Source organism: Equus przewalskii, chromosome 6, assembly GCF_037783145.1.
Source record: "Equus przewalskii isolate Varuska chromosome 6, EquPr2, whole genome shotgun sequence".
Classification (NCBI taxonomy): Eukaryota; Metazoa; Chordata; class Mammalia; order Perissodactyla; family Equidae; genus Equus; species Equus przewalskii.
The window spans coordinates 11,993,658-12,282,015 of record NC_091836.1 but is presented as its reverse complement, the minus strand read 5'-3'; the positions used below and the strand labels follow the sequence as shown (position 1 = coordinate 12,282,015).

At 37.8% G+C, this 288,358-nt stretch overlaps 1 protein-coding gene and 1 long non-coding RNA gene across 6 annotated transcripts; one reads left to right on the top strand and one right to left on the bottom strand.

The window, feature by feature from the left end:
• The first annotated feature begins 122,849 nt into the window (after positions 1-122,849).
• TRPC6 (transient receptor potential cation channel subfamily C member 6) lies at positions 122,850-244,454 on the top strand. 4 transcript variants are annotated; one of them, XM_008531129.2, is made up of 13 exons: positions 122,850-123,770; positions 200,234-201,008; positions 211,659-211,844; positions 213,844-214,008; positions 219,202-219,418; positions 226,832-227,065; positions 229,001-229,265; positions 230,484-230,679; positions 231,654-231,857; positions 233,276-233,350; positions 240,149-240,232; positions 241,731-241,806; positions 242,344-244,454. In XM_008531129.2, exons 1-13 carry the CDS (start codon positions 123,601-123,603, stop codon positions 242,493-242,495), a joined length of 2,799 nt encoding a protein of 932 aa, XP_008529351.2. In that variant the 5' UTR covers positions 122,850-123,600; the 3' UTR covers positions 242,496-244,454. The 4 variants fall into 4 exon arrangements, with proteins under 4 accessions (XP_008529351.2, XP_070479119.1, XP_070479118.1 ...); XM_070623018.1 differs by lacking the exons at positions 241,731-241,806; positions 242,344-244,454 and adding an exon at positions 239,695-239,863; XM_070623017.1 differs by lacking the exons at positions 241,731-241,806; positions 242,344-244,454 and adding an exon at positions 239,668-239,863.
• On the bottom strand, positions 213,946-239,764 carry LOC139083834 (uncharacterized). 2 transcript variants are annotated; one of them, XR_011540803.1, is made up of 3 exons: positions 239,650-239,764; positions 217,310-217,373; positions 213,946-214,041 (listed from the first exon to the last, which is right to left on the bottom strand). It is a non-coding gene; the product is annotated as an uncharacterized lncRNA (long non-coding RNA). The 2 variants fall into 2 exon arrangements; XR_011540804.1 differs by having other exon boundaries at positions 213,954-214,092.
• Positions 244,455-288,358: the final 43,904 nt, after the last annotated feature.

Genomic DNA, 288,358 nt, shown 5'->3' with positions numbered 1-288,358 from the left:
AAATATTTCAATTCTGTTTGCAAAAGTAAAATTTACAAAATTGTTATAAGTCATAGCTTAAGAGAAAAGGGAAAAGTTTTCCTCAAACCTGAAAAAATATTTTTAAAAATCAATATTTCAAAAAGTCATAAAAATTTATAATCATCTTTATCAGTTCATTCAGCCCTATGTAATCAACTTTTGATCTTGATCTTTTGTTAGCCGTTTCATGAAGTCATCAGTTTCTCTGTTAGAGTTCTGTAATTTCTTACTCAGTTCAGTTTTATAATCTTAAAGTTTGTCAGAAACTTGTATTTTAGAATAAGCATCAAAGTCTTTTCCATGAATCTCTAAAGAAGAAAACGCTTGTAAAAGTAGAGTAAAACAAAACTGTATGAAAATGATAAAAGGCTTAAAAATGACAATTGACAAAGAAACTTGGTTATTTCTGTGACATACAACACTTTAAGATAATAACTAGAATTGACTGACAACCAGGACAGATTAGAATTTTTGGAATATTATATAATTTTAAAAACACTTACGTCAATAACATTTGCCCACACAATATCATAGGTCCCTATTAAACAATACTTAGTTATCTATTTAGCAGCAGTGACAAAGAATTTTAGGTGAATGCAAAGAATTAAATAGCTGTAAGAAAAACCTTAGCTCTTGTGATTAAAGACCTGATAAAAACAACATAGGAAATTTATTTTGATAAAACACAAAATCTCTACCCTTTTGGTAGATTAATCAAAGAAAAAAATAATTTTATAATCTCTTTACCAAGAGGAGACTAAAAGTTTAAGAAGATTATCCTTCTAAGAGAGGGAAAAACCCCCAAATTTTAACTTTGTCTCAGCTTACTTTTGATATTAAAACTCATTTACTTAATTAAATTTATTTCAATCTTAGCCAACTTTTCCATGCATAATTCTTTTTTTCAGAATTTCTTTCCTATGAACCTTCTATAACCTTTTTTCCACATTCAGAATTTGTCCTATGTCTCCTTTGTTTCCCCCTCCTATTACTTTAGGACAAATTTATCTTTCTTAATAAAACAAACAAAAATATCTTCCTTCTTTATACCTTCTTTACTTATTAATTTTCTTATTAATTCCTAGTGGCTTTTTCTTATTAATTTCTAGTAGCTTTAACCACGTATTAGAATTTTTAACCCTGAGAAACCTTAATTTTTATGTAAAAACTAAGAAGTAAGAAATTATAAACTGTCTTTTACATTACCATTGTGTGGCTTGGAAAGTTTGTAAACACTTTTTATAATTTCTAGAAACATGCTACTTCATAGTACAATCTTTTTTTTTTTTTTAAAGATTTTATTTTTTCCTTTTTCTCCCCAAAGCCCCCCAGTACATAGTTGTGTATTCTTCGTTGTGGGTTCTTCTAGTTGTGGCATGTGGGACGCTGCCTCAGCGTGGTCTGATGAGCAGTGCCATGTCTGCGCCCAGGATTCGAACTGACGAAACACTGGGCCGCCTGCAGCGGAGCGTGCGAACTTAACCACTCGGCCACGGGGCCAGCCCATCATAGTACAATCTTTTAAACACAAGATATATTTACCTATAGACTCAAACATTTTTTAGTTTCTCTGTAATAAGAAGCCAAAAGTAGGTAAACCTCTACTTAGTAATTAATATCTAGTATTTTATCTTATTTGGAAATGATCTAGATACTCAATGAATTTTTATCCTTTAAATTAACTTAGCAAAACTTCAAAGTTTCAGTTACCAAAGTGATTTTGGAAATTATTAAATACATGTCACAAAATATAATTATTGCTAAAAGTTTAAACTCATTTCATTTACTTCTAAATCATTTGTTACCAACAATTATGTTTATATTACCCACAAAAACTTCATGAGACATTGGAAAAAACTAGCTATCATCTAAGTTATTATGCTGACCTTTGTAACAGGGATAGCATGAGCTTATTTGGCTGTAAACCCAGGCTGTATGTTTACATCATAGCCAGTGCTGATAACTCTGAGGACATGACTATTTTAATTAAACCAACAAACTTGAACAAGCTTTCATTTATTAAAGATTATTTCATATCATGTTAACTTGAAAGATATTTGAGTTAGTTTCTATTATATTTAGAAATAATTTAAGGAAGCATTTACCTTAAGTCAATTAAACAGAGCTCTTAATTTTGGCCATACCTTCCAGAGGTAAAATATCACACATATGTAACATACATATAGACACACATGAACACACAGGTAGACACAGACAGAGATCTTACATTTTTGTTATGAATCAGGTGTAATATAAAACTCAGTAGTTTATGAGAAAATTTGCATTTCAAAGAATGGCTCTCAGGGCCTAGAGAAGATGGGAGAAGAAAATCTGCTTCATAAAGGCCCAGAGAAAGCAGTCAAGTTTTCTTCAAGTTGGAGTTTTGGGGATATATTTGCCTTACCAGTTTCTAATGTCTTTATATCAGGGAAATTTTTAACTTAAGAGTGAATCAAAAGATTTTTATGTTCTGGGTCCAGCCCTGTGGCCAAGCAGTTAAATTTACACACTCCGCTTTGGCAGCCCAGGGTTTCACTGGTTTGGATCCTGGGCACAGACATGGAGCCACTCATCAGGCCATGCTGAGGTGGCATCCCATATACCACAACCAGAAGGACCTGCAACTAGAGTATACAACTATGTACTGGGGGGCTTTGGGGAGAAGAAGAAGAAGAAGAAGAAGAAGAAGAAGAAGAAGAAGAAGAAGAAGAAGAAGAAGAAGAGCAAGAACAAGAACAAGAAGAACAAGAACAAGAAGAACAAGAACAAGAACAAGAACAAGAACAAGAACAAGAACAAGAACAAGAAGAACAAGAACAAGAAGAACAAGAAGAAGGAGGAGGAGAAAAATATTGGCAACATATATTAGGCCAGGTGCCAATCTTTAGGGAAAAAAAGATTTTTATGGTCTAAAACATTCAGGACAATGTATCAAAATGTACTAAAAGTCTGCAGAAAGCTTTTAACAAAGGCCCTCTTCTCTTTTTAAGTTTATAATTTAACCCTAGACCAATTTACCTTGGGAGCGGGGGAGAAGTTTTTATTATCTTTCTATTAGTACCTGATGTTAGCCTCTAGTTTTATCTCATACCGTGAGGGCTCAGGCAACCCTACTGACTTCCCTTTTGTAAGTTTAATTAGCACTGTTTGAAGGGCAGATTTATATGCTGTCTTACAGTCAGGCAGGGGAAATGTTCCCCACAATACAATCTATAATACAATCAGGCAAAAAAAGAGGTGCAATCACTTCACATAAAAGCCCATAAAAATATTAATTTTTCTCCAAAATTTCATCTGAATTCTATCAACTCTTAGGCCTCTAATCATAGCTTTCACTAGGATTTTGTCCATAGGTCTTGCTTTTAGAATTGTGGGTAGGGGAATCATTCCCAGCCAGATATTTTGAAACCTACTCAGGCAAAGTGGATATAACCTCTTTATACGAAATTAGCTCAAAAATTCCAACCATTACAATCTTATCAACATTTATACTTTTACATTTTCTCAATGTAATTGTAACCTGAGTCAGGGCCTTAAGGCTATCAATTATTTTTTTGTTTTTTCTTTCTAAATTTGGCCTTTTCATAGGTACCAATAAAACAATTATGATGAGAGTTTTCAAAAAAATGTTTTTTTCCAATTTAGAAGTTTTCCCAATTTAAATGATCCATCATCTGGTCACATTGATGAGTAGGAAGTTAAGTGTGACTCATACCAAGAAGCTTCACCATGGATGCAAGAGGCATCTGCAAAAGAGATTCAAAAAGTTCACTCCCAAAAATAGTCTAAGAAAGCAAATGTCATCATTGCACAACAAACAATGAAGGTTAAGATGACAAAGGCCCCTTACGAAAGCAATTGGGACCCCTTACAAAAAACTCCCCTGAGAGCTGACACAGCCAGACAAAGAGAGTGTGTCCCAGAACCCCAGTCTACTCCACTGGCTGCCAAGATGCGTGCCAGTACATGTATCCTCTGGATGGCAGAACCAGAAATGTCACAAAGTCAAGCTCTCAAGACACAGAAGAAGACAAAAGAAAAAATCCTCATAACCCACAGACTGTGAGACCAGCCCAGACAATAGGCTTATAGAGATGCCTGCATCTTGCCCTATGGTTTTTCCTTTATATGACAAATGACACAAAGACAGAGATAAAGAAAAATATTGACCATCTCTGGGAGGAAAAGGATCAATAACAAATGAGTACTCAACCAAATCCTAGAGTTGCTGAATCCAAGAAGCTAGCTTCACCAATATTTTATCCTGCTAATCTAAATTTAGAAAAGGAAAAAATCTCACCACTCTTGCTTCCTTGGACCTGGCAGGCAGAGACCCAGGAGACTGACATGGTAAGAACTCTTACCTCCTGCTGGCTCTTGTCAGGGGTCCATGATCTCTTGGCTGCAGTAGTGCAGGAGTGAGTAACGTCCAGCCAGTGAAGTTTTATCCTGTCCAAGCCACCAAACTGTAGGGGAGGAAGAAAAGTCCTCTACCTTCTAGATCCTTCTGACTAGGCTACAAATAAAGTTGATATGAGACTCCTAGGTGTCTGCACTCCCCCAGAAGACCTATATGCCAATATCTACAGCTATATTATTCATCATAGCCTCAAACTAGAAACACCCAAACGTCCATCAACTGGTGAATGGGATGTGGTCTATCTATACAATGGCATAGGTACTTAGCAATAAACAGGAGCAAACTACTGGTACATGCTACCACATGGAGAAGCCTCAAAAACATTACACTAAGTGAAAAAGCCAGACACAAAAAACTATATATTGTGTGATTCTATTTATATTGTATTTCCAGGAAAGTCACATCTGCAAGAGATAGCAAATCAGTGGTTATCTAAGAGTGGGAGTGGCTACTGACTGCAAACAGGCACAAAGAAACTTTGGCGGGGGGCGATGAAATGTTTTAACTGCCTTGTGGTGGATTGTGCAATTCCATAACTTTACTAAAAATTATTGAACTCTACATTTGCAAGGGGCAAATTTTATGATATGTAAATTGTACCTCAATAAAGATGTTAAAACACACTACCACCACAACAGAATACTCTTTAAAAAACAGATAGATTTTTGTAATTAAAAAAACTGTAAATGTAAAGCATGAATCTCATGAACGGACTATTCAGTATTTGTGTGTCCTTGGGCTAATCACTTCATCTGTTGGACGTTCAGAGGTGATCCATTTAAATGCATCTTATAAATGAAGAAACTAAGTATTATTTTTACATAGATCTGTTGAAAGCTCTGTATTCCACTCTGTTTCTCTATTTCCCAGTCTCTATGCTGTCTTTTTCTTTTAAACAGCATGTGAGCTTTTTATTTCTTTCCTCCCCAAAGGCCCCTTGTACATAGTTGTATATTTTAGTTGTGGGTCCTTCTAGCTGTGGCATGTGGGACACTGCCTCAGCAAGGCCTGATGAGTGGTGCCATGTCCGCTCCCAGGATCCAAACCAGTGAAACCTTTGGCCACCGGAGCGAACTGCACCAAATTAACCACTCGGCCATGGGGTCAGCTCCTCTATGCTGTTTTTGTTACGGTAGCTTCAAAATGAGTCCCATAGCTTTTTGAGCAAGTCCCAGAAGACCGCATACAGCAGGATACACTTTTAAAAAATTAAAAGAAACAAACAATATACTCAAGAAATATATACATGTTAAAACGATATTAAGAATAAAAAGAAAGAATGAGTATCACCAGTTTCAGGAAAGTGTTAAGCTTGAGTGGGGAGAGCCAGGGGTATGGAATGGGGAGGAGGCAGCTGGAGTATGTAATTGTTTATGCTCCAGTTCTCCTAGTAGATGGTGGATTCACGGTGTTTGTTATGCTAATAAATAAACAAGCAAGCAAAAGAATACACAAATAAAAAGGAACTAAGTTTCTCCTCTGAAAGACAGTAAGATGTTTAAGATATTATGGAGGTTACAAGATTGTAAAGGAAATAAGCAATATACAGAAATTATCCATAGCTGAATACTTATTAATATTTAAGTACAGAAAACAATGGGTAGAATTTAGAATTTACAAAGCACTTTTATATGCATTATCTCACATGATTCCTCTAATCATGCTATAACGCGGGCAAAATATATACTATAATTCCAACTTTCTTGATAAGCAATTGGAATTCTGGTAGGTTAAGTGACTTACGCAAAGCAACACAGCCAAAAAAATAAGAAACTTGACTCAGATCCTCACTTTAGTTTCCCAGGTTCTTTCCATTGTAGCTGCCACGTCTCAAACTACAGAGTCTGAAAGATGGTTAAAGAGACATATGCTATATGAGAATCAAAAAATGAAATGTTAAAATGAAATATTTATCATGTTGTGCCTCCGTGTGTATAATACTTTCATTGGTTCCTATTTAAGGATTTGGATAAGCTGAACTTGCCAAAAATGTTTGGAATTGATTTTACTTGCAGTGTGTTTTTCTGTGCCTCTTCAGTTTTAAGTGTAAACTTAGTTCTCAGTAGAGTTTCTAATCAGTTGGTTGACTTCTTTTTCTGCTGTTTTATTTTTTTTGTTTTTTTTAGGGGGGTGGATTTTTTGCTGAGGAAGATTTGCCCTGAGCTGATATCTGTTGCCAATCTTCCTCTTTTTTTTTTTTTTTTTTTGCCTGAGGAAGATTCACCCTGAGCTAACATCTGGGCCAATCTTTCTCTATTTTGTATGTGGGTCACTGCTATAGCATGGCAACCAACAAGTGGTGTAGGTCCACACCCAGTAACCGAAGCTGGGCCTCCAAACTGAGCATGCCGAACTTAACCACTAGGCCACAGGGCTAGCCCCTGACTGACTTCTTTTTGATTGCTTTTTGTATAAAAGGTGACTTGGAGATAGGGATATTTGGGGCATTTTTCCTGAGGACATGTGAACTAGTTTAGGGCAGATTTTTTAATCCTCTGTTGTGAATAAGCAATTCAGCAGGATGTGGAGACCTTTAAAACAGATCAGGAATTTTAATTGCAATCCTCTGGCCCACTTGTGGTCGGTGTGCCTGTGCACAGAGAGATCACTATGGGCATATGGCTTCCTTGCCAAGTTTATAATGATTAATTGTTAATTTATGGAACATGTTCCTGCAAATTCTTCAATTATTTATACACCCTAGGGTAGTGTTGGGTTGGGGGTAAATGAAAAATAGATGGGTTTTGGCAAGTTGCGGTTGGGAGAATTTTCTAGTATACCAAAGCAATTCAGTAACAGATCTGGAATTGGAGTTCAGTTGCGTTACAGTTTTTAATAATAAAAAAGGTTCACACTGGATTTAACTTAGAGAAGGAGATACCTTTCCGAAAATCTTAACTATTTTCAATAATAGATACATAACTTTATTGTATTTACTCAAGTTTCTACGTGTGATTTTCTGCTTCTTTCCTCCTCAAGAAAATTGTGAAATATCTAAATTTATACCCTTCCTTTTCTATATTGTATTCTTTCCCAAAATGCTAGGTTTTTTTTTATTGAGTTCACAATAGTTTACATCATTGTGAAATTTCAGTTGTATATTATTTCTTGTCCGCCACCACGTAAGTGCTCCCCTTAACCCCCTGTGCCCACCCCTCATCCCCATTCCCCTGGTAACCACTGAACTGTTTTCTTTGTCCATGTGTTTGTTTATATTCCACATATGAGTGAAATCATATGGTGTTTGTCTTTCTCAGTCTGGCTTATTTTGATTAGCATAATTCCCTCCAGGTCCATCCATGTTGTTGCAAATGGGATGATTTTGTCTTTTTTATGGCTGAGTAGTATTCCCTTATATATGTATACTGCATCTTCTTTATCCAATCATCAGGTGATGGGTTCCTGGATTGTTTCCATGTCTTGGCTATTGTGAATAATGCTGCAATGAACATAGGGGTGCATATGTTACTTTGGATCGTTGATTTCAAGTTGTTTGGGTAGATAACCGCTAGTGGGATAGCTGAGTCACATGGTAGTTCTATTTTTAGTATTTGGAGGAACCTCCATACTGTTTTCCATAGTGGCTCCACCAGTTTGCATTCCCACCAGCACTGTATGAGGGTTCCCTTTTCTCCACACCTTCTTCAACATTTGCTATTTTTAGTCTTAGTGATTATAGACATTTTAACAGGTGTAAGATGGTATCTTAGCGTAGTTTTGATTTGCGTTTCCCTGATGATTAGTGATGTTGAACATCTTTTCATGTGTTTATTGGCTATCTGTATATCTTCTTTGGAAAAATGTCTGTTCATATCCTCTGCCCATTTTTTTTGTCGGCTTGTTTGTTTTTTTGTTGTTCAGTAGTGTGAGTTCCTTATATATTATGGAGATTAACCCCTTATTGGATATATGATTTGCAAATATTTTCTCCCTTTTGGGGGGTTTTCTTTTTGTTTTGATCCTAGTTTCTTTTGCCTTGCAGAAGCTCTTTAGTCTGATGAAGTCCCACTTGTTTATTTTTTCTTTTGTTACCTTTGTCTGAGAAGACATGGTATTCGAGAAGATCCTTTTAAGTTCCATGTCTAAGAGTGTACTACCTATATTATCTGGCAGGAGTTTTATGGTTTCAGGACTTATCTTCAAGTCTTTGATCCATTTTGAGTTTATTTTTGTGTATATGTGAGATAATGGTCTACTTTCATTCTTTTGCATATGGTTGTCCAGATTTCCCAACACCATTTATTGAAGAGACTATCTTTTCTCCGTTGTATGTTCTTGGCACCTTTGTGGAAGATTTCCTGTCTGTAGATGTGCAGTTTTATTTATTGAAAGATGTGCTCTTTATCCGTGTTCCATTTATCCGTGTGCCTGTTTTTGTACCAGTACCATGCTGTTTTGATTACTGTAGCTTTGTAGTATATTTTGAAGCCAGGAATTGTGATGCCTCCAGGTTTCTTCTTTGTTCTCAGGATTGCTTTAGCAATTTGGGGTCTTTGGTTGCCCCATATAAATTTTAGAATTCTTTGCTCTATTTTTGTGAAGAATGTCATTGGGATTCTGATTGGGATTGCATTGAATCTGTAGATTGCTTTGGGTAGTATGGACATTTTAACTATATTTATTCTTCCCATCCATGTGCATGGAATCTCCTTCCATCTCTTTATGTCATCATCTATTTCTTTCAATAGTGTCCCCAAAAGCTAATTTTAATTGGATATTAAATAGGATAAGTCATTGAAATACATTGCTTTTCTTATGTTATAAGTTTAGTGGTTACTTTATACATATTTACTTACAAACAATAGAATTGTTATAAAGAGTGCAAATGACTTTTGAGTCCACTTTTTAGCCAAACTTTCTCATTTACAAATAAGGAAATTAAGATGGAGAGGTTAAGAGATGAGCTCAATGCTCAAAAGTTCATAGCTCATTGGCAACAGAATTAGGATTAATATCCAGATCATAAGACCCTATCCTGTATTCTTTGTACTCTACCATAATGCAGATTAAACTTAAAACTGTTACAACAACACAAGATGATTGCAGTCCCATTACTCTAGCAGTATTGGTGAAAAACTTTGAGTGGGGGTCTCATAAACAAAAACATGCATAGATTTTAAACATTTCATTTTAAATTACAACCCTAAGTGTGCATTTTTCACCAATGTTTTGATATGTGACTCAGGTCTTGTCTCTTGGTGTGGGCTCATTGATTGGGTTACTCATGGTTTTTCTTGCATAAGTCACACCAACAGTACAGCATTTACTTTCCAGTGTCAATTTCTTTAGGCTTTTAGAGAATTTAAATATACTTGCAATGTAACCTGACTGCTTAGCTTTCCAGACTTTAGGCAAATTCTTTTCCTTCCTTCCTTCCCTCCTTCCTTCCTTCCTTTCTTCCTTCCTTCCTTCCTTCCTTTCCTCCCTCCCTCCCTCCCTCCTTTCTTTCTTTCTTTCTTTCTTTCTTTCTTTGTTTCTTTCTTTCTTCCTTTCTTCCTTTCTTCTTTCTTTTTCTCTTTCTCTTTCTTTCTTCCTTCCTTCCTTCCTTCCTTTCTTTCTTTCTTTCTCTTTCTTTCTTTCTTTCTTTTTCTTCTTCTTCTCTCTCTCTCCCCCTCTCTCTTTTCCTTCCTTCCTTCCTTTCTTGTTTGCTTGTCTGTCTTTCTTTCTGTCTCTGGTCTTCCCTTCTTTCCTCTCTCCCTCCCACACACTATTTCTTTCCACTTTCTATTTCTGTGTCTCTTGCTTGCTTTCTTTTTTCCCCCTCTTCTTAAGTTACTGGACTTTATGGAGTCTTCAAAACATTCAACTTGATTCTTAGACACCATAGCTCTCTTTGTTTCTCAGCTCGTATTTTTGTCTATTTACATACTAGTTAATTAAATTACAGAATAACAATAATAAATGCAACTGGCATGCCCAGGCTTGGGTAGCAATAAAGAATCCTCATAAACATTACTCAACTATTGGGAACATTAATGCTGGAGTTTCCTGGAGAGCATCATGATAACTGTGAGTGCTTAGCATGTGCAAGAATCAGGACATTGAGACAGGGAATGAAGAGTCCATCAAGAGAGCTTTTACTGAACATTATAGTTATAGTGCCTAAAGAATAATTACAACAGCTTCTTTAAATTTTTCTGATAGTTAAATATCATGTTTTCAAAAATATTAAAGAAGAAAAGTAAATCTGCTACTCTAACTGAATCATTATTAATAATTTGATATATATATTTCCTTCTAGTCTTTTTGTGGTCACATACGTTTTTATTTATAGACTTGGGGTCATGTTGGACATATAGTTTTCTGTTTGTATTTTTTTTAACTTTTTATTAAGATTATGGTAGTTTACAACCTAGTGAAATTTCAGTTGTACATTATTGTTAGTCATGTTGTAGGAGCACCACTTCACCCTTTGTGCCCTCCCCACATCCCCCCTTTCCCCTGGTAACCACCAATCAGTTCACTTTGTCTCTATGTTTAACTTCCACCTATGAGTGGAGTCATACAGAGTTCATCTTTCTCTATCTGGCTTATTTCACTTAACATAATACCCTCAAGATCCATCCATGTTGTTGTGAATGGGACAATTTTATCCTTTTTTATGTCTGAGTAGTATTCCATTGTATATATATATATATATATACACACACCATATCTTCTTTATCCAATCATCAGTTGATGGGCACTTAGGTTGCTTCCATGTCTTGGCTATTGTAAATAACGCTGTGATGAACATAGGGGTGCACAGGACTTTTGAAATTGCTGATTTCAAGTTCTTTGGATATATATGCAGTAGTGGGATGTCTGGGTCATAGGGTATTTCTATTTTTAATTTTTTGAGAAATCTCCATACTGTTTTACACAGGGGCTGGACCAGTTTGCATTCCCACCAACACTGCATGAGGGTTCCTTTTTCTCCACAACCTCTTCACAATCGCAACAAAAAGAATAAAATACCTTGGGATAAATTTAACCAAGGAAGTGAAAGACCTATACAACGAAAACTACAAGACTTCCCTGAAAGAAATTGAGGTCAATATAAAGAGATGGAAAGACGTTCCATACACATGGATTGGAAGAATAAACAGAGTTAAAATGTCCATTCTACCTAAAGCAATCTACAGATTCAATGCTATCCCAATCAGAATCCCAATGACATTCTTTAGAGAAATGGAACAAAGAATCCTAAAATTCATATTGGGCAACAAAAGACCCCAAATTGCTAAAGCAATCCTGAGAAAGAAGAACAAAGCTGGAGGCATCACAATCCCTGACTTCAAAGCACACTACAAAGCTACAGTGATCAAAACAGCATGGTACTGGTACAAAAACAGGTGCACATATCAATGGAACCAAATTGAAAGCCCAGAAATAAAACCACACATCTATGGACAGCTATCTTTGACAAAGGAGCTGAGGGCCTACAATGGAGAAAAGAAAGTCTCTTCAACAAATGATGCTGGGAAAACTGGACAGCCACATGTAAAAGAATGAAAATTGACCATTCTTTTTCACCATTCACAAAACTAAACTCAAAATGGATCAAAGACGTAAAGATTAGACCTGAAACAATAAGTCTTCTAGAAGAGAATATAGGCAGTATACTCTTTGACATCAGTTTCAAAAGAATCTTCTCGGACACCATAACTCCTCGGACGAGGGAAACAATAGAAAGAATAAACAAATGGGGCTTCATCAGACTAAAGAGCTTCTTCAAGGCAAGGGAAAACAGGATTGAAACAAAAAAACAACCCACTAGTTGGGAAAAAAATATTTACAAGTTATTTATCCTACAAAGGGTTAATCTCCATAATATATAAAGAACTCACACAGCTCAACAACAAAAACTCAAACAACCCGATCAGAAAATGGGCAGGGGACATGAACAGACATTTCTCCAAAGAAGATATATGGATGGCCAATAGACACGTGAAAAGATGCTCATCATCACTAATCATCAGGGAAATGCAAATCAAAACTACACTAAGATATCACCTTACACCTGGTAGAATGGCAACAATATCAAAACAAAAAGTGACAAATGTTTGTATTTTTTTATCATTGATTTACACTACAGGTAATTCCTACATTAATTATTTTTAAAAGATGTACATTTTTAATGATTTCACAGAATTTCATATTATGAATTTACTAAAATTATTTACCTGATTGCATATTATTGTATGCTTAATTATTTCTGAACCTTTTCTTCACTTTTAAAGAAGTAGTATATCAGAGGGAATAAAACATGGACTTTATAGTCAGCACCCACTCATTATAGAACATGTTGCATAGGGTAAGTGCCTAAAAGTATTAGTGATAAATATCTGGCAGTGCAAATCCGCATCTTTGTGTTTTAAAGAAACTTTTGGCTATGTTTGTGTATATATATTTATATCTATAAATAGTTTTTCCAATCATATACTTTGGGTAGTGATTGGATTTGCATTATTATTATAAATGAATTTGATAGGAAATAATATAGTGTCAGATATATATTGAGTCATCATCAAAGAACATATGCTATCCTTCCATCTGTTTAGGTTTTGTTTTAGATCCCTCCATTAAATTCTGTAGTTTCTTTGATAGTGGTGATGTATATTTCTCCTTATTTCTGCGTATTAATATTTTTGTGATTGTTGTAAAAAGAAACTTTCGTTGCTGTTACATTCTAATTTGTTAAATCGTAAGCTGTTGAACTCTGTTCTTAGCTTTTAAGAGTTTATTAGCTAATTTATTGGATTTTTTAAGGCTTATCTAATGCAGTTAATCATTTCAATTGAATGTGGACTAATAAAAAGTCCAAAAACAGAAGAAAGAAATGTGTAAACCAGACAAATTTAATAAAGACACCCCTGCCTATACCAAGTTTGTTTTCCCAGATAATTGAAAGTTGGTAGTATTCATTTTCATAATCACCTCATAATCTCTTAGCCACATTGTACCTGACTATTGATAGATTATAAAACTTAATCTCAATATTGTCAGACCAGTATTGTCTCTTTTATAATAAATAAATCTTTAGTTCTGAAGTGAAAACCATATACATATAATTATATATTTTTAAAATATCTGTTTATTAAAAAATATTTATTTCAATATTTAGGCAGACCTGAACTACAATGAAGTAGTCTGACGCTTTCACCTACTTATAAAAAATCAATTTAAAATTTAAGAGAGTAATTTAATTAAAGTAATTAAAGTAATTAAAAAGTAATTAAAGTAATTAAAAAGTAATTAAAGTAAAGTAATCAAAGTAAGTGAATTTAAGAGAGTAAAAGATCAGAAGTCATTCCAAAGGAGCTCAGGGAAACAGAAGAGCATAGACATAGCAGGAGAAGAGAATAAAGACTAGAGTCAATAATAGGTAGATTAATTTGCACATAAGAAAAAGAGAAAAAAGGAAATAATAGGCAGAAACCAATTACAAATTTCAAAGCAGAAAACATAAGGAAGTTTGATAGTCTCATTAGAGAGCTTGGCCTTGTCCCTTCTCACTTCAGGCCTAGGATACAATTATAAGTTCCTAAATCCTGCTCTGTTTCTCCTAGTTTTCCTGCATCTTGCCCACACATTTATGAATAGTCCCTTTAAATTCTCTTCAAGTTACCCAATTTGATTGTGCCATTTATTTCTTACTGGAGCACTAAGTAATCTAGTAATTGGTACTCAAAACGGCTCCATTAAACAAACCCTCACGATGGGGATCTTGGGAGTGGGTTGGTCATTTATTTAAGGAACACAGGGAAAACCTCTCTGGCAGAGGGAAATAAGGGACAGGTAATACATGTCATGTAGTGATAACATGCTTAGTTCATTTGTCACTGGTTGTGGCACTGGATGGAGGGCAAGTATGGGTAGTGAAACGATTATAACGTTTAGTCACTGAGTTGGAAAGACATTCCTCCTGTGTTTCTCCTTTACTCTCACATTACTACCGCACACACATTTCTGACATCGAATGTGTGGGTGTTTTCCCACACTAAGCAATTCTCTGTGACACCAGTTGGGTTTTCTACAATTTAACTTAATTCTGACACTATCTACCTGGAGAAAGTGACAGATCCCACAGGTTAAGGGCTCAGTCTTAAGAGATTGCCCCTTTCTTCAGATGTCACTAGTGAGTAGTAGGTCCCCAGGTTACCCACAACATCTGTCTGACTTGGCTACAAATTAGAGGCTCCAACGAACCCCCTCTTCAGATTCAATCATTTGCTAGAACAGCTGACAGAACTCAGGGAAATACTTACATTTATCAGTTTATTCTATAGTAAAGGATATGATAAAGAATATACATGAACAGCCAGATGAAGAGATCCACAGGGTGAGGTCTAGAAGGGCCCCTAGCACAGGGGCTTCAGCTCCAGGGGATTTGGGGTGCACCGGCTTCCTGGTAAGTGTATGTGTAAACCAATCTGGAAGCTCTCCAAGCCCCATACTCATAGAATTTTTATGGAGGCTTCAACACTTAGGCATGATCAATCATTAACTCAATCTCCAGCCCCTCTCCCCTTTCCAGAGGATGGAGGCAGGCCTGAAAGTTCCAAGCTTCTAATCATGGCTTGGTCTTTTTGGTAACCAACCCCCAATCCTGAAACTATCAAGTAGCCCACCAAGAATCACCTCTTGAGAACAAAAGAAAATTCTATCATCCAGGAAATTCCAAGGGATTCAGGGGCTCTGTGTCTGGAACCAGGGTCAAAGACCAATACATATTTTCTATTATTTCATAATCAGTAAGTCAATAAGGGTGATTACAGTGAGTGTTGAGCTAGTTACCTAGTGCCTTAGTTTTACTAGTGTCAATATCTATCACTGTACACTGTAGTTTATGATTTCTCTATTTCCTAACAATCTCTCAGAAAAGAATTCATGTAATGAATGTTCCTTAAACAGTTTTCACTTGGTATCACAAGGGATTGATTCCAGGATTCCTGTGGATACCAAAATCTACGGATGTTCAAGTCCCTTAGGAGGCCCTCCATGTCCTGGGTTCTGCATCTACAGAATCAATGAACCTCAGATCGTAAACGTAGTGCACAGTCTGCAGTTGGTTGAATCCTCCAATGCGGAACCCACAAATATGGAGGGCGGATGTGTTACTCAATTTGAGTGTGCTATCTACTTGTACTGGCTGGGGACTTGCAGGAGAGACTATATCTGTCACTTAGGTGACAGAGACTAAATGATAGTCTTTTAAAATAACATACAAATGACAGCAGTATATTTTCAAATAAGTTTCTTTAAGTTTATTCTTATACAACTGCTGCAAAGATGAAACTAGAAAATTCTCTGTGACCAAGTAATAAATAAATCATGCCTATGGTTAAATCCTATAACGATTCTCATCACTTTATTGAGATTGATTTGATTCCTTGCATCTTAATAAGAATCTCATTAGCTTTCCAAATACGTATGAAAGATGTATATCATGTCATACTACCATAATTTTTAATATCTAATTTTTCCTGATTTGAAAATATAAACAGTAGTATTAAATAGTACACAAAATCTTTTTAAACAATTTCCTTTAGGGATCCATCTTATTTCCATGTTTAGGATAAGACGTTCAAACTCTTCTTCATTGTCATTGTACAGTTTAAAAGACTGCTCTTAATTGTATTTGTAGCACTGAGTAGCACTCACTAATTTGTGGAGCCTTCCATTAACATTCTTGGTCAATGAACAATGCAATGAATTTCTAAAATACTTGGTGCTGCTTTTCAAAAGTTGGCTATACATCCACATTGCTAAATATTGCGAGTGTTCCATCTGTTTTTCGAATGTAAAGGCATTGGGAAAATAATTTTTTTCTATGAAGTAATTGTAAAGATTCCAAGTATCTAATTTTTGATGATTTCTTTGTATCTATTTCCAGTAATTTGGAAAATAACATTATCTCACAAGTTCTCATGTTAGAAAGAAAGCTTTATTATTATACAGGATATGTTCACCCTACTGTAATGAAAATTCAATTGATTGCAACTCATTTTAAGTTGTGTTTTGGCAACTTATACTAAATCATTGATTCTTCTTGAAATGTTATCATCATTATTTAATGGTATAGAATAGATATTTCATTCAATTTTTTTTATCATTGCACTAATAACCTCTCATGAAGCTGGTATGATTAATTATTCTGCAGAATCATGTGGTTTACCCCACAATGCAACCAGTTGAGCTATTCTTCAGTGTAGGATCTCTCACATCTATGGTGCTTGATCACTAAAAATCAAGAGTGCCTCTTCAATCTTTATGATGTCCAAAAACATTCACACACATCCACAAAATGCACCCCCTAAGAGGCAGCATCCTTCCCATGGGGAGTCATTGGACTGCAATAACATTATCAAAACTTCAAAATCATTAAGAAAGATTGATTTGTAGTTATTGAAATATATTATTCCAGCTGGTTGCAAATTTATACATGCGGGTAGAAAAGATTTTGAAAGTCTCTTGTAATCTCATAGTTTAACTCCTATTGAGTGAACACAGTGTGCACTAGTTACGGTTCTCCAGAGAAACAACCAATAGGATATATATATGGGGAAATTAATTATAGGAATTGGCTCACATGGTTAAGGAGGCTAAGAAGCCTTATGACCTGCTGTCTGTAAACTGGAGAATCAGCAAAGCCAGTGGTGAAGGTCTAGTCCAAGCTTGAGGGCCTGAGAACCAGTGAGGCCAATGGTGTAACTCCCGGGCTGAATCTGAAGGCCTGAGAATGGAGAATGCCAATGTCCAAGGGCGGGAAAAGATGGATATTCCAGCTTAAGCAGAGAAAGCAAACTTGCCCTTCCTCTGCCTTTTTGTTCTATTTGGGCCCTCAAAAGATTAGATGATGCCCACCCATAGTGGTAAGGGAAGATTTTCTCTACAAAGTCTATTGATTCAAATACTAATCTCTTCTGCATGGATAGGCCCATAGATAACGTTTTTCCAGCTATTTGGGTATCCCTTAGCCTGGTCAAGTCGACACATAAGATCATCCATCACACGGTGCCTTCACAAACCTCCCTGAGAAAGAATTTTCAGTCTTTAAATACTTTTTCCAGGGACTAGGCACTCACTACCTTCAAAGGCAGTCCATTGAGTGTTACAGAATCCTTTAGAAAGTCCTTTCATAGAGTGAACTCAGATATGCCTGCTTTCCATGCCCAGGTGTAGAACAAAGCCCAAACATACAACCAAGGGAAGTGCATGAGTGTACAGTGTTTTCTAGCTCTATTTTTTCTTTTGCCTCTCTAGAACATGATATGCTCTATTGATCTGATTTAGGTTTTTGTTCATGCTACAAAAAGTCAGACAAGTAAGTGGTTTTATCCAAATAGCATCTTTCAGATCTAAGCTCCTATCTCCCCGCCCTTTCGTTTAAAGTAAATTTCAAAACTTTATTTCTTGGGCTTCCCTTATATGTGAAACAGGAATTTTCTCCAATTGAATAGGTATCATTTCCAGGGCAAGGGTCCAAAGCAGGAGCCTGCATTTCAAACTGTTCTTTTCCTTTCACTTTCTAAATGTCCTATTCCCCAAGCCTCCCTCTTCAGCCCTCAGCCCTCACTCATACACATGCTTGGCTTTACTAGCCACCTACACACTGATGACTCTTGCACCCATTTATCCAGCTGAAAACCCTTCCTTGAGCTCAAGATCTGTTTATGTAACACTCATCTGGATGACTGAGGGATATTCAGACTAAATGTGTTCGAAACCTAAATTCTCTTCTACTTTGGTGAATTATACCACCATGCATTCAGTCACCCAAACCAAAATCTACAAGTTATATAAGTCTTCTTGGACTCACAATCTACAACCATTTAATTAGTAAGTCCTTTTGGAAATCTCTCGTAGCTATTTTGTTTCTCCAACATTAATCTCAGTGCCTTGGTAATAATAGTGCCCAGCAAATAGGAACTATTATTTGTTAGGAACTGTGCTAGACTTTCTATGTATGGTTTTATTTAATCCTCACAAAATACTGAAGGAAAGTAATATTATTCTAATCTTACCCACGAAGAAACGAAGGCACAATAAAGTAAAATAATTTTCCAAAGGTAAGATATCTGGCAACAGAGGAAACAAATTTTAAGTAAATTTCTCCAAGTCATGGAGACTTGACTAAAAAAATTAAAATTTTTACCCATTAAATTTCCCGGGAGGTGACATTGCTTCATTGTATCTCATATAAATTAGGAGGATAGTTTCCCCTAGATTTATGATACATATGCTGTTATTACATGCAGGAAGTAACTCTTGAAACTCACACAGGTTGTGTAGACCATGGGAATAAATACTCCTTCATAGCTACTGATTAGTTTATTTATTTTTTCCAGGTTTATTGAGATATAATTGACACATAACTCTGTGTAAGTTTAAGGTATACACATGTTGATTTGATACACTTATATAATGCAAAATAAATCCCACCATGCAGTTAGCTAACACTTCTGCCACATCACATAATTACTGTTTCTTTTTTTGTGGTGAGAACATTTAAGATCCACTTTCTTAGCAACTTTGACGTATATAATACAGCATTATTACCTATAATCACCATGCTAATTAAATCTCTAGAACTTGTTTACCTTGTAATAGTAGCTTGTACCCTTGGATCAACATCTTCCCATTTCCCCCACTCTCCACCCCCGGTAACCACCACTCTACTTTCTGTTTCTGTGATGAGTTTAGCTTTTTTAGATTCTGCAAGAGGTATCATATGGTATTTGTCTTTCTCTGCCTGACTTATTTCACTTAGCATAATGCCCTCAAGGTCCATCGTTGTTGTTGCAAATGGCAGGATTTGCTTCTTTCTCATGGCTGAATAACATTCTATTATATATATATACACACCACATATATATGTATATATATATATATATATATGTATACACACCACATCTTCTTTATCTGTAGATCTCTTGATGGACACTTAGGTTGTTTCCATGTCTTGGCTATTGTTAATAATGCTGCCATGGATATGGGAATGCAAAATATCTCTTCAAGAGGCTGTTTTCATTTCTATTGCATATATCCCCAGAAGTGGGATTGCTGGATAGTGTGTTAGTTATATTTTTAATTTTTTGAAGAATCTCCATACCGGTTTCCAAAGTGGCTGTACCAAATTGCATTCCCACCAACAGTGTGCAAGTCTTCTCTCTTCTCCACATCCTCGCCAACACTTCCTATCTCTTGTCCTCTTGATGATAGCCATTCTGAAAAATATAAGGTGTTATCCCATTGTGGTTTTGATTTGCATTTCCCTGATGATTAGTGATGTCCAGTACCTTTTCATGTATCTGTTGCCTAGTTGGATGTTTTCTTTAGAAAAATGTTTATTCAGATCCTTTGCCCATTTTTTAATTGAGTTGTTTGTTTTTTTGTTATTGAGTTGTATGAGTTCTTTATATATCTTGGATATTAATCCTGTATCAGATATATGATTTGCAAATATTTTCTTCCATTACATAAGTTGCCTTTTCATGTTGTTGATTATTTCTTTTGCTGTGCAGAAGTGTTTTAGCTTGATTTAGTCCCACTTGCTGATATTTGCTTTTGTCGCTTGTGCTTTCTGGTGTCAGATCCAAAAAATCTTTGCCAAGGCCAGTGTCTAGGAGCTTTTTCCCTACATTTTCTTCTAGGAGTTTTATGGCTTCAGGTCTTATATTTAAGTCTTTAATCCATTTCTAGTTAAGTTTTGTGAGTGGTGTAAGGTAGGGGTCCAGTTTCATTTTTCTTCATGTGGTTATCCAGTTTTCCCAGCACCTTCCCTCATTGAATATTCTTGGCTCCCTTGTCAAATATTAGTTGACTGTATACCCGAAGATTTATTTCTGGGCTCTCAGTTCTGTTCCATTGGTCTATGTGTCTGTTTTTACCAACACCATACTGTTCTGATTACTATAGCTTTGCAGTATAGCTCAAAATCAGGAAATACGATGCCTTAAACTTTGTTCTCTTCTTCTCAGGATTGCTTTTGCTATTTGGAGTCTTTTGAGGTTCCATACAAATTTTAGGATTGTTTGTTCTATTTTTGTGAGAAATGCCATTGGAATTTTGATAGGTATTACACTGAATTTATAGATGGCTTTGTCTAGTTTGAACATTTTAAAAATATTAATTCTTACGATCCACAAACACAGGATATCTTTCTATTTTTTGTGTCTTCTTCAATTTCTTTCACCAAAGTCTCATAGTTTCTATAGTAGATATCTTTCACTTCCTTGGTTAAGTTCATTCCTATGTATTTTATTGTTTTTGATGCTATTGTGAATGGGATAGTTTTTTCTTTATTTCTTTTTCAAATATTTCGTTGTTAGCATATAGAAATGCAACTGATTTCTGCTTGTTGAATTTGTGTGCTGCAACTTTACTGAGTTTGTTGGTTAGTTCCAATAGTTTTTTGGTAGAGTCCTAGGATTTTATATATATAAGATCATATCATCTGCAAACAAAGGCAATTTTACTTCTTCCTTTCTGACTTGAATGCCTTTTCTTTCTTTTTCTTTCCTGACTGATATAGTTAGGACTTCCAGTACTGTGGGTACTGGAATTGGTAGAGTATAAAGTCTGAAGGGGTTTGGAGAAGTTGTTTAGAGAAGTAACGGTTAATAAAGTTTCAGCTCCCTTTTGCCCTTGTGAAGGCTCAGTTGAGAAAATACACAAAAGTGAGAGATAGTGAGATTAAAGTATTTGCTTTAATTTTGGAAAATCTGGATTGGATACTGGGTCTTCATAGCCCTAGTTAGCTTTCCTAAAACCTTCTTCCCACAAGTCTTGATCTTGGGACTATCAACCTGATGGGGAGTTGGACCAGCACAGCAGATACACTTTCCAGAGAGAGAGAAGACTTTGAACTTGTCTGTAAAAAGCTGGCCTGGGCTCTAATCTGTTTACTACAGAGAGGTAAGGCAGACTACTCCTTCCTGAAAGGAGGATGATATGGAAAGAGAAAGAGAGAAGGAGAGAAAGGGAGAGAGGGCAAGGTGTTGAGAACTGAGCTTTGCATTCTCACTCTCTTCTCTCCAAATTACTCATCAGGTAAGCCCTTCTTCTTCACTAAAGTGAAATGTGAAAATCCCAGAGTGTTCCTCTAGTAGAAAGCTACTTTTGGTAGCATCCACTTACACTGTTTCTTACCTCTCTATGTTTACCCATGTTGTTATTTCTGCCTGAAACTCTTTTTCTGCTTTTTTTCCTGGAACATCTACTACTCAACTTTCTTCTGATCCCTCATTGTCAACTCTTTACCCTATCCAACTCCAGGTCAGATGTTCCCTGGAACCTCCAGTATAGCACATTCTGCTGGATTATAACTGTTGCTCATTGGTCTATATTCCTTACTACTTTTCTATGCTTTTCCCTAGATTGAAAGTTTAATCAGGTTTATGTAGTTATCATTGTATACCTAGTACTTACTATAATGCTGGTATGTGGTGCACAATCAGTAAACATTCATGGAAATGGAATCTGAAAATGGAATGTCATGCAATTATTGTCCTCTTAGCATGAAGGTGACTTAAAACAATGTTCCTTATGACAAATATCTCATCTTATGGTGTTGGAGCTGTCCTAAGTTTGAATCCTTGATCCACCTTAGAAGGAAATTTATAGCATAAGTGTATCTATTAGAAAAGAAGAGAATGTAAACATTAATGATCTAAGCTTCCACTCATTATTGGAAGTATAAACTCCCCTGCACTTCCAAGGTTGTAGGCGTGCCAAGCAGAGATATAATGGAGACCAGCTTCCTGCATCTTTTAAGTCTCTAAAGATAGCACTAAAGATGTCATCACTTACCTTCCAGTGTGGTTTATAATCTTGCCTGAGGAGGGAGTAGTAGTTTTAGAAGCTCCAATTGGCTTTTCCCTGTATGATACTTTTCACCCCCAAAGGTCAAGGAACCAATGTGGGGTTTGCGCCAATTATCAAGTATGACTATTTTAATTATATATTTGGTGACCAGAAAAATGGCCATTATATGGGTCCATAGACCCAGAGGACCCACTTTGAGCCTTGCCTGAGCCTGGACTCTGTTTTATTATCTGGTCTCCAGGTTTTACCCCTCTACCAGGGGGACTATGATGATGCTTTGGGTCTCCCGGTATCAATGTCAACTTGAGCTCTATGTCCAATAATCTTATCAAACTACAGTCATCCAAGTAAATGGCTGTAGATACCCTGAGGAAGAACTGTAAGGAACATAACTGTACACTTACCACGGTGTTAATGGGTCCTTCCTGCTGGATTTGCAGCCTCTCTTAAGTCAATAGGTTCTGGGTCTGAAAAATGGCTCAAGTCTAGAAGCTATGTAAAGCATCGTGACTTTTTATTGTGAAACTTGCCTCAACATTCTGATAATTTATTTTGATTTTACAGATTGAGAATTACTCTTCCTGGCTGCTCATTTTGCCCATAAGAATGCTCTTATTAGCCACATCTATAACTCTCTGTAGCTCAGCCACTCCTGGATGCCACTTCCAACTTTGCCACTCATTAGGAGAATTGCATCCACCTGCCTTGTGATTATTAAGTGCCATCACTTGGCCATTTTTGTTTTGGTTTCTGTCATTCTCATGACTATCAGTGCATTCAGATCTCCAATGGCCTCTGCTGCTATCAGCTGTGGTCTACAGAGCAGAGCCACCACTGAATCTCTTAGTGAGGCTGGCACCATTTTTGCTAGCGCATTCCTATTGCTTTGGAAGACTATGTATCTTCTGGGCTGAAAAAGAAACTCTCGATGGGATCTAGAGGAGCTGTCCTCCCAGATGCTGCCCCTTGCCAACAAGGTGAGTCAGCAGATGAGCAGCACATGTCTGAACTGCAACGTGCCAGGTCCTAGACTACCTTTCACAGCATAGAACAACTGCTGTTTCACTTCTGCCTTTTGAATCTCATTCAAATTTCTCTCACAGCCAATCCTGACCTAAAACCATACAAGGGAAAAAGTTCTGGGAAACATGGTCTTACTCAGCTAACTTGACACAGTACAAAGTCACAGCAGCTTCCATTGCCTCTGAGTCAAACTGTCTTATTAAGAGGAATTCTAATTTTCAGTTACATATAGGTTAAAAACAATATCCAGCACAATGATCAGCATAATTGTGTTAGTATCTCATCCTTAGAGCTCCTGTTTCCTCCTACTACCCTTTTGTTAATTTAAAAAATTCTCTTTTCCCCTCTTTCTTTTTAACTACGAATTTTATTCTTGATTTTCATCAGAGATAATAAGCATAGGTTACCTATGAGCATAGGTAAAACTTCCTTATTTTATCTTTATTATCAGATGGAACCCCAGGACCTCTGCAGTTTCTGTTACCTGATGAAATATGTTTAAGTAAAATACACTTGTCTGTATGCCTTTTTATGACTTTAAAAAATACAGGAAATCACATTTGGTCAGATGACTTTCTTATGTCAGGATGCAACAGCCTCCTCATTTCTCTTAGATCTACTGTGAAGTTGGCCTGTTTTCATGGTCAATCCACTGGGAAAAAAAACCCAGGAATGTGGAAGAAGATAAGTGGTAATTTGGTGTTTATTACTTTGTGTAATTCTACACTACAGTGGTGCCTACCCTCAGTTTCTCCAGGGAAGCTATTTTAGTGCTTTTGTATGTAAGGTTCTTTGGGGGGCATTTTCATTATTTCTAACAAATAAAATCCAATGAATCACGAGATGCTGCTGCAAGTGTGTTTCTTTGTTCTGCATACTAGGAGAAGACAAGGAATATGACTAATGACAAGAACTATGACCAAGGTATGACATGACATTTCTTAGTGTTTTTTTCTCTCTCTTTCTTCTCTCAATATCTCTTTCTCCACCCCTCTGATAAATACAAATATTGTTTTAAGAACTTAAATAGCTTATATACTTAGAATCTTCATTGAGATATTACATGTATTAAAACTGCTTCTAATTTATTACCTTTTACATATAAAACATAAAATTTTAATACATTAAAATTAAACCCCTAAGCCAATGAATTGAGAGTGGTTGTGGGAGTAATTAGTTTTCAAAATTTTCTTTTGGATGAAAACATAACTTCCCAGAAGAAATTCCTAGGAGATGAATTTAATTAATTTGGCTCTTGCCTGGCAATTCCTTTCTACTTCCCTCGTAAACGACCTCAGCTTGATAGAACTGGACACCTGTTCTGTGTGTCTGTTACAGGGCCAAACTTCAGCTTATTAAACCAGCCAGGCTGTTTTGCTATGAGTCCCAGGTTTCATTCCTGCAAATGTTCTGCCTCTGTACCAGCTGGCCCCTGATTTCCTGAACCTTCTGCCTTGGAAGTCCTAGTGACACGTCCTAGTCATTTTGACCCCCTTCATCTTCCCTACTTGGATGACTGACTTCAGTTTGGGACCCTCTGTTACACTTGCCAATCTACAAGGAGTCAGTTAGTCAAGTCTTGCTGCATGTAGTCTGGGCATCCAGTCATATCATTAAGATGCTTTAGGCTCCAATTAACAGAAACAAGAATTTAAATTGGGATAAATAAAAACAAGCAAAAACAAACAAACAAACAAAAAACAGGTGTTGTCTCACGAGGGGAAGTCCAGGAGAAGAGCAAACTCTAGGCTTACTACCTCAGTCAGTTCCAAGGTTCTTTTGTTCCTCTGCTCTCTACCCTGTCCGTAGGGGCTTTTTCTCAGGCTGGTACCGAGTGGTTGGTAGCAACTCCAGGCATCATTTCCAGGCATAACCATGTCCCAAAAGGAAAGAAATGTTTCTTGCTTGGTTTGCTCTAAATAAAGAGGAATCATTTATCCCCAAAGTATTTCCCTCTCCTTGCCCTTCCACCAGCAAATTTCCCCTAAAGTGTCATTGGCCGGAATTGAGCTGCATTCCCACCCTACACTAGTCATTGCAAGGGAATGGTGGTGAACATTCAGTCAGATGCCCTTTGAGTGGCGGATGAGGTCTGCCTCTGAACTCCATGGTGATGTTGGGGAGGGTGGACATCTTAACAACATCTGGATTTCATTAAGAAGGAAGAAGAGAGGATTTCTGCCATGCCACCACTTTGTCATGCAGCCTGGGTTGCAGAGTCCAGCCCTGAATAAATCTTGGTCTTTCCAGCTGACCTTGATCAAGTTACTCAACTTTTAGGAGGCTCAGATTTTTCATCTTTAAAGTGGATAAAAGTATAACTAACTTTTAGGGTTACTGAAATTATTAAAAAACACTAGCAATAACAACCATAAAACAAAGAAGATTTATAGAATTCTGGCCTTAGTGAGTTCTTAATTTAGTTTTTACCCTTACACTTCCTTAAATCTGTCAACTCCGCATTCCTAGCAAAATCACTTCAAATTCTACAAATTTTATTCGCTGGTTTGCTGGCAAAGATTTTGCTTGAGAAACATAGTCTCTAAGCTCTTCCAATCCTACTGTATAGCATCCCATTTTGTTTCCTTTCTACTAAGTATGGAAGTGTTTATTGAGTTGGAGTGTTAGCAAAATTTTTATTTATAAAATAAAATATTAATGGTTACATAACCTGCCTAGCACAAAGACAGTGTCATGTTGTTCTGACTGAGGAAACTGTAAATTATGCAAAAGAGTGAGAGTCAGATACTCTAGACATAAAACATGTGCCAACTTGTCACAAAACCTGAAACAGACAGGTAGAGACCAACCCCACCACCACAAAATCTCATCTGACCTAGTTTCAGACAATGTTTTGAATTAAAGTTGGTCTCAGGCCAATAATACCAATTGGAATTGAGCGCTAGCCATGCAATAAAATCCCATGCCAATTTACCATTGCAAATGAATTTGATGGTTCTCTTTAAGATATTTGAATTCATTCTTGATGAGTTCAAGTTCATTAGGTAGAAGGATGTAATATATGATGAGTAATAAGGGTAGATTTAGGGCGGGAAATCTATCCAAGATGAAGAGCTGTATTTCTTGTGTTGGTGAGTTCACTAACTTGTTCGCTTAAAATTTTCTGGGAAATATATCTTGAAAGTATTACTTCCCATCCTTTCTCAGGCTATAATGTTTATCTTTGCACTCTAGGGCAGCCAAACACAGAGAAAATATCTGACTTTCCACTTTTCCTGCTTTGGGGAGTGTGAGAGTGTTTTACCCCAGAAGCCCCTGCATGCAGTAGCCACAGCAGAATGGGGAGCAGCTTATCTGAGCTCCAGGTGGTCCTTGAGAACTACCTCCTCACAGCCTGTAACAAAGAGCCGTGATCTCCAGGCCTAGGATGTCCTCCGGGGTTGGCCTCATATGCTGTGCCTGGAACGTCTACTCATCTCATTTCTCCAGCTTTTGCCCTGTTCTCTCTCTCTGCTGAGCCCTTTCAGACCAAAAACTTGGTTGGATATTCTGCCTGCCTTTCAGTCTCAGATTCTCTTAATAATGATCTTTTAACTCAATCTCAGCTCTCAGGTGCTGCCTTAACTATGAGCTGGAGTGCAGAGCCATGCATACCCAATCCATACTCCACCAAGTTCTCCAGAGGACAGCCTTACATCCCAGACCTGCTCCAGTGTTCCTGTTTTCTTGATGGGGGGATTGGGTATGGCCAAAATGCGGTAAACTCTGGATATGGTGTTAGATCTGGGTTCTAGACCCAATTCTGCTATTTTCTGTGTGATTATGGACAGGTTGCACCTTTTCTCTAAGCTTAGACTTCCTCATCTGTAAAATGCTAATGAATTGATTTACCTCACAAAGTAGTCTTCATTGAGTTTTGGAAATATTTTCTCATTTAATCCTCAAAAGTCATATGAAATTAGAAGTTACAATATTACTTGACTCTTGGAATAAGGACAAAGTAATACGTAAACTCTTTCACCAATTCCCTGTGATTATCTTTAGACTATGGGGATGAATGCTTGAAAAGCTGGTTATTAAAACTACTCTATTCTGAGTATAAGCACCTTTACTGCTTAAACAGCTAGGATTTTATCTGTGTGAACATTGACTATATGCAATTTTTCCTCTCTATGAATGTACAGGGTGTAGAAGGGTAAAAATCATTCAAATGTGCATTATAGGTTGTTAACGAATCAGCAAGCAATTCATGATCTGGAGCCAAGATACCTAAAGTTATCTAAAGCCTTGCATCTGTTTGTGTCGTTAAAGACTGCTTTGTGTTGTCCATGAGACACTATCACCCCCAGTTCAGGAGGTGAAGTTGACCCTGTTCTAAGTTCGTAGCAGATTTGCTATGTATATACAGCATTTCTGACTCCTGGAAGAATTGATTTTTTTAAGTCACTGAGCCAATCGTTTAACACATTTGTGAACATCTACAGTATTTCTGGCATTGTGGGTACAAAAACATGGCTCCTGCCTTCAAGGGTCTGGGCTTCAGCCAGAAAGTTAAAGTAGCATGTTGTCACATAGGGGGGTGCACACAGCCACCAGATTTTTGGCACGTGACAATGATATAGGGCATAGGAGCCACAAAAATCGAGTGAAGGCAGTATGCACTCAGGTGTGAGGAATAATGATCTGGGAGTTGTTTTAGACTCAGGCTTTCAAAAGGCACGTCATAAGTCTGAGATGAGGGGAGCAAGCAGGTCATACTGGAGACAAAGCCAAAGTTGTATAGGAGAGGGGCTTAGCTTTTTCTTTTAATTGTTGTAAATACACTTAACATGAGATCTACCCTCTTAACAAATTTTCTAGTGTGCAACACTGTATTGTTAGCTAAGATGCAGCGTTTTACAGCAGATCTCTAAGACTGAATCCTCTTGCCTAACTGAAACTTTAGACTCGTTGAATAGCAACTCCCCACTTTCCCCTTCCCCAAGCCCCTGGCAACCACCATTCTACTCTCTGCTTTTGTTTGACTGCTCAGTTCCTCATGTACGTGGAATCATACAGTATTTGTCCTTCTGTGGCTGACATTTCACTTAGCATAATGTCCTGAAGGTTCATCCATGTTGTCAAACATTGCAGGATTTGTGTTTTTTTAAAAGTTGAATAAAATTCCATTGTACGTATGTGCCATATTTTCTTTTACTTATTTATTTTGTTGAAGTAACGTTAGTTTATAACGTTATATATGTTTCAAGTGTACGTGATAATTTAACGTTTAATGCCACATTTTCTTTATGCATTCATTCATTGATGGCTATTTATGTTGTTTCCATATTTTGGTTATTGTGCATAATGCTGCAATGAACAGGACAGTGCAAACATCTCTTCAAAATCCTGACTTCAATTCTTCTGGATAAATATGCAGAAGTGGGACTGATGGATCATATGATACTTCAATTTTTAATTTTTTGAGGAATAGAGGGGCTTATCTTTCAATTGGACAAAAGATGGCAAATTTATGACCCACTCATTCAAAAGCCACCTCTATATTACATAATGCTATATAATGCTTAGGTATATTTCTGAGCTTTCCATGAAGTTTCATAAATCTATTGATATCTATTAGGAAGAGATAGTGTAGCTTAATGGTTAAGGGTGTGGTCTCTGGAGCCAGATTTCAATCCTGGCTCTGTCTTCAGGCCCTGTGTGAAATAGAGCAAACAACTCACTTCCTCTGTGACTCAGTTTCCTTATTATCAATATGAGAGAAATAATAATACCTGCTTTATGACATAGCTATGAGGATTAAATAAATTAAAATATGTAAATATATACATAAATACACAAAGAAATTACATATTAAACTTTGGGTACTATTCTGTTTGCTATTATTATTTACCTAGCTTTTATAATATTCCATTCTTTATATTACTATAATTTTATAAGACAGATAGATACACAGTAAAGGCAATTACCCATCTTATTCTTCAAAATTGATTTACATGTAGACTTCTGCTTCTGGTCATGATGGGTAACAGAGACTGGCTTTGCCTTTCTGCCTTAAATAATTAGAATATAAAACAATGGTTTTTAGACATTGGACAACAGGTAGCAAAGGACAATGATCCCTGAGAGAAGGGAAACATGAAATGAATTCTGTGATTGCCTCAGTTTACCGTCTGAAGGGAGTTTCCAAAGCTACAGCACAAGAAGGCGGAACCCAAACAGAGTGTGTGGTCTCCCAAAGTTGTAGAGACTTAACAGAGAGGAGAGAATTGGGAAGACAGAGAACACTGGAGATCTGTTGAGTGTTTCTCTCAATCGTCAGCCGGATGCTGATCAGTGCACACAGCTGAGGACACTGTCTGAGGCTAGGGTAAGAACCACAGTAAAGGAACAGGTGAAAATTCCGAGTTCACACAGGGTTGGGGTAATTCATGTTCCCAACAGGCAGAGTGGAGAAATCTCATAAGACCTCCGGCACTGGGTTAAATACTCAGAGATTATTTTACTTCAGTAAGAGCCAAATAGCCCTTAGACTTAAGCCTGCTCTGGTCCCACCTAACAAGGCTTATTAGCAGACTTATTTATTTCCAAACAACTATTGGTTTACAAAATATTATTTGTTTCCAAATAATTTTAGTGGGTCCCAAAAAAAGCTAAAAAATTTCAAGAAATACAGGCGTATCTCATTTTATTGTGCTTTGCTTTATTGTGCCTCGCAGAAATTGCAGTTTTTTTTTTTTTTTTTTACGAATTAAAGTTTGTGGCAACCTTGCATTGAGCAAGTCCATTGGCACCTTTTTTCCAACAGCATTTGCTCGCTTTGTGTCTCTGTGTCACATTTTGGTAATTCTCACGATATTTCAATTTTTTTCATTATTATATTTTTTATGGTGATCTGTGATCAGCGATCTTTGATGTTACTATTGTAATAGTTTTGGGGTGTCACAAACTGCACCCATGTAAGACTGAGAACTTAATTGATAAATGTTGTGCGAGTTCTGACTGCTCCACTGACTGGCCATTGCCCCCACATCTCTCTCCCTCTCCTCAAGCCTCTCTCTTCCCTGAGACACAATATTGAAATTAGGTCAATTAACTCCCAATGGCTTCTAAGTGTTCAGGTGAAAGGAAGAGTTGCTCAACTCTCCCTTTAAATCAAGAGGTAGAAATGATGAAGCTTAGTGAGGAAGGCAAGTTGAAAGCTGAGATAGGCCAAAAGCTAGCCCTCTTGTACCAAACGGTCAAGTTGTGAAGGCAAAGAAAAAGTTCTTGAAGGAAATGAAAAGTGCCACTCTCCTGAACACATGAATGGTAAGAAACCAAAATAGCCTTATTACTGCTATGGAGAAAATTTTAGTGGTCTGGATAGAAGATCAAACCAGCCACAACATTCCCTTAAGCCAAAGCCTAATCCAGAGCAAGGCCCTAACTCTCTTCAATTCTATGAAGGCTGAGAGAGGTGAGGAAGCTATTACAGAAAAGTTTGAAGCCAGCAGAGGTTGGTTCATGAGGTTTAAGGAAAGAAGCCTCTATAACGTAAAAGTGTCAGGGGAAGCACCAAGTGCTGATGGAGAAGCTGCAGCAAGCTATCCAGAGATCTAGATGAGATACTTAATGAAGGTGGCTACCCTAAACAACAGATTTTCAATGCAAATAGAACAGCCTTATATTGAAAGAAGATGCCATCTAGGACTTTCATAGCTAAAGAGGAGAAGTCAATGCCTGGCTTCAAAGCTTCAAAATGTAGGCTGACTCTTGATAGGGGCTAATGCAGCTGATGACTTTAAGTTGAAGCCAATGCCCATTTACCATTCAAAAATTCTAGGACCCTTAAGAATTATGCTAACTGTACTCTGCCTGTGCTCGATAAAGGGAACAATGAAAGCTGGATAACAGCATATCTGTTTACAACTTAATATTTGAAGCCCACTATTGAGAACTACTGCTCAGAAAAAAAGACTCCTTTCAAAATATGATGGTTCATTGACAACGCAGCTGGTCATACAAGAGCTCTAATGAAGATGTACAATGAGATGAATGTTGTTTTCATGCCTGCTAACACAACATCCATGCGCAGTCCATGGATCAAGGAGTAATTTCAACTTTCAAGTCATTATTTAAGAAATACGTTTTGTAAGGCCATAGCTACATAAATAGTAATTCCACTGATGGATCTGGGAAAAGTAAGTTGAAAGCCTTCTGGAAAGGATTCAGCATTCTAGATGCCGTTAAGAGCATTTGTGACTCATGGGAAGAGGTCAAAATATCAACATTAGCAGGAATTTGGAAGAAGTTGATTCCAAGCCTCATGGATGACTTTGAGGGGTTCAAGACTTCAGCGGAGCAAGTAACTGCAGATGTAGCAGAAATAACAAGAGAGCTAGAATTAGAAGTGGAGCCTGAAGACGTGACTGAATGGCTGCAATCTCATGATAAAACTTTAATAGATGAAGAGTTGCTTTTCATGGATTAGCAAATAAAGTAGTTTCCTGAGATGGAGTCTACTCCCGGTGAAGATGCTTTGAAGACTGTTAAAATGACAACAAGGGATTTAGAATGTTGCATCCACTTAGCTGACAAAGCAGTGGCAGGGTTTGAGAGGACTGACACAAATTTTGAAAGGAGTTCAACTGTGGGTAAAATGCTATGAAACAGCATCGCATGCTACAGTTTTTCGTGAAAGGAAGAGTCAATTGATGGGGCAAACTTCATGCTTGTCTTATTTTAAGAAATTGCCACCACCACCCCAGCCTTTAGTAATCACCAACCCGATCAGTCAGCAGCCAACAACATTGAGGAGAGACCCTCCACCAGCAAAAAGATTACAACTTGCTGAAGGCTCGGATGATTCAGGATAGCATTTTTTAGCAATAAAGTATTTCTTAATTAAGGTATGTACGTTATTTAGACATAATACTATTGCACACTTAGGCTACAGTATAGTGTAAACATAACTCTTTTCTGCATTGGGAAACCAAAAAGTTCATGTGACTCACTTTATTGCAGTATTTGCTTTATTGTGATGGTCTGGAACCAAACCCACAATCTCTCTGAGGTGTGCCTATAAGAAAATTTTACACCTGATAATGTAAAGTTCACAAGGTCTGTCATTCAGTAGAAATGGCCAGTTATGCAGAGAAACAGGAAAATACAATCCATAATGAGAAGAAAATGAAATCAATAAAAATAGATGCAGAAAGGATGCAGATGATAGAATTATTAGACAAGGATATTAAAACAGTTATTACAAAAATACTCACTATATCAAAAAAGGTAGAGGAAATCATAAGCATGCTAATGAAAGGCATAGAAGATACAAAGAAGAAAAAAGAGCAAAATCAAAATTCTATAGATGACACACACAATATTTGAGGAGAAAAATATGTTAGATGGTATTAATAGCTGATCAGATGATTCAGAAAAAAAGATTAATGATCTTCAAGACGTAGTGATAGAAATAATCTCAAATTAAGCAGAGAAAGAAAAAGAACTAAAAATAAATGAACAGAACATCAGAAAGGGACAACTTAAAGCTACCTAAGGTTTGTGTAACTAGAGAGCCCAGGAGAGGAGAATTGGTGGAGTGGCAGGAAAAAACCCAGAAGAAATAATGGCTGAATATTTTCAAAATTGATGTAAACTATAAACCCGCAGATTATACTATTACCCCTAGAGCAAATAGTAAAAAAAGAGAAGTATATCTAACAAGCCAATAAAGAAACTACAGTGTAATGTACTAGTTTCCTATTGCTGTGTAACAGCAAATTTAGCATCTTTTGAACAACATATATTTATTATCTCACTGTTTCTTGGTCAGGAATTCAGGCAGAGTTTAGCTTGATCCTTAGCTCAGGATCTCATACGGCTGAAATCAAGGGATTGGTCAGGCTTCATTCTCATCTGGAGGTTTGGCTAGGAAAGACATGTTTCCAAGCTCGTTCACATTGTTGGCAGAATTCATTTCACTGTAGTGTAGTTGTATGACTGAGGTTTTTAATTTTTTTGACAGCTGTCAATCAGGGGCCACTCTCAACTCTTACGGCTGCCCTCAGGTCCCTGCTGCATTGTCCTCACAGGCCCTCTCACATCACGGAAACTTACATTATCAGGGCCAACAGGAGAATCTTCCTCTTCAGGGATGGCCTGGACCGTCTTTTAAAATTCTCACCTGATTAGGTCAGGCCCACCAGGGATAATATCCTTTTTGATTAATTCAAAGTTAAATAGAAAGGGACTTAAAATAGTTTTAATGCATTTATTTTTTATTGAGATATAATCAGCATATAACACCGTGTAAGTTTAAGGTGTACAATTTGTTGATTTGATATAGTTCTATATTGCAATATGATTATCACCACAGCTTTAATTAACACCTCTATCACATCATGTCATTACCATTTTGTTTTATGATGAGAATATTTAAGATCTAGTCTCTTAGAAACTTTGAAGTTCATAATACAGTATTGTTGACTATAATCACTATGGTGTACATTAGATCTCCACAACTTGCTCAACTTCCAGTTGCAAGTTTGTGCTCTCTGGATTAGGGATCTCAATTTAGCCAGATCTCTTCATCTTTGTCGTATAGTGTATCCTAATTATGGGAAGAATCAAGGCAGCTGCTGGTTCACAGTGGTCACATGCTGTCTTGATGAAAGTAGTGGATATTCCAGAATTTAGTGATAGTCCTTTCATTTTTGTTCCAAAATGTGAGCCTGGGCTGTGGTTTATTCATGGATCTTCATTGATATGTTAGTTAAAAATTGGCAAATGGGGGGCCGGCTGCGTGGCCGAGTAGTTAAGTTTGCGTGCTCTGCTGCACCGGCCCAGGGTTCGGATCCTGGGCGCAGGCATGGCACCACTCGTCAGGCCACGATGAGGTGGCGTCCCACATCCCACAACTAGAAGGACCTGCAACTAAGACATACAACTATGTACAGGGGGGGTTTGGGGAGATAAAGCAGAAAAAAAAAAAAAAGATTGGCAACAGTTGTTAGCCCAGGTGCCAATCTTTAAAAAAAAAATTGGCAAATGGTGCACCTAGCACTCCTGGTTTTGTGTCATTATTCATTCATTTAATTCAACAAGTGTTTATCAAGTGTCTTCTAGCAGCTCATTACTGTTGTAGCATCGGAAACACATTAGAGAACAAATTAATGCTCTTGCCTTAATAGAGCTCACGTTCTGGTACCAGGAGTTCAACAATAATAAGTACATGTATAGTGTATCTCATGGTCATAAAGCTATGCAGATAAACAGTAGGATAAGAAAGACAGGGAATTGAGTGGGGGAAAGTGTTCAGGGATGGTAACGGTAATAAAATGACAGCTGAACGAAGGACCTGAAAGAAGTAAGAGAGGGGTAATGTAGACATCTGCATTGCCATTTTAGGAAGGAAAAACAATTGCAAAGGCCCTGAGGGTGTTCTAGGAAAGAGCAGAGTGGGTGAGTCAGAGAGCGGTAGGAAAGGAGGGGAGAGAAGTAACTGGTGCTGCGGTGGAATAAGAGGAATTGGAGACAGAGATTATGGACAACTCTTTCAAGGAATTTTATGAAAATGAGATCAGAAAAATGGAGTCAGAGGAGGAAGTGGAGCCAAGGGAGGGTTCTAAATTTGAGATGGTTACTTTCTAGTCTCAATGTTTCCTTTGTAACACAGGGAGTCAGGGTTGAGTGGGACCAATTCTCCCTTTTGCCGGATGTCCTATGTGTGGTTTTAGCTGAGTTCACAGCATGGTTTCGCTCGAGCCCTGTGTGTAGGAGGATGCACCTCTGTTTCGCTGGTTCACCTCATTATTTTTCCAGTGGGTTGGTGGTTTCATGCAGGAAGGATCAAAATCCTCCTAAAGTTAAACTCCAACATATCTTCTTAATCTACCAAGCTCATGTCACTCTGGACTCTGGCAAAAGAGGTTAATTTTCCAGGCTTTGTTCTTCACAGAGCCGTGTCCTTTTAGAAGCATTTGCAAATTGATTTTATCATGATTTGTTCTAGCATTTTCCCAGGCATACCAGTTAAGCTGACTCAGGGCCAGAGTCGTTCATTGCTGCCCTCCGGAAAGACACACTGTTGGCATTCGTCCAACTGCAGGCATTTCTCCCATCTATCATAGTCACTGGAAATGAATTTCACTGAGAAGGGCTGCTAACCACACTTAACAAATAACCATCCAAAGAGCTGTACTAAGCAGCCTAACATGTCAACTGTCCCTTCTCCCAAGCAGGGAAAATGTGGCACACACCCGCCATGGCCTCATGAAGTAATTAACCTAGACCATTATAGGTTAGAAACTTGCAGAAACCCCTGAGATGAATGTGATGGAAAATATTAACTGGAAAAGAAAAACTGCCAGTGTCTCAAATGATCCTTAATGCTTATCTACAATTGCTCGTCTTGTTGGAGCAAATTATTCTTTCGTGTCACAGCTTCAGCTTTGTGCAAGGGATAACAATTGCTTGAAGTACTCCATAATAGCAATTTGAATAAAATTTAGGTGAAATGGTATTATCTCATATTTGAAAATTTCCATTTGTACAGGACATACTTTCCTTTCCCCTTGATTGACAGCACTCTCTGTAGCGCCTCCTCTCAGTATTCACTCAATAAGTGCCTGAAGGTGACAAGGGAAGAAAAATGAAACAATGGACAGAGGCATGGAAGGATAGGTCTCAAGAAAATTGAAATAGACTTTTCATTGATTTACTCAGTTGTTCTTTGCCAATTATATGCAGTAACACAAGGCTAGGAAATATAGTTTTCTTGTAAGCAAGGTGCTTACATTTTAATTAAGGAGACAGATAATCGAACAGGAAATGACAACATATTGTAGGAGACGGCATGTAATCAAAGCCTGAGTCTTTGGGAGGCTCCCTTTCGTTCCTTGGGTTCCTTAATCTTGAGTCTTCTCATGGTGCTCAGACTTCTCTCCTCGGTCTGACTCCTCTCACTGGTCTTTCCCATCCTTTCCACGCTTCCATCAACATTCACTTGTTTCCATTTTATTCCTTCAGAGTCTTACTCTTTATTCTGAATTGATTTAAAAAAACCCCCACTCCTAATACGTTAGTAAGCGAATAGGTTGCCCTTACTATACAGCACTGTTAAAATATTTTCAGTTTTATCATGAATCTTAAAAGACATTTCCCCCTCCAGCTTTCATTTACATGTAAAGTTAAGAGTGACAACTCCAGACATTTTGTTAGGCAAATGTGGAACCTTAAAAAAAATCATAGTCATTTAGGGCCAATTAATATCGGTTTGGGGGGCATATACAATTAATAATAATTACTCAATTTATATAAGATTTTGAAGTTTCAAGAGTGTTTTCAGGTATATAATATCATTTAATATTCACATCAAGCCTTTAAAAACTTTTATTCTTTTAATTACACAGGTGAGAAGACAGGACCAGGTAGAGTCACACAGCTAGTAAATGAAAGAATCTCAATTGGTATTCACTTGTAATTTTCTTTCTTCTTTTTTTTTAAATTATCATTTTATTATCCTCAGAGATCCTGTGATTCCAGTGGACTGGCTTGTTTTTGTTTTTGTTTGTGAGGAAGATTGGCCCTGAGATAACATCTGTTGCCAATCCTCTTATTTTTGCTTGAGGAAGATTGTTGCTGAGCTAACATCTGTGCCAATCTTTCTCTGTTTTATATGGGATGCTGCCACAGCGTGACTTGACACCTGGTGCTAGGTCTGTGCCTATGATCACAACCTGTGCACCCAGGGCTGCTGAAGTGGAGCGTGCGAACGTAACCACTTTGCCATCGGGGTGGCCCCTCCACTTGTACTTTTCAAATCCAGTGATTTTTATGAGATATTTTTGCTGCTTTTCTAATTCTAAAAGCCAAGTTTCTGAAAGTAGTCAGCCATGTATTTTATTTGGGAGAAAGGAAGGAAGAAAGGAAGGAAAGAAAAGAAGGAGAGAAGGGAAAGAAAGAAAGAGGAAAGGAAGGAGAGGAAGGAAGGAAGAAAGATGATATAATTTAAGAATAGAAAGTAAGGAACAGGTGGGAGTTGAGTCAGGAGACTGAAGATGCGCTTGCCAAGTGTGGCACCCAAGAGGAGCTGTAAGTTTCTTCCATAGATTCTTTATTGCTTTTCCCAGGAGCAAGTCAAAAGTAAGAGAATCCAGTAAATTAAAATGATTTAGTACAGAATTTCCTTTGTCATTTTCAAGCTTGAATTAATGAATTAGAAAAGCAACAGCTGGAGAGGCATTTGTAGTTTCATAAGTCTAAGATCTCCAAAGCAGTATGGCATATTTATCAGATGATTAACTAGGTAGTGCCTATACAAAAGATTCACTTTATGCTGTTTGATGATTTTGATCAAGGTAGAATAGCTTTAGCTCTGAAAGATAAAATTAACTTAAAGTAGGTTTAATATATTATTCATATCTATAAAAAGAACAGATCAGAAGTAGAAAAATTCAGTGATTTGGGTACTAATCTATAAAGAAGCTATTTTTGATCAAACTAGCCCACACTAGTATCTCTCCTTTCTTGTTTTCCATATTAATTATTGAATCTATGTTACAGATTTCAGCATTTTGATTGTAGTTTCTTGTGTTAACCTTATTTCTCTTCTAGATATTTGTCTTGATATCAATGATATATCAAATGCTTCTTATGAATGCCTAATAATATCCAGCAGAGTATCACATAAAGAAACTCAGAAGTTCCTATTTTTATTAAAATGGATTGAAAATTTTATCAAAAGTTCCTTCAAAGAAAAAAAAACCAATTAGGGGCCGGCCTGGTGGCACAGCAGTTAAGTTCGCACTTCCGCTTCAGAGGCCTGGGGTTTGCCAGTTTGCATCCTGGGTGTGGACATTGCTCATGTGGCATTGCTCAGCAAGCCATGCTGTGGTAGGCATCTCACATATAAAGTAGAGGAGGATGGACATGGATGTTAGCTCAGGGCCGGTCTTCCTCAGCAAAAAGAGGAGGATTGGTGGCAGATGTCAACTCAGGGCTAATCTTCCTCAAAAAAAATAAATAAATAAAATAAAATCTCATATTTTGTTCTCTTTCTTATGTAAGGACACACTTTCAAATAAAGCTATCCACAAGATAGCTGGTTATCTTCAACCATCTGATCTTATTCATAAAATGATGCATACAGTAAAATCTCTTTAAATTAGTATTGCAATTCCAAATAATTAAAAACTAGAAAAGGTGCTATTCTTGGTTAATTTTCCCTATCGTTCTTTAATAAAAATATTTCAATCTACTTAAGTCTAAATTTGTCTTACTTTCCATTTTCTTGAATTTCCATCAGTATATTTTGTTGAAATACGTTTTGGGGGATGGTCAATATTGCTGCCAAGCCAAGAAACTTAAGCAAAATAGTCTTTCCCTTCAAAATGGTATATTGTCTTCAAAATAAGTTACAACATGTGCAGTAGTTATTGTATTTTATATTGATAGAGAAACTAAGGACTTGAATAGTCATATTTCCTCTGAAAATGGGAAAATCTGATCAGTTATATTTAATCATCTTGCTGATACCTTAAATGTACAGGAAAAGTCCACTTTCCTTAAGTAACACTTCTGTGTTTGAACATTTGCATTTTTCATATATCTGTATGAAAATAGAAGCTTAAAAGGAAATTTATCAACTTAGATTTAACTCTAAATCCAAGCTGATAAATATATAAATATTTCAAGTAGTAACTTGGAACCACTGAAAGCAACAGTTGAGTTTGTCCAGAAAACATCTGAAATAATTGACACAGTTATTTATTTTTTTCAATATTGTCTTGTCAAATAACTGTTTATCATTGCTTTGTCTTCAAGATGTTTTGTTTTTCTGTGCGAAGAGAAAGAAAATTACCATTCTGTACAATGCACCTAATAGATTACACAAGCATAAAATGTAAACATTTTTAGCATTTCTCCATTTTAGGCAACATATCTTTCTAAGGCTAATTTATCTTGTGAGTTGAAGGGTATGTTCATTTTAAACCAGTAAGATTTCCATTCTAAGTAGAAAAACCAGGTCACAAATATAAAAAGTGTTAGCTACCAGAACATTTTTTAAAATCAAACTTCTGATTAGCTTTAGCTCAGTGGACTAAGAGGCAAGAGCTATGGGCTTCCGTCCCAGGTCTCTACAGCCTGCAGTGTGAGGATGGCAGCGTGACCTGGTTCCCTGACTTCACTAAGACGTGGAGCCCTTTCCTGTGCCTGAGACCGTGACATCACAATCTCATCCTTCATCTCCTGTTTGTCATCTTTGCGAGTGGTCCAATACGCTTTCAAGACAACCCTCTTAAATTCAACCCAAACTACCCGACTACATAAAGGGAATCTTAAGACAAAAATGACTTGTAGGTTATAAGAAAAACATAATCTTATTTGTGTCTCTCACTGCTGAATAAACAGCAAGGTAAATTTTGTCCTTGTGCCTGGATGAAATCTTTGACCCAGGCAGGCCCAATACTGTTCTGGAACCTTCAAGTGGTGTCAGGAACCCTGGGTGAAGAGTCCATGGGTGAGGAGACTGTGTGTGCTGCTCTGGCACCTCACTTGGGCATGCAGCTTCTATTGTATCATGGTATCTTGGCGGAGACCTTGACGTTAACATCCTGTTTCACTGCTTTACTAGAGCTGTCAGGATTGATAAAGGTGACAAACTGCATCAGGTGGATAGTGAGAGGTAGAGAGTTTCAGCTTCCTGTGCCTCAGAATCTTGAGTTTGGCGTAGAAGTGTCCTCTGTTCTTTTTAACTCTGCCTCAGCCCCTAGCCTCTTCTCAATCCAGGGCTCTCTTCCCATTTTCCTGAATTCCATCCTACTTCTCCGCTATGGTTCAGGATAAATACCACTTGTGTTCTCTGGATAGCCAAAATAATCACCTCAATTTTTATAAAATTTTCTTTTATTTCAATTTTCAGATTCAATATATTCTATGTCTCCAGCTGTTTGGAAAATCAAAGATTCATATTACATGGACAGTCATCTTTAGATTCTCACAATATAGTTTGTTTATTCAACAAAACTTCACCAGGTGCTTTATTGAAGAGTGATATACGTGAGAAAACAGAAAAAATTAATGCATAGAAAATATGACATATTTAAGTGATAAAATATTTGGTACAAATGTCAGTAGCTATGGAAGAAGAGTGAGAAGAGTATAACGTAATGGAAAGAGCGCTGTATCTAGTCTAAGACTTAGCTAATGAAAGCGTGATCCCCGTGGACCAGCAATGTCAGCATCACCTGGGAGCTTGCTAGAAATGCAGACTCTCAGGACCCACCCTGTGCCTACTAAGTTAGAATCTGCAGTTTAATAAATCTTCCATTTGCTCAAGACCACTTGGATTAGGATATGCTAATTTTTTATTACTTACATATTTAGTCTATGAGATGTTGTCTCCAAAACTGTGAAGCTCTGAATTCTTCAAGCCCTTTCTCCAGTTCTAATTACATTAACCAAGACGATCATGAGCACTGACGTACTAAAGAGGTCGGTAGTAGTGCAGAGGTGTCTTGCTGAATTTTGTTTAGACTATATTTCACCTTCACACTGACTTTATTTATGTGTATGTGCACATGTGCATGCATGTGCATGTGCACATATTTATATTTTTCCTTGGCCCTCAGGCCCACTGGTAAAAGCAATAGTATAGCGTACCTCCAATGTACTGTGCTTTGTGTTAGATGTTATGGGAGATGCAAAGATGAATTACACAGTCTCTTCCCTCAGGGATATCTACAGAATAATTGTGGAGAAAAGATCTATCAGAAATATGAATAAATAAATAAATGCAATGTTAGAAGACGCCCTCAGAACAATAAACAAGATTACATTAAAAATACTCCATGATCTTGCATTTTAAAGTCAACTGTATTGAGACATCGTATACATACAATAAAATGCACCCATTTTATTTTTAAAGAGACATTTGATTTAAGACTCTTTGGAGTCACTTATGAGTGTATGACCATGAACTCCTCTCTGATAAGAATGATTAATGTCAGTTTCACAGGATCTTGATGAGGTTCAAATTCAAGATAATGGACATGAAACTCCTTTATAAATTATCAAATAATATACAGATCAAAGTTATCTGTATCGTCAGACAAAGTTTTCATGGAGAGCATATAACTTTCAGGATAAAATGTGTAATACGTATGCAACCTGAATACCTCTTTTGGGCCCCAGCTTCCACTTACCCTACCTCCCTTTCTCTCTCCTAAAGACATGCTCCTTGACCTACATTCCTGAATTCTTTTTTGAGGTGTTTTCATTTTCCTTTTTTTTTTTTTTTTTTTTTCCACTTTAGGGCTACTGAGCCATTCTATTTATCCTGGAAGAGTCAGCATGATCTTTTAAAAAAAACCCTTTATCGATTAAGACTTAACAATTAACTATTATCATAAATATAAGTAATTGCTTAACATAAACAATGATACCAAAAGGTGATCACATACTCAAGCTCAGAAAATAGGAGTAATCTGCCACAAAATACATGAGAATTGTATGTTCTAATTTGTTAGAAATTTAGAAGCATATGGAAATTTAATTTTTGTAATATTAATCTTATATCCCATTAGTATGTTGATATGAGGCAAATGACACCGATTCAAGCTGCCAAATTATTTCTCCTTCACTTCCCATTACATAATTTCTTTCAAAGATACAAAATGTTAACAACTTACACCATCTCTGACAACTAAGAACAATGGTTAACCTACTACCAGAATATGGAGGAATTTCCCACTAACCATAGTGCTCGTGGAACAGAGTTAAGATTTACAACTGTTGGCCAAAGTATTTTTCCATTCAAACATTTTATTCCCAAAGACTTATATGGAGTGTTTAAGGATCAACATAACAATTTTTCTAGTTATTTGTTGTTTTTGGTGGGGTGGGGATGGAGGAAGAAGCCAAGACTGCCATATGTCATATGTTTGAAGCAAGCTTGTAGTTGATAAAATTCGTAGCTGGAAAATATTTTAAACACAGATAATTAAGCTGCATGTCAAAAGGCTTATTTTAGTTGTAAGTATTGGGCTGACAACTAGTTCTTCACATATTTCCTCTCTAATTGCGACATAGTAGGGGTAATTGACATACTTAGAACTTCTACCTCAAATTTTTTTTGAAAGAAATTGAATACATATGTTTATCATTCTCATCCATGCCTCCCACCCCCAATATAACTTACGGGAAATCATTGTTTCACAAGCTGCTTTATTATCTAGAATTTATTCACTGTTTATGAACTCAAAAGGAAGTGAATGCATCTCCCTGCCTCTGATTCTTTCTATGACATTTATGTTATCCAGTTGTTATGACATGAAGAGCAATTATGTTTGACATCACAAATGCATTTGCTTGGGGGGATATTGTTAGAAGCTATCTAGTTTATTAGGTCATCTGAAATTTTTTCAATACCACTAAGTGTTAGGCGAGGGCTATAGAATTGTATTACTCATATTTGGAAAATCAAAGGCTGTATTCAATGTTTGTTTTCCTTAAGAGAAGTGTTCATTTAATCTAAATGTTATACAATGACGTTCATGTTTGCCTCCAAGATTTTTCTCTCCTTGGAACTTGACATTTTGCAGCTATGTTAATTAATAACAATGCTTTGCAGTTTCATGGCACCTTTTTGTCTGAGAATCTCAGTGTTTACTTACTGTTCATCCTCTCTTCAGGGAGACGGGAATCTGTGATGTTTTCTTTTCAGCTTCTTCATTTTTAAATATACAAAGTGCGTTAATTCAAAACACCCACTTCTTGTCCAGCGCTGCATTTGTGTGGTACATTGTGCCAATAAAAGGAGGCTCTCACTCAGCTGTTGTTCTAAGGAAACTGAACGGGCCCTGGCTACTTTCTTGCCCACATTTGGTGAAGGGGCAAGGGAAGGCGTTAGTAAGCACGCAAAAGCATTTCATAGACTTCTTGGGGGTAAAGATCACACCTTTACTTTTTTCTGCTTATTTAATATTTTTCACATTATATGTGAAACCAAGTAACTGTGAACTCCACATAGACACATTCTGTGGGATAACGGAATAATAAATTAGTAGACTATGGCAACCTCAGCCATGAAAAATTTTGAGAACCACAGATAAAGACTAGAATCCTTGTGTTAGTGATATACTGCTGCATAACAAATTACCACAAACTCAGGGGATTAAAAGAACACATATTCATTATCTCGCAGTTTCTGTAGGCCCAAAGGCTGGGCACAGCTTAACTAAGTTCGCTTCTTAGGATCTCAAAAAGCTGCAATCAAAGTGTTAGCTGGGCTGCATTCACATCTGGAGGCTGACCGGGGAAGAATGCACTTCCAAGCTTACTCATATTGTCATCAGAATTCATTGCCTTTTGGTCATAAGACTGAGGACCCTGTCTTGTTGCAGGCTGATGAATGGAGTTCACTCTCAGATCCTAGAGAGCACCCTCAGCTCCTTGCCAGGTGGGCCTTCCAACATGGCCGCTTCTTCAAAGTTATCTAGGCAGGTGGTCTTTAGAGTGAATCTGCCAGCAAGACACAGTCTTCTAAATGTAACGTAGACATAGGGGTGATACCCCTTCACCTTGGCCATTTTCTTCTAAATAGAAGCAAGTGACAAGTTTTGCCCACACTCAAGGGAAGGCAATTGTATAAGGCCATGAACACCAGGAGATGGAGATTATAGGTCCCCCCATAGAGTCTGCTCACCTTATTCCTTAACCTGTCTGTATCAATTGAGATTAGGGAAAGCTGCATATAATGAAAAAAACAAGTTAAACAGTGACTGAAACAAAACTTTATTTCTCTCTCATGCAGAAAAAGAAGAAAATAGATATAGAGGAAGGCACATCGTGATTGGTATGGCAGCTCCACCTGTTCATCTGGGGCCTATTCGCTCACTTTTTCTACACAGTTCTTAGTCTGTCTTCCACTTATAACTTCTGGCCTTAAAGTCCCCTCGTGGTCCAATATGGTTGTTAATACTTATAGCCACCGACAGAAAGGAGACAAAGTATACAGAAAAAAATTCTCAACCCAGCTGAAGCAGCTCGTGCAGACTTCTTGGATATCCCACAGAACAGTCCATCAGTTTGGGACAAATATTACATCCAGCTTAGTTACACATAGCTGAGAGGGAGGCTGAGAAATGTAGTTTTTAACTGGAGCTATTGTTGTCCCAAATAAAATCATGGTTCTTTTACTAAGGAAGGAAAGAATAGCTATCTCAAGAAGAATAGAATTGGAAAACAGTAAGTTACTGCCACGCTGGCATTGAGAGCTGTTTACAAGCTTGCCCTGACGGAATGTTGATCCTCACTACCTAATAATGATCTCCTATGGAAACATGTACCTGGCCCTGCCTCCAGCCACTCATAGGCAGAGAAAACATGTTGACCCCTCCCTATGCTGGTCCAGGCGTCTTCACTGTGAAAAGTTTCATGTGTTGATTTTCCTATCCTTGACACAGTTCCTGCATTGGTAACATGTACAGTGAATCACTCAACGGTACTTGAGCTGTGCCTTATTTTAACTAATTCTACCCTTCATATCCACCCCTTAGATCGCAAAACTCTTGGGTCCGAGTCCTGGCCCAGTGCCACCTGCCTTCTGCTTGGTGATTTATTGCCTTTTCTGGAATCCCCATTACTGTGCACTGGTTCCATTTCAGGACACAGATCCCTCTTTTTGTGTCTGATGCTAGGTCTTTGTTTGGGCAGGTAGTGGTCTTTGTCCCCATGCTCCTGGTTACCATGCTGTTTTGTCACCTACAATTGGGACTGACACCAGTGCCTGCCGTGTCTCATTGTCTGGGCCTATCTCACACTTTTATCTACTCACAGGCTCAGTCTGCCACTCATAGCAATTATCCAGGCCAAGACAGAGATAGAAGAGCTGGTATTCCTAGTCTAGGTGCATAATAGGTACTTGGTGAATATTTGAACTGGGTTTAATGAACAATATATTTTAGGAGAAGGTTCTTTGATCTTACTGGCATCAATCTTCCTCACATGCTTAGGTTATCTTCTTTTCTTCTCAGTGAATATTCCAGAACAAGCCTAAGACCATTTAGGTTTCAGGGAATGGTCTTGAGACCTAACTTTCTCAATGCCAAAAATAATTTGGGTGGGAATGTCAATCAGCGATGCAACATTTGGGGGTATTTTTAGGGCTTTGAGCCCCCAGGGACATGGCTGCCAAGGTTGAGAGCATCAGGAGGAAGGGAAAGAAATCAGAATTCTGCTGAGCTGCCTGGGGCTTCTGCTGCCACCTTATTTGCTGTTGTTGCCTAAAATCTCCTTCCTTCTTACACTTCCACCACTGTTGCTGGAGATCCTACAAATGTTTTACTCCCCTTGAATTACACTTCTTTGTTAGATGATTGCCTTAGTCTAACCCATACTCCAAGCTCATCTTTGCCCTAATGTCTCACCTGTGTTGACCCATAAGTTCCTAGTATGAAGTTGCAAGTATAATGGCCAATATTCTCATCCTCTCCACTCGAAATAGTTAGACATCCCACTTTCAGTTTTCATTCACACTAGTAATATTTATGAAACCTTTCTTTGTGTAAGACATTGTTCTTGGTGTTTGGAATACAAGGCTCAACAAAAAATGTCCTTAATCTCATCATTTATAATCTAGAGAGAGACACAGACAATGAACAAGTAAATGAATGAAAAAATAGGGGGATCTCGTCAAGATGGCGCCGTGAGCAGATGTTGAACTTTCCTCCTCCCATGAACAACTAGGTTACAACAATTTCGGGAAGAATCACCCCGGGTTGAAAACTGAAAACTGGATAAAAAGAACCCCCATGACAAGGGACAGTCCTGATGAAGGCAGAAGAGGCAGTAACTCCAGCCAGAGAGGAAAAAAGCCACCTTTGGGAGCAGCGGAGCTTCTCAGCTGGCCAGGCCGGGGCTACCCTAAGGTACGAGCCCTCCCTGGAGGAGTGAGGTACGGAGCAGGGGCAATACTGCTATAACCATCCTTCTGACTCAGCCCAACTGAGACGAGGGTCTTACTGTCTGGCTTTGCTGGCTAATAACTGCAGCGAGAACACCCCCAAAAAAGCTATCAGCCGAGAGCTGAAAAGATCTGGGTCTTAAAGGGCCCACGCACAAACTCACTCATTGCAGCAACCTAAAATCACCAGAGAGAAGGCTGACTGTCCTTTGGTGAAACGAGACTTACCTGGTGGGCTCTGGGGGCATTTGGTGAGAGGAGGGTCCTCTCCGGAGTCTGAGACGTTGGTGGGGGCCATTGTTCTGAGCTGGTCCAGGCGTGCTGATGCGGACACCGGTGGGAGCCATTGAAGTGCATTCCTTGGGCTGTTAGCCCAGGGGTCTGCCACACCCACTAGAGCACAGATTTAATCCAGTTCAGCCAGGGCAGGCAACCCGCCCTAGGGACTGGCCCCACCTAACAGCAAGCCCTCAGTCTACTTTTCAGCCTGCATTGACTGAGTGCCTTGATCCTCTACTGGCAGCCAAGGGTGTCTGCCTCTGTGGGGCAGGGCCTGTGTGAGGACCAGATGAACTGTGGGTGGTATTGGGGGAGAAGAGGGGGCCTCTGCAGTGTGGCGGTGGGGTACACTCCACAGGGTTGAGAAGTGTGCATGGACCAGGACTGTGTTGACAGTGTATGTGGTCTGGTGGAGGGTGAGGCTTATCAGTGGCAGAAGACTTGTGCTTCACAAATAGCCATAAAAAGGATCAGCCCCACCTTCCAAAGCCTGAAACAATTGAGTGCCCCCATGCCAAGGGCCAGCCCCACTCAGCTGCACTCCTAAGAGAACTGACAACAGCCTTGTTGGCCTCAGGCCTATCACAACTGTAGCCCCTGAGCCTAGCAACCAGCTACACTGGGTACCAACCCAATTAAGAGGACACTTGCAATAAGAGTGTGCTAATAGACTTTGTAGCCAACAGTGCTGAGGTGCCCCCAGACCAGATTTACAAACAGCTGGCCAGGGAAGGAAAGATCAGACTCCCTGGGTACCTGCAGTGGGAGCAACCCTGCCACAGCAGAAGAACACAAGTAGCCCACAAAGGGGTCACTCCTAGTTCTCATGGACTGGTGACGAGAGGGAAGCACACTGCTGGGCCTCAGAAGGCATCTCATACATAAGGCCACTTCTCCAAGATCAGGAGACATAGCCGACTCACCTAGCACAAAGAAAATAACACAGAGAAGGAGGCATAATGAGGAGGCAAAGGAATACTTTCCAAGCAAGGGAACAGTACAAAACCCCAGAAAAAGAACTAAGTGAAACAGAAACTAGCAACCTACTGGACAAAGAATTCAAACAAAATATAATGAGGATGCTCACAGATATGTGTAGAAGAATGGATGAACACAGTGAGCACATCAGCAAAGAACTGGAAGATATAAAAAAAATCAGAAATGAAGAATACAATACTCGAAATGAGAAATTCACTAGAGGGACTCAATAGCAGAGTAGAGGAAGCAGAAGAACGGATCAGCGAGCTAGATGACAGACTAGAGGAAATCACCAAAGCTGAACAGAAAAGAGAAAAAAGAATTAGACAGAATGAGAACAGTGTAAGGGAACTCTGGGACAATATCAAGCGTGCTAGCATTTGGATTATAGGGATCCCAGAAGGAGAAGAGAGAGACAAAGGGGCAAAAAATTTATTTGTCGAAATAATAGAGGAAAATTTTCCTCACCTGAGGAAGGAAACAAACATCCAAGTTCAGGAAGCACGGAGAGCTCCAAACAAGAGAAGCCCAAAGAGGCCCACACCAAGACATATTATAACCAAAATATCTAAAATTAAAGACAAAGAGAGAATCCTAAAAGCAGCAAGAGAAAGGCCGCAAGTGACATATAAAGGGAAGCCCATCAGGCTGTCAGTGGACTTCTCAGCCGAGACCCCACAGGCGAGAAGAAAATGGCACGACATATTTAAAGTGCTAAAAGGAAAAAAACCTACAACCAAGAATACTCTATCCATCAAGGTTGTCATTCAGAATGCAAGGAGGATAAAGAGCTTCCCAGACAAGCAAAAATTAAAGGAGTTTATCACCAATAAACCAGTTCTGCAAGAAATGCTGAAGGGACTTATTTAAGTGGGAAAGCAATGACCACAAATAGAGATTAAAAAAAGTATTAAAAGAACCCCAAAACAACAACAGCAAAAAACAGGCAATAAAATCACTTGCAAGGTAAAAGTATAGTAAAGGCAGCAGATCAACTACCTGTGAAGATAATATGAAGGTTAAAAAACAAATGTACTAAAATCACCTATTTCAATGATAAGAGGGTAATGGATAGACACACACTAAACAAAAGACTATATATGATGTGAAAAACATAGAATGTGGGAGGAGGGGAGTGAAAAAGTAGAGCTTTTAGAAAGAAGCCAAGCTAAAGAGTCTATCTACTCAATACAGACTGTTATATGCATAGTATATTAAATACGATCCTCATGGTAACCACAAACCAGAAACCTATAACAAGCAGGAAAAAAAATAAGACAAAAGAAATCAAACATATTACTAAAGATAGCCCTCAAACCACAAGGTAAGAAAGCAAGAGAAAAAGAAAGGAACTGAGAAGAACTACTGAAACACCCAGAAAAAAGAAAAAGTGACAAAATGGCAATAAATGCATATATATCAATAGCTACTTTAAATGTCAATGGACTAAATGCTCCAATCAAATGCCATAGGGTGGCCAACTGGATAAAAAAACAAGATCCATGTATATGCTGCATACAAGAGACACACTTCAGACCTACAGACACTCACAAACTGAAAGTGAAAGGATGGAAAAAGATATTCCTTGCAAATGGCAAAGAAAAGAAAGCACGGGTAGCAATACTAATATCAGACAAAATAGACTTTAAATCAAAAACTGTAAGAAGAGACAAAGACGGGCACTACATAATGATAAAGGGAACAATCCAACAAGAAAATGTAACACTTGTAAATATCTACTCACCCAACATAGGAGCACCTAAATATATAAAGCAATTATTAACAGACATAAGAGGAGAAATAGACAGTAACACAATAATAGTAGGGGACTTTAACACTCCACTTACACCAATGGATAGATCATCCAAACAGAAGATCAATAAGGAAACACTGGCCTTAAAGGACACATTAGACCAGATGGACTTAGTAGATATATACAGAACATTCCATCCAAAAACCACAGAATACACATCCTTTTCACATGCCCATGCAACATTCTCCATGAGTGATCACATATTAGGCCACAAAACAAGTGTCAATAAATTTAAGAAGATCGAAATAATACCATGCATCTTTTCTGACCACAAAGGTATGAAACTGGAAATCAACTACAGAAAGAAAACCAGAAAAGCCACAAAAATGTGGAGATTGAACAAAATTCTACTGAACAATGATTGGGTCAATGAAGAAATCAAAGAAGAAATCAGAAAATTCCTGGAGACAAATGAAAATGAAAACACGACAAAATCTGCGGGATACAGCAAAAGTGGTTCTACGAGGGAAGTTTATAGCAATTCAGGCCTACCTCAACAAAGAAGAAAAATCCCAAATAGACAATCTAAAAGCACACCTAAAGAAACTGGAAAAAGAACAACAAAGCCCAAAATCAGCAGAAGGAAGGAAATAATAAAAATCAGAGCAGAAATAAACGACATAGAGACTAAAAAATAATAGAAAAAATTAATGAAACCAAGCGCTGGTTCTTCGAAAAGATAAACAAAATTGACAAACCCTTAGATAGACTCACCAAGAAAAAAAGAGAGAAGGCTCAAATAAGTAAAATCAGAAATGAAAGAGGAGCGATTACAACAGACACCTCAGAAATACAAAAGATAATAAGAGAATACTATGAAAAGCTATACGCCAACAAATTGGATAATCTAGAAGAAATAGATAAATTCTTAGAAACACACAACCTTCCAAAACTGGACCAAGAAGATGTAGAAAATTTGAATAGACCGATCACCAGTAAGGAGATCGAAACAGCAATCAAAAACCTCCCCAAAAATAAAAGTCCAGGACCAGATGGCTTCCCTGGTGAATTCTACCAAACATTCAAAGAAGACTTAATACCTATCCTTCTCAAACTCTTCCAAAAAATTGAAGAGGAGGGGAGACTTCCTAACTCTTTCTACGAAGCAAACATTATCCTGATACCAAAAGCAGACAAGGACAACACAAAAAAAGAAAATTACAGGCCAATATCACTGATGACCATCGATGCAAAAATCCTCAACAAAATACTAGCAAATCGAATACAACAATATATTAAAAAGATCATACATCATGATCAAGTGGGTTTCATTCTGGGGATGCAGGGATGGTTCAACATCCACAAATCCATCAGCATGATACACCACATTAACAAAATGAAGAATAAAAATCACATGATCATCTCAATAGATGCATAGAAAGCATTTGACAAGATACAGCATCCATTTACAATAAAAACTCTAAATAAAATGGGTATAGAAGGAAAATACCTCAACATAATAAAGGCCATATATGACAAACCCACAGCAAATATCATTCTCAATGGAGAAAAACTGAAAGCTATCCCTCTAAGAACAGGAACCAGACAAGGATGCCCAGTGTCACCACTCTTATTTAACATAGTATTGGAAGTCCTAGCCAGAACAATCAGGTAAGAAAAAGAAATAAAAGGGATCCACATTGGAAAAGAAGAAGTGAAACTCACTCTTTGCAGATGACATGATTTTATATAGAAAACTCTAAAGAGTCCACTAAAAACCTTTTAGAAATAATGAAGGAATACAGTCAAGTTGCGGGATACAAAATCAATGTACAGAAATCCGTTGCGTTTCTATACACTAACAGCAAAGTAGCAGAAAGAGAAATTAAGAATACAATCCCATTTTCAATTGCAGCAAAAAGAATGAAATACCTAGGAATATACTTAACCAAAGAGGTGAAAGATCTGTACACCAAAAACTATAAAACATTGTCGAAAGAAATTGAAGAAGACACAAAGAAATGGAAAGATATTCCATGCTCTTGGATTGGAAGAATTAACATCATTAAACTGTCCGTACTTCCTAAAGCAATCTATAGATTCAACGCAATCCCTATCAAAGTTCCAACAACATTTTTCATAGAAGTAGAACAAAGAATCCTAAAATTTATATGGAACAACAAAAGACCCTGAATACCCAAAGGATTCCTGAGAAAAAAGAACAAAGCTGGAGGTATCACACTCCCTGATTTCAAATTATACTACAAAGCCATAGTAACCAAAACAGCATGGTACTGGCACAAAAACAGACACACAGATCAATGGAACAAAATTGAGAGCCGAGAAGTAAACCCACACGTTTATGGACAGCTAATATTCGACAAGGGAGCCAAGAACATACGATGGAGAAAGGAGAGTCTCTTCAATAAATGGTGTTGGGAAAACTGGACAGCCACATGCAAAAGAATGAAAGTAGACCATTCTCTTACACCATGCACAAAAATCAACTCAAAATGGATTAAAGACTTGAATGTAAGACCAAAACTATGAGACTTCTAGAAGAAAACATAGGCAGTACGTTCTATGACTTTGGTCTGAGCAGCATATTTTCAAGTCCCATGTCTGACCGGGCAAGGGAAACAAAAGAAAAAATGAACAAATGGGACTACATCAAACTAAAAAGCTTCTGCACAGCAAAGGAAACCATCAACAAAACGAAAAGACAACCTAACAATTGGGAGAAGATATTTACAAACCACATATCAGATAAGGGGTTAATATCCAAAATATGCAAAGAACTCATACAGCTCAACAACAAAAAAACCAACAATCCAATTAGAAAATGGGCAAAAGATCTGAACAGAGATTTCTCCAAAGAAGATATACAGATGGCCAACAGGCATATGAAAAGATGCTCAACATCATTAGCTATCAGGGAAATGCAAATCAAAACTACAATGAGGTATCACCTTACTCCGGTCAGAATGGCTATAATTAACAAGACAGGAAACAACAAATGTTGGAGAGGGTGTGGAGAGAAGGGAACCCTTGTTCACTGCTGGTGACAGTGCAAACTGGTGCAGCCACTATGGAAAGCAGTATGGGGTATCCTCAGAAAATTAAAGATAGATCTACCATATGATCCAGCTATTCCACTGCTGGGTATTTATCCAAAGAACTTGAAAACACAAAGGCATAAAGATACTTACACCCCTATGTTCATTGAGGCATTATACACAATAGCCAAGACATGGAAGCAACCTAGGTGCCCATCAAGGGACGAAAGGATAAAGAAGATGTGGTATTTATACACAATGGACTACTACTCAGCCATAAGAAATGACGAAATCCGGCCATTTGTGACAACATGGATGGACCTTGAGGGTATTATGCTGAGTGAAATAAGTCAGAGGGAGAAAGTGAAATACCATATGATCTCACTCACAAGTAGAAGGTAAAAACGACAAAAAAAACCCCCACATAGCATTGGAGATTGGACTGGTGGTTACCTCGGGGGAAGGGAGGAGGGGGGAGGGCAAAAGGGCTGATTAGGCTCACATGTGAGCGGATGGACCATAATTAGTATTCGGGTGGTGAACATGATGTAATGTATACAGAATTCGAAATATGATGCACATCTGAAAAAAATAAAAATTAAAAATATAAAAAAATTGAAAAAAGAATTAAAACTATCAAAGCAGAAAAAAATGCAAAAAAAAAAGGAAAAATAGGAAAACATCAAGCAATAATAAGTGCATTGTAGGGAATTAAAATAAGCTATTGTATTAGTGAGTGATTTAGGTTTAAATAATTAAGACAGACCTTTGAAGAATTAAAACATATGCTAGAAATTATTCACAATAGCCAAGATATGGAAACAGCCTAAATGTTTATCGACAAATGAATAGAGAAGGAAAATGTGGTATATCTACAATGGAATATTACTCAGGCTTAAAAAAGAAGAAAATCTTGCCAATTGTGACAACATGGATGAAACTGGAGGGCATTGTGCTAAGTGAATTAAGCCAGAGAAAAACAAATACTGTATGGTATCACTTATAAGTGGAATCTTAAAAAAAACAATCAAATTCATGGAAACAGAGAGTAGAATGGTGGTTGCCAGGAGTTGGGGGTGGTGAAAATAGGGAAAGGTTGCACAAAGGGTACAAACTTTCAGTTATAAGATGAATAAGTTCTGGGGATCTAATGTATTGCATGGTGACCATAGTTAATAATATTGTATCGTATGCTTGAAATTTGCTAAGAGAGTAAATCTTAAGCATTCTCACCAGAAAAAACAAGTACCTTTGTGAGGTGATGGATGTCTTAATTAACTTCATTGTGGGAGTCATTTCATGTATATAAAATCATCATGTTTTGCACTTTAAATATATTACAGTTTTGTCAATTATACCTCAATAAAAAACCATAAAATTGAATAAGATAAAAATTTTAAAAAATACGTTGTGGGATCTTTAAAAATGTCTGTCGCTAGAAGAGTGATATAATGTTTAACACATCCATGCAATATGCTGCCACTAAAACTAATGAGGATGTACATTTGGGTAAAGAGGAAACTGTATGTGTGTTTGAGTGTGTGTATATGTTTATACAGTAAAATGTTTGTGAAAACTGTCTCTGGATCTTGAGATTAAGGGTCATCTTTAAAAACTTGCTGTCCATGTGTTTTCTGGATTTTTTCTTTTGCAGTGTGTAAGATTTTCTCTTACAGTGAGAAAAGAAAACCAATAGAAATACTTAATAAAACAGAGAAAAAGGAATACAGACAGGCTGCCTCTAAGCATTTCCCTCCTACAGACAGAGGTTGATGACCTTCAGCGTCACATGAAGGAGCTGCTGTCCTACTAACTCTTTTTTTTGGCAACCGGAGTAAGTACCACCTAAAATGAGATTTATTAGGGGTCTGTCTGAACAAGGATGGAGCCATGTGCAGCTTCTAGTCGCAAGGAAATGGAACTTCAGACAAGCTGATGAGAGAAGAAAGAAACAGACCAGTGAAGATGTCTGCTTGTCACTGAGCTATAAATTCTTTCCCCAATTACTTCTCTTCTGCCAGCTGTGCTATGTGACCCGGTGCTTTGCCCAAGAGACCTTCCACGTTCAATGGATTGCGGTGGAGCAACAATTCACTAATGCAGGAGCATTTGTATGTCTCTAAAGAGGAGGCTTATGCGAGTTCAAGAACAATATAAATTCTTATACCATGCTGATTTCTTTTTCACGTATATACATGTATTATAAGCATGCCCAATTGACTAAGCAGTTATTTCTTATGAAGACATAATACTCCATGCTGATTTTGAAAGAGGGAATCAGATAAATTATTATATGGGTAAATTTATCCTATTTTTCCATTTTATTATGCTCCTGGATAATTAACTTTCTGTCTAGAACTGCAGTCAGTATGTACTGAAGTACAATACACCTTGTACTAAGGTGACAATTTATAAGTCTTTCAATAAACGCAGGAATTCATTTCTATGTGCGTTATAATCTACTTACTGCTCAAAGTTGTATCCAAAGCCCTAGACTAAGAATGCCCCTTAGAAATCATGTTGTCTAGTACTGTTTCCAGTAGTGGCAGGGTAGCTTATCTCAGGAACTTGAGAGTCACAAAAAACTGGGCAGAAACTGTAGAGGATCTGACCCTTAAAGGAGGAAAACCTCACTGGATGGAATACACTTTAATACGTTTTTTTTCTCCAAGGGAACTCTCTAGTCTTAAAGGCACAGAGCACCTGGAAATAAGCAGAAGGCTGTTGTGTTTTTGACTTGAGATGTAAGAAGACAAAATTGAAGGCTGCCAGAGGGGCTGGAAATTTACTAGATAAATCCTGGCAAGGAGAAAGCCACAGAAGGAGGAGCTTCAAAATCTGTACATAAAATCCCCTCAAATCTTTGGCTAACCTATAATATACATATACACAGGGGATTCTAAGGAGCTCAGCAGAATGCAACAGCTGAGAGGCTGAAAGAGATTTCAATTCCTGCTCTCCATAAGGGAGATAGAGTTTGGAATTTGAGTCTAGCTATGTTGGAGGGCTTAGTAAACTCAAGCTATTCATGGAAATCCTGTAAGTTTCATGCTGCAGGAGTAAAGACTATGCCACAGATCGAAAGGGTTCACCTTAGGTCAAGCATGAACCATGAGACCCACTCCAAAAAGCATAAAACCAAGCCTTTACAAGTTCAGTCTGATCAGCCAACAATTTAACTGTCTGTTAGAACAAAAATCAACACCATCCAGAGGATAACAGAATCCAGAGTCTCTGCAATATAGCAACCACAATATCTAGTACACATGAAAAATTAGTAGGTGTGCAAAGAAACAGGAAAATGTGACTCATAGTCAAGAGAAAAATGAGTCAAAGGAAACCAACCCTAAGATGACAAAGATGTTGGAAGTAGCAGACAAGAATTTTACAGCAGGTATTATAAGTATGTTAAAACTGGCAGTTATCAACTTATTGTTTCTCAGCTCCAAGACTACCTTTCTTTGTCCTGCTTTGTGATATGGGAGCCAGAGTCTATAATCATTTCTCTTTTGCCAGCTGGCACAATGTTAAGGTTTGTTAGTAGAAAGTACTGAAGGGTCATGGCAGGATAAAGGGGCTTCTCTTCCTGGTTCTGGTGCGCTTTTAATTTTTTTAAATTCTGGCTCCTGCAGCATGAGGCAGCCAGTAGAACATGTGATACCCAGAGGGTGGCTTTCCAATGAGTTTCAGCAGCACCTCAGCAGGTAGCTTCCACTAGTCTCACCACTGGGCTAGGCATCCCAGCAAGTGATTTTCTGCATGCCATCCCCAGGCTGAAATATATCATGTACTTTCCTGCCTTCCACTGGGCCAAAACTACACTCTCTGCCGTGATGTATGAATCTCCTTCTTGCAGGTGGAAGTGACTTATACAATGTTTGTTTATGCCTCAGCCCTAGAGGCAGTGGCTGCTCCATCTGCTTTTATATGTCCCTTAGAGTTCTCTTTATCTCTTAGTGGTTAATCCCCTAGAACTAGTTAATAATTGTCTATATCACATTTTTCCTATTCAAATTATTAGTGTGTTTTCTACCACCTGACTGAACTCCGAATTACAAAATATGTTCAAAATGAACACAAAAGCATCAAAAACATGTTAAAATGAGTAGGAAATCTCAGTAGAGATTCTAAAGTTAGAAAAATAAGCTAGCTGAAATATAAAATAAATGTAATAAAAAGAAATTATATAAAATGTTTAAAATAAAAATTCATGCCATAGATATAACAGCAGATTGAACTTGACAAAACAACAAGACTGAAATTAAAGATTGGATAATGGCTATGTATTTCTCTGAAGAATTGAAAGAAGAGAGAATGAGAAAATGAGTGACTAAAGCTTTAGGGAGCTGTGAAATATTGTCACAAAAATATACGTATAAGTGTAGTCTCAGAAAGAGAGGAGTAGGAGAAAATGGAACAGAAAAAATATAAGAAATAAAAATAATGGCTGAAAAATTCCAAACTTGGGAAAATATATAAATCTATATATTCAAGAAGTTCACCAAACTCTAAGGAAGATAAGTATAGAATATCATCCTTGGGCACATTATAGTCAAATTGCTGAAAATCATTGATAGAAAATCTTGAAAGCAGACAAAGAAAAATGATACATAAAGGGTAACAATAATATAAATGGCTGCTGACTTCTCATAAGAACTCAGAGAGACCAGAATACAGGAAACAGTATCTTTAAAATACTGAAAGGAGAAAAAAAAATCAATTCTGAATTCTGTATCCAGTAAAAATATCCTTGAAAAATAAACAAAGGAAAAACAGAAGAATTTTCTCAGGTAAGTGAAAATTAAGAAAATTCCAGCAGATCTGCACTATAAGAAATGCTAAAGGGATTTCTTCAGGCAGAAGAAAGTTACACTGCATGGAAAATCATATCTACAGTTGGGAATGAAGAGTACTAGAAATTTTAAACATGCAGGTAAATATAAGAGACACTGATTTTTCTCTGAATTTTTGAAAAATATGTAGAATTAAGTAAAGTAAAACAAGACAAAATTTATAATATGTGCAGATATATGAAAATAATAACACAAAGGAGGGAGTAGATAGAATGATAATGTTGCAAGAGTCTACATTTTATAAAAAGCACTATTTTAATTCTAAGTAGAATGTGACAAGTTAAAAGTGCGTGGTATAATCTCTAGAGCCAGAATTTAAAAAGAAGAGAGAAGTATACCCACAGCCAGAAGGAATTAAAATGCAATAATACAACTATTCAATTAATCTAAAATAAGGTGGAACAGAAGAGGAGAAGATGGAGGGACAAATAGCAAAATGATCGACTTAAGCACAGACATGTAAATAATTACATTAAATGTAAATGAACTAAGCACTCTAATTAAAAGGCAGAATTTATCAGACCAGGTGAAAAAAAGTAATGTACGACTCCATGGAGTGTACAAGGGATATGCTATCAATATAAAGATACAGTTACATAGGAAGTAAAAGAATGGAAAAAAATATTAAAAAAATAAATATATGAAAGCTACTGTGGCTATAGTAATATTAACAAAGCAGACTTCAAGACAAGGAATATTAACAAAGTGCATTTCATAATGATAAAAAAGGAAAATTATCAAGGAGATCAAATCATATAAAAAATAAAAACAAAGCTTCAAAATACATAAAGCAAAACTGACATGGATAAAAGGAGATATAGACAAATTCAAAATCATAGTCGGGGGATTTACCATCCTTCTCTCTTTAATAATAGGAAGACACAATAATAAAACAGTAAGAATGTAGAATGCTTTTAACAATATTAACAACCACCTTGACCAATTGACATTTACAGAACAATTGACAGTTACAGAACAACTGAAGAATACACATCCTTTTTGCCACGGCATAACTCGTGGACTCTCTGGACAGGCTGTTGATCAATGAACCCAAGAGCTGAAAGTGTGTAAATACAGGTTACCTGGAGGAGGTATGAAATTGAATGGGAAAATTGAGCACATCCCAGCTTGGAAGGTAGGACCACGATCCAAATCCAGTGAGACTAATAAATAGCAAGAGAGGTCAAGTGCAGAAGAACCTGAGGTGCCAAGCAGGTAGTGGCGCAAGGACTTGGTCTAAGAGCAGCAAGATTTTTTTAAAATGGTGCATGTTTTTTTAAAAAAGCATGCACCTGAACAGAGTAACAATTTCAGAAACATCAACAGTATGAGGACCTTGATGTTGTATCACTTGAGCAAGTGCTGGAGCTCCTTCACTGTTTCAGGCTAAGGACCAGGGTCGAGACTTAGAAAAGCTCCTAAAAAGGCATTCACCAATTAGCTGATAACTGAGAGTCACATCTATGAAAATACAGTTAATTCAGGCCTGCTGGGCAATAAAAGTAAAACCTGACTAGTGGCCTAGTGCCCTGTGATCTAGTCTGTATCAAGTATATTAAGACAGCAAAATATAAATATTATCATAAGACCAAAAAGAAACTGCCAGATCTGAAGGTCATCATCACTTTATGAGTGAGATTGGTCAACTACAATTGGAAGCAGTGAGTGCTAACATGGATACTTATATTGTACGTTATTCATTGAAGTTATTAGGTGTTTAAAACTGTAATTCGTCAATTGACAGTTTGTGTCATCTATACCTTCTCAGTCTCGGAGGAATTCTCCAAGGCAGAAACGGTGCAACTGCAGGCATTCAGAAAGATGACTGTGCCCAAGCAATATTGAATAGCCTTAAACACTACCATCAAGGCTTTTACTTACGGTTAAGCACTGTACTCTTATAAATTCTGAAAAAATTAAGCATTCTTGAAGATTTTAGACAGGAAATCAATAGCACCTTAGTGTAAATATGTCTACTCACTCTGTTAGTTATCTGTAGATGTGCAACAAAATACCCCAAAACTTAAGTGGCTTAAAACAATGAACCTTTATTATCTCATAGTTTCTGTTGGTCAGGAATCTTGGTGTGTTTTAACTGGGTGTCTCTGGTTCAAGTTCTCTCATGAAGTTACAGTACAGCTATTGGCCAGGGTTGCGGTCACCTCAAGATTTGACTGAAGCTGAAGAATCTACTTCCAAGATCACTTATATAGTTGTTGGCAGGCCTCAGTTCCTCACTGGGTGTTGGCCACTTCCTTGCCACGCGAACTTCTCCTTGGGTTTCTTGAGTGTCCTCATAAATGGCAGATAGCTTCCCCTAGAGTCAGTGATCCAAGTGAGAGCAAGAGAGTATGCATGACAGAGTTCCCTGGATGGAAGTCCCAGGCTTTTTATAACTGAATCTCTGGCATACCATTACTTCTCTTGTATTCTATTAGAAGAAAATCACTAAGTTCTGCCCGAACTCAAGGGGAGTGGATCACACAAGGATGTGAATATCACAAGGTGGGGATCACTGGAGGCCATTTTCGAGGCTGCCCACCACACTCATCATTTTACTCAGTAAGAGGCATTAATCTTTAGATGGCAGGTGGTGAGGTGGAAAATGGACACACATTTGTGTTGTAGTTAAAAATGTCACTAGCGCTGATTAAGTGCCACCTCTGAAATGAATCCTATAATATACATCACTATAGAGTCATTACAATTCAAATGTTATTATAAACCTGGAAACACACTGAAATCATGGACATAATAAAATTTGAGCCAAAAACTAACTTGTACAATCTAAATTCTTACCAAAACAGGTGTTCAAATGTTTCAGGATGTATAGAGAGATTATTTTTTAAACTTGCCATGACTATATGTTTATAAACAGGAGCTATAAAAATACTTCTCAGAATATAAACAACTTTAAGCAGAATATTTTTAATACATACATAGCTCACATACCTTATCCTAATATTAAATATTAACAGAGAGAATGCTAATTCTAATTTTTAAAGAAATCAACCTTCTAATCTAGTATCAGATTAATAGGTACTATCTCAGTGTCAGCACCTTAGGCCCTAAATAAAACCACTAAAGTAAATAGTCATGCCCCATTAATTTCACATTCAGTGTCTTGGAATACTTTTAGCAAGGAGTTAGGTTACATAAGTAATGAGACATGCTTAGTTCACAGTAAGCTGAAAAAATTTGGAGTAAATAAAGGGAAGAAGAGAGGACAGCAACAATTAGAAATCAAGCCCAAACAAGTCATCACAAATTCAGTTTCTTTCTAGATTGGTCATGGACACTCCAAGCCTGGGGTGATGAATGAACCAAAGCATGGTGTTAGAAGTATGTATGGACTATTGGCCCTGTCAGTGTCAGATATCAAGTTGGGTCATTCAGTGAGCGAAACTGGTCAGTGAGAAAAGGCAGGGCCCAGCCTTACTTTCTTACAGGCTCAGTAAAGAATCTTTCTCAGACTTATTGGCTGGCTCCTTCTCTGTGGCTTGAATGCTAAATATTGTAATGGTTCAGGGCTGGCTCAAGAGCCTTCTTTCCCTCTTTACCTATAGCCTCTCCAGAATCAATCTTATAAATTCCATCACTTTAAATATCACTGATACCCTAATGACTTCCAATTAAATCCCCACACCAGACAACTCCCCTACATTTTTGACTTGTGTGTCTAACAGCCTATTCAACATCCCTACTTCTACATCTAGCAGGAGTTCAAATTTAAATGATCAACACAAAACTCTTTTCTAAAAAACGTTCAGCTTTATTGAGACATAATTGACATATAAAATTGTAAGATATTTAAAAGGCACATCATAGTGATTTGATATACATATACATTTTGAAACAATTTCCCCGATCTAGTTAATTAACACATCCATCACCTCATATATTTATCTTTTTTTTTGGTGAGAACTTTTAAGTTCTACTCTCTTAGCAAATTTCAATCATACAAATGTTGTCAACTATAGTCACCATGTCTTATATTAGATCCTTAGACCTTCTTCATCTTATAGCTGTAAATTTGTACCCTTTTACCAACCTCTCCCTATTCCCCCCACCCCCATAAAACTCTTCATTATTCCTTTCCTTAAAATCTGTTTCTTCCCAGGCTTCCCATCTCAGTGAAAGACATCATTCATCAAATTGCTCAAGCCAAAAAACTATGAGTTTTTCTCACCTCTCATATCCAATCTACAAGTAAGTGGTATTAGTTTTATCTCCAGTACACCTTTAGACCTAGGCAAGTGGGGAGACTCCTACCCCAGGCTTTTGCCCCAGCGGACCCCACTAAAAGTATTTACCCAGGAAATTTCCCCCAAATTTCCTGGAACAAGCCTGGGTTGGCAGTGCCATCCTCACAAGGTACGCCAAGCCTAGATTCAGATGCGTATAGTCCCCATTCTCCCTTTCTCTCCTTTGGGATGCTCTCCACTCCTTTAACCCCCTAACACACATAGACTCCGTTAGTTGCCCTCAGAAGCTGTGGAACTTGCACCTATGGAACTATCCCAAGGCCCCATGGACAGACTTTGATTCCAGTGACCACTTCTGATTCCAGTCTGCTGAGCAGATCTCTCACACTGGCCTTAAGTTTGGACCATCAGAATCAAGCTGCAACATTGATTTGGAATGATTCCCACTGGTTGACACAGGACAAGTTCAGGGCTTGAACTGTAGGTTTGTTGTGCACAGGCTCCTGTCATTTGTGTTTTGACCAAGGTACCACCTCTGGTCTATACTACCTGGAAATTCCAGTGGTGGCAGCAAGCGTCCTTTACCATTTGTGTCTCCACCACTGGAACCCAGGGTGATCACCCACGCCCTCTGCACACTCTCTGGCACATGTCAGGCAGGGAATCTTTCAGAGGTGGCTATACTTACTACTTTCTAGGGCCTTCAGGACTACTGTCCTGCAGTGCCAACAATTGATGTCTTCTCATGCTTCTGATTAATGTGAGGAATCTGTGCTTTCTTGGGTTGGTCTTCAGTCATGCTGGATGAGAGATGATCATTTCTTTTATGAATAAGTCTACACTTGACCATATATATATATGACTTGTCTTTTCACTTTAAGTGATGAACTCATTATTAAATTTAATTAAATAGAATATATCAAATTTTCATTTAATTTGTTTTCTGTCCTAAGAAACACTTGCTTATCCCCAAGCTCATGAAGACATTCTTTTATTTTCCTCCAAAATCTTTATAGTTTTGCCCTTAACATTTAGATCAACAGTCTATTTGGAATTGACTTTCATGTTTAGTGTCAAGTAAGAGTCAAGATTCATATTATTTTTATATAGATATCTAATTTTTTGTTGTTTTTTTTGTTTGTTTTTGTTTTTGAGGAAGATTAGCCCTCAGCTAACTACCGCCAGTCCTCCTCTTTTTGCTGAGGAAGCCTGGCCCTGAGCTAACATCTGTGCCCATCTTCCTCTAGTTTATACGTGGGACGCCCACCACAGCATGGCTGCCAAGCAGTGCCATGCCCGCACCCGGGATCCGAACCAGCGAACCCCGGGCCGCCGAGAAGAGGAACGTGCGAACTTAACCGCTGCGCCACCGGGCCGGCCCTACAGATATCTAATTAACTTACCCTATTTATTGATCAGAATATCCTTTTCCCATTGTTTTTCAATACCGACTATGTCATAAATCAAGTCACCAAATGTATGTGCAGGTTTGGTTTTGGCTCCTGTAATTCATTTCATTGGGCTATTTTTCTATCTTAGCATCAACACCATATTATCTTAATTACATTAGCTTTTTAATAAGTCTTGATATATGGAAGTTTAAGTCTTCCAATTTTGGTATGCAACTTCAATGGCTACCATTGGCATTTGATATTTTCATGTAAATTTTAGAATTGGCTTGCTAATTTCTTTAAAACAAGCTTCCGGGAATTTATTATTTTTTTTGAGATTGCATCTAAGGTATATATCAGTTCAGGGAGAATTACCATCTTAAAAATTTTGGCTCTTCTAATTCATGACAGTGTTATATCTATGCGTTCATAAACAGCATTTGTTTTTCTAATAATGTTTTTTCGTTTTGAATGTAGCAGTCTTTCACATCTTTTGTTAGATTTATTCATAAATAACTGACGTTTTAATGCTCTCTTCAATGGCCTCATTTGATTTTTAATTGTGTGTGATATTATAAAAATGTAATTATTGTTTTACATTGACATTGCATCTAGCAACCTTGCTAACATCATTTATTAAATATAACAGGCTTGGGGCTGGCCCCGTGGCCGAGTAGTTAAGTTCGCGCGCTTCGCAGCAGGTGGCCCAGTGTTTCGTTGGTTTGAATCCTGGGCGCGGACATTGTACCGCTCATCAAACCACGCTGAGGCGGCGTCCCACATATCACACCTAGAAGGACCCACAATGAAGAATATACAACTATGTACTGGGGGGCTTTGGGGAGAAAAAGGAAAAAAAATAAAATCTTTAAAAACAAATATAACAGGCTTATCTTTTGGATTTTCTACTGACAAAATTCTGTCTTCTGAGAACAATCATAGTTTATCTCTTCCTTTCCAATTTTTACAAATTTTAGTTGTTTTAATTTTTGTATAATTTTTTTGCCTATTGCACCAGTTAGGACCTTTAGTACAGTGATGAATAGAAATGATAATAACAAGCATTTTTGTCTCATTCCTGACCTCAATGGGAAGATTTCAATATTGCACGTTAAAGATGATTTTGCTCTTGGTTTATGTGGATTAAGGATATTCCTTTACGTTCCTGGTTTCCTAAATCATGGATAGGTATTGAATATTATCATGCTTTTTCTGCATCTTTTCAGATTATTTTATCATTTTTCTCCATTATTATTCTAATGAGATCAAATACAGAGATTGCTTTTTGATTGTTAAATTATCCTTACACTGCTGGAACAAACCTAATTTGGATGTGATGTGTTATCTTTTTATTCCCAAATTTAATTTGTTAATATTTATTTAGAAGTTTTGCATCCGTGGTTTTTGAGACACTATTCTATAATTTTTATTTCCTTTTCTGTTATATTGGTGGCATTTCTTCATTTAGCGTTTGGAGGAATTAACTGTTGAAGCCATTGGGCCCAGAAGTTTTTTTTACAGCAAGATATTTTTTTTTCTGCTTTGTCTCCGCATATCCCCCCAGCATGTAGTTGTATATTTTAGTTGTGGGTCCTTCTAACTGTGGCATGTGGGACACTGCCTGAACGTGGCCTGACGAGTGGTGCCACGTCCACGCTCAGGATCTGAACCAGGGAAACTTCAGGCCGCCAATGCGGAGTGTTCGAACTTAACCACTCAGCCACAGGGTGAGCTCCTATGGCAAGATTTTTAGTTACTTGGACATCTGTAACAGGTATAGACCTATTCAGATTTTTCCATGTCTTCCTGAGTCAAGTATGGCAAATTTTGTTTTCCAAAAGAATTTTCCATTTAATCTAACTTTTTTACTTTTTGGCTTTATGTTCTTTAAAAAATATTCTCAAAAAGTCTTCTTAAAATATGTAGGATTTGTTGGGATGGCTCTTGCTTGCAGTGCTTATATTAGAAATTTGTGTTTTCTCTTTTTTTCCCCCTGGGGGTTTATCAGTTTTACTAATCTTTTTGCAAGAATAACGTTTGGCTTCAATGATGTTCATTTGTTTCATATTTCCTTAAATTATTATTTTATCATTTTCTTCTTTCTAATTTCTTTGAGTTTATTTTATAGTTTTCCTTCTGTATTCATGAGATGAATAATTAGATTATGGATGCTTAGCTTTTCTTCTTATCTAACACATTACATGTAAGGGTACAAAATTTCCTCTTAAGGACAGCTTTAGCTGAATCTCATGAATTTTCTATTGTCTATTTTTTCTTAGTTGTCAGTCCATTCTTATATATATATATATATATATATTTATTTATTTATTTATTTTTATTAAGATTATGATAGATTACAACCTTGTGAGATTTCAGTTGTACGTTATTGTTAGTAATGTTGTGGGTATACCACTTCACCCTTTGTGCCCTCCCCCCACCCCCCCTTCCTTGGTAACCACCTATCAGTTCTCCATGTCTATATGTTAACTTCCACCTATAAGTGGGGTCGTATAGAGTTCGTCTTTCTCTGTCTGGCTTATTTCGCTTAACATAACACCCTCAAGGTCCATCCATGTTGATGCGAATGGAACAATTTTGTCCTTTTTTATGGCTGAGTAGTATTCCATTGTGTATATATACCATATCTTCTTTATCCAGTCGTCAGGTTCTGGGCATTTAGGTTGGTTCCACCTCTTGGCTATTGTAAATAATGCCATTCTTATATTTTTAATGCCTATATATTTTGGGATTGAATGACAGCCTTTGTGTGTAAAAAAATTAGAGACTATATGAGGCTCTTGTAATAGTATATACATCCAGAGAGGATTTACTTTTTCTTCTAGCAGGCTGTTAAATTAATGGCTGACCACTTTATTTCAATCAGGGATTAAGCTAATTTGAAGCTGGAATTTTGTCTTAATGAGGGCTCAGGTTATTTCCATTTCACTTTTACTCCTGGGGTATGTAGTCCTTTGTGTGTCCCTGCTATAAGCAGCTCCTCACCTTGACAAGCCCCAAACTCCAATGTTTTGTTTCTTCAGCACAGTCAGACTATTGAGAGCTCGGCAAGGCTTGCTAATCTCTAGGCTGCCACTTGAGAACCGGCAAAGTGCTAGAGGAGACAACTAGCACAGAATGTTGGGTTTACTTCTCCTTGCTACGTTAGCATTTGGTGTCTTGGCCACATGGTGTCGGTTGCTTTTTTAATGTTCTTTTGCCCTCAAACATACATTTTAAAATATTTTAGGACCGGCTCCGTGGCCGAGTGGTTAAGTTTGCGCACTCCACTGCTGCGGCCCAGGTTTCGGATCTCGGGCGCAGACATGTCACCGCTCGTCAGGCCACGTTGAGGCGGCGTCCCACATCCTACAACTAGAAGGACCTGCAACTAAGATATACAACTGTGTACAGGGGTGGGTTGGGGAGATAAAGCAGAAGAAAAAACAAAGATTGGCAACAGTTGTTAGTCCAGGCGCCAATCCTTAAAAAAAAAAAATATTTTATTTACCTTTGTTAGTTGTTCTTATCTTTAACGTTAGTCTGATATAAGCTGATCCTTCATAGATGAAAGCAGAATTCCCTATCAGCCTTCTTCTACAGAGCAACCAAAATCTTTTCAAGATCAGATCACTTTTCTAATTAAGACCTTCTGAAGGCTTTTCAGGGCACTTAGGATAACACCTTAACTCCTTATCATAATCAACAAAGCCTGACATGATCTGACCTCTGCTTACCATCCAATCGCATCTAACAATGGCTTCATCTTTTACTATGCTCCTGTCATGATGGCTATCTTTCTATTCTCAAACACACCAAAGTCCTACCTGCCTTGGAATCTTTTTTCCTCTTACCTGGAATTCTTCTACCCTAGAGGGTCATACAGATGATACCTTCGTGTTATTCAGGACTCCTCAAATGTCATCTCTTCAAAAAGGCCCTTCCCTGATAACACAGAGTTACTGTATAGCACAGCTTGAGAAGACATTATTCACATTATAGTATTTTCAAATGGCACTGGAATTGGACACTGCATAGCCTGGTGCAGCTTTATGAATCCATTCTGGATCATCCTGTCTAAAATTGCTCCCTACCACTCTTGAGCAGAGAACTTTATCATTATTTGAAATTATGTCATCTATTCATTTACTTTACAGAATGTCTACTTGCATGCTGCCACTCTTAGCCCAAGAAGGCAGGGATCTTGTCTTACTGTTCTGATTATTGTCTATATTCACAGAGTGTAGAGCAGAAGCTGGAGCATGGTTTGGCACTTCATAGATAGCCGTATAATGAATATGGGTGTTAGGCGTGTCTCCATGCTGATCACAGGTCTTGTCTCCCGGGTCTGGTTTGCTCTGTTTCCATAGGGCTCCAGTGGATCATATTGGCTTCTTGTAGATGCCAGGTGATTAATAAATATTTATTGAATAAAATTACATAAAAATACAGTAATTAGGATGATATGGTATTCATGCAAGGGTAGATAAACAACTCAATGGAATAGAGAGAGACACCAGAAATAGAGCGCAGAAATGCAGACAATTAATTTTGAAAAAATCCCAATGTAACTAAAAAGCAAAATGAATATTTTATCAATTAATGCTACTGGAGAAATAGGAAATTCATAGACAAAAAAACGTGACCCCTGAACCCCTAACTTATACAATATATAAAAATTTATTTGAGATGGGTCATAGAGCTAAATGTGAAAGCTAAAACTATAAAACTTCTAGAAGAAAACAGAATAGCTTTAAGACTTGGAGTTTACAAAGATTTCTTAAACAGTAAACCAAAACACCAGCCATAAGAGAAAAAATAATAAATTAAACACCATCAAAATTAAAAATTTGCTTGTCAAAAAACATCATTAAGAAAATGAAAAGACAAGTCACAGGCTGGGATAAGATATTCATCATTCATAAATCTCACAAGATTCTTGTATCCAGAATATATAAACAAAAATAAGGATAATCCTATTTTTTAAACACAAGCAAAAACTTCAAAGTACTTCACAAAATAAAATATCCTCAAAGCTGATAAACATATAAAAAGATGCTCAACATCATTAGTCATCAGGGAAATGCAAATTGAACCTATCATAATATAGCAGCACACACATCCAAATGACTAAAATGTAAATGGCTGACAATACTAAGTGTGTTTCCAAGAATTTGGAGCAAATAGAAAAGCTTTGTCTTTTTTTTAAATAATAGTCCCAAACTGGAAACAATCCTAAATGTTCATCAACAGGAGAATGGATAATGGTGTGCAACCATGTGGAAGAATCTCAAAACATGATGATGAGTGAAAGAAGCTAAAAGAAGCCACAGTATACAACTCCTTTTATATGAAGATCAAGAACAAATAAATTGATCTGTAGGATTATTGACTGGGAAGGTGCATAGAGAGTAAAGAAAATGTTCTATATAATTTTTTTTAATTGAGGTTGTGCTTACATGGAAGTACACATAAGAAAAATTCATTGAGCCTTTTACTGCACATAAATTATAATTCATTAACAGACTAAATAAAAAAGAAAATATGCATTGAATAAAAGAGTAAGGAAATTATTTAATACACACAAAAAAGTTCAACAAAGGCTGTAACATTTTTTTTACAATCACATTTATCTCAATTGATTTCAAGTACTTATTAATGCTGCATATTGTTTTAAAATGGTAATTATATATGCTAAAGAAATATCAATCTCTATTCAGAATTTCAAGCCAAAAGCTTAAATTCTTTTTAACTGAAGAAAAAAGAAAGCCATGATTTCTACTGTACAACAGAAATTGCGCTAATGTCAGACTACGGCAAACAGACTGTGTCATACTGTGGACAGCAGTTATGAACCTATAATGACAGCAAGGTGACCCTCCCTTCTGGCTCCCTGAGATAAATGACTTAACATCCTAAAGAATTTACACAAATGCTTCCCTCAGACAGCAGCGACAATGGAATGTATTTATAAACCATGCTTTGTACGTTTCACATTCTCTTTATGGTTTTCAAATTCTGGCATTTTCCTTCTCACTGTATCTCTCATATTTATCTCTTTCTTCTCATTTCCCAGGTTCACATCATAATTCAAGACCTCGAACATTTCTCATGGAGAGTGAAGATGCTACAATAAGGAAGCATAGTGACACTTTCCCCAAATTACATTTGATTCTACTTTCAATGATGGCATCCACAGAGGGAGGGGCCCTTTGGTTGACCCAATTAAGTATATATTATGACCCATGATATGAAACCACATCCCCACCTTATTCTCCATCTTTTTCACTTCTTCATTTAAGCTCTCATAATATTATTGTCCCAATTTTTTTCTATTATTTTTCTTAGGATTTCCTAAACCACACTCTACAATTCAAGGTAATGACTTCCTATTGCATTTTCTACTGGTGCCTTTTCACTCAGCCTTCCTGGATCTGTCTAGTATTCTGTTTTTGATATGCACCTTGCCTTGATAAATGGTAGATATACAGGATCACCTAATGTTCTGGATATCTCTGTTTGCTTCTCCAACTTCACTCTCCACCTTTGCCACTGGGCTCTGTGCCTTAGGCAACTGTCTCCTTTAACTGTATCGCTCACACTCCTTCATGCTCCAGCTTCTATTGGACTCTGCAGGTGACTGTTATTGGCTAGATATTGGTAAGTGGGGGCAGAGAGACGGGAGTATTGATTTGGGGCAATTGCAGTGGCTGCATTTCTCTATCCCAGACCATTATTACTGTCAGGTGACCACTCTCCCACAACTATAAATTTTGCTGAGTTCTTTCCAAAGCTACCTGCATTTACCCCTTCAAGCCAAATGAGGGTAGAAGATTCCTGCCCTTTCTAGTCCCAGGACTCCCCACCACTCCTGTGGGTTCCTGGCGCTTGCCTCTAGCCTCTCAAATCATCTCTTCACGAAATTCTCTTTGCTTTCCTCTTTGGGTGTGCCATCTCCCAAGACCCTGATGGATACACTTGTTTAATGTAAAACAATAAAAAAGAGGCTTGATTATATGACCATCTCAGAGGACATGGATTGTTTTCCTCAATTTTAAAATAATTTGTCTTTGTTGCATTTCTAGAGGCTAGGTGTCTACAGTGCAGCAGCAGCCTGGCAGCATTTTATTAAACTGGATTTACCCAACCTGTGGCATTGGGGTCCAGATTTATTCGAGATTTGAATCACAGAAGATCTGAATCAGAACCAGAAGGGACTTTAGTGATCATCTAACATCGTACTGGTTTTCAGCTATATTCACTGGAACCAGGTAGGGCCCTCGGCTGTGGGACTGATGGAGGAGCTGAGTAGACAAGACTCCAGTACCCCTCATAATCTCCTCTGCATGAGCTGCTCCACTTTTACCTGTTTTGTAGCTTGAGCTTTTACAAATATTTGGGTTTAAAGATAGAATTATGCTTTTTAAAAAACTTGAAAACTACTGAAATTATCCAATCCTTTTATTTTACAGGTGAGGAAACCAAAGATAAAATTTAAGACTGGCCATGAAAACCAAACACAGACCAGTGCTTTCTTCACTTTTGAGCTTCATTTTTAGTAGTTTGCATGATCTCATTAGCACCTAATAATCTCTGCGAGATTGGGATTACTTGTTATTATGGGCTAAATTGTGTCCCCCTCAAATTCATATATTGAAGTCCCAATCCCCAGTACCTCAGGATGTGACTGTATTTAGAGACAGGGCCATTAAAGAGGTAATTAAGGTCAAATGAGATCACCAGGGTGAGCTCTAATCAAATATGACTGATGTCTTTATAAAAAGAGGAAATTAGGACACAGACACACTAAGGGAAGACCATGTGAGGACACAGCAAGAAGGCAGGCATCAACAAGCCAAGGAAAAAGCCTCAGAAGAAACCAACGCTGAGGATACCTTGATCTTGGACTTCCAGCCTCCAAAACAATGAGGAAATAAGTTTCTGTTGTTTAAGCCATCCAGTCTTTGGGTACTTTGTTATGGCAGCCTGAGCTGACCAAGACATTTGTATCCTCATTTTGCAAAAGAGGAGGCAGACTCAGAAAGGATTGGACTAACCTAGGTCTTGTGACACTATTTCCTGTGTTCTTGCTATTCTGCAACACTCTTACCTGGACCCATGTGGCTTATGGTACCTTCCTATGGCAGGAGGCAGTGAAGGAGCCAAGTCTTTGCAGCTAAAGCAATGATGAAGAAACACTAGATCTGGAGCCAGAGGAGCTGAGTTTGAGTCCTAGCTCAGCCACTTGAGAAGTATGCACGCTTGGGCAAGACAACCGCCTCTCTGAGCACCAGTTTTCTCATCAGGAAAAGAAAGTGATAAAACAAATATTTGTGCAGTGCTTACTATGTTCCAGACACTGTTCTGCACTTTACTTATATTAATTCACATAATCCTTACAATTAGCTTCCCTGTTTTACCGATTAACAAGTCATTCAACCAGTCTAGACCTCAGCTTCCCAAGGCTGCACAGCTAGTAAATGTTAGAGCCTGGATTCAAACCCAGTCTGTCTCCAGAGTCCACATTACTAACTTCCATGTGGTGCCTTGCAGGACTGTTGTGTGATGTTAGGTCTCAGTGTTAGGTAACAACTGAAAGGGCAGGAACTGTCTCCACTCTCTTGGAGACAACAAATTGACATCTCAGCACTTCCATACTATAGTGGTCCTATCAAATCATCCCAGATTGGAGACATTTCAATCCATTCAAGTTATGGCAACTAGGCTTGGAGGCAGAACAAAAGAAAAGAGAAAATAGCCAGGGATGGATGATTGTTTAGAGTAGTTGAAATTAGGAATGAAAACATGGAACATAGAGAATGTTTTTTAAAAAATGACACTGTGTTCCCCATAAAAGTGACCTATACACTTGCCTAAAAGTTGACCTACATGTACTATGAAAGCAAGCAATTCTACCCTGAAAAAATACAATGCACTTATAGGAACACTCTTATGGATTTTGGAGTGGTGAAGTAGAAGACTAAAATCTCCAGGTCTAAGCTCCTCTCATACTTCAACTTCTTCTTAAACAAAGATCAAGCCACCCCAGAACAACCACCAATATAGAAAGAATGCATAGCCATGAAAGGAGTGGGTGTTTAGTTTTCCAGCTAGCCATCAAGATTAAGTTCATGAGATTCGCATGCTCAAATTCGTGAGGTTACTTCAGTAATTCCACTAATTAGAGATGGGGAATTAATCCTACTATCACCTAGAGATCCCTGGGATTAGCATTATTATGGAGATCCATTAGACATCCTCCTGGAAGGAATGATACGTGCAGTGAGCCATGTCATTTAAAGTCAAACTTCTGGACACAAATGTTATTGAAATAGTAAACAATAGCTGGCATTTATCAATTGCTTAATTGTACATGGGGATGACTGCTTTACATTCATTCTGTAATTTAATTACGACCGCTCCTCCCTGCAAAAAAAAAAAAAAAGAGTAATGAAAGCTCACCCCGACTCTGGGTATTTTACTGCATTTAAGTCTATAACTATGTTGTAATATTCGGCCCCTTCTGATGGCAGTTATCTTGAGGATGAGAAATTGAAAAGGGTACATACCAAGATATCTTTAAAGCTTACTCATTTAAAATATTTTGTTTCTTTAATTAAAACCGTCACTGAAACAGTATACCTACATGAATTTTCTTCTTGGTGAACTGACTTGTGATGAGGGATCATTTTCAATTAATATTCACTGAGCATTCACTGCCTATCTGCTATGTGTAAGACACTGTTCTTTCAGTGATAGAAAGGTGGGCAATGCAAACCCTGTGCCCTCAAAGAGCTCACAAACATGAACATCACAAAATCACCATGCAAATATAAAGTGTTACCTAGGTCCCCAGATTGTAGGTCATGAAGGACCCTTGGAAACCATCTAATACGTCCTGCTCATTTTATACATTAAACCCCACTGTAAATGGCATATGCAGTTACCAGGTCTTCTGAATTCATGGACTGTTTAGTTTACTATCTTCATCACTCATATTGGGGGAATGGTGTGTCTTGCCCAAGGTAGGCAGTTGGTCAGGGATTTACATTTTTATGTTCCCGTTCCACAGTTTCATGTTTTTAGGAACACTTGGTCTTATTCCATTCTTCCTTCCTGCAACCATTCTGTCCTCTGTTTCTGAGCTGTTCAAGACATGGAGCACAGTCCCGCACCTGTAATGTCTCAGAAGCGTCACCCACACAAAGCAGTCAGCAGTTTTGAGGATAAGAGAGAGATACACTGCAGCATACCAAATCCCATAAAACTTAATATCCTGGTTCATAAAGTCACTTGGACATTCCCTATATGAGGAATTATGTGGAAGAAATAGCATAATAAGCTGGGCCTCAGAGAACAATAGAATTTTTACAATTAGAAATTGGGGAGAAGGGCATTCAGAAAGGAAACGTTAAAAGCAAAGGTAAGAATAAAGGATGGGGCATGAAGAAAGATCTTTCACGAAAATGCCTTTCCAGATAGTCCACTGCCATTCTTACACTGTTCATCTAGTCACAATAGGGGCCTAAATTGGCATAGGGACAGTGGCTTGGCTAAACTGAAGATGCATAAGTGAGTACCATGGGTAAAAGCTAGAGAAGTGGTCCGGAGAGAAATAATGGAGAACTACTCAAATTTAATTTTATTGAATTTCTTAGCCAGATGGAAACCTATGAAGATTTTTGAGCAGTGGACTGTCAAGCCTGGGCTATTGGAAGATTAATATGGGAATAATATGTGTGGTGGATTACATTGTGGAGAAGGTGAAGGCAGGAAAGCCAGCTGTGGTGAACAATGGGATGTGCTCCCCAAATTGGGAGAGTGCTGCTGAGAGCATTGTTTATAGATAGCCTTCAGTTGTCAGAATTGCCATGGATTAGCTCACTTGCAGAAAGCTACCTTGGCCAAGGTCAGGCCCCTTTCAGGAGCAGCTCATAGCCAATGACTGCTCTATGTAGATCTATAAAGGCTGTGACAACTTGTTCCAATTTAGGACTACTCTGAAGGGCCATTCTGGCTTCTGAGCTTCCCATGGTGTTGGGGGGCGGAGAGTGGGCTTAGGTTGTCCTTGGACCTGACTGTAGCCTAACCTCTCTCTGTTCACTCCTGCTTTCTTTTCCTCCCTTAGCAGTATTGATCCCAAGACACTTCTTAATAAATATCTTGCATCCTAAATTGCATTCAGGGTCCGTTTTCCAGAGACTTGATTTGCGACATTAGCCAGAACATGATTACACTAGTTTAGGTGATAGTTAATTAGGACCTAAATTAGAGTGGTGTCATTTGGGATAGAAAGGTCAGACATAAAGGAGGAGTCAGCTCATCCATGGAATGGTTTTGCTGTCATGTAGGTGTTGTTGGGGATTCTGTAATTAGAATTCACTAGGACCAAGTCTATGTGGCTGCAAAAATGATTCAGCCTAGTCCATTCAAAGCATATGTGAAAACATGAATGAGTCAATAAATCAATGAATAAATCAACAAGTGAAACAGATGTGGTAAGTCCATTTATAGTTCCTTGAATAGAGTGGGTCCAGAAAAACAGATTCTAGTGTTCGTATGGCTATGGTAATAAGCCATAGAGAAGCCGACTGGCTGTCTTTGTTGTCACATCTGATTCTGCTGTACTTGTATATACAAAGACTGTGATGAGGAAAGCAGTGCAGAGGATTTTCAATGAGATATTTACTGTGCTACAGTTGCAAATCCCATGAATGCTAATCAGGGATTTGAGATACCCTAAATAGGTGCATCTTACCACAGTCCACTGCCAGCTGGGAAACCTGAAACGGCCCTTTGTTTCTCATTTAAGGCACCATTTATAAAAGGGTACGCTGAAGCTTCACCTAACCAGAACCAAATATTTGTAACTATGAAAGAGCCAGGAATTTTTTTTTATTGCAGTAGCATTGGATTATAACATTATATATCTTTCAGATATACATCGCAATATATTTCAAATTCTGTGTAGATTACATCGTGTTCACCACCCCAAAACTAATTATAGTCCCTCACCACACATGTGAGCCTAATCACCTCTTTTGCCCTCCCCTATGGTAACTACCAATCCAATCTCTGTTGCTAGCTGTTCAGGAATTTTTTTTAATCAACACTTTTATTTTATGAGCTAGTAAAAATAAAACAAGATGATAACCAGAATATACAGTAAATTAGCTTGTTCTGTTACAATTTGTCTCTTTCTACTAAAGACAGAGAGCAAATAAAACCTAGATAATTTTAAATATTCTTAGTAGGGTACTGACTAATTGGCTTTTTGTCCTGTAAGAAAAGATAATTCAAGGGATGGCCTAATTTCAACACTGATCCAGGCAACTTTTTTACCTGAGTATGTCCATAGTTCAGACACAATAGTCCTTAGATACTAAAACAGACTCAATTCTCTAAGAAAATTTATTTTTGCTTAATATGTTAGCCATCTCAAGGCCATTTTCAATTGCACAAATATTTATTGAATACTAAACGTCTACCAAATACCATGCTAAGCAGTGAAATTTGAGGTTATTAAAGAATAAAATCAACCAAGGAGAAGGGGAGGGGGAGGTAGGTGGGAGGGGGGAAAAAAGAAAGAGTGTTTAAGAGGAAGGAATTCTTGACAGTGTCGATGTTTCTAAGGGTTCAAATACCATAAGAACCCAAAGCATCCATTATATTTAGTATCTTGCACCTTATAAGTAAGTTTCAAAAAGCAGTTTCTACAGGGTAGAGGCCAGAATGTGGTGGTTTCATACAAAGGAAGGAAGTAGACACAGTAAGTTCTCAGTAGCTTTCAGGGATCTTGATGTAAGCAATGGAAAATGCAGAGGGGTGACTTGGGGAAAGGAACCAAAGCAGAAGAAGGTTTTTTTCAGATATGAGAGAACTGATCTTATATGCTAAGAGGAAAGAATTATGGTGAAATAGTTCTGGAAACTAGGAAAGAAAATACAGGAGGGAGATGAGATAAATGATGAAATGAGGTCCCCCAGGAGGCAGCCTGGGATGGGACTTTGAGGACAGGTGTTGGGATCAGGTTTGGACAACAACCATCATAATAGCAGTAAGGATAACTAATGAGTATTGATCGCTACATGCTACACCTGTGTAAGTATTGCATATGTTATTTAACATTTCCCCCCAAAACATTATTAGATGTGTGTAATTATTATTCCATTTTTATAGCTGAGGAAAGTGAGACACAAAGAGGAGTAGTGTAGATGTGACAAGTTTTTTGGGTAGGGAAGGAAATTGAGGCATTTGCTACTTGTGGACCTCACTTTGGCCCTATATACCAGAAGGCAAGGAAATCTGCTGAGAATGAGGAGGAAGCTGACACAGGAAAGGACTAGAGTTGTATTTTGAAGGTTGGAGAAAGTTGTGAAGGGTTTGAGAGGGTGCTGTAACTACATATCACAGGAGGCTTCCTGAGAAGCTCTGAGGAACCAGCTTAGGTTCAAGATTGTGGATTTTCACTAATCAACTTAGCCATGCAGCACTTGACTCCGAGCAGCAGAGGAAGCGAACACTTGGCACTGACACCAGAATCACCTCTAAGAACTTCCAGCCTCCTGGGGATCAATCAGCATCCACATGATGGCCCGTAGACTGCTCCATCATCAAAGTTCCTTGATCCTCTCTCTTCCAGTTTCCTTCTTTGCCACTCCATTTCATCCACTCACTCTATAGACATTTCATGAACATTTTTAGGAAACTTATTCACACCATATATGTTCTGGAACCTCATTAAGACTTCCAGTAACTTAAATCCTCCATTTTTCCCCAGGCTGTAAGATTCCTCCTATCCAGCCCTGATCTCGAGCTTAATTATTTTAATCATTCCCTGACGCTGTCCAAATTACTGCCTCCAGATGTCCTTGCACATGCTCCTCACTCTGTTTAGTATTTACTTTTCTACCTTTTTGTTCCTAGAAAGTTGTCCCATATTTTAAGGTCAGCTCAATGTCAGCTCCTCCAGGAAGCCCTGTGACTCCCCTCATTCCTAAGCTTTTTTCAGTACATGTCTCCTATAGGCTCCCCCTCCCATAGGTCTTCGCATGACTCCTCACATCCTGCAAAATGATTATTAGTTCATTTTCTGGTCTCCTACACAGCTAAGTCACGAGGCTCTTGAAATCTAGTATTGCATTATTTTTAAGTGTCTGTATGCATGTAACCTTGCATAGTGACTTAAACAGATCAACTGCTTAATAAACATTTGAAAGATACAATCAATTTCTTTTTAACGCTAACTTGAGACTGTACAAATTTCCACTATTCAATATTTCCTAAGCTTGAAAATAAAATTCTGAAGGTAGATACACATTTATTGTGTAGGGACTTCATAGACTAGAAAAATATACTGATTTTTCATAACCTCCCCAAGCATTCAGGAGCTTGATGCTATATTCATCCTCTTATTTATGATTTCTTAGACAGTCACATCACATGCCATTCTTAAGAAAATATCTCAATATTAACATAAGGGGACTTAGCAGAGGATTGACAAAGTTACTATACTTCACAGAAAGTGTTTTTTAAAAGATAATTATCTTTAGACTCCAAAGCATTGTGCTAAGTTTTACAACCACAGAGAAATTAACTATGAGATCCGACAGGGCCCAGCTTCATTCTCTGCATTCTTCTCTCCCGGTGTTGCTCAAATCTGTCCTCGATGGAGATAAAACTGCATTTTTGCTGTTGATAGAACATTTTGCTATTTAAAAATGGTGATAAACAGTTGGTCTTTAAAAGTTAAACTTTCGCTGATTGAAGAGTTCATAGCATTTCTAAGACAAAAGTAACAGAATAGAAGTAGCAATCTAGTATAAAAGCTTTAAGAAGTTTATCTGAAAGTTTATGATGAAGCCACCTGATACGTCACTGTCTCCTTCTATATCAGCTGATCTATGTACAGAGCTCATACAATGAAGGCCCTTTTGACCCAAGAACCATCCAGTTCTAGTCACTGAGCTGCCTGCAGATGTCACTCAGAGACGTGGCTACTGGCTCTGCAACCTGTCTTTCTCTCTTCTCTCTGGGCCACTGTTTCCTCAGATCTAGAAAGAGGAAGAGAACTGGCATTCTGCTGTCTATTGTGTGTCAGGCCTTATTCTAAGTACTTTATTTTATGTTATCTCATTTTATCCTCACAGAGTACTGCAGTGTAGCTATTCCCTAAAATTTAGAGACAAAGAAATTGGAAGCTAGCCACACTAATTAGAAGTAGTGGGACCCAATGAAAGTAGCCCAGGCTTTGGACTCAAGCATTGGCCTTAATCACTTGCCAGGATATTACCTTAGACAAGCTATTGAATCTCTCTAATCCCTGCTTTTAAATATGTTAATGATGATAATAAAGAACTCCCTTAGAGCATGGTTGTGAGGGTCAAAGCTAACGTATAAAGCACCTAGAAGAGTGCTAGGAACATAGTACTAAAAAGATATATATTATTATACAAAATAATTTAGACTAACATTCTAGTCGATAGCCAAGCTAACTCCAGTGTCTGAAGCCCAGGTGCCTGCCCTCCACAACTTCGCTGACCTCTCCAAACACCACGACTAACACAGAACACGTTTCCCATTAAGGGCTATGACTATAGGGCCACTTGTGGTAGTGGAAAATAGAGAGAATTTAGAATGTGAAGACATGTGAGTCTCATCTCTGGCACTTATCAACTTAGTCTTGAGTAGGTGATTTAAGTTTTATAAGTTTCTGTTTCCTCATCTGTAAGATGGAGATAATGCAACTATTATAAAGACATAATGAGATGGCTTATGTAAAGGTATTTATAATAATACGATTTCAGTGTCTTCCACCAAGATTACCATAACTGCTTTCACTACTGTTATATCTAGTAACTGTACTTCCATAATCATGCCAACAGCTTTCTATACACTGTCTCATTTAAACTTCAGAAACCCCGTAACATAAAGATGGTTATTATCCAATATTTACAGATGAAGAAATGAAAGCTTAGGGAGTTGAAATCACTTTCTCAAGCTATTAAGTGGTAGAGTAACTTGGTACAGAAAGGCACTATACAAAGTAGTTTGCCACCAGAGACATGACATGATGACAGGAGTCACATGTATCAAGTAACAGAATGTTTAATACTCTTAAGGATGCGTTTGGAAATTTTCTCAAGAATTTGTACCGAGGCTACTTCCCTCTGAATTAACAGGAGCTGCGGGTAGTTATGAGCATCTCATCATCACTCACCCTGGAAGGATAAAAGGCCCACTGCTAAGGCAGTAGGAGGGAAACTGTCACACATGCCCAGAGCAATGAGGGCTCAGACACTGAGGGAGGCAGTGTTAGGCATTTGGAAAGAGCATCTACTTTGTTTGACACACAGATGGACTAGAAACCAGCTTTGCCATCTATGGCTTTAGTAAGTTAGCATTCTGTACCTCATTTTTTCATTATCATAAATAAGAACGACTGTATGTTAATGACTTCATTAACCTGATAGTACCAACAGTGACTCATAAACCAGAAGATTTGCAGGAAAATAATTAGAAGGCCATGGCATGTGTGCAAGCCCTCACCAGGAAGATGTCATTAAAATAATCACTCATCAGGGGCCAGCCCCATGGCCTGGTGATTAAGTTCAGCCCTCTCCACCTCAGCAGCCCAGGTTCAGTTCCTGAGCGTGGATGTACACCTCTCATCAGTGGCCATCCTGTGGCAGTTACCCACACACAACATAGAGGAAGATTAGTCCAAATGTGAGCACGGTGGCAGTCTTCCTCAAGCAAAAAGAGGAAGATTGGCAACAGATGTTAGCTCAGCGTGAATCTTCCTCAGCAAAAAAAAAAAAAAAACAAAAAACACTCATCAGTGTGGGCCACTTTGTGATCCAAATATCCAAACTGATCTGGAACTTGTTTCATGAAAGGCAGAAGAGCCAACATGAAGGGGAAAATGTAATCACATACATGTTGTAGTCTGAGGAATGTGAGCAATACAGAACAATATTGGTTACTTAAAAGCCCCACAAAGTGTGGTCTGCTTGAGATGTGTCCAATCTGTTGGGACGAGGTATTATATGACAGATTTTCTTGTTGTTCCATGTATGTGTGCGTGCACTTATCATTTTTTTGCTTCATTAATACATTAATACATATTAACCCAAATCAGTTTTTCATGACCTTACCGCTACCTCACAGAATGCAGTAGAAGAGAGAGGGCCTTTTGAGAAGGAGCCTTCAGACAGTACTAGAATCAGGCTCCCTCCCCTTGTTCTGAGCCAAGGTTCACAAACGAATATCTTGATTCACCTGTAGGTCTAACTAAAGGGAAAAGTATGTTGACAAAAAGATCTTCAGATATTTTTGTTCTCTGAGGCAAAGATTTTTCATGGTTTTTCAACAGCTTCCCATGTTCCTTACTGCAGGAAGAGAATGTGCTTGCCCTAGAGCTTCTGTCATTGTGGCAGTTGTTTTCCACTGGGTAACACTAGTTTCTTGTGTATTTTAGTGAGCATGAGTCAGGTTGCCAAGGTCTGACCACCTCGAGGCACTGACCCAATGTTGTCTGTGAGCCTTCACAGCAGAAGGCTATGTCCAGTGGTATTTTCTCAGAAGGCATTGCTTCCTCACACACATCAGCATACACCCACACACAGAACATGGACATTTTGGACAAGAGAAATAAATGTACTTGGAGAACTGCTTACGTGCCATGGAAAGGAATCTTGGACACTAAAGTCAGCATGCGAATGACCAGAAAATTACAAAGAATGTGCTCTTAAAATAATCCATTTTTTTGCCCTAGGCATGCCGTGGAAAAACTGATCTCTACTAATATTTCCTATCATCCCTTCTGTGATCTTGTTCCCACTTCCTGATTCCTCAGATCTCTGTGAACCAGACTGAATCCCAGTGTTGCAATAAAACTTCATAACATAAAACTCAAAATTCACCAGAATATTTTAGCCTGACAATCATGTTCCAACTCTAGAGTTGGGTGAACACTGAACATACTCACTGCACACGTGCCCACATCACATCTCACGACAGGAGATGGCCATCTGCATGAATGAGTGAAGACTTCTATATACGCAGCGTTCCATATATTCAAATTCAGAAGTGCACAAAGTGGAAAATATACTCGTGGAAGCTCGGTTAGACACATTTTTCTCTTAAGAGCTGTCCCCTCATTTATCAGCCTTCTCCTGTCAGCATGAATTCACTTACATACAATTCACTTTGAATTCACTTACACAAAAATGTGAGTAAAATCCACACAATTTTCTGAAGACTTCCCGGATGAGACAGAAGAGATTTACCTGACACATCCCACAGCCACTAATTTACAAGAAAAGACAGCTGACTTTTTTTCAAGTTCTTTCTTAGCCAAGGACCCTGGGGCTAGAGGGAAGGGAGTGTTTTCTCTCTTTCCTTCAAGAAGCATCACTGGCACCTCATTGTTGCTTCTTCTCTTCTTCTCAGATTTTCCCTTGGGAATTTAAAATAGCCCAGCCCTTTTGGAGAATTTCATTTTCTATCTCAAGAAACTTATAAGCAGATTGCCAACAGAGGCCAACCTTGCCAAGTAAGGAATTCTTATACTACGTCCTACGAGACAAATAGCCCTGTTACTTATTATGTAGCAACATAGAGAATATTCTTATTGTGATGTGAGTGTATTATTATTATGCTATAATAATTATGCTATAGTGAGAAAGGCTTTTTTAAACATTTAGTACAATTCAAAATAAATATAAACCACAGACTTCCACTATTTATAGATTAGATATCTATTTAGAAATATTGCTTTATATTCTTCTGAGAAATGACTGGTCAATTATACTCCATAACTGAAAAATAATTTAAAAATCTAGTATGCAATGTCATAACTATTTATCATCAATAGTGATTCTAAAAAAGGGAAAAATTGTAATAGCTGTGGCTATATTTTGGAAAAATTTGGCAGTAGTTGAGTCTGTTTCTCAGAAAGAAGACATTTGATTAAGGTTGATTTACTTTGGCACTGGAATCACACATTACATGTCATCATATAAATATTTTATGTGAGATGGATGCCTTATCATTCAGGACCCAGCTGGGAAAGGAGAAATCATCTTAGCTTTTTCAAATAGAGTAAATTTAATTAAATAAATTGGTTATACAGGGATAGAAATGATAAAAAGCCAATAGGAAGAGGTGAGGCAACCCAAAGATTGGCTACAACAGGCAGATAACAAAAGAAATGATGTGAGTCTAGATGACAGGGTTTTTCTGGAAAATGCCAGAAAGATGGGAGTTGCTAGTTGAGAGCTGAGAACACAATTTTTTAAGATCTTGAGCCATGGTAAAGATGTGACTGCTGCCAGATGCCATAAGTGGCAGAAAGAAAGAGGGAGGGAAAGAAATACCCTAGTTTATCCCTTCCTCCTGCCCTCCATCCTTCTACCAGTGACACTACTTACTCAAAGTTACCATAAGGGCAGAAGAAAGGTCCTGGAAAATGTAGCTGCCTATAATAAAAGACATAGGAAGGAAAGGGTAGGAAATGGTTCTGAGAGTAAATAGAATGTTGACCTGCAAAAATGATATTTTAATAACCTGGAGCTAAGCTAACAAGAGGCTAATAAGACATAAATTTGATGAAAAGCATTTAGAAGGGACCTAGTCATAAACTTTTCCCATTGCTCTTCTCCACTCTACCAAATTCTTCTTCATCACACCCACTTTCATAAATCTACTTGTACTCAGATGTCATCCTGCCATAATTGTATTTTATTAATCCATGTATCCTTCTCTAACAAACACCCTACTTCTCACTCTCTTTTTTCATCCGAGATTGTAAATATTTATTTACTCAACATCAGAGCACGTAAATATGTAAAGCAAATACTAATAGAACTGAAAGGAGAAATAAACAGCAATACAATAATTGTAGGGGACTTCAATACTCCATTTTTAACATTGGATAGATCATCCACATAGAAAATCAATAAGAAAATTATGGACCTGAATAAAACTATAGATAAAATTGCCTAACAAACATATACAGAACATTCCATCCAACAGCACCAGAATATACATTCTTCTCAAGTGCACACACAACATTCTCCAGGATAGATCAGATGTTGGCCACAAAGCAGTCTTAACAAACTTAAAGAATACTGAAATCATATCAAGCATCTTTTTGACCACTATAGTGTGAAACTAGAAATCAATAATAGGGGGAAAACTGGAAAATTCACAACATCTGGAAATTATTTTCCTGAACAACCAATGGGTCAAAAAATAACTCAAAAGGTAAATCAGGAAGTATCTTAAAGCAGATGAAAAAAACTCCACAGCACTCTGGGATGCAGCAAAGGCAGTTCTAAGAGGAAAATTTATAGCATTAAAATGCCTACATTAAGAAAAAAGGAAGATCTCAGATAAACAATTTAACTTTACATCTCAAAGAACTAGAAAAAGAAGAACAAAGTAAGCCCCAGTTAGCAGAAAGAAGGCAATAATAAAGACTAGAGAAGAAATCAGTCAAATAGAGAATAGTAAAGGAATGGAAAAGATCAACAAAAATGAGTTAGTTTTTTGAAAAACTGACAAAACCTTAACCATACTTACAAAGAAAAAAAGAAAGAGGACTCAAATATATAAAATTACAAATGAAAGAGGAAACGTTACAATTTGCACCACAAAAATCCAAAGGATTATAAAAGGCTACTATGAAAATTTTATGTCAACAAATTGGACAATCTAGAAGAATTTTATAAATTCCTAGAAAAATGCAATGCACCAAGTCTAAATCATGAAGAAATAGAAAATCTGAACAGATCAATCATCAGTAAGGAGATTGAATCGGTAATCAAAACCTCCCAAAAAAGAAAAGCCCAGAGTCAGATGGTTTCACTGGTGAATTCTATCAAACTTTTAAGGAAGAATTGATTCCAATCCTAAATTCTTCCAAAAAATTGAAGAAGAGGGAACACCCAAAGTCATTTTATGAAGACAGTTTACTCTGATACCAAACCCAGATAAGGACACTCCGAGAAAAGAAAACTACAGGCTAATATCTCTGATGAATATAGATGCAAAAGTTCTCAACAAAATACTAACAAACTGAATTCAACAGCACATTAAAAGGATCATACACCATGATCAAGTGGGATTTACCCCTGGGATGCAAGGATGGTTCAATATACACAAATCAATAAATATGATACATCAAATTAATAGAATAAAGGATAAAAATCATATGATCCTCTCAATAAACATTAAAAAATTGACAAAATTCGACACCTTTTCATGATAAAAGCTGTAAACACATTGGATATAGAAGGAACACGTCTCAACATAATCAAGGCCATCAAACCCACAGCTAATATCATCCTCAACAGTGAAAGACTGAAAGCTTTATCTCAAAGATCAAGAACAAGGCAAGGGTGGCCACACTCACCATTGCTATTCAACACAGTACTGGAAGTCCTAGCCAGAGCAATTAGGTAAATAAATAAATAAAAGGAAATAACAGGAAAAATAGGAAATAGGAAAGGAAGAAGTAAAATTGTCTCTGCAGATGATCGGATCATGTATATAGAAAAACCCCAAATTCTCTATCAAAAAATGTTAGAATTAATAAATGAATTCAAAGAAGTTGTAGAATACGAAATGAATATACAAAAGTTAGTTGCATTTCTATACAACTAACTATGAATTATCTGAAGAAGAAGTAAAGAAAACAATTCCATTTACAGTAGCATCAAAAAGAATAAAATACTTAGAAGTAAATTTAACCAAGGAAGTGAAATCTCCGTATGATGAAAACTATAAGACACTGATGAAAAGATTGAAGAAGATACAAGTAAATAGAAAGACATTCCATGATCATGGATTGGAAGAATTAATATTGTTAAAATGTCCCTACTACCCAAAGCAATCTACAGATTCAATGTAATCTGTATCAAAATGCCAACGACATTTTTCACAGAAATAAAAAAAACAATCCTAAGATTTACGTGGAACCACAAAAGATTCCTAATAGCCAAAGCAATCCTCAGAAACAAGAACAAAGCTGGGAGCATCATGCATTCTCATCTCAAGCTATATTACAAAGCTATAGTAATCAAAATAAGTATGGTAGTGGCATACAAACAGATGCTTAGACCAATGGAACAGAATCAGAAGGCCTAAATAAATCCATGCATATGCAGTCAACTAATGTTTGACAAGAGAGCCAAGAATACCCACTGGGGAAATGATAGTCTCTTTAATAAATGGTGCTGGGAAAACTGGATACTCCTATACAAAAGACTGAAGTTGAACCCCTATCTTATATCACTCACAAAAATTAAATCCAAATGAATTAAAGACTTAAATGTAAGACCTGAAACCATAAAATTCTTAGAAGAAAACATAGGGAAGAAATTCCTTGATACTGGTCTTGGCAATGACTTTTGGATATGATACGAAAAGTACAAGCAACAAAAGCTAAAATAAACTAGGGGGACTACATCAAATTAAAAAGCTTCTTCATGGCAAAAGAAACAACAAATTGAAAGGCAATCTATAAAATGGAAGAAAATATTTGCAAACCATATATCTGATAGGGGTTAATATCTAAAGTATGTTAGGAACACATACATCTTAATAGCAAAAATAATAATTTAATTAAAAAATGGACAAAGGACCCGATTAGACTTTTTTCCCAAAGAAGACATACAAATGGCCTACAGGTACGTACAAAGGTTGCTCAATATCAGCAATCTTCAGAGAAATGCAAATCCAAACCCCAGAGAGAGATCACCTCATACTTGTAGAACGGATATTATCAAAAAGGCAAGAGATAACAAGTATTGGTGAGTATGTGGAGAAAAGAGAATGCTTTTAAACTGTTGGTGGGAATATAAATTGGTAGTCATTATGGAAAACAGTATGGGGTTTCCTCAAAAAACTAAAAATAGGACTACCATATGACCCAGCAATTTCACTTCTGTGTATATATCTGAAGGAAATGAAATCACTATTCAAAGAGATATCTGCACCCTTATGTTCATTTCAGCATTATTTATAATAGTCAAGACGTGGAAACAACGTGTGTGTTGATGGATAAATGGATAAAAAAGATGTGGTTATATAAACATATATTATGTACATTATATGTATATTTGCAATGGAATATTATTCTGCCATGAGAAAGAAGGAAATCCTACCATTTGTGACATCATAGATGGACCTTGAGGGCATTATGCTAAGTGAAATAAATCAAACAGAGAAAGGCAAATACTGCATGATATTAGCTTTATGTGGAATCTAAAAAAGCCAAACACAGAGAAACAGAGAGTAGAGTGGTGGTTGCCAGGGACTGAGAGGTGGGTGAAATGGGGAGATGTTGGTCAAACAGTACAAACTTTCAGTTATGAGATGAACAAGTTCCTGGGATCAAAAGTAAAGCCTGGTAACTATAGTTAACAATACTGTATTGTATATTTGAAAGTTGCTACGAGAGTGAAGCTTAAATATTCTTACCATAACAAAAACAACAACAACAAAATGGTAATTAAGTGGAGGAAATGATGTGTTAACTGACTTTACTGTGGTAAACATTTTGCAATATATACATGCATCGAGTCATCACACTGTACAACTTACACTCACACAGTGTTATATATCGATTATATCTTAATAAGGCTGGGGAAAAATAATCACTTTTTTGCTGAATTTGAGTCTATTGATCTCTCCCTCCTTCGTATTCTTTCCTTACTTGTCTCTGTGAGACCAGTTCCTCAAAGTTTTCCTCTTTCTTCTTAAATAGGGAAGTGATAAATTTATTACCTTGGTGGGAAGGAGGTAAGAAAAGGAAAACAAGGCCAGGTGGAGGAAACAATGGACAATCTTTTTTGCAAAGAAAGGATCTGGAAGGTAGGTCCCAATATCTCCAGTAATCTGCCAGGGCAAACCTCCTATCTTGTTCTAACTAAATGGATGCTAGTAATTGTGAGATTCCTGGGGAAAGTGCCACATTTGTCTTGAAAAAGAAAGGATATTTAATAGAAGATCATGCAGTTCTGAGTAGAGTGGCTGCAGTCAGCCCCCACCCTCAGACCTACCTGCAAACCAGGCACCATATGCAAGTTGTCCTCATAAAGCAGTAGAGCTGAACTGGGCATGATGTCACCCCCACCAGAGTTTGAAAAGGGTCTTATATAACTTCATATCAAAGGGCTAAAATATTGGAAGAAGTTAAATTCTTTAGCGTGAGTTCTAGCAACACTAACAATTGACCACTCCCATGGAGGACAGTCTGCCCAGTCTTTTGGGCTCCAGAATCTCTCTCTCTATGAGGCTCCATCAGGCATCTTGTAAGGTACCCAAGCCAGCTGGCTGGGACTTGCATTCCTTTCTCATTCCTGCCTGGCTCTGTGTCTTTGAACTCAACCTTGTTTTGAGTATTCCGTGGTTCATCTCAGGAGATTATCCGGGGCATGTCTCTGCCGCCTGGCTGCCATGTCTGTCTCTTCTCCGCCCTGCTGAATCCAAACCTTTGTTTTGTTTCTTGATCTGGATGCTTTGCTACTTGATATGAACCCTGGTGGCCACCCTTTCCCAGGATCAGACATTTCAACTCCTGATGGTGTCTCCTCACTCCTGCTAATTCTGTCTTCTCTCACAAGTCTTCCTGTGTTTTACGGGATGAGAGAACATGGATGGGAACAAGCAACTGAAATAGTTAAAGCGCGTGTTTAGAAAATGGTTTCCTGGGGCTGAATGCTTCTTATACAATAACTCAATTAATCATTCAGTATTATCGAGCCTTTACCCACACTGTTCCCAATTGTGGAGGAGAAATAAAAAGATATAGGAAGGAGACATAGACCCAGACTCTAAATAGTTTATGATCTAATTGAATAGATGAATAAACAAGAGAAAAGGAGTGAAAATTAGACCTTAGTTCCGATCTGGACTCTGTCACTAACTTTGTGACTTTGAAGCTTAGAGAGATGAAGCACTTTCCTTTCCTATAGCATCTGAATATAAAACCCACCCCTTTGGATTATTGTGAGGATTAAATAAAACCATGAATATAAAAAGTGTGGTGGCTAACAGACACAGTGAAAAACTCCCTTTCTTTTGAGCGCTGCTTCAGTAAGGGTCCAACCAAGTAAACAGAAACCACTTTTTGAGTTTTTGGAACAGTAAATGTAATGCTCACAATTAGCTACCCAGGTGATCGAAAACCTGCAAAGACCACAGGGGGATGAGGAGGCAGCCCAGGGACTAGCAGCTACAGGAAGCCACTGCCATCCTTCAGCTGGAGGGAGAAGGGAAGAGTCTGTGTTAAAATCAGGGTCACCCACTGAAAGCTGGAACCACAGTGGGCACATGGAGCAGGAGTGGAGCCACAGAGAAGTTGCCCTTGCTGCTGGAGAAGGAGGCCTTGCCACAGAGAAAGGGAAAGGAATACTCTGATTTCTCCTTTCTTCTGCCCTCAAATCTTTAGGGAATTCCTCCCCTTAGCTGAATCCATCTGGAAGCCAGCTTACAGGGAACTGAGAAACGTAGCTAGAAAGGTTTATCTCCCACTTTCCTGCTCTCCTCTGCAATACAGGCATATAAGAACAGGGAAAGAAAAAGATTTAAGGGAAACCATTCCTGGAATTGGCACAAGCACTTGCTGTGGGTATGTGTGTGTAGGGTGGGGTTGGGCATAGGGTGAGAGATATATAGCATGTATGCTGGAGACAGAAGGTCATGTGGGGGTCCTAGGGAGAGTGAATCTAGGCTGGTAGCCAGTGATCATATTTAAGAAAACCACATTGAAGGGATAGGCAACAGCGAGTCGTTATTGATTACCGAGCAAGAGCAATGGCAGGATATAGTGTCTAAGCCACGGCCTTGAAGCACTCATTGTATTTAGAGTTAATAGATTAAGTACTTAAAGTTTAAATGATGGCTGTTCTTAATAACCTACCTGCTGGTATATTTGGATAGTAAGAAACTAAAATCCATACTTTCTTTTAAGACAATTTTTCTAAAGAAGTTTTAGGTTCAAAAACCCATACTTCTCATAGGAATAATATAGGAATGCAAAGGAGACTCTCTCAAGAGTTTTTATGACTTAGTCATAATCAAATATACTTGACTTTACTCAGTAAATATACGACAAGATTAATTATCATTTTAATTAAAAGGTTATTTACAGAACTTTTTACACAACTGCCTTGAAAATTTATAGTATCATAAAGCTCAACTCTATTTCTAATGAATTTTCTTAGATGTCTCTGGGTAACATAAATCTGATTACCTCAAACGGCAGATTATGAAGCAGAAAAATCTATGTGTTTCCTCCCACACAGTGAATTGGCAGTGGGGAGGTTCATACTGCAGACATTCTGTGCTGCTCTACAATGCTGTTTCCTCACCATCTGTCTTGCTCATCAGCTAGGCACTGAGCTCTCGCTGGGGCAGGCTGTGTCTAGTTTATCTTCTGATGCCCAGGGCCTAACACAATGTCTGGCACATAGTAGGGCCCAAAGGCATGTCTGCCAATTTGCTATCATTAAATTAACTGCAGGATGTTCTTACCAACAAGGTCACAGGAGGATGCTGTTTCTGTCTCCTCTGTTTCTCTGAGGAATTATCCAAATGGGACTTGAAGTAGTGCTTCTGACGAAGGGCAGACTCTTGTGCTCCTCTCACGGTTTCTGACCTGTATTCAGATTTCCACTGTACCATGTGAAATTAGCTTCTCTGCACCTCAGCTGTCGTGCTTGTAAAGTGATCTACCCATAATTACATTCAGAGAGTTGTGCAGGTGAAAGAAAATCAATAGCTGGAAGTGAAGAATAAGTAGTAAGCCCTAAGCCTAGTACTGTGTCACTCAGCCTTTAATCTGCTAAAACACTATTCAAGCTCAACGGGCTACACTTTGCCCTGCTTTCCTCATGGTCATATGGCAGTCTCACCGAATTTGAAGCTACACAGTTAGAAACTTCAAGGAAGTTGGCTAGATGTATTGTGGCTGCTTAGCTAATTATGCCATCACTACATGCCTTTAACAATTCTTTTCTTCCATTCATTCCTCATGGCACAAAGTCCTACTGGTTCTTCCTCTGAAATGTGCCTTACATCCCAACCACTCTTTCTGTTGCTTTTGCCACCATGTAACTATAGGCTTTTAACCCCATGCTGGATTACTGCAATAACTTGTTACCATCCCTGCAATGCCTATATTTCTGTCCTTCCTTTTCTATACATGCCTGCTAGATTTGTCTTCCTGAACCATCTACTTTCAACTTTACTTTGGTTAGAACTATGGTTACAAAACTTTAGAATTTCAACGAGTGTTTCCACCCAGCCTCAAAAACAACACAAAATAAAACCTAAAAATTGTTTTTACTTTTTTATTTAACATTTTATGCAATGATTTTGAAAATAGCAGGATAGGCATCTTTCAGGATATAGGATGTTACATTAATTTGATACTTTTAGTTTAATGTAAAATTCATTAGATAGTGTCCTTATTTTTCTCTCATAACTGGGATCATTAAAAACTTTACGATAGACCAGTTTTCAGAAACACTAAAATATACATCTCCTTTAACAAGTGTTTGGAACCAAGGGCAATCTCTAAAACTATGCCCCAGTGAGTAGTTGAGGAAGTGGGGGCTTGGGGGAAAGTAGGATAAGGAATAGAAATAATTTCTCCTATAAACCCTACTAAACTAGTCCCTTTGCCCTCCTCCTCCCTTCCCACCTCTCTAACCTAATGAAATGTCTCATTGTGTCACTTACCCACTGCCACTGGGTAGATTTCCATCCCTCACTATTTCTGATCACACACATCCTGCCTAGCCCATCACTTATATTGGGGGAAAAAATACAGAAAGGCCGTCTATCCCAGATCATGGGCTTTGGACTCATCCAGCTTTGTGTTAGAAACCTCAGGTCTACTGCTTAACTATCTGACAGGCAAGTTTCCTAAATTATCAATGTAAAAATGTCTAGTACATACAGTTCCTGGTATATCTCAGTTGCTCAATAATTGGTAGCCCTTACATTATAACTTTATTTTAGGACATGAGAACAGGAATGCAAAAGGTGAAAATGTTGTTTCAAAGCTGTTTGTAGGTGCTTAGTCATGAACAAAATAGAATTAAAGATTCTGAGTCATCGTCTTGAATTCCTTTTTCTTGAACAGTTTTGTTGCTACTTACTTTGTCTGCTATTGTACAGAGCAGAAGCTATTTGTCCTCTTACCAACACGTAGAAATTGAGTTCCTGATTTTCCTAACATCTATGTTAGCTGTCACCAGAGCTCTGACTTGTTCATGGAATATGTCACATCATTTCAGAGAGACAAAAATTAATCTAAAATTTGCCCTTAAGTATTAGCTATACGTACATGAAAAGCAAACCAAGGAGGATGGGAGCAGGTAAGTCCAGGACATAAGGATCACAGGACTAGTGCGGGAACGTCCGATAAACCCTCAGAGGGAGGCTCAAAGGAAATAGGTTCTGCTTAAGTGGAGTGGTAAAGGTCACCCTTGCTTATTTTTGCTGCTTCAAGGAGAAAATAGGCAGACTTAAATATATTTAAGGGCTTAAAACAGAATGAAGTTGAGGCTGTCTGTGTTGTCTGACTCCTGGACTTTTTCGGTTCCACCGGATTTTAAACAGAGTCCATCTGTGTGAAGTATTCAAAACCCACACTGAGAAAACAGTCATAGGACACAGAACCACAAAGACTCTGTGTAAAACAAACCAAATTTAAGAGAGCTGATATGCAGGGTTTATGACCTGGCATGTGTAAATATCACTTGTAAATGTCACAAAACAAGGTACATCCTGAGCCTAGCATCATATGAAAGTTACTGTAACTCTCTTCCTGAAAAATCTGTGAATATGTGAATTTCTGATACAAAATCTAGCAAAGAAAATTTTGATACATTGAAACATAGCAGCAAATTTCCATGTTAGATCTGTTTTTAGAGTGAAGAAGATTGATCTAATATAACTGATCAAGTTCTGATTTGTCCAGGATGTAATTTGAGATATTTACAGAATAGTATATTTATTTAAATATGCGTGTGTGTCTCATACATTATCAAGGTGCTTGACAGTGAAGACTGGATGGCGAGAGAGATGTTGGTGGCTCATTCCTCCACCAGCAGGAAAGCTGCCAAGCATAAAAAAATAAGTCTCAGAGGAAGGAGCTGGAGTGAAGGCCAAGAGTGACAATCACTTAGATCAGATCATGAACTGACCTGAGATAGCTCACATTTATGCCCTTCACTCTCCTGGAACATTAGGTCCTTTGGGTGAACCGTAGGATCCTAGGTCAAACCCAGGAAGAATGAAATTGAGGGACCACAACTAGCAGGGAACATAGAACTCTAAACAGCTTAGAATACCACACTGGAAGTAAGTGAGTTTTAAGACCCCAAGTGGGTGATGCAGAAAGGCAGGATGTGATTAGAAAACATTTGTGATGTGCTTAGAGCTGCCCTGGATACTTCCCCCTGGGGACTTAAAAGTACCCTTACATCTTCTTTGTCATCATCTTTGGTCTGTACATCCAGGTAGAGGAGTGACCTCACCAGACACCCACTCCTGCCTATGAGCCAGTGAGGGCTATCATTAGTTCTATTCCATCTTGAATCAGTGTACATCATCGTGCAAAGATTTAGTTATGAAGTGAATGGATAAGAAAAACCTAAGCTAGAGGACTACAAAATGAAAATTTGATAGAAAGTTTCTGAGGCAGTTTTGTATTACCAAAATGGGGACTTGAGGCTGTTATCAAGATAGGTTAGACCACTGAATTCCCCTCTTATGGTATCCATGTAATGAAAAACAAGATTTAAAAAAATTTTTATTTGGCAGTCGGTTTAATTATCCATTTTATTTTCCTCAAAAGGGTTTAGGGTAAGGGTAGGAATAAGCTTTGGAAAGCATCCTGAGCTTAGATCATACCATGTTAGAGTTACAGGCATCTTAGAAACAAAATAATCCAACATTTTCACCTTGCAGTGGAGGGAAAGAAAGCCCAAAAAAGATGAAAGAGGCTTAGTCAGAGTCATATAACCCATTCACTTATTCCTAAGTATTTTTATGACCTACAACGTGCCAGGCATGTGTGCCAGATAGTGACAAAGCCAGGACAAGAACCCAGGTATTCCCTGCCCTAACCCAGTGGCCTTACTGCTAAAACATAGATTCTAGGTAGACCATGAGGCCCCCAAATCCTTCTGGTTACACCATCTCCTTCAGAGAAAAATGCCAAGTAGTTCTTTTACACATAAAGAGTCAAGTAATTGAAATCTGCCTCTCTGGCTGTTGAATCAAGTCAAAAGAAATCTACACCAGGTTGCCATAATTCAATATGAAATGCCTTGATTCAATCAAATTTGCCCTTTGGCAAGAATAGATACTAGGAGAAAGTAGGCAGGTCACTCCAGCTTTGTTGCTCAGTTTAGAGAGCATTAGGCCCAGATTGACTATAAAGTAAATAAGGCAATTCCCTGAGCAACCTGCATCTGTGTCGTCTCTGCCATAAATCCAGGGGTGAAAAAGACAAGGCATTGCATCAGGGACTGAGGGATATGAAGGAACTGCACAGATATGTTCAGAGGGAAAGGCTGCAAACTGAAAGGAAGGTGTGCAACAAGAGGTTGAAGGAGTAAAAAAGAAGCCAGAAGAGGTAACATGTAAGTTTTTCGAGCCACCCTAAGGAGTTGGTTTTATTTTGCCAAAGAATAATAAGATCAATTTACAGCTTTAAAGGATCTCTCAATAAAACCTAATGCAATATACAACTTAAGATTTAACATTGAATTTCTATAACATAGTGAGCAATTGTTATTGATTGCATGTGGAGAACGTGGAATTTCATTAAATGTACAATTAAGATGAAAAAGCAAAAATGTATTTCAAGTGACAAGACACTAGAGAGGAAAAGAGATTTTGGCAGGTCTTGTGACCTCCTCCAATCCAACAAGTTCCTTTGGGATCCAGCTTCAGATATTCATAATAACGTACATAAAGCTTCATCAGTGATGTGATCAGCTTCATCAGTAGCAGTGAGAATTTAGAAGAAAATTTCAGAGGAAAAGCAATAAGGTTATGGCTTAAGTTCAAATATTATCAAATAAGCTTAATTTATGACGCGTAATAAATCTTCTGTCTACAGCAATCAGAGGAGCTGCACTTAGCCAGAAAGCAGAGAATGAAGAAGTTCACACCTCCTCTTGTATTAAAAACTTGGATGATTATCTTCTCAGGCTTCACTTAAATTCCCTCTCATGGAAAATGCATATAGTTAATAACTTTTGAGATTTTCTGCCTTATTAGAATAGTGAGAAAACAGGTAGGTCTTCAGAGACCTAAATTTCTCACAATATTTGGGTATTATTCAAATTCTACTTGAAACCTCAGGCAGACCTAACCCTCCAGAGAGAGTTTTCTGGTGACATTAAGTAACATGGGAGGAGAAATTGGGAGAAAGGAAATTTATTTTTCCTTAGTAGATTTCACTTAATATATGGAGGTACTATCTTCTTTCTTTCTGGTGGGATTCCTGGTAGATCGGCAATCCTTTAGATTTCAGTAGGCATTCTGATAGCACTGTGGTGAATGGGGAAATGTAGGCAGGAATTAGTGTACTGAGATGGTTTCAAAACTGACTAAGAAATCATATCCAAAGAGTACCTATGAGTAAATTGATGCCAGCTTGGAAGGTGGTATCTTGTGATATATCAAAAATCAGCCTTAATAGAAATAGTATATGATCCAGTTATCCCACTACTGGATATTTATCCAAAGAAAATGAAATCTACAATTCAAAGAGATTTTTGCACCCCTATATTCATTGCAGCATTATTCACAATAGCCAAAACGTGGAAGCAACCCAAGTGCCCATCAATGGATGAATGGATAAAGAAGATATGGTATATACACAAAATAGAATACTACTCAGCCTTAAAAAAAGACAACATGGATGGAACTTGAGGGTAATATGTTAAGTAAAATAAGCCAGACAGAGAAAGAAAAACACGATATGATTTTACTCATTTGGAAGGTAAACACATGGATAAGGAGAACATATTAGTGGTTATCAGAGGGGACTGGGATTGAGGGGTTAAACGAAAGGGGTAAAGTGGCACATATGTATGGTAACGGACAAAAACTAGATTATTGGTGACGAGTACGATGTAGTCTATACAGAAACTGATATATAATAACATATATCTGAAATTACACAATGTCATAAACCAATATGACCTCGATAAATTAATTTTTTTAAAGTCAGCATAATTTCAATTGCCTTGAATCAGAGCTTTGGAGTCAGTATTCCTATCAAGGTTTATTTCCTTCTAGTCCACTCCAGCATTCATAACAGGGTACTATTTCTAAAACCTAACTCTGTCTCTTGCCCCCTTAAAACTTTTCAAAGATGAACATATACTTCAGGATAATGACTCAACCTCTGGGGACAGTTTGACCGTGAGTATTTCTGCAGACTTATCTTTCTTGTCTTGCCTCACTTTCACACTTTAGAGAGACCAAACTAGTTCCCTGATAATGACATTTTCTCTTATCAAGGTGGTTTTGGACATAGGCTGTCTCTGCCTGAAATACTCCTTCCTCTCACTCTTCACCTGGCTAACTCCAAGACTCTTTAAAGCTCAACTCTTCATAAGGATCATCTCTAAGCCTTTCTTCCACCAGTAGAGCAGGATTAAGGAGAGTTAAGATTTCTTAGTAATTGCATAACTTCTAATCAGAACATTTATTAAATGTATTGGTCTTTGTCCTCATCAGGCCTAACACAGTACCTGGTACCTAGATGGAATTTTCTAAATGTTTATTGAATGAAGAGAAGGATATTGAATGAAGAGAGGGATATTTGGGTAAATATCAAATATTCAAACCCTCAGAGACAGCTACAATTCAAATATTTGAAAAAGTTTGAGCTTACAAGTAAACAAACAATACAAAATTAATGGAGCCATAAGACATCATTCTTAACCAATTATGATATAGCCGTGCAATTGAATATTATCCTGCCATTAAATACGTTATAATAAAATAATATTGAAGTCACATGTGGGGATATTTACCACTTGCTGTCAGGTGAAAGAAGTAGGATACAGACAGTATCTATAGAATATGCCACTTTTGTAAAAGAAAAGATAAGTATAAATGGAAAGGTAAAATTTTGGAAGAATATACATTAAATGTTAACAATGACTCTTTTGGAGTGGTAGGATTATGATTCTTATTTTTAGTGCTTTACCTATTTATGTTTTCTAACATAAATATTTGCTCTGTAATATAAAACAAAAAATATTGTAGAAAGTAGAATGAACTCCCTGGGAATTCCCTCATAAGGAAGGTTCTAGAGAGGCACTCACGCATTGCTGATCCCCTGGCTTATGAATCAGTGTAGAAGTGAATGTGCATCAGGACACTCTTCCTTTTGCTCCTCACACAGAAGTAGAAGGTCCAACTTAACAAGGAAATCATAACATAGTGTGCATTTGGTGGAAAGAGGCCACAATAGTTTTTAACTTGCATACTTCACGAGATTATCTCTATAGTCCACGAGAAAAATACACCAGAAGTTAAGGATACCCTTGTGGGTATTGTTTGGAACTTAGCCATGCTAACATGCTCTTTTCTCCATGTTTCTCCCAGTGTGTGAATCCCCACCCCACGCTCACAGGAGTTGCTTGAGCTCTTGAATCTATAATCCGCTCTCCAGCCAGGGACTTTGTCAAATAGCGTGGGGGACACAGCAATCTTTAAGGGGTTTGTTCTAGATTGAGAAAATATTATATGGGAATGTTAACAAAATACTTTAGGAGTCCAGGGTAGTTTTATCTCAAATTTCATCACCTTAGAAGTCTCCTTGTCATACATACACAAACACATGGAAATGTTTCCTCCTTTGCTTCCGGGCCAGGAAAATCTTGAAAATATATTTTAGGGTTGTTTGTCAACATTTTGTGGAAAACTGATTTTCCCAGTTTCTGAAAGACTGCTAAACTTTTAGGATCAAGAGAGTAAATGTTACCAAACTTCAGGTAGGAGGGTATGAGAAAGAAAGTTAGCAGGAAAGATTTTTGAGTTTAGACAATATTCAGAAAAAGAGAAGAATTTTCTTTTTCTTTCTTTCTTTCTTTCTTTATTTAATTTTTAATTTTTATTTCTTTCGTATGTACATCATATTTCAAATTCTGGATACATTACATCATGTTCACCACCCGAACACTAATTATAGTGCATCCCCTCACATGTGACCCTAATCACCCCTTTTGCCCTCCTCCCCTCCCCCCTTCCCCAATGCAATGATGAGAAGAATTTTCAAGAAGAGAAGGGAAATACTTTTAAAAGGAAAGTTGGATTTCCCTGAGTCAGGTAGCCTCTTCATTCTCCACTTCCTGCTTCAAATCTGTGTTCCAGTCATGCTGAATTCTCCAGGGTCCCTGAACTTTCCATGCTGCCTTTCACATTCAGGTTATTCTCTTCTCTGGAACACACCCTCCTCCTCCCCTAACTCTTGTCGATGTCAATCTCCTGATGTCAGATGCTATGATGTCTCCACTGATGTTAAAAACAGATTAGGTCCCATCCCAGGCATCCCCATTCCATTTGTTTGCCCTTCTCACAGGTGCCATTACAGTGCATCCATCTTTCCTGCAGGACAAAAAGCAGCCTGAGGTTCTTAGAGTCGGTATCATATAAATGGTTCATCATATAAATGGTTCACCTTTGTGTTCTCAGTGCCTCCAAAGTACCAGATACGGAGTGGAACTTAACACATTTTTTACAATAGGCTTTATATTTTTGGAGCAGTTTTAGGTTCACAGCAAAATTGAGAGGAAGTTACAAAGATTTCCTATTTACTCCCTGCCCCCAGATATGCACGGCCTCCCCCATTGTCAACATCCGCAATTAGAGTGATACATTTGTTACAATCAATGAACCTACATTGATACATTATTATCACTCAGAGCTCATAGTTTACATTAGGGTTCATTCTTGGTGTTGTACATTTTATGGATTTGGACAAATGTATAACGACAAATATCCATCATTGTAGTATCATACGGAGTAGTTTCAATGCCCTAGAAATCCTGTGATCTGCCTATTCATCCCACTCTATCTCCTAACCCCTGGCAAATGCTGATCTTTCTACTGTCTCCATAGTTTTGCCTTTTCCAGAATGTCATATAGTTGGAATCATACAGTATGTAGTCTTTTCAGATTGGCTTCTTTCCCTAGTAATACGCATTTAGGTTTTCTCCATGTCTTTTCATGGCTTGACAGCTCATTTATTTTTAGCACTGAGTAACATTCTATTGTCTGCATGTACCGCAGTTTGTTTAGCCATTCACCCACGAAAGGACATCTTGGTTGTTTCTAAATTTTAGTAATTGTGAATAAAGCTACCGTAAACACATGCGTGTGTTTTTGTGTAGACATAAGTTTTCAACTTCTTTCTGTAAATACCAAGGAACATGACTGCTGGATCATATGGTAAGAGTATTTTTAATTTTATAAAAAACTGTCAAACTGTCTTCCAAAGCAACTACTGTTCTGGATTCTTAGTAGCAATGAATGAGAGTTCCTGTTGCTTCACATCCTCATCAGCATTTGGTGCTGTCACTGTCTTGGATTTTGGCCATTTTAACAGGTGCATTGCAGTGGTGTTTCTTTGTTGTTTTTTTTTTTTAATTTTTTCATTTCCTTGATGACATGTAGAGCATCTTTTCATATGCTTATTTTCCATCTGTATATCTTCTTGGATAATGTGTCTGTTAAGGTCTTTGGCTCATTTTTTAATTAAGTTGTTTTGTTTTTTACTATTGAGTTTTAAGACTTCTTTGTGTATTTTGGATAACAGTCCTTTATCAGATATGTCTTTTACAAGTATTTTCTCCTAGTCTGTGGCTTATTTTCTCATTCTCTTGACAATGTCTTTTTCAGAGCTGAAAATTTTAATTTTCACAAAGTCTAGCTTATCAATTCTTTCTTTCATGGATTGCAACTTTGGTGTGGTATCTAAAAAGTCATCACCAACTCCAAGGTCATCTAGATTTTCTCCTATCATCTATGATTTTTATAATTTTGCATTTAATATTTAAGTTTGTGATCCATTTTGAGTTAATTTTCACACAGAATGAAAGGTCTGTGTCTAGATTCTTTTTTTTTTTTTTTTTTGCATGTGAATGTCCAGTTGTTCTAGCACCATTTGTTAAGAAGACTTTCTTTTCTCCATTGTATTTCCTTTGCCCCTTTTTCAAAGATCAGTTGACTATATTTTTATGGCTCTATTTCTAGGCCCTCTATTCTGTTCCATTGATCTATTTGTCTATTCTTTCACAAATATTACACTACCTTGATTACTGTAGCTTTATAGTAAGCTTTGAAGTTGGGTAATATCAGTCCTCCAACTTTGTTCTCCTTAAATATGGTGTTGGCTATTCTGGGTCTTTTGTCTCTCCTATAGACTTTATAATCAGTTTGTCAATGTCCATAAAATACCTTGCTGAAATTTTGATTGGGATTGCCTTGAATCTACACATTAAGTTGGAAAGAACTGGCATCTTGCCAATATTGAGTCTCCTTATCCATGAGTATGGAATGCCTCTCTATTTATTTAGTTCTTTGAAATTTTCATCAGACTTTTGTAGTTTTCCTCATATAGATATTGTACATATTTTGTTAGATTTATACCTAAGTATTTCAATTTTGAGGGGATGCTACTATAAATGGTATTGTGTTTTTAATTTCAAATTTTATTTGTGCATTGCTGGAACACAAGAAAGCAATTGATTTTTATATATGAACCTTGTATTCTGCAACTTTGCTATAATTGTTTATTGGTTCTAGGGGTGTCTTGGTCAATTCTTTCAAATTTTCTACCTAAATGATCATGTCATCCACAAAAAAAATGCAGCTTTGTTTCTTCCTTCCCAAACTTTATACCTTTTATTTCCTTTTCTTGTCTTATTGCATTAACTATAATTTCAGTACAATGTAGGAAAGGAGTGGTGAGAGGGGACATCCGTGCCTTGTTCCTGATCTTAGTGGGAAAGCTTTAAGTTTCTCAACATTAAGCATGATATTAGCTGTAGGTTTCCTGTAGATATTGTTTATTAAGTAGAGGAAGCACCCCTCTATTTCTAGTTTACTGGCAGTTTTTATCATGAATTGGAGTTAGATTTTGTCAAATGCTTTTTCTGGATCTATTGATATGATCATGTAATTTTTCTTCTCTAGCCAGTTGATGGGATGGATTACATTAATGATTTTTTCTTTTTTTTTGCTGAGAAAGATTTGCCCTGAAATAACATCCACTGCCAGTCTTCCTCTTTTTGTATGTGAGCTGCCACCACAGCATGGCCACTAACAGACTAGTGGTGTAGGTCCCCACCCAGGAAATGAACCTGGGCTGCCAAAGCAAAGTGTGTCAAATTTAACCACTAGGACACTGGGGCTGGCCCACATTAATGTTCTTTGAGTGTTCAACCAGCTTTGCATACTGGGGATAAATACCACTTGATCCTAGAATATAATTCTTTTCATTCATTGTTGGATTTGATTTGCTAATATTTTGTTGAGAATTTCTGCATCTATGTTCATGAGAGATACTGGTCTGTAGTTTTCTTCTCTTGTAATGTCTTTTTCTAGTTTTGCCTACAGTATTCTGAAAGAAGTTATAGAGAACTGGTATAATTTCTTCCTTAAATTTTTGAGAGAATTCACCAATGAACCCATCTAGGTCTGGTAATTCTGTTTTGGAAGGTTATTAATTATTTACTAAATTTCTTTAATAGATACAGTCCTATTCAGATTGCCTGTTTCTTCTTGTATGAGATTTGGAAAATTGTGTCTTTCAAGGAATTGGTTCATTTCATCTAAGCTGCCCAAATTTGTGGGCATAAAGTTGCTCGCGGTATTTCTTTATTATCCTTTTAATGTCCTTGGAATCTGTAGTGATGTCCCCTCTTACATTCCTGATATTAGAAATTTGTGTGTTTTTCTCCTTTAATTAACTTGGTTAATTTTTCTTTCTTAGCCTAGTTAATTTTACTGATATTTTCAAAGAAACAGCTTTTGGTTTCATTGATTTTCTCTGTTGATTTCTTGTTTTCAATTTCATTGATCCTGCTTTATCTTATATTATTTCCTTTCTTCTGCTTATTTTTGATTTAATCTGCTGTTCTTTTTTCAGTTTCCTAAGGTAGAAGCTTAGATGATTGATTTTAGATCTTTCTTCTTTCCAATATAGGCATTCAATGCTATGAATTTCCCTCTAAGCACTGCTTTCACTCCATCCAAGAAATGAAGGAGAGATAAAGCCCTTCCCAAACACTCAAAAGCTGAGGGAGTTTATCACTACCAAACTTGTCTTACAAGAAATGCTAAAGAGAGTTCTTCAAGCTGAAATAAAAGCACACTAATTAACAATGTAAACATATATAAATACATAAAACTCACTGGTAAAAGCAAATATTTAGTCAAAGTCAGATTCTCTAATATTGTAATGGTGGTGCATAAATCACTTTTAACTCTAGTTTAAAAGTTAAAAAACAGATGTATTAAAAATAATTATAGCTCTAATAATTTGCTATTGGATACACAATCAAAAAAAGATGTAAATTATAAAATCAATGTCCTAAAATGTGGGAAGGGAGAAGTAAAACTATAGTGGTTTTGTATGCTATTGAAGTTAAGTTGTCATCAGCTTAAAATAGGATGTTATAACTCTAAGATATATTATTTAAGCTTTATGGTAATCACAAAGGAAAAACTTGTAGTAGATACACAAAAATTAAAAGAAAAGACTCAAAGCACATCACCACAAAAATCATCAAATCACAAAGAAACACAGCAAGAGAGGAGGAACAGAAAAAAGATCTGCAAAACTCCCAGAAAATAATTTTAAAAATAACAATAGTAAGTCCTTATCTATCAATAATTACTTTAAACATAAGTAGATCAAATTCCCCAATCAAAAGACAGAGTGGTTGAATGAATAATAAAACAAGATCCAATGATATGCTGTCTACAAGAGACTCATTTTAACTTTAATGACACACATAGGCTAAAAGTGAAGGGAATAAAAAGATATTTCAAGCAAATGGTAACCAAATAAGAGCAGGGGTGCCTATACTTATATTATAAAAAATAGTTTTTAAGTGAAAAATGCTCACAACACACAAAGAAGGCCATTAAATAATGATAAAGTGATCAATTCACCAAAAGGATATGATAACTGTAAATATATGCACCCAACATTGGAGCAGCTAAATATTTAAAGCAAATATTAACAGAATTGAATGGAGAAAAGCAGTACAATAATAGTAAGGGACTTCAATACCCCATTTCCAACATTGTATAGATCATCCAGAGAGAAAAATCAATAAGGACACAACAGATCTGAATAACACTATAAACAAAATGGACCTAACAAACATATACAGAACATGCTATCCAACAGAATACACATTCTTCTCAAGCACACACAGAACATTTTCAGGATAGATCACTTTAGGCCAAAAAACAAGTCTTGACAAAATTAAGTAGGTTGAAATCTTATCAGATCTTATCAGTATTGCATCTTTTCTGACCACAATGGTATGATACCAGAAATCAATAACAGGAGGAAAACTAGAAAATTTACAACTATGTAGAAATTAAAAAACGTGTTCCTGAAAAACCAATGATAATAAGTAGAAATCAAAAGGGAAATAAAAAAAAAATCTTGAGGCAAATGAAAATGGAAACACAACATACCAAAACTTATGGGATGCAGAAAAAGCAGTTCTAAGAGGAAAATGTATAGCTATAGATGACTATATTAAGACAAAAAGAATATCTCAAATAATAACCTAATTTTGCATCTTAAAGAACTAGAAAAAGATGAACTAAGCCCAAAGTTAGAAGAAGGAAGGAAATAATAAAGAGTAGGACAGAAACGAAATGGAGAATAAAAAATCAATAAAATTGGAATTGGTGTTTTGAAAAGATAAACAAAATTGACAAAACTTTAGCCAAACTAACCAAGAAAAAATGAGAGAAGACTCAAATAAAATTATAAATGAAAAAGGAGACGTTATGATTGACACCATAGAAATACAAAGGGTCATAAGAGAGTACTACGAACAATTATACACCAACAAATTGGACATCTAGAAGAAATTGATAAATTCCTAGAAACATACAATGCACCAAGCCTGAGTCGTGAAGAAACAAAAAATCCAAACAGATCAATAATGAGTAAGAAGATTGGATCAGTAACAGTAATAAAAAAACTCCCAGGCAAGAAAAACCAAGGACTGAACCTCCTCACTGGAGAATTCTACCAAATATTTAAAAAAGAATTAATGCCAATCTTTCTCAAACTCTTCCAAAAATTGTAAAAGGAGGGAACATTCTCAAACTCATTTGATGAGCCCAGTATTACCCTAACACCAAAGTCAGATAAGGACACCACAAGAAAAGAAAACTACAGGCCAATATCCCCAATGGATATAAATGCAAAAGTTCTCAACAAAATACTAGCATACATGGAATGGAATATTATCCAACCTTTAAAAGAAATTCTGACACACATCACAAAATGGATGAACCCTATAGACATTATACTGAGTGAAATAAGCCAGACACAAAAGGACAAACATTGTATCATTCTACTTATGTGAAGTACCTAGACTAGTCAAACTCACAGAGATGGAAAGTGGAATGGTGGTTACCAGGGGCTGGTGGTAGAGGGAGGGGGAGTATTGTTTTATGGGCACAGAGATTCAGTTTTTCAAGATGAAAAGAGTTCTGGAGATGGATGGTGGTGACAATTGCCCAACAATGTGATTGTAGTTAAAGCTACTAAACTGTAGACGTAAAAATGGGCAAAAGGGTAAATTTTATGTGTGTATATTTACCACAATAAAAAAATTGTAGCATCAAGAAAAAAAGAAGTGTATTGTTTTATCTCCAAGTATTTGAGGATTTTCTAGCTATCTTTCTGTTATTGATTATTCTATTTCTGTTATTGTTATTCTAGTTTAATGACATTGTGGTCTGAAAGCAGACATTGTATGATTTAAATCATTTTAGATTTTTTGACGAGTGTTTCATGACACAATATGTAGTCTGTCTTGGTGCATGTTTCATGTGAGCCTGAGAAGAATTTGTGTTCTGCTGTTGTTGGATGAAGTAGTCTGTAAATCTGTAAATGTCCATTATATCCAGTTGATTGTTGGTGTTGTTGAGTTCAATCATGTCCTTACTGATTATCTGTCTGCTGGATCTGTCCATTTCTGATAGAGGGATATTGAAGTCTCCAACTGTGCTAATGGAGTCATCTATTCATCCTTGAAGTTCTATCAGCTTTTACCTGAAGTATTTTCACGTTATGTTGTTAGACACACACATATTATGGATTGTTATGTCTTCTTGGAGAATTGACTGCTTTATCATTATATAATGCCCCTCTTTATTGCTGATAACTTTCCTTACCTTGGAGTCAGCTCATTCTGAAATTAGTATGCTCTGCTTTCTATTGATTAGTGTTAGCATGACATATCTATCTCCATCCATTTACTTTTCTTTTAGGTTTTAAAAAATATAATTATGCTTCTTTTCTTTTTTTATTGAGGTAACATTGGTTTATAACATTATGTAAATTTCAGGAGTACATCATTATATTTCAATTTCTGTGTAGACTATATCATACATTTACTTTTAATCCATATGTGTCTTTATATTTAAAATAGGTTTCTTATAGATCACATGTAATTGGATCTTGTTTTTTGACCTACTCTGATAATCTCTTTCAATTCATGCATTTAGATCACTAACATTCAAAGTGATTATTGATATAGTTGGATTAATATCCACCATATTTGTTATTGTTTTATATTTATTGTCTTTGTTCTTTGTTCCTATTTATCTTCTATTTTTCTGTCTTTTGTGGTTTTAATTGAGCATTCTATATGATTCTATTTTCTCTCTTATTTTAGCATATTAGTTATATTTTTTAATTTTTATTTTACTTTATTTTGGAAAGAACATTTAACATGCAACCCACCCTCTTAACAAATTTTTAACTGTACAGTGTAGCATTGTTGAGCTATATTTCCTTTTTTTTTTACTTTTTTTAATGGTTGCCCTAGAGCTTACAATATACATTTACAACCAATACAAGTCCACTTTCAAATTACACTATACCACATCACAGATAGCGTGAGTACCTTATAATAACAAAATAATCCTAATTTCTCCCTCTCATCCCTTGCATCATTGCTGTCACTCATTTTGCTTATACATAAGCATATATATATATATACACACACATATGCACACATAATCAAATACACTATTATTATTTTGAACAAATTGTTATCTGTTAGATCAATTAAGAATGAGAAAATAAAAGTTTTAATTTTACTTTCACTTATTTATCCTCTAATGATCTTTTATGTAGATCCACATTTCTGACCTATATCATTTTCCTTCTCCCTAAAGAATTTCTTTTATCATTTCTTGCAAGGCAAGTCTACCTCAATTTTTGTTTGAGAAATTCTTCATTCCCCTCACCTTTGAAGGATAAATTCACAGGGTACAGAACTCTGGATTTGTGGTTTCCTTCTCTCAACACTTTAGATATTTAATTCCACATTCTTCTCACTTGCATAGCATTTGTGAAGTTGGATATAGTTCTTATCTTTGCTTCTCTACAGGTAAAGTGCTTTTTCCCGCTGGCTTCTTTTAGCGATTTTTATCTTTAATTTTCTGTAATTTGAAAATGATACACCCAGGTGTAGTTTTGGGGACATTTACCCTTCTTGGTGTTCTCTGAGATTCCTGGATCTGTGGTTTGGTGTATACATTAATGTGGGGAAATTCTCAGTCATTGTTTTAAAATTTTTTTCATTTTCTTATTCTCTTTCTTTTCCTTCTAGTATTCCCACTACACCTATGTTACACCTTTGTATTTCTGTTCTGTTTTGTTCAGTCTTTTTTCTGTTTGCTTTTCAGTTTTGGAGGTTTCTGCTGAGATATCTTCAAGCACAGAGATGTCCATCAAAGGCGTTCTTCATTTCTGTTACAGTGTTTTTGATCTCCAGCATTTCTCTTTGGTTCTTTCTTAGAATTTCCAACTCTCTGCTTACATTGCCACATGTTCTTGTACGCTGTCATCTCTATCCATTAGAGTCCTTAGCATATTAATCACAGTTGTTTTAAATTCCAGGTCTGATAATTCCAATATCCCTACCATGTCTGAGTCTGGTTCTGATGCTTGCTTTGTCTCTTCAAATTTTTTTTTGTCTTGTATTATGTCTTGTAATTTTTTCTTGTTCGCTGGATATGATGTACTGGGTAAACGGAACTGTTGTAAATAGGTCTTCAGTAAGGTGGTGGTGAGATCTTGGGGGAAGGGGAAGTGCTCTATAGTCCTGTGATTAGGTCTGTCTTACAGTGAGTCTTTACCTCTGGTCTGTGAACTTCACAAAGGTTTCTTGGTCTTTTTACTCCCTCTTATGTGAGACAGGATGCTTAGAGGGGACTTGAGTTGGGTATTTCCCTTCTTCCATGTGGAAGGCTAGAAGGAGCTGGAGTTGAGTGTTTTCTTTCCTCCACATGGAAAGCTAGAGATGGCTAGAATTGGGTATTTTTGAGTATTTCCCTTCCCCCAGTTCAGTTAGGTTCTGATAAAACACCAGCAGGGCTCTAGTTAACTAGTTTCTCCTGAGGACAGACCTTGTTAAGAAGAACAGAATGCTCTGGCGTATTTCAAACTGGCTCCTTTTCCCCTCTCCCTGCAAAAATCCCTGGGGGATTTTTCTCCAGTGTTCACTGTAAGAACTTGGTACAGTTTCAGGAGGTAAAATTTGCAAAAGTGTGGGGGCCCCCTAGTGACTGGGTTTTCTGGAGTTTTTATCTCTCAGACTTGCCGACGCTGTGCCTCGAGCAATTTGTTAATTCAGTTCCGATGTTTCTATCCCAGCACTGGTTCCCATGGAGGGAGATTTCTGCTCCAGTGAGTTGTGATTCTCTGGTGGTTTGCCCTGTGACCTCCTTCTCTTATGGATCTAAGAAGACTTCTTGATTTTTCAATTTGCTCACCTTTTACTTGTTATTAGGATGAAGCAGTAACTTCTAAGCTCCTTACATGCTAGACTAGAAACTGGAAGTCTCAATACATTAAAAAATATGTATTGGATAAGTAATATTGGACTGAGAACCATCTGGACTTGGATTTGAGAGGGTGATGAGAGATATACAGACAAATAAATTTAAAAGAATTTTCTCCAAAGTGAACAAAACCAGATTCTTTGTCTAACTTACAGATGTTTAATTTATTTACAGAATTGACGTCCCTGTCTATTTCCACTGCCTATAGCAAGAGGCAGTAGTCACCCTGGAGAGGGCCCACTGGAGGAAATGTTGTATTATAAAAATAAATTTTCCACCTTTTTATTTTCTCTGTGACTGACAGAAGCTGAGTTATCTTTGGAACAGAAAGCCTTTTAAAATATATTTCAGGAATATCTTAGTATCATTCAGCTGGGAAAAAAACAAATTTTCTCTCTCCATATTTCCCTCCAATTCCCAGGGGACTTCCAGGCCAAATGACAGACTAAAAACAGCTTAGACTAATTTAGGTTCAGTTAGGCAAGCTATTTATCCTGTTGTACATAGTTTTTTGTTTCTTTTTCTTTTTAAACATTTAGTCATTCCATTAACGCTACAAAAGCATCTATGTGCTTGTATAGCTATGTATGAACAAGACTGCCGTACATACTGAGTCACTTCCTTGAAAGTAATTCTCAGAATTCAGCTTTTGTTGAGTATCTATTATTTCTCTCTTCGATCACATTTTATTACACACTGTTACCATATTATAATCATATATCCTTTATCATCTGCCTAATTATGAATAACATATTCAGTATGCAAACAAGCACATTCTCGACATCTAAATATTTTGGTTGTGACTGAAAAAAATTAGATAGTTTTATACATTTTCCTTTCTTTCATTTCTGGGTTTCATAGGTTATTCTATATTGAGTATTTGAGTCTAAATGTTTCTCTTTGTTTTTTTTTTCACATATACACATTTTACTTGAGCAAAGATACTTTCTTCATTTTCTTCCTTGCACACCATGATCATCATTCATTAGTGCTTCATGCATGCTTGGGTTTCTTACTCATCATATCTTTCAAGTCCTTCCTTCAAATTTCCTTCAAGTTCTCCAAATATATCTATTCTCTCTATTTCCTCATGTGACTTTTTGTGAACATTCAGTTTGTGATTCTCTCAGTTTTTGGGATAGCTGGAAAGATTTATAGCAAGTATGTACTTGCCATGGTTAAGTACTTTTTAGTTAAGTATACTTTTAATCACATTTTAAGTAATGATCCCATCTTTTAGCAACTTCTAACTCCCACCTCACTTCATCACCCCCACCCCCAACAACTGTCAAGTTCTGGTGCTTTATATTTTGCTAAATTAGTAAAAGTTGAAGTGACTGAATCAGTAAGACCCAAGGTATATTTTTGATGTGGCAAATAATCCTTGAACACTAACTATATGCCAGCCACTATTCTAGGCACTAAGAACTCAGTGATAAGATAGAAAAAGTTTCTGCACTCTTGGATCTCATAATCCAGGCAGGGGAAAGAGACAATGAACAAATTAACACTAGGTGCTATAAAGAAAACTGGGAAAACAGGATAGAGAGTGACATCCTGAATTTCCTTTTCATGGATACATTATTTAAACTTGGATATTGACGTAACGCTTTGCTGATGAGGTAACAAGCAGAGACATGAATGAAGGCAAGGAGTTGGCTGTGTATATATTTACAGGGAGGATCACTCCAGATGGAGGTAGCAGGAAGGACAAAGGCCCTAAGGAGGAAGCACTCTTGGCATGTTTGAGGAACAGCAAGAGGAAGTGGAAATGCAATCTCTGAAAGGATCACATCCACTAACACCCAAAGCAAGTTGCACAGTCAACCTCAGAATCAAAGGGGGAGAAAATTGACTCCACCTCTTTAGGGGGAGGAGCTTCAAAGTCACATGGCAAAGGGCATGGAGAAAGAAATGGGTGAAAAATTGAGAATATCTTAGACAGTCTTTACCCACAACCCTAATTATTCACTTAGAATAAAAACCAAAACGGGAATTGAGACAAATGAGCTTTTGAGTTTTCTCCTTTAAACTATTAATATAGCAACTAATTTGTTTGATTTTTTAATATTAAATCTCCCTTATGTTCCTAGGATAAAATCAACTTGTTCATGATGTACATGATTTTTAGGTATTTTTGTATTTGGCTTGCTCACATGCTTTTCGACTTCTGGATGAACTTCTGGAGATCCATGAGTGCATAGCAATGAGTGAGATTGGCCTGTGGTTTTCTTTTCTTGCATTATCTAGTTTGTTTTGATATTAATACCATGTTGGTCCTATGAAAGTAATTAGAAAACACAACCTCATTTACTATTCTGTGAATAAGTTGATGTGAGATTGGATTCATTGCTTCTTGAAATGTCTGGTGGAATTTTCCAGTGAAATCATTTGGCACTGTTTTCTTTATGGGACAGTTTTAAATGTTGATTCAATTCCTTAATAAAGTAGAACTAGTAAGAATTCCTATTTCTTTCTTGTTAGTTTTGAGAAGATATATTTTTCTAGGATTTTTTCAGCTTTCTTACAGGTATAACATTGTTTATAATATTTTTTCCATTATTTCTTAATGTTTGTAAGATGTACATTGATATCTCCTTTTGTAATTCTGGAATTGCTTTCTTTCACCTTTTCTCTTCTTTTCTTGATCAGTCTTGCGTTAGGTTTATCAATTTCATTAATTTAAAAAAAATTGGATTTTTTCATTGTATATTTTTTACATTGAATTTTATTCCTTTATTTTCTGCTCTTACTATTTCTTTCTTCTACTTTCTTTAGATTTATTTTGCTTTCATTTTTATTACATTTTGAGGTGGATGCTTAGGTCATTAATTTTTCACCATTCTCCTTTGGTAACGTGAATTTAAGGCTAAATTCTCCTCTAAATTCTGCTTTAGCTTCATCCCTCAAATTATGAAATGTACTTGTGTTAGTAAGATAGGATGGCTATATGAAAATGAATATCAGTGGCTCAGCACAGTTAAGACTTATTTCTCACTCATGTATGAGTCTAATGTCAGTTAAGTAGTTCTCATCAGCCAATCTCCTCCAGGTGGTTACTCAAGGATCCAGGCTAGGTCCATCTTATAATGATGCCAACCAAACCTCCTGCTCTGAGAGAGTCACTGTGGAAGGGAATTTAAGAGTAAGAGGCATTTATGGCAAGGTCTAAAAATGGCATATATAATCCTTACCTCTATTCCATTGGTTAGTGTTCTAGTTAATACTGCTGCATAACAAACTACCCTAAAACTTAGTAGCATGAAATCCCCATTTTATTACATTTTCAGATTCTGTGGGTCAGGTATTCACACAGGGTACATCAGGGATAGCTTGCCTCTGTTCCACAATGTCTGGGGCCTCATTTGGTAAGACTTGATGACTGGTAGTCACTTTAAGATGAAGGGCTGAAATCATGAGTGTCTTGATGGGTATGTCTGGCTGTTGCTGCTGGTTGTCAGTGGGATTTCAGCTAGGCCTTTCAGCCAGAATACCTACATGTAGCCTTTCCAGGTGGTCTGGGTTCTTCACAGCATGAAGGCCTCAAGGTATTTGGACTTTTTATAAGGTCATTCCAAAGACAAGTGGCTCAAGGGAGGTAAGTGGAAAAAAAATTTTTTTTTCACCTTGCCTTGGAAGTTACACATCATTGTTTTAGCTGCATTCTGATGGTTATAAGTGATCATTAAAGTTGATCCCAATTCAAGGGGAAAGGACATAGACCGAATACATCAATAGAAAAGTGCCAATTAATGTGCAGAAATGTTTAGAACCCCTCATAGCCATCTACATGGCCTCAATTTAACTTCAGAAGAATCTGACAAATGTTATTTTCTTACATCCTCAGGAAGAGGAAAATGAAACAGAGTTTGGTGAACACATCACAAATAGATGCAGCAGAATTTTTATCATTTATTTAAAAACTTATTCTAATTTCCAATATGAGTTCCTTGACTGATATTTTAATATTCCAGGTGTGCTTATGAAGAGTGTATTCCGCAGTTTGTCTAGTGCAAAGGTCAGCAAAGTTTTTCTATGAAGAGCCAAATAGTAAATATTTTAGGTTTTATGGGTCACATGTGGTTTTTGTAGCACTTGTCTTTATTTTTATTTTTTCACAACTCTTTTAAAATGTAAAAACCATTCTGAGCTCAGATTTCATTCAAAAAACAGGCCACAGGCAGAATTTGGCTCAATTTGTTGGCTACTGCTCCAGTACATTGTTCTATATATGACTGTTAGGTCAAGTTTGCCAATTGTGTTCACATCTTTTATATCTTTCAATAAAGAAAGATTTCCCATATCAAATATGAAAACAGGCATGTTAAAATCTCTGAGAATGTGAATTTATTTCCACTTGTAGATCTATTAGATTTTGCGTTATACATTTTGAGGTTTTATTATTGAGAATTGTTATGCAAGCAATTCTGCTTAATGTCAGTAATTTGTCCATGGAAAAATGACATTATATGCAAAGCAGCCTATTTATTTATTATTATTATTATTATTATTATTTTGGTGAAGAAGATTGGCTCTGAGCTGACATCTGTTGCCAATCTTCCTCTTCTTGCTTGAGGAAGATTGTCACTGAGCTAACATTTGTGCCAGTTTTCCTCTATTTTGTATGTGGGATTCCTCCACAGCATGGCTTGATGGATAGGTCTGTACCCAAGATCCAAACCTGTGAACCCTGGGCCATGGAAGCAGAGCATGCAAACCTAACCACTACACCAGTGGGCTGGCCCCTATTTATTATTATTTTAAGTGGAAAAAAACTATAATGCATTCATGTCAATGCCAAACCCTCTACCAATTTCCTAAAATGTTACTAAGACACAGTAAAGAACTTATTGGTAACTATTTACATCGTTATAAACTAACAAGATATAAAATGTTCAAAACATCACTTTCTTATCACTCAACAATATATTTGTTAACCAATAACTGCTTTGTTTGAAGTAACATCATCTTTGTAGCATCAGGAATATCTCAGATAAACATCCCCTTTGTTGACTCTCTGAATGCTTTTCAAAACATCTACTTTTATAACCCAAAAAAGAATGTTACAGATCAATATCTCTTGTGAATATTGGTGCAAAAATCCTAAATAAAATATTAGAGAGGAAAATCCCACATCATACTTAGAAAATAATATATAATGATCATGTGAAATTTATTCTGGGACTGCAGGAATGGTTCGATATTAAGATCTCCATTAATATAATGGACCATATTAATAAATCTAAGGAGAAAAATCATGATTATGTTCATAGTTGCTTAGAAATCCTCTTTTTTAAAAAAATTAAAAACCTCAAGAAAATAAAAATTGATCGATATTCCTTTAGCTCTCACACACACACATTTATATGTACTATTTATATATTCTATACATATGTATGTATTTAATATACACTACTATCTTATGGGTTATTAGCGGTATTAATCAATGCAATTAGAAAACAGGGAAAACTACAGCCATAGGAATTTGAAAAAATAGAAAAGCTATTTCTAGTTCAAATGACATGATGCTATTCCTAAGAAACTGTAAAGAATCAATTGTAAAGTGAAACAATACAAGAATTCAGTAAGGTATCAGGATATAAAATTAACATAAAAATTAATGGACTTCTTGTAACTAAAAATAAATATTTAGATAATATAATGGAAGATAAACTATATTTAACACAAGATGATAAAATTTTAAAACTTAGGAATATGCTTAGCAAAAAATGTGTAAAAACTACACAAAGAAAACTTTAAAACAATTCTGCAAGATGCAAAAATAGATATGAGCAAATTAAAACGGCATCCCCTGTATTTGGATAAGATAACTCAGAGTCATAAAGATATCAGTTTTACTTAAACTAATTTACAAATTTAATATGATCCCAGTAAAAAACACCAACAAGCTTTTTTTTTTTTGAGTTAGGAAGGTTGCTACCAAAGTTCATATGGAAAAATAAACATACAAGAATAGCTAGGAAAATACAGCAAAGAAAAGCTGAGAGAACAGACTAGTCTTACAACATATTGAAATATATTATGAATCCTCTATAATTAAAGTGTTTTGGAATTCACATAAGAATAAACAAACATTAATGAAATAGAATAGCAAGTCTGGGACTAGACCCAAGTACACATGTAAATTTAATATATAATAAAGATGGTATCTAAAAACACTGGGAAAAAAGTGAAGTTTTTAATAAATGGTGGTGGGGTAAATGGACAGCCAAATGGAAGAAGATAAAAGTGAATCTATATCTCACACCATACACAGGAATAAACCCCAAAATGGACCAGATATATAGATATGAAAATAAAGTCATTCAGGTACTAGGAAGGGTAACTTCATCTACATTGGTACAATCTAACTATGGCTCCAAATCCATCTGATAAGACTTAAAGAAGTTGTATCTCTGTCTTCTGACCCTCTAGGGAGAAATCACTGGCTAATTGAAGTCTTGTTTCCCCATATATAATGCGTTGTTTTCCACTGGCTTCTTTCAAGAATATCTCCTTGTCTTTGTTTTTCAGCTGTTAAACCATGATGTGCCTACTTCTATATCACCAATTAAATTCCTATATGACTCAAACTTGCCACATGTAACAACTAATAACCCTGGATAAAATACAAAAGAAAAAAAAAGGTACTTCACAGTGAATGAATATTCACTCAAGATTTCTTGAGGAGACTGAAAACTTAGAAGAAGAGGACCACATGGAGTGACTTTTTCCCTTGTATAGCTTTTATTTCAGGATAGGCCAGAACAACCACCAAGTAGGGTGGGTAACCTCCAATAAAATATCGATAGTGTTTATAGCCTGTAGAACTGAGGACAGAATTCAGGGCAATCTCAGCTGCCGGGAAGTCAGGGGAGATTCCTGAAATAAGACAGCCAGGGTGGGGTAATTCTCAAATTATGTGAGTAAACTCTGGCCAAGTCTTTGGCTGATCCTTGAAACACGCATATGTAGAGAATACTCAAAGTAACAACTAAATATAAAAGAACTGAACAGAAATTTGAGCTGACTCCTAGAAGAAATGGTTTTCAATTTAATTTCAATCAAATAAATTGTTTTCAAAAAAAAAAAAATCAGACTTTTTCCAGAGTCTCCAAAACCTAATACAGGCAAACCTCACAGATATTGCAGGTTTGGTTCCAGACCACCACAATAAAGCAAATATCAAAATAAAGCAAGCCACATGAATTTTTTTGTTTCCCAGTGCATGTAAAAGTTGTGTTTACACTATATGGTAGTCTGTTAAGTGTGAAAGAGCATTATGTCTAAAAAAATGTACAAAAATACTTTATTGCTAAAAAATGCTAACCATCATCTGAGTCTTCACCGAGACATAATCTTTTTGCCGGTAGAGGTTCTTGCCTTGATATTGATGGCTGCTGACTGATCATGGTGGCAGTTGCTGAAGGTTTGGGTGGCTGTGACAATTTCCTAAAATAAGACAAAATGAAGTTTGCTGCATTGATTGACTCTTCCTTTCACAAGTGATTTCTCTGTAGCATGGGATGCTGTTTGATAGCATTTTACGTACAGTAGAACTTCTTTCAAAATTAGAGTCAATCCTCTCAAACCCTGTCACTGCTTTATTGACTAAGTTGATGTCGTCTTCTAAATCCTTAATTGTCGTTTCTACAATCTTCACAGCATCTTCACCAGGAATTGCAGCAATTCAATCACATCTTTGGGCTACACATATAATTCTAGTTCTCTTGCTATTTCCACCACATCTGCAGTTACTTCCTTTACTGAAGTCTCGAACCTAAGTCATCCACGAGGGTTGAAATCCACTTCTTCCAAACTTTTGCTAATGTTGATATTTTGACCTCTTCCCATGAATCACAAATGTTCTCAATGGCAGGTAGAACGTTGAATCCTTACCAGAAGGTTCTCAACTTATTTTGTCAAGATCCATCAGAGGGATCACTATCTATGACTGCTATAGCCATACAAAATACATTCCATAAATAATAAGACCTGAAAGTCAAAATTACTCCTCGATCCATGAACTGCAGAATGGATGTTGTGTTAGCAGGCATGAAAACAACATTCATCTGATTGTACATCTCCATCAGAGCTCTTGCGTGACCAGACGCATAGTCAATAAGCAGTAATATTTTGAAAAGAATGTTTTTTTCTGAGCAGTAGGTCTCAACAGTGGGCTTAAAATATTCAGTAAACCATGTTGTGAACAGATGTGCCGTCATCCAGGCTTTTTATTTGAGAGGCACAGGAAGAACAGATTTAGCATAATTCTTAAGGGCCTTAGGATTTTCAGAATGGCAAATGAGCATTGGCTTCAACTTAAAGTCACCAGCTGCATTAGGTCCTAACAAGAGAGTCAGTCTGTCCTTTGAAACTTTGAAGCCGGGTGTTGACTTCTCCTCTCTAGCTATGAAAGTCCAAGATGGCATCTTTTTCCGCTATAAGGCTGTCTCATCTACATTGAAAAGCTGTTGTTTAGTGTTGCCACCTTCGTTAATTATCTGGGTCAGATCTTCTGGACTCACTGCAGCTTCTACGTCAGCACTTGCTGCTTCCCCATGCACTTTTATGTCATAGAGATGGTATCTTCCCTTAAACCTCAAGAACCAACCTTTGGTAGCTTCAAAATTTTCTTCTATAGCTTCCCAGCCTCTCCAGGCCTTCATAGAATTGAAGAGAGTTAGGGCTTTGCTCTGGATTAGGTTTTGGCTTAAGGCTCTCGGGTCACTGGTGGCGACATCTCTTATCCTCTCAGTGACCTTCTCCAATAGAAGTGGTCCTTTTTGTCTCTGTCACAGAAATTAGTAACTAGAAGTGGGATGGTTCTATAAACAAAACAAACAAGACTAAAATATGTGGCATTTTCTCAGATTCCAGGTGGTGATTGACAAGGAATCTGTTATCAATGCTGGAAAGAGGGCAGTTCATTTTATATGTGTTATGTGGTAGAAAAAAATAGCAAAAAACTGTCACCTTCAATTACTTGGAAGACAGACAATGTATCTAATGAGATTTTAATTGTAAGGACGGATTGAATAAACAAATGTTCATAGAAAATGTTGGTTGCTGTTGGCTGTATTTAGCAATTTAATACAAGAAAGAGATGAACTCTGAGTAGTATTAGAAAATTTGCAAGTGAAATTGAGAGAGAGTAGAGAGTCCTCAAATTCAGAGACGTGTAAGGGTCTAAGAGGCTGCTGCTTTTCACCTCCAAGCAATAAAATATAAGATTGTGAAATTATTTAAGCCACAAAGACTTATAAACCTCAGTCTTACATCAAGGGCCAAAGCAAAGACGTGGTCATGAGGATCACTGTTACAATCCTGATGGATTTAGGTGGCACAGAATAAATCCTTTGAAGTGAAGGAAATGGCTAAGACTGTGGAGCTCCCACAGCCGCCTGATGTGTGCAAGGTGTCTGCACTTGCAAGAGAGAGTGAGACAGTAAGAAAGAGTCAAGGGGATGAGGATGTAATGAATTATGGCAAATCTAAGAAATGTGACTAGAAAAAATTGTGTGTAGTCACTGATGATGAGGATTTTTAGGCTGCTTAATTTTAAAACGGTTTATGACGAGGATTTTTAGGCTGGTTACTTTTAAAACTACAGATAAGAAGCAGGCTCCGAGGAGTGGAATTTGCTTGCCCTTTGATCAGAGACAGTTGCATTTGTGAAGGAAATCTCCATGCCTCCTCTCTCTGCGCCAGGAGGAAGGGGGGATGGCCTTATCTCTGGAAACTCTTAATGGGGAAGGCAAGAACTTAAGTTGTTTACTGTCTGGCAACCTCATGTAACTGACACCCCACCCCAAAATCCTCCTTTGTCTTTAGTTGAAGATAATATTTGAGCGGTGACTTCTGCCATTTACTCAATCCGGTTTGATTCTTATCTACAAGTTGTGGGACCGCCCAATGGCCGGACCCTACCTGCTCTGGTACCATTTTAACTTTTTTTTTGTCTTGTAAATAGATAATTCACATACCTATGCCTTAAATTTAGCCTTACTCTCCACCCAACTTGGCAGCAGAAGCAGCAGCAGCGGTTCCTTCTGCCCGTGGGCCGTGTCCCCATTCAGCAGCCTGACTGCCCGTGGGTCCTGTCCCCATGCTATTCTATACTATTCTCTAAATAAAAGAGCACTACTGCCAGATCTTAAGAGTCTAAGAAATCTTTCTTTCGACTCCTCGGCTCACCGACCCCGTATCAACTGGCACATGAAGCTGACTGGAATCAAAAAGAAATTTCTAAATTTCTGTTCAACCAAAGGAGCCAGGAGCTCCAGTAAAGCTCAAATTTTCAGTTGTTTCCTCTTTGGAAACCCCCAGGGATAAAGTGGCTTGGGAGGGTGGCGTTAGTTCAACTCTCTAAACTATATATATTGACATTGTAGGGGTGAAGACATTTCCTCTACCTTATGTGGGTTCGTCTGACCAGAGAACAAATTAAATTAGCAAAAAAACTCACCACTCTTGCTTCCATTGGACCCTGTAGGCAAAGATCCTGGAGAGTGACGTGGTAAGAACTCTTACCTCTTGCTGGCTCTCGTCAGGGATCCAGGATCTCTCGGCCACAGCAGTCCAGAAGCAAGTGGTGTCCAGCCAGGGAAATTTCATCCCATCCAAGTGGCCAAACTGTAGGGGAGGAAGACATTTCCTCTATCCAAAGTGGGTTCGTCTGGCCGGAGAACGAATTAAATTCACATGAGACAGAATAGCAGGAGAAAATTAAGCAAAGCTTTATAACATGTATACATGGGAGAGGTCAGGCAAGCTGAGCAATTCGTCAAAATGGCTGAAGCCCCCACCTTAAATATCTAAAGACAAAGGAGGATGTTGGGGTGGGGGGAGTCAGTTACCGGAGGTTACCAGAAACAGGAATAAGATTATTATGCAGACTTAAGTCCTTGCATTCTGTATTGATAGGAGTTTCTAGAGACAAGGCCATTCCCCCTTCTTCCTGGTAGAGAGGGAGATATCTTTACAGACGGAGAGTTCCTTTACAATGTAAATGTCTCTTACAAAGGGTAAGTAAATTCCACTTTTCAGTTGCTTTCCTGTCTGCAAAGGAACCAGCCTCAAATAATCATCATGCCAAAGAGACATATTGGGGTGGCCAATTCCAGGTCCCCACAACATATATAAGTTTTTGCTTTTATTAGTCAATTCTATAAATTTTTCCTTTATTATTTCAGCTTTTGGTGAATGCTTAGGGTGGCGTTATCCACCTTAAGATTATATATGTTTATTTTAAAATTCTGTCTGTATCTCTTTCTAGTAGGTTTTATGGTTTTTAAAATTATATTCAACTTCTTAATGCATTCCATTTATTTTGGCAAAGGTGGAGACAGAAATCTCTTACTCAATTCCATTTATTCAATATTCCTCATTTTTCCTATTGAATTAAGATGTATTCTTTATCATATTATAAAATCTTTTATATACTGAAGTCTTTGACTGAACTTTCTATTATATTCTTTTAACAATTCTATTTTGTGGATACTAATCTATTTATTGTGGTTTTTCTAAATCATTTAATATTTTACAGAGCAAGTTCCACTCATTGTTTTTTAAAAGTGAATTTTCTTGCTTTTGTCACATTTGTTCTTAGAAAAAATAAATAGTAGAGAAAACCTGTCCCTAAAGGGGAAGACAATATTGAAAATACTACATTCTACCCAAACTAATCTATAAGTTTAATACCAGTTTCGTCAAACATCAATAAAATGCATTGTATAATTTGATGTAGGCCTTTGCTCATTTTAAAATTAGATCTTAGTAAAGCTTTATAATTTTCTTTGGATAGGTTTTACAATTCTTGGTTAAATATATTTCTATTTATTTGATATTTTATAGCTTTTATAATATTTTGACTGGCTATTGCTGGTATATAAGAAAATGATAATCTAACACCATTAGAAACACATTTCCTACTTCTCAATCTAATAATTTTCAGTTAAAAATCCTGTATTTTTTTACAGTAGATAATTAAATCATCTGTAAACTAACAGGTTTATATTCTTTTTTGAATTTCTTTGTCTTATTTACCATGATTTATTAAGCTTATTATGGAAGTTCTTAGCCAATGAATAATAGTAATGATAGTAACATCTTTATTTTACTCTTTACATTGATGGAAGCATTTCTGCTATTTCTCCATGTTGGTTTTATCTGAAATAGGTCTTCTTTGCTATGTTGAAGATGTAGTGTTATTCTCAGTTTACTAAGCTTTTTATAAAAAAATAAATCAGGAATTGATGTTGAGTTTTATCAACTGTGCATTTTGGATCCGTGGAGATGATGATTAATTTTTTACTTTTAGCCTTTTTCTTAAAGGATCTTCGTGTTCATTTAATTTACCATAGATACATTCATTCGCTTTATAGCATATGTGGAAAATTTGGGTCCAGGCTGCATTGGAACATGTCCAGTGATAGGAAACTAACTACCTATAAGGCAGCTCCGTCCATTCTGTTAGGTCTCTGATTACTGACCCTGAGTGACACTGATCTATACATCAACAGTCTTCTCAACAGTCTTTTGACTAATTACGAAACACTCCTCTGTCATCCAGTCCATATTTTTCAATCTTGCTGACAAATATATTTCATGATGCCTTTAGCCAATAGTTTACTGGAAGCATTCTAATAATTCCATCAAAAGAGAAGTTAATTTAGTCCAGCAGGACTTGTTCTAAGTGAAACCATGGTAATCCCAAGTGCTTACAAAATACTCACATGATAATATTAGAATTTTGGACATCTAGGTTAGGCATAAATTAAAGCAAAAATTAAAATAGTAATCTATCTGTTTCTAATGTTTAATATAATAGAGCTTTAGCTGCAGCAGAGATATTAAATATAACTATTATAATCCCTTTACTTTAAAAATTAAGAAATTGAGATTCAAAGATCTGGTAGCACCCACACTGTTTCAATCAAATCAGAATTTACAGAGTATCTTCATTCATAGAAGATCAGGCCTTCTGAAGCTTCTAGGGTGTCCCCCCCACTCCCCACCCCACCCCCACTCCCTACCCCCACATACCATCCTCGCCCCCCTGCTGTGGATTCTACATGTGTTAGGAATCAGGGCTCAGTGTCTCCATGCTTTAAATTATCCAGATGAATTCCTGACTAAACTATTATTTGTAGCTGTCAGCCAACTAGCCCAAACTGCTTTTCCCAGAAAAGCTCTTGTGTCAGTGGTTTTGCCACCAGCAACAGCATCTTGTAATCTGCAGCTGCCCTGAGCCTCACATGTAATGCCTTCTTAGCTGCTTCTTGAATCATTAAGTATCTAATAATGTTTTCTCAACCTTTTTTCCCTGATGCCAGTGGCAATTTTGTTCTCTTTCCCTTTGAACTCCTAGCCTGAGACCTTCCAGAGGGCAACCCTTTTTCTTTACTCGTTTTTCCCCAATTGACTTTTCAAAATACTGTGTTGTAATAATTATACCAGTTTTTGCAAAAATCAGTGAATCAAACAAACAGTGCAGATATGTATGAGATGAACGTCTTCTCCTTAATGGCATCCCCTCTACCCCCACCCAGACACACAGCTTACCTTCATCCCCACGTCTCGGAGTCACAACCGAGCATTCTTTATTATTTTAATTACCATAAACATACTATGCAAACATACATAGCATAAAATTGTCTAGCAATCTTAAACTCTGTGAGAACTATACTTTCTTCACTCATCCAACAATTTTTTACTTTTTCACTTTTTCACTTTCTTCATTCACCTTTCATCATTACTCCAGATCTCCTCAACACTGCCATACTTGATTAAAAAATAATTGGTTGAGAAGTTGTTTTTGTCTTGCTGCATATTTTTATTTATTTAATTAATTAATTAATTTATTTATTTGAGGAAGGTTAGCCCTGAGGTAACATCTGTGACCAATCCTCCTTTTTTTGCTGAGGAAGACTGGCCCTGAGTTAACATCTGTGGCCATCTTCCTCTACTTTATATGTAGGACGCCTGCCACAGCCTGGCTTGACAAGCGATGGGTAGGTCTGCACCTGGGATCTGAACCGGTGAATCCCAGGCCACCGAAGCGAAAAGTGCGAACTTAACTGCTGTGCCAGGGGGCTGGCCCTCACTGTGTTTTTTAATGTAATTGAAGAGATAAAATTGCATAGATAAGCATAAAATGCAGAAAGTTAGGGATTGAGGGGTCCTCAGTAACTATATATACTTGCTTACTGATTAATAAATGAGGCGGAAACATTAAATGTCTTCTCTGAAATCACAGTTTCAGTTAGAGGAATGGTTAGAACAAGAATCTAGGCTTTCAGACTTCCAACCTAATGCTCTCTCCACTCCATCATATCATAAGCTCTTTCAGAGTCTTCTAATCCTTTGTATACTACCTTCCCCCTCCTGGGGAAATGTCCTGGGGATTTATTGGTCCAGTACTAATTATATTTTTAATAATAAAGAAAAGCATGTTTTATCTTGCAAAATGATAAATTGATGTCACATTATAAGCAATAATTTTTTCAGTGTGAAAATTGCTACCTGAGAATGAAAAACAGTGTTAGGAGAAAAGGCACAAACAGCTTAACTAACTATAACAACAACAAAATAAATTCTGTCTCAATTTTTGTTTTTTAAGTTAAAGACTAACACTTCAACTAACACCATCAGTCTTTTCTAACTTTGATTTAGCTCATAGAATCAGAGGCAGGTCAAAAAATTTGAATATTATTTTCCCCACTAAATTGTTTCCTATACTTGATGTTCTCAATAGATTACTTTGACACTACTTAAACTAAACATTTATTAACTAATTCACTCAAGCATCAGAGCTGTTGAGTTCTTACAGATAGCAACTGCCTCAAACAAATGAATTTCAAGCAGAGTACCTTATTGCTCTGTGTAATTACTAGGGAATAATAAGAATTTTAAATCATGGCTCTACATGTTGAGAGACCAAAAAAGGAGATTCTTAAAGCAGGAATAATATACTTCAGAATGATTGAGGCTGGTTTTTCAGGGTAAATGTCCTTTTCGTGGCCAAGAATGTTTTCTTACGTTTTTTCTAGACTTCATCTATCCATCTATTCATTCATTCCACATACCTGGGCCAAATACAGAACTAGGCCCTCAGGATACAATGGTTCCCGTCCTCTGAGCTTTAGTTCTTAGTGTACTGGCAAAGTAAAAAGCTCTAAATTTATAACCTGTTTCCCATTCTATCAAGTTGATTGCTTTTGCTCACACTCCCAATGTTCATTTCATTGTCCACCTGTTCATGGGAAGCAAAGGTACCTTTACTGATAGAATCTCAGACAGTCTGGCTTTCTTCCGCTCAATTACAGTGGGCTTCTGACCTTTTCACATCTGGCTCCTTGCCGTACACATCTCCACTTAACTAGCACCTCCTTGAAAAGGCCTCTCATATCTACCTAATCTTAACAGTCAGTCTGCCAGTTACTATCACATCAATCTCTTATTTTCACTGTTGCCTCTGTCTCTGATACTCTCACATTTACTTGTTTAATCTCTGTCTCCCTCTCTTCCATGAAAGCTCTGTGAAGGCAGATGGGAGCCCTATCTGGCTAGTTTGCCTCTAAATCCTAAAATAGTGCTTGGCACACAGTCGGTATTGATTAAATACTTGTTGAATGAATGAATGGATTTCTAATTGACTACTGCTTGAACTGCTACAGAGACTGATTCATCCTTGTGGAGAAGTTTTCACGTCTCACGTGTGTGAAGATTAAATAGGAATTTAAAACTAAGTCTTAAAATTAAAAACAGTTTGGAAACGTGGGAAACATCTGGCAGAGAAATAATTCCGGTATTTGCAGCGATGGAAGGAAAGTTTTTCTCTAAAGTAAGCAGTTGTTGGCCTCTATCGGTATCATCAGAAAATGCTTGCCTATTTTTGTTGGTTTGCTCAGGAATTGGGAACATCTGGCAATGGGAACATAGAACGCTATTCATTTTAAAGTCAAGAGTTGTAATAAATTTAGGGGCTGGGAATGGGAGAAAAAAATGCCCTAAGAAAATGAAGGCAGTCTGAAGAGAGGCTCTTGTCTCCTTTAAAGAACACCTTTCCTTGGTTCTTCAAGAGTGTTACTTAAGGGACGCTTCCTAGAAAGTTCTTAATTTGTATGGTTTCTAAATAAGAGACTCTTAGGGCTGAAAAAAAAAAAAAAGAAGAAGAAGAAGAAGTGCGTGTGCGGCTCCGCCCAGTTTAGGTTCATCCTGGCCTTGAAAGTTGTGGCTGCAGGACAGACTTGGCTGCTGCCTCCTAGAACGTCGTTCCGATCCCTTTAAAGGTGGGATCATGACGAGGATGCGGGGGAAGAAGGCGGGAGCCGAGGGCTAGAGAGTGTCGGTTGACATAGTAACTCTTCAGCTCCGTCTCCCTTGCTCTCCGCTCTCAGGCTCCGCTGCCACCCGCCGCCCCGCCTGTGCTCGCTCGGCCAGGGAGCCCCGGCCACCTCTTCGCGGGGTCCCCTCGGCCGGACGCGCTAAAGTCAAGGTTCCTTTGGTGACCTCCCTAAGTGGTTACTTCTCCCCGGGACAGGGTGGGAGCCACTCGCGGAGCTCAAACGGCCGGGCGCCCGCAACCCCTGCCTCACCCTCGTTCCCTGGGCACTAGTCTGCCCCGGGCCAGTCCAGCGGGTGACGGGGACCCCTCCGCACCGGGTCCCCACTGGAACTGCCAACGCACCTCCCCCAGGAGCAGGACCTTGGCCAGTCGGGCGTTCCCGCCATGAACCAGAGTCCAGCGTTCGGGCCCCGGAGAGGCGGCTCTCCCCGGGTCGCGGCCGGGGCCGGCGCGCGACGCAACGAGAGCCAGGACTATCTGCTCATGGACTCGGAGCTGGGAGACGACGGCTGCCCACAGCCTCCGCTGCCTCCCTACGGCTACTACCCGTCCTTGTAAGTGCGGGTGCCGCGGGCAGGCTGGGCGCAGGCTGCGCGGCGGGAAGCTGTGCGCCTGCAGGAGGGTATGAGCCAGGTCCGCGCGCGCGTCTGAACACGCGTGTGTCCCTCCAAGGGCCGCGCGAGCCTAGGCTGGGACCCGAGTTTGCGGAGGGGCGCGCGTGGGTCTAGGTTTGCTCCTGATGAGCACACACAGGGATGTTTGTCCACCAGAGTGAGACCGCAGGGTACCAACATTACTACAGGTGATCAGGTGTCTGGTCAATTTCTTCACTTCGGATGTCCCCCGCGCCCTCAAAGAGACCCAGTGTTGCTGCGCCAAAGGCATGGTCTGGGCAGGGGATTGATTCAAATTTGTGACTCCGTGGCTCGGCCTACGTGGGAGAGATGACTAGAGCTCCAAGGGTCCGTGATGCTGCCTCGGTGGGCCCGGAGAACTGGAGAACCCTCGCGCCCAGGCCGTCTTATATGCTTTGCCTGCCTTAGCCCTTCAGGTGGCGCGCACAGGTCCCCCGGCTGCCAGACAGCGGGAAAGTTCGAAGGTGTGCGTGGGAGGGGGTGGACTTGCCCCCGGGATATCCTCTGCCTCGCCTCCGGGTCACCTGGTTAAGTCAGGGAAATAGAACCTCTAGGCGTCCCCCACCCGCAGCGCGAAGCTTTTTACCAAGGGGGTCCAGCGGAGATGAGCCTGTTAAGTGTGAGAGCTGGGAGACTGCATGAATCCAGGAGCAAGGGGGGTCGAGGTCGTTTGTAGTGGACTCCGAGTAACCACAGAGATTTTATTTAAGAATCTGGAGTTTGGGTGTGAGAGCGGGCAGAAGGCGGAATAAGGGAGAAGTCTCCTCTCCCCTACACGTCTGGGACCACACGTGCAGCTGGCAGATAGCATTTCTGCCACTTAGCCCCTTTACTTGATTAGGCAGTCTGGTTTCCTGACACGTCACATCCATCTACGTGCTGTTTCCTCAGTAGCAGTTCTGTAAGCAGCTCTAGAGGTGGGGGGGTTTCCGACCCCACTGGCTACTGGCAGACGTTCATGATGGATGGGTGCACCCTCTGATCCCTGATCAGGGCTGCCCAGCGTCAAGGCCTGCTGTGGTTCTCTTTCACAGTGAGAGGCGAGCCCTAGGAAATGGTGCATCTTTCCCCAAGATAAGAGGAAAAAGTTGGGACTGGTTCAATTAGTCTATATTCTGTACAATTGGAAGGCATTTACTATTACTTATCTTTTTTAAAAAAAATTAAAATGTATTTTACATACCATAAAATTTACCCATTTAAGTTGTACAGTTCAGTGGTGTTTAATATATCCACAAAGTTGTAAAACCATCACCACTATCTAATTCCCTGACATTTTAATTACCCCCAAAAGAAATCTTGTACTTGACCTTAAATTAGAAAATATTTCTATATCTTATGGTACAGAGCTTCTCAGACTTTAATGGGCATGTGAATTACCTGGGGATCTTGTTAAAATGCAGATTCTGATTCAGTAGGGCCTAGGTACAGCCTAAGATTCTGCATTTCTAACAATCTCTGAGACGGTTTTTTGAGGCTGCTAGTCCATAGACCACACTCTGAGTAGCAAAGAGATATATGCCAAGAAAAAAAAAAAAGAAAAATAAATGGATCCTGAATATTCTGAATACAGCTATTTTTGAATTTGGTTTGAGGGTCTATATGTAAGCCATAGATGGACTTTTTATTGGCATAGACTTGAGATCTACTAAGCTCGAGGGTTATATGTTTGTTAATGGTACCTGCAGCTAAATTCAGCAACTTAAGAAAGCTGTACTGCTTTTCTAAAATTAGGCCCTCCCATAAACAGAATATCTTCTTTTTTATTTTTATCACCTGATCACTTGTTACTGTGTCTGTGGGAGAAATAATTTGGTTTTTAAAACTTGTGGTTATATATTAATGGTGAGAGAGACTAAATAAATGAATAATTCCAAGTTGTCCTGAAAATTTTCCCCAATGCTTTCTTCCAATGTGGTTTACTATCTTATTGATTTGTCTAGCTCTTTACATTATCTATTATTTAGAGAATATATATTTTTTCTCTTAGGTCAGGAATCTCAGACCATTCTTTCTAGATAGACCTGAGCCGCAGAGAGATGAACAGAAATATTTTAATGTGCTTCAATTCATAATGAGCACCCCCAGTGTCATGTCAGAGGTACTATAATAAATTTAAGAGTGAGCCATGTTTCAGAATGAGAGTTTGGTCTTGTCTGAATCTATTATTTCAAAAAGGTTCTGTAGTTACTTACCATCACTGTTTATTCTAGCAAGATTTGTGTTTTTTCCAGTTGAATAATCAAGTAACTGAAAAATTTTAACCAATAAACAACAGTACTTCACACCTATGATGTCTGAGAAGGAGCTCAAGAAGCTACTTCCTGCTGATGGGGAGTACAAATAAGCTCTTTTCTATGCTTTTGACTTGTGGTTTAAATTATTTCATGTATTTTCCCAGGTGTATTATTTGTCAAAGTGGCAATCACTAATACACTCTAGCTATGAGTATTGCCATTTTCTCAAATCATTGAAATGTTTCCCTTTTATAAGATTGCAAATTTTTGCAAGTTGTCGTTTCTGTGGGATAAATTCTATGACTCTTGCTAAAAAATTCAATTTCATGGTTCACTTATGTAGAAAGGTTTTTACATATATTTGTGAGATTTTTACTACTGAAAATTGTGGCAAATTATTTTGTTTGAGAGCAGGTACGTATTCTCAGGCCTTACTAGTGTAAGCAGTAACATTTTGAAAAGGTGTTTAGAAGAAAAAGACTCAAATTCTCTCTTTTTCCAATTTTTAAATGGAAATCAATTAATATGCTCAATTGTGGTCAGTTTGTAATGGTGATTAGCAAGAAATGGTTCATGTTCTGCCAGGATCCTAGGAGATATATCAGAGAGTTTCTTCATTTAGAACTTAAAAATATGTCTCCAGTTTATCACTTCTGAACATGAGGAAGAATTCAGGACACAAAAAAACAATGTTGAGGGTTTCTGAATTCTCAAGATCTGATACATAGTCCAACAAAACTTTCTCCTTGGGAAGGCCTAATTGATTAAATAATTTTGAGTAATGAAACAGTAAACCATAAACTAAATCTTTGGCAATATATAGACTGAGATAATCTAAAAAAATTATGATTGCAAACACCTAGCAATACCAGATAAAATATTTAAGATGATTATAAAACATTATCCAATTCTGCAAAAAATAAAAGGAATTACCATGTGCCCAATGCAAAGAAGTTAAAAGCCAGAGTATAGCCTGTGAACTGATGCTTTGGTTGCCCGGGATTATGCATCTGAGTGACCAAGGAGGTTGGAGTCTGACATCCATGTGAGAGAGAGAGAAGCTAAGACCTTGGCCCCAGATAAGGCAGAGAGTTGAAACTGAGACATCCTTGCCCCTGCATAAAACCAGGATCCTTATTTTAATGAAAAGTTAGGCTAGAAAAATATGCCACCAGCACAGAGTGAGAACGAGAAACTTTGTTAGTAAGAGGAAAAGAAGTCTCCCTCTAAGAATTTCATTCGTTGAGCCTGCATGTCATGTGTGTTTTTGTTTTTGCTTTAGCTTTTTTACACTACCTAGCTGACCTAGAAATCATGAAGGTGAAAAATACCTCTGAGCTCCCTTGTGTTTATAAGAATGAAACACATAACTGTTCTGAAAGGATAATATCAACCAACTAGACTGCCGTGGATTTTCAAGAAAACTGTAAGCCCTGCTAAAGAAATGCTCACAATAATACATAAAAAAACACACAAACGGGGCTGGCCCCGTGGCCGAGCGGTTAAGTTCGCGTGCTCCGCTGCAGGCGGCCCAGTGTTTCGTTGGTTCGGATCCTGGGCGCGGACATGACACTGCTCATCAAACCACGCTGAGGCGGCGTCCCACATGCCACAACTAGAAGGACCCACGACAAAGAATATACAACTATGTACCGGGGGGCTTTGGGGAGAAAAAGGAAAAAATAAAATCTTTAAAAAAAAAAAAAAAAAAAAAAAAAAACACACAAGGAAACAATCAACCAAGAATGAGAGTCAGCAGATGATGTAATCCATGAGAGAGAGTCAGCATAAGACATAACAGTAGTATTAGGTCCTTAAGAGGTTGAGATAATATAACAACATGAAAGAGAAAATAAAATGAGTATGTATAAAATCTTGGAAATATATCAGAAGAAATCAAACCCTAAGAAAAGAATATGACATAAAAAAAACAAATAGAAAATCTGTAAATGACAATATAATTTTGAAATAAAAACTCAGTTGAAGGGTTAAATGCAGATTAGCCATAGCATAATTGATGATAATACTCAGAATGCAGAGACATAAAGAAAAAGAAAATGTCAACATTATTGAGTCATGGAGCAAGAAAGTAGGAGTTCCAGAAGGAAAATGTACAGAGAACTGGGGAGAGGCAACGTTTGAATGGTAAGGGGTGATGATTTTCCAGAAATGATGAATTCTCATGTTTATGAAGTGCAGCAATAGTGGTGTAATACAGAAAAATAAGCCCATTTAAATATATTGTATTGAAATTGCAGAACCCTATAGATGAGAGGAAATATTAAAAATGAACCAAAATACAAGGGATTTGAATAAGTAAGATTTAAAATTCAAAGCATATGCACTCAAAATCTATCTTGATACCTAGGTGATGCAATGTGTGGCTTGTGAAAACTGTGATTCTTGTTTTGCATAAAGGCATTGTTCACTGCCTAGTTAGTAATGTAATGTTTTATACAGAGCTGGTGCTCTACTGCTCATAGCAACTCTTTAAACAAAGATGGACAAGAAGGGAGTCCTGTTTAAAGGGTGACTTATCATTGAATCACACGCTTGGGAGAAACTCAAAGAGATTCTTAGTTCTATCCTTTATTTCACATGACACAAACAAAAATGACTTTTTTGTTATGGGTCATGGATCCTTTAAAAGTTTTTATTGACTTCAGGATGGTTTTGGATAAAACCCATCTCTGAACCCTAGGACCCAGACATTGAATCCTGATTTAAGAGAGGTAATCTAGTGTCAGAGAACACAGATAAATAAAACTCCCCAAATACAGCCTTCTTTTCTCCAGGCAAAATAAAATGTGTCTTCAACACATTTATGTATAGATAAGGGAATGAAAAATTTAGACTGCAGTCCAGAAAGTGTTTTCTGACATTAATTGCTGATAGGGCACACCACACTCTTGAAGAAATTTAAGACTAAAGTTAGAGTACAGACTCAGGCATATGAATCATATTAAATTTTTATATACTTGTTATCTCTCCCTCATTTTTGCCTCCATGTGTCTGATAAATAGGTGTAGTCAAACATCTGTTATGCTTTTACACTTATTTGTTCACATATCTCTTTCCCTTTGCTAGACTACAAGCCTATAGAAGTCTGGCTATCCTTCATCCCTCTGCACTTAGCGTAGCGTCTAGCAAAGAGAAAGTACTAATTAATTTATTCCTTAACAAAGACATGATCATCTCCTCAATATTTGTTCTAATAAGGGATAAACTGATTCCAGCCCCTTTCATGAAATAGCTTTTGAGTCCTCTGAGTTAGGCAAAAGGGTGGATGTCCGCATAGAAGGAGATACCCATATCTTATAGTCCAGCTGCCTGTGCACTGAGATTCACCTTCTTCAGGGAACCTGTCACTAATCACTGCTGCCACTACCAGTCTGCTCTCCTTTTAGCTCTCTAGCCCCAGGCTCTTTACTTCAAGTTCCCTCTGCTCACCTGGAATGAAGATATGTTTATCAACACCTATCAAATGCTCAGGGATAGCCAAAGAGAATTAACATACAGAGAAAAATTCCTGGCTGGCTATTACTGCTCTTCCAGCTCATTCATGGAGTTTCCTAAGGACTGACCCCTGTCTAGCCCCAGGGTTCATCCAATTTTCAGAAAGTATTCTTCCCTCCCCTCCTCAGACTGCCCTCAAACATCTAGCCCTGAATAGTCAGTTCTAGCCCAGACAGGTGAAGGAAAACCCTTCCTCCACTTTATCCAGTGTAAGATATGCCTTTCGAACTCTATCTCTTTTTCTAGGATCTCCTTCTTTCCTGGATCATTGACATCAGGTATGTCCACTCCTTTAAGCAAAGACCCCACCACTTACCCAGAGAGGTGTGGCTTCACTCTCCCGCCCTAAAGGGGGAGTCACATCAGAATACGACCATCCAGCAGCAGCATATAAGGGATTTCCAAATAAAATCAAGGGGCTCATTTCCTTATAAGAACATATTTATCAAATGATAAAATCAATCAAAGTGAGCAAGTGTGATATCATGATTTCTTATACATACATAGTAGTTTATAATTCAGAGAGAATCCTAGTATCTATTATGTTCTTTGAAATAACATCTGCAACTATAAAGCAAGGACCTGGACTTTGGTTAAGGGTTTGCAGTTCTGAAGCTGCCTCCAGGATAAAAACAAGTGTGAAAATCTCTGCTTCCCCTTTCTCTTTAAGGAACCAACATCTCCCCCAGCCACTGGGATTAATGGTAGTTCTCTTTTAATTGACCACTTTGGAGGTTTGTGTTCTGCATGACGGAATCACCTATTTTGTTTCCCAAACTCCTCTGACTTGAAGTAATCACCATCAGCTGATAACAAATTATTATCATGAAACATTTTTCTTAGGAGGTCGACATTGTAGGTTGTGGAGTTCTTGCCAGATGTGCTGAAATGCCTACATTTATTCTGTAACAGAATATTTGTTCACCTCTAGGAAGACATTCTATAATTTTTTTTCTCTAGACAGTTATGTTCCTTGAGTTACAAGAAGTAACTTCGTAAGGCAATTCATCTTTGCCTCTTAGAAAGTAAATTATAAAAGGAAAACATTTTCTTGAGTCCATTCTTGTTTTTCTCCCTCTTTCATAAAAAATGCTAAATATAATTGGATGCAGTTGGATAAAATTACCATTTGTGATTGCTCTTTGTTTAGGAATCTTCTGCTTGCTTTTAGTACATGAAGAAGTGCTCATCTATATGCCAAATCTCAATTAAACTTTGACATCTAAAATGTGGTATGCTATTCAAAACTCTTAAGCCATTGGAATTGTTTGCATCACATTTCTTATGGAATTTCTGTTTGGAGCAGCATATAGAAGCGAATGTTACAGATACCCAAGCAACATATATGATTGCAACATAACTGTTCTCTACCTAATTCAGGTACTCAGCCAGGACAGAGAGGAGAAATGATGTTAACTGGAGTTATTTACAGTTCAGTGCAAGTTGCTGTTTCTGTAGAGGACTAATCTAAAATATTTACATATATTTGAGGAGACTAACATTTTTTGAATACCTATGCTGTAGCAGGTTCTTTTCCAGTTGTCATACAAATGTAATTTGCTCGTCAGAGCAGCCACTTGGCTATTTTTAATGTCCATTTTATAAATGACGATGCTGAAATTTAGAGATGTTAAGCAACGTTCAGACAATTACACAGCTGGTAAGTTGTCAAGTGGACAAAAACCAATGCGTCTTATATAGTGCAGGCTGAAACAACTGGACAGAAGGATTGGCAGGTCACACAAAGTCCGCTGCTCTCTCAGAACCCTATAGAATCATGCTTGTACCCAGCACAGCTGGTTACATGGTGGGGTGTGCTCTTGGAGAGCACACTTATCATTCCTTCTCTTCTCCTTTCATAGGTATTTGAGAAGACATGGTTGGCTCTGACCTCCTGAACCAAGATTCCTTGTGCCTTGCTCATTATATCTAAGTTATACTCTGGGTGTGGGGAACAGACAGGAAGAAGGATTATAAATAGCAGTAATAAATGTGTTTAACCTCCGTCTTCTCTTTCTATTGGACTCTTAACCACCTTTGAAGGTCAAGCTTTATACTCCTCTTCTTCTTTCACTAATTCACTAATCTATTTATTCATTTTTCTTTTATGAGATTATGTCCAGTAATAATAAAAATAATAGCTAGGTTTATTAGGGACTTCTATGTGCCAGGCCCTCCCCTGTAAGTATTTATAGGTGTTATAAATACCTATAAATATGCTTTATAGGTAGTAACTCATTTAACACTTATAACAAATCTATGATATATCATGTTTATAATCCTCATTTTACTGATAAGAAAGAAAAAAATGCCACAGCAAAGAGAGGTTAAGGGGCCACCTGTTGGCGCAGCGGTTAAGTGCGCACGTTCCGCTTTGGCAGCCTGGGGTTTGCTGGTTCGGATCCCGGGTGTAGACATGGCACCACTTGGCATGCCATGCTGTGGTAGGCGTCCCACATATAAAGTAGAGGAAGATGGGCACGGATGTTAGCTCAGGGCCAGTCTTCCTCAGCAAAAAGAGGAGGATTGGCAGCAGTTAGCTCAGTGCTAATCTTTCCCCCTCCCCCAAGAAAAGAGAGGTTAAGTGACTTGCCAAAGATAACACAGCTAGTAGTTGACAGAAATGAGAAGAAAGAAAGGAAGCAGCAGAAGATTCTGTTTTATCATCTATCTTGATAAATAATGAAACTTGGTTTGGAAAACCTGCCAATTTTTGTTGCCAAAGAAAGATTATGTATGTACCAAACTAAATAATTGGTAGATTACTTACTAATTTTACCAAGTGGTCTACAAACTGATCCTAAATCTTTCAAGATTCCAAAAGATGAGGCTTTCTTTTGCTCTTCATTTCTCTCTATCATGCGGATGAAATTGCCTCGATGCTACAATGCTGTTTGTATCAGAAACACTGACGTGACTCAAATGGTAGTGTGAAACCAGAGATTTCATTGCAGGATATGCATAATCTTAAAAAGCATTTTACGTGATATTTATCTGAAAGTGTATATTGCCAGAAGTCAATTACAGTGTGGATAGTCATGGTGAGATTGATTGCCTATTCAAGGGAGATTTCATGTTTCGGTTACAGCAGCTCTGGTTTACAGCACAAAGAGCATTTTGTCCGGACATGTAGTGGGTCAGCACAAAACCTTTGCACAAAACTTGGAAGAGTTCTCTTCATGGGAATTGCTAACAAAATTATCTTGAGAGTTATAATAAGAATTGGAAATAACATGATTTCTAAAGCTCTTTTTAAAATTCTTTTAGGCAGTTAAACTAATATAGATAAAACTAATTTTTATTGTTACTATATTAACCTCCTTGAAACAGAATTTTGCATTGAATAGGTTGAAGGTGGCAGTGATAGCTCTGAGAAGCCCATCCTTGGGCAGTGCAATCCTACCACGCAGGAAGATGTTTTCTGCAGGACTCCTTTTCTTGGAGGGGCATTCAGGGCCAGACACTGTAGTCCATCTTGAAGGATGCATTGATTTCTTTCAACAAATGTTTGTTTAAGCTCCTTTGATGTGACAGACATCATATTTGGGAAGCATGAACACTATATTTCATTGAGTCTAAGGTTCTATCAATTGTAACCTGCCCTGATATTTTATATACCTTCAAAAAACAAGCAAAAAAAAAAGTGTTATCAATTAAACTATACCTTAGATTTTTATTTTACACCTTTTGAAGCAGCTCTTTGTATTTAATTAGACATAGATTTGGGTCATATATAACTGTTATGCACATATGAAAAAAGAAAATCTAAACAAGATAAATTTGGCAAAGGTATTCCTAACGCTTCTTTACATTCAGAGATGAACTTTTCTGAGTCACTTTTCCACTCAGAATTTTCAGTGCCCATGTTTTTCCACACAACGTTGTCCTGTGTGTGAAAAAAAACATTGGTGGTGCAGCATTTCCTTAAAGAATCCAAAGAAAGTGTGATAGACCCGAAGCTTTTGGCGCTAGGCAGTTAAACTGACTTTGCAACTATATAGAGCTAGCCCATTTGGACTAACGTTTCTGAATGTTGCTAAACAGATCCGATTTACCACTGTTCATTGTGTGTACCGTCCCCTCCCCAACACACACCTCCATGTCCATACACACACGTATTTATTTCTCAGGCTTGAAAGCAATGCTTCGCTATGGTTTCCAAGATTTATTTTTGAGCCACTGTCATCCATTCTGAAACTCTGGATGCCACCTCTTTTAATGCTTGTACAGGCACTGGCAATGAAAACCATGTCATGATAATGACTGACACTTGACTGGCAGCAATTGCAAGAAGACTTAGGCGATAAGACATGTTCTATTCCAGAGAAGTTAGAAGGGGAGAAATATGTGCCTTAGAATCAATGAAATATGGTGCTTGGTGTGCTAGAGTTAGGGTAAATGAGACAGAAGATGAGACATGAAAGGTTACAAGGCAGATGATATCCTTTACGATCTGTCCAGAATTTAGGAGGTTGGTTTGAATTTTATTCTCTAGTTGACTTTAAAACACATATAAAACCATGTCAGTCTTTTGCTTTGTTTATGTTAGCTTATTTGATCCTCACAGCAAACTCTCAGGTGTGATAGGTTAAATTATTTCCACTTGTAAATGAGTAAACAGAAGATCAGAAAGATAAAGTAACTTGCCTAAGAATTTATGGCTCTCAAGCAGCTGGGCCAGTGCTTGAGCTCATATCTGGCTGTTTTCTTGAGCTTGTGTTTGTTTGCTTTTGACCCTCACTGTCTGTACCTCTTCCCCTCCAGTGGAATGGCAGCTCCATGAGGGCAGGGATCTAGTCTGTAAACAGTGACTAGCATTTGGTAGGGACTCAATAAATGTTTGCTGGGTGAATGAATCAACATCTGTCTTACACAAAGTAATTTCAGTGGATTGGCCTTATCTCTAAAATTGCTTTCTCTCGGGACCTCATATGGTTTTGCTAAACTTTGCCTTTAGGGTACCATGTTTTCGTCTTAGCCTTTTCAGAAATACTACAATATTCTTGCAGCTTAGGTTAGTTAATGGATTCTGAGAGCTTTGTGGTATATACTTGATTCCTAAAATGGTGCTTGTTAAATATTTTTAAATAACCCTACAAACAAGAAAATATGAACATAAACTATTTCATTTTTTACATCATGTTGATAGAACACCCATGAGGATTTATCTTTTTTTTATGTTACTAGAATGACAAGAGGAAGGGCGCTTGAATCTTTATTTAAGTTGAAAGAATTTGTGAAAACTGAACTTCCTGAGATCAAAGCTCATTACATCCAGGAAAGTCTTAAATGCTTAAATGAAATAATCCAATTTAAAATCAAGAAAGTGAGAAAAGAATGGTTAAGTGAAAATGGTCTAAAAGTTACATATTATTGATAACGTAACTTTGATTTGGACCAAGTTGTGCTTGGGCAAACTTTACAGCCAAAGTTATTTAGTTGATTTTCATTGTAACCTATCTCCTAGAAATTAGATAAATTATTATCAAATTTTATTACATTCCTCCTTCATCCTGGAGAGGCTTAGAAATTATCTTCATCCTCCATCTTTTTTTTTTTTTTCCGAGGAAGATTAGCCCTCAGCTCGCATCCGCCACCAATCCTCCTCTATTTTTGCTGAGGAAGATTGACCCTGTGCTAACATCTGTGCCCATCTTCCTCTACTTTATATGCGGGATTCCTGCCACAGCATGGCTTGACAAGCAGTGCATAGGTGCACGCCTATATCCAAACCTGCGAACCCCAGGCCACCAAAGTGGAGCGTATGAACTTAGCCGCTGGGCTACCGGGCAGGCTCCTTCCTCCCCCTTCTTATGTGCAAGAGTCTGTTATACCCTCACTAGAAAACTATAGGGAGAGATATTACTAAAGGAAGAGTGTTGCACATTAGTGATGTAAATACAGAAAATATTAGCAGCCTCTTGTCTAAATGTGTACACCAGATAATGGGGATTAAAACATGTTTTAATCAGTTCTTTGCAAATCTGGTTATATATCAGAATCATGATTTTTAAAAATACAGTTTCCCGGGGCTGGCCCCGTGGCCGAGTGGTTAAGTTCGCGCGCTCCGCTGCAGGCGGCCCAGTGTTTCGTTAGTTCGAATCCTGGGCGCGGACATGGCACTGCTCATCAGACCACGCTGAGGCAGCGTCCCACATGCCACAACTAGAAGAACCCACAATGAAGAATACACAACTATGTACCGGGGGGGCTTTGGGGAGAAAAAGGAAAAAATAAAAATCTTAAAAAAAAAAAAAAAATATATATATATATATATATATATATATATAGTTTCCCTAAGAATTATCAGAGTCCACATAAATCAGAATTTCTGGGAGTATGGTCTAGGAATAATATTAAAAAAAATTTCCCAGATGATTCTAATATATGGCCAGTTTAGGAAATCTGTTTCAGCTACTTTAGATTGACTATGAAAACCAGAGTAAGGAACTAAACCCAATTTCAATCAAGAAAACCATTACCATGTATTCATCCAGGAACAAAAACATGAGATGAAAAAATTCATTTTTCTACCTAGGACCCAATGATAAGATGTTTTCAGTTAAATTGGGAAATAGTGTATGTAATTCACCAAATTCTCGTCAAATACCTGTTATATACGTGATGCTATTCCTGGTATAGTTTATCAAGAATATGATGGGTCTATATGTTATGCTTGTTAAGATGTCAGGATTGTAATGTGTTGTTTTATGACGAAGTATATGAGAAAAACTACCTTCTGGTTTATTTCTTAAGTAAAAACACAAGGCAATGGGGCCGGCCCAGTGGCACAGCGGTTAAGTTTGCACGCTCTGTTTTGATGGCCTGGGGTTTGCCGGTTTGGATCCTGGGTGTGGACCTACATACTGCTTGTCAAGCCATGCTGTGGCAGGCGTCCTACATATAAAGTAGAGGAAGATGGCCACAGATGTTAGCTCAGGGCCAATTTCCCTCAAAAAAACAACAACAAAAACCCACAGTGCAATAATTTTATATTTAAGCTAGAGGATAAAGCAATTTGTTTGAGTTTTATTTTTATCTTAATGTTGACCTCCTTTCTGATTTGGATTATCCCTAATTTCATAAAATATGGAGGAAGTTTGTCCTTTTTCAAATCACCCAAGATTTTATGGGGTAAAATTTTCTCAAAGCATGAAAACTTTGCTATTAAATGAGCTTATTATTACTTAACTGGGTTTCTTTTTCTGAATATTATGAGGTTTTGAAAAATTCTTTTGAAATTCTGCCTGCAATGATACAGTGGAATAGATAACCTTGGAAGTCATCCTATTACAAAATAACTAGATTCTGCATAAAACATATTTCTGTGTTTGTAGGAAGTAAGGGAAATTACCAACCCAACCCCTGTGTGTACACATGCAAACACAAACATACAAATCATAGGCTGCTATCAGAGCAGCAGTGAACAGCAAGCTTTCTTGAAAGGCAAATTTCCTTAACTCAAGTGCTGATATCAGCATTGTGGTCAGGACATTCTGCCTTGGACCTAAGACTCCTCGATTAATTTTGATCTCCTAGGTTCTCTAGAAACTGGTAATCTTTGATTGTGAGTGTGTATTTAATTTATCTTTAATATATAAGAAAGCAGCCATCATGAGTGGGAGTCAGCAGAAATAACAAGCAAGATATAAAACCCCTAAGGTCTTCAACATAAGGATTAAAGATAAGAACATAAAATGACTTTGTACGAATTATATAAAGATGGAATCTCAAAAGTGAACAAGCAAAAGTAAACTATGAAAAATAAGCAAGCACACTGAAAAAAATAACAAACAACAATACAACTTTCAGAAATAGAAAAATTACTGTTGAAATAAAAAGATCAATGGATCAGAGTTATTTTTGGAAAATTAAGTACAGATAGAAATAAAATTAGTCATCTGCAAGATAGATACTAAGAAGTTTCTCAAAATGCAAAACAGAAAAATAAGGAATGTAAAATATGAGACAGGTTAAGAGATTTGGAGGCCAGAATTGGAAAGACCAGATTACATATATTAAAAGTCTCATTAGCGAAGAATAAAGAGAAAGCAATTGAGGAAATAAGTGGAAAACTAATGGCTAAGTCTTTTTCAGAGTTGATAAAATATATGAAGCTACAGAAAGAGGAGCCAAAACACAGGATAAATAAGAGAAATAAAGAGAAATCCACACTTATATAAAAGGAACGGAAACTACATTGCACCAAATTCATTAAAAAGATCTTATAAGTAGCCAGAGAGAAAAATAAAGATCACCTACCAAGGAAAGAAAATTTTCTTTCAGCAAACTTCTCAACAGCAACAATGAAAGACAGAAGATAGCAGAATAATATGTTTAAAGTCATATTAATATTTTGTATTCAGGAACACTCTCTTTCAAGAAAGAGTTTGAAATAAAGATGTTTTCAGGGGGAAAAATCAAGAGTTTATTACCAACATAGCTACATGAAAAGCATTTGTAAAGGATATACTGATGGAAACATATCCTAGGAGGATGATCTGAGATATGAAAGGAATAGGAGCAAGGAGATTGATAAATATGTGGGTAACATCAAATAACTATTCTCCAATAATATAATAATAATGTCTAATTTGTGAATTTAGAAAAGAGGACAGAAATAAAATTCTGAACAATTTCAAAACGAAAAATAGATGGTAGAAACAAGCCCATATATATCAGTTAAAATAATAAATATAAGCTGACTAAATTTCCTGGGGAAAAAAACAGAGATTTACAGGATAGATTTTTCTTAATCCAGCTATTTTTTTAACCCAGCTATTTTTTATTTAAATATAAGACATACCTAAAATGCAAGAACATGAAAAAACTGGACATCAAGAGAGGGAAAAAGATATATCTGGCAAACACAAAGAGAAACTGAGTAGGCATAATAACAGCAAATCAAAAAAATTCTTTAAAATAAAAATCATTAGTGGGGAAATAGAAGACCACTACAAAATAATAAAAGATATAACTCATCTGGAAGGCATAAAAGCTAAAAATTTGCATATTCATAAAAAAGCCTTAAAAATATAAAGCTAAGATAAAAGGAACTGTACAAGCAATATTGACAAATCTATCATTATAGTGGTAAATCTCAACTTTTGATAGGTTGAGCAAGTAAAAAAGTTTTTAAATAAGGAAAACTTAACAGTTAAGTTATCTTTATTGGACACGATTTATTGGACATATAGAGCATCTGGCTGTTTAAAGAATATCCACTTTATTCACGCACATGTGAAACATTAAAATTTGTGGAGATTTGTTTCGTGGTCTAGCAGACATAAATTTTAGTAAAAGAATATGTGCCTATGGGTCACTTCATGGCTGAGCGGCCACTTTGGTGGCCCAGGGTTTTGCTGGTTTGGATCCTGGGTGTGGACATGACACCACTCACCAAGCCATGCTGAGGCAGCATCCCACATAGCACAACCAGAGGCACTCACAACTAGAACATACTACTATGTGCCGGGGGGCTTTGAGAAGAAGAAGAAGAAGAAAAAAAGAAGATTGGCAACAGATATTAGCTCAGGTGCCAATCTTTAAAAAAAAAAGTAATAATATGTGCCTAATAGATTATCTGATCACAGTATGATTGAACTAGAGATGAATAACAAAAATAAACAATTTTCATAAATTTAAAAATTATACGTATACGTATACATTTCATGGATCAAAGAAGAAATCATAGAAATTTTAAAATATTTAAAATTAAATTACTATGAAAATATTACATAACAAATTGTGATAGTGGCACTGAGATTGGCACTTAGCCATAAATGCTTAAGTTAGAGAAAACAAGCATTAGAAAATAATTTTTTACTTTTGTAATGTCATTTCTTTCTTTGTGTTAATTTTTTTCTCTGCTTTCTCTTTTCATAAGCTGTACACTTAGCTAATGAATAAAGTTAACACAGTACAATAGTGGAGATCAACCAATACAAAAGTTTATTCTTTTCAAAAACTGAATAAGTAGAAAAGACTGGTAAGACTCATCCAGAAAAGAGAATTCACCAATAACTAATATTAAACATGAAAAATAGACATATTTACAGGCATCTTAATTATTAAAAAAGTAATAATAAATAATGATACAGAGAACATAACAGGTATCAGACGTTGGAAAGTTATGTAATATGACCAAATTTATGCCGAAAATTTGAAAATTCAAGACACAGTGGTCAATTTTTAGAATAATAGAACTTATTGAAATTGGCTCAAAAAGATATAGAAAGTCTCAATAGTCTTATAACTATTAGAGAAATTTAATCAGTATATAAAAATCCTCTCATAAAGAAAAGACAGGCCCAGAGAGTTTTATAAATAACTTTTAACAAATTTCCTAAAGAAAGATCACTTTAATCTCACACAAACTCTTACAAGGAAACCATTGTAACCACAATACACAGTCTAAAATAGGAGTCTAAAGAGGGAAATTTATAAGACAGTGTCATCCACCAACATAAATGCAAAAATTTCAGGACAAAATATTAGTTAACCAAATCCAGCTCTTAGGCTATGAAATTCGTCATATCAATAACTTAAAAGAGAAAAGATATATGATCATCTTGAAAGATATAGAAAAGCATTTGATGAATTTCAATATTAATTCACTACAAAACTCAATGAAATAGGAATCTCCCCAAATCTATGAGGAAATATTTTTAATAGTGAAATATTGGACACATTCTATTTAAATTCAAAAACAAGAGTGCCCACATCACTGCTTCTATAATCATGTCCTAGAGCCTTAAATCACAGAAGGAAAGAAGAAGAAATAAAAATGATGTTTGTAAAGGAAGAAATTGTTATTCGTATAAGATTGTCTACATAGTAAAGCCTTAAAATTCTGTAGACAAATTATTAGAAATAATGAGAGTTTAGCAACTTGTGAATAAGATCAATATATAAAATTAAGTAAAATTCATTTATATCAGCAATTAATTGTTAGAAATCACCATACAAATAATATTTGCAGAAAAAACAAAATTTAAGATCATTGGGAATAAATCTTGCAAAAACGTGCATGACTCTGAAGGAATAAAATTTCAAATTCTATTGAAAGACATTAAAGAATGTTTGTATAAATGCAAATATATACCATCTTCACAAATATTAAAACTCGATATTTTAAAGATGTCAGTTTTCAGGGCTTTTTTCCTAATTGATCTATAAATTCAACCCCAATTTCAATAAAAATTGCAAGACTTTTTCTTTCTCGAAGATTGGTAATTGATCCTAATAGTTACACAGATGAGCAAAGAAGTAAATTACAGCCAATGCACTAATGAAGAATCATCTGGAGGGACTTGTCTTATCAAATATCAGAATACATTGTAGGGTTATAACAGTTAAGCCAGCGTGATATTGTTGTGATAGTAGACTAATTGATTGAATCAAATTTATATGAAAGAGGTGGCTGATTGATTTTTCATTAAGTGGTACTGGGGAAATTGGATATCCATATGGAGGGAAAAAAAGCAGAAATTGGATCTCTACCTTATATTTTACACAAAAATCCATTCCAGATGAATTTTAATTTAAAAGGCAAAACATCTGCTTTTATTTTCTTCTAAATAGTTTAATGACTTTGGCATAGAAATGGATCCTTAGGACAAAAAATCACAAAACACAAATTATAAAATTGATAAATTTACTACATAAAAATTAAGAAACTCTATTTATCAAAAGATATCATAAATAGAAAAGACTAGAGACTGGAAGAAGATGCTGACAACATCTAAAATACTGACAACTTATAAATTCCTGAAAAATGGGCAAAGACACAGCTTTCTCACAGCAGCAGAAGCAGAAACAACTAATAATTACCTATCATGTTAATAATCTAGAAAATGCCAAAACAATCACCAAGAGATATCATTTGATAACCACCAAAATGACAAAAATAAATGAGCTTGATAATCAAGTATCTGTGATGATGTAGATCAGTGGAAAACCTTATACCCAGCTGGTGGGAGTATACACCAAAGGGGTACAATTTCATTAGGAAAAAATTTGGCAAAACTTAGTAACGGTGAAGATAAGACTGTCTTATAACCCAATAGTTTCACTTCTTGGCATATACCTAAGGCAGTGGTCTTGATGACATTCAAGTTACCCTAGAAGAATATTAAAAAATATATACCACCACACATCTTTAAGTTAACATCTGAAGTTTTTCATCATGAGTTTAAATCGTTTCAATATATGGTGAAAATTAACATCGCTTTTTAGATTATATTTCATTAAATCTAAATGCTAGCGATGTAATATTCATTACTATTAATTTAAAAACACACAAGCTCTTCTTTAATTAACATATTTTCTTACTTCTTTTTACTGAAAATCTCCATGTAACTTAACCATCATGTTACACATATTTTTTCTTGAAATCTTTTTATTGATGACCCTGTGAAAGTTTCCTGAAACAAAAGAAAACATATAAAATTTAAAAATTAAGAAAAATTCTTCTGAATTATTATTACAATTAATAATTACAACAACAACAACAATAATAGGTAACACACAGAGCATTTCCTGTGTGCCAGGTACAATTCTAAGCACTTCACATATATTAACTCATTTAATGTTTACAATAATCCTAAGAGTAACTTATATGATTATCTGCATTTCACAGATGAGGAATTTGAGGCACGGGGAGATTAAGTTCCTCTCTCTGGATTTCATGGCTAGTAAGTAGTGTGTTCAGGATTGGATCTGAGACATTTTGGCTCCAGATTTCAGACTTTTTTGGATCAAAACCACATACATTTTGGTCAGTAATTGTTTATTTACTAATTATTAGAAACGCATCTCTTTAAAAGATGGATGGGGAGACCGTTGGTGCTTTGATTAAAAGAGGCTTAGTTTGAACTTTGGGACATTTATTTAATGTTCAAGAGGCTCTACATATTAGGACAATGCTATGAATGGGTGAGGGTCATGCTTTTTCTTTGTAAAGTGAGCGAAGGGAGACTGTGAAATGGGAGGTGGGAAAGGAGAGCCAGTGATACTACGTGACTACAGGAGTATTCTAAGGGGAGTTTTAGGAAAGAATACTCATGGATACGGAGGACTTGAAAATAGATTTCAGTAAAACTATTTCTGTCCTTGTACGTCTTGCAGAGACTTGCTGTGCTCCACGGGACGGGTTCTCCGGTTTAAAGATTGTTGCCCTAGAGAAGGGCTTCTCAGAGTGTGTGCCCCAGTGTCACCTGAGAACTTGCTAGGAATCCAGATCATCAGGCCCTACCCCAGACCTACTGAATCAGAAACTCTGAGGGTGGAGTCCAGCAAACTGTTTTAACAGGCTCTCCACGTGATTATAATACATGCTAAAATGTGAGAGCCACTGCCCAAGAGAAATTCTTACCCATGTGCCCAGGGTGTACATACAGGAATGTTCAAAACAGCATTATTTCTAATATTGAACACTCATGAAACATTCCTAATAAGAAATTTTAGGCTACCTGTAAGTGTGCCCAGGTCAGAAAACAGATTCACAGCAGAGGATATTAGCATAGCCTGAACCACTAAATTAGCCTCACGTTAGATTCTTTATGGGGTAAGGGCAGGACAAGTTTCTCAGAATCTTGCAGAGTGTGTGTGGACATTCTCCATTTCTGTAGTTCTGTGTGGTAAACATATAACCCTGTTTTCTCCCAGGCCATCTTTTCCTCACTTTAAATGTACAAGTGGAAAATGGAGCAATAAAGGAAAAGCATTAATATGAAACTAGCTGGACCATTCCCAGGCAAAAGGTTGAAGGGGTCCAATCTGCCCTAGCCTTTGCTTTGTGTCCTTTTCACACTCACCTGCCCCTCATGCTGTGCTCCACTTACCTGGTTTTGCCCGAAGCCTCAGTCTCCTCCTATCCTGTAATGTTTTCCTACGTAAAATCTACTCACCCTTTGAATCGCCTTAAAATTCATTTTCCTGATACATCAGCCCCACCTCCACCCTTGTAGGCACACGGGGACAAACACATGCACATATGCAGTAGTATCCTTGGCACTTTATACAGCATCTGGTGCAGAGGGAGCCCTCAATTGACTGCCTGACTCAACACATTGTTGTCCTTATTCTGTTCTCTTGGGTCTCTGTTATTGTTATTATTATTTTCATAATTATCAGTTTCTAATGCACTAGAACTTTCTGCAATGGTGCAAGTGTTCTCTATCTGCTCTGTCCAATATGACAGACACAGGTTTTAAGCATTTGACACGTGATTAGTACAACTGAGGAACTGAAATCTTAGTTTAATTTAATTTTAATTTTTAATTAAAATGTAAATTGCTACATGTGGCTAGGGGCTACTGTATTGGACAGTGCTGTTCTAACACTTTTACACAGATTGGTTTTCCAGATTCCCGGCAAAGGAAACATTAATAAAGAACATACTGTGTGCCAGGCAATATCCTAAGCATTTTACACGTATAACTCACTTAAGTCTCACTCAAATAACTCTGTGAGGAAAGGTAACAGACATGCTTGCAGTTTAAGATGACACTTTTAAAATAAAATTCTCTCCTAATGATGACTTGATGGGAAAATCAGCAGAACCTATAGGATCTTATTTGGAATTTACATTCTCTATTTAATTTGTTCCTGTTTATGTTTAAGTTTTTTTTTGTTTGTTTCTTTAAGTGGAAAGGAAAGATGATGGTCAATTTTAAACGTTAAAAGTTCAAAATTTGCTTTGTTAAAATAAAACTAAATGTTTATGCATAAAAAGTGGGGGGTTTTTGTTTATATAGATTTTTTATGAAGTTGTCTATGTGACCTTTCACAACCACTCAAATGGAGTATTCTGTATTTTACCATAAATATCCGGAAGGCACAGCCTATCTTTATTTTTATTATTTTTTCCCTCTGAGCCACTGCTAACGCTCAGTGCATCCCAGCGCATCCTCTCCTGCCTCTCCCTCAGGCCCTGCACCTACTGCCCCCTCCCCCCCCACCGATGTCACATATTCGTTCTCTGCAGGCTCCAACTACGCCCTGGTTGCTTTCCCCGGAAACTACACACTCCACTCACGTGGATTGTTACATGCATTTTACAGATTAGGAAATGTAAGCCAAGACATCTAAAGTAACTTTCCCGAAGTCGCATAGGTAATTGGCAGAGGCAGGATTCAAACCCAAACCATACCAATTGATTCCAGAGTCTATATTCTAAATCCTTACTCTACACCTTCTTAGATAAGGTATTTTTAATATCCACTTCCTATATCAAATTCCAAAGGGTCAGAAACAAGGACAAAGGCACTTTCCCTATTATATTTCAACTCACAACAGTGATTGGCTACCTACATATGAGTATGAATTGCATTATTTTATTATGCAAACCAGGTAGGATTTTTGGTAGGAATGTCTGCGACAAAATTTAAGTCACTTATTCTAATATTTCATGTTGTACAGAAAGAAGCGTCTTCATATAACGAAAGAGTGAAAAGGAAAGACAATAGAGAAGGAATTTTAAAACATCTGATTTGCAAAGGGGTTTACCCTGGCAACATTCTGGAACTCAGGATGAAGTCATAAGCTTCTTGAATTTAGGGACTACCCCAAATTGATAGATACTAAATATATATCTGCTCATTCAAATCCTTGCAAGTTCCATTGAAATTGGGTGATTTCCCCCAGTTTCTTATCTTCCTCTTTGCACCTCTTTGTTTCTTCAGTTACAATCTTTGTTTTTCAATTCTTATTTTTATTTCTCTTCCCTTCTCTAACTGGCATATCCATTTTTAGGAGGATTAGAGGAGGAAGATAAATCAGAATTAGGAGCCACTCACAGTCAAAGCAGGTTTGGATTTTTAGTATTTCAAGATATTTATTTTAACACAGGTTCATTTCACTCATCCTGACAACCAAGCCCATCTTTTTGTGATGCTACAGTGTATTTTATGAGGTGTGCCCCAGGCAGTTCATTCATAACAAGAGTTAAAGGATTAAAATCTCAAAGGAATTTGCTGTTTTAAAAATTAAATTTTAGGGTCTGGCCTCGTGGCCGAGTGGTTACGTTTGCGCGCTCCGCTGCAGGCGGCCCAGTGTTTCATTGGTTCGAATCCTGGGCGCGGACATGGCACTGCTCATCAAACCATGCTGAGGCAGCGTCCCACATGCCACAACTAGAATGACCCACAACGAAGAATATACAACGATGTACCAGGGGGCTTTGGGGAGAAAAAGGAAAATAAAATCTTTAAATTTTAGGGGATATAAGGTAATCTCTAGACTTCCCCGATATTGACTTGCTTTTTCATATGTTTTCCTGAGTGGAAGAAAGAGAAGAGTGGGGCTTGTGTATAACCCAGCGTATACTATCTATATCCAGCCTAAGGGAGCTTCTCTCCCTTTTGATGTCCACCAGATCCCATGTACAGCAGAAAGATAAAAAGGATGAGAGCTGCTGTTCTCAAATGTACTCAAGAGTCTATATGAAAGTTAAAAAAAAGTTGGAGGGTGCTTCTGAGTAAATAAAAGAGTTGACATGAAGTTCATGCATACAATTTATAACAGTGATCATCCCAACCTAAATAAAAGACTTACTCTATATGCTGCTAATGAATTTGATCCTTTACCTTTAGCCTATGGTTATCAGAAGCAACAAATTGGAAGCGGGAGACAGTACTTAAGACTTCTTAATTTTCTGTCAATTACTGTCAATTTGCCTAACTGCTTTACATCAGAAAAAGATGTAACTCGAACAGAACATTACTAGTGTAGAAGGAAAAGTCCCATAACCCTCAAACCCACTTATATCATTGATATTTTATTGGCAGTATGGTATAATGATTGATGTCTATAATGATACCCTTGACTCTTCAAAAGAAACTTAAATTGAGCATTCTGAACATAATTTAAGAAAGGAGGGATGTATGCAATGCATTTTAGAAAGATTTTAAATCCAATAATGGCTAACAAAATGTTCATGCAATAAGGCATGATAGTAAACTGTAATGTTTCTTTATGTGGGTTAGCTCGTTGACAACAATCAGATATAGTTTGAGGCCCTATTGTGGGACAACTCAGTATACCAGCTTCTACAAACTGACTTCTTCCTTCCTTCTCCAACATCACCTCTCCTCACCCTCTTCCTGGTCTTTGTGTTCTCACAATAAACATACCAAGGCTTTCACTGCTGTGCCTTTCTTTAAACCATTCGCTCTGCCTAGATTACCCTTGCCTCCTTTTTGTCAGGCATACCCCTTCAGAGACTCCTTCTCTGAACCCTCCTCTCCACTCCGGGCTGGCGTTGCTTCGCTAAGAGCTCTCATCGTGTTCTGAGCTGATCTCTTTCATTGCTCTTACAATACTGTATTTCAAGGGTTCGTTTCTATGTCTGGTATATAGGACTTTCCGGTATTCAATGGCAGAGACTAGGGCTTGGTAATACACATGGTAGTTGTATAACAGTATATCATACACAGTATCTAAAAATGTCTGATGTGTGGAAAGATGGTTGAATGAGTCAATCTTGCCAACTGAAACGCCTAGGCAAGTGAAGAAAACAAGTAAAGCCAGTTTGATGTAAAGGCAGGGGATGTTGGGGATATAGTGACCTTAAGGGGATGCCTTATATAAAAACGACAGTCTCAGGGCTGGCCCCGTGGCCAAGTGGTTAAGTTCGCGCACTCCGCTGCGGTGGCCCAGGGTTTCACTGGTTCGGATCCTGGGCGCGGACATGGCACCGCTCATCAGGCCACGTTGAGGCGGTGTCCCACATGCCACAACTAGAAGGACCTGCAACTAAAATATACAACTATGTACCATGGGGGATTAGGGGAGATAAAGCAGAAAAAAAAAAAAAAAAAAAGATTGCCACAGTTGTTAGCTCAGGTGCCAATCTTAAAAAGAAAAGGCAGTCTCCACTTAGCCCTGGTCAGTTGTTACCACTAGGCACTAGAGGCCTGTATTCCTAAATCCTCTGATTTTTAAAGAGAAGCCAGAAGTAAGATTTTATATGTGAAATGTTCTGATTTTTAAAACACCAAATGTCCAAAAGGACGGCAGACCAGATATAACTCCCAGACTGACAATTTTTAAAGACTTAGGAAGAGTAAAGTTCAGTTTCTATGAAATCCTAATTAGTGGTTGAGTAAATTTTGCACACTAATATACCACTATAATGAAATCTACCACTCTATTGATAAAAAAAGAAATATTTTCACATTTGTGTCATTCAGATTTTAATTTTATTTTTCAACTTGTGTTGACAGATGTTACTGTTCCATGAGATGGCCAGCTGTGGCTTTAAAAAGGAACTGTATAAAGAGACAGATTGAATTGATAGTGAATGCTGTCATGCTTATGGAGAAATAAATCCCGAAAAATCACTGAATAAAAATTCTTTCAAATTATTAAGAAATTCTGTTAACTCCTTGTTAAAAAACTGTTCACCTTTACTTAGAGGCATGTCCATGATGTGCCATGATATTTAAGTTTAAAGTACTTACTCTGTTAAAATCTATAGAGATAACTTCATGGAAAACCACCCCCTATGGAATAGTTGGGATAGTGCTCCTCAAAGTTTTATAAATAAACTTTTACTTATATAAAATTTTCAACATGTTTTTTTTTGAGGAAGATTAGCCCTGCGCTAACATCTGCTCCCAATCCTCCTCTTTTTGCTGAGGAAGACTGTCCCTGAGCTAACATCCATGCCCATCTTCCTCTACTTTATATGTGGGACGCCTACCACAGCATGGCTGGACAAGTGTTTCATAGGTCCGCACCCGGGATCTGAACCAGTGAACCCGGGGCCGCCGAAGTGGAACGTGTGAATTTAACTGCTGTGCTACCAGGTTGGCCCCTAAAGTTTTCAACATTTTATATCTCTAACCACAGAGAAAAAAAAAAAAGACTGATTCTCATAGAACTCTGTTACAGCCTACTGTAAGCACAAGTGTTCTTTGACATCTGTTTTACATTAAAAGTTTGTGTCCTATTCCATAGTGTTCCCGTGTTTATGTGAAAAGAAATAGTTTCCCACCACTCCTTCTTCCAAAAAGTTGTGATATATTTATCCATAACTTTGTATGCAGTTAGGTCTTGCCACATGCTCGGGGGTGGTCATACCAGGACAGGGAAAAGCCAATGATTCACATCAACGACTACGAGCAGAAAATATCAACCCAGCCATTCCCCAAAGTGAGACCATGAGCAAATACACTGAGCCTGTGGGACCCTTCCTAGACAGGAAAATGTAGTTAGGGAGCCAAGAGGAAGCTTTTTCAAAGTAATAGAATAAAAGGAAGGTCCATTTCAGCATGGTGAAAGAGCAGGACACCATGTGACAATGTTGAAAACAGAGGTGTTTGGAACGGAAGAAATAAGGTGGAGCCCCTATATGTTCCATGACCAGTTGACACACAGCCTAAAGCATCCTGCCTTTGCAGAATAGGCGAAGAAGGCTGATTTCACCAAGAGTCAGTGTATCAACAAGTGAATGCACACTCCACATCCATAACAAGCTGCAGACAATGAGCTCCAAAGCCTGAACTCCCATGTTCTCTGCGCTCTCTCTGTGGCCTAGCACAAAGTTGGCCTATTGAGGGCTCAGTGAATATCATGCTGCACAGTCCTGGCACTGAAAATCGTAAACTGTAGGAAACAAGAGGAAGTAAACACTCATACAGCCTGGAGCAATATGAACCTGTGGAATAGAATCTTTGCGGCCTGTTTTAAGACTCCAAAATACAGAAAGCAAGCCAAGCTTAGGGAGGACAGTGAGGGGAGAGAGTAGGGCACTGGTGCCCACACCCAGGAGAGGCAAAAGGGTTGGGATCTATTGAGGAAGCATCTAGCTCTGAGAGCTGGACCAGCTGCTATATCTCTGAGCCTGCAGATTAAAATAACTTTTTCTTTTTTTTTTTGAGGAAGATTAGCCTTAGGCTAACATCCACCACCAATCCTCCACTTTTTGCTAAGGGAGATTGGCCTGAGCTAACATCTGTGCCTATCTTTCTCTATTTTATATGTGGGATGCCTGACATAGCATGGCTCAGTAAGCAGTGTGTATGTCCACACCCAGGATGTGAATCGGCGAACCCCAGGCCACCAAAGTGAAGTGGGCAAACTTAACTGCTGTGCCACCAGGCCAGGCCCTAAAATAACTTTCTTTAATTTTTACTTAATAAAGACTTTTTTTGATTGGTTATATTTCATTTTTGTTTGTTTTTAATTTTTGCTCACTGTCTGGGTGAAGCAAAAAGGGATGAAGTGAGATGGATAGTTCGTCCCTTCTTGTTGCCTGGCCCTGGGCAGCCACCAGCCGAAACTGGCCAGGGCAAAAATACCTGGAGTTGTATTGTGAAGGTCAGTGTCTCTCCTTGGAGCCAGGAAGTCCACCATATTCCCAATCCGTATACATTTTATATGAAGAGTCCTGCAGGCATGGGAAACATGAAGGATTCCAGCATACTCAGGCTATTGCCTCACTCTTAATGGGTTAATTTTCCATTGTTGTTTGACTTTTGAATAAGCTTAGATGCCTAGTTAATACACTAAGTATAGCATAAATGCAAATAAAAGTTTAAAAATATGAATATATGCAAATCAAAACTTTTTGTATAGCTTATTTGAAACTGGTCTTGTAATAAAAAAAGCAGAAGTAAAAAGGGACAATTTCCACTTTCAGTTCTTCCTGTTGAAATGACACGACATACAGTCTCAACCACCCTTTCCATTGCATCTCCTGGTCTGTCTGCCTGGGATGCGGGTTCTTCCTTCCTCTTCACTTATAAAACCTCTTTGCGGCCTACCAATGTACATTTAAATCGCCTCCCTGTATCTCGGCTCCAACTCAGACTGAGTTCAGTGTGTCTATTTCTGTATTTTCATGTGCATTCTACATACCTCTAGTATAGCATTTAAACCAAATATGAAAAGTGCTCATGTGAACGTTTCTTTCGCCGAACTCTAAACACTTACATCAGCATCTAGCACAGAGCATGTATTTCCAAAATGCTGCTTTTTTGCAAGTGTCATTTTCCTTTGTATACTTCCTATTGCTATGGGCTTGGCATCTGGAACATGATAAATGTTAAGTAAGTTTTTGTGGAGAGAATGATGTATGGGTGCATTTACTCTTCTAGAACTAACTATGGAAGCCAAAGGAGACATGGTTATAATAAAGGAGATTTCTCATGCCTATGTGGCAGAATATTTTATAATTCTTAGTGTACCTGACACAGTGTATGCTGAGCTCTCAGCAGGTGAGCTGGTTTAGTAGGGAAGAAAGCTGAAAATTATTAGGAACATGATCTAAGTGGATTCTAAGGTATTAGTCAGCAGTCTAGATTAAGATGTCCAAGGGCACGGGACTAATATTACTTGGTTCAGGCTAACATCAGCATCTGAGAGCTCTGATGTGATGAGTGGGCAATGCAGTGTAGGTTAACTGGTAGTGAGATATTTGGATTCATCCTATGGTGTCATTTTAATTATTTTTTAATTCATCCAATTTGAAATAGGATACCTACTATAATAAATATTCAGGGAGGGGATTACAAACCTAGTCAGGGAAAAACAAAAGCAAAAAAAAAAAAAGAAAGGCTGGCAGGTGTAGGATAGGTTATAGGAAAGAGTACAGCCCAGGGGAGATTTGGTTTCTGCACCAGGCGTGTTTCAATTCTAAACTTCACAGGCTAGAGTAACTGCATTTGTCAAGCCTAGCTCAGGTTCATGGTCTCGAGCACAGCTGCTGAGTCTGGCATGGAAAGAAGGGACTGACTGCCTCTTGTCCATTATGCTTCACCCTGTAGCCCTTATCTTACTTCCTGTTAATACCCTACTTCCTGAATTTCTGCTAACCCAGACTTAAGGAAGCTTCTCTTTTCACATTAACTGATGTAATTTAGTTTCTTCTCCATTTTCAGAGAAAAGAACCATTTCCCAGCCTAACACTTTCATTTCATTTCTGCCACTCAAAATAGAAAAACCACACTGGATACAGTCGGACAATATTTGTCACTATCATTCATGTTCATGCCATAGCATTTACCCATATGTTGTTCTAGGCACTGCCCAGAACCCAGAATTAGACCTGATCTTCATTCATTAGGGTAAGATAAATACTCAATACTAATAGAAAAATAATAATGTACAAATTTTAGAGGAAATACGCAGAGTTTGAGACATTTATAATTTTAATTAGACAGAATGTTTTTAAAAATTAAGTAATCTGAAAGCTAAGACTGAATTTCTTTTAGAATTTGTTGTTGGAGTATCAACCATTGATCTCTTTTTGGAGAGAAGAGGAGATATTTCAAAAGGAAAACTTGAAGTTTCTGGCTCACCTCCTTAGTTTCTGTTTTATGCCAGAATGGATTGACTACAGTTTTATTATTTGGTCCAAAATGCTTCCTGGATCATTTTGGTTCTTGATATATAAACCACTGAGACAGAAGGTGATAGAAATATTTAGAGCCAAGTAATTTTGGATGATTAGGAAATTCTGCCTCATGTGACTTTTTCATTAGTTTTTCAAATATAGGTCATTTTGTGTTTCAAATATGGGTTATGTTGATTTCTCTTTGTCGTCTATTTCCCTTGTCTCTTATAGCTGGGGGTGGCCTGCTGCACAATGGGAAATGTGCACTGAATGGCCCTGGCTTCACTTAGTTAAAGAAAATCATAACCTTCTAGGTCCTGCAAGTAATTTGTAAATTATGTGATCTTGTTGATGTCCAGAACTATAAAGAGTCTGAGATTTTACTTTGCTGGGAAACTTACAAGATAGCCTGTCACAGTTTCATGGATACTGGTGGAAGACACAAACCTCCTGGGTCAGAGATAAAGGACAGTATATTATCTTAGCAATAACAGTAGCCAGTGTATTCTCATTTTTGGCTCAGTTCCCCAAGCCCTAATTTCTACAAGGAGACATGAATGGATGAGGTGGCACTGCCCTCACAGCGAGTCCTATTACAGGAGAGGAGCTCTGCGTTTAGGGAGCTTAAATCGTTTGTAATGGACAATAACCATGACTGTCTTTATGCTCTGGAGGGAGACACTATCTCTTCTTCCAAGGCTGTTTGCTATAACGTCCTTGAAATTATAGTTTGGAACAAAGGATCATTGCCTTGCATACAAGATGTGTAGAAATTCTAGACCTGTCTGTGAATAATAGGATTTTAGGAGTCTTTTGGAGTCAGTAATTGGTAGAGACAGTTAGTGGAAAAGTTGATTTAAAAATTATAACTAAAGAAAAAAGTTGCAGACTTATGACTGTGGAAGTAACAAAAACCAATTTGACAAGTTTGAAAATGGTAAATCAGGTTTTTCTAAATGTTATTTCTTGGAAGAGTAATTTAGATAACATTATTTTTTAAAAAGAGAAGTCATGCCAAAAGAGAAAAATAGTTTAAATGGTTAAATCTAACATATTTTTGGCTTTCTTTTTGAGAAACTGTTTATAAAAGTATTTTTTATTAAGATTGTCACCCTAAATTGACCACAGATACAGTTTACTCTTTAATGCTTTAAAGCATGTCATGCTTAATGAATGCCAATTCATGATATTCATTTAGTCCTTTTAATTCATTTAGTAGTTTCACTGAATGTATTTACTGATTAAATGTTAAATACTCATTTCCAGGAAGTTTGAAATTGAACATGTTTTTTGCAGAAGTATGTTGACTTGAAAATATGCTCTTATATGGAGAAAATATTTTCTGATTAATAAAGTGCAGAAGCATTTTCTCCCAGCAAACTAAACAACAGATATTGACGGCTCTGTCCTCAATACTTATGTGTTTGTAGTAATATAACTCTTCTCAATGGAAATGATCATTTTAACTTTGGTTAATGCAGCATCAAAACTAAATGTTTCGTTCTTAAATCACATGGTTCAATTTCTGCTAAATATAACAACCCAATGAAATATAGGAATCATCTCTTAACCCACAACAATATTGAGTGAACTTAATGAACATGTAATTAAGCACTTATATTATTTTTTAAATAAAAATGAAATATATCAATTTGGAATATTAAAAAGTACTACATTTGATATGAACATGTTTTTACAAATGTAGAAAGGTTATACCACCTGCTCTGCATGTGTCACTTTTTTTACTTAATCTGCTTGTGTTTAAGATGTATCACCTTACAAAGCCTCCAAAAAACATTTATATGTAAACAATAATAGTTATTCAATTGCCCTTTGTCTGTATTTAATAGTGCTTATGACAAATATCATAAATTTTGCAATTGAAATGAATTTTATTTTATTTTTCCTTTTAGTTGTTTAAAAATGCTACACTGTTTTAGGGTTATGAAAATTATTATTATCAGTTGCACAAATATTTTCATAACAGCATTAACATAAATAAAATTAAAATTAACAAAAAATGTCAATACATCTGAACTCTAACAAATCAAGTTGTATTCCTTTCTCTTCCCTTCTTGTACTTATCCATATATATGCATGATTTTACATCATAGCATATATCTGTGGACTTTTTGAATGTAATGTAACATCATATCTGTTTTTTCACGTGTGATATGTATTCCGCATAATAATTATGTTAAAAGCCACATAAAAGTCTATTGAGGAACTTTTTTATTGAGGAATTAATTGTTACATGATTAATAATTTCCTTATCGTTGGACATGTGTAAGTTGATTCTAAATATTTGTTCTTGTACAGTGTGGCCAAAAACATCTTACACATCTGTTTTTTTCCTTTAGGTTCATTTTTAGACTAAATTCTGACAACGGGACTTTCTAAAGCACAAGAACTGAATATATTTTCATGAGTCTTAGACCGTATTATTAAATTACTTTCCAAAAAGACTGTTCCAGTTTCTGTGTCATCGGTAAAAAGAGAGGATATAAATTTCACTTCAGTCTCGAATACCTTTGGTGATATTCTTTATACTGCTAATTTAGTATATGAAAAATGATACCTCGTATTAGTTTTTATTTGCATTTAATTATTAGTTGATTGACTATTTTTCCAAATGTTGCTTTGCTAATTATATTTTATTTTGTGTGAATTATACTTCCACGAACTTTGACTGTTTACCTATGAGGGTCATAATATTTTCCTCAAAATTTTATATAAGCTCATTTCAAAATATAGTAACTAATTCTTTGCTACCTTATTCAATGTACTGTTTTTCCCTCTGCCACTTTCTTTTTATTGAAATTATTTTATTATAAACATTTAACACTTTCTTTTCATTTTGGTCTCTTCTAGCTCATCAAAGTTTATGTTTACTAATACAAGATCAGATAAATATTGAGTGCCTTTCTATTGCCTTTTTTTTTTTTTTTGCCATTTTGGGGTGTTTGTTTTTGTTTAGTTAACTAAATAAAACACATATAAATATTTTATTCACATAAGTTTGCTTAGCTATATGGTATAATATGAGGTGCAAATAATATAAATAATTATTTTTCCATATAGCTGACTTATCCTCTCACAATTTTTTTAAAAAAAATTTTTATGTTTTCTTTTATGGTAAAATACATATAGCATAAAACTTACTGTCTTAAACATTTATATATATATTCAGTGGTGTTAAGTACATTCATGTTGTGCAACCATCACCACCATCCATCTCCAAAACTCTTTTCATCTGGCAAAGTGAATCCCTGAATCTTTTAAACAATAATTTCCATGACCCTCTCCCCCAGTCCCTAGCAACCACATTTTACTCTTTTTTGTGTGTGTGAGGAAGATTCGCTCTGAGTCAACATCTGTTGCCAATCTTCCTCGTTTTTTTGCTTGAGAAAGGTTAGCTCCAAACTAACATCTGTGCCAGTGTTCCTGTATTTTGTATGTGGGTTGCTGCCACAGCATGGCTTGACGAGTGGTGTAGGTCCACACTCGGGATCCGAGCCTATGAACCTGGGCCACCAAAGTAGAGTGTGCTGGACTTAACCACTATGCCCCGGGGCCAGCCCCCTCTCTTCTTTTAAATCTCTCTTTCCTCGCATGCTCTAGCCTCTAGTAAACCACCACTCTACTCTCTGTTGCTATGAGCTCAGCAGTTTTTTAAAAATATATTCTACATATAAGTGATATCATGCATTTGGTCTTTCTGTGTCTGACTTATTTCACTTAGCATATTGCCCTTAGGGTTTATCCACAGTGCTGCTAAGGGCAGGATTTTGTTCTTTTTTAAAGCCAAATAATATTCCATTATATATATATGGAATAATACTCCATATTATATATATATATTTCTTTTTCCATTCATCTGTCGATTGACATTTAGGTTGTTTACACATTTTGACTGTTGTGAATAATGCTCCAATGAACACAGGAGTGCAGATATCTATTCAAGATACTGATTTTATTTCCTTTGGATATGTACCCAGAGGTGGGATTGCTGGATCATATGGTAGCTCTTGTTTTAATTTTTTAAGGAAACTCCATACTGATTTCCATAATGGCTGCACCAATTTTCATTCCCATCAACAATGTACAAGGATTCCATTTTCTTCATGTCCTTGAGAACTCTTAACTTTAGATTTTTTGATAGTAGCCATCTGACAGGTGTGAGGTGATATTTTATTACAGTTTTGATTTGCGTTTCTCTGATGATTAATGATGTTGAGCATCTCTTCATATATCTGTGGCCATTTGTATGTTTTCTTTGGAAAAATGACTATTCAGGTCCTTTGCCAATTTTTAAATCAGGTTGTTTTTTTGTCATTGAGTTGTAAATTTCCTTGCATATTTTGGATACTAACCCCTTATCAGATACATGGTTAGTAAATATTTTCTTCCATTCCATAAGTTGCCTTTTTATTTTGTTGGTTGTTTCCTTTACTGTACAGAAAGATTTTAGTTTGATGTAGTCTCACTTGTATATTTTTGCTTTGCTGCCTGTATTTTTGGTGTCAGATCCAAACAGATTATTGCCAAGAACAATGTCAGGGAGATTTTCCCTTGTATTTTCTTCTAGGAATTTTATGGTTTCAGGTCTTATGTTTAAGTCTTTAATCCATTTTTAGTTGATTTTTGTGTATCATGTAAGATAAGAGTCCAATCTCATTCTTTTGCGTGTGAGTATCCAATTTTCTCAGCACCATTTATTGAAGAGACTATCCATTTTCCATTGTGTGTTCTTGGCACTTTTGTCAAAAATTAGATGACTATATATCATGGGTTTATTTCTGGGGACTCTATTCTGTTCCTTTGATTTATGTGTCTGTTTTTTTTTTTTCCTAATACCATACTGTTTTGATTGCTATAGCTCTATAATATAGGTTCAAAGCAGGAAGTGTGATGCCATCAGCTTTGTTATTCTTTCACAAGATTGCTTTGGCAATTTTGGATCTTTTACGGTTCCACACAAATTTTAGGATTTTTTTTTATTTCTGAGAAAAACTGAAATTTTGATAGATTGCACTGAATCTGTAGATTACTTTGGGTAGTATGGACATTTTAACAATATTAACTCTTCTAATTCATGAACATGGGATATATTTTCATTTATTTTTGTCACCTTCAATTTCTTTGATCAATGTTTTATAGTTTTCAGTGTACAGCTCTTTTTCCTCCTTGGTTAAATTTATTCCTAAGTATTTTATTGCTTTTGGTGCTATTGCAAACAAGCTTGTTTTCTTAATTTCTTTTTCAGATAGTTTGTTGTTACTGTTTAGAAATACAACTGATTTTTGTATATTAACTTTGTATCCTGCAACTTTACTGAATTCATTTATTAGTTCTAACCAGTTTTTGGTGGAGTATTTAGAGTTTTCTATATATAAGATCATGTTTAGCTTGGATAACTAAGAAAAAAAGAGAGAAGACTCAAATAAAACCGAAAATGGAAGAGGAGATATTACAACTGATACCATAGAAATACAAAGGATCATAAGACACTACCATAAACAATTATATGCCAGCAAATTGGATAACTAGAAGAAATGGATAAATTCCTAGAACCATACAACCTACCAAGTCTAAGTCATGAAGACATAGAAAATCTGAGCTTACCAATGACAAGTAAGGGGATTGATTCAATAGTCAAAAATCTCTCAACAAAGAAAAGTACAGGACTAGATGGCTTCACTCGTGAATTCAATGGAACATTTAAAGAAGAATTGATACCAATTTTTCTCAAACTATTCCAAAAAATTAAAGATTAAAGAGCACTTCCAAACTCATATTTCGAGGCTGAATTACCCTGATACTAAAACCAGACAAAGAAAGAAAATTACTGCCCAATATCCCTGATGAACATTGATGCAAAAATCCTCAGCAAAATATTAGCAAACTGAATTCAACAGCACATTAAAAAGATCATATACCACAACAAGTGGTATTTATTCCTGGGATTGAAAGATGGTTCAGTATATGCAAATCAATAAATGTGATACATTCCATTAAAAAATGAAGGATAAAAATTATATGATCATCTTAATAGATGCAGAGAAAGCATTTGACAAAAGTCAACATGCATTCATGATAAAGCTCTCAACAAATTAGGTATTGAACAAATGTACCTCAACATAATAAGGGCCATATATGACAAGTCCGCAGTAACAACATACTCAGTGGTATAAAGCTGAAAGCTTTTTCTTTAAGATCAAGAACAAGACAAGGGTACCCACTCTTGCCACTTCTATTCTACATAGTCTGGAAGTTCTAGCCAGAACAATCAGGCAAGAAAAAGAAATAAAAGACATTCAAATTGGAAAGGAAGAAGTAAAATACCCTGGCATAATGTCAATAAATAATTTCTTTATCTTATTATATATCCTTTTTTATCAAACTGTTTAATAAATCAGATGTATTTCTAGGCTTTGAGTTCTGTTCATCTAACATAGGTGTTTAATTTGGTGTCTTACTTGCTCTTTAATCACTTCAGGTTATTAAAGCGCACATATGTAACATTCAGTTCCTCCTAGTGGTAGACCTTTCTCCTGGTCTGAACATCACACCATCTTTTTTAAAGTCAACTAGGTTGTCCTATAATAAAAAAATGATATTTGAGCATGAAGCCAATCAGAAAATATGGAAAGGAAATAAGGGAAGATTTCAATTTCCCTGCGTAAGTCCTACCCTCAGTACTACTCCCCAGAGTTACCCCTGATATTTCCTTGCACCTCTTTTCAGAAAATGTTTATCCATGTGCAACCCTATGTATATATGTTCTTTTTACAAAGCAAAATTGGATTATTTCTTCATACTTTCCTACACCATGATTTTTTTCACTCAGTAGTATGTATATTTTATATAATCTTGCATTTTAGCAACTATAGATTTATTCCATTCTTTCCAGTAGCTGCGTTGCATTCCATTATTTGGAAATAATTTCTAAAAAGCTTTTAATAGTTACTTATTCTCAGTCTTCCTTTTATAAGTAATCATGATTGTTGCTGGATGCAGCATCTCCTGCAATGGAAAGAGTATGGACTTTGCCATCACACAGAATTGGAATCTCACCTTGGTTAAATGAATGTTAAATCCTTGGAAAAATGACTTAACCTTTTAAAATCTCATCTCCTCATCTGTGATATAAGGCTACTACCTATTTTCTTAGGCTGTTGGGAAGATTAAAGGAGGCAGTAAATTTTAAATACCTGGTATATAGTGCAGAAGGGAAGGGAGAAGAGAACCATATTTCAGAGAACCTACTTTGTTGAACTTCACTTGAATTGTGGTTGGTTTCATAGAAATCCTATTTTTTGCCCCATTACTGAAATAATAGCTTCAATGTATATGGCAAGATTTCCATGTTCTGAACAGCCTTCAGGAATCTTAAAGTTGTAATTGGCATCTCTTAAAGACAGTTTATATGTGAGAAGGATGCATAAATATACTTGAGTGTGGCATATTTATTGACATAATAGTTACATTTTGGTGTCAAAATTGTCCAGTAGTTTCATTTTCTTGTCTCTCAGTTTGCTGTGTAATCTTGAATATTGGAAATTAATGAGTAGGAAGAGAGAGGCAGCAGGCTATGAGCATATGGTGCCTACTGAAACCAAAGGAAATATAACTGTGTATACCTGTTCTATTCTCCATGTCCCCTCGTTAGTTTATGTCTGACCTTCGAGCAGTCTCTTTGCACACAAGTCTGAAACACTCACAGAAAGATTACCACCTGGACGTGTTAGGATTGTCTGTCTTCTGTACAAGGTTTCTGATAACTCACTGCTTTCTAAATTACAGATAGGAAGAGACATTCATAAGACTGAGCTAAAATAGAGCTTGATAGTCCCCTGGGCGTATGCTTGGCACAACCTGTAGGGATCATAAATTCTCCTAAGTTTGAAATGAGGAAGTTTTGGGGATTTATAAATCAGGTACTAGAATCCTAAAAAATGTTCTTGGCAGCAGAGCTTTGGTTCCATGCCATTCATCTTAGGCACACTTTGGAGAACTTGAGCTGCTTTGTTATTTCCCATATCAAAAAGGAAAATTTTACAATGTTAATGTTTATGAGCAATTGGGAATCTTAGGGCCCACCTAGCTCCTACGTATAAAGATACTTTGGGCATATTGAGAACACTGGATATAGAAGGGCTTTGTGAATCTGTTTCCTTGGTGTCTTTCCACCTGGGACCACAGCCTTGAGACTCTATCTTATTTCTCTTCTCTTATTTACTCATTCAATCACTTATTTGTTTACTTAGCATTACTTTTCTGCTCACAATTATAAACCAGTTTTTAGATCCAAGTTCCTGCCTTGAAGCCTACATTTTAAAGGGGGAAATCTGACAAATGCCTAAGTTAAGCAACAAAAGTAATTTTAGAGAATGTGTTTAAGTATTACTTTAGGAAAATAAAATTGTGCAGTGGGACATAATACGCTAGAATGGAGAGGTACTTGAGCTAGGCTGTGCGAGGAAATGCTGTCTGAGGAGCAGAGAGCTAATGATGGGATTGAGGCAACTATACGTAGGTCTGGAAGGAAGTTCATTCTGGGGAAAAGAGAAAGATCCAGAAACAGCCATAGGGCTGGCATATTCCATGAACAGCAATGACAACAAACCCAGTGTCTCCAGAGCAGAGTAGAGGATAAGGAGAAGTGTGAGCCATATATCACCAGACTGCTGCTTACGTATTTCATTTTCTTTCCTGATCTGCCTTGGAAAGAATTTGACACTATTTGATTGCAATGAGAAACTATTCAAATTTGTTTGTTTGTCTTTTACCAAAATAAATATGCAGACTGATTGTATGTTGTAGAAAAATACTTTGACCTCTGCAAGGGGGGCAAGAATGGATGCAGAGACCAGTTAGGGAGTTATTGTAGGAGATCAGAGAAGTGGTGATGGAGGCTTAGACCAGGATTTTTGAAGCAGACTTGATAACTATTTGATTCCAAATATATCTTGGAAGTAGAATTCGTGAAAAACTTAGTGGTATATAGATATTAGATGTAGGATAAAATCAGAGATTAAGGACTACTCCAAGTTTTCTGGCCTAAGGTGGATGGAGGGGCCATTTGCTGAGTTAAGGAAGACTGAGATACAGGAAAAAATGGAATATAAGAACAGTATTTTGGTCATATTAAATTTCAGATGCCTATTAGCATCAGAAAGTAGGATCAGTAAGTCTGAAACTCAAGGATGAGGCCAGATCTGGGATATTGATTTGAATTTTAAAGCCAGGTACTGGATGCGCTCTTCTAAGAAGAGAGTGGAAATAGAGAAGAGAAGGAAACAGGACAAGAGCCCATGGTATTCTAACATTTAGAGTAAGGCAGTGGAGAAAGGACTGAAAAGGAGAAGCTAGTAAGATAGAAGAAGAACAGGGGAATTTGGCATCTCAAGAGCCAAGAGACAATAAATATTTCTAGAAGGAGGAAATGCTTGTTTGTGTCATTGATGCTGGGACAAAAGTGCGATGGGAATAGATGGATTGACTGTTGAATTTCAAGATGCTAAGAGCATCAGCAAGTTTCCCAAGAGGAAAACATTGATTAATATAGGGGTTAGATAAGAGGAGGTCAGCTAAGGGAGTATCTTGTATACGGTCATTGGATTGTGCCTTTAAATTGAAGAATTTGGATATATTAAAGAATGTAAGGATTTGTATTTCTACTAAAAATCTTTGACTATGGTTTCATATACTCAGATTTCATGTGTTTGTGAAAGAAAAGCAACATTAATGAAAAACAATTAATGTCTAAGAGTAACGATAACTACATTTTGTTCTCATTTTTCATTGAGAACATGTCACATATATAGAAAAATAAATAAAACATAACATTTACAGTTTAAATGATAATTGTAAAATGAACTCCATGTAACCAATGCCAAGGTCAAGAAACACAACATTGCCAAAACCCACAAGACTCCCATGAACCTCTTTGCAATCTGACTTTTGTAATAACCATTTGTTTGTTTGCCACCTGCGTATTTATCCTTAAACAATGTACTGTGTTTGAACTTGATGTAAATGGATCATGCCATTTGTATTCTTTTATTTCTTGCTTAATTTGCTCACATTATAATTTTGAGTCATTAATTTGGTGTGTAGCTCTAGTTCAGTCATTTTCATTACCGTACGGTATCTCATTGTATAAATATACCATAGCTTATTTGTCCATTCTATTATTGATAGGTATTTGTGTTATTTCTAGGTTTAGACTATTATAATCATGCTGCTATAAACATTCTTATATGTTTATCTTGGTGCATGTTTATTTGAGTTGCTGTAAGACTGCACTGTCAACTATAGAAAGCACTAGACAGTGGATTATTTAAATTTAAATTTAAGATTAAATAAAGTTAAAAATTAAGTCCCTCAATTTTGTTAGCCATATTTAAAGTGTTTACTTGCTACATGTGATAGTATTGGACAGCACCAATTGTAGAACATTTCCATAACTCCAGAAAGTTCTATCGTACAGCCCTACTCTATGGTACATCCCTCGGAGTGGAATTGTTAGGACCTGAGATGGACATATCTTCAACCTCATCAGGTAACGCCAAACTGTTTTTCAAAGTGGTTGTAATGGTTTATATTCCATGCAACAGTACGTGAGAATCTTGCTTCTAACTCTTACACTTCCTCAGCAACACATGGCTTAGATATTATATTAGCAGTAGGGCTGCTGTAACAAAGTACCACAAACTGGGTGGCTTATACAATAGAAATTTATTGTCTCACAGTTCTGGAGGCCAGAAGTCTGAGATTAAATTGTCAGCAGGTTTGGTTCCTTTCAAGAGCTGTGAGGGAAGAATCTGTTCCAGGCTTCTCTCCTTGACTTGTGGATGGCCACCTTCTGCCGGTATCTTTACATTGTCTTCCCTCTGTATGGGTCTCTGGGTCCAAATTTTCCTTTTTTATAAGGATACCAGTCATTTAAGATTAGAGTCCACGCTAATGACCTTATTTTAACTTGATTACCTTTTTAAAGACTATCTCCAAATAAGGCTACATTATGAGGTCCTGGGGGTTAGAACTTCAACATCTGAATTTGGAGGAGAGGGGCACAATTCAGCCCACAACAGATATTTTAGATGCCTTAATACTTGCTTTTTCGATTATAGATTTCGAATTATGTTCACTTATTCTGTGGTTTGCCTTTTACTTATTTTTTTAATAAAAATAAGTTCTTAAATTTAATGTATCTTATTTAACAAACATTTCCTTTATGACTGGTGCTTTTGTGTCTGGTTAATGAATCCTGAGATTATGAACATTTTTTTTTCTATATTGTCTTCCAAAAGCCTTATAGCTTTGTTTTTCTCATTTAGGTCATTTTTCTACCTGAGATTGTTTTTCGTTTATGTTAGGGAGGGGTAAAATTTTTTTTTCAGTAAAGAAAAACAATTTTCTCAGCATCATTTATTGAAAATTCTATTCTTTCTCCAAAAATCTGTAATTTCATCCCCGATATATAAAAAGCATCCATAAGTCTGTTTATACTACTTTATTTTGTCCTTTTGGTCTGTTTTTATACCGTCATATCAGTATTATACTTTCTTTATTACCAAAGCCTTGCAATAAGTATTATCTGATAGGGCAAGTGTTTCTAACTTGTTCTTTTTCTTCAAGAGTTTCTCAGCTATGATTGGTTCTTTGCATTTCCTAGTTTTTTATAGCTATGTTTTGTCACACTAAGTTCCCTTCTATTCCTGGTTTGATAAGAGGCTTCTTCTTTTTTTTTAAATCATAAATAGAAGTCGAATTTTATCAACAATTTTCCTGCAGCTGCACTTTACTTTTTTGAAAATCCCAAATGATGTGCTAGATGCTTTATATACATCACATCTGATCTTAAGATCAGTTTTACAAAGTAAGTATTATTACTCCCATCTTGTAAGTGAAAAAACCTAAGCTCAGAAAGGCTAAAGTAGCTTGCCCAAAATTCTAGGTACTAAGCAGAAAAGCAGGGATTCAAACTCAGGTTTCTCTGGCCACTTCATTCAGTCATTCATTAATTCATGCTTGTATTAATTCAAAAAGTTGTTATTGAGGAACCTCTCTGTTTCCTTGAATTCTTCGTAGCTGCTACTTTTATCTCCTTATCACTGGAGGCTGAGTGTAAAGAGTTCTAAAATGTGATGCTAATTCCACTACTTTTCTATTTCTTGTGTGAAGACTAGATGGCACTAGGGATGCTACAAGGACAAATGGGTTAGATAAAATTGATGCCTATGTTTAGTAGCTGATATAAAAAATAAAGTCCATCTCAGTAGAATAATGCAAATGGAGAGAGGTAGTAGTTAAGGGAAGAAAAAAATGATAAAGCCTTCCATCATCTGCTTAAACATTATTTTAAGTAATGGTGAAAAACTTCAAACATGTTAGCTAAAGTATACGAAGTGTGTTGAGACTGAATGAGGGCTGAATGAATAAAGCCAGACGAATGCTTTATCCAACTGCTTGGTTTTCATCAGGAGACTCCGTGATGTGGTTAACAGAGTATTGGATTAGCACTCAAAAGGCCCAGGCACACTATTAGACACTGTCTCAAGAAAGGTGTTGTATGGATTGTAAAACAGAGGCCAATATGCCTTGCAAACATATCAATTTTGTTTTTTTTCAAAAATGGTGACAATATTATGGGTACATATAGATGACATGGGTGTCTATAAAGACTAGTACAGGCCTATGTCTCATTAGGAAGCATAGCTCTTATAGGAGTCACATAGTTAAAGCGGTAGGTGATCTTCATGAATCAAACCCAACAACTTCCTAAGATGTTATTTGATAAGGCAGAGTTTTTATATAGCAGATTACTAGAGCCCCCACTCCATTCCTTGAAAAGTTCAAAAACTATCAAGTAATTTGGAGACCACTAGGCAAATATCTGTTTTCTATATTATTTTATGGCACTAAACATTGATGTGCGGAGTCTAGACAACCTAATAATTTGACTTTCCTTCAAACATTTCTCTTCTTAAATCTAAACATGTCCTTTATTGGGAATAACTGTGTATGGTTCATTGGGTGAGTTAATTTACAGCATTATTTGAACAAGGTGAATTCCCACAGCATTTTAAAGGAGCTCAGTGATTTAGTTGGCATCAAATCTAATTTTTGAAACACTTGTTGAGTTATAAATTGCATACAGTAAAATTCGCTCTTCTTAAGCATACAGTTCAATGAGTTTTGGCAAATATATACAGTCATGAAACCACAACCAAAGTCAAGGTATTGAACATTTTGCCACCCCCAAATTTCTTGCTTATCTCTGAGCAGTGACTTCCCTCTCTTGATCCCACTCCCTGTAATCACTGACCTATTTTTTGGCCCTATAATCTTGCCTTTTCTAGAATGTCATACAAGTGGAATCACACGTGTAAGGTTTATGGTGTCTTTAGCTCAGCAGAATGTTTTTTATGTATATCCATATTATTGCATGTCTCAACAGCTCATTTTTTTAAATTGATGAGCAGTATTTCATTGGGTGGATATACCATAATTTGTTTGTTCATTTGACAGTTAATGGACATTTGAATTATTCCAGGCTTTTTGGATTGTCAGTCAAGTTACTATGGATATTTGCATATAGATATTTGTGTAAACATACGCTGTTGTTTATCTTGGATTAGGGTTGCTGGGTCATAGGGTACATGTAAGTTTAACTTTATAAGAAACTGCCAAAGTGCTTTTGAAAGTGACTGTACAATTTTGCATTCCTAACAGCAACATATGAATTCCAGATGCTCCACACCCTTGACAAACTTGATATTGTCAGTCCCTTTAATTATCCATTTGATGATTAATTAGGTTGAGCATCTTTTCATGTGCTTACTGGCCATTTGTACATTTAATTTATTGAAGTATCTTTTAAATCTTTTGCCCATTTTTTTTGGATTGCTTGTCTGATTGAGTCGTAAGAGTTCTTTATATAGTCTGGATACAAGGTCTTTATCACATATGTGTTTCGTAAATAGTTTCTCCCTGTCTGTAGTTTGTCTTTCCATTTTCTGAGTGTCTGTCAAAGAGCAGAAGTATTTAACTTTGATGAAGTATAGTCTGTCAATTTTTTTTAATGGTTTCATGCTATCTAAGAAATCTTTGTCTAATCTGAAGTCACAAAGATTTTCTCATATGTTTTCTTCTAAAGTTTTACTTCACGTTGAGGTCTAATGTTCATAGCATGCCAGTCTATTTAGGATCATCTTTCATTTCCCATTTTTAATCATTTCTAATTGTGCATATGTCACATTCACTAAGCATAAAGTTAGTTTATATAAATCTAGCTGTAGAGACTTGTTCAAAATTTGTTAAGTACTTTATTTACTGGCCTCAATGGCAAAATATTTTTACTTTTTAGTAGACACTATTCTCTCTTTAGTTTTGTGTTTTTCTGGGTAGTGCAATTTCTTAGGACTCATAATAAAGGGTTTAAATTTTAGATAATGAAGCACTCACTCAAGCACTCAAGGTAAAACTCATGATACAGGCATCATTTGGTTTCTGAATATCAGCTAGTTTTCATTGCCGACTTTAGTAGTGATTATCAGCCAGTTGAAATCAGTATTTACACAAGACAAACTTGCAAAACTACCCAACAGACTAGATCTGTCCCAGTAAGAAGAGTTTTTAGATGTCATTTAAGAGCACTGTCTTCGTCAGTGGGACTGAATACAGTGACCAGTTTACAGTTTTTCAGTCATGAGGAGTTCGTTGGCACCCTATTTACGATCGATTCCAGTCTTAATTTATTACCTATTTAGATGAATGTCCAAGGCAGGGGCCCAACAGACTCTGCCCTTCTGTTTGACTTTGTCTCCCAGCTGATTGTGTCCTTGAATTACAATAGCCAAGACACTAGAGACCAAGATATTAGACACTAGAGACAGTCAATAAACTAAATACAATAATGGTTCCAATTTCAATTCTTTTCAGAGTTTATCTAGGGATCTGTCTTCTTTTCCAACAGATCATCTACCAATCAGTCTACTAGTAACATTTTAGACCTGACAATTGCTGATCACAATCTGAATTTTCCAAGAATTGCCTGATCTTTCCAGACAGTCCAGTCTTCCAGACACAGTATATTTTTCAAGATAATAGAAACTACATGGGTTCATAGTTGGAGGAATTCTGCTTAAGGTCCTCCCTGTAGGCCACTTGAGAACATATTGTCATTAACAATGCTAAACATAAATGTATGTTCACACACTCTGAATTTTAGTTCTTAAGTTACTCAGAATACTAATAGGATAATGCTAGTTTTTCTCCAGCACTGAGTGGCAGTTGGAAAAGGCATCCTCCAGCCTAACATCCTCCAAGGTGTTTCACAGTCTTTGGCAAAAGTAGGCATACGGGGAGCCCCTAATCAGAAATTGCTTGCACATGAAGAATTCTCTCCTCATATTCCATCCATTCAGCCTGCCCCTGGCCTAAGCTTTCTGTCTTATATAGATTACAAGAAATGTATTCACTTTTACATATGGCAACGCAGTTAAACAAAAATGAATTTAAATATTCTCCAAACATATGTGTTAAACGTGGACATTTAATACTACATAAACCTGGGGAAAAACGCATATATTAAAAAATTTTAAATATATGTACACTGTGAAGAATATCACATCTTGACTTTCTTTTGTGTCTTTAAAAATAATAAAAATTAAGAAGATAACTGCTTTGAGTACCTAAATCGACTTAGTTCTCAAACTAGCCTTTAGACCCTGCATTGTTGTCTGTTTCCTCATCTGCTCTTGATCTGCTGATACCCTTTCCACCGCAGCTGGAGAGCAGAGGCCTGAGGCAGTCTTCTATGTGTGTGCCCCATGGTGTTGCCTCATTTCCACTGCTGATAATTGTTTCAGCATTTTGTAGAAAATAGAAAGTTTTACACATATGCATAGTTCAGTGCTAAGAGGAACTAAAGAAGTTTTGAATAACTTTTTCATCTTCTTATGTAACTCACTCAATTCTTTGCTATATTTTGACATAACTGGAGGCTTAAAAATGATTTAGCATTTCAAATCTATAATTAATCACAGAACAAAAATAAATGATCCCATTGAAACTTCCGTGATTGACTCCAAATGACTGTTGCCTTCATCACCTGCAATTTCTCAGTGTTGGTGCACCTAGTCTGTAATATAAAGGTGGACCTCACTTCCCAAACACCCCAAATTCATAAAATGGATAGCCTAGGACATAATTAAATATATTTTTAAGTGACTCTTTCTACAGAGAAACTTCTTACTAAATTTCTTTACAAGAGGAGCTGCCATGGGGTAATTGAAATATGGCCTAATATTTAAGAATAATACGTACAAGCAATTTTTCAAAAGTATGTCTAGATTAGCCACAGGATTCTGGGAAGATGGTGACATCAAAAGAAGCATAGTTTACATTTTTTTTTATTGAGATAACATTGGTGTATAACATTATATAAATTTCAGGTGTACATCATTGTATTTTGATTTCTGTGAAACTACATCGTGTTCACCACCCAAAGTCTAATTTCCAACTCTCACCATACACATGTGCCCTTTTACCCCTTTGCCTTCCCCCTCCTCCCTTCACCTCTGGTAACCACCAGTCTAATCTCTGGCTTTGTGTTTCTTTGTTTTTGCTGTTGCTGTTGTTGTTTTACCTTCCACACATGAGTAAAATCATACTGTATTTGGCTTTCTCCATTTCTTATTTTGCTTAGCATAATGCCTTCAAGGTCCATCCACATTGTCACAAATGGCAAGATTTCATCATTTTTTTTTTTTAAAGATTTTATTTTTTTTCCTTTTTCTCCCCAAAGCCCCCTGGTACATAGTTGTATAGTCTTCGATGTGGGTCCTTCTAGTTGTGGCATGTGGGACGCTGCCTCAGCGTGGTTTGATGAGCAGTGTCATGTCCGCACCCAGGATTTGAACCAACGAAACACTGGGCCGCCTGCAGCGGAGCGCACGAACTTAACCGCTCAGCCACGGGGCCAGCCCCAAGATTTCATCATTTTTATGGCTGAGTAGTATTCCATTGTGTATATATATATCACATCTTCTTTATCCATTCATCCGTTGATGGGCACTTAGGTTGTTTCCAAGTCTTAGCTATTGTGAATAATGCTGCAATGAACATAGGGGTGCATATTTTTTGAATAGTGTTTTCGTGTTCTTTGGATAAATACCCAAATCCAGTGGAATAGCTGGACAATATGGTGGTTCTATTTTTAATTTTTTGAGGAATCTCCATACTGTTTCCCATGGTGGCTGCACCAATTTACATTCCCACCAGCTATATACAAGTGTTCCCTTTTCTCCACATCTTCTCTAACACTGTTATTTCTTGTCTTTTTAAGATTAGACATTCTGATGGGCTTGAGGTGATATCTTATTGTGCTTTTTATTTTGCATTTCTCTAATAATTAGTCATGTTAAACATCTTTTCATGTGTCTGTTAGCCATCTGTATATTGTGTTTGGAAAAATGTCTGTTCAGATCATCTGTCCATTTTTTAATTGGTTTTTTTCTTGTTGAGAAGTATGAGTTCTTTATACATTTTGGATATTAACCCCTTATTGAATAAATTATTTGCAGATATCTTCTCCCAATTGTTAAGTTGTCTGTTTTGTTGATGGTTTCTTTTGCTGTTCAGAAACTTTTTAGTTTGATGTATTTCCCTATGTTCATTTTTATTTTTGTTTCCATTGCCTGAAGAGACGTGATATTCAAAGAGATACTACTGAGGGAGATGTTGAAGAACATACTGCCTATTTTTTCTTTTAGGAGTTTTATGGTTTCAGGTCTTATATTCAAGTCTTTATTTTGAGTTAATTTTTGTGTATTATGTAAGATAATAGTCTACTTTCACTTTTTTTTTGGGGGGGGGGGGTAGTGTGGCTGTCTTGTTTTCCCGACAACATTTATTGGAGACTTTCCTTTCTCCATTGTATAGTCTTGGCTCCTTTGTCGAAAATTTGCTGTCCATAGACGTGTGGGTTTATTTCTGGGCTCTCAGTTCTGTTCCATTGATCTGTGTTTCTGTTTTTGTGCCAGTGCCATGCTGTTTTGATTACCATAGCTTTGCAGTCTATTGTAAAATCAAGAGTGTGATACTCCCAGCTTTGTTCTTTCTTCTCAGGATGGCTTTGGCTACTCTGGGACTTTTGTTGTTTTATATATTAGGATTTATATTAGGATTCATTGTTCTATTTCTGTGAAAAAGGTCATTGGGACTTTGATAGGGATTTCCTTGAAACTGTAGATTGTTTTAGGTAATATGGACATTTTAACTATGTTAATTCTTCCAATCCATGAACACAGAATATCTTTCCATTTCTTTGTGTTGTCTTCTATTTCTTTCAACAATGTTTTATAGTCTACAGGTCCTTCACCTCTTTGGTTGAATTTATTCCTAGGTATTTGAAGCATAGTTTTTAAATGTCTTCAAATTCCCTCATGTAAACAACCAAGGCAGCTGTTTACCAAAACCATAAACAAATGGACAACTTTCACAAAAAAATTTGTGACAAAAGTATCTCCACATATCTCAGGAATGCAGGCTGAAGGGATAAACCAGCAATAGCCACAAGGCTTGTTTGGTATCAGTGTCTGTACTGCAGAAAGCAGAGGGACACTCAGGATGGCATCTGAGAGGCAGAGAATAAGTTAGCTCACATCAGCCAATAGGTGTTTACTAGAAGGTCCATGACAATTTGAGAATCGCAGCTGAAACTGGATGGGTTTTGCTCATTCCAACAGCACAGTGCAAGGAGCGTAAGGTAAATCCTAAACACAAAAGCAGTCTAGCTCCTATAAAATCTTAAAACTGAGCCTTTGGAGCTCATTTTTGGGACAAGATCTCACAATGAAGAGTGGAGTCAAAATTGGGCATGGTAAGGATGACAGAAGGAAAGTAAAAAGAAGGTTCAAATAAAAGTGGGTGAGCCATGAAAAGACATGGAGGAAACTTAATGCACATTATCAGGTGAAAGAAGCAAATCTGAAAAGGCTGCATACTGTGTGATTCCAGCTATATGACATTCTGGAAAAGCAAAACTATGAAGACAGTAAAAAAGATCAGTGGTTGCCAAGGTCTAGGGGCTAGAGAGAGTTGAACAGGCAGAGCACAGAGGATTTTAAGGGCCGTGAAACTACTCTGTGTGATATTATAATGATGGATACATGTCATTGTATGTTTGTCTAAACTCGTGGAATGTACAACATCAACAGTGAATCCTAATGTAAATTATGATCTTTGGTTGATAATGACGTATCAGTATAGGTTCATCTATTGTAAGAAATGTGCCACTCAGATGGGGAATGTTGATAATAGAGGAGGCTATGCTTGAGTTGGGGCAGGGAGTATGTGGGAAATCTCTGTACCTTCCACTCAATTTTTCTGTGCAACTGAAATTTTTCCGCTCAAGCCTAGCCTTCCACTCAATTTTTCTGTGTTCTAAAATATAATGTTTATTTTAAAAAGTGGACTTGTTTGTTTTCAGTTACCACTGTAAAACATTGCCACATATTTGGTAACTTAAAACAACATAAATATATTATCTCACAGTTCTGCAGGTCAGAATTCTGGATGGTCTCAGCTGGTTCTCTGTTCTGAGTCTGAAACCAAAGTATCAGCTGTCTGGGCTCTTATTGGGAGAGTCTAGGAAGAATCCACTTCCACTTTCATTCAGGTTGATGGCAGAGGTCAGTGCTATGTGATTGGAGGACTGAGGTCTCCATTTCCTTGCCAGCTGTTCTGAGGATCATTCCCAGCTTCTAGAGTCTGCCAGCATTCTCTGGTTCATGGCCCTCTTCACCTTCAAGGCCAGCAACAGTGGCCTTCTCATGTGGGTTGAGTCTTTCTCATGTCTCAAATCTCTTTGATTTACAGTTCTGCTTCATCTCTCCTCCCTCCAGCTAGAAAAAGTACTCTGCTTTTAAGGTCTCATGTGATTAGATTGGGTTTATACAGATAATCCAGAATATCTCCCTGAATCTTAGTTTAAGGCCCAATAACCTGGATTACATCTGCAGAGTCCCTTTGGCCATGTAGCATTCATATTCACAGGTTCCAGGGATCAGGCTGCAGAAATCTTTGGGGGACATTTAGCCTATCCCACTGGGGGAGGGGCACAGAACCTGGAAATCTTGGGAAGCAAGCTGCTGTAAAAAAAGACACAAGAGGGAGTTCCGCGACATTAGAAAAGTTACCCTGAACTGTGCCTCCTTCTGAAAGTTCAAAAAAACTAATTTCACATAGAAACAGAAAGAGAAAAGCATGGATATAACTTTTTATTTCAAAAACAAGCTAAAAGATAAAAATATGATACAAGATATGAAAGAACAATGTTCATCAGAATGAGAAAAATTCAGAAGAGGTAACATAACTGAGATATTAGGAATAAAAGGAAAAATTCAACAAGAGAAAGAATCAATATAACAGAGAGTGTTTTAAGAGAAATAAAGAAGGAAAAGAACAACATAGTAAATATTAAAAAATGAAGAAAAATTTAAAGGAGGATTAGAGAGAAAGTTAAAAACATTGAGAGTAGGCAATTAAGATTCAACATAAGGATAACTGAGGTCTCTGGAAAAAATTAAAAACAAAGCAAGGAAACAGGAAAAAACGTCACTAACATCAGTAACCCAAGAAAACTTTTCCAAGAATGTGTATATGTTTGAAATTATATATTGAGGGCACACTGACCTACCTAAGAATATCAATGCAGAATGACAGACATCAAGCTATAGGCTTGTAAAATTACTGTACTTTAAAGAAAAAACTAATTTGGCATCTAAGCAAAACAAGCAAGTGATTTATAAGGGGAAAAAAGTTAGATTATCATCAGATTTTTTTTTTTACACAGCAATATTTTATGCTAGCAGAAAAGTGTATTTAAGATACTCAAGGAAAAAAAATGTTAGCCTGGGATTTTATTTTCAGCAAATTGACCCTCAGATATAAAGAGTGTAGAGAAACTGTGAACAATATACAAGAACTCAGGGAAATAGTTCCCAAGTTTTTTCCTGAAGAAGCTTCTAGAGAATGTTCTCCTGACTACCAATATTACTAGAGAAACATCAACATAAAGCAATGTGGTGGCATTAAATGTATAGTTACTTATAGAATGCAGACTAAATGATGTTGAAGAAAAGAGAGCATAGTATGCAATGGCTATATGCTCAGAAAGAATATAGTTCAACTACCAAAAAATAGAGAGAATGAAAAGCATATATGCAAAAAAATATTAACTAATTCCTAGTAATTATACAGATGACAGTAGTTTTGTTATTCTGACACTGTTATGTGTGTAATGTGGGATATAGTAAATACCTATATATGGGATATTCTGTCATCCCTTGTTATCCTTGAGACACAGGATTGTTGGTGTAGATGAAAAGAGATATAAATATAATATGAGAGGTTAAGTGAAAAGCTCTATAGTCCTGAATTTGGATTTGAATTGGAAGTATCAGTATGGTTTTATCTTAAAATATAAAATTATCTTAAAAGATTTCCTACAGGAAGTGACACTCAATGACTGCATTATTTTATCCCAAAGTCCTTCTTCTCCAAGTGTAGAAGGCACCACTATAACTCTGGATGCTCAGTACAGAGGCTTTATCCTTTAAAATTCTGAACTTCCTCTTCATCCTTACTTAACAGTCAATCAGTCTGCAAATCCTATCAATTCTGCCTTCAAGTATTTCTCAAATCCGTCCATTCCTCTCCATCCTAATAGCTCCATTGTCTCTCACCAGGAGTACTGCAATAGTCTCCCAACTGGTCTCCTTGCATCTATCCTTGCCACCTGACAATCCATTCCTCACATTGCAAAGTAATCTGTATAAAACAAATACGATCATACCACTCCATGTTTTAAACTCATCAACGGCTTTCCAGGGTCCTAAGAATGGCTACAAAGTCCTGATGGATATAGCCCCTGATTAACGCTTCAGCCCAAAGGGCACCATTCTTTTTCTAGCTCTGATTCTCCAGCCCTCCTGGGCTTCTTTTGGCTTCTTAGCCATGCCAGGGTCTTGAGGGCCATCGCATTAATTGTTTTCTCTTCCTATAATGCATTGTCCTCCTACTACTGCATCTTATTCTTCCTTTGGGTTTCAGCTTAAATATTACCTTCACCAGGAAGATTTTCCTGATTCCTACCCTAGACTAGAGAATATCCCCACCAAGTGCATAGCACCTTGCACTTCATAGTGACACTCTGGGCACTTGTAACTACATTTTCAGTGCCGACTTTTCCCATCAACATGGAAGTTCCATGAAGAGAGAAACTTATTTCGCATATTATCCTCAGCTCCTAGCACTTAGCAAATACTGATTAAATATTTATTGAATGGACAAGAGAATGACTGTCTAAATATACAGGAATAGGACATAACAAAAAGTCTGCCATCTTCCTTGCTCTAATCTTTGTATTTATTAAACCCAAATGTGATATCATCTATTTTTTATTCATAGGATATTTTCATATTACACAGTCATTAATCTGGCTATGAGCTTTTTTTTTTTTTTTTGAGGAAGACTATCCCTGAGCTAACATCTGCTGCCAATCCTCCTCTTTTTTGCTGAGGAAGACTGGGCCTGAGCTAACATCTGTGCCCATCTTCCTCTACTTTATATGTGGGACGCCTGCCACAGCATGGCGTGCCGAGTGGTGCCACGTCTGCACCCAGGATCCGAACTGCAAACCCCGGGCAGCCAAGAAGCAGAACGTGCGAACTTAACTGCTGCACCAGTGGGCCAGCCTACGAACTTTTTTTAACTAAAAGTTTTTCAGGCAGCTCATTTAATTTATCTGCAAAATATTACATTCTTTCCATCCTAACTTCTAAATACAATAAAACCTGATTAACTAGTACTCCCAGTTAGTAATGCTTTTAAAAGACTGGTCAAACACAATGAGGAAAAAGTCTATTATCGAGGATTTTAATAAAATGTAAGCAAAACTACTAAGTCTTATCCCAGAGTCAGCCCAGTCTTCTACATTGTCAATATCTGAGGTGAACACAAATATTCAGAATACTGACCCTGTAGTCCTCTGAAGTCCCAAGTCTTGGGAAAAAAATGTGTTTAATTATCTTGGCGCAAAAGTGGATAAACATCTTTTATGAAGACTTTCAATAACATAGGTTAAAGAAAAAAACAAAATAGAACAATGAATTATTTGGCTAGTAACTAAGTTAACCACAAAAATAAATTACCCAGAACATGTTACTTCTGAGCATTCTGGAGACTTTTGAACTCCTCTTTTGTGTTACTATACATTTCTTAATTGCTTTGGCACCCTACATGATTTATATGTGTTTATTTTCTCACATAAATCTTATAGCAATGTGTGAACTGTACATCTGTATGTGGTTTCTGCTGTGCAAGGCAGGATTTCCTAATAAACCATTGTTTTCATTTCTTAAAAATCACACAAAATTAAAACTTCACTTTGCTGTAAAGTGGGTATGTTAAAGAGATGTGAGCCATCTCTTGCTAAATGTAATGGTTGTTATTTAATCTTCACTTCAACCAGATTAGGAATGTACAGAGTTATTGATCTTTCACCTATAGGATTATTTGACTACCTATTTTTTAAAACTTCCTTGACTCTAGATAAATATGTTTGTTTTTTTGGATAATGTGGTTTAAATAACTTTACACCAAATCCTTACTGTTATGAATGTAATAATAACTTGAGCAAGGGCAATAGCACAGATTACATAAGAAGTGACAGGGAGTTGGGGCTGAGTGCAGAATCCAGACACTAGGGGGGACAGGAACTGAGGGAACTTCCTGACCGCAGAGACTTAGTACAGAAGAGCAGCCTCATGGGCTAGGTGGAATGAAGCTCCCTGATAGCATCAGGGAATCTAGCAAGAGAGATCTATGTCAAACTCAGGTTAGCCTCAATAGTTTATGAAACAAAGTCAGAATTCCTCAAAGGTGGTGGGCGGTAGCCTGTGGGACACAAAAATGCATTTCATCTGATTTCCAATTTTCCAAATAGCTTAACCAAATTCCACCTTGAAGGTATGATTAAAACTATAGTTTCAACCAGGACATCTAGGCTTGGCTGGGCCTGATGCTTATATAATTTTAAGGGCCCTGTTAAAAAAAAACCAGAATGCAAAATTATAAATACGAACTTACTAGAGTCCCTTGGAAGGCACCTTGGAAGGCCTTGGAAGGGACCTGTGCAAGTGAAAGGCTCTAGAGCTTGAGCTTCTTAGCTTCAGGATCAATGCACCCTGGGTTCAACTGTACAGTGTGGTTGCTTGATCTGACCTCTGACCTTGCTTTTGCTTAGCACCATAGTGATTGGTCTGATTTTGGTCACTATCCATCCAACTCTGCCTGTATCTTAGGGTACAGCTTGCCTCACGTCCAACCTGCAGAGCCACCTCCCTCCCAAGTCTCCCTGACCAGCCCGTCTCCACTACGGCTAAAATAGGCAGGGGGAGATGGAGAGAACACCTAGGACATTTCTGCAATAATCTGGGTGAGAAGAGTTTGAACTGCAGTGGAACAGATGGAATGGGGAGAAGAGGAAATGAACTTGATAGATATAGGGGAGGAGAAAAGGAAAACAATAAAAACGTCAATACCAAATGACTGGAAGTAGGGGAACAGATGTGGAAAATTTGCTGATTTGGGCCTGCATATTTAGATTAGTTGAAAATGTGGCAGACAGTAAAATTGTGTTAAATACAAAAAGCCTCAAGTTGTGTTCACTTCATTCATCATACTCATGGGATTCAGGAGAAGTTATTGACAAATAATCTTCCTTTGATACAACCAAACAGATATTCTTAGAACCAAACTTGTGAGTAGAAGTATTTCTTAAAATATAGACTCTGCATATTGCCCATACACGTCGTCACAGCCTTTTGTATCTAGAAAAAGGAACGCTGAGTGCCTACCTAGATAAAAGGCAATGCATTACAGAGGTGAAGGGTGCATGTGCTGGGCCCAGACTTCCTGGTGTCAAATCCCTGCTCCACCACTTAGGAGCTGTGTGACCAAGAACAAGTCACTTATGTTCTTGTTCCTCAATTTTCCCGTCTGTACAGTGGAGATACTAATAGTATGTACCTCATAAGGTTGTTATGAGGATTGAGTTATTATTTATAAAATAATGTTTAGAATTGCACCTGGCATGTACAGAGTAAGTGGTATCTAAGTATTTCATAAATAAATATGTTTTCTAAGATCTCTCCTAATTCTGAGATTATCCAGTTCTTTAGAACAATCTATTCTGCTCAACCTTCAGCATTGTTTCACTTCGCCTTCAGATGATTGTGCATTAAGACAAAGAATTTTTTAAGCACCGAGTATGTCAGAGGACCTAGTTAAAGATGAAAGACTGCTCAGTGCACACTCATGCTTTTACCCAGGCCATTTAATTCCTTTAATGAAGCAGCAGCATCTGCCATTCCCTTAGGAGAGTGCTCCAAAGGCAGGGATCTCATGGCCAGGATGCCGCCCTGGTATTCAGCCTAGAGTTCCATTTCCTCTCTGTGGCTCCATCCTTCCTGGTAAATAGACTGCATGTGCATTATCCTACTCCCATCATCAGAAGTATGTGGACTCCTTTAATCTTTCCTGATCTTCCTTAACTTTTTGTGAAGTTTGAAGCTTTTTCTAACCTTTTGATCTATAAACCTTTGTGTCACAAAATGAAGTCTTGTGGATCCACAAGTCTGCCATTTATAGTACACGGCCATTCCTTAGAGAATGTGCTTATTATTCCTTACTTTCCACTGAAATTCAGTTTATTTAGTAATTAAAAGGGAGAAAACAATGCCTGTCCATGGTTCATGCCTCCTGCTTGCTAATAGGGCTGTTCACTCATTAGTTGGAATTTTCTAGGATGTGTGGCTTGGAAAGAATCATTAATATTTTTGTGATTCCTAATACCAATTGGCCTGTGGTATTATTTTTATAAATCATTCTTTCGTATACACTCTTAGGTCAACGTTTCAGAAAACATCTAAGAACTTTTTCAGTCTCTCAAAATTCTGTTTGGCTCAAAAAATTTTTATTGGCACATTTACTTATGAGCTCACACTCCTAAGTGTGTTTATTTTTATATTTTTATATTTATTATATATTTTTCTATTTATTATATATTTTTCTAATATGCACAGGCTAAAAAAGCACCCTATTGCAGATCCTGCATCCCCATAGATTCCTATGATAACAGAAACAGGCTAGATATGAAAGTTAATAGCAAAAACAAAAATAATAAAATAATGATAATAGCATTTATTGAGTGTTTAATGTGTGCCAAGTGCCAAGCTAAGCAGCTCTTTATAGTGTGTTCCTCATGTAATATGGAGGCCAACAATACTCTGAGGTAATATCTGCATTTTAAAGACAATTTTTAACCAAAGCTTTTCATAAAAAGTTCATATTAGTAAATAAGATCATATTGCGTATACTGCATTCTGATCTGCATTGTGTTTGCTGGTCATATGTGGCAGACATCTTTCCATGTCAGTATCTCAGGATCCAATAGTTTGATAATACTATGTTAGTCTGACTTTTACCTTTTCCATCACACGTACTTAAAATAATAAAAAATATAAATGTAACACAAATTTATTTATTTAAGTAGGTAGATATACATTTGGCTATAGATATGGATATACAGACAGACATAGATAAAAATATTTTATACTCCATTGCATTCCAGAAAGGATTTGGAGTGGCAGTAATTTGAACAAAGAACTGAAAACAACTTAAAGGGAGTAACTATTTAGTTACTTCATTTAAACATATATACATTTGTAAATAATTTCATGAAGTTGGTCAACTAATAAATTTCAAGTTGTGCACTATTGCTCTTATGAAAGCTGCAAAGTGTCTGTGAAAATAGGTAAGATATCACACACACATGTATTTATCCTATACACACCCCACTTCACAAATACATGTGGTCTCCTGTTAACCTAATATACAGTATTGAGACTCTGTCATGAAAAAATGTGAATTGTGAAATCCATGTTTTCCCTCAATATTATAGAAGAACACTTGCTCGCAGTCCAATCATTACGGGCGTAAAATGATGAAGCAAAGCCAAAAGACTTTGCTTTATAAATTTTTTAAGTGTCTTAGAGGCTTCTATCTTAATCGAATATAGTGGTTTCAGGTGTTGCTTTTCAAACTTGAGAGTAATTGGTGAAAACATATTTAACCAAAACCTAGAGGTGGTAATTCAGCAGAGCCTTGCAAAACCCAAAAACCCATTTGGCATTATCAGAGGAAGTGCAAATTTCAGAGCAAAACAAATATGTTGCATGAAGTGAAGAAAAAAAAAAGAAATTATTTTTATTCCTGAAAAATTATAAATAAGTAAAATTGCTCTTATATTGCCAGCCACATTTCCTTCTCTAGTGTCAGTACTATGCTTTATAACATACTGCACAACCTGTACCTATATAATATGATCTGAGATTGTAGCCTTTGTCATCCCTTTGGCATTTATGTGTATAGTGAATAGTATAACTCATTAGAAACATGGCCTATGGCCTAACCAGTTATACATTTAAAAATACATTCCCTATATGGGGAGCTGAACCTATTTAGTTACATCATCTTTTGATATTCAGAAAGTTCTAGAAAAGTTACATATAAGAACAAAGATACAATTTAGGAATAACACACCTAGAAAAGTCTACTCAGTAAAAAATGCTAGATATTGATCTTGATTTTAAAATGGGAAAGAGAAACTAAAATACGAGAAGTTTATTTTTTATCAGTTAAAAAATATATCTTAAATATAAGCTTCTAAGAGCAGAAAATATACCATAGTTAACTTAATGTTCAGTGTTTAATGCGATTTCATATGGAAATTAGCAGTCAAAACTTTTATGGGGATAATGGCGGTTCTCTCTCCATTGGAGGAAACAATTCCATTATTTAGAGATGTCTGCGTTATCTCTGAGTGGTCATTATTAAAAGGAGAGGCTCATAGCAGGATAGAGAAATTCATATTTATACACTTTTATTAATGCATATATATTGAACACTCTCCACGTGCCAGAAATTGTATGAGGGACTGGAAATTAGACACAATTCTTGTCCTCTTGGGACTAAAATCTACTGTGTGATGAAAATATGCCCTGCCATGAGGGTAGTGAGCACAAAGGGCTATGGAGCATAGAAGAAAAGGAGCTGCCCCCATCCTAGGGAGTCAGGGAAGTCTCTCCTGATGTGTTCCTTAGTCCCTATTCTTGTTACCTTACTTTAGGCTGCCTTTGTCTGGAGTTCAGCTTTTCCCATAGTATCCTAACTGGTTGTCCTGCCTTCTGTTCTTTGCTCCTCTTCACTTCAAATCTGATTTAGAAGATTTCAGTGTCTCCACATCACCCTCAGGATTAAGTCCAGACATTTCATTATAACTTAAAAGGTCATTTATGACTGTGCTTCTATTTTCCTCACATCCTAATCTCTAGTTACCCTGCTACGTTTAAGCCTTGAGGCATACTAAACTACCTTGACTTCCAAGAACATGTTATGTTTCTGCTCACCTTCTGCCCTTCATTCATGTACTCCTTTCTAGAACATTCTCTTCCTCCTTACTGCACCTTTACCTGGTTAATTCCTACTCATCTTTTAAGTCTCAGAAATACAAATGTCATCCTAGTCTCTTCCCTTTTCCTTCTCCTTTCCATTAAATCGATCATCGAATCCTGAATATTCTGACCATACATCTTGGCTGTGTGTATTTAAAATGTTTCTCCTACTTATTAAAACAAACCTGCAAAGTTGATATGCTTGTTCTTCTTTCACAGGTGGTGAAACTGAAGCTAAGAGAGATTAAGCTATTGCTCAGGAGTGCACATTTAATAAGTCACAAATCTGGGATTCAAACCAAATTCCGTCTGACTCCCAAACCAAAATGCTCTACCACACTGCCCTTCCAAGGCAAGGGAGATGCTAACGATCATTATGTGCTTGTTCCGAAAATGTTATTACTTTAAGGTGTTTAACTTCATTTTGTTTAATTGTTTCTTCCATGGTTATGCAAAAATCAGAGGCTAACGTAATTGGACACTAGACTTTTACACATTTGCATCTCTTTAACAGCTGCTTTAGGATTTCTGCTTAAAGCAGTGGCTACTTTAAGTGAGATAATGGGACCAAATAGTTGCATATATATTTCTAAGGGATACAAAGTGAGAAATAGTTGGAAAGTGAATGAAGTAAGTGTTTTCATTTCATATCAAAGAAAATTATTTAAAAAGTATCACCGGCTGATCTCACTTATAAGTGGAATCTAAAAATTTGAATATGTAGAAGCAGAGAGTAGAAAGGTGGTTACCAGGGACAGGGAGGTGGGCCAAATGGGGAGATGTTGGTCAAAGAGTAGAAAGTTCCAGTTACATAGGATGAATAAGTCTGGAGAGCTAAGGTACAGCGTGATGACTATAGCTACTAATACTGTACTGAATACTGGAAACTTGCTAGGGGTGTAGATTTGTAAGTTGTTCTTACCTCAAAGAAAAGAAGTACCTCTGTGGGTAAATAGATATGTTAATTAACTTGACTGTAGTAATCATTTCATTATGCATATGTATATCAAATCATCATGCCATGCACCTTAAATATATACAATTTATATTAAAAAATAAAATAAATTCTTATCAGCCAAAAATGTCATTAAAATTCTCAATCTCTTACTTAAAAACTTAAAAATTAAATAAAAAGTATTGCAGACACAAAGTAGGAAATCCTACCACCCACCCATAGATAACCATTGCTATCAAATTTTCTTGATTTTGTAGATAAAGATTGTATATATAACACTGTATACACACATATCATACTACCTGATACTCACTGTTTCAAGAAATGGGGAATATTGAAATGGAAGACCCTGTCTTGAAACAAAAACTCTTGCAGTATTGTAGAATTACGCTTGATGGTAGAATTACATTTTTACTTAAATACATTTAGATTTAAGGGATAAAAAAGGCCTAACATATATTAAAGCCCCTGTCTCTCCATATGTTGGTAAATTTACCTGAGTGGCTATGATGGGCCTATAATCCCAAATTTGTAAAACTAAGACTACAGTGAAGACAAAAACCGATATGGATGAGAGGCTACTTTTAGATTGGAGGAATGCTAAATGAACCAATGGGAGATAGGTAGCTGGCTATCATTGAGTAATCTTGTGTTGACTTTGGCAAAGACAAAACCTGTCCATCTTGGAGAGATACCTCCCAAATTAACAGCCATTATAATTTTAAAACTTCAAGGAAATACATGGATGAGAGAAGTAAGAGAGGAAAGAATATTTTCCTCAAATATTGACAAAAGAGGTGCAGAAAATTTCACATGGAATATCCATTCTTGATCTTTTAATGCAACATTAGGAAAGTTTAAACAACTTTATTTTCTATTCTCATGTACATGCCTTTAATGATCATTGCAAATAGAGCAGAGTATTTGAGTTGTGATTAGGTACATTTTTATCTCAAATGTAGAACCACTGAAATGGTTTAGTCTTTTTCAATTTGTTCTCTTCAATTTCAGCCAACCATAAATATCTGTGAAATGAAATCCTGTTCAACCTAAGGGAAAATATAGAATTTTTCTTTTTTACTCTCCACTGAAGATTGAAATTGTTTTCATCACAGCGTTAGTCACCAAAGTTTAGTGTAATCCGTGTTTTATGTCTGCTGCTATTGACTTAAAATGTTTCATGAGAAAGACAAATGAACAGAAAATTCCAGGTAGTGGAAGATGGTGGCAATAGCTTCCACTCTTCTAATACATCTTAGAAACGAAACAGAACAAGACAAGGTAAATAAAACTTCTCAGAAAGCATGCCCGTGGCATAACTTGAGTCAAAGAATGGCCAAACTTCAAAATGTAAGATGAAAAAGAAAAAAACCTACCAAATTCTGATGCAGGATCTCTCATCTTCCTGCCCTCCCCACCTTCTTCACCCTGTCCTGCTTTGGAGCAAGCAAAGACACGAAGAAAAACTACAAGGAAGAGAGAGGAAAGCTAGAGAATAGCCTCAGGTTGATCTAAAACTATTGTCAGAAGGATCAAGCCGACTCTAAGTCTGAAAAGTACTTAAAAACTTGTCCTGGTAGATCTGAGCATAAACTACACGGAAAGGGTTTAAAAGGTGTATGTGGTTTCAAAGAACATTCTTCAAAATGTGTCCCCTTCTAGGAGGGAAAGGCAAAAATGCTGTGAAAATGCCTTTTGGCTAGTAGATAGTGAAAGAGAAAAAGAAGCACAAAGGAAAAAGTCTTTGTCCTGGAAGACAATAGATAACCAAAAAATTGGAAGATAAACAACCCCATCTCCTATGACCAAAATAACCAACAATCCTCTAAAGTATCTGAACTTTGCAAACTGACAGAAGAGGGTGCCATTGAACTAGGAATTTTGTACAAGGAAAAAAGGAACAGAAAAATTTTCCAGTTGTCCTGCATCCTCACCAAAGCATGGTGTAATCATTCTTTTTAATTTAGCTATTCTATGCAGTAGTATCTTACAGAGGTTATCATTTGCATTTCTTTACCGGCTAATAATACTTAGCATCTTTTCCTATGTTTGTCATCTGTATTAACTTTTGGGGAAGTATCTTTCAGATCTTTGCTTATTTTTTTTTTTAAAGATTTTATTTTTTTCCTTTTTCTCCCCAAAGCCCCCCGGTACATAGTTGTGTATTCTTCGTTGTGGTTCTTCTAGTTGTGGCATGTGGGACGCTGCCTCAGCGTGGTCTGATGAGCAGTGCCATGTCCACGCCCAGGATTCGAACCAATGAAACACTGGGCCGCCTGCAGCGGAGTGCGCGAACTTAACCACTCAGCCATGGGGCCAGCCCCAAGATCTTTGCTTATTTGTAATTAGATTCTTTGTTTTTTGGGGGGGTTTCTTTTTGCTCTCTTTTTTTGGATTCTTATTATTGAGTTCTGAAAGTTCTTTATATATTCTAGAAATAAGTCCTTTATTAGGTGGATGAATTGCAAACATTTTCTCCCAGTGTATGGCTTATCTTTTAATTCTCTTAACAAAGTCTTTCAAAAAGTGGAACTTTTTCATTTTGATGCAGCCCAATTTACCACTTTTTAAAATTCATAGGTCACACTACTGGTGTCATATCTAAAAATCTTTTGCTATCATCTTGTCAAATTTATAGGCATAAACTAGTCCATAATATTCTCCTATTATCACTTTAACCTCTGTAGAATCCATAATGATTTTACCTCTTTCATTCGTGGCATTGGTAATTGTGTTTTCTATTTTTTTTATTCTAATCTGATAAAGCTTTATGGATTTTATTGGTCTCCTCAAAAAACTCTATTATATAATGTTGGCACTGAAGCTACACCTAACATTCCTTATAGACAGTTAATCTGGGTTATATCTATGCATTCTGTCATCCATTAAACATTTACTGAGAACTTACTAGGTGCATTGGCAATACATTGGGAAAAAGCCCTATGGCTTCATGGAATCTATTTCCTTCTGAGAAAGACAGACAATTAACAAGACAAATAAGTAAAACATAAATGTTAGTGATATGTGGTAAGATGAAAAAAAGAAGCAGGAATGGAGACTTTTTAAATTAGGTTATTCAGCTTAGTTTCCATCCTGAAAGCTGTTGAAAATGAAGGTAAATATTCCACTTATTTAAAACAAACAGAATCAAATATTGTATTAACTGGAATGGCCCTTAGAGATTGCTTTAAAAGCAAGGAAACTGAGGACCAGAGAAGGTAAATGATGCTTTTCTTTGAATTGAACTGGTGATAAACAGCTGGCTGATCCAATTGGCTAAGTGCCATAATAACTTCCATGGGTGGACATACTCATGGTTTGTATTACTGCTCTGGGCTTCAGCTAAGAGCTAAGGAATAGAGACACAGTCAGTCTTTAGATCTAGGCCAATTCTACTTTTCTCCGGCCATAGTCTAAGAGGAATCCATTTAACACCAGCTATGGGAATACTAGAGAACAATATGTTGTTTGTTAAATTTGATCTTCATCAAAAGAAAATCCCTCTGAATAGAATCAGAAACTCATTTCCTTTAAATAACTAATTTATTTTAAGGTAATAGCATCTTGGAATGAAAATGAGTCAACAGTTCAGGGTTATAAGCAGCTATTTAACATTGGATAAGTTACTTTGGGCCTCAGTTTCCTCATGTAGAAATAGCTATATAATTAAAAGATGTTTTTTATACATTCCTTCTTCTAGAGAAACTTAAGGCAGGTACTTTAAAAGTGAGAAAGTTGAAAGAGCCAATTTCTAAGTGCCGTGCTGACATTTCTAGTCTGTGGTTCTATCATTATTGCCTTGGTGGATAAAGTGGAAGTGATGCAGAAATGTATCCCATGCCTTCAGACATTTAAGTAACTCATATTCAGTCAGTGACCAATGGCATTAATAAAGAATCACAGAGGAGGATGCGTGGAGGAAATATGAACCTTGGGCAGAGTTCTCAATGTTAGACTTACTAGTACAGCAGTTTAATGCAGTTCATAAAAAATGGTTTGAGTTACACATCTAAAGGGGTTGAGTTCACTTTTACCGTGAAAAAAGAAGGATAAGATAAGAATGACATCTCTGTGGAAAAATAGAACCTTGTTAAAAAACAAGGTTCATGTGATACAAGAGCCTCAAGGAGTTAGTCAACTAGTTTGATTCATGTGTATCAAAGCAATGGTTTCACTCATTTACGTTTTCCTTTTCACATTACTTTAGGGAAGTCATGTGACTTTCATAGCTCAAGCTGCCTTAAAAATCCCCTTTTAGGGGGCCAGCCCCATGGCCGAGTGGTTAAAATTCCACTCACTCCGCTTTGGCAGCTGGGTTCACAGGTTCGGATCCCAGGAAGGATTGGCAATGGATGTTAGCTCAGGGCAGATCTTCCTCACACACACACGCACACACACACACACACACACACACAAAATCCCATTTTAAATAGAAACTCACTGACTGTGCCCCCGAAGTTGAATATAGATGCAGAGGGAAGTAGACACATCCATCCTCAGCTCAACATTTGGCAGCTTTCCAGCTACTATGGCTAGTCACACTAGGTAGATTTCAGTGTAATTCAGTGTTTTGCTTTTGTGAAATTGGTTTTTAAAAATACAGACAAATGAGAAAATGAAGCAAAAGACCTTGGCTGATAACCTTACTTCTAAAGGCATTATGGAATGGTAGAAAAAGAATGAGTCCTCTCTCCCCTCTGAGATGATTTGCCTTGATCTACTTTGTAGCAGAGTCAAGAGCAGCAGAAGCCTGGCCAGATGCTGCAGCTCTGGTGAGCCCTGGGTTTCCCAGGACTCACTCACGGTCAGCCTCTGCCTAACCCACAGGGATCCTTGTAAACTCCCAGGGAAGCTGGAGCCAGACAATGAACCACAGACTCCACTCTGCCTATCTTATTCTAGGAGCTTTCCTCCAATAGTGTAACAGTGGCAATAGTTGCCTTTCCTTATTCTGCGGTGTTGGTACTCAATACTTTTTCCAAACTAGTCTATATTGTTTAAGATGTACAAAGAAGGAAAAGCTATAAAAATAAAGTTAGGGGAATGTTTGACACAAAAGCCAGGTAGTGTTGTTGTGGTCACTTGTTGGAGGGCAAAGGAGATAATAATTCAAAATGGGCGCACAAAAGTCTTCAAAGTTATCAGTGACCTGAGCCTTCGATGAGGGGAGTAAATGGGGGAAGGTAAATCGTGTTAATTTTATTATTAAACTTAAAATTGTAGCTCTCCAGCATGTATGTTTCACAATAATAAAAATAGCATTTAAAAATGAACCATGACGTCTGCAAACCTAAGTTTACAATCTTGCTTTACTATTTATTATAAGTGCAAACTTAAAGAGATTTTTATATATCATAACTAGTCCTAGGTATTGTAAAGAGTTCCTTTTTTTTAGGGCATTCAATCTTAGCTTTTTTCAGCTGTATTAAAATATAATAACAACAATGACACTTTTCCTTATGTATACCATCCCTGTTTTGGATCAATCCCCAAAACATTTCTTCACGAGTCAAGTGGAAGTAACGAAGTGAACTTCACCAACTGCGGTGAAAATGAAATAAAATGACATCAATAAAGCGACTGGCACATAGTAAACCTTTAGTAAATGTCAGTCCCCACCCTCCCACTTCTAGTCACATTAAGTTAATGTATCTGTTCATAAGAGTTTATCCAATAGTTTTATTTCTAAAGCTAGAAAAATAAGGGTAAGTGTATAGTGAACTTACAATTTACCTGACACACTCAGTATGCTCAAAATCAAACTATACCAAATGGCCATATTTCATTTTTACTGAGGGTAGATAAGTATATTTGAGTTTTTGACAAGTAAAAATGCCTTACAATACTGTAGAATAATAAAAATTAAGCCTAGTTATTGAACACTCACTATTATCAAGTAGTGAACGCTTAACGTTATCTTTACCTCAATGAGAAGAAGAGTACCTACCGTATAAGGTTGTCAAGAAGAGTAATTTAGTTAAGATTTGTAAGCACTTACTATTATGCCAGAGCTGTAAGTAATATTTTCCAAATAAAATACACACAATATTATAACTCTCCCACCAACACTGTGAAATGGGAATACTATAATCCTTATTTTGGAGGAAGCCGAAGAGTCGACACGTGGCCAGGCCAGAACTTGAATCCATGTCTGGTTCTTCCAGCATCTGTGCTTTTAACAACTGTGAATCTGAAGTATTTAATAAAAACTTATGAATTTGGGCACAGGGTGAGGAAAAAAAATTGTGTAGCTTAATAATTTCTGATATTGTGATGCTAGGACTGGTATAAGGACAAAGTTATAGAACAGAGGTGAGTTTTGAAAGTCATTGAGCAACATTTATAACTTCTGATGCTGTCTAATCCTTCACGCTACAATTTGAAGGCATCAGCATATTTAAAAGAGGGCATTGTGGATTATTGGGAGGTCTTAGTTATATCAAGTTAGTGTGTCAAAGTTGGTTGATTTAGTCTTGTGACTGTTTTCATATTCAGATGTAAAATTCTTTTATTCTCACAGATCCTGATCTAAAACTGGTGTGTTATTAATTAGATTACATCACTCTGGTAGGAGAAATCCTAAATGAATAAACTGTCACTCTGTGGGAAGTGAAGCAAATGTGGTTCATCTACAGAGTGTTCTGTCTGCCTTCTCCTTAGCTGCCTGAATGACGTAGGAACATTATGAAGAGTCACCCTTGATATATACAGGATACACTTCTTTTCAAAATTTAACACTTTGATAGCAGAGATAGTTTGTGTAGTATGGCTGTTACCCATTTGGTTATTGATGATAAGTAACATTCTAACTGTATAGTAAATATATGTTCTTGATATGGAATAAAATAGTTTGGGAAACTCCTCAAAAGCATGACAAAACAGGATGCTCTCATTCATTTTTCTTTTCATACTCTTTTCTTTCTATTAAGTAATAGGTTCATTTGCAGGTTCATAAGACATTTTGTGCCTGGCCTTTGCTTGGCACTGAAATATGAAGATGAGTTCAGCATAGAGACAGGGTAAGGGAAATGTACCACGAAGGGAGGAAGAGAAAAGAGTGGAACAGTGCTAGCAAGGCTGAAGCACAGAAGATGTTGAAGATTACCAAAAAAATACTAAGGCATCAGCAATGCCCTTTTAGCTATGTTGATGTACAGAGCAAGAAAAAAAACAAGGATGGTGGGGCTGGCCCTGAGGCCGAGTGGTTAAGTTTGCATGCTCTGCTTCGCCAGCCCAGGGTTTCACCTGTTCAGATCCTGGGCACGGACATGGCACCGCTCATCAAGCCATGCTGAGGCAGCATCCCACATAACACAACCAGAAGGAGCTACAATTAGAATATACAACTATGTACTGGTGGGCTTTGGGGAGAAGAAGAAGAAAAGAAAAACAAAACAAGGAAGGGTCAATCTGTTGTTTGGGGCACATGGTACAAGTGTGGGAGTTGCCTTGGGGAAAAAGAAGCTATTTAATAGCTACTTAGCTTCCATCTTGTTTATTAAGCAAGTCATGGAATTACCTTAAGTTGAATTTTACAAATCACCAATTTCATAGCAATCCAGTAAAGTAACTACCATCCCTTCTTCCACCTCACTCGCCTATTTTATAGCTGAGGCATCTGAAGCTCAGGGAGATGACACAGCTAGTAAGTGGCAGTCAAGATTCTCAATAAAGCCTCTCTTTCTTCAAAGTTATGTTCTTTCCAATATTTTGAATGGCTCCTCACAGTTGTTTCAAGTCCAGATCCCCAAGGACACAGTTCTCGGAGACTATAAATTTGTCCTTAATTTTTCTATACTTGAGACCAATGAATTATGTAGGCTCCACATGCCTCAGAACAAAATCTCTTGAGCTGGAAACCCAACTAGAATTCTGAAACTTGAATCTCCTAAATTAGAATCCTTAGCTCTTAGGGAGTTATCTAAATTTTCACCTTTCCTCCCTCAGGTGTAAGTCCTAAGTGCTGAACTGAGAGCAGCAATGGAACCCAGACCCCAGCATCTAACCCTGAGCTCTCAACCTTCAGTTGAACTGAGGCAGGAATCAGAAATCCCTTGGCGGGGGGGTGCGCCTGTGCATTCCAGCTGTAGTGGACGTCTTTCTGTTTTCTTTGGACTACTGACTTGTGCAAGTGTTGTTCTCTCTGCCTGGGGGGCTTCTCCTCCTTCCTCCCCTCTGCCAACTTCTTTCTCATTCTTAGAATAAGTGATATCGCTTCAGAAGAGATCTCTTTCCCAGCCTCATGAACTGAGTTGGAAACTACTTTTTATTCATTTATATAGTACATTGCACTTTCCCTTTGATAACATTCGTTGCCCTGTAATCTTTTATTCATTTCTTTCTTTTCTGCCATGCCTGAAGCGTCTTTCCATGCTGTGTGCCCCATGTGCTTAGCATGGTGCCTGGATCTGTAAATATTTGAACTGGTGAATGAATGAATGAACTGTTAAGATCATGATGGTGGATGTGAGGTTTGATAATGGTATCTAAAATCATACTCCATCAGCAAAGAAAGGCATCTCACAATTTTTATTTCTAAATAAATTATGCACTGCACCATCCAACCTTCTCTTTCTCTACATTTTTACTCTCTTATGTATGCCAGGCTCATAGAGACTTCAACCTGCTCTGGGAGCAGTTGGATGTAGCCCCTATGGGAGAGGTTGAAAGCATGCCTTAGCTGTTGTAGAAGTCCACTTCTTTAGCACTGTTATTTCAGGCAGTCAGCAGCTTCACCTTGTGCTGAACACACAATTTCAACAATCCCGAATGTTTCTATGACATCACATTACCCTCCTTCTCACCCTCAGAATCAGAGTTCTTCATTCTAAGCCTCGTATGAACAACAACTTAAAATGCAGATGGATGAATCTTAATTAAAGGCTCATTTGTTAAGATAATGGACTGCCTGAGATTGAATGTGGGTGTCCTTCCTGACAGATAGCTTATAGAAGGGAAAAATAAGCTCAGAAAGGTGAGAACTGATGATGCATCAGTGACTCATAACAAAAAAATTATCCACTTACTATTTTCTCTGTGCATATGTTTTCTTCAGTGATTTCTGAAGGAGCTCATCATGGCAAAGTCAAATCCACTTATAGAGTGTGTGCTGGGTGTTGTGGCTTGGGTATTCTGGTTCACTCTCCACCCTTTGCACACTCTTCTCTGCCTGGGGGGGATGGCGTCAATGCAGATCTGTGTGGACTGCATCAATGGGGCTCCTTTGTCCCCAGGCTTTGGGTTGAGTGCAGCCCATGGAAGGCTGCTCTGGGATATCAGAGGGCAGGAGAGTGAAGTCGGGACATCAGTTCCTCTGGCACTCTCCTTTGGCCGTTACTCTCTACCAAAGGTCAGAAACTCTGTCAAGAGGCCCTTATCTTACAGTTAACTTGTTTACCTTGTGGTAACTGCTTCCTCCTCATGCCCCTTCAGGCCTAACCCTACAGTGTCCTAGATCTGGGTACTTCACAGCGCCATGTTGGATTTCCCTAACTCCTGCCCACAAATTCCTAGAATCTCTTCATTAAACTCCTCAGATTACCCAACCTAAGTATGCTATCTTTTCCTGCTTGGAATCTCTTATACAGAGGTTATTTGCAGAATGGGAAAATGAGTTTTTGTAATACACAGGACTGTGACGGCTTTTGATAACAGAAACAAAGGGTTTAAACTTTTTTCTTTGATGAGATAATTGGTATATATTTTGATTATATGATACACAAATTTTTAATATTTCCAAGAGTACTCTATCAAAATAGATCAAAATAAATGCATGTGCCCAGAGCTCTACCAAAGAACATTTTAAAGAGGGAGGACATGACACATCAGATAAATTAAACCGCGAACTGGAGGCTGAAAAGAAACAGTGACATTTCAGACATAGTTGTTTTATAAAAAGCCAAGTTTCTATAACTGTTCCATTATTTACTCATGTTTTCATTCTCTCACATAGTTAGGTCTTTAAATTATACAAACAAGATGTCAATTGGTAATAAAAATAAACAAAAAATAGATAACAGGGACAAGACATTTTTCAGTCACACTTTTGCTGGTTCCCAACTAAGTGACAGGTAGTTCATGCTTCTATCATTTTGCTCACTGATTAATAAGGCAGCGGTGTGATGTAGTGTGACTGATCAAACAGAAAAGTTAGTATTTGATGAAACGAGAGGAGTCCATGGGGAAAATCAAAGCTAATTGAATCAAAATAAAGAATTGCTATCTTGAAAACTATCTGGAAGTTAAAGGGACTTGGTAATGCATTCTAAAGATAGGGGGTTATGCTCTGTGTGTGGTGTCAGGAGAGGCAGAGAGCAGGAGTGATGAGAGAATATTAGTCCTGCCTTTCAGGACAAGAAAATCTCCAGTTCTGGATCAACGACAAGTCATAAGGATGCCGTTAAAACATATGCCTTTGAACTTTTTTCATTCCCTATTGATTTTGCTGCTTATTTGAAGTGAATATAAAATATTGCATATACAGCAGGGCACACTGTGGTTCAACTTTTATTTTTCTTCCTTTTTTATTTGTAGGGTTGTACATCCTAGTGCTTTGCTGTTGGTTTAACAGGGAACAAACAGGCTTTGAACTTTATTCCTTTGACAAGAGAGATTCGTGCATTCAACAGTTATTTACAAAGTGCTTGCAATGTCCCTTTCTGCTAAGTAGTGGCGTCCAGTGGTGAATGAGGCAAAATAGTCCTTGCTCTCATGGGACGAAAGAAAACCACTCTGATTGTTTACTGCTCCCTCTACCCTAGAGGAAGGACCAGGGGCGTGTGGACAGAGATTAGGTAGACAGAGTAAAAAGAGTCTCACTCTTATAAAATTAGAATAACACTACTTTTATCATTCATCCTCCGAAAGTAGTCTGCAAAATTGCTAGTTGTGTTCATTGTTAATCTCTAAATATCCAAGTCCAATTTTTCCCATGGAAAATGTGCATGTCATAAACATACATTTCGGAATTTCCTGTTTTCACCTTCTAAAAGTCTGCTCTGTGAGGCTCTTCCATGCTGCCTGGAATAGTTACATGCTATTTACGTTTTTAATACTTCTGCTTTAATAGAATAGATACATTTAGATACTTAATATGGAGCTTAGTTTGTATAGGAGCAGTTCCATCTGCTAAAAGTGCATCATAGTTGAACAGGAAGTAGAGGAAATTACTGCACGTGCTCTGGACTCAAGCAGACAGTCCATTCAACTCAGAAGCTAATTTGCGTTGCTGGCATTTTCAATAGAGATGGATTATTCCATCTCTCACTATCTAGGGCAAAAGACACTATTTCACCAACAAAAAGAATCAGGAAAATGAGGTATGTGAAAACTCCTGAACCTAATTTTCATGACCTAATCAATATTTGAGTCCCATGGGGGCAGTGGCTAGTTACACTCTTTCCTAGAACTGGTATTTATATATTGTGATAAAACAAATTTTAAAAATACAGACATGCAAATGTAGGTTACTAAACACTCAACCATGCTAAATATGGCTAAGTGGATGAAGAAAAATTCTTAGTAAATATTTTTCTTAAATAGAAGAGCTGTCTTTGCAAAAGCGTGCCCTTTAGCTGGAATGAAAATATCACTTCTCTTGCCATCGTGCTTTGGGATGTTCCTCTTTCTAGTAGATGGTTTTTCTAGTTTATGTTTGCAATTAATGTGTGATTCTACAATATAGCCTTATAAAATCCATTCTCAGAGAGGTAATATAATCCAGCAACATCTAGTATCTTTCTTGAAAGGCCTCAAATGTTCGTTACTTAAAAAGTCATTTTACACCTTTTGCTTTTGCATTTGAAAGTCAGCAATTAAGCAACACCACTTGTGACAAAATAATATCCGTAGAGCCTTTTGTTGCTTCTGTAGACAGCAGTTAGGGGTATCAAGGAGGCAGCAAAGGGTGCATTTTGTTCTGTCAACAGGCAAGCCACTTTCCCTTTATCTCATTACCCAGCAAGAAGTGCTGCCTTCATTGTGCATGCAATAGTTGTCTTCCAAAAGCAATCTCAAAAGGCTCTCTGAACATTTTGTATCTGGCTTTTCTGTTGACAGACTGCTAAAGAGATGATGATAATCCAGGTTTTTTTAATAAAAACATATCTGAAATTTATATCACTGCATATGATTAATATTTGTGATCACAATGACGGAGACAGGTCACAATTTAAAACTGAAGATAACACTTTCTATGGAAATGTCTTTGCTGTTTCTTCAAAACGGTGGAAGTTATAGTTATGAAAACCATGATAGGTTAGAAGGAAACAGGACATATCTTTAGGATTAGTGGCTTGCTAAAACAGAACTTACCATTATTCAAATAAGTAGGCATTAAAATCCTAAATCATGATTTTAAAATTTTACAATTTAAGATGTCACAGCTTAGGCTTATTCTACCTCAATGTAAATTTAGAGGTGTTATATGAACAAATACAACTTTGGAAACCAGATTAAAAATTGAGATATGAGTAAAGTTATTGAATATATTTTTTTCTTTTTGTAAAGACAAAAATCATTTATATCAATTACCATTGCAATCCTTGCCTTTTAATGGGTCTTCTAATTGAATAACAGCTGAGAAATGATAAAGTTAGCATCCTTCTTGTTCATATAAACGCATGTTCCCGTGGCTGTAAAAAACAATGAAACCCAAATTTAAGCGCTTTCCACGTTCATAATTTCAGTTGACCCTGGAAATAATACTGTGACATAGGCTGGAATAATTATTCTCCCATTCTTATGGAAGAAAACAAAAAAGAAGCTTTGTTCATGGTCTTTTGGTACTTGATACTATTTTGTGTCTTTTTTTTACACATGAGAACTTTTCTTGAAAGTTCTCACTCCCAGTACTTTCATCTCATTTTTATAAATCCCCGATCCTAGTTCTTTTCTCCTTTTTCTCCTTTAATTTTACAGGTTTTCTTTTCCAAAGTGTTATCCATGTTCAGCAGCCACCTCCTCTTTCCCTAATCATTGAACTTTCTCTTGTCTATGACAGAAACCAAAGAAAGTAATATATACAGTAGACAAGAGAGGAAGTGAAAGGCTAAGAGGTTATTAGAAGCCAGAAGCGTGACAGAGAGAAGGGAAGAAGGCTCAGAATTTTGGAAGGAAGATGATGGATGATTGCTCATGTAACAAATCTTGGTGACCTCTTATCTCTTCTACCTCATCCATCTTGTTAACTCAGAACTAATGCTGCTCTCCTAAAAACTCACTTCTAAGAATCACCTTTGGCCAAAACCAACATCAGATTCTGGCTAATTCTTATGAGGGAAAATCACACTCTCTTAGAAAGGACATTAGAATTAATATTTATTAAAAAAAAAAAAAAAAAAGGAAGTTCTAACCAGAGCAATCAAGCAAGAAAAAGAAATAAAAGGGATCCATATTGGACAAGAATAAGCGAAACTGTCACTCTTTGCAGGCAACATTATTTTATATATAGAAAATCCTAAAGAATCCACTAAAGCACTCTGATAAATAATAAATGAATACAGTCAAGTCAGGGATACAAAATCAACATATAAAAATCGGTTGTGTTTCTATACACTAACAATGAAGTAGCACAAAGAGAAATTAAGAAAACAATCCCGTTTACAATTGCAACAAAAAGAATAAAATACCTAGGAATAAACGTAACTAAAGAGGTGAAAGATCTGTACAACAAAAACTATAAAACATTGTTGAAAGAAATCGAAGAAGACACAAAGAAATGGAAAGATATTCCGTGCTCTTGGATTGGGAGAATTAACATCATTAAAATGTCCATACTTCCTAAAGCAATCTATAGATTCAACGCAATCCCTATCAAAGTTCCAACAAAATTTTTCACAGATATAGAACAAGTAATCCTAAAATTTATGTGGAACAACAAAGGACCCCAAATAGCCAAAGGATTCTTGAGGAAAAAGTACAAAGCTGGAGGTATCACACTCCGTGATTTCAAAATATACTACAAAGTCATAGTCACCAAAACAGCATGGTACTGGCATAAAAACAGAGACACAGATCAGTGGAACAGAATTGAGAGCCCAGAAGTAAACCCACACATCTATGGACAGCTAATATTCAACAAGGGAGCCAAGAGCATACGATGGAGAAAGGAGAGTCTCTTCAATAAACGGTGTTGGGAAAACTGGACAGCCACATGCAAAAGAATGAAAGTAGACCATTCCCTTACACCATGCACAAAAATCAACTCAAAAGGGATTAAAGACTTGAGTGTAAGACCTGAAACCATGAAACTCCCAGAAGAAAACCTAGGCAATACGCTCTTTGACATTGGTCTTAGCAGCATATTTTCAAGTTCCATGTCTGACTGGGCAAGGGAAACAAAAGAAAAAATGAACAAATGGGACTACACCAAACTAAAAAGCTTCTGCACAGCAAAGGAAACCATCAAGAGAAAGAAAAGACAACCTAACAATTGGGAGAAGATATTTGCAAACCATATATCAGATAAGGGGTTAATATCCAAAATATACAAAGAATTCATACATCTCAACAACAAAAAAACCAAGAACCCAATTAGAAAATGGGCAAAAGATCTGAACAGAGATTTCTCCAAAGAAGATATACGGATGGGCAACACGCATCTGAAAAGATGCTCAACATCATTAGCTATCAGGGCAATGCGAATCAAAACTACAATGAGGTATCACCTGACTCCGGTCAGAATGGCTATAATTAACAAGACAGGAAACAACAAATGTTGGAGAGGATGTGGATAGAAGGGAACCCTTGTACACTGCTGATGAGAGTGCAAACTGGTGCAGCCACTATAGAAATCAGTATGGAATATCCTCAGAAAATTAAGAATAGATCTACCATATGATCCAGCTATCCCACTGCTGGGTATTTATCCAAAGAACTTGAAAACACAAAGGCATAAAGATACATGCACCCCTATGTTCATTGCAGCATTATACACAATAGCCAAGACTTGGAAGCAACCTAAGATCCCATCAAGGGATGAATGGATAAAGAAGATGTGGTATTTATACACGATGGACTACTACTCAGCCATAAGAAATTATGAAATCCAGCCATTTGTGACAACATGGATGGTCCTTGAGGTTATTATGCTGAGTGAAATTAGTCAGAGGGAGAAAGTCAAATACCATATGATCTCACTCATAAGTAGAAGATAAAAACAACGACAAACAAACACATAGCAATGGAGGTTGGATTGGTGGTTACCATAGGGGAAAGGGGGGAGGGCAAAAGGCGTGATTAGGCTCACATTTGAGGGGATGAGCTATAATTAGTTTTTGGGTGGTGAACATGATGTAATCTATACAGAATTCAAAATATATTACGATGTGCATCTGAAAGCTATATAATGTTATAATCCAATATTACTGCAATTTAATTAATTAATTAATTTTTAAAAAGGAAAATAATATCTATTAAGGGTTAGCAGCCATTTGAGGAAAAACTCTAATATAAAATTTAGAGAACAAAGCAAAAAACACAAAAAAGCAACTTGAGTAAATTTTCTGAAGTGTTCTGATATGTTTAGAGTCATTATCACTAATGTCTCCAAAATTAGATAAGGGAAGATAGTGTGTCTTTGAAAGCAGAAAAGGAGTTATAAATAGAAACATTTTACAAACAAAAAGATGTTCTTGAAAATTAAAAACATAAAGCAGAAAAAAATTCCAAAGATACATTAGAGGATAAAGCTAAAGACATATCCCAGAGTATAATGCAAAATGATAAATAGTTGGAAAATGGGGAAGACAAGATGAGAAAATTAAAGGCTAATTTCAGAATGTTCAACATCCAAAAAAGAGTTCCAGAAACAACACAGAAGGAAGGAAAACAAGATTATCAGAGAAGTCAAAAATAGTTCTCAGAAAATGACACACTTTTCCTGATTAAAAGGTTTACTGAGTACCCAGAACTATGGAGGAAAAGAGATTCCTTCTAATAAAAAAAAGTCATGTAATTTTAAGGCACCAGAGACAAAGTGAATATCCAGAACTGTATTTTTCAATAGCAACTATAAAAACTACAATGTAACAGAACAAGGCTTTCGAAATTATTGTCAGCCTAGAATTCTCCACCCAGCCAAACTACCAGTTAAGGTTGGAGATAGCACAAAATCATTTTTAGATTTGCAAAATCTCAAGAAATTTACCTTCCATGCATGCCTTCTCAGTCAGCCAGTGGAGGATGTGCAGCGCCAGAACACGAGAGTAAACCAAGAAAAACGAGGATCTAGGATACAGAAGACAGGAACCAAACACAAAAGCAAGGCAAAGCAAATCCATGGGATGACGCTAAAAGGAAGATTCAAAGACAATATATTTCATCAAGTCTAGACAGTAACCACTTCAGATGAACTCAGAAGATATTCTTCAAGAAGCTAAAATTGGAAAAGCATATAATGTGTTGAATGTATTACAAGAAGATTTACATTAAAAGAGAGGAGAGTTTTGTTGAATTGGTTGTAAGTACATAGAGCATTAAACATACGAATAAAGAAAGAGAATTTTTTAAATTTTATTTTTTTATTGAGGTAACATTTGTTTATAACATTATATAAATTTCAGGTGCACATCATTATATTTCAATTTGTATGTAGACTACATCATGTTCACCACCCAAAAGACTAAGTATCATCCATCACCGTAGACATGCGCCTTTGTACTCCAGAAAGAGAATTTTTAACCACCAGGTTTCAGGATATAGAGAAGCTGTACCAAGACACCACGGCATACTTCTTGTCATTGCTATGACTAGCACTTGCATTGTCATAATGTAAATAGTTATCTAACAAAAGTTGTGATACAATTATATTGGACTGATAAGGGACCATGAAGCATATTTGTGTGTGTCCATGTGTGTTCAGGTGTGTGTGAGAAGGGTGTGAAGGTATGGTGGGAGATTGTGAAAGTGAGGTAAATCTTCAACTTAGGTAATGGGAAGTCCATAGATAATGCCAAACCTGGACAATCAGGAAATAGCAATGTTACTAAGTTATATGGATATAAGGATTTAAATTATAAAATAATCAGCTAAAATAGTTGAAATTTATTGCCTCTGAGGATCAGAAAATGGGGAAAATGAAGAATAAGGGACTGCTGAGTTTTGTAACAAGCTTATAGAGTCCTTAAAATATGTACATGTATAACTTTGATAAACAAAAATGGAGTTGAAAAGAAAATGATAGCTACAGAAAACAAAATGGTTATAGAAACTATTCCCTTATTGCTTAATAAAAGTTACATAGACATTATCTAAAGATCCATCTTAGAAATTATTAGTATTATAATGTATGTTTGGCCCTTGGGCTTTGACATCATTTTTTAAATTTATAAAGTTGTCTTTTTAATGAAACATCAGCCTGGTTGGTTTTGAAGAGGGCTTGGATGGCTAACGGATTCACTGTTGAAGCAAAGTCAATGAAAAACATTTGTGAATACGTCAGCATACTCTTCAAGCTTCTTGGAGAAGCATAATCTATTTCTGAGTTGCTGACATTTTGCTAGCTCCTTTGGGCATCACATTGCCATAGACAACACTGCCCGGAAATTTAGTAACAAGACAGATAAGGCCTGGTAGGGAGAGAAGTCTAAGTTCTTTAGGCTTGGTCACGTTGGAGGGGAAGATGGCTTATGGGATCTTTGGATCTATTTAAATTCTCTTCATAATGGGAAGTTTGTGACAGTCTTTAAAGAAGGATGGCTCTTAGAACATTTAGTGATAGTGGTAAGGTTTGAGCTCTTCAAGCTCAGAAAGACCTTAAGACGTAAAGTTATGAATCAATAAGGCGAAACATCCCCGTTGTAGCATTTTGATCAGAGGATGAATCACTTTCTCTTCTTATTACGGATTGAAAGCCTACAGTGAAGGCTGGCCTCTTTGACCACTGTCTCCATCACAGAAGCATTTCTTCCCATTTGCCACCTTGATCACAATTTTCTCAAGTCTCCAATGATTTTTTAGAACAACACCTGGCAAAGTCCAAGCATTAATTGTTCCTGATAATGAAATCTATGCTGTGGCATCTAGTTGATCCCTCTACCAGAGAAAGCTTTCTACCTGCACCCAACCCCTGTCCCACTCTCCCAAAACACACTCTCACCTGGCTCCCATTCATCTTTCCATTTTTAGCATGTAACTTTCTCCCAGAACCTAGGTTAGGTACCCTTGACATGGGTTTATCATGACGAACAGCTGATAACAAGACAATGTGCTAATGCTCAATTTCTCTCTTTAGACTATAAGATTTATAAGGGCAGAAAAATTTCTACTGTTTTTCACCATTGGTTTCTCTGGACCTTATACAGTGCCTGGCCGTGGCATAGGAGGGACTCAATAAATATGTTTTGACTTGAATGATTTTCTATTTTCTCTCCTTTTTTTTTTATATTTTCACACTCTATATGGTGTGGGGGCCTGATTATAGGTCTTTCTTATGTCTATACCATCTGTGATTGAAACACATATATTAATCTCTGTGTGAGTGGCACAGAGACATTATGGGAGTTGCCAGAATTTCCACTCCAAATTGGAATGGAAATCTGTGAAGTGCTTGGCTTTCTTAAAGGAAGAGTTCTTGGAATCCATTAACAAATAAATACATATTCATTTTATTTTATAATTGGTCTAGAGACAATGAGACAACATCTAATACGCTTGAGGATGCATTAGATGAATGGCAGATCATTTGGGACACTAAAATCCTCCTACTATAATTTGTTCACAATCTCTCTATTTTATTATAGCCGGGGTATAGACAACAGACTGGCCCACCGGCGGCAGACAATTCTCCGTGAGAAGGGAAGAAGGTTGGCTAATCGAGGACCAGCATACATGTTTAATGATCACTCAACAAGCTTATCTATTGAGGAGGAACGCTTTTTAGATGCAGCTGAATATGGCAACATCCCAGTGGTGAGGAAGATGTTAGAAGAATGTCTCTCACTCAACGTTAACTGTGTGGATTACATGGGCCAGAATGCCCTGCAGTTGGCAGTGGCCAATGAGCATCTGGAAATTACAGAACTTCTTCTCAAGAAAGAAAACCTCTCTCGTGTTGGGGATGCCTTGCTTCTAGCTATCAGTAAAGGTTATGTTCGGATTGTGGAAGCCATTCTCAGTCATCCAGCTTTTGCAGAAGGCAAGAGGTTAGCAACCAGCCCCAGCCAGTCTGAACTCCAGCAAGATGATTTTTATGCCTATGATGAAGATGGGACACGATTCTCCCATGATGTGACTCCAATTATTCTGGCTGCCCACTGCCAGGAATATGAAATTGTGCATACCCTCTTGCGGAAGGGTGCTCGGATTGAACGGCCCCATGATTATTTCTGCAAGTGCAGCGAATGCAACCAGAAACAGAAGCATGACTCCTTTAGTCACTCCAGATCTAGGATTAATGCCTATAAAGGCCTGGCAAGTCCCGCTTACCTGTCGTTGTCTAGTGAAGATCCAGTCATGACAGCTTTAGAACTTAGCAATGAGCTGGCAGTGCTGGCCAACATCGAGAAAGAGTTCAAGGTAGGTCTTTAACAATAAGGACTTCACCCTCCACAGGTCAAAGTCAAGGTTTATTTATAAGCTTCCAATATGTGCTCAGCACTGTGCTAGTTACTGTGGACAGGAGATAATGTTATATGGTTTTTCAACCAGCTCTTTGTTATAATTGTACGTAGCAACAGTCATGATCACTGCCATTTCTCTAAATGATGTTCTACCATATACTAGACATTTTATATTTATTATGCCTAATCCTTATCCCAACATTGTGAAGATATTAGTTCCTTTTCAGATGGAGAGATGGAGGGATAGAAAGGTTAAGTGAGGCCCAAGATCAACAACTGGTAAATGACAGAGCTGGGATCAGAATCCAGGTAGGCTGCACTCGAAAAGCCAGATTCTTTCTCCTACAAAACACTGTTTCTATATTCAGAGCATGGTGACAGAGGCTGTTGAGAATAGAAAGATGAATAAGCTAAAGGAAGTCAGTTTAACTTGAGAGACAGATGCATACATAAATAAATATGAGATAAAGAGGAATTCAGTTACTAGATAGAGCTATAAGCCATGTGCTGTTGAAGTTCAGAGAAAGCAATATTTATTTCAGATTAGGTTTCAGGGAAGTAACGTGTAAAGTGGCATTTCAGCTGTATATGGCAGAATGAGTAGGATTTGGGGGGGGGCAGGAAATGAGGGAAAGGATATTTTAGGCCAAGATAACAGCAAAAGCAAACTCTTGTGGATATGTAAGAAGTAGTCACTTAGAGGGAACTGTGAGCAGTCTTTCCATAAAAGGTATGAGGAGCCATATGTCAGATGCTGCCATTGCCTACATGGTTTGTGCTGCATTTGGAAAAGATGAAAGCTCAGATTCCTAGCCCAAGGTCATCCATACATATACCTCTAAACTCCCCCCAAAGGTTGCCCAACTTATCTTATACTGCTCATCACGGTTGCCCTGCATTATTATTGTTTATGATGTACTTTTCTCCCTCACTCAGCTATATGCTGCTTGCAATCAGGTCTGATTCATCAAGTACAGTGTTTTGCAAAGATAAATATTAGTTTTGTTTTTTCTATTCTATATGCCATGAGAGAGCTTGCCTTTACACTTCTTGGAGGTTTTAGCCCACTTTCCTGTGCAGTTTCTTGGTGCCACTGTCACTGAAAAAACACTGTTACAACCCAGTACGACATGTCATGTATCCATCTATCCTCGGTTCCTATCTATCCAGTCATGGAGGAAAAGGTAAATGGTGACTGGGACCCTCTGACTGCTCATAGGATGGAGGAAGGTACTTTTCCTCCAGCTGCCTGGCAGCTGTGAGCCCAGGACAAGCAATGAATTTTTTACAACCTTGTCTCATTCTTTCCTACTTTTTCACTTAACTCCTGGAACTCAGTGATCCAGAGAACTTTGCCATATTCAAATTAAAGCAGTCTCTTTGAAAACTGATTGTTTTTCGATTTATATTTAATTTTTATGGAATTTCACTGCTTAAGTTTCAACATTTCTGTTCCCGTTATTGAATCTTTGTTTACACACTTTTTCTAAACGACCGAAGAATTCATTCATTCACTTGTCTACATCTTTTGAGACCATGTTTTGCACCCAATACTGTATTGAGGTTGGAGGTATAGGACAAAATACAAAGACAATTCATCAGTAATCCTGCCCTCAGTTAGTTTATAACCTAATGAGTGATGAAAGACCTCTGTGCAGTAATATAATCCATGACAGGACATAACGGAGGGAGGGAATGGGCAAGTGGTTCAAAGGTGGGGAGAATCGCATCTAACCAGAATGTGAACTATTCGTTGTCCGTAAATGCATTGCAAAATGTGGAGGACCCCTTAGGATTATGAGGATTTAGAGACCGGGGCGTTCCTTTGTTTGTTCACTACACATTTTTTCTGCTCACGTGGGTGTGAAGTACATGGATTGGGCGCCTTCCCTCCATTCATGCTTTCTCTACACGTTTCCACTGTCTTTAGAAGATACCTAGATCCTCAAAATGAACCTACTTTCTCATAATGCCTTCCCTCTGTGAAGGTTTAAAGGCAAAGAAAAGTCTCTCTGAAAACATAAATCTCTTTAATAGTATGTAATTCTTAATATTTTAAAAAATCATTTTCAAAAATTAGTTTACTGTTGAAAGAAGGTAGCAGTTAAAAAAACGTTTTAAAAAATATATCCTAGAACTTAAAAATCAGCAGTTTTTGTAATTAGAAACCAGACTCAGAAAGTTCTTGTGTTGTACAAGGAGAAAGGGCAGTGCGTGGGTTTTTTTTTTTTTTTTAAGTCTTTAGCAAACACAAAACAAAAAAGCATTACACTTTCTTTCTCTCCAGACATCAAGCATTCAAACAAATATTCTATGGTTGGTCCACAGAGGCAAGAACAGCCTCCTATGAGGGTGAGTCACCATTGCCTGTGTGTATAAACTCTTAGGGAAAGCGCGTTCTCACACCGTCCGTGGGTCCTGTGACACTCAAGCGGTTCCCAGCGTCCCAGCCTCAGTTTACAAGAGGACGGGACCTGGTAGGGCTGGAGAGCTTAACGTCTCTGGTGAGCTTTCTTGCTAGATCAGCTGCTTCTACCTTTCAAAATAGCTTCTTTTGCCTTATTTTAAAAGAATATTTAGTCATTTTAGAAAATAAGAGTATAAAAATAAAGAAAATGTTAAAAATCATTCCTAGTTTTGCCACCAAGAAGTAAGCATCAATACACTGCAAACACGCCAGCACATATCTTCTAGTCCTGCTTTTAGTAGTCAAGCCCCTCAGCGTCTCAGGGAACAAAGATCATCACAGAGGCTGGACCAGGTCAGGCCTGCGCTGCCTCACAGGGACCTGAGAGATTGTACTGGCCGCAAGGAATCCTCTCTGCTCGTGGTCTTCAAATCCTTTTGCTCCCTTTCCACCTAGAGGACATTTGAAAGATTCTGTGTTCATTTGCACATTTTAAAAATGGTATCTAAAATTTTACTTTTGTAAGTTTAAATATTTTTAAGAGATCTAATTTCCCTGTAGTGTAAATATTCACATTTAAAAATAGAATTCTTAAATTGTTCCTTCAAATGTATCTAGGGGCCTCTAAGTGCTATGATTTGATGCCTACCATCACCTATTTTAAAAGTAAGTGAACAACTTCTTTTTTTTTCTTTTTCTGGTAAGGAATACTGGCCCTGAGCTAACATCTGTTGACAAGCTTCCTCTTTTTGCTTAAGGAAGATTGCCACTGAGCTAACATCTGTGCCAATCTCCCTCTATTTTGTATGTGAGATGCCACCACAGCATGGCTTGATGAATGGTGTGTGGATCCGCACCCAGAATCCAAACCCATGAACCCCAGGCCACCAAAGCAGAGAGTGCAAACTTAACCACTGTGCCACCAGGCCAGTCCCACCCACCTCTTTAAGATTCAGAATAGCTACATCTTTCCCTTTTCTCCTTGAGCTTCTATTTCCAGTCCAATTTCCTCCACACATGTGATTCCTAAGGTAATAGCTTTTTATTGTAAAGTCCCTTTAAATCACTCTATTATATGTATTATATACAACAAATATGTGTAATATGTATATGTATATATGAAAATTTAGAATTTGTTTTACTTCCTGTCGTCATAAGGCTCTAAGTATCCAAAATATTCTGCAAAGAGTTACCATTATATTTATTAGTAGGACATTTGATCAAAACTACATAAATTGAGCACCCTTGTTCAAAATAACAAAATATATGCAAATTTTAAAACAAATTTTAAATATATGTCATACAATTCCTATTGGAAATGCCTTTTTAGTGCAATCAATCATGTTCTCACTTTTGCTAGATGTTTTTTTTTTTGGTGTTATTCATTCTTTACTTTTTATTTTATGTTAACCAGATTGAGTGATGTAGGAAAATATTTACGTACTGAATAAATTGAAGAAAGTTAAAACTGAAGTAATCCTAGGTTCTTTCTCAGGTGGTACATCTTTTTTTTGGTTTTTTTTTTTTTGTATCCTGCTAAAAACATTTTGGTATGGTATGTCAGCATGTTGTTTTAGTTTTTGTTAACAAGATATATATATTATTAAAGATTTTACGGAATAAAATTGAAAGAGGGTTGACTATAGTTGGAATAAGTATTTCTTGATAGGATTTGATAACTACCTTACTGAATTAACCACGCCGAATGTGAAAGAAATCACATAAAAGTTTTATCCATGTGTTTTAGCCAATATTCTGTGAAAATTTTGAGTCCTGGAAACCATTCCAAGTCATATTGAAAAGAATCATCCTTTCTAACCTTTTGTGACCTGCTCATTTGAGATGCCTTTCTTTCTAACTAATGATGAGTATTAAGAATAGTTTAAAATAACCACTTACATTTTAAATACATTAAAAAAATGATTTTTGTATTCAGTGTTCCCTACTGACACCTTCTTTGCCATTTTCTCACTGGACTCTTGTTCAAGAAGGGTGCATTCTTTGACAATTGTTGGAGAATGAAGAGGCAAAGTACATTAAACAAAAATTATCATTATTCTTATCATCACACTACACCATACACCTAAATTCGGAATATCCCAACATGAACCAGCATGTTGTATTGCTATCACTGAGCTTCATCTTCATCAGAAATACGTATTAAGACAGGGAAATTCAGGAACTCCTCAGGGTCTATGGTACCCACATTAAGGTAGGTGACAGTGGGGAATTGTTTTGCAAAGGGGTCAAAGATCTGTTTTCAAAGAAATCAGTTTTAGGAAAGTTGAGGATCTGGCAATTGATCCCCTTAAAGTTATCAATGTTCTAAGGCCCCTTGGAAAATCTTCACATATTTCTGTTTGAAAGCAGCTAATCTATTTTATGTCAGAAAATGAGAGCTTTCACAAAGAATTTGTTAAATCTCTTTCACAAAGAGCTCCCATATATCGTTGCTCTAAGCTCCTCCCAAATTCTCCCCTCCCATAAAATAGCCCATAGTCCACTAACAAGAGGCAGAGGAGTTGCTTCTGAGTTCCTCAGGCAATTTTGGTCTTGTGCCTTGATTCTTCTACACCAAACAAATTGCATTTATTACCCATGTCACCAGGTCTGTAGTTGGTTCCATGCAGAGGTGACAACCAGACCATAGCAGAGAAATCTAACAATTAGATGGAGCCACAGGAGCAAAAAGAAAACCAGTAGCCCTGAGGAATTTCAGGTCTACAAAGAGAATAGGTAGAAACCAGATTCAAAAATTTTTCACCCATTCAAATTAAATTTTTATATTGAATTATACTCCATAATTTTTTGCTTTGATAGCATAAGACCTCAGCCACCTTAAACCTGGGCTAAGCCTAATTTTGGCAGCATACACTAAATCAATTAAAAAAAAGACCCTGAAAACCCAGAACTTTGACTGTTTTTGATACTGAGGAAGGAGAGAATAATTCCTGGCTTCTCTCCTTGACTCAAGACTAAATTAAGATAAGAAAGAAAAATCTTAAAGACTAGGAGATCAACACAGTAGATGGTTTTGTCAGCAAATGCATTCTCTTAAATTTCACATTTCTTTTTAGTATCTCAGTATGTACCTATGTCTTACGTCTCTAAAGGCTTTTTTGTTAACTTACTTATATTTTAGATTGTTTGTGGTAACAAACAATGTTTCCTTTAATTAGCCGAAATCATCTCTTTTATACATTAAGGATTGTCTTCTTTGTCATTCTGGATAAGTAGCTTTCTAGAGCTTTTTTAGATCTTTCATGTCTTCTTAGGGATCTGTGCTTAGACATGCACATGGCCCTCAGATGCCTCTGCCATTGACTTTGAGAAAGCAGAAGGTAGAGAAACTATGCCATGCTGTTTTTAAACCATTGCTATGTTCTGGTGTTCAGAATGTTAAAAAATGTCTGCCATTGTTTGAAAGAGAAATATTCTCTAAGAAATGACTGAGTTGAAAAGTAGTTTTTGTCAGCAGTAACTGTCGTCAGACCTTAGCAGGGTGACAAAGAGTACAAGCTACATACTCTGCAAGATTGAATCACCGCATCGGAAGCACAGGGCTGGGGTCGAGACCAAAGAGGAAGGAGGAAATGTACCTTTATTGAGCTTTACAAATTATTCTAAAAGCGATTTATGCTATAATTCTATGATACAGCATCATTTAAGTTCTCTGTAACTAGGAGAAATTAGCTGAAGGCCAGAAAATAAAGTGACCTTTCCAAGATCATATAGTTATTAAATAGCAGAGCAAGAATTAAAATCCAGGTATGTTTCATACTGAGACATGTTCATTTCTTTACATCACTCAACAATTTTTTCTCTTTTTTGAGGAAGAATAGCCATGAGCTAACATCTGCTGCCAATCTTCCTCTTTTTTTTTAATACTTTTTTTTTATAGATTTTATTTATTTTATTTTTTTCCTTTTTCTCCCCAAAGCCCCCCGGTACATAGTTGTGTATTCTTCGTTGTGGATTCTTCTAGTTGTGGCATGTGGGACGCTGCCTCAGCATGGTCTGATGAGCAGTGCCATGTCCGCGCCCAGGATTCGAACCAACGAAACACTGGGCCGCCTGCAGCGGAGCACGCGAACTTAACCACTCGGCCACGGGGCCAGCCCCCCAGTCTTCCTGCTTTTGCTGAGGAAGACTGGCCATGAGCCAGCATCCGTGTCCATCTTCTTCTACTTTATATGTGGGATGCCTGCCACGGCATGGCTTGACAATGGTGCATAGGTTCATACCCGGGATCCAAACTGGTGGATCCCGGAGCCGCCGAAGTGGAAACTTAACCACTGCACCACCAGGCCGGCCCTCACTCAACAAAACTTTTGATTAGCTAACATGTGCTACGCACTGAGGACTCAAAGATGAGTAAGATACAGTGCTTGTTCTGAACGACATTTGAGTCTGTTCAAGAGAGGCAGATATGTAAACAAATAAATGCAGTCAAATGTATGATTGAGTGTGTTCTTGCCTTTGAATTTCCCATCTTAGTTTGAAATATATGGGCACAGAAAATCTCATTATGGCAGAATTTTAGGTGGAAGGCTAGTCAACAGTTAAGGAGGGAAGTTCAGTACAGCAACTGCTGACCAGTGTAGTCACTGCAGATGACAACAATCAACAGAAAAGTCAGTAGCATCTGACATATCTAGGAAAATGTTTTTCTTCAATTCTTGTTTGAAATTGTGTCTTAACTCATTTTCCCTTTTCTCTAGAGTAGTGTCCGATTAACTTTTATGTCCCTCACAACCCCACATAGTGGATGCTGTATAAATGCTTGCTAATCATCACCACATCAGCTCTGACAGAGCTCAATGATCAATGTGCCATTTGGTGACAATTATTGTGAAGAAAAGGAAGGCCTATGTGGTCCCAAGAAGCACAGATGGCTAATTCATCACTATATAGATAATAACTCTCTATACTTAACCTTAATCTTCGACTACATAATCCCATTTTACATAACTCCCATCTTAGTAAGACTATGGTATCTATCACAGAATTGGTGCACAGGATATTTTTTGAAAGAATGCGCAAATGAATAACTGTTTTATTTCCAATATCTGTTCAGATGATACCCAGGAATCCCAACGTCCCTTTCTATTTGTTAGCACAACTTTGTGATGAGGGACTGAGAACATTTGGATATTGTTTATGAAATAATGAAAATAATAATAATAATTACTATTGATTCAACACTACCTTCTGCCAGGAACTTGGCATTTGTTATCTCATACATGTAATCTTCACAGCAACCCTAAAAAGTAGATCCTTATATTATCCCCATTTTACACATGAGGATTTTGAGGCTTTAAGAGATTAAGTCATTTGCCCAAAATCATGCAGCTAGTAAAATGGTTGTGCCTCATTTCAAACCGAGGTCTGCCCTTCTCTAAATCCACACAGTTCATTGGTGAGAATTAAGGCATGTATTTTCCCCATCCCTGTTAATTTCTTTGAAGCAAATTTCATTCATTATATAGAAAGAAGAGCCAGACAGTACAATTACAGGCCATAACATCTCTTCTACTATGGAAAATCCAACTAAGATAACTCTTTGAAAGAATAATTTTAACAGAGACTCTTTTCTGTCTTATAACCTCTAAACTCTGTTCTATTAGCTCACTATCAGTCATCTCTTTTCAACTGAAAGGTTAATAGGTGAGCACCCACTTCTAATTTATAATGTATGGTGTGGGTGTGTGACCCAAAGACACGACCCAGAATTAAATCAACCCACCAGCTTCAGCTTCGCTTTTCCTTTCAAGAAACCAAAATCACAGTGCTGTGTCTGGCTAATGAACTATACTGCCAACATTTCATTTTAAGTGAATTTACTAGTGAATTTGAAAGAACTATGAAAGCATTTGTAAATGGACTCCAAGGTGAAAAAAAAGCACGTATTTCTGAAAGCAGAGTCTTATTCTTTCTTTTTTTTTAAAAATGTTTTGTTTTCCTTTCTACTTAAGAATATATCTTGATAATCAGCAGTGAATTGGAAACAAGGTATTAAACAGCACAAAGCTCCTGCACTTTACTTTTTCGATCCATGTAGTTTCTAGTAAAAAGCGCCACCCTACTCTTGAAGGATCGTGTTCTCTTTTCAAATGTCTAATTTCACCACGAGCGTTTTAGAATTCTAGGGAGCATTGACAATTACGTATTTGTCTTTAAAAGGACTAAAGACACATCTAGAATTGAGTGCTACATACAAGAGAGGCTAGGTGCATTAAATTTTGTCATAGCTCCATGGGTTCTTATGAATGTCAACAAATAGACTTTTCAGATCTTGCTTTTGATGATATAAAATAAAATAATTATGTTTTATGGAATTCTTGCTATATGCTCAGCACCATACTATGTACTTTGCATGTGTGATCTGTTTAACACTTATTTAATTTCACTAAGCCTCAGTTTTCTCCTCTGTAAAATTAGGGTAATAATAACACTGACCTCATAGAGTGGTTTCAACCTATTTAAGATCACATGGCTGAAAAATGGAAGAGCTGGGATTTGCTGACAGGTATTTCTGGCTCTAAGAGCCCAGGCTCCTAACACCGTGCTCTAGTATAGTGGACCTGCACAACACATGCACTTCCACATCTCAGGGTTTGTCCCCACGACCGTAAATGAGTATTTCATGAAAGGAGTAAAGCTCTTTCCTTGTGACTCTGCTTATGCTCTCTGACCAGATACCAATTTAGAAGTAGATTGAGCCCTTCTCAGCTAAGACATAATTTGTCTTATCAATTTGCTTTTATACAATCTGTTTTGGACCTGCAGTTTGCAAAGTGTATCCTGTTTAGAAGTTACTAAACTGTACTGCAAGTTCATGTGGCATGACTTACAGAGAAGGAGCCAAATAGAGGCTTTATACATACCCAGTGTGAAGCTGTTTTCTGTATACAGTTCTCCCAAATTTTACCTTATTGACTGCCATCGAGAGCCAATCATATTTCTCTAACATCTTCCTCTCTTGATCTTTCCAAGGAATCTTTTCATCCTATCACACATCGGCAGCTTCAGGATGGAGGAGACAACTGACTATGAATCTATAAAGCTGGCTTTATGAGTAAACTCTACCACTGAAGCTGTGTGACCTCAGGGAGCCTTAGTTTTTTCCTATGCAAAATGGGAATAGTATTTGCCCTGCTTGCCTCCAAGTTCTTCAAGATCAAAATAGAAAAGCGTTCTACAAAGAAAGACACAAAGTGGCATAATTCTTAAAGGCAAAGGGTTTCAGGCCAAACAGAATTAGGTTTAAAACCTGATTTTGACACTTAGTAGCTGCGTGATCTTGGACACATCATTTAACCTAACAGAGTAAGAGGACTGTGAGGATTAAATGGGATAATATAATCCACTTGCAATGTGACAAACTCTGACTAATAGGTTTTCTTGATTCACGTTGGGTTATAAATAGTCTTTTTCGATGTGAGAGAAAAGAAGAAGGAAATATTAGAAAGACCTGAACGGAGATGTGAATACATGCTGTCTATAAGTTTGACATGATTTTGGTATTTGAGTATGATCTGCACTCGCTAAATCTTCCCAGCATGATACTAGGTCGTCAGCGATAAGTTACAATGAAAGCATTCTCATTGAATTTCTTTTCTCCAAAGAGAAGGATCTCAATTTGCAGACTTTGCATTAGCTCTCGCCTTTTGACCCTGTGCTTGGCACATAAAGTTCCTCAATAACAATTTATTAAATAGATCAGTGATATGTGTTTGCTTTTCTCTGGAACTGCTCCAAATGTCCTGTTTCTCAAACCAACACAGTTTACAAAGTCTTCTGAAGATCTAGCAAATGTACATTATGTGCCTAGCTGATGAAGTTATGAACATAAGAGAGATGCTGTACCCAAAGTAGTGGGAAAAGTTGCTTTCTTTATATTTCTCTTGAATCAATAGATGAGTTCGGCAAGAACACTACTTTTTAATAACTATGATTATGCTTTAGACAAATTTCCTTTTTTAGGATATGAAGAAAATCTTTATGGTGGTAAGATATTTCAGAGATCGCTGAGCAGAACAGCAATAAAAGCATGTTAAGAGAACTGTAAACCTAAAAATAGAATTTTTCTCTGTTTTCTCTAGAAACTATCAAGTCCCTGATAAATTCCGATGAGCAGCATAGTAAAATGAGTTACTTCTACATTATTGTTTTTTTGTTTTTCTTTGTCTTTCCTAGAATGACTACAAAAAACTGTCAGTGCAGTGCAAAGATTTTGTTGTTGGACTCCTTGATCTGTGCAGAAACACTGAAGAAGTGGAGGCCATTCTGAATGGGGATGTTGAGATACGCCACAGTGGTGGAGATCGCGGTCGTCCAAATCTCAGCCGTTTAAAACTTGCCATTAAATATGAAGTAAAAAAAGTAAGGTCAGGCGTGAAGCCCCGTTTACATTATTTCAGTTTTTATTGGTGCTAAATAAGGATGAAGGGTTGGCATAGTTAGATTAAGCTGGGTTTTCCTAATTAGCAGTTGCACTAAGCAGATTGTCTAATGAATCATAAGAGCCTAGTTGTGAGGCATTTAACCTACCCTGAACACCAGTCTTTGACTTGTTTATGCATTGATTGTCACTTTCCTTTACTTAACTAATGACATAAGGACTACACTCATCCAGATTATAAAGCATTTGTTATGTGGCAGAAACATCATTATTTAAGACCCAACTCCATTTTCCCGTCTGTTGATGTATTTCAGTTCCTTCTGCAGTACATTTGAATGTTTTCCGACTATATGTTTATTTGTGGAATATTTTTAATCTCTGTCTCCATATGATACCCATCCCTCTATCCCCACAACCATGACTCCTTTCTTAGGTTATATATCTTTAAAAAACACAGTTTTTAAAACTAGGTCTTATAATAAAAGTAATACATGCTTATGGTAAGTCTTCAAACAGTATAGACATACCCCCTTTCTATCGTCTCAATTCTTATGGAGAGTAGTTAATCACTGTTATATTTCTCTCCAAAAATTTATATCTTGGACATCTTCACATATCAGTAAATAAACATCCACTTGTTATATCATTATGTTTATTTAATGTTTACTATTTAAGGGTGTTTATTATTTTCTTTGTTTTGTTAATACAAGATGCTACAGTAAACATAGTTATTTATATAGCTTGCTTACTTGCATGAGTTTTATCTGAAGACAAAATTCCTAGGTGTGGAATTAATATGTCAAATTTTTATTTTTTAACTTCAAAACATTTACCAAGTTCCCCTTCGAAAGAGATTTGCCAGTTTACACACACACGAGCAGTGCATGGGAGGGCTTATTTCTTCTACTCACAATGGGGATTATTAAGCTTTACCATTTTGAGAAGATAACTATTGTATGCTGTTGAGTTCAACCATCCTTAAGACTCATTTGTAATTCTTTTATGTAAACTGTCCTTTATCTAACCTTTTAACATTCTTTACCAATTTTGATTTTAGGTTGTCACTTTTTATATATTAAATAAGGTTGCCCTCTGTCATATGTAGGGTTCATTTGTAAAAAGTAAATATGTGAGAATAAAAAATATTCTGAAAAGTAAAAAGGAAATTTTAATTGTAAAGTTTTCTTAATTGAAAGAGTTTGTGACACAGGAATAAAAAGAGATTTCAGTGGATTAGAATAGGCAGTCCAGAAATAAACCCATATACAAACATGGATTTAGTATAAAATAAGTTTAGCATGTTAGGTCAGTAGAGGAAAGATGATATACTTTTTTAAAAAAGTATTTAGAGGGGCCAGCCTGGTGGCGCAGTGGTTAAGTTCGCACGTTGTGCTTCGGCGGCCCAGGGTTCACCGGTTCAGATCCCAGGTATGACATGGCACTACTTGCCAAGTCATGTTGTGGTAGGCGTCCCATATATAAAGTAGAGGAAGATGGGCACGGATATTAGCTCAGGGCCAGTCTTCCTTGGCAAAAAGAGGAGGATTGGCAGCGGATGTTAGCTCAGAGCTAATCTTCCTCAAAAAAAAAAAAAAAAAGTATTTAGACATCTGGGCTAGCGGGATCTTTACATCTCTCTTGCAAGATGGAAAAACCATATAACCGTCAAAGTCCTTGTATAAAACATTGATGAATATTTTTATAACATTAAACTTCAAAAATGTTTCTATGCTTCAAAAGAAAGCCCATTACTCATAAAGGAAAACTTTGATAAATTGGAACCTCTGATTTATATAATACATATTAGAACCTCCTGCCCTCTTTCTTGATGCCTATGACTAGGTGTTTTATGTTTGTTCTTTAATTCTGACAATATTTTTCATGGGAAAGCACAGAACAGAATATCAGAACACAAGAAAATAGTTTATGCTGAACCTTTCTTTAATCAAGCTGTTAAACGTTTTGTCACTTCCCTGCTAGTTTGTAGCTCATCCAAACTGTCAACAGCAGCTTCTCTCCATCTGGTACGAGAATCTCTCCGGTTTGCGGCAGCAGACGATGGCAGTCAAGTTTCTCGTGGTCCTCGCCGTTGCCATTGGACTGCCCTTCTTGGCTCTCGTTTACTGGCTTGCTCCATGCAGCAAGGTATGTCTGTGAAGGCTGGACCTCTCTTATTTCCTAAAAGTATGGCTGGTTGTATTTATCAGGGTCAGCGAAGGAGGAAAAATTCTATTTCCAAAATGAAAATTTCAGGGAAGTCAGAGTTGGGTTTAAATAATATTATTGTTTCAATATTACAAAAATAACATATATTTGCTATAGGAAATGAGAAAAAAATGGAAAGAAGAGAAAATTCACATGTAATATCACCACTATTAATAGGTAAAAGAAAACCTAGTTACTGTGTTAGTGTATTTCCTTTTCATCTTCTCTCTAGGCATGTCCACACATGTATTTTTATATATTTTAATGAAGCCATAGTATGCACTAAGCAGATATTTCAAATATCATCCTAAAAGATGAACATTTTTCTCTTCTGTTCCTCCTCGGGTGAAGTTTGAGATCAAAGTTTTCGTTTTGTATTTATTTTAGCTAATATGACCAGATAAATCTTAATTTAAATAAAGGACAATCATGGAAATACTAATGAATGCTTGTTTCGGTGAAGAATATTTATGTCAGGAACAGAGTGCGTTGTAACAGGACATCAAAGCCTGTTTTTGTAGCAAAGTCTATCTGGCCAGGCTTTGTGAAAATGATATGTTCAAATAGACCTAGCCTTTTATTAGTGTGACAGAGCAAGTGTGAAAAATATTGACCTGTCATTCTATTAACAGGCTCAGAAACTTGTCTATCCTGCATTGCCAACAATGTTTTTCTTCATTTTTCAAGCCACATTTCTGGAACTAAGTTTCAACTCTGAGAGCCAGACTGAAATAATTGTAAAGCTACGTGGCTAAAATGTCTGCTGGACCATCTATTTATGTGCTATGTAGAAATGTCAGTTGAATCACTTGCTGCTCTTAACCATGGGCTTGACTCATTTGTGAATATGTGGGTGCAAACACGTATATCGCCATTACCAACATGCTGTCTTCTTATTACTGAGACACACATTTGGTACTTTAGCCTTATAGGGACCTTTCTATGTGGCTTATGGTAGAAAGCTGCTGCAAAGCCTTTCATATGGTGGGAACTTCATAATTACTTGTAGTGATGATGATAGGAACTGGAAACTGGGCATTTTCTCATGAGGGTAAAACCTATCATCATACATTTTTTTTCCTTTAGAATATATGAGGCCAAAAATTGATCTCCTATCAATGAAAGTAGTGAGATTCACTAGAATTAGAAATTTATAGCACAGATTTTCTTCTAGAAAGTTACAATTTTTCTTTTTTACCTTTTTCATAGGAATGACAGATTTCATTTTGAAAAAAAATTCTAAATTGTCCTTCCTGGAGCCTAGGCTACATCTGTGTGTGTAGTCTCTATTCTGCTTCCACTCACATTTTCTGACTCTTCAGAGATTTAAGCTGAATTAAAGGTGGGAGGGGGAGTTTCTGAATTATCCTTGTTGCCACTCTGTGATCAGTTAAATTATAATATCTTTCCTAAACTGAATAAGTGTCCTTTCCCGTATCCAGTGAGTTCAAAAGCATAATGCCTTGCAGTGTTCGGTGTTTTGACAGAGACTATCTTTGGCAGTCCCTTAGAGTTACACATTTCTTAAATTTTGATTGAATCCTAATTAACCTGATTTCCTTCACTATTTCTTCTTCCCTGGCCATGTTTCTTTCTGGCATCCATTTCTTTCCATCCTCGTTTATGAACACTGAGACAAATAATCAAATTAAAAGGACTCTGTCAAGATATTTTTTTTTCATATCTAAAATCTATTTTACTGTTATTTAGCTTTTAAAGCATGGTGATAAATCTATTTTATAATTTTTCTCTGTAGCAGTGAACATAAACATTATTTACAGGTTACAGAAATGATCTTTTTTATGGGGGGATATTGATCTAGCTATATTAATGCTTTTATTTAAAACACTATTTTAAATATTTAAAATTTTCCAACACATCCATGAAAATTGTCAGATCACCTTGCAGGCTTACACACCTTGACAGAGTCTCTGTTTCTGTTTAAGGTTGGTTTTCTCTCCTCAAGTCTGCTCTCTTCTCCTTTCAGAAACGTTTTTGTCCTTACTTGTGCTCTTTTTCCACCATAACCCAAATATATTTTATGCTCGTTACAATAGAAATAGGCCATGCTATGACTTCAAATTGTTTTAGTTTAAGCTACTTTCAACTTTTTCTATTTCCATTGATATTTGGTAGCTTTTTGATTATCAGTAAATACTTGAAAACAGTATGATATATAATATTTAAAGGTATTTCTTTCAATGCTTACCCTCAATAATTTGCCAAGTACATCAGTTGTTCACCATTTTCAATTAATAGGTCTTCTTTATGGTTATTTTTTAGAAATTTGTTTACATCCCAGAATATATAGGTAACAAATTTTACTAAAACGGATAGCTCCTTTTAATTTCTAAAGTCCATTGAATGGTGCCAAAATCTCCTTTAGTTTAAAGAGAAACACAACTCTCAATGATTTGTAATAAGAAATAGAGGCTATGAATATCCAAAGACACCATTTTGGTTTCCTGCCAACCAACTTTTTGTTTGTTTTTTGTTTATTTGTTTGTTTGCATGCTTTTTTTCTTTACACTAGAATGTCTAATAAGCAGCAAAACTGCCTGGTTTGATTCTCCTCTCTCCCTTCTAAATAAAATAAAATTGCAATATTACATAAGAGCCAGTAACCTACTGAAGAAGGAAGGCAAGCAGGTCAGGAGTGAGGCACAGACCAGACACCCTGCCTTGGATCACTGAACATTGATTTTAGATGTGTCCAGCCAAACTCCAGGTCCAGAGTTCTCAGACCTGTGGCCCACTCTAATGTGGGTAGCATTATTCTCAACCCTGTTCTATATTCCCAAGTTTTTCTCTTCTTTTTCTCCTTCTCCATCTCCTATTTTAATCTGTGCTCTCTTGTTTTTTGGCAATTTTGTATTTTGAAGGCTGCCTCTGATTCTTTCTGGACCAAGGCAGGAAATAAAAAAGTTTTCCATGGATTTCACAACTAACAGCCATTGCCCCAATCCCAGTTTTCTACAATAGTCAAATAAATTAAGAATTTGTAAAAGGTGTTTTAAGATTTATAATAGCTTTTTCCACAAGGAAGATATTGAATCTTGTAATAAATTTTCATTAGCTGTAATACATGATTAAAATAAATAATATTTAAAACATTGTAGAATTAAAATTGTATGTGTCATACCATGAAAAAATTAAAGACTCATTAATGTTCATTTTCTAACAGTCCATATTTTTAAAAAAACATAGCTAAGGATAACAGGCAAAAGAAAATCAAACTTACTTTTTCTACCATATGTTTTAACTTTACTCCATTTGATTATTTGAGAGTTCTACTGAAACAGGATCTAAAGAAACACAAACAAAAAATACCCTTTGATTCAATCTAATAAGCATTCTTATGGAAGTCTGGATTTTAGACATCATTTTTACAGCAGATTTAGTTCTATTTAAACAACATCTAAAAAAGCACAAACAAAAAATACTCTCTGATTCAATCTAATGAGCATCTAATGAGCATTCTTACGGAAATGTGGTTTTTAGACATCATTTTTGCAGCAGGTTTTTCCAAAGTAACTTGGGATTAGCTCTGCAATATATCTAACTACATGGATCCATTGGCTTAAAACTGGATAGATATAGATAGATAGATAGATAGATAGATAGATAGATGGATGATAGATGGATCTAGACAGATAGATACACACACACATATCCAGATATTCTGCTTAGCCTAAGTTTCTAAATATCAAGAGAGAAGAGACTAAACTATATGATTCATTCCAGCTCTGACATTTAAGATTTTGAAAACCACATAGACAGCCATGTAGGAACAGAGAACATTGATCCATTAGAACGTTTAACTTTTTTAAATCATGGAAGAACTTTCTTTGTTTGTTAGAAGAATTTATGTACATATGTACTTTAATGAGAAAATATGAAATTGTTTTGTAAACTAAATAGAAGCATTAACTCTGAACCAGGAATACCTGGGTTCACATTCCAGCTCTACCACTTATGAGCTGTGTAACCTTTAAGCAAGTTTCTGGACCTCACTTCCTCAGTTTCTTCATCTGTAAAATGAGCATTTTAGCATTTACCCACCCCTTTGGATCGTTGTAATGATTACATGAGTTAACAGAGTAAAGCACTTAAAGTTCTTGGCACATATAAGTACAGGCTAAGTATCAGTGGTATTATTAATTTATGTTTTTCTATAATTAAAAAACTCACTTGAAAAGCTGTTGAAAGCTATAGACCCTTTCCTAAGAAGAAATCCTGCACACAGGTACTGAGTTTTGTTTAACATTTCAGGGGATGCACAGAGCCCTTTAGACACATCCTGGACACATACCATCCTCCTGCCCCAGCTAGGAGTCATGTTCCTCAGACAGAAATGAATCCTGTCCTATAGATGCATGAGAGCTTTAGTTGTCTCCTTATTTCATATGAAGAATCTGATTTTCACATAATTTAGGAAATTCACTCCTTGCCACTCAGTTAATGAGGGAATGGAACTGGAACTCAAACCTAAAATATGAGACTTTAAATCCACTGTCATTCCAGGACATTGTTGAAATACATTATGGGAATGGCCTACTGTCCTGACCTTAGCTGGGAGTTTTCTTCTTGGTACTCATGACATTTACTCCATTTACAACATCAGCAACATAGCAACATCACTTGAGGCCTGACTTGTACTCATGTCAATGAAATATACATGAGGACAAAAAACAAGGCAAATATCAACAAAGGATCTGTACGCTGCAAAGTAAATTCAGTTTAGTATTATCACTACTGCTTCCTCAGTACTTCAAGCCGGCTAAATTAGTTTGCTTTTTATGAATAATGTTGATACTGTGCTCTGCCTTTTGTCGTTATTAACAAAATGGTTTTTTTGTCAGTTATATCATGTGTAGGGACTTAAATGTCATTTAATAGAAAAATTAATTTATTTAATCATCAATCAAGAACATCAGCTTATGTAGATGAGGAATGTGACAAAAATTTTTTAACAGCAGAAAGAGTTATTACTCCATCATTAATTATGTCAGTATACATAATTATCTTAGGAGCACACTGGAGTACACAGATGGTTATTCTTGTGTGTATGCCTGTGTTTTGCAAAGCGGACGAAATAAAGTTATGATTTTCTTTTGGTGTGTGTTGTGGCAGATGGGGAAGATCATGCGTGGACCATTCATGAAGTTCGTAGCACACGCAGCCTCCTTCACCATTTTTCTGGGACTGCTAGTCATGAACGCAGCTGACAGATTTGAAGGCACCAAGCTCCTTCCTAATGAAACCAGCACAGATAATGCAAAACAGCTGTTCAGGATGAAAACATCCTGCTTCTCGTGGATGGAGATGCTCATTATATCCTGGGTAATAGGTAAAGACTGATTTTCCGTCATCATTTATTTTTGCAGCCTTAGCAGTTGGACTAAATGACACTGATTCCTTCAGACATCAGTTATACAAATGTATATGGCATGATACATTGCACCTCACATCATGATTTTTTTGTGTGTTTTTAAAGCACAGTTATCTTGGGTTCATTACTGGTGCCATAGTTTTCTCACCTGCCATGTGCTTTTTGAATTTCCAAGAAACACCCAGGAAGAAAATGAACAGGATAGTATTAATCAAACTCCGCCAGTGACAAAAAACTGCCTTTCATATTTTGGGAGGGCTGTGACTTCAGGCTTACAAACAACCACATGATTTTATGTTGAGATTTAATAGGAACTGAAGCTAATAACCACTCATGTTTATTGAACATTTATTGTGTACTAGGACCTGTTCAAAGAACTTTACATTCATCAAATCACACAATCTCTCTGTGCTTGTTTTCTAATCTGTGACATAATAATAAATCTGCCTTGCAGCGTTATGTGAGGATTACATAATTTGCTTTAGATTTCCCAGATGGTGAGTGAAACAGAGAGAATGCAGTCTTAACTACCACACTACTTGTCTTCAGAATCAATCATACGTATGGCTTGTCATTAAATATAATGCACATGAGAAAGATATTTCAACTGGATATTTATGAAGGAGTAAATACAATAGCTATTAAGTACCTTTGTTAGGTAATGAGGATACTGAGGTGAATGAGACCCAGGTCCTGCAGTCAAGGAAGTTAAGTCCAGTGAGTAGGTCAATGAGTAAATCAATAATTAAAGCCTATGTGACAAATACTGTAACTGAGGAGCTGTTAGGATGTTATGAATGTACACAGATTGAGACCCAAATCTGCGTGAAGTGGGATGGCAAGGGGCAGAGAAGGCCTTTCTGGAATGTATTTTCAATCTGAGACTTCAAAGATAAGGAAATGCTAACCAGAACGAGTGTTTATGGGGCAGTAAGGACACCACAAGGCATGGAAACACTAAATGCAAAGGTGTGGAATTAAGACAACACTTGGCACACTTGCATGCTATGCGTTGGGCCCAGCTGGAGTGCAGGTGCATTTGTGGGTGTGAGTACAGGGAGACAAGGGTGGTGAGATGGCCAGAGGATGGTTTTCAGCTGTTGGTGATGTGATCTGGTCACATTTTAGAAACGTCACAGGGTTGTGAGGTAAAGGGTGGCTTAGAGGAGAGGTGAGTTTGGAGACTGAGAGACAATTGAAGTGATCCCTGTGAGGAGGATGAGGACCAAAGCTCAGAGGGTGGGGAAAGGACTTGAGAGTTTCTGAAAAGTACACTTCAAAGAACTTGGTGACTTATTGTACATGGAATGGGAGACATGTGGATTCCGCCCTGGATGACTAGGTGATGTCTTCAATCTCTAAGAGGGAGAAGGGAGGAAGATCGCGCTTGGGTCTGAGAATGAAAATCTGATAATGAAGTGTGGGTTGTGATTGACTTTGAAGTACCTACGAGATTTCCAGGGGTAGCTGTCTAATAAACAATAGACAATACAACCCCTGAAAGAAGCCTAGGATGTGGATAAAACTTCAGCAATCTTCATTTCCCAGATGGTACTTACGGCCCTCACTATGCCTGAAATCACGTAAGGTGGATATGTGAAGACTGTAAAGAGAAAAGGGCTCAAGGAATCTTTACACACAAACTTTAGTAGTCCCTAAGCTTGGTTCGCCACCAGTGATCTGAAGAATCAGCTACAGTCAGTTTTATACAGTCACTGATATACTTCTAAGACAGGGATGTCTTCTTGGCCTCTTCACACTGGGGCCCGATAGAGTGATCAAAGGAAATATTATGAAGCCCTACACAAATTACCATATGATCATTTTCAATGCATACAAGGTAAATCAACAGCATTGAGAGTTATTTACAACTTCTGAATCACTTCATTTCTTGGATATGTTTCAAGGAGAAATATGGATAGTGGCTTAACATGTGAATAGCATCATTAAAGTAATGATAAGCCTTAGATAAAGAAGACAATTTTGTTTCTACTATTTATTTTCTAATTTAATTGATATTTATCTTACACTGTAAAACTATAAGAAATAAATTATATATATATATTTTTTTAAAGATTTTATTTTTTCCCTTTTTCTCCCCAAAGCCCCCCAGTACATAGTTGTATATTCTTTGTTGTGGGTCCTTCTAGTTGTGGTATGTGGGACGCTGCCTCAGCATGGTCTGATGAGCAGTGCCATGTCCGCGCCCAGGATTCGAACCAACGAAACACTGGGCCACCTGCAGCGGAGCGCGCGAACTTAACCACTCGGCCACGGGGCCAGCCCCAAATAAATTATATTTCACTTAGTATATTTGATTTAAAATAAGAACAAACAATCATTTGGACATTGTATTTATCTTTTTAAATTAAGTACCTATGTGCTGTAGTGTTTTTATGTATTAGTGTATCTAAAGTACATACTACAGAGCTTGGCATGTAGGAAATGTTCAATAAATTTCATATAATTATGATTATTATTAACCTTGTCACTGAGTTCATATCTTACTTTTATATAGACATGATATTTCCTACTGAAACATATTAAGCAAGATATGACACTTTAGTTCAAAGATTCTATTCCTGAGTTCTTTGAACTGCCTCTCTGAGTTTCTTTTAGCTCATTGAGTTTCTTCATGACAAAAATTTTGAATTCTCTATCAGTGAGATCACAATCTTCCGTGACTTTATGTTTGGTTTCTGGAGAATTGTTAGTTTCTTTTTGTGATGTCGTGTTACCATGGTGCTTGGTGAGTTGTTCCTCTGCTGGCGCATTTGTCATAGCAAACACTTTTCTTATTTAGATATAGCTTGGTTTGGTTCTAACTGTTCAACCTATTGGAGATTAGAAGCCTTTCTTTTGTTTTTCAGTAGATGGTCTATAACACTAGTTTTTGTTTCTCTTACCTGAGTGGCCTCTGGCTATATTTGAGGATCCCCACGTTCCACCGTCCACCACCTCTATTGGGGTGTCACAGGGTACTCTCATCCCCTCTGCCTGTGCCTATGGAGGTCACTGATGCCTTATTGTTACTGGTGTAGCTGCAGTCACTGGCTTTGCTGCCTGAGGTACAAAGATGGCTAATGCCTCTGCAGCATCCAGGATCACCTGGGTTAGAAGCCTCACCCTCATGGTGTGGGCAGGGAATGGGATTGCGGGGAACTGCCTCTGCTGTTGCCCCTTTCCTTGTGGCCACCGGTGCCACTGTGGTTGGGAGGTCCAAGTTGTATGTGCGCTTTCACTGCTGCTACCTAGGACTGTGGGGCTCTGTCTCCACTGCAGCTCCTCTCCCCGTGGCCACGGGTGCCACCATGGCTGTGAGGCTAGAGTCATGTGGGCACCTCAGCTGCTGCCCACCAGGTTCTGTGGGGCTGAGGGTGGCTGGCTCATCTGCCGCAGTTGGGAGGCCAGTATACTAGGAACCACCTTCACTGTTGCCCCAGTTCACCTGCTCTATGTGCTCCGATCCACCCACTTTCATGTGTACCTATGTGTGGATCTCTCTAGCATCCTGGTGCATTGGGCAATGTAGTCTTCGTTGGGTTATGGATGTTTTACTCACCGTAGATTGAAGAAGAGAGACAAAGAGATCCTCGCATGCCATCACAATGATGACATCACCTCTCTTTAGTTCAAAATGAAACTTTGAAAATATTAAATTTTATATAAGGAAATTAGATCTAATGAATGTTCACTTTATTCTTTATCAAACAGAAGTTTTCCTTTTTCACTTAGAAAGCTAAGCCAAGAATATTATATTAACTTTTAATTTTATGAGTAAAAACATTTTCATTGGAACTATTTGCCAACTAACCTTTGCATTTGAGATCCAGAGATTATCTCACAGTGTTTATTTGAAGGGAAAACAATTAATAACACAGAACAGACAGCTGATATTTACAGCATGTGTTAGACTCCTGGTTCAGCTTCTGACACTGGTATTTATTTTTCTTTTTGAAGTTATTCTTGAAAGAAAGTTGCTGTACCTTCTGGAAATATTAACAAGGAGTGGCATACTTAGGTCAGATGCTGGCTGGCTTGAGGAAAAAGACTCACAATATTGGTCACAGAAAGAAAATTATCTAATTTTTAGTTGACAAAAAGTTGAAAGGCTCAATGGTGGAATTGACATTGCAGGAGATCTTGACAAGGCTGAATGGTGAGCTCAAACCAATGAAAGCAGGTGTAGCAGGAACACAGGGAAGGGAGGCACGCTTGATGACACTTCACGTGAAGAGGTCCTAAGGAGCACTTTTAACTTAATATCCAGTGTGAGCTGCTGAGGAAGCAAACACAGCTCTGAGTTGACTCATCCACAAAAGCAGTCAAGGGCTGTAATTACCCCACTGTTCTGTGCTCTGGCTAGTCCACATCTGCAGGACTGTGTGTGGCTCTGGGTGCCACATGCAGGCAATGGGCAACCTAGGGAGCAGCTCAAGGAAAGCAGCCAGAAGACTGAGTGGCCCTCCACAGGACAGCACTGGAGGGCACTGGGGAAGCTTCCTCTGGATGGTGGAGGGTGGAGTAGAACACAGGGATTGTGGAGCCTGAAGTTTACTTATTTGTAGGACCCCATTTAGAGAAAAAGAAGATGAAACAGGGCCCTTGAAGGAGCCTGGGCAAATAAGGCATCTTGAAGCTGAAGTTTCATTAGCTTCATGGTTAACCTGCCTCTGCTGGAGAAGAGTAGATTTAATGAGCACACAGATGTTTTTGTTTTGTTTTGTTTTGTTTTAAGAAATTTGAAGGCAGAAGGAGCAGACTCGTGCACTACCGCTCTAGAGGGCAGAATTAGCACCAGCGGATCCACACTGAAGGGCTACTTCCTGACAATTCAACAGCGGGATGAGCAGCCTTCAGAAGCAATGGGTGCCTCATCTCCAGACGTATTCAGGGTCCTCAGGGAAATGAGGCAGGAACTCTTCCTTCAGGCAGAACAGTTCACTGTATCTCTTTTGTTTTTTAAGCTTTGGTAAGATATCGTTTTTACAAGAATTCTACTTCTTAGAGAGAGAGAGAGAAAGGAGGTGGAGGAGAAGTGGGAGGAAGGAGAGGAAGCTTTGGAAACAACTGGACTATACGACATGAGTTTAAATATCCCTTTCGCCCCACGCTTCAGTTACTCCACGCCATCCTTGTCTCCTGTTGAGGAGGCTGGCAGGAGCCCAGGGATCACAAAAAGAAGGCTGCCTTCGAGATTTTTTCACCCTTGCTCGAGTTTGTGTGTGCATGTGTGAGTGTACACATGCAGGATTTCCTGTTTTAAATTTGATCCACTAAAGTGTATATGAATTCAGTCCTAGTCTCCTCTTAACTTGGGATAATTCAAAATAAGTAATGAGGTTGTCTTTTCATAAGACCACATCCTCTGTGCTGCATTGAATGCCTGTTTTGAGAAAAGCACATAGTAAGCTGTTGGAGAGAAAGGACCATGGCATTTTCTTAATCCCTGCAGGGCTCCACAGCCATTCACATGGCAGATTCTGTCACAGAGGTTCATGACAAATGTGAGAATTCTAGGCAAGTGGTTGCTGGAGGAAGGGGGAAAGATTAATGTCAACTAGGGGACTATGAAAGGTTTCTTGGTGGAGGTAGGTTTTGGTTGGAGTTTGCTTTGTATTTCGCCAGATGGCTCTAAGGGGAGGCAGGATACCAAAGAGTAGCGTATCTTAAAGGCAATAGGGGTAAAGTAACTTCTCTTTAATAAAGTAAGATTCTTCAAATTAAGAAAGAAACTATGTGCCAATCATAGAAAATTTAAAATAGTAAGTCCTCAATAAATGTTAGTCATTATTTTTTTCCAGGCACTGGACACAGTGCTGTGCATTTTACATGTATTATTTATTAAGTCTCATAACAATCCTATGAAGTAGGTACAAACTGTCATCCCCATTTTACAAGATGATCTTTAGAAAGTTTAAATAACTTGCCAAAGATTACATAGCTAGTAAGTGGAGGAAGAAGTTCCCAAATCGGTTGCAGTCTGATTCCAAAACCTATGCTCCTAAATATTCCACTAAATTTTAGAGAGAATATGCAATATTATTAATAATTCCACCAAGAGACAATTACTATTAATAGGCTCCTGTAATTCCTTCTAGTCTTTTATTATGCTTATTTTAAACATAAAGTCATAGAATACATAACAGCTTTAACTTTTTTACTTAGCATGTTTAAATGTTTATGACAAACATTTTCCAATGTGTCCAGCTCCTCCAAGAAGCACATTTAAAGACAGGATTAAATGTACAACAATTTTATTAGGGGAAATTGAAATTTTATTAAGGGAAATTTCACAGGAGAAGAAATCAATAGGGAGCTGAGGAAGCTTGCAAGGGCTGTCAGACTGGGATGCAAGTCTGATCCTGAAGGAAGGAGGGAGGGAGGGAAAGTTGGGTAGAAGCATCCTAGCTCCCCATGCAGTCTAAGGAAAGTTCTGCAAGGCTGTCAGGAAAACCTTGAGCCAAAGTCAGCCATCAGAGAAGTCCCATGTCTCCCAAGCAAGTGTGCCCTCAGTCATTGGCTGGGAGCAGCCCATGGTAAGCATGGTCTTGGGGCAAAAGTGGAAATAATTTTCAGAATGTGGTAGCTAAGGCCCATAGCTAATTAAATTCCTGTTGTTGGAAGTCTGTGAGGTACATACTCCTGGCCACTACCCCATGGTAATTAAAATATCATATTAAATGGCTGCATTGGGGCCGGCCCGGTGGTGCAGTGGTTAAGTTCATATGTTCTGCTTCGGCTTCCCAGGGTTCACTGGTTTGGATCCCGGGTGTGGACATGGCACCTCTTGGCATGCCATGCCGTGGCAGGTGTCCCACATCTAAAGTGGATGAAGATGGGTGCAGATGTTAGCTCAGGGCCAGTCTTCCTCAGCAAAAAGAGGAGGATTGGCAGCAGATGTTAGCTCAGGGCTAATCTTCCTCAAAAAAAAAAAAAGATTAATAAAAAAATAAAAATTGAAAAAAATTTTAAAATGGCTGCATAATACTCCATCTGTGGAAGTCCCATGGTTACTTCTATTTTGAGTGTGTGAGTGTGGGTGAATTTGTGTGTGTAGGTTATTATAAAGAATCCTACAATGAACATCTTTTAAAGATATTTTTTATGTGTAGAATTAATGGATCAAAGAATGTTTGTTGTTTGAAGGTTTTTGATGAACTTTGTCAGATTGTTTTCAGATAATGCACTGATACTGCTGGACTGTGGGATTTGTGGAGACATGGGAATTATGGCTAGATGAGTGGGATGGGGCTAAATTTTGAAGAGTTTTTAATGTTAGACTGAGAACTTTCAAATTTATTTTGTCTTATTTGAAGAGCTAAGGATGGAATGAAATTGAATTGATATTTTAACCTTTTTCCAATGCAGGCATGATATGGGCTGAATGTAAAGAAATTTGGACTCAAGGCCCCAAGGAATACTTGTTTGAGTTGTGGAATATGCTTGATTTTGGTATGTTAGCAATCTTTGCAGCATCATTCATTGCAAGATTCATGGCATTTTGGCATGCTTCCAAAGCCCAGAGCATCATTGATGCAAATGATACTTTGAAGGACTTGACCAAAGTCACATTGGGAGACAATGTGAAATACTACAATTTGGGTGAGTTTACAGTACACAGTCAATATAAGTTAATAAAAATGCAGAATTTTCTTATGAAAGTACGTGTCAGTAGCAGTTTGGTTACTACTCAATTCTCTTAGAATTGTTGTTTAGTTTCTAGCTTCTTCAGAGTGTATGTATTTGAAGAGGCATGCTTTCTACCTCTTCCTTTGTTTTTTTTTTGTTTTTTTACTGGCTAGAAACCTCTCTTAATCACAAGAATCATCTCACTTTATCTCCTGGATCAACTGGCTAACTACCAAACTCCATGGAGAATGCCTGTCTTATGTCTTGGATTGAGTTTTTTCTTCTGGTCTGTTAAAAATAGTATACATTTGAGTATCAATTCCATTTAAGACATATAAACTATTTGAAATCCAGGGAATTGCTGGAGTCTCTGGCGGGCCTCTGATAAATAACACCACTATTTCCCATCCAGGCTTTGAACTTGATGAGAAATAAAACAAAAAGTTAATGTGGAAGCCAGATCATCACCTCTATTGATAAAGTTCAGGGTGGATAAGATAGTTCTGAATCTATTAGCTGATGGGCTCTGTAATATTGAACCCCAGAATTAGGCAGATGTATCCTCCAATTTTCAGAAGGCAATGGACAGGGCAGTCCTCCCAAAAGAGGGGTATGGCAGCAAGTGCCTGATCCTATGAGATTCCTCCATGGAGGACCAGAGGAGAATTCTCAGAAGAAAGAGGGCAGAGCCTAACCAAGTGTGCTCAGTTATGCATCCCAATTTTGCAATCAGGTAAGCCATCCCACCTCCTCAGGAGGACAGTGACTAAAGGATGGAAAAGGTTCAGTTCCTTGCTTAGGGAAAATCCCTCCTTGCAGAATCCTGGAGTGGAGAAAATAGATTCCCTTTGAATACTTATTTCAAACCCTCTGATAAGAAATCAGTTAACATTCAATTGACATCTCTATGAGTTTACTGGCTCTATCACATAGGCATTTCTGTTTTATTATTAATTTTTAATATGTATTTTAATGTTTAATTAAAAAATTTTTAATATGCAGAATTTTAAATGGTCAAATCTATATACATGTATTTTGTACTTATATTCAAAGCACTATACAAAAGGAAATTACTTTTATCAGTTTCTTGTATCCTTTCCTAATTCCACTTCTCAGCAAATAAGCAAATACAAATTTATAATCATATTTTTCTTCTTTCTTACACATTGTTTTGCACTTTTCTTCATTAATGCTTTCTTAATTGGGTTTTTGATGACCTGATATAATTATGCCAGAAAAATTCATAAATGAGTAATTGCTACATTTTTATGATAAACATAGACTTGAGTGACCAATAAAAATTACTTCAGTCAGTTTGAATAACTACAAGTATTCCACAAGCCCCAGACTACATTACAGTGTAATTATAGTTTAAGTTTAAATAATAAATGTCATCATTTATTAAGTGCCTTATTTTCTTTTATTATAGTTTAAGGTTGAATAATAAATGCTATCATTTATTTAGTGCCAAGCACTTTCTAAACTAGATGCACGTTGACTTCTTGAATTCTCACAATGGATGAAAGAGGCAGGAGCAGTATTAGCTCATTTTTAAAAATAAGAAAATAAAAAGCCAAGAGAAGTTAAGTAATTTGTACCAGTTTTTCCAGTTGAACACACAGACACACACATACTGGAATTTTTGGATATACTGAGTCCACAGTTTAAGCTCCTAACCATTATGCTATACCCTTGTACCCTTATGGAAAATTACCAGCAAACCAGGAGGGTCATTTTCTTGATAAATTCAGAAGTTCAAACATATCTGAAGCTTAAAGAAGCCCTTTAAGATCAGAGACTTCCATTGGGAACTGGATTGCTAATGTAATTATATTTCTTTCCTAGAAAAGAAGTTACCTAAATAAACAACTTAAACTCACCATAACTCTTGTCTTTCCTTTTTCCTAGCCAGGATAAAGTGGGACCCTTCTGATCCTCAAATTATATCTGAAGGTCTTTATGCAATTGCTGTAGTTCTAAGTTTCTCTAGAATAGCTTATATTTTACCAGCAAATGAAAGCTTTGGGCCTCTGCAGATATCACTGGGAAGAACAGTGAAAGACATCTTCAAGTTCATGGTCATATTCATCATGGTGTTTGTGGCCTTTATGATCGGAATGTTCAACCTCTACTCCTACTACATTGGTGCAAAACAAAATGAAGCCTTCACCACGTATGTGCTCTCGGATGTTTTGATCATGGAGACTGTAGATTAAATAAATGTTAGCTTAACAATATTCGTATATGTCCCTGGGGTAAATCATGTTTGGGTAAAGACTTCATCTCCAGTTCCCCTTCAGCAAAATGAGAGGATTTCAAAGTGAGTAGGAAGAACTCAAAAATGGAGGCATCTTCCTAATATTAAGCAATAATAGCTAACATTTTTAGAGACAAGTATTGCAGTAAATACCTCACGCACATCATTTTATTATCTCTATTTCACAAAAAGAGGAAATTGAAGTTCAGAAAAGTGAAATAACTTGCCAAATGTTGCATAGCTGCTACTACATGAAAAAGCCAGGATGTAACCCCTTGTCCACTGACTTCAGCACCTGTGCCCTCTGCTTCCTAGAAACTTCTGGAGCACTGGCCATGAGAACAGCTGCTTTCCTAATTCACTTCATTGGATCTTATCATTGAGAAGATCTGAGTTATAAATAGTGACAAGAGTTTTGACTTATGTTCTTCATGGACACGTTTTTTATAAAGGATGTTTGGAATAGATTACTCAAATATTAGGTCTTTAGTGTTACAATGAGAAGCATCGACTGAAGTATAACCTATTGCTATCCATATTCCTGTGATGTTCAGCATGTTAAAGAAATGAAACCATCTGAGTTAAGCAGAGGGGCTTAGCTTTAGTCAATAATTATGCCTAAAGCATTGAAATTCCTATCTAAGGCATATCACTGGTTTTGGTAACATTGACTGTGTTTATATTTTCATATTTTCCTTAAGACATGTACTATTATTATCTATTTATTGCATATGAGTGGAAGTATAGATGGGCAGGAAACCCAAAGGATTCTAACAAAGTATATTATTTTTACTAAGTAAAATATTTAACACTTCCATTGCCAAAGCTATGAATTATTTAAATACTAACATGTGCAGTTGTCATGTTAATAGCATTTATTGAGTGCTTATTATGTCCCACATGTTGAGTTACGCGCTTCATATGCATATTATTACCTCATCCTTGCAACAATCCTGGAAATAAGTAGTTATTATACCCATATTACAGAAAAGAAAACTGAGGTTCAGGGAAGTAAAGAATTTTCTCATGAATATCTAATAATATGCAAAGACACTAAGTCAACTCAGCTCTATTATGGTACCATTGTCATTTATTTATGCACTTTATTATTTCCTTCTCTTTGTTTTTCCCCAGGGTGGAGGAGAGTTTTAAGACACTATTCTGGGCTATCTTCGGACTTTCTGAAGTGAAATCAGTGGTCATCAACTATAATCACAAATTCATTGAAAACATTGGTTATGTTCTTTATGGAGTCTATAATGTTACAATGGTCATTGTTTTGCTAAATATGTTAATTGCAATGATCAACAGTTCATTCCAGGAAATTGAGGTATAATGTCTATACATTTATATACTTTGTACCCAAAAGTTTTACCTATTCCAGGGATCAACTCAGCGATAGTGGTGAAAATATAGACTGCTTTCCTTCTGTTGTCTCACTGTTTTATATACTTGCTTGACTAGTAATCTAGAAGATTTTAATGCTTTGCTTCCAAATGCAACATCAATGAGCGTGATGGGATAGTAAGGCCTGAGGAGGAGAAATGTTGTCTGACTCATTACTGTTTTAAAAAAAACGTTATAGGGGGCCAGCCCGGTGGCGCAACAGTTAAGTTCACACGTTCCGCTTCGGCAGCCCAGGGTTCACTGATTCAGATCCCAGGTGTGGACATGGCACTGCTTGGCAACCATGCTGTGGCAGGCATCCCACGTATAAACTAGAGGAAGATGGGCACGGATGTTAGCTCAGGGCCTGTCTTCCTCAGCAAACAGAGAAAGATTGGCAGCAGATGTTAGCTCAGGGCTATCTTCCTCGAAAAAAAAAAAAACACTTTAGAATACTCTATCAGCATGAATTTATTCAAAAAAATTATTGCTTATGAATACCACTATTCTCCAAATCTTTTTTGAGTGATGTTCAAAATTGACACTTTCTCAAATTCAGAGTGATAGTATAAATTTTTATTCCAGAAATCTTGGTCTGAATTAATCAAATTAGTGTTCTGCTGCAGAAAAAAGAGTGTTTTTCAGAATGTAGGAAAATACATTTGAATCTTTCAGTGTATTTATAAACACATGCAGGTTTTGAGATCTGTAGTTCTGTAAGCCTGAGAAAATTTTAGACAGATTTAGGAAAGAGTGTGTGAATAGAACCTTAACATTTTGAAAACATCTTGGAGTGGTCTTTGGGGTCTGAGAGTGTTTGCAGGCATTATTCCTTCCAACTAGCCACACAGCGTTAGAAGCACCCCAGTAATTCTGTTTAGGCACTTCCCTGCTGAGCTGTCATGTGTGTTTGTATAGGATGATGCTGATGTGGAATGGAAATTCGCAAGGGCCAAACTTTGGTTTTCCTACTTTGAAGAGGGAAGAACTCTTCCTGTTCCCTTCAACCTGGTGCCAAGTCCAAAGTCCTTGTTTTATCTCTTACTGAGGCTTAAAAAGTGGATTTCTGAGCTCTTCCAGAGTCATAAGAAAGGTTTCCAGGAAGACCCAGAAATGAACAAGGTAATTTGACGTGATACTTAGAATTACATTTTTAAATGCCATGGCCATTATAACCACTGTACCATATGCCTTTAGAAAGCAGTCCAGGGGCCAGCCCGGTGGCGCAGCGGTTAAGTGTGCACATTCCGCTTCGGCAGCCTGGGGTTCGCAGGTTCAGATCCCAGGTGCGGCATGGCACTGCTTGGCATGCCATGCTGTGGTAGGTGTCCCATGTATAAAATAGAGGAAGATGGGCACAGATGTTAGCTCAGGGCCAGGCTTCCTCAAAAAATAAATAAATAAATAAAAAGAAGCAGTCCATGACGACATGTCCATCCATTCTGTGTCCATGCAGTCACTTAGCTGAACGCAGTCCTTTGACTTGTGTCTGTTTAACAAGAGCACTTTGGACATTTACTACTTAAAAGAATATAAGAAAAACTCACAAAATATAACTAAAATGATGTATTACATTATCTGGAGTGGGTACTGAAAGGGATGTGATAGTGAATTGAGAAAGCTGGCTGTTTCATCTGAAGAGGAGGATTAAAGAGGAATAAGATGAATATCTTTAGAATTCCCACTTTTGGCTAGGGAGCACACTTGTTCTTTGTCTCTTCAAAAAAAGAAGAGAGGCAATGGGCAAAAGTTGCAAATAGTTCAATTTTGGTTCTATATAAAAATAAATTTGTAACAAGATCTGCCCAAGAAAGTGGTGAGCTGTCTTATGGAGTGAGCACCCCATCATTGCAAGTAATCAATAAACACTGGATGACCAACTTTAGAAATTTATAGAAGATCTTCTTACTCTGAGTGGGCAGTTGAGCCTAATGATTGTAAAGTTTCCTTGAACTGTATAATTCTGTTATTGAATAAACGGGAGGTATTCTAAGGGAAATATTCTAATTCCTACTGTGTTTGCCAGTTACTACTTGGGGTTCTCAAGTAAGTAATAAACTCTCTGAGCTCTAATTTCCTCAACTGTAATATGGAATAAAAAGTATATCTATATCATGAAGATAAAATCGAATAAATAGATAAATGTACTTTGAGAATTTTAAAGCCCTCTTTAAATGTAGTTATTATGATTATTTTGTGTATGAATTTTTAAAAAATATGCCATCTACAACATTCTTTCAGATGTTTAACTTACAGAACTCCAGGGGTTGAGTGGAAAAAATTTCCCTCACTTTACTTAATGTTAAGTGTGTAGTTTACAGGTCTAATTAGAAGTGCAACTCGGGACAATTCAGTGGGCAAAGGAAATGTCTAAGAGCTTACCGACAGCAAGAACCAAATAAGACTCTCTTTCTCTTATTGAAACTTGCTGGAGAATTAGACCAGATGGCCAATGTGGAATAAAGGAAGAGCAAAATTGTTTTTATAATTCCAAATGTACAATTAGCAATGGTACTCATTTTGCTCTCTATCTTTAAAAGAGAAATGAAGAAAAGAAATTTGGAATTTTGGGAAGTCATGAAAATCTCTCAAAATTATCACTTGACAAAAAACAGGTAAGATCATATTTGAAAATATGAAGTCATGCATATAATCAGGCTTTTCAGAGAAGACAGCAACTGATCTCTGCCCCTTCAGCAATTCATTAAACTTCTTTGAACCTCAATTTCCTCCTCTGCAAAACAGGGACGATCAAATTGTACAACCCATCACACGAGATTGTTGGGAGGATTAAACTGATGCTTTGTAAATTATAAACACTAGACAAATGTGAAGTACTTGTTATAGAGAACAAGCTTTTTTTGTTATTTGGTTCTAAATAATTCAATAAAAATTTGTCAGTGTAAGCTGAATTTTATAGTTTTCCAGTAAAAAACTTCCTGTGCTGAAAGTATGATAAATGCATAATAACAATAAATATTGGACAAGTAGAAAAATTCAAGGGGAATCAAAATGCCTTTTTTCTTTATGATAGATACTATAGTATCTGTCAAATCAAATAATTTTATTGTCTTTGTAGTTTCTCCAAAAATGTAGAAAATTAAAATTTGTTTTAATGATCTGAAAAGTACATTTTATTTATATCTTTTAAACAAGGCCTGATCACCTTACAGTTTTCCAATAGCACATATTTTAATCCTTGATTAAAACAAACTCTTTTTAGAAAATTTTTGGTGAGGAAGATTGGCCCTGAGTAACAGCTGTTGGCAATCTTCCTCTTTTTGCTTGAGGAAGATTGTTACTGAGCTAACATCTGTGCCGATCTTCCTCTATTTTATGTGAGATGCTGCCACAGCATGGCTTGACGAGCAGTATTAGGTCCAAACCCTGGGCTGCTGAAGCAGAGTGGGTGAACTTAACTACTACGCCACCAGGCCTGCCCCTAAAACAAACTCTTTAAGCACAATACTAAGCCTGTAGTATCTGACTCTAGTTGTGGATCAATAAAATGTTTATTCCAATGTCAGTTTAATCATCTAGAGGCCCTTCTGTGTAATTGTTTATTGTGGCAGCCATGCAGACGTGCCACTTGTTTTTGCTTTCAAGAGATGGCCTGCAGCTTCCAGCCGCAGCACCTTTGGGATTCCCCTCAGCTTTGCCGCCATGCCCATGCTCTTTCGGTCCTGGACATTTCTTACCAGTGCAGGACCCCGCTTTGGGCAGTCTTTGCACTGGAGCTCCCCATGGGGCTGGTTGACTTTCTCAATCGATCATCTTACCTTTCCCTCTTTGACAGGTGAACCAAGCCTTACAATTTGGAAGCTTTTTCTGCCTTCTCCTGATTCCACAGCTTGTTATCTTTCATAGGCATAATGCTGCATACATCTCATCTGACTTTGTCTTGGCATTTGAGTCCTAGAGGACCAAATCAACACAGTGTCTATTTTCCTTGCCATGCAGGCTTGTGGTGAACAAAAATTGAGGCACATTTCACATAGATTGCTTTTGCTTAATATATTAACTATATTCCTGAGAAAATGCTTTTTTCGTTTTTTTGGTGAGGAGGACTAGCCCTCAGCTAACATCTGCTACCAATCTTCCCCTTTTTGCTTGAGGAGGATTTCACCTGAGCTAATATCTGTGCCAATCTTCCTCTCTTTTGTATGTGGGATGCCACCACAGCATGGCTTGATGCATAATGCATAGGTCCATGCCCGGGATCCAAACCTGTGAACCCCAGGTCACCAAAGCAGAGCACACAGAATTAACCACTACAGCACCGGGCCAGCCCCGGAGAAAATGCTTTTGAAAGAAACCATTTATATTTCCGATCATTTCTGCCTGCTGTTACTGAGATGGACTCCTACTGGGACATGGTTGGGCCTGATACATAGAGAAAAACTCTCATGGTTCATTCTTCCTTACTCAGTTCACATGGCTTTTGCTCATTCTTTTTCATAAAGTCTGTGTCGAAAACAACACAGGTAAATTTCTATTTCACTCAAGGCTTCTCTCTGACTCCTTGAAGGTTAAAGTGATTAGGTTGCACAAACCTTCCTTCTCATCTGCTTCCTTCACATCTGCGCCAGGTACCACAGAAATTGGTGGGATGAGCCATATAAAAATACTTTTCAAAACAAAGTAAGCAGGCCTATTTATTATCTTAGATCATAGCCTTCAACTCTGAAGGTCACTGACTTTGAAGGTTGCTAGCATTAGCTTTTCAGCTTTACAGTCTGAAAAGATAGCATAAATTAAAAGTCGATCCGCCGTACTGTATTACATGTGTAGATCTGAAAAAGCCAAATAACTTCTTGAATAACTGGCCTCTTCCAGCTCCAGAACAGATCACTTTCAAGTTGATAGTTTTAGAGCAGATTTTTACACTCTATACATCAAACCAATATAGAGCATGGACATGTGATTTTATTATTTGTGGTCTCATCTGCACTGCATTGAGTGAGATGTGGAGACTTTTTTTAATCAATTACGTATCCAGGAACCATGTCCTTTAGGTTTTAATTATGTCAGAGGCTATCTTGTAATCATCTGATGAAACAGTTACATAGAGTAGTGGTCCCAATTCGTCGCTATCCCCAAGGCCATTTCTCCAGGTGATTTTGTACAAATTCTTAATCCTCTTCTCCAGGTCTATTGAGTTAAAACTTCTGGCAATGGGGCCAGGAAATGTGTATTTTAACAAGACCTTACGAGAGTATAATGCTCATCTCGGTGTGGGAATCATTGAATATTTCCTTCCCTGAATGACTTAGTCATAAGCTTGGACACATCAGTAAAAAGCAATATTTGGCAAAGTATCTCCAGATAACTAGACTAGATTAAAACTAGCCATGAAGTAAACCTAAAGCCACATGGTAGATATTTATCCTTCTGTACAACAATAGCAGCTATTGGCGCTTGTAGAACACCTGCTGTATGTCACGCTCTGTATTCTACACACCTTATCTCTTTAACCCTCACATGAGCTCCAGGAGGTAGGTAATTTTATTTTCCCTATTTTGTACATGAGGAGCCTGAGGATAATAGAGGTGAAATGACTTGCTCAAAGTTCCATTTCAGACAAGTGACAGATCCAGATTTCAAATCCACATCTACTTGATTCCAAAGCAGGCAGTTTACAAGCACTGTACCACATGGCTTCATTTCACATCTGCATTTCCTGCTGACTGAATATATTGTCTATACGTTCTCAGTTCATTGCTTGGTTCCTGGCCTCAGGCCGTGTAATGCCTGTGGGGAATGGGAGGTTCCCAGCACTGTTGCTATGTCCAACAACACAATAAATTCCAAAGACTGAGGCTTACTTGTTCCTCTTAATGAATAAGAAACAAGTTATTTAGTACTCCTCACTCTAACCCTACAATGAAGCTATAATGAGGTAAGAAATGCTAATAAACTAATTATTAGGAAATGAAAAAGAGAAAACATAAAGACTGCAGGAAATGTGGTGGAAGGTATTAAAACAAAAAGGCCAGGCAATGGTTCATTCAGGATTGGAGAGTGGATATTAGCACATTAGTCAGGAACAAAGCTGATACCCAGTCCTTCCTGCCTCCACCCAATCAGCTCCCCCTTCCCACTCCCATCACATTATACACGTCAGGACGATCTATAAATACCCAAATCCCTACGGTTTAAATACTATTCATATTGCAAATTGAATTCCCTTGACTTCCCAGTCTATTTTGGTAGCTGCACATGGAAACAATTATACATTAGAATTTTCTGCCACCAAGTGGTAATAATGCTTCTTTGCACCATCAGGTGGGTTTCTCCTTATGTACTATTTCTTTGTAATCTTCAATTCTTAGCATATATTTATTGAATATCTACTGTGCATTGATTTGAAATTTTTTCTGAAAAAAGTATTATATTTGCATACAAATTCATATTTCAGATTTAGAGCAGAACTAGTCACATAAAAGTGATCCAAATGAATTTACGACGGTTTAGTCATATATCATTTAACTATACCAGGGGTTCCTAACCAGGGGTGATTTTGCTTCCCTCTCCCAAGGTCCCCAGGGTGCAAGTATAATACCTAGAGACATTTTTGGTTGTCACACCAGAGAGAGGAACTGTTATTGGCATCTAATGGGTAGAGGCCACGGATGCTGCTCAATATTCTACAATGCACAGAAAGCTCCCCACAATAAAGAACTATCTAGCCGAAAGTGTCAAAAATGTCGTGACTGAGAAAAGCTGAACTCTCTCCACTGAGTGCATGCAGGGGAGAGCTGCGTGTTGTGCTGAAACTGTATGAACACACTATAGCTGTGGTCACTGACGCTTCAAGATCTACTCTGGAAAATTCACAATCATACGCATTCTCAGATGGACAGAATACTATTTTCTGGCTTTCGTGGCACTGTTACCTCTTCTGTGTCATTCAGCATGTTACTTTGCCTCATGCCTCAAAACCAACTCCCCATGTTTCAGATCTATCTTTACCATGCATTGAGCTGCGACAATCAGTTCATGAACCTAGACTGTACATGTCTTGTATAACGAGGTGTCCAGAAACCAAGTGCAGTCTATGAATGACCCAGAAGCTCTTCTTCCTTCACTCATTTCACCAACCAACAATTTTTGAGCAGTTGTCATATGCCAGGCAATGTTGGCACTAGGGACACTGAGATGAATTAAATAGAGTCCCTCATTCTGTAGAGCCTAGAAAATGTAGACAGTAAACATGTAACCAACCAGTGAATAAAATAATTATCAATAGTGAAGCATATTATGAAGGAAACAGAAGGCCTAGCTTGCTCAAGATCTATTTTTCATGGGATGGGCAGAGAAAGCTTCTCTGAGGAGCTTATGTTTTAAGCTAAAATCCAAAGGATGAAAGAGAACAAGTCAGGCAAAGTGCCAGGAAAAGAGGGTTTCAGGAATTGGGAGCCCCAAACAGAAAGGCCTTAAATTAGAGAACAGTGAATGAAAGAAGGCCTGTGTGACATTAATATAGTATTAAGCTTCAGTTAAAAAAGGATTATCTCTATAGGTACGATGTGTTGTGGAGCTGCCTTAATTGGGGATGACTGGCATATTGAGTATTAGAGACCACTTATTTGCTTTCAAAAGAATCCCAAAGAAGCATAAATTTCTACTTCCCTATTTCCATGAACACCATAGGATATACTAGTGGCCTCTAATGAAAGAAGGAGACATAAAATTAATGATTTGCAACCATGACGTTGTGAGTTCATGAACAGAGAGTTAATAAATCAAAGGCATGTTGCACAAAGGGAAAGGGTGATGGATCCTTTCCCTCTGATTATGGACCTGTCCTCACCCTCCATGCTGTAGCATAAACCTGGGGGATGAAAGCGAGTTTGAAGCTGGTCATCACATGTAATGATGCCTTACGGTGTAAATCATAATTTGAAAGCCAGGAATAATTATATTATAAAAATAAGTGAATAATTATATTTAAAAATTAAATACTAAAATTGTATTGTTAAAAATATATTGAAGTTTGCTTTCGTTTCATGAATTCATAAATTAGTAGGACTTGAAGGATTATAGAGGTCAGCTAGACCTCTCCCTTCATCGTCAGACGAGATTATACAAAGTTTCAGCTTCTCGCCTCGTGTTCCACAGCTAACTTGTGGCAGAGCCAGAAAGTCTTCAGGTTTCCATCGAGTGCTCTTCCTTGGTTTTTAAGGTCTATATAAATTAAAATAAAATAGACATTTTACTGACCTTTTTAGACAAGGTGAAAGAAAAAGGAAAGTAGTCACATGAAGAAGGATGCTGTCTGAACAATATTTTTAAAACTGTACATTGTTTTTATGGATATCAGCCTTGCCACATTTTTCCTATTATGACTCAGCTAGATCACAATTGTTTGAGTTCTCATTGAATCTAGCACAGCACCTTACATATAGAGGACACTCAGTACATACTTGTTCAATGGATGAATGTGTACATAGCTGTTATAATTCAGCATGTGGTCATTTAAAGTGTCAAAGCATTAAAGAATTAATTTTTGAGTTAAGGATTTTAATTGAATCTCATTGAGCTTTACTTATAGCAACTTAGATGTCATTGAGAAATATAAATCATGGCTGTCTTTGAAGACAGTCTCAAAGTTTCTCATCCACTGGAAAACAGTTGTGCACCAAAAACACAAATTTAGAGTTGCTCTGTTTCACTCAGGTTCTCCTACTTATTTCTTTGTAAAATGATTTTTTCCCTTTAGAAAATTTCTTAAAGAACTTTTTAATCATTCTCTTAGCATAGTAGTATGGTATGTTACGACCTTTACTGCAGATTGCTCTAATTTTTTGTTATTTGCCTCTTCAAGCAAATATATTATTTGAAAGGTGCTGCCCAAATGTAATACTATACAGATCCTGAAATTTAAATGGATTAATTAGTGCTTTCTTGGCACCTGAATTTTGTCCCACAGCCAAGTCTCATGTTGGCATTTCTTCAGGATCCTCATCAGACCTCCACAGGCATGGATGCTGCAGTTAATCGTGCTGGCCTGTTGACCCATCCTCAGTGGACTTCTGAAATCACCACCGTTATTTTCTCAACGTGTTTGCAGATCACATATCACAGATGTATCTGTGGGAAGGTTAAAGCATGACTCTCATGACAAGGTGATTGATAGCCACCAAGTCTAAGAGACTCTCAGACAACCTCCAATAGCCATTGAGAGACAGAGCACTCCTAAAGTGCCTATGATTTGTCTTGGAAGGCAGAATATTAAGCAAATTGAGTTACAATGACACTATACACATAGATAAGATAATTCATGTATATCTGAGACTATCTATATAGTAACTAATAAATTTATGTTACTAATAAAGAATGTAACTAATAAACTTCATCAATTATTTAAAAGAAAAATTAAATAAGAATTTCTAATTTTTTTCAAATTACAGCTTGGGCACAGTAAACAGTCAAGTATAAGGAGTTCAGAAGATTTCCAGTTAAATAGTTTCAATAATCCTCCAAGACAGTATCAGGTAAGCAGGAACTTTTAAAGAAATAAGGTTAGCTATCTGCAACGTTTAAAATCTCAAACTATGCAATTCTTTAAATGAAAATGAACTATTATATTTTTCTCAGCATCAAAATAATGCATTAATCCAACAGATATTTATTGGGCAGTTACCATGTGCCAGGCACTTTCTTTTTTTTTTTTTGAGGAAGATTAGCCCTGAGTTAACATCCGCTGCCAATCCTTCCCTTTCTACTGAGAAATACTGGCCCTGAGTTACCATCTGTGCCCATTTTACTCCATTTTATATGTGGGACGCCTGCCACAGCATGGCTTGACAAGTGGTGCATAGGTCCGTGCTTGGAATCCAAACCAGTGAACCCCGGGCCACCCAGGCAGAGTGCATGAATTAACCACTGAGCCACCAGGTCAGCCCCAACCAGGCACATTCTAAGTGCTGGAGACACTTAAGTAAAGAAAATAGATGAAGTCTCAGCATCATAAAGCTTTAGAGTCTACATGTTCATTTTTAAAGTCTATCCTTACAAAATATATAAAGAAGAGAGCAAAATTCACCTAAAATCCCATCACTGAGAAATAAAGACTACTTACTTTGGGTGAATATTCTGCCAGATGTATGTGTATAATTTTACACATATTTTAATATTATTATACAAATATATATGTTATATGATGAGTTAGTACTTATATAACGAGTAATAGTTTTTCCACAGAACATATATTCATATTAATTTTAATGGATGTATAGTATTCCTTTGTACACATATATAATTTGTTAAAATAATCCCCTAAGGATGGACATTTATGAGTTTGTTTTTTCTATTACAGGTAGTACTACTATGAATATACTTGTCCATATATCCAATTACATCCTTAGAATGAGTGCTTGAAAGTGGAATTTTACTGTCCACCATTTATCTTTGGGCTTAGTATGCTTTGGTTTAGCTGTATATCTACCCAGGGCCTCCTCCACACGTGCTGTTCCTCCTACTTTTCATGAACAGTATGCAGTAGAAGCAACATCCTCATGGTAGAAACCCAGGCACAGGAGAAGCTAGCCATTCCTAAATTACTGGCAGGTATAAAATGAAAACTGGCTACATTCTTTAGTAAGAGGGGAAAAACATAAACGAGTGTACGTTTGCTTAATTTTCCATTTCCACATGCAGTACTGCACACCTCCAGCCTGCCCAACTGAAAGGCTGGGCCTGGTCTAATACTTTTCAAATAAAACACAAGCAATGAACATCAAGGATTAAATGTTTGTTCTAAATTTATTCTTTTCTCAAGAATTAACTTTTGAGTCATTAGCCCCAGTGGTGAGAAAATGGCTTTTAAAATCTGGAGATAGCATGCATTCCCGACCAGATGAATCATCCTAATCTTTGATAGCCATCACTTCTAAAGTGCTTACTGAAGGAAGAAAGACTCAAAAACTTCTTCCAAATGAGAGACCTGTCTTGACCATAAAACTGAGATGAATTTCTCCTTTCTCTGTCCAGAAAATAATGAAGAGGCTCATTAAAAGATATGTACTAAAAGCCCAGACAGATAAGGAGAGTGATGAAGTGAACGAAGGTGAGTCAAACACAGGGACAAGTTGGTCCCTGAGCGTGAGCTGGGACGTGGGGCCTGATGCAGAGCTGAGGGAGAGCAGGAGAGATGGGCATGGGAAGGGTGAGCAGCAAGGGGAAGAGAAGACAGGATCTCACGACCATCAAAACTGTTAAATACTCAGGAAATGGGCTATTTCTCCACAGCTAGGGGCGTGTGCCACTTGTGAGATAAGTAACTATTGTTTTTGTGGGGGGCTTAGAGGGAGGAGTAAGCGGTTGAGAAGAGTGAGGGGCTGTTGCCCCCAACCCCTGCAACATTTGCCACCAACGCGTCCCTTTAACTTCCTTTAGGAAGACTTCTGTTATAATTTTCTCTTTTCATTAACCAAAATATTTAGCTGAGAAAGTAGAAACCTCTTCCAAGGAAGTTATTTCCTTTGAAAGGATTCAAAATACAGATGTGTGTGGAATTAGGACAGATTGCAGTCTATCCCTGAATCACTAGTTTCTGTGCATTACGTATTCATAGTTAACTGCTTCTCACTCTTGTTTTTCAAAGGGGAACTGAAGGAAATTAAGCAGGACATCTCAAGTCTCCGCTATGAACTCCTTGAAGAAAAAACTCAGAATTCAGAAGACCTAGCAGAACTTATTAGAAAACTTGGGGAGAAATTATCAATGGAACCAAATCAGGAGGAAAGCAATAGATAATGCAAAGACTTCCTTTAAAATCCATATTTATTTGTCCACTTGAAGCCATATTATTTTTTGATTTATTTTTTTAAGTGCCAATACGACCACCTTTTACACAAGAAAAAGTTCAAAGATGATTGGGTCATCCTATCATCTGGAACCCTAATATTTAATATTTTTGGTGATTAAATTTCATTGTTCAGCTAAAGGTTTCAGATTATGATGAACATTATGCCCAGTTGTTGGTGCTTGTTTTATAAACTGCTTTCTTGAGCATAACTATTGTCATGATGTGGTTGTCATGTAATGTCTGCCTGGAAATCATTTCAGTTGGCAGGGGCAGACGCACCATACTATGGTATTTCTCCTGAAGTGATTTCAGGGACCTTCTTGCCTGCTCTGTGGATCCCCTGATGGTGACTTCCAGCCCTGAAATCTAGAGAAAAATAATCTATGGCCATTTATAGAATGCTGTTTAATCATTTACCCTGCTCAGCTCCCTCCTCTCCCACCCGCCCCAGGATACAATTGGTAATGTCTGTGCAAAGTGGAATTAAATCTTTCCTAAATTTTCTGGTTCATCTCTTTGAAAATGCTACGCTTAACAGTGAAAAAGTGCTTCCTCCACTGAATCCTGGAAACATGGTTCGGTTGTGTGTGGGGGTGTGTGTGTGCACACGCACCTGCACATAGGAGCGTGAAATGCTTTCCCTGTTTTCTTTTGAAGCCAGTATTGACACTCAGAAGCTCTTTGTTATATTTTTTTTATTGTGACTGAAAAATCGTTGACCAAATGAGAACTCTTTCTTGGAGAAGTATCAAAGCCACAAATAATTGTGGCTATTTGGTTCAGTTATAGCATAATTTTATGCCATCTCTGAAGGCATTTACAGGTGAATTCCCACATTTGGCATCGAATGTAAAGGAAAAAAAGTGCTGAGGGAACTTGCAACTACTTCTCCGTTATTCTCAGTATGTTCTACCACCCTCTCAAAATACATATAACAAGAATTTGCATGATGAGCACTCGTCAGGAGGTTGTCATGACTTACTGATGATGCTGAGGCACGACCCGAAACAGCTAAAACAGAGAAATGAAGGCTCATCTGTTCAACTACTCAAAGACTATGAACATTTCAATGATGCTGGCTGTTAAGTGGAAGTGCCACTTTAAGTTCAATAAAGAGAGGCTTCAAAAGCAAATGTTAAACTTCATCCTAAAGATAAAATGGTCACAGAAAATCTGGTTAGCCCCAGCTTTGATGTAATTTAAATCCGAGGACTTTTATGTAACCAGATCAGAAAATATAGCTGAAATTGTATATTCAGTGATTTCATATTCGTGGGTATTATTTATTGAGAAGTTAGTTAGTGATACAGAAAAGGTCTGTTTTCAAGTGTTTTGTGACATTTGAATGAAAAGTTGTAAAAATCAACCTCATACCAAATGCACTACCACAAATTAAAATAACTAACATCCACATAGTTTGTGTGCTGTGCCGTGCAAGAGGTTGGCCTCTGTGCCATGGAGGGCTCTATGACAGCCAAAGGGCTTGACTCCAGAAGACTCTAGAAAAGATATTCAGATTCCTCAGTGTCTTTTAAGGTGGGTTGACTTGACAAGACATAAGTTCTGGGAAATGCAACAGGCACGACTGGGTTCCTCAGTAAAAGGCATTACTATCAAGTGCCACCTGTTATTGTTCAAAGTTAATATGTCTTGAAGTGCGCAGATTTTCCTTAAAGTGCAGGTGAATTAGCACCTCTTCTAATTTCCTTTAAATTGGAAGATGAAAAGAGAAATCAATTGTACTTTAAGAAAGGTTTACAAAATTCCAACAAGAGCTTAAAGGTATATTGTCAGAGGATTGTCATAAGCATGACCATCTTTCATAAGGTTCAAGGCCACTGGCTTTAAATCCTGTATTCGTGTCAGCTTAACTTTTTAAAATAAAGTGACTAATAAGTTGAAATGTATATCCAAACTGCACTCTCCCTCTCTCTCTCTCTGTCATATTTCCCCTCTCAGATTTGGTGCTTTCTGGAGGTTTGGGTACCATAAAGACAACACAATGGTGACGTCTGACACTGACCACACAGCTGCTCCCCAGGGGCCAAGCCCTGTCCACTCCTCATGGCAGACCCACCACCAGTGAACATAAGCAAGTCCCTGTTTTTATACATCAATGCCTAGTTTTGCTCTCTGCTGTTCTCATTACTCTGAAACTGAGAAATAGCACAAATTCAATATGATTTTACTGGACATATAAATGAATTACCAGAAAATACTATCTGCTCAGAACTCTGCCAGGGATTGAAAGGAATAGCAAATGGGTGTCTGACCTCCAGGAGCTTGCAATCAAGTAAAGAAATGGGATTTAATACAAGTTTGAGAAGCATTTGCTGAGCACCTGCTGTGTGCCAGGCACTGTGATAAATGCTTTCTATGAGTTATCGAATTTAACCTAGCTTAATGCTTACAACAACTGTATGAGGTAAATACTATTATTATCATCATTTTAGAAATGAGATAATCGAGGCTTTTAGAGACTAAATAACTTGCACATAGAGTGTCTGAGCCAGGAACAAAACCAGGGCCTGCCTCCCAGCAAAGGCCTCACACTTACGCATGGGCTAGACCCTCTATACCAGAGTGTGGTTGTCTCAAAGTGAAACTTACATTTCAGTCTCTAGGTGAGGAGAGATGGGCTGTACCTGAAAACCCTCAGGTCCATTACATACCCAGTCCAGAGGCAGGCAATAGCCCTCATCAATAAAGAGATTTGGCTTCAAAAGTTTTGTAGATTTAAAAAAGAATAAAAGATGGGGCTGTATATTAAGAAGTGGGGACAGTGTGAGAAGGCCAAGAGCTGAGCATGAGTACAGGACACCATAGGAGGTCTTCAGAGAGAAATACTAAATTCAAGGGCTGTGACTTGGTGACTTTATTTGGGCAGTCCATCCCATCCATCCAGGACTATTCCACTATGAAAGAATCTTATCACCATGGGAATAATAAAAACAAGCCAAACGTTCAATTAAAATGGAGAGAGTATAAGGCAGTATTTGCCAACCCGGCTAACTGACCAACGAGTCCCCTAAGAAAATCACTGTCAAGACCAATTTCCCACTTCAGGCCAAGGAAGAGATGTTTCTTCAAGTGGCACATTTAAGTATGGGCTGCGTCTGATCTGATTCTAACAAGCAGATCCAGCCTCCTTCTTCACTCTGAAATCTTCTCTCATCACGGTGAGCCAGGCAGGATTCATGAGAGTCATGCCCATCACCCCTGTAGCTCTGTTGAACGGTGCTGGATACAAGTTCCTATGCTGTAGTCAGAATCTCTGCCCTTGCATGCAGCATGTGCAGGTTGAGTCACTGGAGAAGCAGAAAAGGATATAAATTCCTGACTCAGACCCCGTGTTGCACTCAGGACACTTATCTAATTAGCTTTCCAAGTGAGGAAGTTAATCAAAGGCTGTGTAGGAGTTCAGCCTAGCATCCTATCACAGATGGTAGTTGAAAATTCAGCTAAACATCTGTTAGTGTACAAAACATTGACTCCACGTAGCCTGTGTCTTGACTTTTATATGTGATTAGCTGAGGTGAGAGATACACCGTGAACTCTCTAAAAGATGTGGGTAATTAAGGCAAATAAATATTTTTCTTGAATCATTAGAACAATTGCTTGAATTTTCTTCTTTACTCTGTGTTTACGGCTGCAGTCATAAAAATTCCTGTAGACACTTTTTAAAACGTTTCCCCAGGATAAATTTGATAACACCTATTCACAAGTCACAAAAGTTTTCATTTTGCGGTAAATTTTTTTTTGTACATCTGAGTAAATAGCTAGAGACACTTACCAACTATGACAGTTTTTTAGAAATATATCAGTGCCATTTAATGGATAATCAATTTATCCAGTATAAGTGGATCATAGGATATTGATTCATGTTTTTCAAACTCTCAGGAAAATGGCATATCAAATAGCCATCTTATCCAATGATATGGAGATCACATATTCATAATAGTCATAATACTCCGTAAGTATAATGTTATCTAAGACTTTGAAGTAAAAAACAGGAGACAAATTGGTATGCACAGAATCTAAGAATTTTTCAACTTTGTTTATTTTTCTAATGCCCACCCTGCAAGCCATAGGTTTTTGTCATTGTCCACTGATAAACTGCAGGAACAGTCTGTAAAAGGTAGAAGATAGGCATGTCTGCTAGGAAATGCAACAGAACATTATGAATTTTTGTCTAAATCATCAGAGAAAACCTTGGTGATGACGTTCAGGAAGCGAGTCTTGAACTTCACTGCCCTGAGTTTTTGTCCTCATCATTGTCCATGAAAATGGACTCTCATATCACCATAAGAGCACTCTCAGAATCAGGTAAGTTTCCTTATTATCATGTCTCAGACTAAAAGAACTCTGGCAATCCTCTCCTTTTGCCTTAACCTTTTCAGTATTCTGTGACTCAGCCATCTGACATTTACCCTTCACTCTTTTTCAAAAAATGGACTTTCCCTCGGAATAATTGGAAAAGGTCAAATTTTACTGTTACTTTATACAGGTTTCCTCCAATATATGAAAGCAGAGTGTTCCTAGGACATTTTTCATAAGACGAAATGGCGTACAGGGAAGAAACAATTAGCATTAATTTATGTGGGGAATTTTTTTGAGCATTCCTACACCCAAAAAATAACTTAACAAAATAAATGGAGATGAAGCACAGATATTCACAGACACAGTTCAAGGCTGTGGCGGCTTGACGCTGGCGTGCTGAGTGTAGGTCTCGGGGAAGGAGCTCGCTGGGTGGCGCCACTCTCGCTGTGCCGGGCGCTCACTGTCTCTGTAGAGGCTCGCCAGGGAACAAACGCGGAACGCTATTTTTGCTTTTTACCTTTTTTTCTGTAAAAGTGAAAATCCTCTTTAGATTTCTTTTGGTTAGCAAAAACAGGTAGTAATGTAGGTCTTTCATAAAAGCGAAGTGGAGTAAAGAGAACTTTTGGATAGGGAAAATCTGTATTCAAAAGATACTAACGTCATAACGTTGCTACTATTTGTTAATATGTGGGAGAATATATACACACATATATACATATACATAGTTTGTCATGATATATAATGTATAACCGTATAACACATATATAGTGTGTGAATGTAATATATATATGATCAGACATTTTTCAAAGCATGGTTAGGATCCCAGAAAAAAAATTTTGCTTACAAATATGAATTTTGTTTTTATTTCTTTTCTCGTTTGTAATTTTTTTCTTTCTGTTTTTTGATTACAACTTTTTTCTAGTCTCTATACATTATCTACCTCTTCTACTGAGTTCTTTTCAGTCTAGTTGTTCAGAGTATAGGATCTGGAGCCAGAATATGCGGGTTTGAATCCCAACTCGGACAATTACCAGCTGTGCATGCTTCACTAAGTTTCTTAACCTTTCTGGGCCTCATTATCCCGGTTCTACAGATAAAAAAAACTAACATCATTTCCTGCATGGAGTTTTTGTGAGGATGAAATGAATTAATACATCATAGGCTCAGAAAATATTACTTGGCACATATAAGCATCGGGTTAATGTTAGCAATTGTAGAGAAAGGATGTGGTTCTCAAACCGCCTTTTCTACCCTGTCTGAAACCACCTCCTCTTAAGCCTTCTAAAATCCAATGAAATTTAGGTTTCAACTCATGTTTCTCTGATCAGCTGATACATAGTGTCTGGAGCCTTGTGCTAAGAAGGATTTCTGAGGCCCCTTAGGATACCCTACAGGAAAAAATGACAAAGACAATTAACTATGCTTGCCATGGACATAGAAAGTTGGCCCTCTTGCCGCATATTTGCCATCCTTGATAAAAATGAATCATGTTGGAACAATACTTGGGAAAATCAAGGCACATTGCTTTTGATTGTAATAATTTTGTATCATTTTATAGTAGTATCATAAGATGGCTTAGGGCAGGTACCATATTACGTCCCAGTCATAAAACTTTTATTTAAAGTCTATTATATTTGTTGCGATGTACGGGGTGCTATTGCCAGTAGCAGTACTAAAAATAGAATACAAATAGTCATTTATAAGCAACAGACCTAATTAATGCAAGCTAGTTCCATGAGGCCTATTTTAATTTATGCATCCTAGAGAGCCATGCAGTGTTTGAGAAGAAATTCTTCAACATCCACAAAAGGGAAAATGAAGCCTGGACTCGTTCGTTTTAGGTTTAGTTTACCTGCTATGGTTCGTGGTTTCACTGTAATTCTCAGAGGACGTACCAAACCCAGGTAAGAAAATCTTGGCATTGTCCAGTCATTGGGTAGTTCCTGACTGATTTCCATTTCCCTCTTGGAGGGTTAGCAACTTGATTCATGCACTTCATACTTTTGTTTAATAAGAAAGTTACCCTTTGGCTCAAGATGAAATAGGAAGGAAGGAATTAATTGCACGCCAACTTTTTCTTGTTAATTCCTTTACGGGTCTAGCCTATCTTGTTGCCTCACAGACATGATCCGTTTATCTTTCATGACTGACTAATAGGATACAGTTAACCCTTGGCTGGTGTCATTAGTTCATTCGGCACTTAGCCTCACTAATGAGGAGGAGGCAAACAGACCATCTCAGTTTGTGCCTCTGACCGATATTGCCCATTCTGGACCTCATTACTTTTCCTCACAGATCCCCAGTTCAGTCAGGGCTGACCCTGGGGTACATTTCAGCTTTTCTCTCTTAAACCAATGACATCTGGCTGATGGTTTAAGAGCTCAGGGAGACTTTATAAAGAAAACTTTGGTGTGAGGAGCAGTTAAGGCCCTTTATAGCCTTTTGAATGGCCATCCCTCAGGATGAATCAGGAAGTCCTGAAATATTGTCTGTGGTTGATAAAAGCATTTAATAAGTCGCAGGATCTGTACGTTTTTAAAAAACTTTCTCCTCCGAGCAATCTGGGCTGAGGTTGTGACATTAAGGGAGAATAATGATTTTTGCCACAATTCACTAATGCCCAGTGTCAGAGAGAGAATCTAGGCATTCACTGTAACCCCTCTGCAGCTGACTGGAACCGAGGAGACAATCGGCATCGCCCCAGTCATCCTGCTCCTCCAAGCAGGGGCCAGGCCTGCAGCCTGCTAGGATTTTACAATATGTCATGAAAATTGCAAAAATATTAATGCCAAAAGCAGTATCAGAAAATTAAAATAATGCAGTATTTGGTGTGTTTTGACCTGTGTTTTACAAGAGGTATCAATATCACTTTTATTCCAATGACTTTTATGGATCTGCGTGCCCGGTGGAGCTCCTGGGACTTTGTGGGTGCTCAGCAATATGTGGTTTATTCAATCATTTCACTTAAAATTCAAACAATAATAAAGACACAGTTTCTGCCATCAAAGAGTTCTTTAGTCAGACAAGAAGCCTGTTAAATGCTGTGAAAATCCCCAGGAAGAGCATTAAAGTAGGGCGGAGGGGCACGTGTACTTCAGGCCAACAAGGCTTCTGATTGGAAGTAACACACATTCCGAAGAAGCCTGTGCTTAGGCTGAAGCATTGCTACTTTCATCCCCTGGGGACAAGGGTGTCAGAAAAATATCTGCTGCTTGGCATGTTGCTTGTCTTCATGTACCCTGTCTTAAATAGAATTCTCCAGAAGGAGCCCTGGAATGAGAATGTGCAAGTGATTTATGAAGAAAGTGCTCCCGGTCCTAGGAGAAAGTGCTGAAGAGCTGGAGGAAGCAGGACAGGGAAAGAGAAAGCCCAACAACTGTGCAAAATCCTACTAAGGACACTTCAGGATGATCCAGCGGAGGAATTCTGAAGTGCCACCTCTGAGCTGGACTTTCATGCCCTTTGCCCATCAGTCCTTGGCCGATGGCTGACCCAGGGGAATGCAAACCCCCAGTCACTTTCAACAAAGGCTCCTGTAGCCCGAAGGCAGCCGGTGCAGCACTTAGAAGCAAAAGCACATTGACATCGGGGAGGCATGTGCTGTAAAGGGGTCGGCTGGCGTCTGGAGAAGCACCGACAGTACCTACTCCACACCCAGTGGACAGTGCCAAGGACAATGTTCCTTGTCACCACAGGTTACATCAGAATTCTAAAATACTATTTGCTTTTTCACGTAATTTGGAAATTTGAGAAATAGTATCTGTTTTTGAGTCTGCAGAGGAGATGGATGGGATCCTTTGCAAATCAAGGAGCTTCTGGGTCATTTGGGGTTAAGCCAGGTGATGTCTGTGCCCTCCAGAAACAGGGCTATTTCCACAGGTGGCTGCTCACTCCATTAAACCAAATGATGTATTTTGAGAATTACACATACATCCTGGACCAACATACCTCATGCAGCAGCAGGCCCTTCAAATTGCCCACCTATTGCCATTCTTTTAAGTGGAGGTGTAATGTGTTCCTTTGAAATGTAACTTTAATAAGGGTAATACATTAACCAATTATGAACATTAACCTGAATGAATTTATCCAGACCTCTAAAGAATGAGACCCAGAAGTGGTGACTTTAGATGAGGGTGGGTCTAAGAAAAAACCCAGAATATGAGACCACTCAATTAGGCCACTTCACAACCAATAACACCATAGCAGTGTCCCTGGCCTAAGGCACAGCACAAATGTAATAGATAGCTGTGGGGAATGCGAGAGCCAATGGCAGCCTTAATAAAATGCATTGAGGAACGCCAATGACTAATTTTCCCTCCCATGGCCTAGTTCCCAAGACTCATGATCCTATCGCCACCAAAAAAAGACTTCCCACGACCCTTAGAGACCCATAAGCCAAGGATTTATTTCACAGGCCCTTTCAGAGTTCCTAGCATGTACGGGATGCTCAAAAAATATTTGCTGAATGAGTATATTTGTTGGATGAATTCTGTATTTGGTGCCACTTGCTCCCCCAGTAGGACTTCCGACCACATCCTCAGTGAAGAAAAACAGAACAGGCCACAGGCAGAGAAAACTCCTGAGGGAGACTATTTCAAGACTTGCTGGCCAGATGGGTGTCTCAGTAACCTCCAGACTCAGTCAGCATGGAAGCCTAGTGAAGGACATGATCTCTGATGCCTGGAGGAGCCATCTCTGCCTGCCTACTGTAGGATCCACCCACAGACTGACAGAGAGAACACACAAATCTGACTTGACTTGGGCTCTGTTTTTTTCCTACTTTGTGAGGACTTTATTCTGGTCCCAGCCTTCTGGGTATCACCTTTCATCCACACTGGAAGAGAGATTAGAGATGAGAAGAGGTCTGCCTGGGTGACACTGGGTAATTGGAATTGCTAGGGAGAAAGAAGCAGCAGGAAGCGGCCTTTATTTTTGCTACCTCAGTTTCCTTTATTATAAGTGGGTGGGGGGAGTAATCTTTGCTGTACACTTGACATCCTGACATTATGGGGAGGTGCAAAAAAATGGTATCTCTAAAGTTTTTTAAAATTGCTCCACACAAACCCGTATAACATTGACATATAACATTACATTAGTTTCAGGCTTATAATATAATGATTTGATATATGTATATATTGTGAACTGATCACCACCCATCACCATACAGAGTTACACATTTTTTTTCTTGTGATAAGAATTTTTAAGATCTACTCTTTTAGCAACTTTCAAATATACAATACAGTATTGTTAACTATAGTCACCAGGCTGTACATTACATCCGACTGGGCTCTTTCTGTTCCCATTATGTCTGGCTGCGAGCCAAACTACATGGTGTTCTATCTGGACCTGGGAGGTCACACTGACACAGTTCAGGCAGGCTGGTGATGGCGCCTGCGAGGAACCAGGTGAGAAGGGCCCCAGCCTGCTTGCGCTGATGCTATGTGGCAATGTGGTTCAGAGAAATGTACACAGCTTCAGACATAGAACCCAAGGGAACGCCCCCGCTGCCACTTACCACCTCCCGTGTGAGTTTGGACAAACTGAATCTTTCTGAGTTTCATTTTCCTCTGTTGTTTAAAATTGCCTCTCTGAGGGGGTCAATGTGAGGATGAAATAAGAACACGTACAAGAAGCACTCGGCCTTTGAGGGTCTTATAATTGAGCATCTCTTTCAGAAATTGGGTGACACAATCCTTGGACATCTTCTGCCTCGCGTCTGCCCCAGACACTCAGTTTTGAGATGCCATCTGTGCCTGTAAGGTAATCCCAGGACAAGCCTGAGGATGTCCATGTGGGCCAATAAAGACCAGGCTGAAACGTGAGCTGACGTTTGCCAGGGAGTTGCCGGAAGGGAGTGGTCCAGAGCCACATCAAGGTACACACACCCTAATCTTGTCTATAGCCCTTGGGTAAACTGTATCCTAAGCTTTGCCTCCAAACTTCACACATATGTTGCCTTTAAGATATGGCTGCTATCTCCAATGGGGACACAACTTCATCCGGGACTTTATTTTTGATGTCCTCAGGGTCTCGATGGCATGGCTTCATCATTGGCACCCTCGCTCTTATGCCTATTCCTCAAAGTCAGCTGGGTTACCACCTTACAGACTGGAAGGGCTCTATTGCTGAGTCTGAAATACATTGGCACTCCCAACCCCACTGGGTTAGAACCCCACCTTGACACGTCTGAGTGAGCCCTTGTGCTCAGGATTTATGACTCCAGGAGTTTCTGTGCCCCACCAGTGACAGTGCTGAGAACAGAAAGTCCAACATTTGTTTGTTATGTAACAACTATGCCCTAAGTCTTAATGTGTGCCAGGCATTGTTCTGGGTGATGAAGACCACAGAGAAAACCTTGCCCCCTCATGGAACTTGCATTCAGGAGGAAGAAATTAGACTATAAACAAAATAAATAAGTAAAGGATATAGTGTGTTAAAAGGTGAGATGTGCTATGAAGAAAAATCAAGAAGAGGTGAGGGAGCAGTCATTTTAAATTGAGTGGCCAAAAAAGGCCTCATGAGAAAAGAACTGAAGGAGGTAAGGGAGGGGGAGCTATGCACATCTGTGAGGAGAACACTCTAGGCAGAGAGAATCTGCGTACAAAGATGCTGAGGCAGGGGCATGCCTGGTGTGTCTGAGAAAGAGCATGGAGGAGAGTGGGATTGGAGTGGAGCGAGGGACGGGGAAAGCAAGAGGAAATGAGATCAGACAAGAAACAAGCTGGCCACTCCTGGGGGGCCTTGCAGGCCACCGAAGGCCAGAGCTTTGACTCTGAGTGGAATCAGAAGCCATAGCAGGACGTTGAAGTCAGTGAAAGCAGCACTGTTCTCTAGTTATCTGTCTGGGGCCTGCATCATATCCTCATTTCTAGAAGCTGAGCTCTGTCTTTCTTCATCTCCTGTTGCTATCATCACCTGAATGGCAGTTTGGTGTGGAGATGAGGGGAGCATCAGAACTGAGTGGGTCAAAGACCCACATGCTGATGCTCTATGCAGACCTTTGCTCTTGACTTACTTACAGGAACTGAACTGGATCAAACACGCCCCTGTTTACCCTCTGACCACAGCCCCTCCTCATCCCTGCAAGCTTCTAGCTGACTCTTTCTTTCTCCTCTTTCCCTGCATCCTTTCCCCATAATTTCCTTGACATGGACTGTTTTGCCCCTAACATGACATGAAACTGGCACCAGCCCCAAGGTTCTCTACTAGATGCTACTAGATGCTAGTGACAGACATTAAGCTGCCTGATGATTAGCAGGAAGATTCTGTGCCTCTGTCTCTGCCCATTTCCATCAAGAAATGATAATAAAAGCAGCATAGTGCTTGCCTCAGGAATTAAGAGCCGAGTAGAATTGATTCAAAAAAAAGAGAGAGAGAAAAATAAAAAATCTCGTCTTTTTTCTTCTTGAAATTGACTGACCTGAGCCAACATTTCAGGGCAAACCAAATACGCTTTGAAGCAAGCCAGGGCCAGTATAAGTCGTATTCCCAGAGTCATTCTCTAATGCGGAGAAGGGGCGATGCGTGTGGTCCTTCCGTTGGCTGGCTGGCTCCAAGGAGCACTGTGTGTTCCAGCTTCTAGAGCAGACTGCCAGGCTTCCCAGCGCGCTGTGACACAGGCCAGCTCGGAGGCTTTTATGTGGTCACTGGTAGGCTCTGATAACCCTGCTTATAACCTTAGCGTTTGAGATGGGGTGCTGAAGACTGTCTGAAGAGTGCCTGCTGTTACGGCCTTGACTTGTGCAAGGGCCACACACAAGCTTTTCCATCACATTATCTTCCTGAAAAATGAGTGGAACCATGCTGTGATATCTGGGTTTTGCAAATAAATCGTGTTCAAATATAACCTGAAGCACATCGAAAATTATGAAGATTTCTTAAGGATAATATCTTCATTTTATCATTTTAAATTTTTAACATTTAAAAATCCTTATTACCTGCAGAAGATTTAGCAATATTGCTCAGCAATAGTTGTCATCTATAAAACACACGCAAATGCAGATGTCGTGCTAGGTCTCTATCTGCATTATCACGTAATCTTCACAACAACCCTATGAAATTGATATTATTGGTTTATCAGAGATGAGAACATTCAAGCTCAGTCAGATCAAATAGTTTGCCCAAAGCCAGACAGCTAAGATGTGGCAGAATCAGGAATTAAATACAAGTCTGTTTGAAAACCACCATGCAGTGGAAGGTGTTGGAGTTAAATGCCATTGCTGCGGTCGCTTTTGTGGACGGAGGGTGGTTTGTACATGTTGAATGGTGTTGCACAGGATATCGAATAGTGTTGCGCAAATGGAAGAACATATTTTCAGCTCCCACCCCACACACTATCACAGCCTGTTGAGAACACTGGCTCCTCATGGGAGTTGTGACGGCAGAGGTCTGCAGAATCCCAGGTCACCGAGAGAGCCCCCGCTGTGCACTGCCATGTGCAGAGTTAACAAAGACCACATACTTATTTTGGTTGGTTCCAAAGCTCCCAAAACATGAAGCTAACATATAAAGCATGGTCTGTTCAGATGAGACTCCTAGTTTTGCTGCCAGTCCAATCTGAATTGTCTTCCATTCCCCTATCATATGGGTTAAAACAAACCCCAGCTCCTTAATTAGAAGAACTTGGAGCCTGAGATCTACAACTGATCAAAGATAGACACACAAAGTTCTGATAAGTGTATAGAGTGAGTTTTGTTTAATTCTCCTTACAGAGCATTTGATTCAATACTTGATAAGGATGGCTAAAAGATTTGTTAAGAACCACTGTGCCCCTCTGGTTATTTTCATGTTTTGGATCCATTTAACTATTAAAGTAGAATTTCTGATTCCCAGATTAAGAAAAAATAGGTGAGCAGTCCCCTGGGAGAACACTTTGCTTAAGGTGTACCATCTTTCTGTAGGTATATTTCATGTGATATCTTACATGTGCTTATTTTAATCCTCACAGCAGTCCCCATATTGAGGTTTAGAGAAAAGAGGGAGCAACCAATATTCTTGCTAGAGACCAGGATTCTAATCCCAGCTCTTTTAATGCCAAGGCCAGTACTTTATGCATGCTTTTTACATGATAAAAGAAGAGACTATCTCTAAGAGGAAAGGTGTTGAAGCAATCATCAGAGTCAGATCAAGTTGATCTTGTCCATCAGTAGTGAAGTTAGGTAAAGAACAAATTGTCTTTCAAGGATAGCAACCTAGAGCATCTTGACAAAAGTCAGCCACTAGAGGGTACCATTGCCCCTCTCTGCACATGAGGTAATACAATCCTAGGATGCTTGCCCAGCTTGCCTAAAGGAAGAGGTCCAGGAGAGAGTTCCCCAAATTTCTGAGGAGAGATATATACATATGGATATACGGCCTCTGCATCTGCTTTCCATGAAATCCAGGAGATTAGTAAGAAAATGTCCCTTTAAGCAAACAGGGAGCTGAGCTTTATGGATACAGATAACTTGACATTTTTTTTTTTAAAGATTTTATTTTTTTTCCTTTTTCTCCCCAAAGCCCCCCAGTTCATAGTTGTATATTCTTCATTGTGGGTCCTTCTAGTTGTGGCATGTAGGACGCTGCCTCAACGTGGTTTGATGAGCAGTGCCACGTCTGCACCCAGGATTCGAACCAACGAAACACTGGGCCACCTGCAGCAGAGCACGCAAACTTAACCACTCAGCCATGGGGCCAGGCCTGAGAACTTGACATTTTTGAAATTGTCTTTGAAGGACTTTTTTTAACTCACTAGAAAATATTTTTAAATGACTAAATGAGACCCAGGAGGAAAATAATAGCTTATTTTGTCTTTCCTGGAATAACTGTAATTTCCTCTTTCAGGCAGAAAGGATTAGTCTGTGAATAATCAGCTTTTTCCAGTACTGTCAGGAGAGTCCTAGAGCTTAAACTTTGCTAGAGAATGATCTCTAACCCCATTGTCCAACTACCACCACCACCAGTTCTAAATTCTCATTCAGCCACCGTAGGAGTGAAAGAGTGGACAATACAGGGACTTCTGTCCACAGTGAGCCTTTGATAACTGCTGGTTGAATGAATGAATGAATGAGTGAAATCTCTGCTTAAATACCCCCAACAGTCACAAGGTGATCACCACCTTCCCCAGCATCCCTTCTGGTCACGGTCCTGAGCTGTCCCGCCTCTATGTATCGGTAGAGATCACGGTGAAGATCAAGCATAGATGACGTTTGGATTAGTTCTTTTCCTGGCAATGGTTACAGACACAGCCTTACGCTCATGGTAGATGCTTCATAAATACCTGATGAATTGAGTAAGTAGGAGCTGGCTCTAATTAAGAGTAATAGATGAAACTGAGCCCTGGAAAATTGAGCATGGAACTGTTTAAGTGGGAGAGATTAATGATAAAATCTGCTCATGTGTGTAATCACCTCCCATCAGTAGCAGTGGCTGTCCCCCACCTTAATTAACTTTGAAAAAGAAATAGTTAGGCCCAGAGGCCTTCTTCAGGGATGCAATGAGAGGATGAGAGAGGCAGGGGAGCAAAGCAAAGATGCCCTAATGGGTTTTCCACATCTAGGTTGATTGACTGTTGAGAAAAGAAAGAACAGCTTGTTCTAGTCTGGGGAGCATGAGCGCTGTAATTTGTGACAGCTATAGGTCATGTATCTATTTTTCTGTCTGACAAGGATGAGGAGCAGCTGGTGGCTGGTACAAACCCAGACTGGCTTGTTCAGGCTGTGAACTATGGAGACAGAGCCTCAGTTTACAGTCTGAGCTGCAAAGGCAGTAGGGTGTGTGGTTAATGCTTGTATGTCTGCACAAACTTAACTGAAGTTAACAGATATCTGGCTGCAGGTGGGAAAATGAAGCTTAATTATTCTCAGAACTCTGTCCTTAATTTCCTTCTGAGTATGAAAAGAAAGTAGGTTTTACACCTCTCTCTCTCTCTCTCTCCTCTCCACTCCCACTGCGGACACCTTCAATTCAATTAAGTCTAAAGAACGTCAATGGAGCTTTTATGAAACCCCGGGCCCTGTGCTAGGCACTGAGGAAGTGAGAGCCGTACAGCCTGCCACCTGTGCCTCCAGGAGTAGTTCAATACAGAGGCAGAAAAGTCACCAAATGGGGTGGTAATTGTGATAATAGATCTACAAGATGCAGTACAGAGAAGGGAGTGACTTACTCTATTGCTGTAGAACAAGGAGAATTGTAGAAAACTCCACAGTTCGTGGAAATGAGAACACCATACTAAGGAATGCAAATGGCTTCCCAGCACATCATCCTGATTTTTCCCTCCTGTAAATTAATTAGAAAAGGGCTGATGGGTGAAAGGACTGTCTCATCTACATAGGTATAGATTCCTTCCTGCATGCCCCCTGTGCTGCCAAGGGCTAGGCCTCCTTGTTCTGGCTGTCTGCCTTGGAGCTGCTCTACTCGTGTCCCCGGGGAGGGTGCCAATAGGGTCTGAGTGCCCAACTTCATTTCACTATTATTCTCTCCTACAAAATTGTCCGTGAGCTTCATTTTATTTGCTTTAGACATAAAAAAGATCCTGGAAAATGTATTCAGCTAGTGTTCCTGTCTTTTGAAGGCCAGAAGTGCCAGGGTCTCCCTTAGGAAAAGGGCATTGTCAAAGCTCCACGTAGTTAAGCAACAAGGTGAATGCATGTCATTCATTTGGATACTTAGGCTGGTCAAATACACAGGGTTTCCTGACATCTTCCAGTTGTTCTTAACATGCTCGTTAAATCTGTCCTCATTTTCCCCTAATCCCTTCTTAACTACACTTTCCACAACCCTCATTTTACAGGCCCTCCTCCTGCCTGTTATTCCTCAACAAACAGGCCTCCTCGTATAAACTGTCAAATGACAAAACTAAAACAATTTAGTAACAAGTATGATGTCTGTTATTCAAGGGAAAACAATCCATGGACTGGGGGAGTAAGAATCCCATGGCGGGGGAGGAAAGCAGCGAGCACTCCTCCTAAGGGGTTTTGGGCAAGAGCGAGTTTTATGCACTGTTGAAAGAGGCAACGCCAAAACAGGGCACAATCGGCCAGGAGGTGGAGGATTTCCTGACAAGGCAGCAGGTCCTGTTTTCCACAGTCAAGTGAGCCAGCTACAGCTGAGTTGCAGGACTGTGATTGGCATTGGTTAGGCTTCCTTGACGGCTGTTTCCCGTAAGTGCAGGCTCTTAGGTTTAGATTTGGGATGTGGGCTGGGCCACCGGGGCAGCCTCCATTTTGTGGGTCCTGATATATGAATTAACTTTATCAACACCTGGCACTTCTCCAGAAAAAAAGAAAAACTGGCAAGGGGAAAGAAGAAAGTCCTAATGTCCTATCACTGTAGGAGTGGCAACGTCGTGCACTTCTAGGTCACTGATGCAGAATGAGCAATGTAGGGATTGAAAAGAAGTCTGTGTCTGCAAAAATCTCATATTCTTGGAATAAATCCATGCCCTCAAATCTTTAGTGGAAGGAAGTGAGTAATAAATACTTAAATATAAACAAACATTGAAATAAATCCTCAATGTTACATGAAGAAAATTTACGGGCGATTTTTTTAAGGAATTGCATGCAACAACTGAATATTCCACTGTGCGGCAGCAATTCCCTTTACATTCCTGGACCGTCCCCTGAGGCCAGTCTCCTTGAGCCAGCCCTGGGGTATTTAAAAAATGAATTATGGCCAACTGTCAGACTGAGCCTCAAGACTGTAGGAAAACCAACAACAAATTCTCCTACAAGGGTACTCCTCTCAAATCCTAGATCCCTAGGATTTGCTGTGAGTATCTGCCAAGCAGTCTTTTCCATTTGATTTAGGCTGTCATGCTCATCTATGTGGAAGTGAGTCCCTAACTCCAGAAGAGAATTGGCAGAGACATTCACTCTAAGGCAGTCCAAGTGATGTTTAGACCACAGCACATGCCAGGAAGCCTCTGAACGTATGTGCCTCCTGGAGCGGTTTGCTAAACATCGGATGGAGCTGTGCAATAGGTTTGAATATGAGCCACAGCTTAAGAGGCCTGCAAACAGAAGGGCAGTGTGGACTCATGGCTGTTACAGGGTGTCACATAAACAGGGGCAGTTTATTTAGCAAAAGCTTGGAAGTTTTAGTGTTGCCAAAAGAGATATTCAGGGGCACACAGTAATCCATTACCCTTCACTGCCAAATGAATTCAAACTGTGATCTGTTTTTCTCAGCTACCATGAGCTTTGTTTTCTGATGGGATCCAGTTGATTCTGGGAACAAAAGAAACTAAAATAATTGACTGTACCTCACAGTCTGGATGTGGCAATGTTTAAAGTTGAAGGCAACGACTAGAGTTAAACATCCTCATGTTACCAGAGAAGCTTCCAGGACTTTAAAATCAAATTGTCCCCAGTCTTGATAGCTTTGGTTGTAGGAAGCTCCATGGAAATGGGAGAAGGGAACAGTCTTATTCCAATTGAGACTGGAACCTCATGTTGTCACTTCTCAGACGGGGAACCTCCTTTTCGCCGCTCAGCCTTGAATTGTGCACATGCCAGTCCCTGACGCAGTACTTGTGGAAAGTTACCCTGCAGTAATCAGGATGAACTCCATGGCTTTTGTGGTAAATAGTTTTGACAAATGTTATATACTCTATCTCCCTCGTGAATATTCATAGTGTTCTTAGGCATCTTAAAGACTCTAAGTCCTGAAGCCAAAATGTTTTTATTTTTTTGTATTCCTTTACATATTTTCTTTTTAGTCCAGCATTTTCAAAATTTATTTAACCATTGTTGAAAGACAAACTGAGGCATATTAGAAATTTTGAGAGTTTGAGGAAAACTCCATTTGAATTGGGCGGTGCCAAACGGAAGTGGTTAGGAGTGCTCCAACAGAAGCTAGGAGAAAGACATACAGAGAAAGTGAGGAAGCAAAAAAAAGAAATTATTTAATTGGCTGTAGCTTAAAGCCTAGTTGGCTGTTGTAATTGGTTGTCTTTGAGGCATTTATGTGTGGGCTTAGATTTTGGTTGGCTTACATGGGCACCATGGCCTTAGAGCCACCTCAGTCTAATGGCCTCCTTGTTTAATTAAGTTAGTACCATGGAATCATTTTTGCAGAACAATTATTGACATTTCAAGGAATTAGTGTTTGACAATACACATTTTGGGGAAGGCAGACAAAAGGAACGTGCACCTCACACAGCATATAGACGTGGTACACAACTACTTGTAAGTAGGGTGGGGTGCTGAAGAATATGGTATAAATCTGTGCTCTCGGAGCCTCAGGGATGAAGGCAGTCAATGCCGACGGCAAAGTGATTCCTTGCTTACAAGTGAGGGTGTACTTGGTCGAAGTGATTGCTACTTTCAGCTCAAATGGAAGTTGATTGGCACAGCGGGGGTTCTCACTTCTAGATATTTCCATCAAACCTCAAGTGGACTCTTCCTACCAGATCACAAAAGCCCTGGGCAGGGTGGATCCTGAAACCCTATCAGAACCACACAGCGATTCGTCCAGGGTGGGCCATATATGGGAACAGGCCTTGTGGCTCCCTAATGGACCACCTACAACGCTATTAAGAACAGAACTAAAGGGAGGGGAGACCACACAGGACTGAGATCAGCAAGCGTCCTTTCGTTTTAATGATCATCAGTTAAAGCTGATTGAATGGCAACCCTGAGGATAAAAGGAGAGCCCTCTGGCCAGGAGGCCTGATTTGGAGCTCACATTCTTCAACCCCTGCTGTAGTCAGCTATAATTTATAACACTGCTGTGGAGGGGAGTAGCCTTGGGAAATAGAATTCTTAGTCTAAAAGTGTAGGGGTAGCTTGGGGACAAACAACGCATTACTTGAAGTTGTTTACCAGAAGTTTGGGGAAAATATCCAGGGGAGAAAAAATCCTCAAAAGAAACAAGTCCTTATGGAGTTTTTTACTCTCTCTGGCTTTTTCTTCATGACTAACAACAAAACACTCCTCTATGTTAGTTTGGACCATCCTAAAAGCAGACTCTAGTCAGAACTAGATGCACAAGAGATATATTGGGGGAAATATCTGTAAGAATAAAGGGAATGGAAGGTGAGATGTTACCTGTGAAGGAAAGGAAAACACCGCAGTGGGTGGGAGAAGACTTCCCCTGCAACAGACTACCGCGAAGCTCTATAGAATGTTCCAGCCAGGCCATGCAGAGTTCCAGTGAAAGCTGGAAGGGGTCCCATTTCTCAGAAGAATGAGCCTACAGTTAGCCCCACTGTGCTCAGTCATTGGCTGGGACAGCCTCAGCACGTGTCGCCTGTCAACTTTATTATTGGTGGCTCTGATAGAACTCAACTCACAGCGGGCAATTTGGGATGCATGGTCACTCAGCATCCCATGGTCAAGTGTTTCATACCGAGAGCTTATTCTCAAAAGCTGTGTAATTAATTCTCTGTTGTAGAAGCCACAGCCTTGCTCCAGAATGCCAAGGGCCTGAACTGTGATTCTCCCACTGGGGTTTACCACAAACTCCACACTTGTGCATCTTTTCCCGCCACTAGCCAGACTGCATGGCCCCCAGAGCCAGCTGGATTCTATTGCCCAGTGGGCAGTTCTGCTTGCACTGTAGCCTGGACCTGCTGCTCTGAGGCTCTCTCAGATCTGGTAATCTTCTACATCACCTAGCCCATAGGCCAAATCAGCACACCTACTATAGAATGTGTTGCCTCTAGACCCCAAAAGGCCTACCAGGCACTGTGATTCCTTCTTTGGAGTAGGAGATGCAATATACAGCAATTTGTCTTATACCTTGGAGGGGATATCCCAGTATACTCCTGGACCTGGACTCCCAAAAACGTCACTGAAATGGCAGGTCCCTGAATCTTCATAGAGTTTATCTCCCACCCTCTGGAGTACATGTGTCTCCACTGTACCAACCACCTCTTTCTTGTCCTGTCTGGCCAACCTGTTGTCATCAATGTAATGGATCACTGTGATCAGGTCTACTAGTCAGCTGAGCTTGTGACACTCTGCAGTCTATCTCCAGGATCCATCTTGTTTGGTAGAGGCCAGACTGGAGACTTAAATGGAGATATAATAGGAACTACTACCCTTGCATCCTGTAGGTATTTAATGGTGGCACCATCCCTCCAAGGATGAGCGATGTCAATCAGCTCCACGTCTGAAATTTGTCTTAGGCCTGGGAACTGAGAAAAGAATCTTTTTTTTTTTTTGGAGTAACTGTTCTCAGCCTGCTCTTTCTCCATTCTTCCCTTTTCTGGCTGTAGATTTTTTGTTTTGTTTTGTTTTTAAAGATTGGCACCTGAGTTAACAACTTGTCAATCTTTTTCTTTCTTTTTCTCCCCAACCCCCCGCCCCCAGTAGACAGTTGTACATTTTTAGTTGTGGGTCCTTCTAAATGTGGCATGTGGGACGCTGCCTCAGCATGGCTTGATGAGTGGTGCCATGTCCACACCCAGGATTCGAACCAACAAAACCCTGGGCCACTGCAGCAGAGCGCATGAAATTAACCACTCAGCCATGGGGCCGGCCCCCAGCTGTAGATTTTTATAGCACTCTTTTTGGCTGCCTTCTCATAGGAATGATATGTTCAACTAACCGTCTCTAAAACTCCCTGCAGATCAAGCCCCCTTCGTTGCCCTCTGTCCCTGCCAGTTATCATGGTAATTATGGTCTTCTGGCAGTTAAGTGCCGCCGCCTATCGTTTAATACTTCAGGACTCCATCATCCCCATGGATACTAATAAGGCCAGCTCTGTCAGCTCTATGACTGCCTCTCCCACTGTCAGCCCTGGCCTGCAGAAGACAGCAAACACTAAACATTTTAGTGATTCTGCTGCACCTAAGTGCATTATTGATGGCCTTGGTGAATGGTGTGTCCTCTGGACCTTCCTGTGAAACAGAATCCTCTGCTGGGTCTTCTCACCTCATGTGATATAGCCATGCTGGCATGCACACATCCCTCAGCCTCTTTATTCCTTCCTCTACTGTCTTCCAGGGTAACTTGCGTATTTGCACTTGACTCACACCGAGCCATTACTTTCTCCAGGCTTCTAACAACCACTCTAGTAGTGAGCCTGCCCCATCTTCTAGGCTAAATTCGGTGTCTTGAGAAAGTTCCCCCAAGTCAATGAATTCTTGCTTATCCACTCTTACATTACAGCGCCATTGATCAAACACCCTCAAAATCCAATACAGGTATAGACTAGCTAGTTTTTGTAACTACTCCCTGTGTATAAGCTCTTCCTTCCCTTATCAGGCCCAGCATACCTTCAGCTGGTTATCAGTGCAGAAGCCAGGAGACAAAGTAGGGGTACCTCTTGCCTTGTTAGGAAGACGTTTCTGCTGCATCTTCCAGCATGGGGGAAGTGTTAGCTCTTCCTAGGGAAGGGAGCTGACTGCTGCTAATTATCAGGTTTGTAGACAGGGTTAGTGTGTGTGTGCAGAGCCAATATTCTCAGGATATCCATCCAGATGCCCTCATCCCACTTTTCAGGGCCCCAAGTTTTCTCAACCTTTTCCAAGCTCTCTCAACATTTAAACATCTTGGTAGCTCTAATTTTTTTTTTTTAAAGATTGGCACCTCAGCTAACAACTGTTCCCAATCGTTTTTTTTCTTTTTCTCCCCAAATCCCCCCAGTACATAGTTGTATATTTTAGTTGTGTGTCCTTCTAGCCGTAGCATGTGGGACGCCACCTCAGCGTGGTCTGATGAGCGGTGCCATGTCTGTGCCCAGGATCCAAACCAGTGAAACCCTGGGCCACGGAAGCAGAGCGCCCACTCGGCCACAGGGTCGGCTCCATGGGAGCTCTGACTTTAGCCTTCAGATCTCCGGTTAGCTACTCAGCTGTTTCAGCTGTTACACTCCAGGAGATAAGCTCTAAAGAAGGCTTCTGGCTCTCATACTTAGCCTTTAAATGCTTGTTAAAGGCCCTCAGTCTTTGTATTATCCCTCTGCAGGGCATCAATATAGCTTAGCAGTCTCTGACCAACTCTGCTGTCCTATAGGCACTGCACTTCCATGTCTTTCAGAAGCTTCAATCATTGTACCTTTAATGATGTTCTCATCCACTGGGGAGTTTCTCCAGGTTGCTACTTATGAAATCTTGAACATTTGAGATGCCATCTTATGTCCGAGACCACCCATTCCCCATATACCACACAGGATGACATTCTTATTCATCACTGGACAATGAGTGAGCCAATCCCAAATTGCCATCTTATTGCCTTTTTCTTAAATCACCCCAGGCTCCACTTGTGTTAGTTCAATTCCTGTGAGAAGCATATGTCAAGACGGGATTCAATTTACTGGGGGAGACATCAATTAAAAGTTAAAGGGAAGACACCAGAGAAGGCAGGGAGAGACTTTAGTCCATGATACAGGTCTTAAACCTGTGAAGGCAAGGAGAAAGTAAAGGGGATTGAGTAGTAAGAGTCTCAGACTGCCACAAGATTCTAAGAAAACTTCAGCCAATTGGAAATTTTCAAGCAAATACAGCTATTAAAGGAGTCATGTGTTTTGCAGGAATAGTCCTGCATTAGCTCCCTGACTGTGCTCATTTGTTAGCTGGGAGGAACCCATGGGAAGCATGGTCCTAGTATGCTGTGCAGAAGGGCAGCAGCTGAGGCCTCCAGTCAATTATGCTTCCTGAGCAGGAGATCTGAGTGGCACATTTTCATGGCATCACATCCTCCCTGGTACTGCATAGCTGCCCTTAAGACCTGCTTGACATTGAAGTGGCATTCCGTAGAAGTCTGTGCACACCTTAAAGAGGCCGATTCTGTAGACAACAGATTATCCCTATGACTGACTCCTACCAACTACTCTCCAAATAACAGATGAGGGAGAGTCAAGAGGAAGAGAATGTAGGATAAAGTGGTGAAAGAAGAAGGAAACCCAAACTGACGGATGGAGTGGTGCCTCAAAAGGACAAATGCTGCCTGCCCCTACTGTGCCTTGGCATAGCTTGGGAGTTAGCACTTTAAAAAGAGAGGAAAAGGAAATGTTCCAGAGGCAGGTGGTGCTTCTTCCAGTCCCACCTAAGCTGAAAGGGCAAGATAGAGGCCCCCTCCCTCTACTTCTCTCACCTGACTAACAAGAGGAACCGAGGGGGAGGTTAGATTAAACCCTACCAGGAGATTGGAGTTTTAAACTCAGTAGACTTTTCATAGACAAAAATGACCTGATTGATAAAGCATCTGCCCAAAATGTCGTGAAGAACCCTCTTCTGAGCAGGGTAAGGAGAATCAATATTGACCACCAGCAGTGAACAGGGAAATTAAAACCATTTCAGTGTTGTATGCCACCAAACTGAGACACTCAAAGTAGCTAGTTATAAGAGTTTTAAATTTTCCTCAGGGCAATGAGGAGACATGGAATTCTTTCAAGGAAAAGGGTGGTTTGATCATAATCACATTTACAGAGATCACTTGGTACAATATGGAGAACGGGTTGTGGGTGAGTATGTCTGTGTGTGTGCACGTGGCAGGAGGAGAGGGGTTTGGAAATCAAGATTTAGGGAGGCAGACCAGTCAGAGGGTGGACTAGTGTCCATGGAAATAGAGACAAGTAGATGAATTTTGAAAAGCGAATTGAAGTAAAAGTCCTCTGAAGTTAACTGGATGTTGGGAGTAGCGGGAGGGAGAGTGGTCAGAATAACTTCCACGTTTCCAGCTTGAGCAACTGAGTGGATGGCAGTGCCATTAACCTAGATGAGGAAAATCAGAAATAGTATGTTTGAGGACAAGATCATGATTTTAGTTGTAAATATACTGAATTGTGGTATTTGTGGGAAAGTCAAATGAAAGATGATGTTTGTTAAGCAGCCGTATATACTGATCTGGACTTCAGGAGAGAAGAGCAGGATTTTGGTGGGAGATAGAGACTTTAGGATCATCAGCTTATATATAATATTTAAAACTATTGACATGGATAAGAATAACCAGAAAGAGTGAGAAAGTAAGATGTACCTGGACAGAACCCTAATAAATGCCAATATTGAAAGAGTGGACAGTGAAAAAGAAGCTGGCGAGGAAACTCTAACAAGGAGTGTGAAAGAGGAAGAACATCAGGGGATGCTCTTCCTGAGAGAAGAGCTGGTTTCAAGAGGACAGAGGGAGTGCTCCGCACTTTCAGTATATGGTCACGTAGCGTCTGAATGTAAAAGCGACTTTCGACTTAACAAAAAGAAAATCATTGATGACCTTGAAAATTATAGTTTCAATGCAGCTGAAAAAGCTGGAGCCAGATTGCAGAGGGTTGATGAGTGAACGGTAAGTGAAGAACAAGTGGTAATAGCGGTAGAAAACCACAGTATAGTAGCTAGAAGGTTATTATTTTGGAGAGAGGTTATTATTCTTAACATCGGAACCACTCAAGCATATTTAAATGCTGATGAGCACAAGTTGAAGACATGGAGAGATAGGTAAAGCAGGAAAGCAGGTTACCTGTGGGAATAAGAGGATGTGCAGAAGTACAGATGGAGACTTCATCCTTAGGGAGGAAGGTGGTACCTCTTTATTTAATGGTCAAGAAAGAGGCAGGATACACATCTAGATTCCATAACTGTCTGAGTCCAATGGAAGAGTATTTACGAAGTGACCGTCACGTGGCTTTAATTTTCACTTTAAAATTCTAGACAAGGGAAAGTTCTTATTCCCAAACCATGCTGTGCCTCCTATCCTTTGACCATTATTTCCATCTTTCTCCTTTTCACAATATTTACATTGAATCCTTTATGATTTTGTATGGGTTTCAAAAACGCTATCCCTTTTTTCTAAGGTGACCATGTAATTTATTTTCCAAACTAAGACACTTCGGAGAGTAAAAAGAAAAAATAATTAAACCAGGCAACAGAATTTGAACTGGGTCTGTCCTGGACAAACAGGGATGTAGGGTCAATCTTACCTATATACTCACTATTTTTAAAGAACTTTTCCTAAACCTCCTGAACCAATTAAAGCATAGCTGTTACCAGTGGATACAATTTCCTCTGAAGACCTTTTCCATGAGGGCTGCTTATTCTCTTACATTTTTTGTAAAAGAAGGTCAGAGGTGTAGCCAGCATCCTCCTAATTCCTCAGTGATGTTTTCCTGGTATAATTCCATTACTACTGGAGGCTCATGCATCTGACTTTAGTACCTTCTCATCATCTCATCCATCACTAACCACTCCCGTGGTTAGACATTAGAACTTGGTCTTGTCTGAAATTGTTCCAACCAGAAATTTTAAGCTGAATATTCCTCTGAGACATCATTTTCACAATCTTCTCATAACCTTACAACTGCTACAGCTTCTCTTCAGTACCATGGCTTGAAGTCTCAACAACAGCCTTCTCTCCATCAGACTGAGGGTTAAGAGCCCATGCAACATTCCACGAAAACTGACTAAAACCAAGGCACCAGAAAACCCACAAATTTACCAAACTAGAAATTACCTGACCCAAATGCAATACAATAAAAAATAATTCCAAAGAAAAGTAGAAAGACAAACAAAAAATTCCAGTCAATTCAATTTAAAAAATACTCTTTTAAATAGCTGTTTCAAAGAAATAAAAAACAAAATTTCAGAATATCTAAAAGATACTAATAATTAATATACTATATATAAAAATCTACTAAGTATAACTAAACCTATGACCAGAAGAAAATTTAAAAATTGATTGTTTACATAATTTTTAGTGATGTACATATTCAACTAAAGAAGCCAGAAAAGAGCAACAAATGAATCTATCTAATAAGAATAAAGGAAGTAATGACAACATCTTAGAAACTAATGAGTTAGAAAAGAGAAAAACAGTAGGATCCCTAATACAAGTGTGATGTGCTTTAAAGGTACACACAATAAAATAGGACACTAGCTAACCCAATCAAGATAAAAAGAAAGAAGGCACAAAGACAAAAAATTGAACACTAAAAGAAAAAATGGATTCTATCAGAAATTATTGAGTACCTTGAAAAATATACAAACAGTTTTGAATAGGTAAATGAGATGGATGAATTCATAAAGAAATATAAACTATCTCATGTTAGGTTATTTTGATAACTTTTTGATTTCTTGCAAGGCTATTGATCTGTTTAGGATTTCTAAGACTTAATTTCTCATAAAAGGCCTACATAGCCACTAGAGGGTTTTACGTAAAGGAGTGAAGTGATTAGAATCTCATTTAGAAGATCACTCCCACCCAGCATCCAGGCCATTCCTTACTCTGTAGCCAAGGAGAATGTTGGCAGATAGTTAAGAAGCTATTGCAAGACACCAAAGAAGGATGTTGGTGGCTTTGACTGCAGTAGTGACAGTGAAGTCAAAGAGATGTGCACAGATTCAAAAGATGCTGAGCAGAATCACTATGATTGATGATTCAGTAGGTGAAGGGAAGGATGGGAATTGAACACAGCAAACTGATCATATTCTTTCCTTCACTTGTCTCTTCCCCTTAATTGTCTTCATAGCCCCAGTACCTATCATAATATTTGCTACATAATAGGTATTCTGTGAACTGTTCATTGGTTCACTCAACACATATTTACCCTCAACACTGAAGAGGTGCTGATTTATTTTCTGGGTGCTGCTACTTAGACGGTAAAGGTTATAAAAAATTATCTAGATGTAAAACTTGCTAAGGAAATAAAAAGATTTGAATAAACAGATCATGACTCTTGATTTTCATTCAAAAGGCCTATGGTGAATGCATTATCAGAATTCTAAGAACTTTCATGTTGTGGGTGATGTTGGGTTGGCCATTTGCCACAGAGAAACACTATTAACTCAGACTTATGACCCTGTTCACAAAGACAGTAAAGAATATCTTTTAGTTTATCTGTGCTTGATAAAAGCATAAGCCCATAGGAATGAATGTGAAATGAATTTGGGATTTTAAAAGCATATTAGAAAGTACTTAATGACTAAGCACATTAAAAATCCAATAGACTGAGATTCTACCAGCATATGATAAAATCTCAAGTCCAATTTTGTAGGCAAAATTCCTAAATATTCAAAATGGTTTTTTTTTTAATTTTCATAACTGAAAACCTTCTCTGCTGCCCAGACAGAGTTCCTTGACCTTCCATGTGAGACTCCATCACAGCGCTTACACAGTACATAAAAATGATTGGATTTTCAGTCAGCCTCTCTTCATTTGAAATTAAACTTCTAAGGACAGCAAGCATGTCTTATTTATTTTTACATCCTCATGGATAGTGTTTGGCACACAACCCATGTTTATAAATATTGAATAAATGGAACTCTGTGTTCACTGTTCTACCCCCAAAATATCTTTGGATTGTCAAAAGAATGGATGAGTTGAAAAAGATATGCAGTTTGAAAATGCTTCTGTTCTTTTTACCATGAGCTACTGCTAATTTAAGACTTACTCTTTCATGATTCAGCCACCTAATTTTTTCCTTTTGTCCAGGGTTTCTCAGTCTCAGCACCATAAACATTTTGGGCTGGACAATTCTTTGTTGTGAGGGTCTTCCCTCTGCATTATAGCTTGTTTAGCAGCATCCTTGGCCTTACCCACTAGATGCCGGTAGCATCCTCCTTGTTGTGACAATCAAAAATTTCTCCAGACATTGCCAAATGGCCCCCTTTGGGTAAATCACCCCGGATGGAGAACCACTACTTATGTCTGCACGAGATTTTACAGTACAAAGGGGTAAGGAAAACAAAATAAAGCAAAACAAAGCAAAATCCTTGTCTAAGACAAGCCAATTGGCATGTATAAGGTTACATGACTCAAAGTGAGAGAGCCAGAACCCAATCCTCAGTTGGGTTACGATGGGAATAAAGCCTTTTCTAAAGGTTTGTGGGGAGAATTACATGTGACAAAATATGTAAGCTTGCCTGATATAGTTCTCGGCCCATATAGGCCTTGGGAAGCCCTTGTTGAATCTGAATGCTGACGTAGGGTGGCTTTGGAAAGATGTATAATTTAGGAAAATCTAACTGGTAACATAAGACATGCTGTCAGCATGTTCAGCTGCTTTAGTGGTGGTTTTCATGTTCCAGTATTTCTAATTTCCATCCTCTGGATCTTTTCTCAGATGTCCCACTCCACTTGCTTCATCAGTAACCCATACAGAAATCAGAGCTTGTCTGTCAGCGTGCCCAGGTAAACTTCCTGCATACAGTGAGGGAGAGATGCCCATGAGCGATGTAAGCATTTCATTATAGCTCACAATGTCTGTGATAACATGGCGACATCAGCAGGTGAATAATGTTTTGAAAGTTCCTCTTGGAAAGAAAGACTGTCATGATAGACTTCATCTTTAGGACAATTTCCAAAGGAAGGATTATATTATTTATATCAATACAGAACATTGTTGGCAATGCAGAATGAAAGAATGAAATAGTCTATCTTTAGTGCTTGGGATTCCCTCTCTTCGTTATCTTGTGTTACCGTTTATTGACAAATAGAGGGCCAGCCAGTGGTGCAGCAGTTAAGTTTGCACATTCCGCTTATTGGCAGCCTGGGGTTCACCAGTTTGGATCCCAGGAGCAGACATAGCACCACTTGGCAAAAGCCGTGCTGTGGTAGGCATCCCACGTATAAAATAGAGGAAGATGGGCATGGATGTTAGCTCAGGGCCAGTCTTCCTCAGCAAAAAGAGGAAGATTGGCAGCTGTTAGCTCAGGGCTAATTTTCCTCAAAAAACAAACAAACAAACAAACAAATAGAATGATAGCCTAATTATTTTTAATGTAATTGTTCACTTTGGTCAAATTTTAAATTAGGCATTGTCCTATTAAATTTCATTTTGACATAAATGGAGTCACTACTACCAGAGTCAACATTTGACAAAAGTCATTACATGAAGCTGAATACATTATATCTTCTAGAATGCTTTAGCCATCTTCAATTTTGACTTAGACTTAAAAATGCAACTAGGGAGAGGAATTAAACCTAATTCTATGTATGTCTGACGACAAACCATTGAAGAAAATACGACATTATTAAACAAAAGAAAACTGTCCTTTAAATTACGTCTTTCAAAATCTCTCTGTCTCATATCCAAATGTTTGCATTCATCAAATCCTAAACAAGGAAAAGCTTTTTAAAAACCACACAAGTGTGCAACTCAGGATTTTCTAGAAATTTGCATGCAAAATCATTTCCCAAACTGGACATATAGCTTAAGTGGCAGATTCTTCCCCATTTCCTGGCCCAGGATTGAACATGAAAGGTCACCTCGTCCTGCAGAACAGGTCTCCATGGCCTTGGGTGCACTTTCATTTTGCTGAGGGAGAAAGGAAGAATAAAGAACTGTTCTCTCCTGCTTTCAGGCAGGGGCAGGTCATCTCCTGGCAGCCCTGTCGCATTCCTCCTGGTCTGGGAAGCAGCCCTCACAGAACCCTGGAAGTCTTAACCACTCTCGGACTTCTCTGTGAGCCTGAGAAGCGTTTGAGATCATATTTGAGACAGGAGCCATACATAGGCTAAAAGGCAGCTACCACTCCTGCACAAGTATCATTTGAGTGTTTAGGTCTTAACTTTCCACCACAACCCCAGCCTCCCTTTCCCCCAGCCCACCCCCTCTCGCCTTGGTCCAGGTGCCTTAAAAATGTCTCCTTCCTTCTTCAGGGCTCCCTCAGAGAACTTCCACAAGCTCGTGCTCTTGCCAGACCCACCACTGCTCCAGACACTGCTTCAGATCTGGTCCTTGCTATCTGCCAGTCCCCTTATTGCCTCTCATGGCAGCCTTGAAAAAGAAGCCAATTTCCTTTTCCTGTATGCACAAGGACCACAGTTGCCTGTGGTTGAACATTTACCCCTTTGGAAAGAAGTATTTATAAGAATCGTGGTACATACAGGGGGCTTTGCATGCTTAAGGACTATACGTTTCTTAGCAGTCGGTGAGGACTTAGTACCTTGCTTTTCTAGTCATCGGTACTGTAAGTTGTGTTTGCATTGATCTAAGTTTAAAGACAGAACCAGATGCCATTCTCATTTTGAGATGTAGTTCTGGAGAAAGACTGCTGTTCCTCGTCCATGTTTTCTGCGGTAACAATAAAGATGTCTGTACCAGGCACCCTGGGAAACGGTAAGATGTTCTCTTGCTGGCAGCCGGACTGAAGCTACCTACTGCTGCAAGACTATTCACATGCAGCTGAAAGGAACTGGGAAGAACGATGAACTTGGTGACAGATTAGTAGTAATAATTAATAATCCCATAGATAATAGCTTTTTTAATCCTCACGTAATCCTTTAAAATAGGTATAATTATCCCTATTTCAGCCAAACCATGAGGTGGTTAAGAAACGTGCCTTCTGTCTGACATCTAATAAATAATGGAGGCATGATTCAAATGTGGTTCTGTCTGATTCCAATGTCTGTGTTTTCCATTCCTGGGCTCTCCTGCTCCAGATTACCTAGATTCATATAAGTCCTTCTTCTGGATCTTAGTTGTTACTTCCTCTTGCTTTGCCTCAGTCACTTCACTTGTTTAAAAGGTGTGGCAATACCTACCTCAGAGGACCTTTGTGAAAAGAGAAAGATAAAGGATGCGGAAATGAAAATACTTAGATTTTAGGATATGACACTGTTATTACAGGATGTAGTGCATTTTGAACTTAAGGTAACGCTGGAGGGGAGTGACTTCTAAGAGAGGTTTTTCAAAACTAAATTTAAAAGAGAGTGTCTATTTTTGTGCTCTGATCTTTTTAGAAAATCAATTTGGCTTACATATTATTTTGGGACAGAGTTGAGTTTCAAACAAAACACCTTGACATGGGCTTTACCAGTCTGGATTAATAGTGAGTTTGTCACTCTGAACCTCGAAGAGGAAACAACAAATGTTGGGACAACATCTGGCATGCTTATCCTGGGCAGTGATACGGTAAAAACAAACTTGGAGATTTAGTCAAGGTTTGTGTTTGCAGAAAGAACTCAAACTAATGCTATTTAATAACATTTCAAGAAATTGGATACTAATGCTTTTTGAATGCTGCAGTGACTCTGCAAAACCACCAGGCACTGGAAATATCAGATGACCAAATTCTAAGGGAAATGAGATGCAAAATAAAGAGTGGTCCAAAAGAAATGATGAACTCAAAGGCTGGCCGACGTGAAGATCATGTGAGTGCCATTTTATAGACACAGAAGGATTCGCCTCCCCAAAATCTGTCCTGGGCAGTTATTACAATGTTTGAGACTCTAATATTAGAGAGCGCTTCTTTAGCCTAACTATCATTTTCTTCCTGCCATTCCCTTTTAAAAGGGAAACCATCAGGGAAGGGGGCCCCAGGGTGCTACCAGCATGTGAGTGATTTCTTCAGTTTCTCAGATTATTTCACTAATAGTGTCTTGTAATGGAAATAGAAGTTGTTTCTAAGTCAAATATACCTGATTTCATCTCAAATTTCAGCCTTGCCACTTTCTAGCTTTGTGATTATAAGCAAGTTACATAAGCACTTTGTATCTCAATTTATTCCTCTATGCAACAGTAAAAATAATAACTCCATTGTAGACTATTTCATGTAATTCGTACAACATACTCAAGGGAAGGCATGTAGATCTGGGTTTGCTATATAAGAAGCACTTGGTAAATTGTTATATGCTCCACGATTATTCAATTTCAATGTCAGGAGACCAAAGAAAAATGAAAGTAGGGAGCTAGAAATGGCTATCACCTTAGGAACAGTCATGTCAGTTATACCTAAATTTAACCAACATCTGCCCCCTTGGGTTATAACTCCAGCTATGGAGAGTATTCTTGGCAGCCTTCTCACAATGGAGGGAACAGTTAGTACTTAATTAATTTCAGTACTTAGTTAATTTAGTAGTAGCAGTTAGTATTTCTAAATAATAGATCACTTTTTTTTCTGTCTAGGGCTTTATGCTATAGAGATGAATGAGGCAGAGTACCTTCCTCCAAGATTACAGTCTTGAGATAGCAATCCGTAACATTTCAGGTTTCAGACAGGCTCTACAATGTTCTTGTTGGCTTCTTTCTTCTGGACATAATAATCAGTAGGTAACATCTGATCAAACCATGTTTTCCTCCATTTTTCAGACTGAAGTTTCTCACTCAACACAGCACAAAATTCTCAGCCTCAACAAAGGGCTTGTGCAAATGTTGAAGAGATAATGCTCTCTCCTGAAGAACATGCCGGTGACCCCTGCTGACAGCACTGCCTCCAGCTTCCCTCTACCTCCTGCTGTGATGAGGCATCCGGCCCATCCCTCTGTCAAGACAAGTCTACCAATCCTGCTCTCAATGTTCCACAGCATAGTGGCAGCCTGGCCCTTTCCAGAGCTGAGAACGGCACCACTTAACTCTCACTAAAACCAGCACAGCCTCTGTGCTTTAAGAAATTCAATCATGTTGTAGGTATGACAGAAGTAGTAGTAAACAAGACATAGCCTGTTGCACAGGTAGCTCACATTCCAGTGAAAGAAGGCCAGAGAATAAACCAGAAATCATTAGAACTTGGAACAATTTCCTTTAAGGCATTTAAATAATTAAAAGGTAGCTGAGAAAGAAAATAAAGAGAAGACATTTTCTAAATAGGGCAGTCAGGGAAAAATGACATTTCAGTCTAGAATGAGCAAGTTCTTCAAAGGGCTGGAGAAAGAGCAGTCCAGGTGGAGGAGCCAATGGGTTCAAGGCCCTGAGGAAGAAAAGAGCTTGGTGCATTTAAAGGAAACCCAAAGGGACTGTGGGTAGTCTGAGAGAATAGCATTTGGGGAAGGAGGCTGAGAGGCGGTTTGGAAATGGAAGCTAGGGGAGAGAAAAAGGCGCCGCCTAGCCTTCTTCCTCTTCTTCCTTGAACAGACTAGGTGAGGATGTCTTCACGTGAACCTCAGGTCGGGACATCTGGCTCTTGTCTCAAGGTTGGGTTTCAGAGGGGAAAGGTCTCCAGTGCCATCTGCCACATGAGTGTCCCCTGAAGATGCCAGAGGGAAGGTAGGATGAGATAAGCTGCCCTGACTCCTCGCTCAATTCCCTGAAGGAGCCCCTGCATCTCCAAGACATGGCCTGAGCCCTTGAAGATGCTTCTGTTCAGCCCACTAGGGCTTTCACACAGCTGATACTTAACCTAGGGAAATGAGTGTTGATACTGGAAGGTTTTGGTGTTGGTCAACCATTTACCAGTATGGCTTAGAAGGAATATTGGAGTCTACTCTATTAGAGTGAGGGGATTAAGGACCATTTATGTAAACTTGTAAAGGAGACCAAGCTGCCCCTTTCCTCCTCCTGAAGTTCTTTCCTTGTGTCCATGTACCCCCAATTGCCCTATCTACTCTGCAATTGCTCTCAGCGACTGGCCCAATCTGACATTACTGGGCAATTTTCAATAATCTACAATCATCCGTCCCTAATGGCCACATTACTATCAAATCTATTTCCCCAAAAGAAAATTTTAGCTTATGGTTGATGTTGGGGTGGGAATGGGGAAATGGATCATTCAAATACATCACACTAAGATATAACTAAATAACAATGATTCCACTTAATACCTCCGCAAAATATTTAAGTTTTTGGAGAATAGTCCAATATCTCACAAAATAATAATTCTCTGATGGTAGAATCCTAGAAAAGGTAAGTTTAATTTTGTGTATATTAAACTTAGCTGGGTTCCATCAAAGATTAAGAACTACTGATGAGATTTCAAGAACTCACCTAAGTTTCGATCCTATTTTCTCATTTCAAAATCACTGATCCAAATTTAGATAAAACATTCCTTTTGGGTAAAGATGAACTTAATGAAATAAAGTTAGTTCTTAATCTAAATGCCTAGCTTACTTCTAGGAAATAATCAGACATGCTTGTATAGCCAATGTAAAACTTCATTTTGGAAAGGTTTTTAAGCATTAGAGAATGCAGGCCTTTGATTCATTCAGGATCTGTATGATACTGCTTGAGTATTTATTCTCTGAGTCTTTTTCCTCGTTAGTAAAATGATGGAGTTGAAGTGGATATACAATTTTGTGGATTACAGTAATGTCTGATCTGCATTACTTAAGATTGCTGATATACCTATATTTTACAAGTGCATTAGCTAAATCATATAGGCCTCTTTTGATACAGCGTCATTCAACAGATGCTCATCTTAATCACAGCATCCTTCTTACAGTCAGTTGAAAAAGCTGCTAATCTAAAATGTATAATCGTTCTACTAAAGGATGTCTGAACTTTATGCCAACAAGGAAACTATTATTTTTAACAGTATAGCAGGAAAAAAATACCCCATAATACAATCATTAAATTGTTTACCAAATACAGATTTTCCAATTCTTTTATTTTTATATTTGCTTCCTATTTGAAAGACAAAACACCAGACTGGTTTCTTCCATTTTCCACAATGAGATTTTTTTATGCTACAGAGTAAAGTTGAAAACACACCCAGCAGAAGCTGGAGAGAGTTTATGCAGTGCCATGCCCACAGCCACACAGTGGCAGGGCTCCGAGGACAGTGCTAATGTAATTGGAGAATTTTTATAGAGCTGGCTGAGTAGCATGACCCAGGAGTTAAATTGAGTCAGGATTTTGACCAGATTAGATTTCTGATGACAATGAAAAAGAAGGTTGGGAACAACCCTGAAAGGAAGCAGCTCATTTCTTATATCTGCTACGTTCACCGTTTCCTTTTAACAGTCCATCACTCCAGACTTTTCTGCTCAAGAAACTTTGCTTCATGTTGATTTGGAGCTCAATTACATCCCTTCCTGAAAGATCTATCATCCAGCCTAATCCCTAAGTAATAGTACTTGCATCTAAACACTTTTTCTTACTCCAAAGAGTATTCTTATTTTATATTTCTTTTGATTATCTGCACTAACATCCTTCCAAATTGTAGAGTTTTGCCATTTATCCTAAGGAAAATTATGTTCCATTTTCCCAGGGAAATCTTATCTTTCTATCTCTGAATTCTCAGAGCCTGAACATCTTTTAAGCACGTGGGACATTAATCACTATAAGGTAACTCCTTAATTCCTGAAATTTAGGCTGCTAGTCTAAGAGGCCAAAAATCAAGCTAAAAGGTAATCATTCATGCATTTTAAGTATGTACCAAATTTTTCCTGCATGAAGTTATGACACTGCTTGCTGCAATTTCTGTTTTTTATATAAAGAGTGGAATTCTCAAGCTCCCTGTAGAAATTCTACACTGAATAAAGAGGTGCTCCTAACTTAAGCTACTTACAATATTTTTAAAAAAGAAAAGACAGCTCATGCTTCCTATCATCTCTTCTGGGAACTGAGTCTGGTTAGACAGAGTTCTGGGCACTAATTTTAATCTGAAACAGCCCTAGTGGAGCCACCACTGCCTCTTTCTCCATTTAAGTACTCAAAAAGTGGATATTCCCCACCAATGCTGTTGTCGTCGTTGTTATTATTATTATTATGTACCATGTACTGTACTAAGTGCTTTATAATACTTCATTTAATATCCACAGCAGACTCTTTGAGGGAGGTAGTATTTTCTTTGTGTTACAGTTAAGGAAAATGAGGCTCAGAGAGGTTAAGTAACCTGTCAGATGTCACACAGTTAAAAAGCAAGAGGGTCAAACTAAGTCAGTGATCCCCCAAAACGTATGCTTTGCATTATGTCATATGATTTCCCTCAAGGCTGGTATTCCAAGGATACCTAGAAACACAGAAAAGTAAAGCCCTATTGGCTCCAGGGACCTAGGATTAAATGGATTTCACAGTTTCCCCCACGTGTCCTTAATGCCCTATTATAGTCCTGGAGCTTCTCCCATCTAACTGGAATCAATTTTCTAGTCTTAGTAAGTTTAAATCAGAGTCAAGGCAAACAACTCAGGTCTGTTTTCATTCAGTGCAAACTGTTTGAACTCAAGATAAAATTAAGTCTGCTTTCAACAAGTTGAGTATTTGCTTCGTGAATACTCTTATTTTTTGATGCACAGTTTGCTCATCTTTTTGCTGCAAGAAGACCTATTCAAATTGGCAAAACAGTAAGGGGTATAATCTCACATAACAATAAACCCAGAAGCAACGTGGACTCCGGAGTTGGTCCCTTCACCCTCAGCTCTGTCTTCAAGTACACAGCCTCTTTACACCTTTTCCTCTCAGTAGAAAAATGGCCATAGCAGTTCCAGGAGTCACCTTCAGAAATAACAAGGTCTAGTGGAAGAAAAGAAACAATCTCTCTATACCGACCTCTCTTAAGAGCATTAAAACTTATAGAAGGAGGGTGGAAATCTCATGACTGGCTGGGCTGTAATGGGTGTTAGACAATCAAGAACATTATCAACTTCAGCTCGTAGACTGCTTCGACCCAGGAAATGATTCACACTTAACTATCACTCTCACATATATGATTTCATAACAATGCTGTTAGATGGATATTACTAGATTCCCAGTTCTACAGATATAGAAACTGAAGCAAGAAAGGGTAAGTGTCCATAGTGAAATTGCTAACACAGTGAACCAGTCCTGAAGTGCATGCTCTTTCCACTAAAAAGAAATGGACATGGGTTACTAGCTGATCATAGAGATGTTCCCCTTATTTTCAGCCATGACCCCTGAATTCAAATTCTCTCTTCAACTCTAGGGCCAGAACGAACTGTCAAGGATTCACGTGTAAGTCTCTATTTTCCTACCCTTTATTGATTAGCCAATTTGTAAAGCAGTGGGTCTCAATCTTGGCTGCTCATTAAAACAAAAACAAAACAAACAAATAAACAAAAACACTGGGGAGCTTTTAAAAAATACTGGTGCCCATGCCCTATCTCATACAAACTAAGTGAAAATCTTTGGAAATGGGATATATAATTTTTTAAAAGCTCCCCCAGGTGATAAATATGCAGCCAAGATTTGAATCATAGTCCTAAAAATAAAATTTAAGCTTCTATCATGAAACGTAAGTCGCATCATGACCTGATCTCTCCTGTCAGTGTCACCAATGAGTCTCTTACCCTTCAACCTGGTCCCCTTGAGGGTCTATACTCTAATGGTATCAACCTGTTTCTAAACTCCTGGGGGCCCTCTGCAATTTCATGATTCTGAACTTTTGCACATATCTATCTTTTTGCCTGAAATCCTCGATCAACCAATACATATGCCCCACGATAGCAACTTGATGAACTTCAATTCAGTCTTTCAGTTGTAGCTCAGATATAACATCTTCTGGAACATCTTTCTGGACCCATCTCAACAAATAAAGGTGAACTCTCTACTGTGTTTCCTCATTTTTCATTTACATGTCTGAGTGCAACACCAGAATCAGGTACTGAGTGAAAAGAAATTGAGCATCACGTCTTCTCTAAGGGGCCATGAGCTTTTTGAGGACAGAGACTGGATTTTATTATTTTGGTATGCTCAGTACTTAGTGTGATGCCTAGCACTTGGAAAACATTTAATAAATGTTTGTTGAATTAATTTCTTTTATTTTTTTCTCAATTTAAAGAAAATATTTCCTTTTAGTTATTTTATTTTCAAGAAGTATCTTCTCCTCTAGGTATTCCTCTTTTTTAAAAAGTCAGAGCAAGAGTATGTTTTTTATTTTGCAATACATCTGTGTATAGTCCAAATGTGTTTCTTACCACTTATCACTCAATCTTAGCAAGAGAATGTTGTGCTAACTTACTCTCTGATAGTTTCACTAAAGCAAATGGAAAAAGTATCATTCTTTCTCTTGGAAGAAAACTCATTGTTATCACCAGTATAGTAATTTGAAAAAAGTCCCCTGCATTCCTGTCTATCACATTTCAAATTTGGGCAAGCTAGAAATTCTGAGGTCATTTTGTATTTAATCAGTACGAGAGGGAAACAGGGCTGTGAGAGTACTGTGCAATGGTTCTGTGACAGCATTGAAAGTAACAACTGATTTGTGGCTAGTCTGAAAAGACAAGTGATTATTGCCACAGATATACATAGATTCAAAGTTTACATGGACAGCAAGTGGACTTTTTGTACTATTCTAGCCTAGCTTTCAAAAGAAGACCCTACCACACAGGGAGAAAAATCAGTATGCAATCCCAAATTGAGAGGACTTGTAAAACTGTGAATCCAGAGGGAAGAAAAATCATCCAGAATGGCAAAGGGATTAATGACAGAGAATGCATTCTTGTGAAACATAGATTTAATTATTTATAAAAGAAGATTGAAGACTTCCTTTTTGGTCACGGCAGCAATTTTTGGCTATGACACCAAAAGCATAGGCGACAAAAGCAAAAATAAACAATTAGGACTGCATCAAAATAAAAAGCTTCTACACAGCCAAAGAAACAGTGAACAAAATGAAAAGGCAACCTACAGAATGAAAATATATGCAAATCATATATCTAATGAGGAGGTAATATCTAAAACATATAAAGAATTCATACAATAGCAAAAAACAAATAATCCAATTTAAAAATGGGCAAAGCACTTGAATAGACATTTTTCCAAAGAAGATATACAAATGACCACAGTTACATGAAAAGGTGTTCAAATTACCACTCATCAGGGAAAGGCAAATCAAAACTACAATGAGATATCACCTAACATCTGTTAGGATGGCTATTATCAAAAAGAAAAGAGATAAAAAGTGTTGGCAAAGAGTGGAGAAAAGGGAGCTCTTGTACACTATTGGTGGGAATGTAATGCTGTGCAGCTACTATGGAGAATAGTATGGAGTTTCCTCAGAAAATTAAAAGTAGAACTACCGTATGATCCAGCAATCCCATTTCTGGGTACACATCTGAAGGGAATGAAATTAGTATCTCTAAGAAATATCTGCACTCCCATATTCTTTGCAGAAGTATTTACAACAACCAAGATATAGGAACAATATGTCTGTCAATAAATAAATGGATAAAGAAAATGTGATACACACACATACACAAACACAATGGAATAATATTCAGCCGTAATAAGAAGGAAATCTTACCATTTGCAACAACATGGAGGAACCTTAATCACTATTCTAAGTGAAATAAGCCAGACACAAAAAGACAAATTCTGTATGATCTCATTCATATATGGAATCTAAAAATGTCAAACTCATAGAACCAGAAAGTACAACAGTGGTTGCCAGGGGCTGGGAGGTGGGGAAAATGAGGAGATATTGGTAATAGGGCATGAACTTTGAGTTGTAACATGAATAAGTTCTGGGGGTCTAATATAGAGCATGGTTACTATAGTTAATAATACTTTATTTTATAATTAAAATTTGCTAAGAGAGTATATCTTGAACATTCTTACCACACACACACACAAAAGATAGCTATGCGAGGTAATGGATATGTTAGTTAACTTAGTTATGGTAATCATTTCACAATGTATACGTATATCAAATCATCACATTATACACTTCAAATATATACAATTTTGTCAGTAAAAAAAAGAAAAGAATAAAACTATAACAAATGTATAAAACAAGAAAGGATGCCACCAAGTGGGATGATGTATTATTAGTCAGGTTTCTCTAGAAAAACATGACCAATAGGATGTATGATGTATGTATGTACATACACACACACACACACACACACCCCCAAAACACACATTTAAGTACACAGAGAGAGATTTTTTATAAGGAATTGCCTCATGTGGCTGTAGAGCCTGGCAAGCCCAACACCTGAAGAGTAGACCAATAGGCTGGAGACCCAGGAAGAGGTGATGTTGCAGTTCAAGTTCAAAGGCAGTTTGTTGGCAGAATTCCCTCTTCTTTGGAGAATGTCAGTCTTTTTCCATCAAGGCCTTCAAGTGATTGCATGAGGTCCACTCATATAATGAGGGTAATCTTTACTCATAATCTTACCTGAAAAATACCTTCACAGAAACTTCTAGAAGAATATTTAACCAAATACCTGGATACTGTGGTGTAGCCAAGTTGACACATAAAATTAACCATCACAGATGATATTTGAGGAATTCCGAAAAAATAGTAATAATAAAAGCAATCATATTTACTCAGAAAACAGGGAATGATAGTCCAAAACATATGTGGGAAAAGAGTAAGACTGGGTTTTTTTCCAGAATCCACTTTCTTCTCCACAACAGCACCAAGAGATACAGTGAACAGAACGAAGCCCTCGGGCAATGGTTACGATGATTAACATGGTCACTATGTTCAAAGTAGTTGGACCAGTTGGCTCCTTGCCCTTCCTGACTTGAGCTGAGCAATGAGGAGCAGCAACATATAGCTCACGGGTTGCAGCTCTGCATGGACACCGGGGTGGGAGGGGCACAGAACCCCTAGATAGGTTCTGACTCTTGGAAAAGTAGGGATCACACACTCCTAGAAGTCAAGCTCAGGGACACCACGCTTAGCGGCACGTCCCATTCTTTACCACAATCACATAACTAGCCCCTACCAAAAGGGAAACAGAAATTCTTAAACACAGAGATAAAATTACAATCAAAATCACCAACCATTTGAGCAAGGCATGCAAAGATCTGTAAAAGAACAGTTTCACTAAAGAACAGAATGTCAAGGGATAACATGGCATGAGATGACACTGGAGCATCAGGAAAGTAGATCATGCAGGGCTTTGTAAGCCAAGTAAACATTTTAGCTTGATCCTAAGGGAAACAGAAATCCATTAAAAGGCTTCAGCTTTGATGTAAGGTAACAAATTAAAAAACAAAACAAAGCAAACCGTATGGCTGCCTGTAGAAACTAGTTTGGCAGGACTTTCCATTTTGTTATGATAGGCTTAATAGCCAAACTAAACTTCCCACTAAAAACAACTAAAAGTGCTAGATAAAATATAAAAGTCATCAATGAATCTGAAGGAATACATGGAACATTGAGGTCAGGAACCCAGGTAGGTAAACAACTCAAAAACCAGCTTTTGGCCCAAGTTCAGCTAAACCTGCAGAACTTGAGCTTCATTTTTCGTTCTTTTTGGATACAGGAAAAATAAAACATAGTGCAGAGCCAACCAAAGTCACGAAGATAACAAGAGACCCTACCTTCATAAAGCTGGGACCTCAAAAGTCACAGTCTCAGTATTAGAGTGAATTAGAAATAAATTCATCACCTCCTAATCCCACTCTAGTCAAGGAAAACTTGCCTGTTTCAACCATGGCACTGAGCAAAAGGGCAGAACATCCCTGTGAAGTGTGACATAAGCTGGCTCTCTCATGGATTTGCACCTCAAATTCACATTGCCTGGGCAAAGCAAAATAGATTATGCGGTGATTTCAGTTAACGTGATCCCACATAAGTAGTGCCTCTAGCTGCCAGAGAAGTAAAGCAAATCCATAGTGAAGAAAATTGCCTTTATCCTAGGCATCAAAGAATCCAATTCTGGAATTAATCCAAATTCTTTTCCACTGGAAATTGATAAACAACTTGGCCAAGTGTAGAAAATGGAAATGAAGGGAACTACTATTTCTTGAATGCAAACGTAGCCAGCACTGTGCCATTCTACATATTGGCTCTTTTTAATTCTCATGACAGCCCTTTGAGCTGCATCTGTTAATATTCTTATTTGAGCTAAGGTTTCAAATCTACTAACTAACTCAAAGCTGGCTTATGTATAAATGAACTGAGATTTCAACTTGGGTGTTGCATCTAAAAGTGCATATTTTTTCCAGATCTTGTTTCCGACATGTTAAATTTGAGTTGTCAGAAAAACACCTAAGAAATCTGGCAAAGTGCATTATGATTTGACTATTCAAAAAAATCATCAAATAAGAGTGAAGATATATTCCAAATGAGCAACTTCATCAGCACGTTACTGAACTGCATCTGTAATCTTTTTCTCATAATTCACTTTATTTTCCATGATAAGATAGGTGTGTTTCCTTGCCCAACAATAACTATAATGCAGGTAAAAAGCAGGAACTTTGGAAATGCCATTATCACAACCTACAAGCCCTGGTTTCAATGTGTTCTGCTTGTTGATTTATGAATCACTTGTAGAAATGATTACAACTCCATGGAAGCTGAAATAAATGAATTAAATCCAATGTCCTTAAAAGTATCCCCAAATCAAAATGGCTGGTAGTCTTTTGATTATATGTTAGAGTGCTTTATCTGAGCTAACAAAAGGCTCAACAAAGAACAGTCTTTATTCTCTTAATCAAATAATCTTGAAAGGTAAACCTTAGAAGAGAAAAATAAAAATTGTTCAAGAGAATTTCCTATGGATAATAACTCTACATGAATAATTGTTTCTTCCATGGACTCTTTTATGCCTGTCTAATCATACACAATGAAGAAATAAGTAAATAGAAACACATTATTCTGACATGTTAATTTTGGACAGCAAAATTGCCTAGTGTTTCCTGAAGAATATTTATCCACACATGGCTGCTTCTTCCTGGTGAAATCAGAAATATTAGGAGAGTAAAACTGAAAATGCAAAAGAGCTCAGGAAGAAGATGATTTTAAAAAGTCACTTGTAGAAAAATAAGTCAATTTTGAGAATATACAAGGTAAAGCTAAAGACATAGAAACTTCACTTCTCACAGACAACTTACAAATATTCATGGATTAAAAAAAAGTTAGTTCTGGTCCAAGATGGTGACGTAGGAGGATCCTCAACTCACCCATTCCCATGGACACACCAAATCTACAGCTACTTATGGAACAATTTACTCTAAAAAACCCAAAAACCAGCTGAGTGACCCCTACACATAGGACAAACAAAAAAAACCCCACATGGAAGCGGGTAGGAGAGGCTGAGATAAAATCTCACCATAAGATCCCCACCTGGCACAGGGACCCATAACTGGGAGGTAACTCACAACCTTGAACTGCTCCCTGAGGAGCAAAAGATTTGACTCCACATCTGGCACCCTAACTTTTAAGACCTGCACCTGAGAGACGAGTCTCCAAAACATCTAGCATTGAAAGCCAACAGGGCCTGAATCCACGAGACCCACAAGGCTATAGTGAACTGAGAAACTTCCTTACGGACTCACCCACAGGGCCCACTGTGGAGGCAGCTAACTGAAAAGTGCCCAGACTTCCTGGGAAACAGGCTTATTTGCATATCTTAAAACATCAGTCTAAGGGGCAGGCATCAAATTTAGCACAACTGAAATACTCTAAACTCGGAGGCTGGAGGGTGCCATCTTTGCACTCTCCCTCTGTCCCACTTCAGGTCTCCAGTATCTCCTGGAAAGGAGCTTGCACACTCATCTGGCACCCTGAGTTTTTCAGCTGTGCCCAGGGGACACCTCTAGATCACCTGGCTCTGGTGTCCAGCAAGGTTTATGCTCATGGGTCCCACAGGACCGTAACAAATGGAGAAAGAGTTCTAAACTGGCTACTGCCTCCAGGGCACAGCAAAAAAGCAACAGACTGAAGTACCCTGTGTTTTAGTGGTTTATTAGCTTAGCTTCACAGCTGTAGACAGGGGTACAGGCTTCTAATTAAACACACATCTAAGGGATGATTGTAATCCTCTCCAGAGAACTTGGAGGGTGGGTGCTATTTCTCACTCTCCCTCTGCCACTCTCCATAGAGCTGAGGGGCAGGCTTCTGGTTTAGCACACATCTAGAGTTCTACTAAGGTGTTCTGCAGGAACAGAGGCTGGTGGGCACCGTCTTTGCACTCTTCCTCTGCCTTGCTCCAGGTTGCTGTATCTCCTAGGGGGGAGCTTGTGCACTCATGTGACTCCCTAATTTTTCTGGTTGCTACTCAGAGAAACGCCTCTTGGTCGTCTGACTCTGGTGGCCAGTGGGATTTGCACTTGTGGGTATCACGGAACTATTATAAATGGAGAAGCTGTTCCTAATTGGCAATCCCCCTAAGCATAAAGACAGCAGACTGAAATGCACCCCTAGTCTTACTGTGAAAGAGGCCTATTAGCTTATCTTCATGCCTATGGCTTAAGGGGTAAGCTTCTAATTGAACACACACCTAGGGGCTGACTACAATCTTCTCTACAGACCGAGGAGGCTGGCAGATGCCATTTTCACGCTCTGCCTCTTCCCCACTGAGGTTGTCAGTGTCTCTGAGAAAGGAGGTTGTGTACATGTCTGTTGCTGTGGCTTTTATTTTTATTTTTTGCCGCCCAGAGGACACATCCCTTGATTGCCTGGCTCTGGTGGCCAGTAGGGCTTGTGTTCATGGCTTCAGTGAAATGGTAATAAGCAAAGAAACAGTCTTTAACTGGCTATCACCCTGGGGCTCAAAGAAGAGGGAGCAGACAGAAATGCGCACATCTCAGTCTTCCCTTACTAGAGGTATATGTAAATACTTTCAAAGTTGCCGCTTCAGGATCTAGCTTCCAATCAGCCTGAAAGTAGGTGCTGACTGAGATTCTCCCCTTTGGAACACTGACAGGTCTTGGCACATCCTCAACTACTGGGAGTCACTAAGAATAAAGTAGCCTGCTTGGGTGATCACAAGTGTTTGAAAGACAACCAAGAGCCGGGACAGGGTTGAATGATAAGTTTCATCTCCTACATGAGGCCACTCCTTCAAGACTGGGAGAGGAGGCTGCTTTATCTAGTGCATAAAAACCAACATGGAGGGGGCAGCCCTGTGGCATAGTGCACTCCAGTTTGGTGGCTGTGTTCAGATCCCAGGCACAGACCTACACTACTGATCAGCCATGTTGTGGAGGCAACCACATACAAAGTAGAGGAAGATTGGTACAGATGTTAGCTCAGGGCTAATCTTCCTCAAGCAAAAAAGAAGAGGAAGATTGGCAATAGATATTAGTTCAGGGTGAATCTTCCTCAGGGTTAAAAGAAAAAACCCAACATAGAGAGGCAAGGAAAATGAAGAAACAAAAGAATATGTTCCAAACAAAATGACAAGATAAAACCTCAGAAAAGGATTATTGTGAAGTAAAGATAAGTGATTTACCTGATACAGAGTTCAAAATAATGGTCATAAAGATGTTCACCGAGGTCAGGAGAAGAATGGATGAACAAAGTGAGAATTTCAACAAAGAGATAGAAATTATAAGAAAGTACAAACAGAAATGACAGAGCTGAATAACACAGTAACTAAATTGAAAAATACAATAGAGGGGTTTAACAGTAGACTAGATGAAGCAGAAGAAAAATCAGCAAACTCGAAGAGAGGGCAGTAGAACATATCCAATCAGAGCAACAAAAAGACAAAAGAATAAAAATTGAAAAATAGTGAGGATAGCTTAAGGGCCTTATGGGACATCAAGCAGACCAACATTAGCATTATAGGGGTCTCAGAAGGCGAAGGGGGAGAGAAAACATATTTGAAGTAATAATGGCTGAAAACTTCTTTAACCTAGGGAAGGAAACAACATTCACATCCAGGAAACCCAAAGAATTCCAAACAAGATGAACTCAAGGAGACCCACATCAAGACACATTATAATTAAAGTGTCAAAAGTTAAAGACAAGGAGAGAATCTTAAAAGAAGCCAGAGAAAAACAACTTTTTATGTACAAGGAAACTCCCATAAGACTATAAGCAGACTTTTCAGCAGAAACTTTGCAGGCCAGAAGGGAGTGGCAGGAGGTACTCCATTTGCTGAAAGGAAAAAACTGTCAACCAAAAATACTCTACTTGGCAAAGTTGTCCTTCAGAATTGAAGGATAGATAGAGACTTTTCCAGACAAGTAGAAGCTAAAAGAGTTCATCACTAGAACACCAGCCTTATGAGAAATGTTAAAGGGACTTTTTAAGCTGAAATTAGAGGACACTAATTTGTAA

Excerpts from the sequence above, each read along its gene's own strand:
- TRPC6 (XM_008531129.2), top strand. The coding sequence starts at position 123,601 with ATGAACCAGAGTCCAGCGTTCGGGCCCCGGAGAGGCGGCTCTCCCCGG. Across the intron at positions 214,009-219,201 it reads GGCTTGCTCCATGCAGCAAG|ATGGGGAAGATCATGCGTGG; the intron begins GTATGTCTGTGA and ends GTGTTGTGGCAG. Across the intron at positions 241,807-242,343 it reads GAGTGATGAAGTGAACGAAG|GGGAACTGAAGGAAATTAAG; the intron begins GTGAGTCAAACA and ends TGTTTTTCAAAG.